Source organism: Theropithecus gelada, chromosome 1, assembly GCF_003255815.1.
Source record: "Theropithecus gelada isolate Dixy chromosome 1, Tgel_1.0, whole genome shotgun sequence".
In the NCBI taxonomy this organism is placed as follows: Eukaryota; Metazoa; Chordata; class Mammalia; order Primates; family Cercopithecidae; genus Theropithecus; species Theropithecus gelada.
In genome coordinates this window covers 3,716,620-3,956,618 of record NC_037668.1, presented here as the reverse complement: position 1 = coordinate 3,956,618, position 239,999 = coordinate 3,716,620, and the positions used below count along the sequence as shown (strand labels likewise).

At 40.2% G+C, this 239,999-nt stretch overlaps 2 protein-coding genes, 1 long non-coding RNA gene, 2 other non-coding genes and 2 pseudogenes across 12 annotated transcripts; 5 read left to right on the top strand and 2 right to left on the bottom strand.

Annotated features, from left to right (window-relative positions):
* Positions 1 to 2,510: 2,510 nt before the first annotated feature.
* Positions 2,511 to 173,612, bottom strand: RAP1A (RAP1A, member of RAS oncogene family). 3 transcript variants are annotated; one of them, XM_025387817.1, is made up of 8 exons: positions 173,412 to 173,612; positions 23,920 to 24,003; positions 19,395 to 19,463; positions 17,306 to 17,362; positions 12,205 to 12,345; positions 11,188 to 11,331; positions 6,409 to 6,524; positions 2,511 to 3,260 (listed from the first exon to the last, which is right to left on the bottom strand). In XM_025387817.1, the coding sequence occupies exons 2-7, from the start codon at positions 23,974 to 23,976 to the stop codon at positions 6,438 to 6,440; spliced, it is 555 nt and encodes a 184-aa protein (XP_025243602.1). In that variant the 5' UTR covers positions 23,977 to 24,003; positions 173,412 to 173,612; the 3' UTR covers positions 2,511 to 3,260; positions 6,409 to 6,437. The 3 variants fall into 3 exon arrangements, with proteins under 3 accessions (XP_025243602.1, XP_025243593.1, XP_025243611.1); XM_025387808.1 differs by lacking the exon at positions 173,412 to 173,612 and adding an exon at positions 95,937 to 96,137; XM_025387826.1 differs by lacking the exon at positions 173,412 to 173,612 and having other exon boundaries at positions 23,973 to 23,989.
* On the top strand, positions 55,376 to 67,618 carry LOC112606189 (annotated as a pseudogene).
* On the top strand, positions 65,604 to 65,711 carry LOC112615309. The gene has a single exon (XR_003117319.1). It is a non-coding gene; the product is annotated as a U6 spliceosomal RNA (small nuclear RNA).
* Positions 109,509 to 115,212, top strand: LOC112626081. The gene is made up of 4 exons (XR_003119827.1): positions 109,509 to 109,619; positions 109,748 to 109,881; positions 111,996 to 112,059; positions 114,137 to 115,212. It is a non-coding gene; the product is annotated as an uncharacterized LOC112626081 (long non-coding RNA).
* Positions 150,265 to 235,398, top strand: ADORA3 (adenosine A3 receptor). 6 transcript variants are annotated; one of them, XM_025387776.1, is made up of 6 exons: positions 150,265 to 150,419; positions 227,922 to 228,028; positions 229,678 to 230,025; positions 232,072 to 232,138; positions 232,869 to 232,969; positions 234,985 to 235,398. In XM_025387776.1, exons 1-6 carry the CDS (start codon positions 150,316 to 150,318, stop codon positions 235,053 to 235,055), a joined length of 798 nt encoding a protein of 265 aa, XP_025243561.1. In that variant the 5' UTR covers positions 150,265 to 150,315; the 3' UTR covers positions 235,056 to 235,398. The 6 variants fall into 6 exon arrangements, with proteins under 6 accessions (XP_025243561.1, XP_025243568.1, XP_025243541.1 ...); XM_025387756.1 differs by lacking the exon at positions 150,265 to 150,419 and adding an exon at positions 214,920 to 216,002; XM_025387783.1 differs by lacking the exon at positions 227,922 to 228,028 and having other exon boundaries at positions 229,835 to 230,025.
* On the bottom strand, positions 225,489 to 226,047 carry LOC112626076 (annotated as a pseudogene).
* On the top strand, positions 228,261 to 228,367 carry LOC112615396. Its single transcript, XR_003117347.1, has one exon. It is a non-coding gene; the product is annotated as a U6 spliceosomal RNA (small nuclear RNA).
* Positions 235,399 to 239,999: the final 4,601 nt, after the last annotated feature.

Sequence of the window (239,999 nt, the reverse complement as noted above, 5' to 3'; positions counted from 1 at the left end):
TACTTCAATGCTTATGAAAGTATTAACTGGGCCAGGCGCAGTGGCTCACGCCTGTCATCCCAACACTTTGGGAGGCTGAAGGGGGGGCGGATCACGAAGTCAGGAGTTCAAGGCTGGCCAATATGATGAAACCCTGTCTCTACCAAAAATACAAAAATTAGCTGGGCGTGGTGGCGGGCACCTGTAATCCCAGCTACTTGGAAGACTGAGGCTGGAGAATAGTTTGAACCCAGGAGGCAGAGGTTGCAGTGAGCCGAGACTGAGCCATTGCACTCTAGCCTGGGCAACAAGGCAAGACTCTGTCTCAAAAAAAAAAAAAAAAAAAAGTATTAACCAATATTGATGCTCCCCCTGGTGGAGGGTAAGATTACAGCTGGATTGTGTATTTACTGTTAATTTCTAAAAGACAGTTGAGGGATACCAAGCAAACTATGAACTATGGCATCAAGCCTCCTTAATTCTGTGTCACTCATATAACCAAAGTCATTATACTTTATTTTTTTTTTTTTTTTTTTTTTGAGACGGAGTCTCACGCTGTGTCACCCAGGCTGGAGTGCAGTGGCACGATCTCGGCTCACTGCAAGCTCCGCCTCCCAGGTTCAGGCCATTCTCCTGCCTCAGCCTCCGAGTAGCTGGGACTACAGGCGCCCGCCACCACGCCCGGCTAGTTTTTTGTATTTTTAGTAGAGACGGGGTTTCACCATGTTAGCCAGGATGGTCTCGATCTCCTGACCCCGTGATCCGCCCGCCTCGGCCTCCCAAAGTGCTGGGATTACAGGCTTGAGCCACCGCGCCCGGCCCATTATACTTTAAATAGTCACACATACTAATATGAAATCAGTTTCTAGATATTTATCATTTGACATTCATACAATATCCTAGAAACTCTTTTTTCAGCTATAAAAATACATTTATTTTCAGATACCCTTCCCTTTGGAACCAAGACTAAGGAGTTCACATTAGGACAATAAAAAAAATACCTATTTCACTTTCTAACAGGATACCTTTTCATCTTGCTCAGCAACCACAGACTTCCTTGCATATCTGACTTCAGCTGGTTCTGCTCTGAATACCACTGTGTGCTAGAAAGGCATTTTTCTTGAAAGTTCCACCTTTAACCCAAGTAGATTGTATAAGATGTGACAAAGGAATCTAATTATCATCTTTCTCCACCATATTCTAAAACAGAAGATACTGAGTTTATGCTACTAGTCAAGCAGACTGAGACTTGGAGTCTTATCAAATGACTTCTATTTAATCTGTTAAATACACAATAGATGTGACAAGGTAGTATTTAGAAAGTTTTACTGGCTGATGAGATGTCTGTCTATGATCTTAAGTTTAAAGAAATGTTTGAGGGGTGTTTTAAAGCAGAATGACTTTAGAGGACCTTAAAATAAAAGATGCCACCCTGGCCTGACAACTGGCCCTAATGCTTCATTAAAGTTCACTCTAGTTTTGGCCCCTCAATCCCAGACATATGCATAATTGGATGAGTAGAAGGGAAATGTTAGGTAACTAAGTGTATTCAAAACTAAAAACAAAAACAAAAACAAGTTTTCAGTTTTTTAAAAACAAAACATTTTCTCAGGTTGGTCAGAGCTTAACACTTGAAACCTGATTTTAAAATTTCAATTTAGTGACAGGCTGACCACATGCCTGGAAAATCTCAGCAAGACATGAACACTTCTTCATACCTAGTTGCAAAGAGACAGTATCTAGAGATCCCTGAGCAATTACTTAGACTTTCTAGGACTGGTCTCCTCCTTAATATTTGAGGACAAGGCACAGGGTTTCCTAAGCTTGTTTCTTTCCTTTTCCAGAACTTAATAGGCTAACAAGCTTTTTGTTCTATGTCTCTTTATAGAGATTACATAAGCAGTATCACCCTGGGTCCATGTCTTACTTAAGCCCTGTCTTTTGTAAAGACAAAAATAACTGGGAAGGAAAAGAAAAAGCACCGCTATACACGAAGCTAAAATTTTAACTTAGCAATTTCTTCCATATTACTACTACCATACTATTTCATAAGTAGTTTAAGCAAAAGTAACACATTCCTTTTATGTGTTTTAACTTTCCCTCATTTTTCTCAAATTATTCAATCTATTATAAAGCAAGTTTGAAATTTTTCACATAACACTTCATTGGTGGACTCACACCCAACAAATTAACAATGCAAAAGGATTCCCTTGATGAAATTACAAGCTGTGGAAGATCTGAAATAGTAAAAGTTAAACCCTGATACAGTATTAAACATCTTTTTATATATAAAAATAATATACAGTGGGATTTTTATTCAATAAGATACAATCTTTAAGATCAAGAGAGAATATACAAAACTATTCTATGTTATCTGATGTATTTTACTGTATAGTAGGAATAAATATATTTAGAACAGAAAGTGCGACGTCTGTTCCTAGAGAAATCACCAGTTACTTAGTATAGTTTAAAGCCAGTGTTCTGCAGATACTAGGCAGAAAGGAGCTACTGTCGCATTTAAAACAATGTGGTCATTATAAAATAAAGGCCTTAAATCTATAAACAATAACAAAAACACACAAACCAAATGAAAATGTACTAAAATTTAATCATCCATAAAAGCTGTAATTTAATCTGACAGTAAAACACAAGAAGCAATATTAGAGTTGGTTTAGTATATTATATATTTTAGCTTTGAAAGCCATAGAAATCAGTTATCCCAGTTTTTTTTCCTATAAAAGACCCATTTTTTCCAAAGCATTATGCACAATTTTAATTAGAATATAATGACAGATGATATTCCATAATTTTTTAAATATAAAATGAAGTCAATGACTCAAAAAAGTTATCTGCTGCAATGAGTTTGAGGGGACATTTCATAATCAATATCATTACAGATATAAAGTATAATGGTTCAACTTTTTAGTGCTTGATAGGGAGGAATCATGATAAAAAGGTCAATATGAAATCATTTGATTATAGTAGCAATATCTAACATTTGAAATGCATCCATGCTCTTTTGTATAATCATATTAGAGTCAAGTATATTTTCACATCTGTTATAACTGCTATTGCAAAGGAGAAATACTATTGTCTTATTTTCCAAGAGATATACACAGAGCAATTTTTTTCTCCAGGGAACTTGTGCAAACCAATATAAGATCTAAATTCTTCACATAATATATAAAACAGGAGAAGCCTCTTCAGATTTTTTTTTTTTTTTTTTGAAGTCTGGAATGCTGGCACTTTCCAATTAGGCAACAGTTCTTCATTCCTGTAATCTAAGACATGGGATATACAGATATACATATATGTATGGTTAATCTCTTGATGTCAGAAAATGGTACTAAACAAGCAGGTATCCAATAAACTAAAGCGATTTCAGCTGATTTTACCTGGAGAACTAAATTATGCTAAACAGCTACAGTAACAGTGCTATTGTAAATTCCCTTTAAAAATGTTTTAAAAAATCAAAAATAGAAGTTCACAAGAGAGGAGTCCATAACTGATCAACTTGAATTATCCTCAGTTATACTTAGTTATACTCAATTATATTTAGTGTTTCCCATTACATCTGATAATCCTGTCTGTACAGAGAAAAACAATGATATTTTTTCTATCTCATTACCGTCTTATTTTTAGTTTCCTTTTTTACTAAAGGACACCTGCCTCCATAAACTTTCCATAAGACATTCTTTATTCAAGCATTTTATGATTAAATATTAGAATTACCATTTTTAATACAGGTTAAGGCAAGGGATGATACAGAAAGAGCTAATCCCCATAGTTCAAATCAAAGTTAAACTATGGGCAGAAGGGCACAAGAATCAAAGTTAGTCTTATTGTCAACAGACAAGAATTAGGTAAAAGGACGAATCCGGATGATGACTATCTCTCAGATGTCTTTAAAACTGGGACATATAAAAAAGAGATTAACATGATTCAATACAATTTTGCCTAAAGGCTATGGACTAGATAAGCTGCCCTCAGGGTTCATGTACTCTTACTAAAAACGTTTATAATTTCTATTTAAATCTATCCTGTATCTCAGTACTTTTAAAAGTACAGGAACAACATGGCACTTCAAGTCTATAATCACAGTAAAATGGATGTAAAGTAGTCTGATTGCTAAGTCACGTATTATTTGGTATTATCAAACATCCACAGAGATCTTGGATGACTTATTAAGTCAACTTTATCACACATCACAGTCTAAGAATTTATGCAAGCAGGACTAAAGTCTTATTCTAGATCTAGGTCAAGATTTATCTTCTCTAAGGTAAAACTCACAAGGGACTGTCACATTGTTGGGTGTGTATAAATGAATTTTAAAAATCATAATAGGCCAGGAGATGGCACCTTTTCCTTTAACAAAAGCTAAAAGGATATTTTGTGAGAACTGAAAATTAAACTAGGGCCAGCCATAGTAATGAGCTGTCAATGAGTCAGTCAACTGTAAGAGAGTTAAGTAACATAGTATTTAAGAACTGGAACTGGAATCTTCATTTTCTCTATCTTTGTACCCTTACCTAAACAAACACATACACCAGTAATCTTAATAATCATTTTCAGAGAACTGATAATTTAAAGTTACTGAATCAAGGCCAGGCACTGTGGATCGGATCACCTGAGGTCAGGAGTTTGAGACCAGCCTGGCCAATGTGGTAAAACCCCGTCTCTACTAAAACTATAAAAATTAGCTGGGCATGGTGAAGTCCCAGCTACTCAGGAGGTTGAGGCAGGAGAATCGCTTGAACCCAGGAGGCGGAGGTTGCAGTGAGCAGAGATTGCGCCACTGCACTCCAGCCTGGGTGACAGGGCGAGACTCTGTCTCAAAAAAAGAAAAAAAGTTATTGAATTAAGATTTCACGAAAAGCCTAAAGCAAACATTAGCCAGATACTGTCTTTCCTAAATCTGACTACTGGAGATAATCCCCAGGTCCTTTTCTCCTTTCTGCCCATTTTTCCTGTGAATCTTCATTTAAAAAGGGAGCTATAATTACTCAGGTGTTTTTCCCTTAAGAGAGAGATTCATATCTCTAAGGAAGCACATATTAGTTAATAGGGAGCTCTTAACGGATAATCTACTAAATGGACCGAAGAGACTTACCAGAGTTACTGTAACCAACTCTCCAGTGGGACCAGTTTACTCCGACTGGAGACCAAGTTTAGTAATAATTATGTAATAAGCATCAAATTACGTAATACATCCATTCCATGAAAATAATCTTTTATGGTATTATTTATAGAACTGATGAGGTAGAAACGTTCAGGGGATTTAAATACAAATACAAATTAAAGAAAACAGTCCCCACAGATCCTGGTCTCTCACTTGATACTCAGCTTAAATGCTGTCATAAATTCCTTTCCAATGGGGTCATTTAGTGGAAACTAAAATGGTAAAGTCAACTAATACTTAGAAGCCTAAATAGAAAACCTTTATTTGAAAGAAGCTGACGCATACCAGAGAGGGAAATGGCTACCAAAATTACACTGATATACCCCCACATGTCCCCTGGAATGGGTCAAGTTTAAAAGACTGACAATATCAATTTTGGGGATGATGTAGAACTCAAAAACCGTTGGAGTGTGTGTAAACTGGTACAACCACTTTGAAAACCTTTTTAGCAGTATCTACTATAGCCGTCCATATGTATAGCTTATGATCTGGCCATTCCATTCCTAGATATATACCCAACAGAAATGCATGTACATGTGCACAAAGACATATAGGAATGTGCACAGAATTATTCATACTAATTCCCTCAAAGAAAGAACTTAAATGAACACCAACAGCAGAATACAGAAACACACTTCCAGTACTGTCATGCAATAAAAATAAACTATTGCTACATTTAACATAAATAATTCTCAAAAACATATTTTGGAGTGTAAGAAGCCAGACATAGAAAAATACACTATGTTTTTGTTTATGTAAAGTTCAAAAAGAGGCAAAACTAATCCATGGAGTTAGAAATCAGGGCAGAGTTATAATTTAATTTGGAGGAGGGAGACTCCTGTTGTTGTATATGGGTGTGTTCACTTTGGGATAATTCACCAAATGTGCACTTACATCTTTTTATTTCAGAGCAACTACTGTTTCACTTCAATTCAGAATGAATTTGGGAGTCATCTAGGAAGGCGTTGTATTCATTCAACCACTATTTTTTAATACCCAACTCTGTATCAGACACTGGGGACACAGTGGCAAGGAAAAACAGACATGGTCCTTGCTGCCAGAGAGCTTAGAATCTAAAAGCGACAGGGCAAGTTATCCAAAAGATGACTGTACCTACAAGTTATATATCACATTTACAAGTTACAGACACTTAGGAATACCATAACAGATGAAATGGAAAGTAGCTAAAGTCTGGAAAACACCAAAATAAGAAGACGAGAAAGGCACTTCTTCTGCTTTTAGCATCTTACCTGGCTCAGAGCTGCTGCTGACTATGGGCCTAGAGCAGCAGACATGATTTCTTTTTAGGCTTCTTCTTTTCCACTGGTGTTTTCCTATTTATCTGTCTGACCAGGTCATAAAATATCTAAGTAAAAACAAGAAAAAAAGTACTTACTCGACCAACTTTTGAGACTTTGTTCCACAAAACAACTCTGGTACGTACTATTCTGGTCTTAGATATGTATTCTGCTTCTTTCTTTGAAAGTCAGATTTGTTAGAAGGCTCTGACTTTCAATCAGGGTAAAAAGCAGGACTTACCTATTTATAATGAAGGAAATGCCCTTGCTCCTAGATATTCGACATCAAATCAAGAAAAAGAACTGGTAGTAAAAAATAGTGAAAACTCCAAACCTACAGAAAAGTTGCAAAAATAGTACCAACTTCGTATATTCTTCCCAGATTCACCAATTCGTAACATTTTGCCACTTTTACTTCACACACACACACACACACTTTCTGAATCATCTGAGAGTAGACCTTAACTATTAAGTCCTTAATAGTTAAATTGTTCCTAAGAACAAGGATATTCTCTTACATAAACACATTATAGTTATTACACTTAAGACATTTAAGGATTGACATATTATTTTGTATAACTACACAGCAAATTCCAATTTTGTGTCAATTGCCCCAATAATGTACTTTATAGTAACTTTCCCCTCCAAGGACAAGATCCATTCAGGATCACACACTGCATTTTATTTCCTCTCACTTTAGTTTTTAAAAATCTGGAACAGTTCCTTGGCCTTTGCCTTTCAGGACATTGTCATTTCTGAAAAATAAAGGCTAGTAACTTCCCTCAATTTGGGCTTATCTGAGATTTTCTCGTGATTAGATTCAGGTTATACATTTTTGTCTAAAATAGGACAGAAGAGATACTGTCCCCCTTTCAAGATATCACATGCAGAGGCACATGATTTTTGTCTTTTTTTATGTTAATTTTGGTTAAAGCAAAAAATATTCAGAAAAAGTCTGCTAATCCTTGATTTGAAGTAACAAATATTTGTGGGTTTTAGTTTGTTTGTTTTGTTTTGAGACAGAGTCTCACTCTGTCACCCAGGCTGGAGTGCTGTGGCACAATCTCGGCTCACTGCAACCTCCACTTCCCAGGCTCAAGCGATCCTTCCATCTCAGCCTCCTGAACAGCTGGGAACTACAGGCGTGCGCCACCACACCCAGCTAATTTTTCTTTTTCGTAGAGACAAGGGTTTTGCAATGTTGCCCAGACTGGTCTCAAACATCTGAGGTCAAGTGATCTGGCTGTCTCGGCCTCCCAAAGTGCCAGGATTTTAGATGTGAGCCACTGTGCCCAACCCAAATAATATTTGTTAATAAATCCTGTGGATTCATTTTTGGATGAAAAGTGCAGTGTCAAAGACAAAAATACAATGCTACTTATCTCATAAAAGCAGATTATTTTAACTCTGATGCCAAAGTATTAAAACATGAAATAGATAAGCTTTGCTATGAAATACAACACTTACTAATGATTTGGAATAAAAACAAATATCATAGAAGTCCCTTATTGATACTAACCTGGAATAAATAGTTCTTTGCAGAAATATATTAAAAAATGGACTGGCTTTAAGGAGCATCTCAGGGACAACTGGTAAAATCTGAATATATACCAAACACAGACTGTGTCATCAATTTTTAGGATTCTAATCATTGTGCTGTGGTTGTGTAAGACAATGTCTTTGATCTGAGGATACATACACTAAAATATTTAGGGGTAAAGAAGTGTAATTTCTGTAAACAAGTGGCAAAATTTTAATAATGGGTGAATCTGATGAAGGGTGAACAAATTCTTTTTTATTGTTCTTATATCTTTTGAGTACATTTTAAGAGTAAAATATTTTTAAATTATCAATCTACAAGTATTTTAAGATAGATGGTAAATAATTATATTTCTTTAAAATGATAATTGCCTATTTACTTTTTTAAATGGTCCAGACTACAAGACTAAATTAACTGTTAAAAAGAAAAAAAACCTGAATGATTTATCCAAAAGCTATAAAAGTGACTCATTTAAATTCTTTTCTTTCTGCTCCATTCTTCCCACTCCCATCCTCTTCAAATCATTTAACTGTTATCTTATTTCTAAAAGAAGTCTGAAAACAGAATTTATAAACAAAATTGTAGTTTCTGTTTTACAACTCCAAAGTTCAAGTTGTTTCAAAACTCTGAAAACTTCAAGAACTCAATGTGCTTAAGCCACAAATGAGCTTTTATTAGTTCCCTACACTCAATGCATAAGCTATAAGATAAAAAATTAATAAAAGTAAACTAAAACAGTAAGTTAATAAAAATTACAAGTAGTTTCTATTTCAGTTTCTTCATACTAGCCAGTTTCTGGTTTCTGGTACTATACAGAAAGGTAACTAATGTTTGTAGTATTATTCTAAATTATTTCTTTGGAAAACATTGCCTACCTCACAGCAGCAGATGGTTCAGTGATGAGGGCAAGTTCGAACTATAATATTTGGTTAGAAATGCTGAAAGGCCCCAGCCTAGGTTCTTCCTCATCTCTCTGAACTATAGAAAAATCTAAAGGGAACACAGAATAGAGTTTCTCAATCCCTCTCCCATTCCTAAATTGGGATGTCTTGATTCCAATTACTATTCCAGCCTCAGCAAAGAACAATTAATTCTTGATTAAGACTACTGTGATTCTGGTATAGCCATATACTACTTTAAAACATTGCAAAGTGGTGTGAATAAGAGTTATTTATATATATATATATATATATATGAATGAATTAGGGGGCTCTTCAGCCAAGTAGTATGTCCTTGTGTCTGTTTTCAAATTTAAGGCCAAGAGGTGAGTTTTTGAAAGTATCTCTCTATAATTCAGGCATTCAAAAATCACAAAAAAATTTACAAGGCAAAAGTTGTGTGAGGAACTATTAACTATCAAAGAAATCCTGTAGCTGGATTATCAGGTTATAATGAGAAAAATATTAAAAGAAACTAAAATTATCTGCTCCATTCTCCCCACTCAAGAATTGAACATAAAGTTTGTATGTTTTCCAAAAAGTAAAGATTCTTGAGACGGCTAATGCATTTCATTTTATGGTTTTTCTGTTTGTTTTTATAAACCCTTGTTTATAAACTCTCTGCTTTAACAAGAGTGCTATGAAAAAGTATCTCTGCTGCATTGGAAACTAATCCAGAGGAAGTTTAATAGCGTGCAGGAAGGTTTAACAGCATGTAGGTTCTCACAAACATGTAGTGCACTGTCCTCTGGCTCCCAAAGGGAGAAGTCCTATGCACTGGACCCAGGCCCAACCCAGCCCCACCGGAGCCTGGAGCCTGACGAACTTGGTTGGTGGGTCCCACGGAGGTAAGGACAAGGACAGCAAGGAACCACATCCCTTAAGGCCAATTATCTTGTAGATAGTGACCTCACATCACTGTTCTGCTAGCCAAACACATTCACCACTTCTAACACATTCTTTATCAAAATCACTTTTTTTCTTTAATTATTGCTGAAAGACTTGTTCCCCCAGTAGGATGCAAACTTCTTCAGGGCAGGAATAGTGTCTGTCTGACTATTACCTGGGGGCCTGACACAGGGCCAGACACATAATAGTCAATAAATATTTGCTGAGTAAATATAATTTATAAATTTCCTGTTTCTATGTACTTGTTAAAAATTGTTTCACATAAAAAAGCAAGCTTGGGCATTCTTGATTATCTGTAAAATACAGAAGCTGACGCAAGCTTAATTTTTTTTTTACCTGCCAGGTGTTTAAAGTAACCTGGTCATTTTTAAAAGTCAGATAATAGTCTCTAAGCATAATATTAGTCAAGAAAAAGTGGCCAGCAGAACCACAGGCCAGAGAGAACAGCAAGCAAAAACAGAGGATTCATAACTTAACCCACTCTCACTCTCACTCTCACCTATGTAGTTAAGTGATCTGAATTCTGACTGATTACCTGTAATGCTACAAATGGCAAATGCAAGGGCAGGAAAGACACCCACTCTGTTTTGTTTTTATTTTTTTTAAAAGGCTTATGGTAAAGTTAACAAAAGCAAGGGAACTTTTTAAGGTTGATTGGTGGGGACAGTTGGAAATTGCACTAAATTTTTAGGGGCCCAGTAAACTAGCAAACTGTTGGCCCTTTACACCCAGGCATGCAGCTTATTTGCTAAGTATTCTTGTCCACAGCTATGTTTTCAAGATAGTGGAGTGCTTAACTCAGTGACCCCACCCCCATGCCCCGCACAAAAGCCTTGTGCATCAGCTGTATCAGGCCTAAAGGACTGAGTGAATTCCAGGTACATGTCCATACTCACACAGATTACCCACTTATGAGTCATGCACCAAAGGTGAGGTAAGACTCAGAACATTATTCTGTGATATCCATGAAAACATATTATTTTCCAACTTGACTTTACAACCTATTTTATGCATTTGGATGAATAATTATTACAATATAAGGGTGATGTAATAATTTTTACACACCACTTTATCGCATATCACTTAGAGGCTTAGCAGGATTTTATACACATTCTTTCATTTTAGCTTCCTCTTTTACAATAAGGTAAATTTAAGTATCCTCATACAGCCATCAAAGTGACCTTATGTAAGCTAAAAAATATAGTTTCTAGGAATTAGTGTTTCCTATAAAATGACAGAATCAAGATTGCTTAAAAGATAAAAAATGCTTCTTAAAAGTTTGGCTGTTAACTTAAAGCAAACTAAAAAGGCACTTGTTTGTGCTGCCCAGCAATTGTAGGTTACCTCATTAACATTGATCTTTGACTTTGCAGAAGATTCTAAAAAGGCACAGTTACACCACTGTCTTGCTAAATTCTGGCCCTGTTCTTTGCCAACTACTCGCTCATCTTCCAGGTCACATTTATTGCCAACCAAAATCATTGGAACCTGTGGGAAGAAAAAAACATAAAATGAACAATAACATACTTATTACTTAGCCTTTTAAAAAAATAAATAAGCAATTATCTGCCACCAACTAAAATGCATTAGTTGGGACTGCAAGCTTCATCAAGTACTAACAAAAAGTGTATGTTGAGGGGAAGAGGTGAAGGAAGGAGGAACAGACCAAAAAAAAAAAAAAAAAAAAAATGGAAGAGATCCCACTACATAGATACACTAAATTATTTTAAGACTATAATGCTGTCCAGGTGCAATGGTTCATGCCTGTAATCCCAGGGAGGCTGAGGCAGGAGAATTTCTTAAGCTCAGGAGCCTGAGACAAGCCTGGGTAACATAGTGAGACCTGGTCTCTACTAAAAAATTCAAAAACAATCAGCCAGGCAGGATGGCACACACCTGTAGTCCCAACTACTCAGGGGGTTGAGGTGGGAAGATCACTTGAGCCCAGGAGGTAGACTGTAATGTGTGAATTATGCCAAAGAAATTTTAGAAATAAAAACATACCACTATGGATCTTAATAATGTTCTTTGAACACTGTTTCTGACACAACTACCATCTTTCAAAGCTCAACTTAGTTCCTACTTCTATGAAGTATTCTTTGGCTCCTCTTTTTCCCCTACTGCACTTTTTAACCTGTAGCACAATGAGTACTTTATTACACATGTTCTCATTTTCTAAACATCTCACCACATAATTTCGAGGTTAATTTTGAAAGTTAAATTTTTTTTTTTGGTCACAGGGGCTCTTTCAGGCATGTGGCAGGTAGCTTCCAAATCCTCTACTGATAGAGAAAACAGGCACTTTTTTATTTGGCCACAGCGAGATGGCATAACACCTAACAGAGAAAAAAAAATACTTACATCTTCCGTGTCCTTAACCCGTAAAATCTGTTCCCTCAGGTCCTGTAAGTCATTAAACGTGGACTGAGCTGTAATAGAATATACTAGTGCAAAACCTTGGCCATTCTTCATATACAAATCCCTCATCGCTGTAAATTGCTCCTATGATTAAAAAATATGCAATTATAAATATATGAATTTTTTGAATGTATACTGGAACAATTCAAAACAGCATACGTACAAGTGAGCAACTACATTTTTTATTACTTGCTATCCTAACAGAAAACAAAACTTAACATAGTTTCCAGCAACTCTGAGGTGACTAGAAACAATGACAGTAAACTGTAGAATTAAAAAGGAATTCTTAACCACTTTAATTTGCTTTTGTGTGATTTAGAACTGTATATAATTTTTTAGAAACAGATCTTAATTTTGATCCTAAATAATTTTATTTGCAAATTTATGACACAACTACTGCCCAGGTGCTAACAATCTGAGGTATAAGCCCAATACTGAACTATGACTTAATCATCCAGCATCAATATCTCTACTGGCAGATTTTATCATCTTTCTTTTACTATTCCCATGGCATAGCAAGATTTTTATCATCTTGACAGTCAATAAACTCTTTTTATAAGCACTTGTTAATGGTCAGGGGCAATGACTCACATCTGTAATCCCAACACTCTGGAAGGCCAAGGCAGGTGGATCAATCACCCCAGGTCAGGAGTTAGAGACTAGCCTGGCCAACATGGTGAAACCCCGCCTCTACTAAAAATACAAAACTAGCTGGGCGTAGTGGTGCACGCCTATAGTCCCAGCTACTCAGTAGGCTGAGGCAGAAGAATCACTTGAACCCAGGAGGCAGAGGTTGCAGTGAGCCAAGATCATAACACTGCACTCAAGCCTGGGCAACAAGAGTGAAACTCTGTCTCGGGGGAAAAAAAAAAAAAAAAAAAAAAAGAGCTTGTTCATGTATTTTCATTTTCCACTTTGTGAGAATAGTGCAATGACATATACCTTTCAGTTAAATTTACTAATTGTTAACATTTAGTCACTGAGCTTTAGTCATGCCAAATTAAAATTATTTAATTTTAAACTTCCTTTTATCTGGTGACAATCATTACTGCATTTGTAACTACAGAGGTTAATACAAGACAAAATCTTATTTTAGAAAAGTTTTAGTGTTTTATATATATTATTTTAAAAGCACTTATGGTAGAATATTAAAAATGTATACATCTTAGGTCTTTATATTAAGTAACTACACATTTTGGATCTTTTTACCTTTGGATGCATTAAACAGAAAAGACAAATCCACAAGGTTTCTTAAGCTTGTTGCTGCCTTGGCTTCCTTGCTCGCCATGACCATTACACCTCTATTTTGTCTACTACATCTAAAATAGTTCTGGTTGTTCTACCCTGGCTGACATACTCTTTCTTGTATTCCAGGGAGTTAGCTATGCTACCACTCAACCATTTCTCCAGCTTCAAATTCGTCTATGGTCTGCCACAGGAATATGGCTGAGCTTCCTATACTGCTGCCAGTGTATTTTCTGGGAAAGATGTAAAAACTGGGAGTTTCCTGGATTTTTCACTGATAAGGTTTGCAACAGGCAACCTAAGTTCTGAAAATCCAATTTAAGAAAAGTCCTTACAGAACTGCTGTGGTTGGTGTCCCCTCCTATTGAGAATGCCAACCCCCTTCTTAAGGACAGTCTACAAGTTTCATCCATTCACAACAAATATCTACTAACAATGTTGTAGCCCTACCTTTTAAGGTAAAGCCAATAGGGTTCTCCGAGAGTTTGGATGTACACAGAATATAACAAAAAATACAGTCAAAGATGACTCCATGGTTTCAGGCATAACCAACTAAAAGGGTACTATTTACTGAGATGGGAAAGAATGGAAAGACCCAGGTCAGGGAAAGGCTATCAGGAGTTCAGTTTGGACATGTTATGTTTGAGATGCTTATTAGACATACAAAAAGAGATACCAAGAGGCAGTTAGATATAAGAGCTTGAAGTTCAGAAAAGAAATGAGAGATAGGGATATTGTTTGGATGTTTGTCACCTCCAAACCTTATGCTGAAATGTAATCCGCAATGTTGGAGGTGAGGCCTGTGGGAGGTGTTTGGGTCATGGAGGCAAATCCCTCATGAATGGCTTAGTGCTATCCTCACGATTGTGAGTTCCCATGAGATCTGGTTGTCTGAAAGTGTGTGGCATCTCCCGCTCTCTCTTTGCTCTTGCCATATAAAACATCTACTCCCCTTTGCCTTTCACTATGACTGGTAAGATTCCTGAGGTGTTTACCAGAAGCAGATGCTGAAGCTATGCTTGTATAGCCTGCAGAACCATGAGCCAATTAAACCTCTTTTCTTCATAAATTATCCAGCCTCAGGTATTTCTTTACAACAATGCAAACGGCCTAATACAGACAGAGTTATAAAGTTAGTATTTATTAGGATACAGATTGTATTTAAAACCAAGCAACTGAAGATCTCCAAAGCAGTAGAAAAGAGAAGTGCAAGTATTGAACCCTGAGGTCCTCCAACATTAAGAGGTGGGGAAGATAAAGAGGAATTAGGAAAGGAGACGTAGGAGTAACCAATGAGACGGAGAAAATCCGAAAAGTATTGTTTCTTGAAAGCCAAATGAATAAAGGTTTTACATTAGAAAGCAGTGATAAACTGAGTCAAAGGCTGCTGAAAAGTCAAGGGAGTTGAGGATATATTCAAGAGAATTATAAATGATGGACGGACCGTGGACCTGAAGCTATATGCAGAGGGGGCTGAAGATATAAAGGATAATAAAAAGATGTTAGGATAAATGGATTACAGGTTGTAATGAAGTTGAAGGGCACTAAAGGAAATGAGATGTCTTGGGTGCAGTGGCTCACACCTGTTATCCCAGCACTTTGGGAGGCCAAAGACAGGAGGATCCCTTGAGTCCAGGAGTTCAAGACCAGCTTGGACAACATAGTGAGACCCTGTCTCTACAAAAAACAAACAAACAAACAAACAAAAACACCTAGGTGTGGTGGTGTGCGCCTGCAGTAGCACCAGCTCCTCAGGAGGTGATGGTGGGAAGATTTCTTGACCCTGGGAGATTGAAGCAGAAGTGATCTGTGTTCAGACCACTGCACTCCAGCCTGGGTGACAGAGAGAGACCCTGTTTCAAAACAAAAAACAAAACAAAACAAAACAAAAAGAGGAAGTGAGATGGATAAAGAAAAAAGTAGTGAGTAGTGGAGGATAAGAAGCTTGGAAATTAGATTAGGGAGGTATTATATATTGGTAATCACACAGTCTAGGGTAAAACCATGGTATGAATGCCTTAAAGGTAGGATGGGCATCAAGGAACTGATAGGCCAAGCCAGGGTAGTAAATTATCTATGTGTGAGAGAGCAAAAATCTTCAAAGGGTAAGGAGTGATTCTGAGACAAGATTAAGCAGCTGTTTGCAAGGTTTTATGCAAGGCACCAGGGACACAAACAAGCAAATAGGCCTTATAACACAGCATGTTGAGTGCTATGATGGGAGACAGACACGATATTGGATAGCACAAAGTAAAGATCTCTGTGATAGAGAACTTCCGTCTTACAATTTGGACAGAGAAAAAAGAATGCCCATACATTGTGGATGTGATTAAAAAAAAAAAAAAAAAAAGTAGAAAGTATTCTTTTTAGCTATTGGGGTTTCTGGAAACAAAGGGGAATTTTACTGATTCAGAAGCTAAAAACATTAGGGAGTAGGAGGGTGGGAGAGGGAGAGACAGCTTGATTCAGCTGATACAAGACGTAGTTTCAGAAGGTCTTTACCAGAAGCTTGCTGTGAGGGCAAAGGTCCCTGTTAAAAGTTAAGATCAATTTTAAGCATGGAAAAATATAGTATAATTAGTACTATATTGTTGTATAATATCACTCCAATTTGCTTACATGCTTTTTTGGACTATCTGAAATGTTTCCATCATTTATAAAAATTACGGTAGAAAATTTTGTGCTGAATTTTAAACAACTTATCACATTTAAGAATGCCAGTCAGGTGCCATGGCTCACACCTATAATCCCAGCACTTTCAGAAACAGAGCCAGGAAGAACACTTGAGGCCAGGAGTTTGAGATTAGCCTGGGCAACACAGAGAGACTACTTCTAAAAAAAAAATTTTTTTTTATTAGCCGGGGGTGGTGGTACGTGCCTGTAGTTCTAGCTACCCAGGAGGCTGCGGCAGGAAGATTGCTTGAACCCAGGAGACTGCAGTGAGCTATGACTGCACCACTACACCCTCGCCTAGGCGATAGAGCAAGACCCTGTCTCTTAAGAAAAACAAAAGACGAACCCATCCACTTTAAAGCTAGGAATTGTCTAATGTGTCAAGTCTATGTGTATGGAGAAAAATAAACAAATAAAAGCAAAGATTGCTTCATGTATGTATTTTGTGTGGCAGTATAACTGGAAACCATCAGTTATTAATAAAAAATTATAAAGGTGATGGTATTACTGAAGATAAGAAGAATAAAAGCAAATACACAATTCCATACTGTGTAACAGACATTATGCCGAATGATTTATAATTATTATCTCATTTGCTTATCACAAACACCTTATGATATACTAATATCATTATACTCATTTAAAGATTAGAAAAAGGAGGCTCAAAGTAATCCTAAATCTTCTGAGGAAGATTTTTGCCTTCCTCAGAAAACATGTATCTGTCACCAACCCCTAGAGATGTCAAAATGTTAGTGAAAAGAAAAAATTATAAAAATTAATGACTATGGTGCCAAAAGACAAGGTCTTATTTAAACCCACAGAAATACAAATATTAGCTAAAACTCTAAATTTAAAATACATTTAAAAAAATCATTGATAGCATAATCCTTACCTCAATGTAGGAAGAAACCCAACACACAGATTATTACAGCTGAACTTTGTGATACGTAAGCATTAACTACATTACAGTTGATTTCATATTACTTAAGAATCCCTATGTTCAGAGAATTTCTTCTTAATCAGAATGATTACTTTTACTCAGAATTATTTGGATGACAAAACCTACTCAGATGACAAAACCTGCTCACAAATTAAAATCTATCAAAAAAAGAGAAAACATCCTTACTGTCCCTGCAGTATCCAGGATTTCGAGCATACACTGTTGGCAATCGACTTCAACTTGCTGTGGGGGCAAAAAAAGAAAAAGTTAAAAAGTAACATCAAAATCTCATTCTGTTTTCTTCTCCTGTCTTCCATCAAAGTTATCTATTAACAAATACAAAACCTTTCTCCAGCAGCATGCTGTATGGCTGGGGGTAAACTTGGTACCACAATAAAGAACAGCGGTCTCAAGTACAGGCTATTCATATTACAGAAGCCAAGATGGTTAATGCTGAGTTTAGATATTTTCTGACCTCTGTAATGATTCTTATTTGTTCTTAATAAAGGCAAAAATCGTATTTTGGAATTTAAGGAAAACTTCAACAAACAAGTATAGTTCTAACAGAAAAAAAGTATATATGCCTATTTATATTATCTCCAAAGAAAACAAAGTACAAAAATATTAAATGGCTCAAAATGCACACAAGATTTTGGGGTAAAAAAAAAATCTTGCCAACTTACCATGTTCAAGTTGTTAAAATTTTACTAAAACATGCAGAAAATTAATACATAGTAAAATTTGAGTTTAAGACATAAAAGAAACACAGGAATACTCAAATAAACAGCAATGAGCTAAAACAGTCCTCAAGACTAAGGCACTTTTCTAGAAAAGCTCTATGTGAAAGGTGAAATTTTATACACTGAGTTCTATTTACCCACTGATCTTATAAAAGAAGAGAAGGTTGGTCTAAAGAAAGTATCAACTATCAACTGTGTGGAAAACTATTTTAATAAAGAAGGGATTAAGAAAAGTTAGTCCTTTAGAATTTTAGGTACAGATCTTGCTTTGCAGTTAAAGCTTTAACTAGCAACTTACTTTGGGGAAATTTCAGTAGAGCAACACTGTCTTCTAAAAATAAATGTGCTAACCTAAAGACTATTTTAAACTCTGCTTCTGTGTCAGATCAGACATTGATGAGGGGCACCACTGGTCAGACCACAAACTCATCCCCCCCACCACTTATGGGACAAGTGTGATAATCTGCAAAATGTGTAATTGGGAACGCTCAATGAATAATCAATTAGGACTACAGTTTCTCAATGTATCTAGAGCATAATTTTGTTTCCAATTTGAAGACAATGAAACTGCTCTGCTAGTAGTGCTTCATGAACTAACATTAATTCAACAAAAGTTACAGCACTCTTAAAGGTAAATTCTAAAAACATCTTCAAAAGCAATCCTTTCCTATTAAAGTTTAATCTTTTAAAAAAATATCCTTGGCTACTAGCCTTTTATAACCCCCATCCCACCCAATATATTTGACAAATAAAATACTGAAAATTTTCCACAACTCTAGCTGGTCTTCTACAGAATATTTTTTGTCAAGACCAAGTATCTAATTTTTTTTCCCTTTTAAATAGTCTTTATTTATTATAGCAGTTTTAGGTTCACAGCAAAACTGAGAGGAAGGTGCAGAGATTTCCCACATACTCCCTGCCACCACAAATGCATAGCCTCACCCCACTATCAACATCCTGCACCAGAGTGGTACATCTGTTACAACTGATAAACCCACATGAACACATCATTATCACCAAGAGTCCACAGTTTACATTAGGATTTTCTTTTGGCATTGTACATTCTGTGGGTTTTGACAAATGTATGGCATGTAATCCAATTATAGTATTACACAGACTCTAATTTGTTTGTAGTCTAAAGATGAAATACCTTTAAACTTATAAAACTAAACAAAAATAAAAATGTTTAGTCGCTGGATAACTTCAAGCATAAAGGTGGTCTTAACTTTTGGTAACAAAAGAGTAAGTTGAAAACACATCTACTATTTATATGTAATTTTTTCATATGTGGCAATATTCCCCACCTGGAAAATGTCCACATTAAGGAACAAGTCACTAATTAGTAACAGAACATAGAGCTTTGAATATCGAAGTAGTATTCTGTAAGAAATATTCTGTCTTGATGAAACTTTTAAAAACATATGCACAACATTTGCATCATTTCTCAAAACTATTTTCAAAAAGCAAATGTACAGATCAAATTTTAACATCATAAGGAACTACTTGTAAACGTGTGTACCAGTTTCACATTTTACCTTTCTGTAGGAATCTTCTATCGTTGGGTCATATTTTTCAACAAAAATTCCCTGAACAAACTGAACTGTCTGGGGAAAAAAAATAAGAGAAATATTAAAAAATTAAAGAAAAAACTCCTTTGAATGTTACTTAACCTCACAAGTTATAATGATTAATTGAAATTATGTGAAAATTCTGGGTAAACACATAAATGTAAAGTATATCATTATCTTTCAATATAAGGATACAACCATAATTAAGAGTACATTTATTATGAAAGGAGGTAGTCATGTTAAAAGCTGTCAGCAATACTGACGATAATACACTGTTAATTACATTAAGTTTTAAAACACAAGGATACAAATAACATATCTGAACTAATTAAAAGATGAAAAATTATCAGTATTTAACTCCTACTGCCCCTTTGTATATCTATAGTAACTTTTATCCCATGCCCTCTGCCCTTAATGAAGTGACAAAGATTCTAATTTTTTTTTTAAAACACAGGGTCTTTGCTATGTTGCCTGGGCTGGCCTTGAACTCCTGAACTCAAGAGATCCTCCCGCCTCAGTCTCCTAGGTAGCTGGGACCTCAAGCAGCATCTGGCTTAAATTTTTTAAAGCCTTTCTAAATTGTGGTGGAAAAGAGAAAGGGAAATTTAAACTAACTGAATGTTTATTATGTTCCAGACATTAAGCTAGCCACTTTTAATTTATAACCACATTCAAATTTCACTTTCATCCCAGAAATAGTTATTCTTCCCATTTGCCAGCTGAGATTCAAACACACATCTTCCTGATTCTAAAGCCTTACTTTTTCCATTGGAAAATACTGCCCATTCGTCTTTTTCAGATATTACCTACTTTTATCTTAAAGGCATCTAAAAACACATACTAGAAAATACGTATTTATCATTCAGTAAGTGAAAAAAGTACAGAAGATGGTTTTAAGATATTGCCTAGATAACTTTAAAACAGGGTCTGGTACATTGTTGCCTAAAAAGCAAGGGTAAGAATGTGGACTAAGGTCATCTACACTTAAATTACTCAGAGGAATATTTGATATACTATTTTAGCTTGAGCTAAAGAGATTAACTCAAATATAGTAAACAAACTTCTTTCTCCTACTAAGCTTCTATTATTCAAAGGCAACTCAAGATAAAATCACAACAAAAACTTTAATAATCACTTTTATCAAGGATTTAATCACCTCATCTTCTAAGTATGACACATAATTTAAACATAAAAAACAGTCTATGCTGGATGCAGTGGCTCATGCTGTACTCCTAGCACTTTAGGAGGCCAAGGCAGGAGGAATGCTTGAGCTCAGGAACTTGAAACCAACCTGGGCAACGTAGTGAGACTTTGTCTCTACAAAAAAAATTTAAAAATTAGCCAGGGGTGGTGGCATGCACCTGTAGTCCCAGCTACTTGGGTGGCTAAGGTGGGAGGATTCCTTAAGCCTAGGAGGTTGAAGTTGTAGTGAGCCATGATCATGCCACCGCACTCCAGGGAAAGATGCTGATTCAAAAAAAAAAAAAAAAAAATACTTTGGGAGGCCGAGGTAGGCAGATCACGAGGTCAGGAGATTAACACCATGCTGAAACCCCGTCTCTACTAAAAAATACAAAAGGCCGGGCGCGGTGGCTCAAGCCTGTAATCCCAGCACTTTGGGAGGCCGAGACGGGCGGATCACGAGGTCAGGAGATCGAGACCATCCTGGCTAACACGGTAAAACCCCGTCTCTACTAAAAAATACAAAAAAAACTAGCCGGGTGAGGTGGCGGGCGCCTGTAGTCCCAGCTACTCCAGAGGCTGAGGCAGGAGAATGGCGTAAATTCGGGAGGCGGAGCTTGCAGTGAGCTGAGATCCGGCCACTGCACTCCAGCCTGGGCGACAGAGCGAGACTCCGTCTCAAAAAAAAAAAAAAAAAAAAAATTAGCTGGGCGCAGTGGTGAGAGCCTGTAGTCCCAGCTACTCGGGAGGCAGGAGAATGGTGTCAACCCGGGAGGCGGAGCCTGCAGTGAGCCGCGATCTCGCCACTGCACTCCCGCCTGGGCTTAAAAAAGAAAAAAAGGCAGTCTAATATGGCTTCCTAATATGCTTTAGGCTAGAACAGAGGTTCTCAAAATACGGTCCAAGGCAGAGGCTCCCTAAGGCCAAACTATCTTCCTAACAATACTAAGATGTACTCTTCTTCTTCTCTCATAAGTTTACAGTGGAATCTTCCAAAGTAGAACATTTGCTATTCCAAGAGACTAGATACAGAAGCAGGCATAAGAGCCCATGTGCCTTCTATAAGCCAGACATTAATAAGACTTGCACAAATGCAAAACAATCCAACACTTCTCATTTCTTTCTTACTAAAAGTAATGTTTTACTACTCCTCTGAATCTTATCCTCTGTCTTAATTTTCAGGGACATCTCATTCATTGATTCACATAGATTATAATTTTATGCCTCAGGTTTTTGTACTGGATCATCTCCTCTTTTCCTCTCTTGTATCCTCATTTTCCTCTCCAGTGGAGAGGAACTGCCCCAGCATACAAATATGCTTTACTATCTCCAATTCTAAAACAAAAACAAAAACCTCCCTTAACCCCAATATCTCTCCAGCTTCTGCCCCCATTCTCTGTCTCCTCTTATAATCAAGCTTCTTCAAATGTCTATATTCCATTTCCTCAGCTCTCATTTACTCTTCAACCCACCCCACTATGGTTATGGCAACATGACCTGACTAAAGCTGCTTTCTTTACCATGTCCCACTACCTCTATGCTCTCTGATCATCTCTTTCCTCTCTTTTACTTGACTTTTGAGCAATCAAGTAGACACCTTCTATGCTAGATCCTCCAATCCTACCCACTTCCTAAAGGTTGAGAGGTACTCAGAGCTCAGTACTGGGCTCTGCTCTTCTCTCTAGTATCTCCCTAGACCTCTTTCACTCCTGTGGATTTTTTTCCAAAATTATTTCTGAAAAGGTGATTCATGGACATAGCACTAAATTCAAAAGGCATAAAATGCTATGCAGTGAACTAAGCTTATCTACCACCCTTGTTCCCAGCTATCCAGTCCCACTCCCAAGAAAGTAACTGATATTACCCATAGCTTATTTAACCTTGCAGAGATACTCTATGATTTTACAGCTATCTGCCCTCAGCCTACACTTTTTTAAATCTAAAACACAAATTATAGTCTACACTGTTTAGTACCTTTTTTCTCTGTAATAATACATCTTGGATATCATTACATATTGGTATATATAGAGCTATTGCATTCTTTCTAATGGCTGTATTCTACTCTGAAAATGTATTAAAATTTACTTAACTAGCCCCTTAATGGAACACATTTAGGTTGTTTCCAGACTCTGGTCACTTGGTCACTGTAAAGAATGTTGCAATGTTCCCTGACCACGCCATTTTGCACATGTGAACTTATATGTGGGCTACATTTTTAGAAAAGGAATCTTTGAATTGAAAGTTATATGCCATTAAAAATGACAGATATTCTCAAACATTCTCGACAGAGGCACTAATTTACACACCTAACAGTAATGTAACTCTCATGAAATTAAATATCATCACCATATTGATGGCACCCAAAGTCATATCACCGGTCTCTCTCTTTTATTACTTCAACATGTCACAAACATAAAATCTGGCTTGACTCTTTGATTTGGACTCTCACTGCTCATTCTCCACTGTTTCCCTTCTTTTTTTAATCCATCCATAATAGTAGCTCAAACTAGAAACCTGGGAGCCATCCTTGACAGCTCCTTCTCTCCTAGTCATCGTATCAATCTAGCACCAACTTACGTCAGTTCTACCACTTACTCAATCCTCAAACATCTACTTCTCTCTTCTTCACTGCCATGGTTTTAATCCAAGCTTCCATAAACAATGATCTGGTATACTGTATTAACTCCCAATTTGTCTCCCACATCCACTCTGCCTTTCTTCTAAATTAATCCGTATTTTTTTTTCAGAGTATCTCTCTCACAAGTATAACCAAGGAGTTCTTTGTTTAATTGTGTATTTATCACATCTCCTCCACTACAATGCAAGCTCCACGAGAAACTATGACTATTTTTGTTCACTCCTGTGACCCTAGAATCTGACATTGTAGAAGCTCAGTAACTATTTACTAAATAAAAACAGCATGAACACAAAAAATGACCTTCATTCCATGTGAGTCTAGAGTGGAAGCAGGTGAGGAATTATCCCAGTAGAATCTGTAATAATCAGTTTCCCCCACTACAATGTAAATTCCTTAAAAATGAGAACAATCTTACTCCTCTCTGAATCATAAACACTGGTGCTTGCCATGTAAGACAGTCAATAAATATTTGATAAATGTAAGAATAAATGAGCCAACGTTATAAAAGTATATATCTGTGGTTATTAAATGATTTCCCGTCCTTTGTGGGGCAGATACCAGATATATAATAATGCCACCTTTTCTCTTTGGTGTCTAGAAGTCTGAAAGCAAGGAAATCTCAAAATTCTTCTTGTATTATACTAATCAGTTACAGTTAGGTGGCTAACTTACCAGAGCAGACTTCCCAACGCCTCCTGAACCAAGGACCACTAGCTTGTACTCACGCATGATGTGATCTGTTTAAATACTGACGATCTGAAAAACAAACAAACAAACAAAAAAATCAAAGATTAAGAAACATACTAACAGCCTAATAATGTACAACTGCTACATCAAATATAGGAGTTCGTTTTGTTTTTTCCTTGTAAGACTATCAAAGGGACAACAGAAGCTACATGGCAAAAATCCATATAGATTAAAGTTTATAGGATTACTTTCAGACATTTTAATTCACTGAAGATCATCTTTGACTAGGCATCAATTATGTTCATATTACTTCTAAGAATCTTTGATTAAAAACAAGATGATTAAATCCAACAGTTGATAATCTTATGACTACAATGATAAACCCAATTCTTTGCAAAGCTATCATTTAAACAACTTATGTACTTTTTAAAAATATTCACTCATGAGCTTTAATATAATGTACAGGCTATTTTACTTAAAATATTCTACAGTAATTCTACACTATTTTGTTCATTATTGTATTATAGCTGAACCATTTAAAGTGTCATCTTGAAAATAATTAAAGATGTGAACAGGAGATCAGATGAAATTGCTAAACACCATAGGCAGTTATTAGCAATACACGACATAAGGCCCAAATGGCCAGAGAAAATAAAAGGAACATAAACTTTATTTTTTATCTCCATGGTTATCTTAAAAGGTATAAAGACAGGAAATAATTTTCAATGGCCATGGTGGAATAACTAGAAACAGACTTTTCAACTCACAATAACAGCCAGAACAGTGAACAAAAAAATATAAAACTCTTTTTAGATATTGGATAACAAGCAGTGTAGGACTGTGATTTCTGAGATGCAAAAGAAATGAAGTGAGACCTAACCTGCCCTGGCTTTCTGCCTAGAGGCACTTTTCAGACTGTGGTGAAGGGAGAAAGAACTCAAGCAGAGCTTAGAAGTGTGCCAGAGAAGTGGAAGCTAAGCATATAAAATTCCAGAAATCTGCATAAGGATTCACTTGAGTCTGGCTAAGCACTAAGCCCAGCACACAGACTAACTTCAAAAAGTAAGGCAAAGAATAAATAGAGATTTACAGGTGGAACAGTTCCCAGAGTCATATGGTTCTGACTAGAAGTCTTCCTTGTTGAAAAACTAGGAATTCACTAGAAACCTCAAAAGACTCTTATCTTAGTAGCAGAGCTAAATAAGCTCTAGAGTAAATGATATTCTAGATGCTTCCTAACAAAGCTTAAAACAAGGCTCAAAAGGATGGAGTTGGTCCATGTGTAACTCAACCACTTGTCTAAACAAAGTCCAAGATTCTTTAAAAGAAGCAGAAAAAAAAATTCCACCACTCAATCATATAAAATTAACAATGTCCAGTATCCAATAAAAAATTAATAGAAATGTGAAGAAAGAAAATGTGACCTGAAACCAGAGTGACATAAATCAACTGAAACCATCCCAGAAACAAGATGATGAAATTAGCCAATGAGGACTCTAAAACAATTATAAATATGCTCAAAAATTTAAAGAAAAAAAAATGAGGAAGAAAATGGTACACATAATTAGAACCAAAAAGAACTTAGAGTATTCAGGCTGGGCGCAGCGGCTCATGCCTGTAATCCCAGCACTTTGGGAGGCCGAGGCGGGTGGATCACGAGGTCAGGAGATCAAGACCATCCCGGCTAACACAGTGAAACCCCGTCTCTACTAAAAATACAAAATATTAGCCAGGCGTGGTGGTAGGCATCTGCAGTCCCAGCTACTCAGGAGGCTGAGGCAGGAGAATGGCATGAACCCGGGAGGTGGAGCTTGCAGTGAGCCAAGATCGTGCCACTGCACTCCAGCCTAGGCGACAGAGCGAGACTCCGTCTCAAAAAAAAAGAACTTACAGTATTCAAAAACAGTATGTGAAACAGGAATATCACTGGAGGGTATTAACAATATATTAAATACCACAGAAGGAAAGTACAGGGGATCTGAAGACACAGTAATAGAAAATACCCAAATTTAAACGCAGCTAAAATGTGATGAGAATAAGGGGAAAGAAGAGAAGGGGAAAGGGAGACAGGAGAGAGGGAACAAAGAAGCAAGGGTAGAAGGACTAGGGGTGTAATAAGAAAGAAAAGAAAAAGACAAGAACTACAGGGCAATATCAAGCCATCAAGCAGTATAATATATATGTAACTGGAATGGCGAGCAGGGGTAGCATTTGAAGAAATAATGACATTTTCAAAATTTGATAAAACTGATATATCTGGCCAGGTGCAGTGGCTTATGCCTGTAATCCCAGCACTTTCGGAGGCCAAGATAGGCAGATCACTTGAGGCCAGGAGTTAGAGACCAGCCTGGATAATATGGTGAAACTTCATCTCTACCAAAAATACAAAAAATTAGCTGAGTGTGGTAGCATGTGCCTGTGGTCCCAGCTACTTGGGAGGCTGAGGTAGGAGGACCCCTTGAACTCAGAAGGCAGAGGTTGCAGTGAGCTGCGATTGTCCCACTGCACTCCAGCCTGAGTGACAGAGACCCTGTCAAAAAAAAAAAAAAAAAAAAAGACACATCTACACATCCAAGTAACTCAATGAGTCCGCCTCCTGAAGGAGTATAAACACAAAGAAAACCAAAATGAGGCAGAATAATCAAATTCCCGAAAAGCTGTCAAAAACAGAAAATCTTACAAGAAGCCAGAAGAAAAAAATTTACATAGAAACAAAGTTAAAATATACAGACTTCAGCCAGGCACGATGGCTCACGCCTGTAATCCCAGCACTTTGGGAGCCGAGGTGGGCGGATAGTCTGAGCTCAGGAGTTTGCGACCAGCCTGGGCAACACGGTGAAACCCTGTCTCTACTAAAATACAAAAAATTAGCTGGGCGTGGTGGCATGAGCCTGTAGTCCCAGCTACTCGGGAGGCGGAGGCAGGAGAATCGCTTGAACCCAGGAGGCAGTGGTTACAGTGAGCCGAGAGATTGAGCCACAGCACTGCAGCCTGGGCAACAGAGTGAGACTCCATCTCAAAAAAAAAAAAAAAAAAAAATACACACACACACACAGACTTCTTGTGAAGCTATGCAAGACAAGAAAATGGAACTATAAAACAAAGAAAAATCCGGTCAACCTAGAAAAATAAATAAAATGAATATATGTTGAAGAAATGGAAGTAAAAGATTTTTCCCAGACTTCATCCTCCTGGTGGGGGCGGGAAAAAAAAAAGCTGGAGGCAAAAAGTTCACCAGCATACATTTAAATCATGAAGAATTTTTTTTTTTTTTTGGGGGGGGGGACAGGGTCTCACTCTGTTGCCCAGGCTGGAGTACAAGGAGTACAGTGGTACGACTGTAGCTCACTGCAGCCTCAAATTCCTAGGCTCAGGCAATCTTCCCACCTCAGCCTCCTGAGCAGCTGGCACTACAGGAGTGCACCACCACACCTGGCTAACGTTTCTAACTTTTTTTGTAGACAAAGGGTCTCACTATGTTACCTAGGCTGGTCTCAAACTCCTGGGCTCAAAGGCTCCTCCCACCTTGGCCTCTCAAAGTGCTGGGATTACAGGTATGAGCCAGCACACCCAGCCACAAGAGTAATTTCACCACTTAGAGCAAAAATGATAATAATCACTGGGTTTACATGTAGAAGTAAAATATATTACAATAGTAGAAGAGAGAGAAAGAGAATACTGAAGGTCCTTAGATTATATCTGAAGTAATACAGCACGTTTTGAAGTAAATTGTCATATGTTAAAGAAGTATATTGTAAGTCCCTGAGCAACCACTAAAAACAAACAAACAAAATTCAACTCAGGCCGGGCGTGGTGGCTCACGCCTATAATCCCAGCACTTTGGGAGGCTGAGGTGGGTGGATCACCTGAGGTCAGGAGTCCCAGACAAGCCTGGCCAACATGGCAAAACCCCATCTCTACTAAAAATATAAAAAGTAGCCGGGCATGGTGGCAGGCGCCTGTAATCCCAGCTATGTGGGAGGCTGAGGCAGGAGAACTGCTTGAACCCGGGAGACGGAGGTTGCAGTGACCTGAGATTATGCCACTGCACTCCAGTCTGGACAACAGAGCGAGATTCCATGTAAAAAAAAAAAAAAAAAATTTCAACTCAATCAAAAAGAATGTATGAAAAATGCAAACAAATAAGCAAAAAATAGCGAAGAAAAAATTGGGATAAATACAAAAGGCAAGATGGCAGAATTGAAAGGAAATCACATCATTACATTAAATGCAAATTGTCTAAACATTCCAATTCAAAGGCAATATAAAAAAGTAAGACCTAACTATATGTTGCTTCAAGAAACAATCTTTAAATATGGATACAGGAAAAAACATCTATTGGTAACAAAGTCACAATTACTGCTAATATTACTGCTGTGTTTTGTTGCCTGCATTCAAAATAGAAAGAAATACTAAATTTCATTCAGAGATTAGTGGAAAAAAAAAAAGATACAAATATTTTTTCTTTCTATGAGAGTACTGGGAACCCTGGATTAAGAATCCCTACCTACTCTAAACAGTTACCATTTTAGGTTACTTTAGTTCAGTTCTCAAACTTTTTGGTTTCAAGTCTTCTTTATAAACTCTAACTTTTATTTTTTTCTTGAGACAGGGTCTCACTCTTTGCTCAGGCTGGAATGCAGCGGCACAATCACAACTCACTGCAGTCTCCACCTCCCTTGCTCAAGTAAGTGATCCTTCCGCCTCAGCCTCCTGAGTAGCTGGGACTACAGACATGCACCACCACAACTGGGTAATTTTCTTTTTTCTTTTTCTCTCTTTTGCAGGGACGGGATCTCACTATGTTGCGCAGGCTAGTCTCAAACGATTCAGATTCCCAAAAGTGAGAATCACTTGTGCCCAGGAGTTTGAGACTAGCCTGGGCAACATAATCGAAGAGGCCATCAAGTAAGGCTCAAGACGCTTCGGCCTCCCAAAGGGCTGAAATTATAGGTGTGAACCACCATGCCCAGCCAACACTTTTACATTCTTTTTTTTTTTTTCCAACAATATCAATAATCACTTTATTTTGTTATACTTTAAATTCTGCAATACATGTGCAGAAAGTGCAGGTTTGTTACATAGGTATACGTGTGCCATGGTGGTTTGCTGCACTCATCAACCCGTCATCTACATTAGGTATTTCTCCTAATGCCATGCCTCTCCTTACCCCCACCCCCCGATAGGTCCTGGCATGTGACCTTCCCATCCCTGTGTCCATGTGTTCTCACTGTTCAACTCCCACTTATGAGTGAGAACATGCAGTGTTTGGTTTTCTGTTCCTGTGTTAGTTTGCTGAGAATGATGGTTTCCAGCTTCATCCATTGCCCTGCAAAGGACATGAACTCATTCTTTTTCATGGCTGCATAGTATTCCATGGTGTATATATGCCACATTTTCTTTATCCAGTCTATCATTGATGGGCATTTGGGGTTGGTTCCAAGTCTTTTCTATTGTGAATAGTGCTGCAATAAACATACAGGTGCGTGTGTCCTAATAGTAGAATGATTTATAATCCTTTGGGCACATACCCGGTAATGGGATTGCTGGGTTAAATGGTATTTCTGGTTCTAGATCCTTGAGGAATCACCACACTGTCTTCCACAATGGTTGAACTAATTTACACTCCTACCAAAAATGTAAAAGTGTTCCTATTTCTCCACATCCTCTCCAACATCTGTTGTTTCCTGCCTTTTTAATGATCACCATTTTAACTGGCGTGAGATGGTATTTCATTGTGGTTTTGATTTGCATTTCTCTAACGACCAGTGATGATGAGCTTTTTTTCATATGTTTGCTGGCTGCATAAATATCTCCTTTTGAGAAGCGTCTGTTCATATCCTTTGCCCACTTTTTGATGAGGTTGGTTTTTTTCTTGTAAATTTGTTTAAGTTCCTTGTAGATTCTGGATATTAGCCCTTTGTCGGATGGGTTGCAAAAATTTTCTCCCATTCTGTAGGTTACCTGTTCACTCTGCTGATAGTTTCTTTTGCTGTGCAGAAGCTCTTTGGTTTCATTAGATCCCATTTATGGGATTTTGGCTTTCGTTGCCATAGATTTTGGTGTTTTAGTCATGAAGACTGCCCATGCCTATGTCCTGAATAGTACTGCCTAGGTTTTCTTCTCGGGTTTTTATGGTTGTAGGTCTCACGTTTAAGTCTTTAATCCATCTTAAATTTTGCATAAGGTGTAATAAGGGAGTCCAGTTTCAGTTTTCTGCATATGACTAGCCAGTTTTCCCAACATCATTTATTAAATAAGGAATCCTTTCTCCATTGTTTGTTTTTGTCAGGTTTGTCAAAGATCAGATGGTTGTAGATGTGTGGTGTTATTTCTGAGGCCTCTGTTCTGTTCCATTGCTCTATATATCTGTTTTGGTACCAGTACCATGCTGGTTTGGTTGCTGTAGCCCCATAGTATAGTTTGAAGTCAGTGTGATACCTCTAGCTTTGTTCTTTTTGCTTAGCACTGTCTTGGCTATATGGGCTGTTTTTTGGTTCCATATGAAATTTGAAACAGTTTTTTTCTAATTCTGTGAAGAAACTCAATGGTAGCTTGATGGGGATAGTGTTGAATCTATAAATTACTTTGGGATACTGATTCTTCCTATTCATGAGCATGGAATGTCTTTCCATTTGTTTGTGTCCTCTCTTATTTCCTTGTGCAGTGGTTTGTAGTTCTCCTTGAAAAGGTCCTTCACATGCCTTCTAAGTTGCATTCCTAGGTATTTTATTCTCTTGGTAGCAACTGTGAATGGGAGTTCACTCATGATTTTGCTGTTTGTCTATTATTGGTGTATAGGAATGCTTGTGATTTTTGCACATTGATTTTGTATCCTGAGACTTTGCTGAAGTTGCTTATCAGCTTAAGGAGTTTTTGGCCTGAGACAATGGAGTTTTCTAAATATACAATCATCTCATCTGCAGAGACAATTTGACTTCCTCTCTTCCTATCTGAATACCCTTTATTTCTTTGTCTTGCCTGATTGCCCTGGCCAGAACTTCCAATACTATGTTGAACAGGAGTGGTGAGAGGGCATCCTTGTTTTGTGCAAATTTTCAAAGGGAATGCTTCCAGTTTTTGCCCATTCAGTATGATATTGGCTGTGGGTGTGTCATAAATAGCTCTTATTATTTTGGGATATGTTCCATCAACACTTAGTTTATTGAGTGTTTTTAGCATGAAGGGGTGGATTTTATCAAAGGCCTTTTCTGCATCTATTGAGATAATAATGTGTTTTTTGTCATTGGTTCTGTTTATGTAATGGATTACATTTACTGATTTGCATATGTTGAACCAGCCTTGCATCCCAGGGATAAAGCCGACTTCATTGTGGTGAATAAGGTTTTTGATATGCTGCTGGATTTGGTTTGCCAATATTTTACTGAGGATTTTCGCATCAATGTTCATCAGGGATATTGGCCTGAAATTTTCTTTTTTTGTTGTGTCTCTGCCAGGCTTTGGTATCAGGATGATGCTGGCCTCATAAAATGAGTTAGGAAGGAGCTGCTCTTTTTCTGTTGTTTGGAATAGTTTCAGAAGGAATGGTACCAGCTCCTCTTTGTACCTCTGGTAGAATTCGGCTGTGAATCCACCTGGTCCTGGACTTCTTTTGGCTGGTAAGCTATTAATTACTGCCTCAATTTCAGAACTTGTTATTGGTCTATTCAGGGATTTGACTTCTTCCTGGTTTAGTCTTGGGAGGGTGTATGTGTCCAGGAATTTATCCATTTCTTCTAGATTTTCTAGTTTATTTGCATAGAGGTGTTTATATTCTCTGGTGGTAGTTTGTACTATTGTGGGATCTGTGGTGATATCCCCTTTATCACTTTCTATTGTGTCTATTTGATTCTTCTCTTTTTCCTTCTTTATTAGTCTGGCTAGCAATGTATTTTGTTAATCTTCAAAAAACCAGCTCCTGGATTCACTGATTTTTTGAAGGGTTTTTTGTGTCTCTATCTCCTTCAGTTCTGCTCTGATCTTAGTTATTTCTTGTCTTCTGCTAGCTTTTGAATTTGTTTGCTCTTGCTTCTCTAGTTCTTTTAATTGTGATGTTAGGGTGTTGATATTAGACCTTTCCTGCTTTCTCCTGTGGGCATGTAGTCCTATAAATTTCCCTCTAAACACTGCTTTAGCTGTGTCTCTGTCCCAGAGATTCTGGTACATTGTGTCTTTGTTCTCATTGATTTTAAAGAACTTATTTATTTCTGCCTTAATTTTGTTATTTACCCAGTAGTCATTCAGGAGTAGGTTGTTCAGTTTCCATGTAGTTGTGCCGTTTTGAGTGAGTTTCTTAATCCTGAGTTCTAATTTGATTGCACTGTGGTCTGAGAGACTGTTATGATTTCCATTCCTTTACATTTGCTGAGGAGTGTTTTGCTTCCAAGTATGTGGTCAATTTTAGAATAAGTGCTATTGTGGTGCTGAGAAGAACATATATTCTGTTGATTTAGGGTGGAGGGTTCTGTAGATGTCTATTAGGTCTGCTTGGTCCAGAGCTGGGTTCAAGTTCAGAATATCCTTGTTAATTTTCTGTCTCATTGATCTGTCTAATATTGACAGTGGGGTGTTAAAGTCTCCCACTATTATTGTGTGGGAGTCTAAGTCTCTTTGTAGGTCTCTAAGAACTTGCTTTATGAATCTGGGTGCTCCTGTATTGGGTCCATATATATACTTAGGAGAGTTAGCTCTTCTTGTTGCATAGATCCCTTTACCACTATGTAATGCCATTGTCTTTTTTTTTTTTTTTTTTTTTTAAATCTTTGTTGGTTTAAAGTATGTTTTATCAGAGACTAGGATTGCAACGCCTGGTTTTTTTTTTTTTTCTTGCTTTCCATTTGCTTGGTAAATATTCCTCCATCCCTTTATCTTGGGCCTATGTGTGTCTCTGCACATGAGATGGGTCTCCTGAATACAGCACACTGATGGGTCTTGACTCTTTATCCAGTTTGCCAGTCTGTGGTTTTTTAACTGGGGCATTTAGCTCATTCACATTTAAGGTTAATATTGTTATGTGTGAATTTGATCTGGTTATTTTGCACATTAGTTGATGCAGTTTCTTCATGGTGTCATTGGTCTTTATATTTTGGTATGGTTTTTGCAGTGGCTGGTACCGGTTTTTGCTTTCCATATTTAGTGCTTCCTTCAGGGCCTCTTGTAAGGCAGGCCTGGTGGTGACAAAATCCCTCACCCTTTGCTTGTCTGTAAAGGATTTTATTTCTCCTTCACTTATGAAGCTTAGTTTGGCTGGATATGAAATTCTGGGTTGAAAATTCTTTTTTAAGAATGCTGAATATAGGCCCCCACTCTCTTCTGGCTTGTAGGGTTTCTGCTGAGAGATCTGCTGTTATTCTGATGGGCTTCCCTTTGTGGGTAACCTGATCTTTCTCTCTGGCTGCCCTTAACGTTTTTTCCTTGGTTTCAACCTTGTTGAATCTGACGATTATGTGTCTTAGGGTTGCTCTTCTCGAGGAGTATCTTTTGGCATTCTCTGTATTTCCTGAATTTGAATATTGGCCTGCCTTGCTAGGTTGGGGAAGTTCTCCTGGATAATATCCTGAAGAGCATTTTCCAACTTGGTTCCATTCTTCCCGTCACTTTCAGGTACACCAATCAATTGTTGGTTTGGCCTTTTCACATAGTCTCATATTTCTTGGAGGCTTTGTACGTTCCTTTTCATTCTGTTTTCTCTAATCTTGTCTTCATGCTTTATTTCATTAAGTTAATCTTCAATCTCTGATATCCTTTCTTCCACTTGATCGATTCAGCTATTGATATTTGTGTATGCTATATGAAGTTCTTGTGCTGTGTTTTTCAACTCCATCAGGTCATTTATGTTCTTCTCTAAACTGATTATTCTGTAAACTTTTATCAAGGTTCTTAGCTTCCCTGCATTGGGTTAGAATATGCACTTTAGCTCGGAAGAGTTTGTTATTACCCACCTTCTGAGGCCTACTTCCATGAATTCATCAAACTCATTCTCCATCCAATTTTGTTCCCTTGCTGGGGAGCAGTTGTGATCCTTTGGAGGAGAAGAGGCATGCTGGTTTTTGGAATTTTCAGCATTTTTTCCCCCTCGAGACAGAGTTTCACTCTGTCACCCAGGCTGGAGTGCAATGGTACAATCTCGGCTCACTGCAACCTCCGCCTCCCCCGATTTCACCAATTAGCGCTCTGTGTCTAGCTAAAGGATTATAAATGCACCAATCAGCACTCTAGTAAAAACGCACCAACCAGCGCTCTGTGTCTAAAGGATTGTAAATGCACCAATCAGCACTCTGTAAAATGGACCAATCAGAAGGACATGAGTGGGGACAAATAAAGGAATAAAAGCTGGCCATCCCAGCCAGCAGTCGCAACCTGCTTGGGTCCCCTTCCACGCTGTGGAAGCTTTGTTCTTTCGCTCTTCACAATAAATCTTGCTGCTGCTCACTCTTTGGGTCCATGTCACCTTTAAGAGCTGTTAACACTCGCTGCAAAGGTCCGTGGCTTCATTCTTAAAGTCAGCGAGACCAAGAACCCACCGGAAGGAACCAACCCTGGACACACTGGGAGGTTTCTCTGGTCAGGAGGCACGGTTATCAGGGATCCACTTAAGGAGGCAGTCTGTCCCTCAGCAGAGCTTGAGTGCTGTGCTGGGAGATCTGCTGCTCTCTTCAGAGCTGGCAGGCAGGAACGTTTAAGTCTGCTGAAGCTGCGCCGTTTAAGTCTGCTAAAGCTGTGCCCACAGCTGCCAATTCCCCCAGGTGCTCTGTACTAGGGAGATAGGAGTTTTATCTATAAAGCCACTGACTGGGGCTGCTACCTTTCTTTCAGACGCCCTGCCCAGACAGGAATAATCTAGAGAGGCAGTCTGGCTACAGTGGCTTTGTCATGCTGCAATCTGACCTTCTGGGAGGCTTTGTTTACACCGTGAGGGGAAAACTGCTTATTGAAGCCTCAGTAATGGCAGACGCCCCACCTCCCACCAAGCTGGAGTGTCCCAGGTCAACTTCAGACTGCTGTGCAGAGAATTTCCAGCCAGTGGATCTTAGCTTGTTGGACTCCATGGGGTTGGGACCTGCTAAACAAAACCACTTGGCTCCCTGGCTTCAAGTCCCTTTCCAGGGGAGTGAACAGTTCTGTCTTGCTGGGGTTCCAGGTGCCACTGGGGTACAAAAAAAAAAAAAAAAAGAAAGAAAGAAAGAAAGAAAAAGAAAAACCTCCTACAGCTAGCTCAGTGTCTGCTCAAATGGCCGCCCAGTTTTGTGCTTGAAACCCAGGACCCTGGTGGTGTAGGGACCCAAGGGAATCTCCCGGTCTGCGGGTCATAAAAACTGTGGGAAAAGCATAGTATCTGCGCTGAACAGCACCATCCCTCACAGCACAGTTGCTCACGGCTTCCCGTGGCTAGGGGAGGGAGTTCGCTGACCCCTTGCACTTCCCGGGTAAGGTAACACCCCACCCTGCTTCTGCTTGCCCCATGGGCTGCACCCCCTGTCTAACCAGTCCCAATGAGATGAACTGGTACCTCAGTTGGAAATGCAGAAATCACCTGCCTTCTGCATTGGTCTCCCTGGGAGCTACAGGCAGGAGCTGTTCCTATTTGGCCATCTTGCCCGGAACCCCCAACTTCTACATTCTTAAGAGCTTTCATTTATATGGGTTCTCAGGAAAAGATGTTGGATTTTTTTTTCCCAAAATATTCTTACTGCATCTACCGATGCTATACGGTTTTTTCTTTTTATTGTATCAATATGTCTACTCTTACCACTTCTGTTGACATTGTACTAAGCTAGGTATAGTAACTATGCAAAAGGAAGAAGTAAAATTGTTTTTATGCACAGCTGACAATCCTGTATGTAGGAGATCTTAAGGAATATACAAAAATGCTATCAGACTAACAAGTGAATTTAGCGAAGCTGCAGGATAAAATGTTGATACAAACAAAACAAAACGTGAACAGTCATGTGCTGCATAATGACATTTCAGTCAACAGACTCTATTACATACAGGTGGTGGTCTTATAGATTATAACAACATATTTTTACTGTACCTTTTCTATGTTTAGACACACAAATACTTATCATTGTGTTACAACTGCCTACAGTATTCTGTACAGTAATATGATGTACAGGTTTGTAGCCTATAAGCAGTAGGCTATACAACACAGCCTAGGTGTGCGGTATGCTATATTATACATCCAGATTTGTGTAAGTACACTCTACGGTGTTCACACAATTATTAAATTGACTAACAAGGCATTTCTCCCCATTATGAAGCAACATGTGACTATATTTCTACACACTGGCAAAGAACTGAAAATTGAAATTAAAAAAAAAAAAAAGCCATTTACAAAAACATCCAGTAAGAAACTACTTAGAGATACATTTAGCAAAATATCTGCAAGACTTATATACCAAAACTACAAAACATGGCTGAAATTAAAGACTTAATAGAGAACTATGCCATATACTAAGATTTGCCCATATTATTATTAAGATGTCATTCTCTTCATGTTGATCTGCAGATTCAATGCAAACTCAATCAGCAGTTTTTGTAGAAACTGACAAGATAACTTTAAAACTTATATGAAAATGCAAATAATTCAGAAAAGCTAATATGGTTTTTAAAAAGGACAAAGTCTTATATTATCTGATTTCTAGACTTACTATATAACTGTAGTAATACATATTGTGTGATATCAGCATAACGACAAACATACCAATCAGTGAAACCAAATTAAGTCCAGAAGTAGAAACACACCTACATGTTAATTCATTTTTAATAAAGGTATACTGTGACACCCCATCCTGCAAGACGGCTCTCAATCAATGATTCTGGCCTCCTGGTACTCATACCTTGTATCGCTCCCTCTCACTATACATACCCTTGAATAAGTTCCCTCCCATGATGAATCAAGATTGGCCATGTGACCAATACAATATGGCAGAAGTGAAAATATGTGACTTCCAAGTCTAGATCCTAAAAGGCACTGCAGGTTGTGATGTGGTCTCTTGGATCACTTGCTCTGAGAGAAGCCAGTCACCATGTCGGGTGAACACCAGTCCTTCAGAGAGGCACACCTGAAGAGGAGCTGAGGACTCCTACCAAGAGTCAGCACCAACTTGCCAATTACGTTAGTGAGCCACCTTTGAAGCTTATCTTGATTTTAGTCAAGATAATTGCAGCCTTGCGAAATATCATGAGCTAGAACCCTCCAACCAAACCACTCTCAAATCCCTCATCCACAGAAACTGTGACAGAAAAAAAAAAAAAAATGATTATTGTTGTTTTAAGCCAATAAAATTTGGGTCAACTGGCTATAGAAAAATAGATCATTAATACAGGGGCAAAAGTAATTCAATGCGTAAAAGATAGTATTATCAACAAGCCAAGCTGAGAAACAATGTTAACTTCAACTTTTGTCTTTGTAATAGCCAAAAATCTAGAGACAACCCAAGTATCCATCAAGCGGTGAATAAATTGTGATATATCCAACTGCCGGAATACTTCTCAGTAATTAATGTAAGGAATGAACTACTTGCAACATGGATGAATCTCAAAAACATGTTCAGCAAAATAAGACAGACACAAAGAATAATATTCTGTAATTCTACTTATATAAAAATCTAGAAAAGGCTGGGCACGGTGGCTCACGTCTGTAATCCCAGCACTTTGGGAGGCCACGGTGGGCAGATCACCTGAGGTCAGGAGTTCGAGACCAGTCTGGCCAATATGGTGAAACTTCGTCTCTACTAAAAATACAAAAATTAGCTGGGCGTGGTGGCATGCGCCTGTAATCCCAGCTACTCAGGAGGCTGAGGCAGGAGAATTGTTTGAACCTGGGAGGCAGAGGGTACAGTGAGTTGAGATCGTACCACCGTACTCCAGTCTGCGCAGCAGAGACTCAGTCTCTTCAAAAAAAAAAAATCTAGAAAAGATAAAGTTATAGTGATAGAAAGCTGTTCGGGGCCAGTGGTGTGGCACAGGGGCAATAGCTACAAAGGAGCATGAGGATACTTTTTGGGGTGATGAGAGTGATCTGTATCTTGATTGCGGTAAGTTGCATAGGCATATTTATTTACCAAAACTTACTGAATATCTAAAATAGATACATTTTATTACATGTAAATCACAGCTTAAAAAGTTAATTTATTTCAATGGCAGAAAGAGAGAAATTTCTCAGAATACCAGTTACATACTGATATGGTTTGGCTCTGTGTCCCCACCCAAATCTCACCTTGAATTATTTATTTAGGAAATTTCTCAGAATATCAGTTACATACCAATATGCTTGGGCTCTGTGTCCCCACCCAAATCTCACCCTGAATTATTTATGTATTTATTTTTTATTTTTGAGACAGAGTCTCTCTCTGTCACCCAGGCTGGAGTACAGTGGTGCAATCTCGGCTCACTGCAACCTCCGCCTCCCAGGTTCAAGTGATTCTCCTGCCTGTCTCTCGAGTAGCTGGGAATACAGGCGCCCACTACCATGCCTGGCTAATTTCTGTATTTTTAGTAGAGATGGGGTTTCACCATGTTGGCCAGGCTGGTCTCGATCTCCTGACCTCATGATCCGCCCATCCTCGGCTTCCCAGAGTGCTGAGACCACAGGCATGAGTCACCGCACCCAGCCTCACCTTAAATTTAATAATCCCCACGTGCCAAGGGCAGGGCTAGGTGGGGATAACTGAATCATGGGGGCAGTTTCTCCTATACTGTTCTCATGGTAGTGAATAAGTCTCACCAGATCTGATGGTTTGATAAGGGGAAACCTGTTTTACTTGATTCTCATTCTCTCTTTGCCTACTGCCATCCATGTAAGATGGGACTTGCTCTTCTTTGTCTTCTGCCATGATTGTGAGGCTTCCGCAGCCACATGGAACTCAAAGTCCAATTAAATCTCTTTCTTTGTATATTGCCCAGTCTCAGGTATGTCTTTATCAGCAGCGTGAAAATGAACTAATACACATACATAGTGAGGACATTATAAAGGAGACATAATGGCAAATATTGTTATTCTGAATCAAGCATTTGCAAAGTGTTTTCTAGGTAGCAGTTCTGTACTAGGTGTCAAGGAAATAAAAATGAAAAGTATGTGTTTTCCATCCTCAAGGAACTTATAAAGGAGAAAGAAACAAATAACTACAAAACAATGGGAATAAAGCTGGTGCAAGACAAAATTAATGGGCTGGGGAAGGATGGACGAACACAGGAGACTCCAGGACAGTTGTTTTAATTTTGACTAGCTCATTTGAAGAGCTCAGTAAAAAACTGAATAGGAATATTCCAGCTATAATGCTTAGAAGGACATTCCAAGCAAAGGAAACAGCTTAAGCAAATACACTAAAGAATTAAATACACATCCTCTCCAGCACCTGTTGTTTCCTGACTTTTTAATGACTGCCATTCTAACTGGTGTGAGATGCTATTTCATTGTGGTTTTGATTTGCATTTCTCTGATGGCCAGTGATGACGAGCATTTTTTTCATGTGTCTGTTGGCTGTATGCATGTCTTCTTTTGAGAAATGTCTGTTCATATCCTTTGCCCACTTTTTGATGGGGTTGTTTTTTTCTTGTAAATTTGTTTGAGTTCTTTGAACACTTTTACACTGTTGGTGGGATTGTAAACTAGTTCAACCATTATGGAAAACAGTATGGCGATTCCTCAAGGATCTAGAACTAGAAGTACCATATGACCCAGCCATCCCACTACTGGCTATATACCCAAAGGATTATAAATCATGCTGCTATAAAGACACATGCACACGTATGTTCACTGCGGCACTATTCACAATAGCAAAGACTTGGAATCAACCCAAATGTCCATCAGTGACAGACTGGATTAAGAAAATGTGGCACATATACACCATGGAATACTATGTAGCCATAAAAAGGATGAGTTTGTGTCCTTTGTAGGGACATGGATGCAGCTGGAAACCATCATTCTCAGCAAACTGTCGCAAGAACAGAAAACCAAACACCGCATGTTCTCACTCATAGGTGGGAACTGAACAATGAGATCACTTGGACTCGGGAAGGGGAACATCACACACCGGGGCCTATTATGGGGAGGGGGGAAGGGGGAGGGATTGCATTGGGCGTTATACCTGACGTAAATGACGAGTTGATGCGTGCTGACGAGTTGATGGGTACAGCACATCAACATGGCACAAGTATACATATGTAACAAACCTGCACGTTATGCACATGTACCCTAGAACTTAAATTAAAAAAAAAAAAAATTAAATACAAAAGATCTAGGGATACTACATAGCTCGGCATTTGTCATGTTAAAGAGCTTATATTTTATCTAGTAAGTAATGGGGAGAAGACAAAGTGATTTTAAAAAAATTAATATGATGAGATTTGTATTCTGGAAAAACAACTGGCAGTATGCAAAATGGACTGAAGAAAGGAGACTAGAGGCAGGAAGAATAGCTAGGAAGCTACTGCAATAGCTCCAGTGCGAGATGACACGGGCCTGTACAGGAGCACTAGGGCTGAAGACGGGCAATACTTTTCTGAGGATAAAACTGACAGGACTCCATAACTGGTAAGAAGCTACTAAGAGGAATGAAGAAGACTCAGTGATAACTCCTAGGTATCTAGCTTGAGCAAGTAAGTGGTTGATAGCCTACGTCCAATTAAGACAGGAAACACAAAAGGAGGTTTAAAAAGAAAGATATTACTTTCTTCCAAAAATTAACTGTGAGATTCCTGTGGGAAGAACAGGTAAGGATATCTGATAGATATTTTAAAAGCCAACTCTGGAGGTTCTGTAGAAACCAATGGACTAGAAGTACAGATTTGGGAGTCAATGCTGGTCAAGATAGTAACATTGAAGCCATAGCAGTGGATGAGGTCAATCAATGAGAAAGAGAAGCAAGGTAAGAACTGGGTGAGCCTTTAAAAATAACCACATTTTTGAAAATATAGAGTGAGGTGGGAGAGGTCTGTGTTGGGCACTAGGCATCTTATACCTCTATCTGGATTAGGTGATTCCATTCCATGGGAAAAAAAAAATGGTTTCATTTCCATGAAAAGAAAAATACTGACAGCTAAACACAAGAGCATATATTTCACATAAAAGGATGCCCACATCCCTAGCCCCTTTCCAGGCCTCTTAAGTCTGGGGATCGCTGTCATTTTAACAAGATGTGAATTCACCATCTCTCTAATCCAAAAATGCATCTTTCAAGACAGAATCCTAATATAGCAAGGATCATTTATATTCCCCAAATGCCTCCAGCTTTTCTAGGGCAACAGAAACTGGGGAAAGAACTCAGAGATGGTCATATTATTTTGGGTATTCTGCAACAACAAAATATTTGGCCCCTGTTCCTCAACTAAAATGGCAAGACATTCAAGTTCCAAAGCCATTTTTCACAGAGTATGTATTGAAAATTTTATCTACACCTAACAAATACCATGGGTCATGAATGTATACACATAGGCACACTCACAAATATAATAATCAAATAGCTCACACAAGAAAGCATACACACAAATGAATTCCCAATAAGAATGTAAGTTAATTTTTCTTTCTAAGGGGAATTAGTTCTAACTCATTACTGCCAAGTTAGAAAACCTCTATGTTCTTCCAAGCAAATCCCATGCCTTTTTATGGAAATCTCTTGTGCCCTGCACTCCCAACACAGCACCAGAAAATTTCTTACTCTGGTTAAGATTCCCTGACAAATATGGAAGATAGGAATAAACATTACACTATGTTTAAATTTTAAGTCAATTTTGAGTCCCTAACATTATGGTCCAAGTTATAACCTAACTCTTCATTTTTCCTTCAGGAAGCCTACTTCTAATATTTACAAAAATAAAATGACTTGATTGTCTTTGTGAAGCAAACTGATCCCAACTTTGTTGTTTCTGCAATTTTTAACATAAATGAATGCATTATAGACAAAAGTTTCTCCTGTAGAAATGAACTTATGAAACAAAATTCATTAAAGGAAATTTAGTGATTAGAAATTTTGGAGAAAAATTTTTTACATTAAGGAACAGTGAAGATAGTTTCTTAAGCAGTATACTGTTGTTTATCTTTAAGTATTTACAGGGATCACAAATATTTAAAACTGACAACTCACCACAACATGCTGGTGGGGAGGGGAGTGAATATGGAAATCATGGTAAGATTTAACTTTCCAAAACAAAGGACAATGCTCTTCAGAGTACATCATAAGAAAAACTGAACTTTTTGGTAATATGAAATCACATAAATATACCAATACACAAACCAGAGAGAGCTGAACAAAAGAACAGAGAGATGGGATGTATGAAAGAAAGAGGTAAAGAGGACAGACCCAGAGGTTTCACCAGCTATCTGATGCAAGTGTAGAAAGAACACCAGACCCAAAGTAACAGTAGAATAACATTTCCAGAGATAAACTTAGAAAAGTTAGGAATCATCAGATTCAAATACCCAATGAATGCCAAACACTGTGGGAAGAGGAAAGAAAAAAGATTCTTGTACCTGAACATATTGTAGTTAAAATTCCAAACTACTAAACATGAAGACAAAATCCTAAAAAGCTTGTAGAAAGAAAAAACATATTCCCCTCCTCTTGAATATAGGCAGGGTTAGCAACGAACAAAATCCAGCCCACATGGTGCTATCTGAATTCTTAAGCTAGGTTAGAAAAGGTATCAGAGCTTCCTCCTGAATTTTTTCTCTTTGGGGATACGTATCTATGGAGTCCTAAGTGTTAGGCTGCCGTGCAGTCACCACTTTGGACAGACCATAGAGAAAGACATGGTTGCCGGAGTCCCAGCTGTTTCTGTCTTCCTACATCTGTGACTAATAAAGGCTTCAAGATGATCCCAGACAGCAACCAACTTACTGCAACATTATGAGAGACTTAGATTCACCCAGCTGAGCTACTCCCCAATTTCATACCCAAGACATTTTGAATTTCTTGCAGTGTACTAAAAAACAATCTCAAAGAAACAAAGAACAGATCAACAAACTGAAAATAAATGGAAAGATGTCAGACAATCCATGTATATAAATACGTTAATATTAATTTACATTAACAGCACTCAATAGAAAAATAAAATTTAAATATAAATCAAAGCACACAAAGCAAAACTTGACAGAATGGGAATCGTGAATAGAATTTAACAGAGCTTACTCAGTAAATGATAGAAAGGAAAGACAAAACCAGGAAGGAGATATAGAAGATTTGAGCAGATAAAGAATCAACTTAACCTAACAGACATATAGAACACCACACCCAACAACTGCAAACTATACATCCTTTTCCAGTGTACATGGATAATTTACTAGAATAGACCATGCTGAGCCATAAATCAAGTCTCAAGAAATTTCAATGGACTGAAATCATACAGAGTGTAATTTCTAACCAACATGAAATTAAACTAGAAATCAGCATAAAAATACAACACATTATCCCCAAATATTTGTAAATTAAACAGAATTCTAAATAACCCATGGGGGAAGAAAGAAATCAAGATGGAAATTAAACAATTTCAATTAAATAATAATTAAAATGTAACATATCAAAAATTACTGGAGCTGGCAGGGCATGGTGGCTCACTCCTGTAATCCCAGCACTTTTGGAGGCCAAGACAGGTGGATCACTTCAGGTCAGGAGTTCAAGACTAGCCTGGCGAACATGGTGAACCCTGTCTCCACTGAAAATACAGAAATTAGCCAGGTGTGGTAGCATGCGCCTGTAATCCCAGCCATCTGGGAGGATGAGACACAAGACTCACTTGAACCAGGGAGGCGGAGGTTGCAGTGAGCCGAGCCGAGATCGTGCCACTGCACTACAACCTAGGTAACAGAGCAAGAGCGTCTCAAAAAAAAAAAAAAAAAAAAAAAAAGAAAGAAAGAAAGAAAAGAAAATAGTATACTTGACTTATATGAGGCAAATTTTTTATGAATAGCTGATTTTGTGTTTTCTTGTTTTAAATGCTGAAGTCAGTATTTTAAAAACAACAGAATTCCTGAAATACAGTAACTTTCATTTGTGGAAATCTACTCTAAAAACATATCTAGATATGGACATCTAGCCCTTTGAATTCTATCCTCACACAACAGTATGTTTCAGCTGGGCGTGGTGGCTCTCACCTTTGAGGCTGAAGGGTCGCTTGAGTCCAGGAGTTCTATGGTGCAGGGAACTGTGACTGCACCACTGTACTCCAGCCAGCCTGGGTGACAGAGTAAGACCCTGACTCTTAAAAAGAAAAAAAAAAAAACAGACAAATTCATTTCTGGGTAATCTAATTGTTCAGAAACTTCTTTACACGACTGTTTCTTGGTATTGGCTACTTACTGGGTGGTTTCAGCTCTGCTCGCCCATGTAAACAAAAGAAAGAGAATTCCTCTTCTATTATACACTCCTTTAAGTATCTGAAGACAGTTATTTTCCTCACTTCTTTTTCCATAAACAGTCTCCTTTTTCAAATAATAAAGTTTCAAATTCTATTATCATTCTAGTCTCCTCTGCAAAAGCTTCAGTTCTCTCTCTTAAAAGCAATGCATACTTGATTAGCACAATTAGAAGATATTACTAAAAGGCTTATAAGAAAAAAAGAGCAGTCACAATCTCAATCTACAAGAGCTACTTTAAACTTCTACCTGCCTGTTTCTTTGGGTGTTTCCCTTAATATTTCCAAATAAAATTCATACTGGAATCTCTTCATTTTTGCATTTGGATATTGCTATCATATAGATGAGAATTTTAGCTCTCTTAACACACAGCAAAGTAGTATATTAAGATTACATTTCTTTTATCATATAATTTGTGTTTATTCTGGAATTATCAACATAATTTCCCACCCTGTCAAATCGGCCAGATAATCTATCAATTTCATTCCCTTCTCTCCCCACCCTCCAAAAAATTCTTTTTGGATCTTCTATAATCTGTATCAGTTGCTCCCTAGGTCTGTAAATATTTGTCAACCTAGGACTTTCTTATGTACTAGTTTAGAACTATAATATTTACAAAAGTGCTACCACTATTTGCTACCAGTCCTCCAGAAAACAAGGGGCTTGCCCTGGTACATCCATGTCTTGCCTCAGTACACTATTTAGTTCACTGAACAGTATGAATATATAATATAAAGCTCATGAGAATTTTAAGAGAAAGAAACACTAAATTATGGATCATTCTCAGTACTGTGCCATCACTTTTTGGTACAAGCACCAAAAACTTACTAGTAATACTTTTTAAAAAAACACTTTTAAAAATACAAGGTTTCCACAATTTCTCAGGTTTACGCATTTCCCCTCTTCTTCCTTAGGCATTAAAAGGGAACACATATTCTACTGTTTTAAAGAAATGTATCCATATCTACACATCCCCAAATAAATCTTTACCACAATCTTTAGTAAAGTATGACTGATTCATTGCACCTTTGTAATTCTCCAAATATTCAAGTAAAGGATTAAAATATTTAATCCAACCATCTCACATATTCAAGAGTAAAATTTTTGGCAAGTTTGACAAGTGGTCTTGATAGGCTTGATATACTATTATGACAACAGATACAATAATCTACCATTTGAAATTATTCCCTGAACAAAAATGTGTTAGTGTATGCACTTTTCTCTCTTTGTAAAAATCTGCCACATTTTTAGTTATATCTCCTTTTTCATTCGTATTGTTTATCTCTGCCCTTCCTCTTTTACTTTTGGTCAATTTTACCAGGTTTGTTACTTTTACTAGTCTTTTTCCAAAAAAACCAACTTTGGCTGTGTTGATGTTTCACTGTAGACCTCTTTTCTATTTCTTTAATTTCTGCTTTTATGTTTATTATTTATTTCCTTTCTTTAGTTTATTCTAATGCTTTTCCAACTTAAGTTGGATACCTGCCTCAATAATTGCAGCCATTTTTGTTTTTGTTTTTGCTTTTTTTTTTTGAAACAGAGTCTCAACTCTGTCACCTAGGCTGGAGTGCAGTGGCATGATCTTGGCTCACTGTAAACTCTGCCTCCTGAGCTCAAGCAATCCTCCCACTTCAGCCTCTAGAGTAGCTGGGACTACAGGTGCATGCCACCACGTCCGGCTACATTTTTTGTATTTTTGATAGAGACAGGGTTTCTGCCATCTTGCCCAGGCGGGTCTCGAACTCCTGGTCTCAAGCTATCCACCCACCTCGGCCTCCCAAGGTGCTGGGATTACTGGAATGCTTAAATGAGCCTGGGCCCATTTTTCTTTCCTAATTAATATCTCAGATCCTCCATAAGGGGTCACTTTCCTTCTACCTAAAGTATATCTTTTGGAATGTTTCTTACTGCTGTACAAGTGGTGAGAACAAAAAAAAAACTCCCAGTTTTATTTATCTGAAAACTTTGCTTCACTCTTCAAAGATATTTTAGCTTTAATAGTTATTTACTCTGAGTACACTGTAGTTACTATTCTACTGTCTTCTGATTTCTACTTTCCTTTCAATAAGTCAGCTGCTAGCCTAACTGCAGAGCTTTTGAAAGTGATCTGTCTAAAATGAAAGTAATACTAGTCTTCATCCCTCATTCCCCAGTGCCTGGAGTGGAATAAACTTGCCTTTCCTCTGAGCATTAAGGGATCTGCAAAAGGTGCATGGGCTTTTTGAGTAAGAGCAAGCATGCTAATTAAGAGCAGAGGAAAAATCATCAAACACACCAGACCTTGGGCACTGTGATTGAATCTAGCATGGAACTTGGATTCTGTGATACTTGCATTCCTCTCTCATACCAAAAATGATAACTTTTTCATAATTCATTCATGGTTATGCTCTGCTCTGCTGTGTTATGGTATGCTTTGCTCTGTTACCTTGAGGCTCAAAGTATGGAATTCAGATCTATAGAGTATAGTATTGGATAGCTTTTTAATCAAATACTATGCTCTCGTCCACCAGTGACCTTGTCCACTTCGCTTTTTGTTGTCTCTGATAAAGGTGTCATAACATGGAAAAACTTTCCTCTATGTGCTTTTTTCTCTTATCCTTGAGCTTTAATAAAAACATCTTAAAGTCTAAAAAAAAAAAAAAAAAAAAAAAAAGAAAGTGATCTGTCTTGTCCTTCTGGTTATTTTTGAGATCTCTGATCATCCGCAAATTTAACTATGAAGACTTTAGGTTTAGATTTCTATTTACTCTGCTTAGGATTTATTTGACTTTTTGAATTTGTATCTTTTTGCAGTTTTGAAAATTCTAATTGAAATCTCCTTAAATACTGTATCTACTTGGCTTTTCCTCATATCTGAAATTCTAGTTATTAGACCTTTTCATGCTCTTCTTGGAATAGTTAAGACGTAGACAAGGCTGCTGTTAATAAGAGACTCAAAAGTGGCTTAACCAAATTCAGGGTTATCTTCCTTTCACAGGACAGTCTTGTTTGGCAGCTAGGCAGTCTGAGACAGCCAAGCTCTTATGTCTTATTGCTCTATCATCCTTAAGAGTATTGCCGTCTTCTACAGAGGGAAAAATATCTCATCACCATGTTTACATTCCAGTTCACAGAAAGGAAGAAAGAGAAAGAAAATGGCATATCCCCTTTCCTCTTACAGGCATGACCTAGAAGTTACACGTATTTCAATTTGCATCCCAAATTACCAAAGCCTTGTCACATAGTCAAACCTTACTATCAGGAAGGCAATGAAATGGAAGTTTTAGCTAGGCAACAGAGCATCCAACTAATATATCCACTACTTATTAGACACAGAATGGTATCAGGGAAAACTCGCAATTTAGGCTATGGTTGTCCAATTTTCTTTTCTTTTTACAAATTTTCCATTTCTGTCTCTTTTATTTGGTTAACTTTGGTCTCATTCTGTTGCCCAGGCTGGAGTGCAGTGGCACAGGTCACTGCAGCCTTGACCTCCTAGACTCAAGGGATCCTCATACCTCAACCTCCCAAGTAGCTGGGACTACAGGCACAAACCACCATGCCCAGCTAATTTTTGTATTTTTTTGTAGAGATGGGATTTCACCATGTTGCCCAGGCTGGTCTCGAATTCCTTGGGCTTAAGTGATCCACCTGCCTTGGCCTCCCAAAGTGCTGAGATTACAGATGTGCGTCACTGTGCCTAGTCTACATATTTCATTTCTGAAAGTTCTCCCCCCACCCACAAAAAAGCTATTTGTAACTTCTCGTAATCTCATTATCTTTCTCAGTATAGTAAAATGGTTAAAAGCCTGACTTTAGGACCCATACTGCCTGGCTAGAATCCTGGTTCTACCACTTTACTAACCTTGGTCAAGTTATATCCCCATTCTGTGCTTCATTCCTTCACCTGTAAAATGGGGATGATAATAATCCCTACTTTAGAGTTTTGTGAGGATTAATTAACACGTAAAGTACTGGAACAGTTCAAGGTTCCAACTGACAGCTACAAAATGTTAGCTATCATAATCCCACCATTCTTATATTTTTAATCTTTACCTTGCTAAACACACTGATTTTAAATTCCTGTCTAATAATTCCAAAATATGAAGTCAATGGGAGTCCAATTCAGTTGTCTGTTATCTTGGCTAGTCCATATTTTCAGTGTCTTTTTCTTTTAGAGTTCTGTGATATTTTACTGTGATGTGCATTTGCTTCTGCCAAGTGCCTGGGGTTACTAGTGACCAGAATTACTTTGAATCATAGTCAAATTTTAAGATATTTTTGGGCTAACCCAAAAACTGCGCTTTAGATATGGAAACATAAAGGCTAGGGTGCAACTATAAAATGTCAAAGAATAATAACCCCCAAACTTGCACCACCACTTCAACTTAGTGCCAACATTTGCGACAGTCTAGTTTCCTTGGAGTTGGCAGGAAGAGGCATGGGGAGGGGTGCACAGACACTCGGTGGGATGCCTCCTCATAGACTGAGCTTAGTCTCCTATCCTCTTATGTCTGCGAAGGCAATGAAACCATAAGCCCAGGTTTGCTAGTTCAGTAGGTGCCATCAAGCCAAAAATAGGCTCTCAGTGCTGGTTCTAGCTTTCACTTACTTTTTAGCCTTTGAGCATGTCTCATAAATGTCAGTTCCTTGATATTGTTCCTTTAGGTTTACAGTTGTAAAAGGGACCTTCATTTAAAAAATCTTACATGGCCAATATGCACATCTTCACAAGTGAGAAGTCATAAACCTACATTTTTTTTTTTTTTTGAGATGGAGTCTTGCTCTTTTTGCCCAGGCTGGAGTGCGATGGTGCGATCTTGGCTCACTGCAACCTCTGCCTCCCAGGTTCAAGAAATTCTCCCGCCTCAGCCTCCCAAGAACTGGAATTATAGGTGCGGGCCACCATGCCCAGCTAATTTGTATTTTTAGTAGAGACAGAGTTTCGCCATGTTAGCCAGGCTGGTCTCGAACTCCTGACGTCAAGTGATCCGGCCGCCTCGGCCTCCCAAAGTGCTAGGATTACAGGAGTGAGCCACTGCGCCCAGCCATGACCCTATACGTGATGAAAACATTTCTTTATAATATTCTCAACATAAAATTATGAGTATTAGTTTGTTATCAAGAATATAATCTATAATAGTGTGATAATTTAATCACAGAATACTACTTTGTATTTTCTATCACCATTTTTTTAAAGAATAGAGAAACAGGAGAGGAGGGTAGGAGTGTCAGAATCACCTGGGCAAAGAACCACTACCCTCCAGGCAAAGAATCTGTCAGTTCCTTTTCTTTTCCACTACATGACTCTAGTCTAAGCAACCTCCTGGGACTACTGAAATAGCCTCTTAACTGGTCCATTGTTGCTCACTTGGGTTCCTCTACATTGCAGCCAGAATGGTCTTTTCAAAACAGAAAATTGAATGATTTCATTCTGCTCATAGGGTAAAGATTAAACTCCAAGTCCTCAAAGCTCCTAATGATTTGGCCTGTATCCACTTCGTCTTGCTCCATATCCCTATTTACTCTCTATGACAGTCACACTGGCCATCTTTCAGTTTCTTAAACCTGATATGCTCCCTTCTGCCACAGGGCTTTTGCAGAAGCTATTCCCTTTGCCTGCAATGACTTCTTCCTTCTCCACTTAGTTAATAATGCCTGCTCTTTTCCTTGGACCTGAGCACAAGTATTAATTCCATAAGATATCCTTCCCTGACCCCTTTGAGTCAAAACTTTATATACTCTTACAGTATTGGACATTTTTCCTAAGCAATACTGATCACAGATGCAAATCAATGCTTTCTGTAAATCTCTGTGATTTACCTAAATTAGACTGTTGAATATCATACAAATTATTTGCCACATGTAATAATCTCAGAATTACTGTTAAAACCTAATTTACATTCTATTTTTAGAATATCTGCAATGTGATCTGAGTTCTTACATTCAATGACTACCATATTGTTATACATAAGGAGTTTTTAATCTAATTCTTTATTTAAAAAAACAGTCTAAGACAGATTGTTTCAATGATTCCAGATTTTACGTATGGAAACTAATAAATACATGCACATATGGAAACTAATAAACACATGCACATGTTGCATGGCTGAGTGTTGCCACATAGGACTGTACAAATAATCCCTAAATGACAGTTTTTGCAGTATTAGTATAAATACTTAATTTGAGAAGAGAGTCATGATTCTGAATTTTTTTCTGAAAGATAACTAAGTAAACATTTTTGTGAAATTCAAATATAATAGCTTTGTTTACCCTACTGTGAATTTTCATGTCATGAGGCAAACAACACTTGTGCTGTTTTGAAGACGTCAACAAAAGATTATACAAAATTACATCTTTCCTGTATGCTTTGTCTCAATGCATTAAAAAAAAATTCTCCCTTTGCTGATTCAGTTTAAACTGTCAGTCATCAAGGTTACATAGGTCATCAGATCGAGCCATCTTCTCTCTTCAGAGAAACAAGTATTTTAGAAACAAATGAAAATACTTTCAAGACAAACCCAAAGGTTACTAAAATTGTTACTTTAAACCATTTTAAATCTCCAAAGTAAAATATATTCTTCATATTAAAATGATTTAAAAGAAAGAGATGGTCTCTTTTGGCTATAACTTTTCCTCCTAAATGTTTAATACTGGGAATGCTTCTAATTACCAGAATAAGGGGGGAATATCACGGTATCCAAAAATATCCTATACTCTGTGCCTTTAGAAACTACATGTGCTCTTGGATCCATGAGCTGTCAAAAAAACAGTGAATGCGTATCCTGTTTTAGTAACATAGCAAATGATCAAAAGCACATCACCAGTAAATGTTTGACTAAGGGAAATGAAAATGAAAGACTGCTTTTTACATGTATTACCATTTACTTAAATGAATATTCTTCAGTAACTATTAATCATCGCAGACAAAACATTTGTAAACCATGCAGAAAAATTTTAAGGCCATGACTAATACTTTCTAGGTTGACCAAAATACATTATTTTCCTTAAAAGATACATTTGGCCAGGTGTACTAAATTATGCCAAGTATAGTTAAGTATACCAATTCTGGAATCTTGATAGATACATTTCCATAAATAGAGGTATTTACTCTTAACTTTATTCCCTTAACAGCACTGCCACATAAACTATATATGACCAAAACTAAAGCATGCCAAAGCTAATGAAAGAGTATGAATTTGGAGTAACTGTAAGCAAAAATGCAAAATTATAACTAAAGTTTCTGGTATCTTTGTTTTTTAGACTATTATCCAGCTAAAATGCTATAACCTTTTCTTGAAGGGAAAGTAAAAACATGTAACCAACAGCAACTAAATTTTATATATCATTCTGTCACTTACAAAGCTCTTTCGAAACTTTTTATATTTTAGGTAATCAAAACCAAAACTATATGTCATTACCCCCACTATAAAGAAACATACAAGGCTTAATTTGGATTCAATGACTTAAGCATAAAGTAATTAGGAAGCTGTATTCAAACCTATGTCTCTAGATTTTAAATGTTGCTCTCTTTTGAATATATTATGCTGTTATATAACAACAACACAACAACAATAATGACAAACATTTACTGAGTGCTTACCATGTGCCAGGAAGTGCTGTAAGAAATCCTCACAATAAGCTTATGAGGCAGATACTAGTAATATCCCCAAAGTCACATATCTAGGAAGAAAAGCCACGATTTAAACTCAGGCAACCTGCTTTCAGGGTTCACAATCTAACATGCTAAATTGCCTGTATTCATTCATGTACATAAACTTGTATATGCATAGAATACCTTTGGGAAGGAAGCTGAGGAATGATGGGACATGGAAAGAAAAGACATTTTTCTCTGTGTACTTTGTATGTATTTCTCGAAACCCAGGGAGAGGAAGGGGGTGTAGGTAGACAGAATGTTATAGACATGGAATTCCAGAAAAAAGGCAGAGATTCAAGAAACTCTGTGATCTGTGATGATCTAATGGAAAAACTGTATTTTTAAAAAAGTCTAGGTGGCCTGAGCATTTACTGTGAAAGGCTGAGACAGGAAAGGACTTAGTACGTGTGTGTGTGTGTGTGTGTGTGTGTGTGTGTTTGGAGACGGAGTCTCACTTTGTCGCCCAGGCTGGAGTGCAGTGGCGCAATCTCAGCTTACGGCAACCTCCGCCTCCTTGGTTCAAGCGATTCTTCGGCATTAGCCTCCCAAGTAGCTGGGACTACAGGTATGTGCCACCACGCCCAGCTAATTTTTCTGTATTTGTAGTAGACAGAGTTTTACCATGCTGGTCAGGCTGGTATTGAACTCCTGACCTCAGGTGATCCGCCCTCCCTGGCCTCCCAAAGTGCTGGGATTACAGGCGTGAGCCACTGTGCCTGGCCCATATATGGTTTTAAATAGCAGGCTATAAAAGTTCCTCTATGACATCCTATGAACTTGAAACTTTCCTATCAGATGAGAAAAGCCACCTAAGGCTTTTGAACAAGAGTTTGAAGAGAAAAATGAAAGCTCTATGAGTACTCTATAGATTGCAACAGAGGAATGAAAAACTAGAGAAGGAAGATCAGTTAGGAGGGCAAGGAAGCAAACTTTTTTTTAAAGTGCCTTTTTCTTAGCCTTTAGCAATCTTCAAGGCAGACATTTTCTTCCCTTCAAAATGCAGATAAATTACAGATGCCATTCCTACTGCCCAGAACAATAGTTGGGAAACAGTAGATGCTCAATAAACATTTATTGAATGAAAGAAAAAAAGGGCTGAGCCTGGATTCAAAGCTAGGTTTTATCTAACACTAATGCCTAAGACTTTTTCCACTATATTCGGTAATTCAATTAATCCAAGCAATCTTTAAAATCTCGTGAGATCCTTTAGGTAGGGAGCTAATCTTAAAGTAAGGGACATAGTTCTGCAATGTTGCTGTGAACACCAAATTAGATAATGCATATGTAGCACTTAGGAGAGTGCCTGGCAACTGTCCACTTAAAAAAGATACTACTATCACTACTTTATTAACATAACTAGAGTGTTATTGGTATTCTGAGAAGAATTTTGGAAAGGTAATGTAAGACAAGAATGGAAAGCACTGTCAGATTAGGAACCCCAAATCAGGAGGCAGTATAATCAAATTTATTGATTCTTAACTTTATTGGATTCCTTAATCTAGCAAGTCCAGTTCTTTGAAAAGAATATATACACTGGGGGAAGTGAGGGATGTTGGAGACCAGGGAACCCAAACAAACAACCTCTGATCAAAAACAAAGAGCCTTGGCCAGGCACAGAGGCTCACGCCTGTAATCCCAGCACTTTGGGAGGCCAAAGAGGGTGAATCATGAGGGTCAGGAGATCGCGACCATCCTGGCCGACATGGTGAAAATCCGTCTCTACTAAAAATACAAAAATTAGCTGGGCATGGTGGCTCCTGCCTGTAATCCCAGCTACTCAGGAGGCTGAGGCAGAAGAATCGCTAGAACCAGGGAGTCAGAGGTTGCAGTGAGCCGAGATCATGCCATTGGGTCCAGCCTGGCAACAGAACGAGATTCCGTCTCAAAACAACAACAACAACAAAAACCAAAGAGCCTTTTGAAGGAATATCTGGGTCCAAAATCAGGATCTATAAGTTATGTTAGCCTGGACAAGTCATTTATCCTCATTAATATTCAACTTCTTTATTTACACAACAAAGCTGGACTAAGATATCTTACTGGTTTCTGATAAGTAAACAATATATTTAATAATATATTTTAGGTACAGAAGCTTAATGCTTTTTTCCTTCCCAAATAAAAGTGAAAAGAGAGAATCAATGTTTTAGTTTATTATAAACACTGCCACATTAGAAAACTACTATTAGAATCCCTGTTTATTAAATCTGTTTGCTCATACAAGAGCTTCAAATCTCTTTAAGGATGGCCAGAGTGTTAATGAGTTTCCTATTCCTGTAAGTGCTATAGTTCTACACAAATTTTTGTTCCCAGAGCTATTAGTTTTGTGAGGAGAAATAACACTTATATAGACACCTTTGTCTTGAAAACAGCCGATTGAGGAACAATCTTAGTCCTGATCAAGTTAATTTTTTCAGATGAGAGAAGGTTGGGAAAAACAAGGAAATCAGTTAAAGTCTTGCCTTCATGAGAGATGAATTAATTTGAACAGGATCTAGAAATGACCATTAAATAATAATTAGCTTAATTAGGAACCTTTGATTTCGTGCCAAATGCTAAGACATACACAAAAAGAGATACATAACTATTTGACTAACAGAATTTCTAGGATTTATTCTGAAGAATTACGTTGGGAAAGCCATTCTACTTTCTTACCATGGAACCAAAAAGAGATCCTCTAAATTGGAAATTGTTTTTCGTTTTCCCCTGAGACGGAGTCTCATTCTGTCGCCCAGGCTGGAGTGCAGTAGTGCAATCTCGGCTCACTGAAAGCTCCGCCTTCCGGGTTCCAGTGATTCTCCTGTCTCAGCCTCCTGAGTAGCTGGGATTACAGGCATGTGCCAACACGCCCGGCTAATTTTTTGTATTTTTAGTAGAGACAAGGTTTCACTATGTTGGTCAGGCTGGTCTCAAACTCCTGACCTTGCGATCCCCCCCGCCTTGGCCTCCCAAAGTGCTGGGATTACAGGCGTCAGCCACTGTGCCCAGCCCCTAAACTGGAAATCTTAACCTGGCAATCAGGAGTTATGAATCGCTGACCACAGATGTATATAAATAGATTTCTTCAGATAATCAGGGAGTTTCAAACATTCTTTTTGTATGTCCATCAACCATAACAGACTAAATAAGCTACCATCAGCTTACACCTGGATCACTACAATAGCCTCTCATCTGATCTCCCTACATCCAATATTCTCCCCCTCCAATATATTCAAAAGGAAGCTAAAATGAACTTTGTAAAATGACAGATTTAATCACTCAGTGACCTCCTCCAAATCCCTTCAGTTCAGATACTTCAGTGATTTCCCATTTCCCTTAAAGATAAAGACTAAAGATGTTAACATGGCTTACAAGGGTCTGCACAGTTGGGTCCCTAACTGTTATTTCACAACAGTGCTCCCTCTCATTCTCAACACTCCAGCCAACTGGCTCTCTTACATCTTCTCCAATGCGCCATGCACTCTCCTGCCAGAAACAAGTCAGCTGGTAAAGCGTTCCAGAAAACATAAAGCAATGGGGAGATTGTAGTCCATATGGCATGTAGGTTTATAATCTAGAAAAGAATGATCTTTGAGCAAACAACTAAAGATGATGGGCAGTTAGAGAACACAGTTGGGCAGACATCTGAGGGAAGCAGAAAAGCCTTGAGATGCCAGGTGACTTCAATAAGGAACAAGAAGGGCACTATAATTGGAGGACAATGAGGAAGTCATCAGGAGAAGAGAAGGTAAGAGATTAAATAGAGAGCTAAATACAGGCTTTTAGGCCATGGTAAGGACTTTAGCTTTTACTTGGTATGCATGGGGGGCCACTGGACAGTTTTGAGCAGAGGATGTCAACTTTCCACTGAAATTTTTAAAAGATCTCTCTGGTTATAAAAGAGAAGGTCAAGGGCAGAATCAGGAAGAACTAGAAGGCAACTGAAATAACACAAGAGATAGGAATGCTGACCAAAGGAGTAGCAGTGGAGGTAGTAAGAATTGGTTAACTTCCACATACGTTTTGAAGACAGGGCCAAACAGAGACAAGTTGGGAGAAAAAAAAAAGACTGCTAAAAAATAAACAGAGGATAGACACCAAACCACAGACCCAGGAAGTTCAGAGAACACTAACCAAGATAAATGCCAAAACATCTACACTTAGGTATTATTTCAGACTGCATAAAATCAAGGCAAAGAGAAAATGCTGAAAGCCAGAGGGGGGAAGAAACACCTTAACTATAGCAGAACAGAGAAGTATTGCATCAGACTTTTCAGAAACCAGGAAAGCAAGAAGAGAGTGAAGTAAAATATTTAAAGTGTTCCCAGAAAAAACCACCAAGTTACAACTCTGTATCAAGTGACACTACCCTCCAAATGAAGGAGAAATGCAGACATTCTCAAAACAAAAATTAAGAGAATTTGTCACCAGCAGACATGACTTGCAAGAAATGTGAAAATTTCTTCAAAAAGAAGGAAAACTACTTAGATGGGAAACTTTACTTCCACTTTTCTTATCCTTTATCAATCTAAACAGATGCAGTTTGTTCAAAATAACTGCAACAAGGTATTAGGTGACCATAGCTTGGTATTATGCAGGTATCAAAATAACTGCAACAAGGTATTAGGTGACCATAGCTTGGTATTATGCAGGTATCAAAATAACTGCAACAAGGTATTAGGTGACCATTCAAGTAAAATGAATGACAGCAATGTTATAAGGGACCAGTGTAAGTAACTGAGAATACTCTGTTTCAAGGTACTTGCACTACACATGAAGTGCTATGTTATATGAAAGTGAGCTTGGATTAGTTGTGAATGTATACTGCAAATTCAAGGGCAACTAGTAAAAAAAAAAAGTAAAACCAAGTGTAATCAATACAGTAAGCGAGGAGAAAAAATGAAGTAACATAAAATGTTCAATTGAAACCAGAAAGCAAAAAAAGAAAGAACAAGGGAGGGCAATGAATAGAAAAGAGTAACAAATATGGTAGATACATATTAATCCAACAACAATTAAGGGACTGTCAGGATGGACTAAAAAAACAAGACCCAACTATATGTTGTCTATAAGAAACTCACTTTAAATATAAATACAGTAGACCCCCATTCATAGTTTTGCTTTTTGCAATTTCAGTGACCCACAGTCAACAGGTATCTGAAAAATATTACAGTATTGAGAGAGACTACATTCACATAACTTTTAATAAAGTATACTGTTAGAATTGTTCTATTATTAGGTATTACTGTCAGTCTCTTACTCTAATTTATAAATTAAACTTTATTATAGGTATGTACAGGAAAAAACATAGTACACATAAGGTTTGGTACTATATCTGCAGTTTCAGGCATCCACAGAGGATACTGAAATGTATCCTCCATGGGTAAGTGGGGACTACTGTACACAGATTAAAAGTAAAGAGATGAAGAAAAATATATCATACTAACACTAATAAAAAGAAAGTTAAGAGTAGCTATATTATTCTGAGACAAAGCAGGCTTAAGAGTAAGAGAAGTTATCAGGTATGAAGAAGAGTATTACATAACGATAAAGGCATCGATTCTCTAAGAAGACATAACAATTCTTAATGTGCATGCAACAACAGTGTCGAAATGCATGAGGCAAAAACGGATACCACAAGGAGAAACAGATGAATCCATTATTATGCCTGGAACCCTCAACACCCCTGTGAGTAACTGACAGATCCAGCAGGCAGAAAATCAGTAAGGTTGTAGGTGAACTAAACAACACCATCAATCAATTGGATCTAATCGACATTTACAGAATACAGCCAGGTACTGCATGACATTGTTTTAGTCCGCATTGTTTAGACCGCATATGTGATGGTGGTCCTGTAGGATTATAATGGAGTTGAAAAATTCCTATTGCCTAGTGACATCTTAATGATCCTGAACCAGTGTAGGCCTAGGTGAATATGTGTGTTTGTGTCTTAGTTTTTAACAAAAACGTTTTAAAAGTTAAAAAAAGTAAAACATTTTAAAAATAGAAAAAAAATAAGGATATAAAGGAAATATTTTTGAACACATGGACAATGTGTCTGTGTTTTAAGCTAAGTGTTATTACAGGAGTCAAAAAGTTTATAAAGTAAAAAAGTTACAGTAAGCTAAGGTTGAATTGAATGATTTACTTTATTTATTTATTTACTTACTTACTTTAGAGACAGGGTCTCGCTCTGTTGCCCAGGCTGGACTACAGTGGTATGATCATAGCTAGGAGATATGTTGTTAAATGATGTGTGACTGTATTTCTATATATTGGCAAACAAGTGGAAAATTAAAAAAAAAAATCACTTGCAAAAGTATCTAAAAAGAAATAAGCTACTTAGAGATTAATTTAACAAATTGCCTAATGATATATTTCTCTGAACATATCCCTGTTAAGTGATGTATGACTGTACTTTATCCAACAATGAAAGAATATACACTATTTTCAAGTGCACACAAAACATTTACCAAGACAGACCATATTCTAAATTATAAAGTAAGTCTCAATAAATTTGAAGAAATTTAAATCACACAAAGTATGTTTTCTGACTACTACGGCATTAAATTAGAAACCAGTAACAGAAAGATCAAGAAAATCCCCAAATATTTAGAAACTAAACAACGTATTTCTAAATAATCCATAGTTCAAAGAAGAAATCAAAAGGGAAATTGGTATTTTGAACAGGATGAAAAAGAAAACATATTAAAATTTATAAAATAACCCAGAAATAAATCCCTCACATGTATGGTCAAATGATTTTGAAAATGAGGCCAAGACTATTCAATTGGGAAAGGATGGTCTTTTCAATAAATAGTGCTAGAAAAACTGGATACCCACATGTAAAAGAATGAGTTGGGCCCTCTTCATTGGGCCCACCATAAACAAAAATTGACTCAAAATGGATCAAAGACTAAATGTGAGAGAGCAAAACCATAATATTCTTGGAAGAAAACACAGGAGGAAAGATACATGACAATGGATTTGGCAATGATTGCTTGGATAAATACCAAAAGCACAGGCAACTACAGAAAAAAACAGATAAATTGGACTACAGGTTGAGTATCCCTCTGGGAACAGAAGGACTTCAGATTTCAAATATTTTCAGATTTTGGAATATCTGTATATACACAATGAGCTCCATTGGGAATGGGACCCAAGTCTAAACACAAAATTCTTCTATGTTTCATAAACACTTCATACACATAGCCTGAAAGTAATTTAATACAGTATGTTTAACAATTTTGTGCATGAAACAAAGTTTTGACTACTATTTTGACTACAACACACATGGGGAAAGATATCGAATGTTCCACTTCTGGTATCATGTTAGCATTCAAAAGTTATGGATTTTGCATTTTGGGATTAGGGATGCTCAACCTTGGTGTGTTCTTTGATGCACAGAAGTTTGCAATTTTGACATATAGGTATCCCTAATCTATATGAAGTACCTATTGTAGTAAAAAATTCAGAGGCAGAAAGTAGAATGGTGGTTGTTGGGGGCTGAGAAGGGGGATGGGGAATTACTGTTTAATAGAATCAAGTTTCAGTTACATAAAACGAAGAGTTCTGGAAACGGATGTTGGTGAAGTCTGCACAACAATGTGAATGTACTTAATTTTACTGAATTGTATACTTAAAAATAATTACGATGGTATAAGTTATGTGTATTTTACCACAATATAAAAAAATACAACACAATTCTCCATATTGACTAAAAAAAAAAAAAAAAATCAGGGCAGAGAAGCCATCAAAGCAGGTCAAGAAAGAGCAACTAGTGAGGTGGTGGGGGCGGGGGGGAACCATGTATATAGTTTATTGGGATAAAGAGAAGAAAATATTTCAAAGAGGAGGAAGCGATCAACTGTCAAATGCTGACATGTAAAGGAAGATGAGAGTGAGAACCTGACCACTGGAGGTCACTGGAGACTTGATAAACCAATTTCAGTGTAATAACCCAGGACAAAAGCACGATTAGGTTCAGGAAAGACTGGGAGGTAAGAAATTGGGAGATGGCATTATAGACAATTTTTTTGAGGAGTTTGCTTGAAGGAGGAATAGAAAAATTGGGAGGTCACTACTACAAGGGGAAGGAGAATGTGGTTTCAACAGGGGTTTTGTCGTATTTATTTTTATAGTAGGTACTCAGTAAATCAAACATTTAAGAGCAACTCAGTAAGTATTTGTCCAGAATGAACTGTTCTCAAGACTAGGTTTACAACTTGACATCAGAGGTTAAAGTGTTGCAATTTTGAATCTTGTTTTTTATTACCCCCCTACCCCTACCCCCGCCGATATTACTGATATTACTTCATCTCTCTCCAAGGTCACTCAAGTTTTTCAAAACTATTTTAACAGATATTGCAATAAATGTACAGTCATTTAACTATCCTTCTTGCTGGGCATGTCCAAGTATTTTCTATTATTATAGACAATGCTGTAATGAATCTTTATATAATACACTTTTATCCAGTTGTCATTTTTTTCTTTGGTTTATATTCTCACATGGAACATTAATTAATCAAAGACTAGGAACATTTTTAAGGTTCTTCATGGAGATTAGTAGTTTTATCAACTGGCATTCCAATCAGGAATGTGTGGGTCCCATTTCCCCATATCCCTAACAGCACAGTTTCAACATAAATGTTCTTATTTTATAAATTGTATTATCAAAATTTTATTACTCTAAGCTTCTCTGATTAGTGAGGCTAATGTTTTCAAATATTTATCAGTCATGAGCCTCTTCTGTGAATGCCTATTCTTTTTCATTTATCTTTAAAAAAGTTTTAAAACAAGTTTTTAAAAAGTTCCTATCAAGCAGTCTGTTCTATAAGAATCGTCACTTTTTTGATTATCTTTTCCCTCAGGTGTTGTTTGCTTTTAGCTGTTTATTGTATCACACTCAAGTTAATTTCTGTTAATTTTTTTTATTATTTTGTTTTTTGCATTGTTTTTTCTTTTTTCCAGTTATTTTGCATTAAATCTATGTTTTCCATTGTCATTTTCCCCTCATAGCTCATAAGTCTGGTGTACAACTGCTAAGGATTGGGCACCAGTGGATTAAAGCAAAAAACTGAGTTTAAGAATGGAAGTTCTGTTGCATGGAATTTAGAAACTCTCTTTTGCTATAACTACTTGGTCTATGGTCTGGCCCACATGTATTTTTTCAGACAGGGTCTCACTCTGTCACCACTGGAGTGCAGTGGCACGATCACAGCTTAGTGCAGCCTCGAACTCTTGACCTCAAGCAATTCCCTCCCACCTCAGCCTCCAAAGTCCTGGGATTATAGGTGTGAGCCACCACATTCAGCTGATCCATATTTAAATGAAAATTTAGAAGGCTAATAATTTTACGTCCAATAAGTAAATAAACATATAACAAAATATGGTAAAGGCAACTAGATAAATTAGCAAGTAGGACTTAGATTCAGATCACCTATATTTAATCATTGGCTCTAACACTTATAAGCTGGAAGGCTCTGGACTTCTTAACCTTACTCAAGTCTCATGATCTATAAACAACAGTAACAGTTTAACACTTACTGAGGACTCACTATGTGCAAGCATGTTTCTAAGAATTTTACTTTTAGTCAACTTATTTAAAACAACTCTATAATATTATTACAATCACCACTTTGGACAAGAGAAAACATATGACCTACAGAAGTTCAATAACTCACAAAAAATTGTTTTGTGAGCAAAACTCACAAAACAATTAGTAAATGGCAGAATGAGGATTTGAATCTAGGCATTCTGCCTCCAGTGCTCCCATCCTGGCTCCTAAGCACTCTATTATATGGCCTCTTTCATCTTTAAAATGGGAATGATACCACCTACCTCAGGTGTGACGGAAGGATTAAATGAAACAGTATACATGAAAGAACAAGAAAGTGTGAAGTGGCAAGAATAAGGGACAGTATTAAGAGGGTGGTTTGTTTTAAGTAACAACAAAACCTGATAGATACTTTGTATGACTTAAAATAGGTTAACAAAAACAAACAAACAAAAAAAAAAGATGGCAGCAAATTCCACAAAGCATATGCAATGAACTAAAATCCTTACAGTAACCTGCTAAGAATACTATGGCGGAGAGTACTTAGGCTCTTGCTCTCTGGCTGGAATAAAAACATCTTGCCTGAGACTAGAAGGATATGCAATTTATCCCATGAAAACAATTGTGCAAAGCATTATCCTTAGCAGGCCTGATCAGTTAATATGCCAGTTAAGAAGCCCCACAAAAACAAGAGACTTGCTTTGTCTTTTCTTCCACTTATATCTTGCCACTTCTCTTATGCCAAAATAACATCTTGGTTTATACCCCTTCCTAAGTAATGCCTTAACCACTCCTTTATCTATCCAAATCCTCTATGTCTTTTGAGGTGCATTTCAAGCCCCAACCTCAGAGTTGTATCCATTTTTTTCATGCCCACAGTCTTCTTTTCTCTCTCTGACCTCTCATTACCTTTTTTATACTACTTAATCTCTGGTTACATTTTCTTTTGTTGAGATATAATTCACATACTGTAAAATCCACCTTTTTTTTTTTTTTTTTTTTTTGAGACAGTTTTGCTCTTGTAGCCCAGGCTGGAGTGTAATGGCACGATCTCAGCTCACTGCAACCTCCACCTTCCAGGTTCAATAGATTCTCCTGCCTCAGCCTCCTGAGTAGCTGGGATTACAGGCATGCGCCACCACGCTCAGCTAATTTTTTGTATTTTTAGTAGAGCTGGGGTTTCTCCATGTTGGTCAGGCTGATCGCGAACTCCTGACCTCAAGTGATCCGCCTGACTCAGCCTCCCAAAGTGCTGGGATTACAGGCGTGAGCCACCACACCCGACCCACCATTTTAAAGTACACAATTCAGTGGTTTTAAAAATTATATTCACAAGGCTGTTATAACCACCATCACTATCTAATTCCCATCACCCCCCAACCCAAGAAAAAAACATATCCATGAACAGTTATTCCCCATTTGCCCTCCCTACAGCCTCTGGCAACCACTAATCTACCTACTATCTCTAAAGATTGGCTTTTTCTATACATTTCACACAGATGGAATCATACAACATGTGGCCTTTTGTGTCTGGCTTTTGTGCTTAGCATGTTTCCAAGGTTCATTGATGTTGAAGCGTGTGTCAGTATTTCATTCCTTTTTATAGCTGAATGATATTCTATTGTATGACTATATGATATTTTGTTTATCAGTTGATGGACATTTGGGTTCTTTCCACTTTTTGTTTATTGTAATGAACAGTCTTGTACGAATTTTAGTGTACACATATGTTTCCAATTCTCTTGGGTATATATCTAGCAGCAAAACTGCTAGGTCGTAAGATAACTCTCTGTTTTTCTTTTATTTATATTTATTTATTTTTTTATTTTTCATTGCATCTCTTTAGCATATGTTTAACTTTCTCAGGAACTGCCAAACTGTTTTCCACAGTGGCTGTACCATTTTACATTCTCATCAGCAATGTATGAAAGTTCCAATCTCTCTACATCCTGGCCAACACTTGTTATTGTCCTTTTTTTCCCTAAATTACAGCCATCCTAGTGTGTATGAAATAATATCTCATTATGGTTTTGATTTGCATTTTCCTAAGGTCTCTGTTTACATTTTATTTTATATGATATATAGTCTTCTAATTCAAAGTCAGCAAACTTTATCTATGAAGAGCTAGACAGTAAATGTTTTATGCTTTGTGAGCCACATATGGCCTATGTCACATATTATTCTTTCTTATTTTTAAAAAAAAACTCTTTAAAAAGTAAAAGCCATTCTTAGCTTGAAGGCCATACAAAACAGGTCTTGGACCAAAGTTTGGTGACCTCTCCTCTAACTGTTTCATAATTAGCCTTGCCTTTGCTATCACCGTCAACTTTGCTGAAAGCAAGGTAAGGATTATTTTGTATTTCCAGATAGAGATTTGCACAGGGTCTACGAATACAAGAACAGAGGTTCTAAAAATACTTGAACTAGGTCATGCCTGTAATCCCAGCACTTTGGGAGGCTGAGGCGGGTGGATCACCCAAGATCAGGAGTTCGAGACCAGGCTGGCCAATATGGCGAAACCTGGTCTCTACTAAAAATACAAATATTAGCCGGGCGTGGTGGCACACACCTGTAGTTCCAGCTACTCAGGAGGCTGAGGCAGGAGAATCATTTGAACCTGGAAGGCAGAGGTTGCAGTGAGCCAAGATCACGGCACTACACTTCAGCCTGGGTGACAGAGCGAGACTCCATCTCAAAAAATAAAAATAAAAATACTTGAACTAAACTTTTTGCACAAAAAAAAAAGTCAATTAAAAAATACATATACTTGAGGCCAGGCATGGTTGCTCACGCCTATAATCCCAGCACTTTGGGAGGCCAAGGTAGGTGGATCACAATGTCAAGAGATTGAGACCATCCTGGCCAACATGGCGAAACCCTGTCTCTACTAAAAATACAAAAACATTAGCTGGGCCTGGTGGTGCACGCCTGTAATCCCAGCACTTTGGGAGGCTGAGGCAGGCAGATCACTTGAGGTCAGGAGTTCAAGACCAGCCTGGCCAACATGGCAAAACCCTATCTCTAGAAAAAATCAGCTGGGCATGGTAGCACATGCCTGTAAACCCAGCTACTCAGGAGGCTAAGGTACAAGAATTGCTTGAACCTGGGAGGCAGAGGTGGCAGCGAGCCAAGATCGCGCCACTGAACTACCGTCTGGGCAACAGAGCAAGACTCTGTCTTTAAAAAAAAAAAATATAATATATATATATAAAATATATATATGTATCTCCCCACAGGCATTATGCAATATAAAGGGTACTAGTTTTTAAGTGATTATTAAATCTACAAAGTCATTTTTCTTTTTTGAAACTGGGCAACTTGAAAGAATTTTGTTAAGAACCAGAGAAAAGGCTGGGCGCGGTGGCTCACGCCTGTAATCCCAGCACTTTGGGAGGCCAAGGCGGGCAGATCACCTAAGGTCAGAGTTCAAGATCAGCCTGGCCAACATGGTGCAACCCTGTCTCTACTAAAAATACAAAATTAGCCGGGCATGGTGGTGCATGGCCTGTAATCCCAGCTACTCGGGAGGCTGAGGCAGGAAAATCGCTTGAACCCGGGAGGCAGAGGTTGCACTGAGCCGAGATCATGCCATTGCATTCCAACCTTGGCAATAAGAGCAAAAACTCTGTCTCAAACAAACAAACAAAAAGAACCAGAGAAAGGCTCTTTCATAATGCTCTTAGAGTCAAAATTATAATCTATTAACTTACACATACTTCTGAATCAAGTATTTCTAAATCCCACAACTACAAATAAGATTAAAATTACAGTAATACAATGTGGAAGAACTTGCTATCTGTTCCTCTTTATATATAGCCAAAACAAGCAAACAAAAAAGACAGGAACACAGAAGACTTTTAGGGCAGCAAAACTTTTATCTGTATGAAACTATAAGGTGGACACACATCATTTTACATTTGTCTAAACCCAGAGAATATACAACACCAAAAGTGAACTCTAAGGTAAACTATGGACTCTGCATGATTAAGTACGTGTCAATGTACATTCATCAGCTGTAACATATGTACCGATTTGGTAGGGGATTTGTTGATAACGAAGGAAACTATGCACGTGTGCGGGCAGAAGATAGATGAGAAATCTGCTCAATTTTATTGTAAACCTAAAACTGCTCTAAAAAAAATTAAGTCGTGCTTGCTTTGGCAGCACATATACTGAAATTGGAACGATACAGGGAAGATTAACACGGCCCCTGCATAAGAATGACACACAAAATTCACAAAGCATTCCATATTTTTTTAATTGTCTATTTTTTAAAATGGTATACTTTTCTGGTAAATGTAGAAAAGTCAGAAATTTCAACAATTTGAATTTTACATTTTAGAAATTATAAGTAAATCATATAGAAGTCTTTGCATAGAAACTCTTTGATACAGGAGAATGAAAACTAATGTAAAAGATAGCAGATGTAACTAGCTATTTATCTCAGGGCAAGTCACTGAATTCTTTGAAGCCCAAACTTCTTATCTTTAAAAGTAGGAGTGGCACTATCTGTCCTACCTTTTTCACAGAATTGTGAAGATCAAATGAGACAAACTTGGTAAAAGTATATTTTAAAAAAAAAGCACTCTACCACTCTACAAATATTATTCATATATATTGTTAGAAGAACTCTAAACCAAAATCAAATTTTCACTATTAAAATAAGTATAAACAAGAGTTCTCTCGCTCTTCACAGTTATAACAAACATTTTTCCTAATAGTTGTAATGACATCAATGAACAGTGTGGTGATTCTTTTTTAAGCCTAACAGAGGAATGAAAATCAGCCCAAACTGGTCTCACATTCTGCATGGCATAAAGGTTAACCTAGTGCATAAAAGCATTCAGACCGGTTTTCCAGGTCTTAGAAACCTAAGACAACATTCATTCTTTTGCACCTTTAGCTTATTCTAGCTAAAAGAAATAATGTATTAAATATTCCTTTAAATACTAATCTGTCTGCAAAAAATTCTATGGGAAACAAACCTCAAAAATCAAGTCGGAATCAGTAATAAAGTTTTGATTATCAACAGCAAAAGAAGACAGGGATATTAAGCAATGATATCTAATATTCTGGTCATCAGCAAAGCCTGAGTCCTATCCTCTCACTCTCCTCCCCAGACAGCATGAGCTTCACCACTCGCTTCACCTTATCCACCAACTACTGGTCCCTGAGCACTGTCAAGGCACCCAGCCATGGCGCCCAGGCAGCATCTATCCAGGCACTGGGGGCTCTGGTTCCCAGATCTCCATGTCCTGCTCCACCAGCTTCTGGGGCAGCTTGGGGCCTGGCTGCAGGGATGGCCAGGGGTCTGGTAGGAATGGGAGGCATCCAGAATGACAAGAAAATGAAATGCCTGAATGATCGCCTGGCCTCCTGCCTGGACAGAATGAGGAGCCTGGAAACCGAGAACTGGAAGCTGGAGAGCAAAATCCAGGAGCACCTGGAGAAGGAGGGACCCCAGCTCAGACACTGGGGCCATTACTTCAAGACCATCAAGGACCTGAGGGCTCAGATCTTCTTAAATACTCTGAGAGGCCGAGGCAGGTGGATCACCAGGTCAGGAGATCGAGACCATCCTGGCTAACACGGTGAAACCCCATCTCTACTGAAAATAGAAAAAATTAGCCAAGTGTGGTGGCGGGCACCTGTAGTCCCAGCTACTTGGGAGGCTGAGGCAGGAGAATGGCGTGAACCCGGGAGGCAGAGTCTGCAGTGAGCCGAGATCGCGCCACTGCAGACCAGCCTGGGGACAGCAAGACTCCATCTCAAAAAAAAAAAAAAAGGAAGAAAAAACAAAAATACTGTGGACAATGCCCGCATCGTTCTGCAGACTGACAATACCCGTCTTGCTACTGATAACTTTAGAGTCAAGTATGAGACAGAGCTGGCCATGTGCCAGTCTGTGAAGAGTGACATCCATGGACTCCACAAGGTCACTGATGACACCAATGTCACTTGGCTGCAGCTGGAGCCAGAGATCGAGGCTCTCAACGAGGAACTGTTCTTCATGATGAAGAACCACAAAGGGGAAGTAAAAGGCCTACAAGCCCAAATTGCCAGCTCTGGGTTGACCATGGAGGCAGATGCCCCCAAATCTCAGGACATCCAGATCACAGCAGACATCTGGGCCCAATATGATAAGCTGGCTCGGAAGAACTGACAGGAGCTAGACAAGTACTGGTCTCAGCAGACTGAGGAGGGCGCCACAGTGGTCACCACGCAGTCTGCTGAGGTTGGAGTTGCTAAGATGGCATTCACAGAGCTGAGACATACAGCCCAGTCCTTAATCAATCTGGACTCAATGAGAAATCTGAAGGCCAGCTTGCAGAACAGCCTGAGGGAGGTGGAGGCCCTCTATTCCCTGTAGATGGAGCAGCTCAACGAGATCCTGCTGCAACTAGAGTCAGAGCTGGCAAAGACCCGGGCAGAGGGGCAACGCTAGGCCCAGGAGTACAAGGCCCTGCTGAAATATCAAGGTCAAACCAGAGGCTGAGACCGCCACCTACCGGAAGATGGCAAGGACTTCAATCTTGGTGATGCCCTGGACAGCAGCAACTCCATGCAAACCATCCAAAGACCACCACCCACCGGATAGTAGAAGGCAAAGTGGTATCTGAGACCAACGACACCAAAGTTCTGAGGCATTAAGCCAGCAGAAGCAGGGTAACCCTTTGGGGAGCAGGAGGCCAATAAAAAGTTCAAAGGTCACTGGATGTCAAAAAATATACACACGCACGTGCGTGCACACACACACGCATTGTTTGAACCTGGGAGACAGAGGATCCAGTGAACCAAGATTGTGCCACTGCACTCCAGCCTGGGTGACAGAACAAGACTCTGTCTGAAAAATAAATAAATAAAATTTTAAAAATAAAATTCTCTACAAGAGTACAGACAGGTTGTGACCTAGATTTGAACTAAAAAATGTTAAACAAGAAAAGGTATTTACAGTCAAACCAAAAACCACCTGAACACAGACCTTAAAAGTATTACTAAACGCCTTGAAGTTCGGGGTTCAAAGGAAGAAACTACAATTAAATACCTATGACTAAACGTTCTAAAAGCTATGATCTTAACATGTATTAGATCTAGATCCCTGGCCAGGCACATTGGCTCATGTCAGTACTCCTAGCACTTTGAGAGGCTAAGGTGGGAAGGGGTTAGGAGTTTGAGATCAGTCTGGGCAACAGAGCGAGACCTCATCTCTTAATTTAAAAGAAGGAAAAAAAAAAAAAGATCTAGAGCCCTAATTCTAACAAACTTTACAGCAGCAAGAAGCAAATAATTGAAACATTAGCCATATCAATCTGTAAGGCATGTTGAGCTTCATCTAAATATCTAGATTAATACAGAAAAAAATGTTATAATAGTCCCTGATATAACCACAAATATCTATTATGTTTATCTACATAATTTAAGGAAGCGATCCCCAACCTTTTTGGCACCAGGAACCAGTTTCATGGAAGACAATTTTTCCACAGACTGGACCAGGAGTGGGAGATGGAGTCACGATGATCCAAACGCATATTTATTGTGCACTTCATTTCTATTACTATTACATTGTAACACAAAATGAAATAATTATACAGCTCACCATAATGCAGAATCAGTGGGAACCCTGAGCTTGTTTTCCTGCAACTAGACAGTCCCATCTGGGGGTGATGGGAGACAGCAACAGATCATCAGGTATTAGATTCTCATAAGAAGCATGCAACCTAGATTATGTGCATGTGCAATTCACAATAGGGTTCGCACTCCCATGAGAATCTAATGCCACTAGTGATCTGACAAGAGGCGGGGCTCAGGCAGCAATACTCAATGCTGCTTACCTCCTGCTGTGCAGCCTGGTTCCTAACAGGCCATAGACCATTACTCACTAGTCTGTGGCCCAGGGGTTGGAGACCTCTGATCTAAGGGTATGAGACAGTGAGAGACAAAGGAAAATATGACCAGTTACCCAAATTTAACAAGAAAAAAATTTTTAACTCCTTTCCTCAAAGTGCTAGTTCGACTAATGTTATCTTGGGTAACAAAATATTGGAAAAAGCCAAGCATTAGGAAAAAATAAATCAACTAGTTCTATGTTGAGAAGGTGTTCCACTCGGTCGTGCGCGGTGGCTCACGCCTGTAATCCCAACACTTCGGGAGGCCGAGGCGGGTGGATCACAAGGTCAGGAGATGGAGACCATCCTGGCTAACACGGTAAAATCCCGCCTCTACTAAAAATACAAAAATTAGCCAGGTGTGGTGGCAGGCGTCTGTAGTCCCAGCTACTCAGGAGGCTAAGGCAGGAGAAATGCGTGAACCCAGGAGGTGGAGCTTACAGTGTATGGAAGCTTGCAGGGTACCAGAGCTTGCAGTGAGCCGAGATCACGTCACTGCACTCCAGTCTGGGGGACAGAGCGAGACTCCGTCTAAAAAAAAAAAAAAAGAAAAAGAAAAAGAGAAGATGTTCTACTCCAATGGATGCATTGATTTTTTATTCCCTTAGTCTGCATTTGCTCAAATTTATTTATAATTTGGGCAACAAGTTTTTTTTACAAAAAGGAAAACTGACAGAGAATTTAAAGACAGACACACGTTATCTCTCCAAATTAGAACAAAACATCACTAGCTCTAACTGGCAGGGATATCCTATTAAATAGGCAGAGGTATACTAGTGGATACAAACACACTAACATATTTTAAAGCTTGCCAAACCCATGTTATGTTGTGGGAGAGAAAAAAACATGTAGAAAACAACCTGGTCATTTACTAAGGGTTCTATCAAATTCGCAGTGGTGAGGGGTACAAAAGGAAAAGATGTTTACTTGTACAAGAATTCCTTACTGCCTTCTACTACATAAAAATGAAGCAAAAAGAATTGTGCGGTGCAAATATGACTCATGAAAAATGCTCCTGAAAGAATTCCTAGTAAATATCTAAATTACCTTTTTTTTCCAGCACCTAACCTGATATAAACAAGTGTGCATGTGTGTATAATCTGAGGAAAACCCCACAGCACAGGTTTTCCACCTCACTGAAGCATCAACTTTGAGTCCTGAGCCCTTCATCTTCTCCCAGCTTATTGTTTCCCTTCCTTTTCTCCTAACCCATGACTCCAAGAGTGATCAACAGTGTAGCTTAGTAGTTAAGAACATAGACTTTGGGACCTAGCTTCCTGGGTTTAAAGCCCAGTTCTGCCACTTACTAGCTCTGTAATCCTAGGCAAGTGTCTTAACCTCTCTGTGCCTCAGTTTCATCATGGGAATACCAGTGCCTGGCTCGTAGGATTATTTGAGTAAATGAAATGGTATCTACAAAGCTTATTTATGTGCCCAACACAGAATAGGAGCTCTGTAAGTTATACACCACCATCTTTGAGTTAGTCTTTGCTCAGATTCCTCTATTCCACGTATTCCTGTTGTTTCACCCCCAAATCAACCAGTACACATCAACTGTTAATGAATCTTAAACTTTCTCTTCATTGCTGGAGAAAATATTATTATATAACTGATGTCACTACTTCAAATTCCTGGTGTGAAATCTCACCTGGACCCTCAGTACTGCACATCAATCCTTTTACCATCTCTACTCCACTTCCTCTCTCATTCCCTTCCTTCTTGATAAACTTAAGTCCAGTTACTATCATCTTTTTTCCTAAAGTCCCAAAGGATGAGGCTGTCCCTTCTCACAATTAAGGTCAACCTTTCTACCTGCCCTATATATTTCCCCTGTAATTCCTACAAGCTAAAACCCTATAAGCCATACTTGACTCTACTCCCCATATATAATCAACAGTCAAGCTAGTTCTGCATATTTTGTTTCCTAAATAATTTTTTCAATTGTAAATTCTTTTTATCCCTATTTCCACACTGTGTTAATAAGACCCTCATCATCTCTTAACCAAATTCCTCCAAGAGAAATGAAAGAGATTAAGGAGAATTAGCAGTGCAAATATCAGAAGCTGAGAGAGATATAATATTTTTATTGTTTTTCAGATTAAGATACTAGCTCCTCTTTTCACCAACTATGGATGTACTTCAAGAGGTAAAATAAACTCTTGAAATGTTATACAAAACAAAAACAAATATTTTTTAAAGCATAGGTATAATCTTCTAGGAGAGAAGAGGGCACAATATGTGGCCCCAAAATTTCAAAATTTCAAAGAGATCTATGACCCCCCTCTCAAAAAAAAAAAGTTCCATTATTCTAGAGGATAAGGCCCAAGCTCATTATCAGGCCTTGTAATGCTCTACATAATCTGGCTCTGACCCATGTTAGTTTTATCAGCTGACCATCTACGTGAGATATCAAGAGTTGGTGAAGTGGACATCTGCTATTTGTGTATGTCTAGTATTCCTCCTTCTTTTGCTAATAGCATTGTGATACTTTATTGGGAAACAATCCTTATCTTCCTGAATGCAGTTGTGGTGAGAATGTCAATCAAGGTATCCCCACTTTTCACTGGGCAAGGGAGACATGTGACCTAAACTCAGTCTACACTAATCAGGCTGAGTTTCCCAGGAAGCTGAATCTTAGAGTGATGTGAGGAAGAAAAATGGCTAGAGCTGATTCTTTATGACTGTGGCACACTGAAGACATTGTTCCTTACTACTACCTAGGTCCCTACCCCTGCAAACTGCTCTGGTTCTTTTCAGGACTTCTTGAGGCCTAAGTGCTCACTTTTTACTTAAATTCTGTTATTCAACATCCTCCAAATAAACATTTTTCTGTTTAACCATTTTAGCCATTTGTTCATCCTTTTATTGGACAAATATATATTGAACTGTGTAACGGCTAGTTGGACATGTCAACTTGGCTAGACTCTAGTACCCAGTTATTCAAATGGATGGAAGTGTTGCCATGAAGGTATTATCTAAATGTGGTTAACATTTACAATCAGCTGACTTTAAGGAGATTATCCTCAATAATGTGAGTAGGCCTCATCCAATCGGTTGAAAAGCCTTACTTTGCAAAACTCAGGTTTCACTAAAGAAGAAATTCTACTGCCAGACTGCATTATCAGCTTCACCTACAGAACCTGCAATGTGTTGGTCTGCCGTACAGATTTTGGACTTTCTAGTCCCCACAATCACATAAGCCAACTCCTTGAAACAAATCTCTTGATTTACATAATGTATGCATGTGTGTGTGTATGGTGTGTAAATGGGTGCATCGTCTTACAGGTGCTGTAGGTATCTGCCCAGTTCTCTGACTGAGAGAACACCTACTACATACTAGTGCTGACAATAAGCACAGGTTGTCATTTGCTTGCTGCTGTGACTCTGAAATAAAGGACTCAGTTTCATGTACACCCACAAGGCATTTAAGTTAAATTTTGCACCAAAGAATAAAATCTCCAGTGAACCATGATGGTTCTTTTGCTTACAACCAAAGAACCCTAAATATAGTTATATATGTCATTGTTTGAGGAGGAGAGAGTTCACAAAGTTTCACAGTTTCAAAGAGTGCTAATAAACAGCTTAAGCTCAAAGCTGTGAGTAGAATTTTAAAGTTTTAAACTTGATGCCAAAAAATTACCTTCTAGATTCTCCCAAAGTACAGAGAAATTAAAAAATGAAGGCATGTCCAAGAAACAGAAGATGCCTAAAATAGTTATCAGAATGTGCAGGTTCGTTTACCCTACTTCAGGGACCAGCACACTATGAGCCACAGGCCAAATCTGGGCCACTGTCTTTTTTTGTGTGGCTTGTGAATCAAGGACTGTTTTTATATTCTTGAATGTTGTTATTAAAAAAAATCAGAAGAAAAATATTTTATAACGTGAAAATTACATGAAATTCACTTTTAGTGTCCATAAATAAAGGAGACACAATCACTCTCATTTGCTTATATAAATGGCTGCTTTTACCCTATAACAGCAGAGCTGAATATGTGCAACAGGGACCATATGGCCCCAAAATCCTGAAGTACTTACTATCTGGCCCCTTACAAAAAAAGTTAGCTGGCCGGGCACAGTGGCTCACGCCTATAATCCCAGCACTTTGGGAGGCTGAGGAGGGTGGATCACAAGGCCAGGAGTTTGAGACCAGCCTGACCAACGTGGTGAAACCCCGTCTCTACTAATAATAACAAAAATTAGCCAGGTGTGGTGGTGCACGCCTGCAGTCCCAGCTACTTGGGAGGCTGAGGCAGGAGAATCGCTTGAACCCGGGAGTGAGACAAGATCACACCACCACACTCCAGCCTGGGTGACAGAGTGAGACTTTGTCTCAAAAAAAAAAACAAAAAAAAAAACACCTACTCTAGTTTATCAGAGGAAGCATTAACTTCAGGAGGAATGAGCAAGAAAAGGGTAAGAAATGTTAGAAAATAGAATACAAGAAAAGGAATAAATGAATTAACTGTTATTTACTGTACATTTACCATGCATAAAATACTGCTTTGAGCACTTTACATCTAGTATTTTTAATCCTCACATTTCCATAGGGTGGGGATTATTGTCCCTTTTTGTTTTGTTTGTTTGTTTGAGACAGAGTTTCGCTCTTACTGCCCAGGCTGGAGTGCAATGGCTTAATCTCGGCTCACCACAACCTCCACCTCCCAGGTTCAAGTGATTCTCCTGCCTCAACCTCCCAAGTAGCTGGAATTACAGGCATGTGCCACCACACCCGGCTAATTTTTGTATTTTTAGTAGAGACGGGGTTTCTTCATGTTCATTAGGCTGGTCTCAAACTCCTAACCTCAGGTGATCCGCCCGCCTTGGCCTCCCAAAGTGCTGGGATTACAGGCATGAGTCACCACTCCCAGTCTACTGTCCCCATCTTATAGATGAGGCAAAAAGGCTAAAACTAACTTGTCCAAGCTCAACATACATAAATTATGGAGCCAGGATTATAACTCAGGCACTGTGGCTCTAGCATCAGTGTGGTTAACTACAATACTATATTGCCTTACCAGTCATCTTCTTGTCTATCTAACCTGTACTGTGAAAATACTGTTTTTCTTTAGAATTAAAGTATACAAACACTATGGATAAACCAATACTAGAATAAATTAGAAATCTGTGGTGGTACATTTCTTAGAGAATTTAAAGGATTACAAAGACCTATGTGCATGCACGCACGCGCGCGCGCACACACACACACACACACACACACACCCCTTCCTTCTAGAAGGCAGAGAAACTGAGGAAGACGGCCCCTTGGATTCAATCATTGCTTTCCCGCAGACCATATTTGAACTCCGAAGCTGAGGCAAGCTTCTATACGCAGGCTAAGAATGTTCTCCTCCCACATCCCCTGCATCATTATGACCAATTAATTAAGAATCAGGAAGGTGGATCCAGAATGTGGATATTTCTCAAAGCTCCCAGTTAAATCTAATGTACAGCCAAGCCAGCATTGCAACCCACCACACTATACACTTCTCTCCTCTCAAGGAGAGGAGTGGTAAGAATAGAATAAGAGTGAAGGGAGGGAGGAAGCAGGAAGATGAGAGAAACTTGACAAAACTTAACCTCTGAAGAGTGGAATTTTTATTTACTAGCATGCTAATATAGAACTAGTCTTTATGTCTCATTGCTACACCTGAAGACTTAAAAACAAAATGAATTATAAAAAGAAAACTAATTATTTCTATATATGCGTATATGTACATATGCATGTTTTTACAGGAAACTTCTGTAAGGATACACAGCGAACCGAAAACCATTATTTTTGTCTCATTTGCCTTCTTGATCTGTACTTTTCAGGGCATTACCTGTATTCTTTTAAAATACATTGCTTAACAAAAATAGTGGCTTTTTTGTTTTTTCTGAGACAGGGTCTCACTGTCACCGAGGTTGGAGTGTAGTGGCGCAATCATGGCTCACTGCAGCCTCAACCTCCCATGCTCAAGCAATCCTCCCAACTCAGCCTTCTGAGAATCTGGGATTACAGGTATGTGCCACCACACCCTGCTAATTTTTTGTTTTAATTTTTGTAAAGACAGGGTCTCACTATGCTGCTTAGGGTGGTCTCAAACTCATGGGCTCAACCTATCCTCCCACTTTGGCCTCCCAAAGTGCTGGGATTACAGGCGTGAGCCACCATGCCTGGTCAAAAATAGTGAATTATTAAAAAACCATGTGACTAAAAGGATGCTCAAGGATTACTTTATTATTACTTTGAATAGGAAAATAATTACAAAAAAGGGCTAGTAAAAATTACTTGATACTTTCCTGAAAAACAGCTTGCTTTTAGTCACTACACGAAACATAAAAATCTCTCAACTTCTATGTACTGTGAAGATGTATATTCTAACAAGTCTATTAAAAAATCCTTGCTATCAGATGGCTATTATTAAAGTCTTACTGATACTAATTCATCACAATATTGAGGAAAAAATGTTTTAAATAATGAGAAATAATAAAAACATTTTAAGTTTTATAAAACACAAAATATCACACATTCTAGTTTTTGTAATCGCTTATAATAATCTCACATAATATTTAGTTAAAATCAAATATCGTCCTAAAAATAAATTAAACATCCCTTACATGGACTATTCAGTTAAATGAATTTGAAGTTTTTCTATGGTTTCAGTCTTCAAAAAACAAAGAAGTAGGCAATGGTGGTAGGTAAGGCTTTATCTAAGCAATCAGGCTTGGCCAAAGGTCTAAGTGATAATGAGTTAATGCTCAAGCATGGGTTGTCATTTGTTTGCAGCTGTGATTCTGAGATAAAGGATTCAGTTTTATGTACATACACAAAGCATTTAGGTTAAATTTTGCACCAAAGAATACAATCTCTAACCTAAATGGTAAACCTCAACACACAAAATCACTGTTGTGATTTAATTTTCATAAACACACCATGCAAAAAGCATACCACTACCATGAAGGGAAGAAGTTGGCTTTTCACTTTGACAGATGCAGACCCACAATTCAAAGCAAGGTAAACCTCTGCAATAAGCTTAACCTAGCTGTGGTGACAACTCAACTCCAAGGGAGGCTAGTGTCAGAAAACAGTGCTGTCTGAAATGCCTGGGTACTGACTACCATTTATTATATTTATTTGATTAGTTTTCATCCTAGTGGTGAGTGTAGTACTCTCAGGAGAGATTTTTCATTACAAAGGTAAACTAACTCTTCCAGAACACTAAAACCATTTGAGAATCTCACCTGACAGTACGTCCTAACGAAAAAAAAAAAAGCTCGTATTAGTTACTAATAGTATCAGAATCAACATTTAAAAATTTTAACAATGCTGTGAGTGGCTACATTTAAAGAAAAAATAGTCTCAGAAAAAAATTAGTTTTAGAAAGGAAACATATTTCTACTTTAAAAAGCAAAGTGTAATTCTTATGCAATGTTTACTGTTTTCTCATAAAGAAACCTACATAAATCCAGCAAAAACACTAGATTTTTAAAAATTCAGATTCTAATTCATAAGTGTTACCTACTATAACATCTATTCTGATATTTTGAGCTATATTAGACTAAACCTCAGGAAAATGTATGTATAACTCTGAAGGTAACACATAAGTAGAGAACTACAGAAATAAGCAGAAACAACACAGTATGATGTACCTAAATACATTACCAGAAATGTAAAAAAGATAGAGAGTATATCTCCTTTAAAAAGAATAAAAGCTTGACAGCAGAAAGAGTGTAAGTCCAAAATACTTCAATCAATAAACCAAAGATTAAAAGGCATATTTGACAGAAATGTTATGGTTCCAAGTATTCCCAGAAAGCTCACAGTTCAATAGGTTGTTTGTTCACTATGCAACTTTGATGTGCTTTTAGAGTTCTGAATTACTGCCAGGCCCTAAAAGTCCTCAAAAATCTGTATTATTCTAGACTATTTAAAATACAAATACTTGTCTTTAAAAAAAAAAAAAAAGATAAAAACCAAACACTTAGCCAAAATTCAACTGTGACTTATCTGCCTACTTATTAGAACATGTTATATTTCCTGATATAAAAGTAATTAAAATCTGGTCCAATACCACAGTAGGCAAATAAAGGAATGAAAAAAATAGAAAACACAGGGTACGGTGGCTCATGCCTATAATCCCAGAACTTTGTGGGGCAAAGATGGGTGAATGGCTTGAGCCCAAGAGTTCAAGACCATTCTGGGCAACGTAGCAAAACACTGTTTCTACAAAAAATACAAAAAGTTAGCCAGGCATATTGGCATGCGTCTGTAGTCCCAGCTACTCAGGAGGCTGAGGTGGGGGAATCACCTGAGTACAATGAGCCACGATCCTGCCACAGCATCACAGCCTAGGGGTAGGAGTAAGATCATGTCTCAAAAACAAAAACAGAAAAAAAAGAAAGAAAGAAAAGAAAGAAAGAAAGACAAACACACAAAAAAAGACCTGCACATATACTTTCAATTCTTAAATAACCCAGAATTCCATTACAAATGGGAATTTATGCTAAAAACAAAGACATACACAAAAACAAAACAAAATGGGAAAGAAAAGATCCTTCCATAGAAGAATGGACAAATTACTATGTATCATACAGCTTACAAGAATGAGGTAGAATTATACATAGTGATATGAGATGACCAAAATCTCTCAGGCAAAATGCATTAGGCAAAAAAGCAACTTGCTGTAGTTAAGGAACAATCTATTTTTCTTTTTTAAAAGACAGATACAGCTATATAAATTATTTATATGTAGTTTTTATATAAATAATATATATAGCTATTTATGTTAGGATATATACAGGAAAAGGCTAGACAAAGATTCATTTTAATGGTGGCTGCCCTTGGGGAAAGGGACTTTCACTTTCTAAGTCACACACACCAAAAAATATTAAAATGTACAGAATGAAGTAATTCTACTTTTTGGAATTTATCCTGCAGAAATAATTAAGGATGCATAGAAAAATTCAACTATAATGATATTCATAGAAGAACTTTTATAACAAAAACTTGAAAACTATAGAAAAATCATTTTAAAAAATGATGGCAAATTCACATACTACTACTATACATCTATAGTATTTATCCATTAGAGATGATACTGTTAAAAGATATTCATTTATCATGAAAATTCACAAAATATTAAGAAAAAAGGGTGCATGAAATATTATGTATCTGATTTCACTTTCATCAAAGGCATATATACATTGAACATCACTGAGAAAGATGTATGCCAAAATATTAACAAGTTGTAAGGTAAAATTAAACGTGATTTTTGTTTTGGCTTATTGCATGCATTCTCAACAGGGGCAGTATCACCACCAATGGGGTAAAAATTGGCTCTTGAGGGGCAAAAAAAAAAAATTCTTATTCTTTTAGTGCATAAAACACAGATACACATACAATACATAAATATACAGTTATATCTGTGGCATTAAAATTTCATGAGGGGGACAATTAGAAAAATATCTAAAAAGGCTGAGAAATAATCTCTAATTGGTACTTTATTTTTTTTCTACAATGAACTTGGTATTACTTGAGTTTGACTTAAGTAATCTACGCACATTTAACTAATTGAAAAGGTAAAACAAAACATAACCATGGAAAGCTAAGACATATCATTAATTTTCATTATTAAATATAAAATGTGCTTCTTTATTCCTATGGCTTTAAAAATACAACACAAAGCATTTTTTAAAAATAATAGTAAAATGAAAATATAGAGATAAATAAACCGAAAAAGTATCTCATCAGAATCATCTGGGGATCACCCACAGGAGTAAAACACAGCACCCTAGGCCTATCCCAGACCCATAAAATCAGTATTTCTGCAAGCGGGGTTACGAGGTATACCAGAGTAGCTTTTACTAAATGAAGCACACTTACATCATCACACCACTCCATGGAAATATGAAATCTAGACAGGAAATATATTTTAATTTGGCCTGAGAGATTTAAAAAATTATGTACTGAAGTAATAGAAATAATGTAAGAGGCTGGAAATCTAGAAATTCCCAGTAAACTCACTCCTTCCCTTTAATGTATTCAAAGATTTACATTTTATCGGGCTTTCTCTGGGCACTATGTTCACAAAGAAACAGTTTTTAATTCTATGATGAAAATTAAGTAGAGAACAAAAGTCATGTCACTGTTGGGTAATAAAAACTGGGATACTGTCAGCTATACTCAATTCTCTAGTTAACAGACTTGTTCAGCACATCAGCCTTGAATTCAAAATTCTGCCTATACCAGACTATAAAGTTTTCATGCTAAATATTTTAGGTCTAAACTATTAAGTCATGAATGCCAAAGATTCATTGTATACATAAACAATGAAACTACCTAAGTGAGGGGTTAATGGTCCCACTTAATTAATGGGGAATACACAGGGTTGACCAAAACAGGGGATACACGGCATAATATATTGTTCCAGTCCCTAGGGATCTTTTAGCTCAGTTTCATAGAAACATCAATGCCGGCCAGGCACAGTGGCTCACACCTGTAATTCCAACACTTTGGGAGGCTGAGGTAGGGGGATCACCTGAGGTCAGAGGTCAGGAGTTCAAGACCAGCCTGGTCAACATAGTGAAACTCCATCTCTGCTAAAAATAAAAAGATTAGCTGGGTGTGGTGGCACACACCTATAATCCCAGGTACTTGGGAGGCTGAGGCACGAGAATTGCTTGAACCCTGCAGGCAGAGATTGCAGTGAGCAGAGATTGCAGCCACTGAACTCCACCCTAGGTGACAGAGTGACACACTGTTTCAGAAACAAAACAAAACACAAAGAAAACAAAGAAACATCAATCCCAACTTTGGGATAATAACAGCAGCAATAATTTTAAGTGCTTCTTGTACCTCAGGCATGCTTATTTAATCCTCAAACAAGTCTAAGACATAGATACTGTTCTTTTTCCACTGATAGATGAGAAAACTGAGAAAAACTGGTAGGCACTATATGCAAACTTTTGCCAAGTGTTTTGCCTGCTGACCACAAATACAAATGACCAAATATTAAAAGCAAGATTTTGCATACCATTTATATAAATAAGTTTAAATCCTATAATTAAACACTTATCCATAAAACAGCATGTGATGTAACTGAAGCAAATCTGAGTCAGAAGAATCAAAAGGTTTCCAAGGCAAGGTACAACAGTACAAAACCTTTCCTATTTCTCTCATCCCCATGCCCAGAAAATGGCAACTTAATTGTGTGTTTGTTTTAGTTTTAAAGGAAAAATGTTTACCATAACATAAAATTCCACTTCAGAAATCCTATTTATTTGTAAAACCTTTAACTCATTTTATCACCTAAGAATCTTTATCTTTAAAAGCTTTATTAAATTTAATTTCATACTCTATAATGAATTCATTTTAGAACTCTTAGTTTGATTATAAAATATATGAACAGGCCAGGCGTGGTGGCTCACGCCTGTAATCACGGCACTTTTGGGAGGCGGGTGGATCACGAAGTCAGCAGATCGAGACCATCCGGGCCAACATGGTGAAACCCCATCTCTACTAAAAATACAAAAATTAGCTGGATGTGGTGGTGCGTGCCTGTAATCCCAGCTACTCAGGAGGCTGAAGCAGGAGAATCGCTTGAACCCAGGAGGTGGGGGTTGCAGTGAGCCGAGATCGCACCATTGTACTCCAGCCTGGCAACAGAGGGAGACTCCATCTCGAAAAAATAAAATAAATAAATAAAAAGAAGGTAGAGTTCATAAAAGGCTTAACAAGGGAAATAAAATATAATATAACCTATAATAATATATATTATATACTATATAACATATAAAGTATCTATAACCCACACATCAGAGATAACAATCTAGGTCTTTTGGTGTTTCCTTTTAGCCTATGTTCTACACGTGAATAGATACATGTTTTAAAAATAAGTACAAAACTCATACTATGTAAACACTGGTATTCTGCATTTACCAACGTAGCAATAGAGAACTTTTTAAAAATAGTACAGACAAATGCAATTTTATGACTGATTTTCTATAAAACATTTTGGCCTATATAACTAAAAAATAGTTTATTATATTGTGAAAATTAACCAGGGTGGGAAGAGATAGTTGGTCCTTCATATAAAGGGCACTCTCTCAAATATTTGAATGTTTTTAAAAATCATCTTTAAATTTTACTGATTAAATAGCCATTTTCTTTGCACTATTAAAAACTTCACATGTCCATTTTTGGTATGCCAACACACAGAGGACACTGAATGCGTGGTTATGGGAGTGTTGTTATAAATGCAAAAGATCAAAATTGACCACAGGCTCAGCCCAGAACACTAGAACTTAAGCAGAGTCAGCTAAGAAAACCATAAAACAATGATTCTTTATATCCAGTATCTAAGGCCTACTATAGCTTATGTACACATGTAGGCAGATGGCACTGAGTGGTGACACAATCTCAAGCATGTTCTGTTGTGACAGCAGTCCAAGTCTGAAGCATAATGGGAATAACAGGATGAGTATATCAACTAAAACCCTCCAACCCATGGTTTCTACGGCAGATTTTGGTTGGTTCTTGAATTATAATGCTATTCCAAAGTAAAAGTTGTAACACTTAGTGAAATACTAGTCAGAAGTTATTAAACAGTAATTTAAAATTCAAAGGGATGTTTTACAACTGAGGTTTGTCCTAGGTGTGAAACTAAGTATTCAAAAAGACACAGAAACTTTTTTTTTTTTTTTTTTTTTTTTTGAGATGGAGTCTTGCTTTGTCGCCCAGGCTGGAGTGCAGTGGTCAGATCTCAGCTCACTGCAAGCTCCGCCTCCCGGGTTTATGCCTTTCTCCTGCCTCAGCCTCCCAAGTAGCTAGGACTACAGGCGCCCGCCACCTTGCCTGGCTAGTTTTTTGTATTTTTTAGTAGAGACAGGGTTTCACTGTGTTAGCCAGGATGGTCTCGATCTCCTGACCTTGTGATCCGCCCGCCTCGGCCTCCCAAAGTGCTGGGATTACAGGCTTGAGCCACCGCGTCCGGCCGACACAGAAACTTTTTTAAAAGATTATATACTATTAGACCAATTTCGAGATACTAAACTCCCAGGCTTCTTACCATTTGAATGTAAAAGAAACACTACCAAAATAACCTAATATATGAAAATCTAAACATGCAAATAAAGGTGTGCCTGATTATAATATTCTCCCTCCCAAATCACTTGCCTATGGTTTTTCTTAAGTTAATCTGATATCCTTAAATAATCACACCAGTTTTTACAGATACACATTTACAGAGCAAATTGATACTTGCACTTTGTATGCCAAACAATTTTCTGAAGCATAAAAACTTCATGCTGGGGGTGATGTATGTCATTACTAAATCAATTGTATGATTAGAATGGAGAACAGCAAGATGCAATAGTACGGCAGTCTAAAATCTGTCATACAGAAATCCACCAGGGAAAATTAAAAACCAACACTTTGCGGATACCAAGAACCAAAATATCATATAAAGTTATCTTTCATAGACCTGTCATAACAAGTGTCAGACAACTAGAAACAAATTTTAAAATACGTTCCTTCTTCACAACAACCCTCTTCATTTGATGTAGGTTTATTGTCCTTCCAACTCAAACCAACAAGACACCATACCTCATGAAGTAGTAATTATACTGCCACAAATGGTGACAGAGTAATCATATACTCTCTGAAGGTCCATGTAGGCTGCAGTATCTTTTTTTTTTTTTTTTTTTTGAGATGAAGTTTCACTCTTGTTGCCCAGGCTGGAGTGCAATGGTGCCATCTTGACTCACCACAACCTCTGCCTCCCAGGTTCAAGGGATTATCCTGCCTCACCCTCCCGAGTAGCTGGGATTATAGGCATGCACCACCACGCCCAGCTAGTTTTTTTGTGTGTTTTTTTTTTGAGTGGAGACGGGGTTTCTCCATGTTGGTCAGGGTGATCTCAAACTACCAACCTCAGGTGATCCACCCGCCTCGGCCTCCCAAAGTGCTGGGATTACAGGCATGAGCCACCGCGCCCGACCGTGGGCTCCAATATCTAATCCAAAGTATTCTATTCCTTCAACCATAATTTACCTCCTCCTAGCCCTCATTCCATCAATTTCATTTCTCTTCTTTGAGAAAATAAATTCCTTTTCCACAGTCTAGCACGTCAACTTCTGTGTGTTATTCCCCTACGGTAAATTCTGTATCATAATTATGTTCCTTTCTCAAACTTACTTGGATTTCTTTCAATTTCTCAATTAACTATATTTACTTTCATCCTTTAGGTATCCATTCCTAATTTTAAATATTCATTTAAAAGAATACTAAACTTAAAACTTATTAAGATATTAATTAATCTGAAGGATTAGAAACTTGATAAACACAGGGTTGAGAGATTTCATACTCCTATTCTGCCTGGGTAGAGATGTTAAAAAAAAAAAAAAAAAAAGCCCTCATTTATCCTAACCATTAAATGACCAAGAATTATCAGTTCGTATTTCTAAGCAACAAATCACACACTTTGATATTCTAATAGAAGACAGAAACAAACACATGCCAGCAACCCTGCCCCACTCCCCACAGACTGATAGATATTAGGTAGACAACTAACGCTGGCTACATAAACATCTGGACTACTGTAATTCCATCACTTCATTTCAGAATACTAAATTCTTAAATGGTTACCAAAAAAAAAAATTAAGATACAAACAGAACCAAAAGAGGTTATTGATAATGAATACTATGGTGCAAATCAGACTTTTTTTTAAAGCTGAAAATTCTACAAATTACTCAGTTAACAAAGCCTAAGAGAAAATTATACTTTATAAGTGTTTGGTCTTTATTTCTCTCCTCAGGATTTTTACCATATGATTTATGAAAAAAAAGACAGGTGAAGTCACTTTATTTCTGAAGAAATTTTCTAGACTCATTTAAGAGAAAAATGGTGTGACTCACTGAAAACAGTATAGGGATAGAGGCAGTCTCCTGTCATTTACTCATTCATTCATGTTTACATTTAAGCAAGATACAAATATGTATTGATCACCTATTTTCTGCTTTGTATTGCAGAAGTTCCTTCTTCTGGAAGTTTACCATCCACATGATCCTCTATTATTGGAGCTGTGTAAATTTTCACAAATTATATAATTACTTTGAGTTTCATCGGCTGTAAAAAACTGAACAATAACAATATCTACGTTATAGATTGACTGTGCAAATTAAATAGGATATAAGGGCTCTACACTCAAAAACATGATTCCCTTCTCCCTGTAGGTTCATTACAGATAGGACATTAATCAATGGCTCCCAACCTTTCTACAAAAAAACTCTATTCCCTTCCATGGATTTCGCGTCTTTAAAGATTTTTGTCTACCAACTGCATTGACATCTTATTAATCACGTAAGTAAAAGTTAATCAAAATCACACAAGTAAAAATTCTCAAATTGCCAAAGACTTAAAAACTAACAAAACCCAATGCTAGGATCTTGAAGGGATAAGTACAATATTTTATTTCCTTAACAATCTGGAAATCGCTACAATGCATGATAATGATTTGAGTCAATATAATCATTGGTCAAAGAAAAGATACATAATATTTTACCTGTATAAATCTGTTTAGAGTAAATGCACAATTTTCATTTGGCCTTTTGTAATACTAATCATAATTCCTTCCTATCTCTGCAGATCCCTGGGAAAAACACAATTTATGGACCATAAATCAGTGATTCTGTATGTCTAGAAAAACTACTGGTTATCCTACAGATTTAAATGAGTATTATTAGTAACACCATCTTCAAATTCATAAGTTGCATATATTTACCCATAAAAAGAAATAATATCCGGTGAGTTGTTCCCTATAAACCTCATCTACCAGGCTTTTCCTAGTCTTGTGATGACAGGGGTCTTCTTGTTCTTCCTCAAACATGATGACCTGCTTCCCACTTTAGGGCCTTTGCACCAACTGGGCCCTCTGCCTGGTTCATTCTTCTTATATACCGCTATGTGTCTGGCATTTTGTAATTCGGGTGCCACATTAAATTTCACCATCTCAGTGAGCTTTTCCACAACACTCAATTTAAAACCCTTTCATCATTCTCTATCATTTCATCTTGCTACAGTTTCTTCATGGCATTTGGGACCTCCGAAATGATCTTATTTACTTGTTTTTCTACTGTGTTTCTCTACGATCATCAACCCTTCAGTGGTATAAAAATTGCCATGAAAGCACACCTTATTCACTGCTAAATCTCTGGTTCCTAGAATAGTTACCAAGCACTCAATAATCACTCAATAAATACATGTTGGACGAGTAACCAAATTGTTTATTATTACAGTAGGGAATAACTGATTTCTTAGTCAAGAATTTATAGTTAGCATTCAAAATTGCTGATTCAAAAAGAGTATGAAAAAAATCTTCTGATAAAGAAAAATATACATAATATTTTATTCAACCAGTAGGCTTCACTGTCTTTTATTTTAATCCTCTGGGATAGGCTATAATACTCTATTCACATTTCAGACACTTCGTATGTCACCTTATATAAAAATTAAATGAACTATCTTATAACAGCATACCATAAACTGCTAGCTACTTAATTTAATAATTTTTCTGTCAAGATGCAAGCACATTTCTAAAAATGTAAGACAACAGTCCATCATAGTGACAATACCAGAATGGCCCAAACTAAGGACTACGCTATTCTCTCAGCTACAGTTTAAGGAGTAGGAGTGATGGGGAGAGAATGACTATAGTTCAGATTTCTGCTGGACAAACAGGCAGAAGTATCCTCAAACCTATTCAAGAGAGACTCATAGTCTGTAGACATTAAATCATCGTTTTGAATATCTGAAGCCCCTTTAGTAAATGAAATTTCATTCAGTTGACCAGACCTGGGCTTTTGCAGATTCGCATAGCAAAAAAAAAAAAAGTCACACGCACACAATCCCCAACACTACAATGAGCACTATGAGTTACATTTGCTTATTCATTTAAAAATATTTTCAAGGATACTTTTAAAGGGAAGAGATTTGAGTAAAAATAATAAGGACTTTATTTTTGAATTTAGGCAATATTTGGAAACTAATAAGAAAGGTATGACAACTCACTGTTTTAAAAAATGCAAACACCTTAGAAGTATCACAAGCCTGTATTTTTTTAAATTGGTGGTTGCTTCTTTTCTCCATTGGAAGATAGCGAGCAAACAATTTACAGTTCATGTGAGTTTACTTATTAGTCAAAAAGAAATACTATTAATATCAATCTCCGGCTAACTTGCTTTATATTATTCAGTCAAGTGGAAAATATGAGTAGAGCTCTAGTCAGGTACTAGAATGACTAAAAATGGCATCTGCAAAGTCTCTTTTTTTAATTAGGAAAATTCAGGGGTGAGGGAGAAAACAGGAATACTAAAAGTAATGTTTTTCTAAAGATCATACACCCAATTTCCCATTTTTTTGCTTCTATATTTTACTTAGAAGCTGCTTAACAAACAAGAACTCTATATTTCACTTCTCATCACCTCTGCTCACACGACTGGTGTTTTTAAAGTCCTGCAGCAATCACAAATGCTACAAAAACCACATGCAGAAGAACTTCACCTTACAGTGAAGAGTTTTAAGGTAATACCTCCAGAAACACAAAGTCTAAAAGCGAGGATATCCTGTTAATCAGGAACTCAAAATGCTATCTAAATAAAATTACTGCAGGAGATTGTGCATATATATTTTTAAAAGCATAAATATATGCTTTTTACTGATGAAATGATAGGAATCTCGGAATGTTTTATCCTTCAATTTTTTAAAAACCAATAGTAACAAGCAAAGTATACTGAGTCCCATCTTCTCTCAAAGGCTGCCTAACTGCATATAAGCCTAGACTGTTTCTTTTGAATTTAATCTCCAAATTGGTTGCACAGATCTTCACAACCATGAAGCCTAAGCACTTCCCCCAAAACCCTCCCTGTTTTCCTTTAAACCCTCAGATCTTACCTTACCTGTGTTTATATTAATCCAGATTCCCTGTCTTCAACCTCTTCCTTCCTCAATTCATTCTGTACTCTACAAGCAAATTCATCTGCTTTTTGATGAATGCTTTTATCAAGTAATTTTCCGCATACCAAAGCTTGCACTCCTGAAAAAGTCTACTTACCAACCTAGCATTCAATGGCTTAAAAGTCTAACTCCAATCTCCATATTTCTCCCTTATCTCCATATTTTCTAACTATACAAAAGTCTAGGCTTCTGTCAAATTAATCACCTGTCCTCCAACTTCTCCTGAACTTTCCTTCTATCTTGGCACATGCCATTCCTACCACAAAGAATGTCCACCATTCCCCTCCTGCTGCCACTGCTCACCACAGCCCATTTGCATTTCTGTATTTATTCATGTAAACAAGAACACAAAAATGAGATATTTCTTGCCCTTGAGGAGACTGTCAGAAAAAACAAATTTAATGAAAATAGCTAGTTTTTATTAAATACCTATGTGCCAAGTGGTCTTACGCATTATTTCTAATCCTCTCAACAATCCTACGGGGTAGATATTATTATTCTCCTTTTATAAAAATAAGGAAGCCAAGGTTTAGAAAAATAAAATCATACACATATTTAGCAGGTTGCCTCAAATCATATACTTAGTGAGTGGCAAAACAAGGACACGAACCCAGGCTACCTAACTCCAGAGCTACTGCTCTAAACACTAACAGATTTTTTGTTTTTAAAGTCAGAACCATGTGACTACCCCCTTCATCTATCTGAAATAATTTAGTTTTACATAATATTTCTACTTATTACATACTATAAAACAAGCTTTCTCATGTTTGTCATTTTAATAAAAGAATATTAAAATTCTAGCTCTCCAAAAAAAATGCTCAAATTGCAACTTTAGGGTAATTTTTTTTGTCACAGATTACTTTTACCTAAAATATTTTTAAAGAAACTCATTTCAGTAAGTTTTTTGGAAGATAACTGCAAATTTCTTTCATACACTATGATGGTTTTACACATTACTAATATGAGGATTTTTGCTATTACCCCCAAGAATGTAACAGATATCTATCACATTGGCAAAGAGTGTAAAAACTGACCTACTCAATGCCACTGAAGGTGCAGTGAGACACATACTCTTATACACAGGGTAATCACCCTCTGATCCAGTTACCCTACTTCTGGGAATCTATCCTACAAGAAGAAAAAAAACCAGAGATGCAATCAAAGATACATGTATAAAAAATGTCTGTTCCAGTATTATTTAAAATAGTAGTATTATAAAGAATCAACCATAAAGTCTCAATCTAGGAGACCAACATCCCATTCAGGAAAAAAAAAAAGTAGGATCAAAACAGTATATATAAAGTTATAATTCTAAGTTTTGTAAAAATAAATAAATAAATAAATAATCTGTACATGCAAGGAACGAACTGGAAAAATGTATATTAAAAATATTAGCAGTAATTTTTTCTGGATGATAGGATCATGGATGTTTTCAATTTATTCTTTACACTTAACATTCTTTTCAAAATATGCCACAGTATAACATGAATTACTATAAACAGAAAAAAATAATGTTTAAGCAGTTATAACCACTGAAAAACATCCTGAACCTAACAAGGGCATATTTCTTGGAATATGAAATACATTTCTTAGTGCAAAGAAAATGTCAGACTTGTTTCCAGCTTCTATTATGCCCAGAAGCTTGTTTCCAGCTTCTATTATGCTCACCTTTACTTTCAGGTTGTGTAAAGAATGTCATCCAAAACTCAGTAGTACCTGTATTTATGAAACTGCACAAGGTCCACTATCTAAAAGTCAGCCAATGTTCCAAAAGAAAGAATCACAGTTAAATGGACTATTTTATTATATATGTCTACTGAGAATAATACATGTCCAATTAATCCAAACTCAAAACATGCAAAAATGGAAAAACCAGAACAATTATTCTCATTTTGCAAACTAACTAAATATATTATTGTTGCCTTATAAGTACATCATAATTAGGTTGGGAGAGAAGAGGATCTTGAAAATAAAACTGTCAAGCTAATAACAGTCACTAAAAATGCACATTTATGCATGTTGTCTATTTGCACATTTCTGTCCTAGCAGATAGTTGACTTTAGTGGCAAAGGATGATTTTAATCAGCGTAGAAAAAAATATTAACATGCCATTCTACAAAACAACTTCTGACATTAAACAGAGAATTGAAATTGCTAGCTGAACCAGGAAACAACTTCCCTACAATGTCTGTATATACAGGCATATGTGTGTGTGTGTGTATGTATGTATACATATGCAGAAAAGCTATTTACTAAAAATAAGTGTTGGACTGAAGTAAAATAGGCAGTAAAGCAAAAAATTCTTATTTAACTCTATTTTAAACAACTGGGAAACTGATTTGGTCCAATACTAATAAGCTGTTAGAAAACAAGACCACCGAAATAGCTGTTCACCAACTAAGAGAATTTGAAATGTCCACAATTTATTTTACTTATAAAAATGAGTATCATTCTATTTTCACTCTATAATGAAAATACAACAGTGATTTACAAAACACATGACAGGCTGTGGCAAACAAAATAAACTGCTAGACTATAAATTCCTTAAAGCAGAAACTACACCTTCACATCTCAGTATTCCTCAAAGAGCCTAATTTGGGGTTACTCAAACATCTGTTCAATGACTGAATCTGAAATCTATTAATGAAATTATGAATTAACTGTGGTGGCACACGCCTGTAGTCCCAGCTACTCAGGAGGCTGAAGTGGGAGGACAGCTTGAGCCCAGGAGGTGGAGACCAGCGTGGGTGATATAGCAAGACTGTGAAAGAAAAAGGAAGAAAAGGGAAATAGAAAAAGAAAAAGAAAAAGGAGGCCGGGCGCGGTGGCTCAAGCCTGTAATCCCAGCACTTTGGGAGGCCGAGACGGGCGGATCACAAGGTCAGGAGATCGAGACCATCCTGGCTAACATGGTGAAACCCTGTCTCTACTAAAAATACAAAAAACTAGCCGGGCGAGGTGGCGGGCGCCTGTAGTCCCAGCTCCTCGGGAGGCTGAGGCAGGAGAATGGCGTAAACCCGGGAGGCGGAGCTTGCAGTGAGCTGAGATCCGGCCACTGCACTCCAGCCTGGGCAACAGAGCGAGACTCCGTCTCAAAAAAAAAAAAAAGAAAAAAGAAAAAGGAAGAGGAAGAGAAGAGAGAAAAAAGAAAAGAAATTATGCAACCTATTCACAAGCACAGGATGGAATTGAAAGGGTAGTTACAAAGGTATCAATAGATTTGGGCTAGATTGTTAACTGTGTAAAACTGAAAGATTAGTGTTAAAATTTCAACTGCTACAATATTTAACTTAGTGCCTGTTTGCTTAATGTTTTATAATACAGCCAACGTGTCTAGAACAGAATGATCATACTGATAAAGGAATTTTAAAATGTCACTGAAAATACAGTGAGTGAATTTACTCTCTGGATTACACATCTGACATATCTGAAATGTATATAGTCAGCAATAAGAGATTTCCACTAACTTACAGTCATATAAACTGTATTTGTGATATATCCAAATAGTTGTATTCAGTTCTTTGTGCCTCTTTTTATAGTTTTGTCTTTTCTAAAGACAAAAAACCAAACAAACAAAAAAGAAAACAGTTAAAAAACAAAAGACAGCTAAACCACAGTCCTATCATGAACAAAATTATCTTTTACATCCAGAATAAGTGGGTACAGCACTGCACTGCAAAAAACCATGAATGAGTAGTAACATGTTATAGGTGTATACACCTAGGAGTTCAAGGTAAGGCACTTCAAGTTTTAATTAACCCAATAGTATCTTTTATTCATTTTTTTTTGAGTTTAATATACTGCTATTCTTACGAAATATGGCCTAATTTAAATACATTCAGACACTAAAACATATGAATACATATTTAATTTTAAATTTGGTTAACTTTAACACTTTGAACCACTCTACCAGTATAAACTAAACAGGTTAGAGGTAAGAAACACTGGGAAAATTTGAGTGACTTATAAAGAAATTTTTTTCAGATTTATCTAACCTAAATTTATATAGCCTAAGTAAATAAGTCATTAGTACTTTTTAAAAAGCCATTACCTTGTCTACTGATTGGAGTTTATTTCATAAAACATTTAATTTTCCATGTGGATATCATGTACTTCTGAAAATTTTATTAAAAGAATTATTTTAAACCACTTATAAAAGCACGTTATTTCCTGTTTCAACTCTACCTTAATAACCATACACAATTTCCTTTTTTTATTGGTGCACGTGTATATGCGTGTTTGTACCTTCTACCTCTAAAAGGTTTATTTTCAAGCGGAAATGAGAGCACAGCATGGTTCTCTGTTGAACTGCTTTGTTGATCAGAACCTCATGATAATGAACAAAGCTAAGCTTATAGGTTTAATACTCATCTGGATCATTTAACTTTGAAACAAAGTGCCCTCTTAACCAGTCATCTCACAACTGTGTGTAGGGGACTGAGAGAACGTGAATTATGCAGTGCAAATCTATACCACTATTACAAAAGTTTCAAAATGTAAATGAGCTAATATTAACATCATCTTTGTATATGAAAAACTGAAAAGCACATAAAAACGAATGCTTGTAATTCCCATACTTCATGCACACAATAAAAGAAAAAATGGACACTTCATCTGTCTCAGTAACATACTAAAGCTTAAATATTTTTGTTTAATGCTAATCTGTTTCACAAGATATGAATCTGGCATTAAGTAATGCAGCACTTACATGACATCAGAATAAGCAAAACATTCTTGGAACTAGGCCGTAACTCTTCTTACAAATGATTAGGTGTAATCAATTAATTGTTACAACCAATTAATTTGGAAAGTGACATTATAAACAAGTAAACTTACATTCAATGTATCTCAATATTAAAATATAAATGCTTTACATTAGTTATTTTCATTGATCAACTAAAGAGAATTTTAGAACCACGAGATTAGAAGTTATCTGAGGTTCAATGAACATTTACGGTGTCCCTATCACATGTCAGAAACAGAGCAAGGTGCTTTCAAGTAACTCAAATGATTCAACGCACTCCCTTGTATAGATGTCAAAGCTCCCCACCTATGTCAAATTAAGCCATCTAGGTTCCAGAACCAGAAATACTGGGCAAAGCCCTCAAAATGGTATAGTTTTCTATCCAAACTGGTATCATCATCCCCTATAAACCAAATAAAATTTCAATGTTGACCTATTTAACAAAAACAACAGTCTCAGTCACACGAGGCCAGCACTTTGGGAGGTCGAGGCAGGCGGATCATGAGGTCAGGAGTTCGAGACCAGCCTGACCAGCATGGTGAAACCCTGTCTCTACTAAAAAAAATACAAAAATTAGCCGGGTGTGGTGGCACACACCTGTAATCCCAGCTACTCAGGAGGCTAAGGCAGGAGAATTCCTTGAACCTGGGAGACGGAGGTTGCAGTGAGCTGAGATCACATCACTGCACTCCAGCCTGGGTGACAGATCAAGACTCTGTCTCAAAAAAAAAAAAAAAAAAAAGTCTCTTGAACAACTATAAAGAATTACAACAAAAAAATTCAACTGGGAGTCTACAACTAAGTACCTACACAATTTACTGCAAAGAACAAAACATGGGGCTGTCACAGCTATAAAATTCTAAAAACAGCACACAAAACAGAAATTAAACAGATTACAGATACCATTAAAAATCGCTTTGTTGCTGGCCACAGTGGCTCACACCTGTAATCCCAACACTTTTGGAGGCCAAGGTGGCCGGATCACTGGAGGTCAGGAGTTTGAGATCAGCCTGGCCAACATGGTGAAATCTCATCTCTACTAACGATAAAAAAAAAAAAAGAAAAAATTAGCTGGGCGTGGTGGTGGGTACCTGTTATCCCACTTACTCGGGAGGCTGAGACAGGAGAATCGCTTGAACCCAGGAGGCAGAGGTTGCAGTGAGCCAAGATTGCACCACTGCACATCAGGCTGGGTGACAGAGCAAGACTCTTCTTTTAATTTTTAAAAATATCCCTTTGTAAGGAAAAAAACAACTACCGACATGAAAATTTGGATGTCTAATCCCTATTTTATATAAAATATCATCAACCATACACTAAAGTTCATAGGTAACACTAAACACTGGCAAGATCTGGAGTAACTTAACTATTACAATACAAATCATGACAGACTGTGAAACCCCCTGAGGGCAGAGACCCTGTCTAATTCATCTCTGTATCCAACAATTAGCACCCTGTAGTTAAATGTTGAAGAGAGGTAAGCTAACATCCGAACTTTAAATGTGAGCTGTTGAAATATTCAACTTAACAATCTGAAAGATCTCCTTTTATGACTGACATTGTTTTTCAAATGTTAAACAATAATGTCCAATGCAAGTATAGCGGTGGCATTACCATGAAACGTTTGTCAACAACTGTGGCTGTCAAAATTAGTATAACCTAGTCTTCAGAGTATAAGGCAGGGTAAGGAGATAGAAACAGTGGCAAGGAAGGGTAGTGAGGGAAGACAGACTGGTGCAGAGACCTGAAGGAAGTGAGGGATATATTACAGGCAGAGAGGACATCAAGTGCAGACACCTGAGTGTATTTTACCTTTTTGGGAACTAGGAGGCCAGTGTGGCTGGAGTACAGTAAGCAAGAGGAAAAGTAAAGGGGCTTGAGATTCAAGAAATAGCAGGGCCGCTGTAAGGCTTGTAGGCCATGGTAAGAACTTTGGATTTTACCGCCGAGATGGGAAAACACTGGAGGGTTTTGAATAGAAAAAAGACTTGTTCTGAAGTTTGTGAGCATCATTGTAGCTGCTGTGTGGAAATGAACTTGGGGTGGAGGGGCAAGAGTGGAAGCTGGAAGATCAATCAGGAGATTAATAATCTTCATTTCTAACCTTTTTCAGTGACTGCAAAAGTGTGTATCTTTCTGCTGTTGGGTCAGTAGTTTCCTTTTCTTCCCATCTATTAAAATAACTAAACGAACATGTGCATACACAACATTTTCTTTCTTTTGGAATATTTCCTTGGGATTCATTTCCAGAAGGACTACAGGATCAACGTATATGAATATACTTGTCGTCGTCTGGGGTATATTAAGTGTAGATACTGTCCTTCCTGAGGCCATACAAAGAGTGAACAAAGGCTTTTGAGTTAATATCTAACTGTGTAACACTGAGGGATTCAATCTAGTTCACTTCTAAGACAGATGTTCATGGTTGGCTTCAGAGGGTCCCTAAAATTAATGCAAAATTTTGTGAATAAATGCCTATTAACTTCATTCTGGGAAGAGAGTTTATATATTTCATCATATTCTCAAAGGTGTCAGTGGCCTAGAAAAGGTTAAGAATTACTATTTTACAAACTGGAAATGGACTGCAATATCCTAATATAGGGTACCTCTCAAAAGGACAGAAGATTTAACACCTGGACTCATCTTTGTAATCATTCAATTCATTCAACAAATACTGAACATATGATCCTCAATACCTAACAGCTAATCGTATCTGAAGTAGACCGTAATTTAAAACACCAAGGAAACTAGACAGGATTCACTGAAATATCACGCTACAAAAGAATATCGAACCATATAATTTCAAAACAAAAATGTTACAGGAAAGCATAATAAAGACAGAAAGTCTGGGGCCTAATTTAACGCTTATTATGTCAAAGTATCACAAAAATAAATTACATCACAAGGAAAGAAAAACTACACATAGGCATGTCCACCCCCACACATTCTGACAGGAAACCCAAAGAAAGTTTCCAAATCCTGTTTCCAGCAGCATCTCTTCTGAGACGGCCCTTCACGCTTTTGACGGTAGGAGCCCCAAGTTAAATCTAAGAGCTGATGCTTTACTCTTACTGTAATAAAAACAGAACTATCATCCGCCACCTAAGGAGAAGAGTGGCCACCTGTAGGGCTGTGGCTCATTCACCTTCTGCCCTATTATTTTATTTCATTTTTTATACCTCCTCCCTTCAAAGAAGTAACAAAACTATTTTCCCTCCCAAAACAGAATGCATTACTCCTCAACGGCAGTTCTTTTTCCAAGAGGTCAAAGGTTCCCTAAACTCTGGTTCTCAGCTCTATGAGGAGATCCCATTTTGTAGGCACAAATGTCTTCCTCTCATCTTCTCCCCGTAGCAGTAAATTACACAATTCGGCTGAAGACACTGTCCTTAACTTCCTGAGTAAGGGGGCAAGAGATACTCTCACCAACGCTAGTTTGAAGGATAACAAGAATCACACCGTGACCTCTTCCCTAACAAAATTCAGGGAAGAAGCAGAGACGCATGAAAAGTAACACTGAAAAGGCGAACACATGGTAAGCTACGGAAGACATGGGGGTAAAGAAGGCGGGAAAGGGGCTGGAAGGTGGAGTGGGATGTAGATGTCAGCCCTATTCACTGGGGGAATAAAGGAAGGAAAGGGAGACCCTGAACCCTGACAGAAGTGAGCCCGGAGACAGCAACGCTCCAGTCTACCCGCACTTCTACAGCAGAGGACAGAGAATTCACCCAACCCTCCAACCCCCTTCCCCGTGTGTCCCCCCGCCCCTCCCTCCGGCCCAAAAGGGAGAGCTGGGTTTGAAGGAAGCTCTGACCCTAGACAGGGGACATGCAAGAGGAGGAAGGCAGCGATGTCCAACCTTCTACGTCTCTCAGGCAGTGAGGGACGAGGGCACCGTGTCTGGGGAGACGGCGAGGTAAATGGGCTTGTGCTATGACACCTCAGGGAGTTGAAGGGTGGGGGACACAATGTCCTCTTTCTCTCCCACAGCCGGCCGGGGCCCCTCCCGACGGTCTCCCGCAGGCCTACAGTCGACCGGGTTGGTCCGCGGGCGTGGCTGGCCCTGGTCCTGGCTGCGGCCGGGCCTCCCAGATCCCCGGCCCCTCCCGCCGGCCAGGCCCCCGGGCCGCCGCCCCGGACACCGACGGAACGCGGAGGAGGAAGGGGGAGCCAGGCGACTGACCGGCGACATGAGCCGCCTCCCCCTCTGTTCGGCCGACCCGCGCCCCCCGCTCCCTCTGGGACCGTCTGGGGCTCCCCGCCCCTCACTCACCCCCCCGGTCCAGCGCCTCCTCCACCTCCTCCACCTCCTCCACCTCCTCCTCCTCCTCCTCCTCCTCCCTCCTCTCGGCCGTGGCTCCGGCTCCGGCTCCGGCTCTGCGCGGCGACGGCGGCGGCGGCGGCGGCGGCGGCGGCCTCGGGAGCGGCGGCGGCGCCTCCTCCAGAACGCGCACGCACGCAGCACGCAGGCCCCGCCCCCCTGTTCTGCCCCGCCCCTCCAAGTTGGCGACAGCTGGGCTTCGGCCCCGCCTTCCCCGCGGCGTTCCGGAGTCAGCTTAAAGGAGCCGCGCACATAGGAGCCGGGAAAGCCTGGAACTACCGGGAAGGGGCGGGGAGTTTTAGCTTTGCATAGGGCGGGATGGGAGGTGGGTAAGACCGGAAAAAAAATGAGGAAGGGTCCAAAGATTCAGGAAGAGCATTTGGAGGGAACGCAATCATTCGACAAGCCCTAATTGAGCACCTGTTAGGTTCCAGGCGCTGTTGTCACTAAACGCAGAGGGATAAAGCCAAAGAGTAGGCAAATACCCTCTTGCAGCTCGCATGCTAGTGGAGTGGGAGAGGGAAGACAGACAACAAACAAGTGACAAAAATTGCAGGTAATGATAAGTGGTGTGGAGAAAAATAAAGCAGGGGATAGAGTGACTTTACACCTGGTGAGATACTGCCTCTCGAAGAAGACCTTTGAGCGCATACACACGGGATGAAGGAATAAGTCTTGCAAACACGCGGGCCGGGAGGAGGAATAGCCTTTCCAGGCTGAGAGAAAATCAGCCGTAAACCCAGAGGTGGAGATACGCTTGCCATGTTGCAGAAACAGTGAAAGGCCAGCATGGCTGAGCAGCGTCAGCCAGCCCGAGAGCAGTACCAGCTAGGCTCGGAGAGGCGGGCCAGTAGCCAGATCCAGTGAAGCCTGTGGGCCATTATAACAGCAACTGGAAACCATGAGAGAAGGGTGAGCCGAGGAATGACCGCATCTGATTCACATTGTTAAAAGTTAGTCTTGCTGATGTGTGTAAAATACACAATGGGGAAGCACGGATGTCCTTGGGATACCAGTAAAGTAGCTTGGACTAACTAGCCTGGCAGCCACGGACAGGATGAGAAGAAGGCTATTTTATTTTATTTAGATACATTTTGATTGGAATGGATTTGGATTTGGGACATAGCGTGTGAAAGGACAAAAAGAAATCAGAGTTGATTCTTAGGTTCGGGCCTGATGACTGAGTTAATGGCGGTGCCACTTAATGAAATGGAGGAGCAGATTTGGGGATGAGGAACTTAAGAGTCTTTTCTTACACGTTACGTTTAAGGTGCCTATTATACATCCAAATGGAGATGTTGAATAAGCAATTGATATATAAGTTTAGAGAGACACACTTGGGATTCATTAGCACATAGATACTTTTTAAGTCTTAAGTCTAGTTAGGATCACATAGGGAGAGGAGATAGCTGAAGGAAAGGACGAAGAGGCACTCCAACACTAGAAAGGTAAGTAGAAAAGGAGGAGCTACCAGTCAGGGCAGGAGCACCAGGAGAAGGTGAAGCGTTGGAAAACAAGAGAATTGTTTCAGGAAGGAGGGAGTGAAGAGTCTTATCAGATACTGCTGAAATTAGTAAGATAAGGAAAGAGAATTTGAACACTGGATGTGGCCTGATGAAGTTGCTGATGACCTTGATGAAAACAGTTTCAGTGGAGTCATAGGGGAGAAAGTCTGATTAGGGTATGTTAATAGGATAGGAGGTGAGGAAGAGAAAGTGTTCTAAACAGCTCTTGAGAGACTTTGCTGTGAAGGTGAAAAGGGCAGTAGCCAGCGAGGTACTTGAGATCAAGGGAGGGTATTTTAAGATGATAAATGCTTTTTCTCATTTTGGTATGCTGGAATGATTTTTTTTTTTGAGACAGAGTCTTGCTCTGTTGCCAGGCTGGAGTGCAGTGGTGCAATCTCAGCTCACTGCAACCTCCAACTCCCTGGTTCAAGCGATTCTCCTGTCTCAGCCTCCCAAGCAGCTGGGATTATAGTCATGCGCCACCACACTCGGCTAATTTTATATTTTTAATAGAGACAGGGTTTCTCCATGTTGGCCAGGCTGGTCTAGAACTCCCGACTTCAGGTTATCCACCCGCCTTGGCCTCCCAAAGTGCTGGGATTACAGGCGTGAGTCGCCGCGCCCAGCTGGAATGATTCTTTAGAGAGGTAAAATTGATGACACAGAAGGCAAGAGGAGACAACTGGATAGAGTGTCTTCAAGTAGGTGAGAAGCAATTGGATCTAGCACACAAGTGAAAGGGTTGGCCTAGGATAGGAGTAAGGGAATGCATTCACACGCTATTTCTGGAGAGAAGGTAGAGTGTCTGGGTGCAGATACAGATAGATTAGGCAGTACATTTGGTGGTGGCACACTCAGGCCCCTGCAGAACAGAGGCGGCAAGTAGGAGCTGAAATGTAGCCCTTGCTTTGCCGGCAAAGCCATGTGCCCTGGTGGGGTCACATCAGCCTTGAGGAAGGGGTACCTTTCTGATTGCTCCACCAGGAGAGGTGGTGCATTTTAGCAGTCGTGCATATAACACACACACATGCGCATACACACACATGCATACCCACACACACACACGTATGCACCTTTTCCCAGTTTCCACTGAGTGCCATGTGTACTGGCTGCCTCACTGGGATTGATGAGGTAAGATCTGTTCTTTAAACAATGAAAAGCTGTTTGCTATTAAAGGAGATAGAAGAAAGTGAAAAATAATCGCCTTGAAGGGTGGAAAAGTAACTAGAGAAGCATAGTATGGACAATGCTGAGTGCCCTCTTGAGTCGATGGTCATACATTAAAGTGAGACCACTCAGCAAGGCCGTGTGATTCTCCTCCAGCCACATTCCATTGCTTGGGGGTTGGAGGAGAATTGTATTTGACCAGGTCTGAGTTTTGCTGGGGAAAGCCAATGAGAGGGTAGGAGTATTATGTAAGGGAGTCATTATGGTGATAGACCTTGGAATTTAAGCTGCGAGGGAAGAGAGGGCAAGTGGTGGAGTCACTGGTTTGGTGTGGTCCCTGTGAGAAGTAGTTTGAGAGGAAGTAATCAAACAAGTGAGGGCAAGGGGACTTTCCAAAGGTTGAGCATGGGGAAGGGTGAGTAAGGCGGTTAGGGGAGAGGAAGCACAAAGTATCTGTGAGAAAAAGGTTCAGGCTGGCTCCAAGGAGTTAAGAAAACAGCAAAGCCCTTGGGCTTCTGTCATATGTGAACCATTGGTTTGGAGAGGTTGAGGAACTGGATTGCCCACTCATGATCTTCAGGGAGCTTCACAAACGGGAGAAACTGAGTGCAGCAGGGGATAAACCAATTAAATCCTCCCAGGGCTCCTTTACAAGCTTTGGGAGAACACAACGGGCACTTTGCTTTCCCTGCCCTTTCCTTTCACCAGGGATATCTGACCATTTGGTAGACACTTTATCTGACCTGGTATTTGACAGAAGCTAAACGACACCTTTCTTCCTAAATCCAGCTCTTCCTCTTCCTGACTTCCTCTTTTCTGTTCATGGCACTACCTTTCTCAGTCGCTCACCTGCCAAACCGAAGCCTCCTTTAATCCATCTTCCTCATTCTACGCCCAATTAGTCCCTAAAGCATAGTGAGCTGCACTGTTCAATAAACATTGCACTGTGATGGAAATGTTCTTTATCTGCATAGTCCAATACAGGAGTCACATATGGCTATTGAGCATTTTAAATGCAGCTAATGCAACAGAGGAACTAATTTTTTTTTGTGTGTGTGTGACAGAGTCTTGCTCTGTCACCAGGCTGGAGTGCAGTGGCACAGTCTTGGCTCACTACAACCTCCACCTCCCAGGTTCAAGGGATTCTCCTGTCTCAGCCTCCCGAGTAGCTGGAACTTCAAGCAAAGACCACCAAGGCCAGCTAATTTTTGTATTTTTAGTAGAGGCAGGGTTTCACTGTGTTGGCCAGGATGGTCTCAATCTCCTGACCTCGTGATCTGCCCACCTCGACCTCCCAAAGTGCTGGGATTACAGGCATGAGCCACATGCCCGGCCTAAATTTTAAATCCTATTTGATTTTAAAGTTACATTTAAAGAGCCTTGACTATGAGATACTATATTGGACTGCACAGGTACAAATACTGTACTTTCTACACAGTGACCCTTCCATCTGCCCCCACCTCTCTAGCTCTATTGCCACGACCCTAGGTCAGGTATTGGTTAAGCTAGGTTGAGACTTTTGCTGTGCTCTCCTGTCTGGTCTCCTGCTTAGTTGCCTTCCCTTCAGTCCGTCTTGTGTTCTTGCCAAAACCATCTTCCTAAAGCATTGGCCAGATCATGACTCCACCCTATTTTTAAAACTATCAATAGTTCCCCGTCAAATTTAGTACAAACTGCTCAATCTGGCACTTGCCCAATTATGTATCTCCATCCCACTTTTCTAGCCTTACCTTTCACTATACCCTTACACGTATACCAAACTACTTGCTGTAACTCCTACTAGCTTTTTACAAAGGAGTCAACTTATTAAGTTGCCTCTCTGCCTGCAACAAATGCCTTCCATTCCCTCTATCAAACCTAAAATCTGTTGAAATCCTTGAAGGCCTGTCTCATATTGCAGCTTCTAAGTGGAACACTCCTCTGAAGTAGTTCCTATTCATTCCTCACCTATGGCACTTATAGGCTGCCTTATAGTGCATTTTATGTATTCATTTTATTCTGATTACTAAATATTATTCCTTGCAAATCACTGTGTTTTAATTATGTTAATGTCCCTTGCAATATAAGGGGCGCCTTATAAAATAAGGTACTCTTCAAATAGCCCCTGAAAGTAGTTATGCACTTTCATGAAATCTGTAGAGCATCCATACCCCTGTCTAACTCTAACAGCAACATCACTAGCCCTCAAAAAGAAAGTCTTTATACCCTGGAAGCAACTTTTCTAACATGAAGTTCAGATGTTTGAAGAGAAACAGACTAGGTACGTTTCTTTTCATGTTATTATTGGCTGAGAATTTCTTCCAAAGGCTCCCCAAACTTAGGGCACTTTTACAATTCAGTTCTAGTTTGTAATTCTAAAGAGCACAGTTATTCTTAGAACTGACAGGACCAGCATAGACACTTCTGGGACCAATTGAAGCCTTTAAGAAGATTGTGATACATATCAATAAAAAGAGGCTTCCATCTAATAAATGTTTAGAAAATATCTTTTTAGAGCTTGAACTCTTAGGAATCTATAATGCAAGAGTAGAATTACTTATGTTATGCCCTACAATGCCTTATGTACTTTTCTTATTGGTGCAGTAGCTTTTAAGGATTTGAAGAGCAGGTATAATATTTTAAACAAAAAATGTATTTCACACATACGGGACATTAGGCACATTTATTCAATGAGCCTTAACTGAAGCTTGCTACTTAGCAAGCCCTTATGCTTGCCGCTGAGGATACAAAGACAGGAAAAATACTATCCCTTCACTCAAGAAGGGCACATGATAAAAATGTGACCTGGCATTGGTATGTGATTTTACAGTTTTCACAATATCTAATCCTACCAATGATGCCATTAAACTACGTATTATTAGTCTCATATTGTAAAGGGAAAGACTTGCTTAGAAAGATTAAATGAATTTACACAAAAGCAGAGAGCTATTAATTGGCAAAGCCTCAAACTGGTACCCAGATGTTTGGGTATCAAGACATTGATTGAATTAGAATTTTAAGTTCCCTGAAAGCAGGTACTTGATTTTCTTTATTCATTACTGTATTCTCAGAGCCTAGAAAAGTAACAAGAATATAGTAGGTTCTCAGTAAATGTTTCAGGAATAAGTATTCAGGAGCATGTGTCTGTGGGTGTGTAGAGAGAGAGAGAGAGAGAGAATATAAGCGAACCATATACTTTACTGGTTATTTGTATACTTGAATTAACTAAACTGATGTTATCTGTATTAGTGCCACTCAAAATGTGGTCCATAGATTGTTGGTGCTGGTCCACAAAATGACCAGTTGACCTTGAGATAAATACAGAAAATGAGAGTAAGCATTTAGAATCCTTTCTAGCAACTTGCCATTGCTATGATATCCAAGCAAGGGATTAGTGGACTTGTCTAGGTGAACCAGGGCGTGGACCAGTCCAGGTGTGGTCTAAGTCTTATGGTTGGTTACATGAGGTATATATAACCTATGTATTAGCCACATAGCATTTCATTTAATCCTATCATGTTGGCCACTTACTGCCCAACTTCTCCTCTTCCTAGATGTTCTTTACTATTTAACAAAGAGAACACTTCATGCCTTTGAAATGAAAGAGCTGGCAACAGATTTAAAACTTAAAAAAAACAAAACAAAAAAAACCCCTACATTTTCACCAAAAAAAGCGCTATCTACCACTGATCTTACGGTGTTAAGGTATCGTTATGCAGTAATTAAGTATGTGATCCCTGGAGTGAGGCTACGTAGCTTTAAATGCAGCTTTTGCCACTAGCTGTGCAGCCTTGGACAAGTTACTTAAAGTCTTGTAGCCTCAGTGTTCTTGTCTGTTATCTGATACTAAAAAGAGTACAAAATTTCATAGTGCTTTAGTAAAAACTAAGAGAGAGAATGCATGGACAGTACTCCTCATAGAGACTGGCACATAATGACAAAATGTTATTTTTATGTTATAATAAGTATACCTATTACTATTATTCTATTCTTGGGTTATAGAAATTCAGGCTGTTTGAAATATTTAAAAGATCTTGACTATAGAGGTAACTCTATAAATATCCAGGCTTGTAAATAGACAGTTACTTTTTGGTTATTCACATTGTTAAAAGATGATAAAGATCAGCCAATTCCAAAGGCTTTTATATTTGTTTTTTAATGCATTGTGTGATTTGAGGGGCAATACAGTTGGTTTCTACATGGCCACTGAAAATAGTGTCTATATTTTCAGCTTAGGTGATCCAAGTGGTGAAAGAAGGTATACAGGCAGGTGCATATTGTGCATTGTAAGAGAGCTCAATCAGAGTGGAAGATACCCATGGAGAAATAAGAGTTGTTCATTTGGTGGTGTATATATTGCCTATTTATATGTTTTATTCAATGAACTTTATATATAAAGTTCTTCTAAGTTCCAGCCCACTGATTCTTTTCTGTTTCCTTCTGTGAACACTGTCGTCTGGAAGTAAGCTGCTACTCAGTCATGCACCTCTGCAAATCTTGGAAACAGTCAAGGATTCCTGAGGCAAGAAAGTTGGATAATGATGAGCACCAGGCAAGACACAGCTGGCCACTGGAGAGAGAGCCCAGTGTAGGCAGAAGGCCAGAATGTGCCAACAGTAAGTGAAGTCTTTTCTTATCAGAAGAGAAAAGCTTGCACTTAGCTGCACTATCAGGGAGAAGACTGGCCTCAGACCAACCCAGCCTTCAATAAATGGAGGGAAGAGAAATCCAGGAGCCTAGCTTCGTAGATGTGAATTAACATCGTTTATTCTGTAAAAAACAAAACAAAACAAAAAACTCAAGCATGTGTAAGCTGCAAATTAAACAACCCAAATATATGGATATCTGAATTTACAGAAGGCAGAATAGTGTGGTTAGGGTTGCTAGATTTAGCAAATAAAAATAGAGGATCCCCAGTTGAATTTGAATTTCAGATAAACAAAAAATATGCTTTTAGTAAAAATATGTTCCATGCAATATTTAGGATCTGTTTATCCAACAATCAAGTGTAACTATATTTTATCTGGCATCCCTAAGTGTGGTTAAACATGTAGGCTCTGGAATCATACGGCATGAGTTCAAATTCTGATCTTGCTTCTTACCAGCTGTGTGACCTTGGGCAAATTATTTAACCATTCTGAGCTTCAGTTCCTTTGTGTGTAAAATTAGGATAATATTTACTTCATAGGGTTGTTGTGAAGATTAAATAATACATTTAAAAATTTACAGTGTTAACTGATATATCATAGGTGCTCAAAAACTATTAGCTATTTTTATAGGAAAGACAAACTGTTATTCATTAACCAAATTACTTTTCTTTAATTGACATTATGATTCAAGTACCTTTAAAAAAATCTAAGTGGAGCTTTTTATTCCCTTCTATTTCCATGGTACTGTCTCTTTATTTTACAACAAACTGAGCTAACACAACTTTTAGACTCACTATTTATGGTATAAAGGAATACACACCAAACATTGTACAATATCATCAGGTTTCCTATTCCTTCCCTTAGTACCTGATACTTGAACCCAATTTTGAAGACATTCTAAGCACAAAATTTCCAGTGAGAAATTTGGATAAACATTTACAAAATATTCCCTGAATGTGTACTAGATAAAAGTTAGGAGCCCATGACAGCTCTAGAATGGGGTTTTCTTAGAGAGAGGTTTTGTTACAATGGATTTTTTGTGATAGGACTTCTGTACTCTGCGTAGATCATTTAAGAATAACCAACTTATACAGAGAGTTCCAGTTCTTGTAATTGAGCTCTATTATCATGAAGTTAAAAATCAAACAGGAAGAAAGGGCAATGGGCTTGGAATAAAAAAAAAAATACGTTTCTCCCGTTCAGTGCAAATCACTTTCTGAATATTTGTTTTCTCATTTATAAAGTGAGAATACTACCTTAAAGAGCAATAATTAAGTTAAATGAGATAATATAAGGGACAATACAGTACTGGTTTTCAAAGTAAGCATTCAATAAATGCTTGTTAATATGGATCTGTTATATTCAACAGAAGAAAAACTATATACCAGTGCAGCCTTATGGAAAGATTAAAGCCTGAGGCTTATGCTACTTTATATGGCTGAGCTAAAACTCCTTACTCTGTCCACGTCTGCTTTTGGATAAGAACCAATAACTTCCAAACAATGATACAACCTAAGGGGAATTCAAGGAAGAACTCCATCTTCCCCATCTTCAGTGAGTGGTGTTGGCAGTGTGTGTGTGTGTGTGTGTGTGTGTGTGTGTGTGTTGGGTGGAGGGAAGTAGTGGGATAGGAGAAAGGCCAGAAAAGGAGCTGGAGATGTCCTTTTTCTTTCAGTAACTAGTTAAGTCAGATACCCAACTTTGTGTATAAAACTACTAGCTTGAGGCCGAAAAGTAGAAAACACATTTCCAGTAAATTTACAATATTAATTTTGAGCTGAGGGAGTAAATTCCAAATTCAAACCAGATTCAGAAATTATGACCTCAGTTTTTCCAGAGTTTCTACTGATTCGGATTGTTATAGATTGGCCAGGGGTAGACTGTATTGGGGAAAAATAAGAGAGAAAAATAGAATTCACAAGAATACGTAAACTCAGTGAATGAAGTTTCTTGTGGTAGCATTTGCTGCTAATAAATGAGACTCAAGCAAAAGAGTATAGTGTTTTGCTAAGGAAGAGTGAGGGGGTGAGTCTTAGGGTTTTGCAAGGAGGATTACCAAGGGAGTCAATCATTTTTGGCTGTAAGGTCATAAGGGGCGTATAGTTTTTCAGGGCAGTACATGAATGATGTTAAACTAAAGTAGTAGAGCTGGTGTTTACAGAATAAACTAGAAGGCGATTTTGAAAGTCAGTCAGGCCAGGTGTGGTGGCTCATGCCTGTGATCCCAGCACTTTGGGAGGCCAAGGCAGGCAGATCACCTGAGGTCAGGATTTTGAGACCAGCCTGGCCAACATGGTGAAACCCAGCCTGGCCAACATGGTGAAACCCATCTCTACTGAAAATACAAAAATTAGCTGGGTGTGGTGGTGCGTGCCTGTAATCCCAGCTACTTGGGAGGCTGAGGCAGGAGAATCACTTGAACTCAGGAGGCAGAGGTTGCAGTGAGCCGAGAGCACACCACTGCACTCCAGCCTGGGTTGACAGAGCAAGAATCCATCTCAAAAAAAAGGGCCGGGCGCGGTGGCTCAAGCCTGTAATCCCAGCACTTTGGGAGGCCAAGACGGGCAGATCACGAGGTCAGGAGTTCGAGACCATCCTGGCTAACACGGTGAAACGCCGTCTCTACTAAAAAATACAAAAAGCTAGCCGGGCGAGGTGGCTGGTGCCTGTAGTCCCAGCTACTCGGGAGGCTGAGGCAGGAGAATGGCGTAAACCCGGGAGGCGGAGCTTGCAGTGAGCTGAGATCCGGCCACCACACTCCAGCCCGGGTGACAGGTGAGACTCCGTCTCAAAAAAAAAAAAAAAAAGCCAATCAATATTTATATATTGAATATCAACTCTGTACTCAGTAGCCTCCCAGTGTTCAGGGGATACAATGACACAGAGTAGAGCAGCAGCACCTAGTGTGTCTAGTTTAGGGAGAAATAACCTGTGAGCCTAGACGAAGACAGAAGAAAAAGATGGAAGACTCAGTAACCAAAAGGTTAAGAAATCTTGAATGACTAACATTTGAGTAAAAAAAAAAAGTAAGGGTCGAGTTATAAAATAGAGAATAGAAATAGAATTTGCCCCCAAAGAAGGGGGCTCTTGCTAAAAAAGTAATAATAATAACGAAGTGTCAGGTGTGCCAGGGACCTGATTGAAGGGCTCACTTGGGCTTTGAACTTGGCGAAGGGTAGAGGTGAAGCATTCTCAAATCCTTCCCTTGCCTCCTGCACCCCGGGTTCAAGGTGTGAAGGAAGAAAAGCCAGGGCATGTGCATCCTTGACAGACATCTGAAGTAGATTATCATCTTGCTGGGAGTTGGAGGGTTTTTTCTCACCGCCCCTCTGTTCATCCTCTGAGCTGTAATTGCCAAAATAGACAGATTATCACAAACTCAGCCTATGCAAGTATCTTTTAATGCTCACTTGCTGACTTTAATGAGTTCTAGAACCAATTTGTGATCTTACAATCGCTCAGGTTTATCACCAAAAGAAAGCACTGTAAGTCTAGTGCAAGAGGTCAGCTCAGCAGAACTCAGCAGTGAGATATGGATATGAAAATGGATTCAAATGAATTCTTGTGGCCGTTGTAAGGCCTCGCTGTTCTCTAATATCATTAAACAGAAAAACATTAGGTGCTGGATGTCCTGATGAACCAGTTCTTGTACAATACCTGTCTTACAAACTACACTCAAGGATCCTTTTGTTCTCTCTTCGAATTTCACAGCTTCCTCTACTCTGCCTAAAAAGGAAAACTCACATCTTTAAGCTGTTACAATAAAACTATTGGCAGCCTGTAAAGTGAGAACACAGCCTTGCCTTAATTTATTGCACTACACAGATTTATTACACATCAGGGTAATAATAACAACACCGTGACTTTGCTGCCTGATAGTCTCCCCTTTTGCTCCGGTAGGAGTGTGGTGGTGGGAGCTTGGAGGGCCCTGTAGACTCGCTGTATGGTGCTAAGCACTGCTGGGCACACTCTTGGCTCAGTGCCATGAAATGATGTGGTACTACTGGGCCATGCAGTGCCAAGATACATGCAAAGCTGGTGAGGAGATGTAATATTTGGACAGAAAATACTGGAAGCCATTTGCCAGGTCTATATGAAAATAGTGTTTCCACAGTTGCTATTTGCCAGGAGAACAAGCATTCTCCAGCTACCTTCTTCTCATAATAGGTTCTTCGTGCTCTGAGAATGAAGGCATTTTTTTTAAAAAAAGGTTCCTCATCCTGAAATATGAGGAGAACCCAGTTTTAGAACCATAGAGGTAAGGAATTCCCTTAGGGGGCATTTTACCTGTCTTTAGGCAACACCACACCTAGAAGAATTCAGGACTATAGAAGTTAAATCGATTCAGAGAGACTTTCTGAGAAACAGTTAACAAAATTCAGGGTTAAAAATGATCACCTTTCAGGTCAAGTGTCTCCTTCCATGACAGCCTTGCTTCTGGGCTGCTTCTCTGTCTATTCTTATGGCTCCTGTGTCCTGGGGTGCCTGATCAATCTTGGTTGCTTCCAGGGAAACTGCGCAGAGGCACTTGGGCCCTCAGCTTGCCCCTGGTGACGACAGTGACATCCTCACAGAAGACAGCATCCATCAGAGGTGCCCTCCTGCTGCTCAGCTTGCTCTGGAAGCCTCTCATTAGAGTTTCTAATTTTTAAGATAATGGGAACTAAATGGGGATTATTTTGATTTCCTCTTACCAGCCAACACTTTTGTAGCTGAAGCCTGCTGCCCCCAGCTGCACTGCCTGAACAAATTGCATCTGAGCAAGCCAAAGCTGCGGCCCAGGAGACTGCTGACATGACTTCAGAAAGGCACAGCCCAGTCCTATTGCCTAATTTTCTTTGTTCCGAGGCCAAGACTTTGGCCTGTAACAGTGTTTGGATTTCTGGCCTTTTGGGTGACCACTTTAGTTCCTCCTTTCTTCACCTACCAAGAGAGAAACATCTTTAACAAATCATCAGTAAATTAATCCATGAATTCCAAGCAGTTGAGAAGCTCAGGCTACTGCTGCTGCTTCCATACCATGCTTGATAAAAATGAAAAATTCAATCCGCCCATAGTCCATCACCTGGTTGTACTTAACACAGAGATTGACTCTCTGAATATAGTACAAAGACCAAAATGATTGGAAAATTATGTATGCTTTACCTCTCAGAAGAATCAGATGACCTCAGTAAATATTTTTTGAGACCATTAGGCCCTGGGGATCCAAAGACATTGTCCCTGTACTCTCCAAAAGCTTTAGTTTTCTTCTCAATAAACACATGTACGTTTATTTGGTTTCGCATTGGCAAGTGGCAATCGCTCAGGTAAATTGGCTGTTGGAAAATTTTATCCTGCCAAAGTGATTCACAAGCCACAAAAATGTGACAACTACCATCCTTAGAATACCAGTCATGCCCTACACTCCACAGGATAGGCTGGGTTTGGGTCTCCTCTTCCTCTATTGGCTGTTGCCTCTTACAACTACTAGGCAAATTCTGAATCTTGGAAACCACTTCAGTCCTGTAGTCACTAACTGCTGCCTGGCAAGAAACCATGTCGGTGTCCTGTCTGAGTCCAATGGGGAATTATCACTACTAACTAGAAGCTCTGGCAGTAGATCTTCCTCTCCCAAATGACCTCAAAACAATCTAACAGCAGGGAACCCAGTGAGGCAGAGTGGTGGCTGAAACGTATACATGGAGATAAACATGGTCCCAGGTGCCATCAGAGAGTCAACAGACCCCAGGCTTCAAAGCACATTGCTGATTACTCTTGATGGAGGGCCCACAACTGTTTTAATCATGCAATTATTTTGAGGATGAATTTATGAGAAAGGAGATTCGCCTCCCAGCCATTTTGCAGGGTGGCTATCAATAGATTGGTCTAAAAGGAAGAACAAAGAAAAGGGCACCAAAGAAGATAAATGAAAATACAAGGTAAGAAGGGGGTAGAAGCTGTAGCATTGTAAACAAATCCAAGCCAAAATTGTCAGAGGTGGGGAACTGGTTTTAAAAATTATTTTGAGGATGATGATGACTTTTTTGTTTTGTTTTTATAGTTTAAGGGCATAAGCTGAACGGTGGACATCCTGCCACTGGGAATTAAGTTAAAGTAGAAAAAAACACAGAATGTAATGGGGACTCCACTCACAAGAAGAATTTGGATCAAAGCGTGGCAGTGAGGGGAAGCATTGAGCAGGTGAAAGTGAAGCAGAGGCTTTAGTCCTGCAAGAAACAGTCGCCTGACTTTAAAGCATGCCTGTGTCACTGACAGCATTTAGCAGTGCACAGTGTGCAGAAACTTGGCTCGTCAGCCCTCCTGATGCTGACAGATAGGGCAGCTTCACTGTGGAGCACTACACAAGCTCATTTGCTGCCTTCATCAGTCTGTAGGTGCTGACTTTGCTGGTAGAGTCACCACCGCAGCCACAGGGCCTCTTCTCACTTACCCACTTCCTCCCCATTCACGTTGCTCCTCTCATCAGAGACACTAAGGCCCACTGGAGCCTGCTTTGCATCTCTTACATCAGAGGTTTGGGATGGCACATTGCAAATGATCTTTGCAAACTCTTCCGTCTGTACTCTTGAAGTCTAAGCAGAGAGGCAACGAAAAAGTGGCCCAGGAGCAAAATGTCTACATTTCTAAAATGAGTCTGAAATGAAGCTCATCTGAAAATGTAGCTGGAGCCAAAGACAGCTTTCAGGGTCAAAGTTGGGCAGGATCTCATAGAGTTGCAATCCTGCAAATTTTATTTGTTTTGTTAAAAAGAGAAGGAAGTTTTTTAAAAAGCTAGATAGTACCCCCTTAGTTGGCATGGTATGAAAAATAATCTAAAAGATGTTCATCATTTTTTAAACTGCCGTTGTGAACATTTTACTGGGAGGAGTGGGTTTTATATTCCAACACAACTGTTCATGCCCCAAACTTGGGAAGGGAGAGAAGAAAACATTTTACAAAGGAAAAAATGAAATATTTGTTACCTAAAATTTTCTACTTTGACAAAAATGAAAGTTCAATTTACAAGCTAAAGAACATTCTGCTGAATCTTCAGTGCACCCCAGAACATCCTACCAGTGGCCTCAGCTCTGCCAAACTTGGTACCTTTCATCTCAGAGTCCCCAGTAAACACTAATTTCCACAACATTCTAAAGTTGGCCAAGTCATTCAAATTATAGTGATGACAGGTTGGGCGATAGGTGGCAATTTTCCTTTGTTGTCATTACCCTTCCCACATACTGGGCAACTGAGGCATGGAAGAACAGAGGTAAGATGTTGGCTTCAAGGTTCAGGACCAAATCGGTGGTGTTCCAGGAACCAAACCTTGAACATTCATGTCATCTCTGGGAAGTGGCTTTTTGATTCAGCACTGGTACTTTCCAGTGTCAGCACTTGTATGTGTCAGTAGCTAAGTCTCTCGTCCAAGGGCCCCAGGTCTTCAGCCTCTGCTTCATCTCAGGAAAGCCCTCTGGCAGTTGAAGAGAATGGGATGGGTGGGGAAGTAGGGTGAGGCCTCAGTGAGTTTGATGGTTGGGTGCTTGAATGGAAATCTAAGAGGGGAAGAAAGGCTCTGTGATTGTGATTACTGTAAGGAGAGCCGATTGGATTGGAAAGAGCTAGCAGGACGTATACTATGTCCTCCCTTGATAATGATGCATCACAGTGCCATGGCCACACCTGACTACACACTTCACTTGCCCTGCCCCCTTGGGTGTTAGGTATATCCCTTCAACTTTGGAAAGGGGCATAACATGTAGATACTGGGGTAGATTTTCCTGAGGTTTTATTTGTATCCACCTTTAATGAAAATAAACAGGACACTTATTTCTAGGTTGATAAAAATGGCCTTAGAGTATCTAAATAATTCTGTGTCAGCTGGACTTATTGTTTTTTTAAGTGGCAGAAGAGAAGGATGAACAATGTTCACTAAGTAGAAAAGGTTAGAGCAGTAGATGTTTGCTTCCTCCTATATTCTGCATGATCTCTTGCCTCAGAAAAGTGGGAGAAAAATAAACCAACACACCACCTGATGAATGTCCCACCCCACAGAGTAGTCTAACTCTGTGTCTCAGCAGGAAAAGGGGAAAGAGGAAGAGAAACTGACATTTAATGAGTGCCAACTCTATATTGGGCACTATACATAAATAGTTGAATTTAATCCTCCATTAAAAACCCCTACTATGTAGATATTATTATCCCCATTTTTAAAGATAACTCTATTCAGCTCTTGCAATTAGGAAAACATGAGACCAAAATTTAAGAGCCAGAGCTTCCTGACTCCAAAATCCTCTTTCTTTCCTGTTATCCTGCTGAAGTGCCCATTTCAAATGAAGCCCGACTTGATCCTGAACATAACCTACAAGAAGAAAAGGACTGCAGGTGGGTACTGTCTCATTACCCAACATAGTTGTTAGAACACCCTCAGTGACAGAAAGGGTCAGGATGCCAAGTGGTTGTTTACAAACGCTGTTTGGCTAAAGGATCTCATTCACTGAATGAACACATTTCTTTCCATGGTTGGGGATGCAGGTCATGGACTGTGGAGGAAGAAACCCTATGGCTTGTTTGTTGAAAATTCGGTTAAAGTTTACCCTGAATCACTTCTCAATAAATTTACACATGCCTTAAACTAGATGGACCTTTGAAATCATGTTACTCTTACCCTTGTAATAAAAATAATAATAGCCACATTTATTGAGGGCTTATTATGTGCCAGGAGCTGTTCTTTAGGCTTTATATGTGTCATTTAACCCTCCAACAATCCTATGAGGAAGGTATTATTATTTTCTCTTTTTTACAAATGAAAGGCACAAAAAGGTTAAGAAACTTGTCCAAGGTTACACAGGAGAGAAATGGCAGAACTGGGATTTGAACTTTCAAACCTGGGCACCTCTCAACTATACTTTCTGCTACCTGTCATCAGGGAAGATTGTACATAGATAGGAAGGGTGAGTTTTTTCCTGGGTGTTTGTTTCTTTACTTGGAGAAGGAGATATTTTTCTCATTTTCCATTTCTAGAATAATAGCAATCTTCTGTCACAGAAAGCACCAAATCCCTTTACCCACATTCATGTTAACCTGCTAGATAAGTCTATTCAGTACAATCTCTTAGTCCTCCTTAGTCATTACATAGCTTTATTCCTCCCTTTCCTTCTCCTCAGCTGGTCTTCGGCATCTTCCTTTTGTGTTAGGAGTGAGGGGTGATCATAGACAAGGATCTCCTTTCTCAGCAGTGGGTTACCACTCTCTGATATGGCCATTGTCCTGGACACCCAGGACAACAGGTGTGATTGAAATCAGAGAGTGGTTGAAATTCAACTTTTTAGATACAAAAGATCCCACTGTGATCACAGGCCTCACAAAGAGAAGCAGGTGGTTTACCCACACTGAACATTGTCATCGAGGTTAATGAACACGTTCTTACATAGTCTAAATATAAGTATGTGGACCTCACTGAGGAGAGACCAGGCCCTCAAGAAAGGTCTTGGAAATCCCACCCTCTGCTGTTATGGAGAGGGGAGTAAGCCAGATGCAGCAACCTCAGCTTCTGATTTTGACTGCTGAAACTCACATCTGCCTACGCTTCATGTGTAAACAGGGTTGCAAAATTACTCACTCCACTCACATGCGTAAAGAACGCAGAGTTTCTTTTTTCTCTTAATCACCCTCATCTCCCTTATGAGTCCTCACCTGCTGGGTAGCAAGAGAGAAAAACATAATTTTAGCTCAATAGATTTTAAAACTAGTCTGATGCAATTATGTAAGCAGTTTCTTTAGGCTTAACTTTTTGACTTTGGGATAAAAGAGTGTTTCAGATTCCTTGCTTCTTCTGGTTTCTTCTCTGTAAATGGCACCAGTGGTTCTCAGACCAGGTCCCCTGGTGCCCTCCCCGTACTGCTCTGCCCTCTTAAACATGGTGGTGCAGGGCCATCTACAAAGCAGTGTCCTAACAAGGAATTTCAAAGGGAATGGGGAAAGAGCTCTCTTGTTCTTGATGTTCTTTAATCGATTTCATTCTTCAGGCAGAACACTGGAGAGGAGGCTAGGAGAAGACAGCTTGCTGCCTGGCATGTGGCCACTCCCTACCTCTCATAGCACTGGCTGGAAGAGGAGGCTTGCTAGCCTCTATCACAGGCAGAGGAATATCCATTTACGCTTAAGGGAAACTCTAAAATCAGAGACTTGGTTCGTGAACTTCTAGAGACTGTAGAATATCTAGTTTGTTTTTCAAGCTGTTGTGATTAACAGTCCTGACCTGCCAAGGCATTAGGCCAGGCAGGGCCTCTGCAATGTGAGCTGAAAAAAGCGGGGTTTCGAGAGGAATGGCAATACTGTGTGTGACACTGTGAAATACATATTTGGTCTTTGTTTTAGTTTGTTCTTGTGTTGCTGTAAACACCTGAGGCTGAGTAACTTATTTTAAAAAGATGTTTTATTTTGGCTCATGGTTCTGCAGGCTATACACAAAGCATGGTGTCAGCATCTACTTCTGATGAGGGCCTCAGGAAACTTACAATCGTGATGGAAGGAGAAGAGGAAGCCAGTGCATCACATAGCAAGAAAGGGAGCAAGAGAGAAGGGGACAGTGCAACACACTTAAAAAAAATAAGCCTTATCTCACGAGACAGAACTAACTGAGTGAGAGTTCACTAATCACCAAGGGAATGATGCTAAGTCATTCATGAGGGATCCGCCCCCATGATCCAGTCACCTCCCACCAGACCCCACCTCCAACACTGGGGATTATATTTCAGCATGAGACTTGGAGGGCACAAACATCCAAACCATATCAGTCTTCAACCCCTCTTCCTGACATATAACTCCTAAAACTCTTAGAATTTCCAGAGTGCTGTCTTTTTATGTGTTAATAAAGTGGCTAGTGGCTCACAGCCCCTAGGAAGCTTCAGGATGGGGGCTGGTCACTGGAAAGACCAAGTCATAATTAGAGGGTTGGGACTTTCAGCCCACCCCCAACCTCTGGGGAGGAGAGAGGGGCCAAAGCTCAAGTTGATCACCAGTGGCCAGTGTTTTAATTAATCATGTGGCCGGGTGCGGTGGCTCACGCCTGTAATTCCAGCACTTTGGGAGGCCAAGGCAGGCGGATCACGAGGTCAGGAGATGAAGACCATCCTGGCTAAAATGGTGAAACCCTGTCTCTACTAAAAATACAAAAAATTAGCCGGGTGTGGTGGCACACGCCTGTAATCCCAGCTACTCAGGAGGCTGAGGCAGGAGAATCACTTGAACCTGGGAGGCAGAGGTTACAGTGAGCGGAGATCGCACCACTGCACTCCAACCTGGGCAACAGAATGATACTCCGTCTCAAAAAAAGTAAAAATAATAAAATAAGTAAAAAAGACTTAATCATGCCTATGTAATTAAGCCTCCATAAAAACACAAAAGAATAGGGTTCAGAGAGCCTCTGGATAGCTGAACATCTGGAGGCTCCTAGACAGTGGCATGTCCAGAGGGCATGAAAGCTCTGTGCCCCTTTTTTGCCCTATGCATCTCATCATCTGTATGCTTGGTAATATCCTTTATGATATACCAGTTAAATGTAAGTGTTTCTCTGAGTTCCTTGAGCCACTCTAGCAAATCAATGGACCCCAAAGACAGGATCGTAGGAATCCCAACTTGCAGTCAGTTGGTCGGAAGTTCTGAGGCCCAGACTTGCGACTGGTAGGAAGTACGGGCAGCTTTGTGAGACTGAGCCCTCCCTCAACCTGTGGTTTCTGCTGCTATCGCCAGGTAGATAGTGTTGGAACAGAATTAGAGGGAGCCCAGCTGGTATCCACTGCAGAACTGCTTGCTTGCTTGATGTGTGAGGAGAAAACCCCACGCATTTGGTCACAGACGACTTCTGTGGTCACACAGACTTCTGTTCATCACAGAAGTCTTCTGTGATGATTGTTGTGGTGTGAAAGCAGAGGAGAAACACAGTTTGAATTTTTCCACTTTCATACTGTGGTTTGCTGAACATTGCTCAATGTAGGCTTGGGATGGTTGATCTGGGGTATGTAATAGAAGGTGCTTAAAAGTGCTCCTCAACAGTTTTGAAGTCTGTGGGACAAAAAAAAAGTGCTCCTCAAAGGGGAGGCAGGGTAGTGTAATGCTTAAATATACGGAATCTGGATCCAGACTGGACTCTGGTATTTCCTTGTGATGTGGACAACTTTACTTATTTGTAAACTCAGTTTCTTCATCCTAAAATGGCATAATAACAGTATCTACCTCCTAGGGTTTTTACAAAGTTTAAATCTGTTGACATATATAAAAAAGACTTTTGCCTGTCTCATAGTAAGCACTCAACAAATGTTAGCTATTTAGATTCCAAACATATATAGCATTCGATTACAAAGCTGGGAAACATCTTATGTATGGTATAGCAGAAAGAACAGGGATTTTCAAAATAGCCTAAGTTACATAATCTTGAGCAAGTTCTATGGCCACTGTGAGCCTTGTCTGAAAAAGGAGGATAATTACATCATAGGATAGTTGTGAGAATTAAACGAAATAATATATGTGAAACACTTAGCAAAAAGTGGCACCTAACTGAGGTTCACAGTGTTTCTTCCCCTTTTTCCTGTGTCAGTAATATGCTGTCTTATGATTATTTACTATTGTGTTCTCAACCAGGAGTCTTAAGCTTTTATAATCTCCAAACCGGCTAGCACATAGTAGAAACTCAATAGCATCATTCACGGCTCAAACGAGCCTCCAAGTCTGAGGCATGAGACCTAGAATGTCTCCCCTGTTGAGTGTTGCTGGTCAGAGGACAGTTCCCACCCCTCCACCACCAACTTCAATTGTTCTAGGTGTATATTTCCCCCCTTTCTTTATGAAAATTGCTCTGTGGTCTGTCGGAGGCATTTATGTCTGCTTTACTCACATTGCTCAACCCACACTTGGAGAGAAATGTGTTTGCATAAATACTAGCAGATGATTTTTTAAAATATCGCTTTTTCTTTCCTGGCACTCTGTAAGAGAAATGAGCAAATATAAACAGAGGAGTATCACACTAGAAATATAGCAGATGGGCTTCTGCTGGGGATCTGGACTTTCCTGGAGTATACACATTTGGGATATGTAGGATTATGACAAAATCCACTTGTAATGTTCATGCTTTTTATTTCTTGGGCACAATATTAATTGTTTAAAGACTGGGCTTAATGCACACTTTCAGCCCCAATTCTCCCATTGGGAAAAAAGCAGGATCCTATAAACACTCTGTATAGTAGGGATTGTCTTCCTAAGCCTATCATAAATCCAGTTTGATTGAGGAATCAAGGAGAAGTAAGAAAAATAAAGTTTTTCTTCTCTCCATGCTGTAATGACAGGGGAAACAAGGAAACTCTTCACTCCTCATTTCAGATAGCTTCATGCTTATGACCAAGGGTTTATTATGGATATTAAAAAATGGAAACTGACAACACATACTCCTGACATATCTTGATTCAGGCCACCTCAGTTCAGACTACACATCTTGAAGAATACATTTATATTGCAGGGCATTGACCGTGAGCCGTCCATAACTCCAGCCTACACCTTTGGCCCAGATAATATCTTCATTTATTTATTCATTCAACAAACTTTGTTAAGCATCTATGCTATAGACTGAATGTTTATGACCTCCTAACCCCAAATGAATACGTTGAAAGCTAATCCTGAATGTGATGATATTTAAAGGTGAGGCCTTTGGAAGGTGATTAGGTTATAAGGGTAGAGCTCTTAAGAGCAGAATTAGTGCTATTTTAAAAAGGACTCCAGTGAGCTTCCTCACCCCTTCTACCATGTGAGTACACAGTGAGAAGACTGCCATCTATGAACCAGGAAGCGGGCCCTCACCAGCCACCACCTCTCTCAGCACTGCAGATTTGGGACTTCCCAGTCTGCAGAACTGTGAGTAATAAATTTCTGATGTTCATAAGCTACTCACTCTATGGCATTCTGTTATAGCAACTCAAATGGACTAAGATCATCTGCTACGGACCAAACACCGTACAAGGAATGGGACTATGGCAATGAAGAAGACAGACGTGGTCCCTGATATTATAAAACTCAAGTCTAGTGGGAAAACAGACTCTTATGTTATAATTTAACCATTCCTTTAAAAAATGCACCAAGAAGCAATCGTTTCCATTTCCATCAACCACACCATGTCCCAAGGATTGGCCTAGGACAAACTAGGAGGTGGAAGCTGTCCTGTGGCCTCCTTGTTGTCAGAGCCTCTGTATGGCCTTTCAGAACTCCAGGGAAGAGTTCCTCATCCATAGTTGACCTGGCAGTCATTTTTCCTTTTTTTCTAAAGGGCGCCTCAAAATAATGTTTTGTAACATGTAAATGATCCTGCCTACCCATAATGGTGACTCCTGGATCTCAGAGAAAGCCCTGCCTTTAATCAATAAACGTTAACTCTTTTTTTAAATTGCAAGTATGTTTATCTATTAGGTTTAACAAGGGAGGCAGCATAATGTAGAGCAAAGATCACAAACTTTGAAGTCAGCCCTATGTTCTAATGTTGGCTCAAACATTTATTAGCAAGTCCCCTTGGCAAGTTATTTTACTTTTCTGCTGTTTAATTGTCCTATGTGCAAACTGGAGAAGAGAGCACTTAACTCTGAATTGTTGAGATTCTTAAATGAAATAATCACTTAGAAGTGCTTAGTATGGAGCACATGCTCCTTTACTATGCTCAGGAACTTATTTTCTATGAAACAGGACTTGCCCTTGGGAAAAAAAAACAGCATTTACATGAAATACTTAATGATATTCATACAACTTTGGGCTATTTGGCAAATGATAGACTATATCCATAGCCAACTCTGCCCATCCTGACAGGTGCCAACTCTCTCTGCTTTTGCTGCCCTAACTGCAGCTCTAAACACACCTCTCCAGCAGGTAACCTAACTAGGGAAGCCCAAAATAAAGATGTCAGAATGCTCCAATAAGAAATGAGAATAAGAGACAATATGTCACTTTATGTTAAAACAAAAAGATCCTCAGCTTTGCCATGTGTTATCCCTGTCCTTTGTTTTATTGTTTTTTTCACTCATTGAAAATGTCCTCTCTTTTCTCTAGGATACTTGAAGATGTTGAGCTGGAGATGAAGCTTGTGGGTGACATTAGACAGGGAATACACAACTAGAGGGCTGGTGACCTTACCTCAGGCAATTTCTTTGTCCTTCAAGACCCCTGTACCAGAAACTCCTATAGCCCAAGGAATCTGTACAATTTCCTGCCTCTGACTGTCCTACAGGTTCCTCCTGCAGCCTCCAGGTTGCTGGTCCAGATATTGGTAAGATTTGACACATGGCTAAGTAGTGGGGCTGATTCAAAAAGCTCTAAATTTTGTACATTAATTAAATCAAGACTTATAGTTTAAAAAGCTGAATACAAATTTAATGTTCAAAACATAGTGGGGGAAGATGGGCTGATTAACTGTATTGGTTATTAGGCAACTATTAATAATGATGGTGGCATAATTGTCTATATGATAATAGTAATATATATTTAGCAAAAAGCAGCATACACAATTCCTTATATACAGAATGAGTGCAACTGTGTTACAAGAATAAGTCTATATGCCTATAAGAGAACTTGAAGGAAACACACTGAAGTGTTAACATTTGAGGGTTGGAACTATGGCTAATATTTTTTGTTTCTACTTTTATTTTTATGACAACCATGTATTGTTTATAGTCTTAAACTATAAACTTCATTTTGAAATGAAGACTTCAGAGGCCAAGAATATGTTTCCCTGTGATGATTTTCATGAATCATTTCCAAAGAAGAGTTTCATTTATTCACCAGTGGGCTCAGTTGAGCAGAAGTCAAAATGAGCAGAGGCAGCACTTAAGGAAGTTCATGGGTTCAGAAAGTTCACGTTTATCAAGTCTTGGGTCTCGGTCTTTTTTTTTTTCTTTTTCTTTTCTCTCCTTCCTTCCTTCCTTCCTTCCTTCCTTCCTTCCTTCCTTCCTTCCTTCCTTCCTTCCTTCCTTCCTTCCTTCCTTCCCACCTCCCTCCCTCCCTCCCTTCCTTTCTTTCTTCAGTCCTTCCTTCTGTTTTTGGTCTATCTCTCTTGCCCAGGCTGGAGCACAGTGGCATGATCACGGCTCACTGCAGCTTTGGCCTCCTGAGCTCAAGCGATTCTCCTGCCTCAGCCTCCCAAGTAGCTGGGACTACAGGCTCACACCACCACACCCGGCTAATTCTTTTATTTTTTGTAGAGATGGGGTCTCACTGTGTTGCCTAGGGTGTGAATCTTTCTTTGCAGGGGCTATAGTTGTTTCTTTCTAGCTGCCAAAGCTGTGTTAGTTTTACATTTTCCCACTTCTTCTCAAGATCAAATTTTTGCTCTTTCCAAGTCGTGGCATCTGTTTTTATACTTATGCGGGATAGGGGTGGGAGAACTGCAGAAGATAAAAACCAAAGGCTGACACCAGCCCCCACTGCAGGGTCAAGTGAAGCGAAACGTTGCTGGAGGCTTAAAAATCAAAATCAACTTATTTTGTTTTCCTCTGTTTGTAAGCTAGTCCCTGAACTTCCTGGTTTTGACCTAAGAGAAAACCAGACAGCTTGTGATCAAATCCTGTCACCCTTGTGATCTGAGACCACCTGCCTCAGGAGACATTTTATAATTCTTTTTTCAAAAGATTCTCCTGGAGGTCATTTCACATAAACAGTCCTGAACGCATCTTAGGCCTTGTTCTTTGCACACATGGATTTTCCTTCTGGTCTTTTCGTGACAGATTAAAAGTCCACTGTGGGCTGGCCAGGCAGAGCCTCATGAAATCAGACCATTTGTCTTGTTCCAAGGGCTCAGCCTATTCCACTCCTTTTTTACTTAGAAAGGTAAAAAAAAAAAAAAAAAAAAAAAGTAGGAGTCATATCTTAAGCTACCAGGACAAATTCCCAGTGGCTTCTAAGCAAAGCTGGCCCTATGGGGCAGCATCCCAGGATCTCTCAGCAGAGCCTCATCCTCTTAGGGTGCTCGGCATGGTCGGGATCAATGCTGCCTGGAGCCTTAGCTTTGAGGTGGCGATCCAGCTCCACCACTACATTTCAAGATCAGATTTTGAAAAAAGGATGCATTCTAAACATTCCCAACAAACAAAAAAGTACAAATAAGAAATTTAAAATCTGCCCTGACTCTTGTCACCCAGATACCATATAACCAGAAAGGGAATGGCCTTAGAGCAGTATCATTGCAGGTTCCTGATTAGCAGCTTTGCAGCAACTTGAACAAAGAATTCCAAGCCCTACAACTCAGAACTTGTAAACACAAGAGTACAGCAGTTAGGCGACTTGTCTAGCTGATTTTTACTAGACAGCCCAGTGTTAGCAGTTCCCGAGGGGCCTGGGTTTAACTTGAGTCAGCCAGGGTGTGACAAGCCACAGCACTGATCTCACCTTTGCAAGCCAACACAACCCAGCTCCCCGCCCCCTCCGCCCACTCAGCTGCTCTCAGCCACCTCTGCCAACTTGCTCGTTTTGTTTCTATTTTTTCTCTCTCTCCCTCTCTCTGGGCAGCCACCTCCTCTGCTATTTACCCTCCAACACACCCGCTGATCCTCAGAGCTCTGCTGTGGAAGTGTGGTGACTCATTTGTTACTTAGGTATTTTGGGTTCATTACTCTTCAGCCACTTTACTCAGAAGAGCTACGCAGAGCCAAAACAGAGAAGAGAGGAAATGGGGGCGTGCAGATGGGAGGGGGTGGGGCAGAAATCCAAGAGCTGCTGTGGAAAAGTTCAGCACAGTTGCTGTTGTCAAAGCTAGGACTCAGAGAATAAGGCCATTCCAAAAGCAACAACAGGAAGGAAACAGTGCTTTGATTAAAACTTCATTGAGAGAGCTGGAAACACACCCCAGAGTTCTCCCACAACAGAGATGGTGTGTTCAGGAATCCAAAAGAATCGTCATTGCTCTTTGGGAATATTTATGAGCAACCACACCCAAGCTATGTTGACTTGGCCAAAGCAAGGTGGAAGGGTGCAGTTACAGGACGGTCAAGCATGGCCTACAGAACATGATAGAAATCATTTACCGTAAACTTCGGGTTTCCTGCTTCCCAATATACACATGCCTTTGGCTCATATACCTAGATTTGCTCTGTGCACAATATCTAGGATTGAATGGCTGCTGTCCTGAGTAGACAGACGCTGCTTGTGCTGTGAACAACAGTGACCCTTTGTGACAGGTCAACCAGGAGATTTGTGAATATATATGTTTGAGAGGCTTTCAGAATGTTATTGTTTAGACATTAATTTTCCTTAAATTGTTCTCCCCAAGATTGTGCAGTACATGATGCTTCTGCTTGCATTATAAGTCTGCCTTGTTGTAGACTGTGTTCCAATCTCTTTAGAAAGAGTATTGAATTACTATTTGTGACATTTGCCATCCGTTTCTAGTTTGGGACTAGCAGGATTCGCATGCAGGGAGTATTCATTCTTTTCTACTTATGTATTATTTAATCTAACAAATATTCCCCAAATGCCTAATGTTGGAGCCAGCCCTCCAGGTCCAGAGCTGGGGTGTGGGATAGAGTGCAGACCTCTGATGAGCAAATCCCAAATGGGACTCTGAACTTCAAATTCTGAATTCTGAAAGAGAAAGGCTGATGAGACTGATTCATGATAAATCTCGTGATTATTGAGCTTGGGCTGTTAAATCCTTCTTATGTAGCATGATGTAGGATGTGTGTGACAAGCCACAGCACTGATCTCACCTTTGCAAGCCAACGCAACCCAGCTGCCAGCCCCCTACAGCTGCTATGTGCAAACCATTTTACCGAAAACAGTGGGAAATACAAAAAAGATCTGTGATGGAAGCCATGAATTAGGATGACAGAACAGAAAGATAGAAGGATCCAGGTCTCTGATGACATCATGCCACCGTCTCAGCCCAGACAAGTCAGTATCATATAGATCATGTTATCTGATCAGTTTAAAAAAAAAACTTTAATAACACCATGTGCTCAGACATTTTAAAACACTTCTAAATAACTTTAGGAATAAATCAATTGTGATTAAGTCCTAAATAAAAGAACAAATTGTAACAAAAGTTAGATAATATAGAGAGCTAAATAATGAAATATATTCCAAAACTTATGCAGAGAAATTTACAAAAGCTTTAAAATGTTTGTTTAGTAAAGAAGAAACGCTGGAAATTAAGGAACCACATGTCCATCTCAAGACATTGGATAATGGAACAATAGCACACACACAAGGAAGTAAATGGAAGGAAGTACTAACAGAGCAGAAATTAATAAAATTCAAACAAAGTTACGATAGAAAGGATCAAGAAAACAAAAAGCTGGTTCCTTGAAAAGACTAATAAAACTGACAGGAATAAAAAAAGAAAATCGCTACATATGTAACATTTTTTAAACAATAGGAGATGATTATAAATTTCATGCAACCAAATTTGAAAACTTATGTGAAATGGGCAGTTCCCTAGAAAAATAAAACTTACAAAACTGACTCAAGAAGAAATAGAAAATCTAATTAGAAAACTATAGCTATTTTTAAAAAGTTGAATTGGTAGTATAAAATCTACCTACAAAAACAAAACAAAACATACCAGGGCTAAGGGGGTTTATAAGCAATTCTGCCAAACACCTAAGAACAAGAGAATCATAATCTTGTACGATCTATACCAGATAAGGAGGAAATGACTACAACTTATTTTATGGTGCTGGCAGAATTTTGATGCCAAACCAGACAAAGAAGACTATAGACCAATCTCTCATAAATGCAGAAGTAAAAATTCTAAACAAAATAATAGAAAATTAAATCTAGTAATGCATTAAAGTTAATATTTGTGATCCCTTTGGGCTTATCCCAGAATACAATATTAGAACATTGGAGAGGCTGAGCCCAGTGGCTCCTACCTGTAATCCCAGCATTTTGGGAGGCCAAGGCAGGTGGATCACTTTCAGGAGTTCAAGACCAGCCTGGGCAATATAATAAGACCCCATACCTTTAAAAAAAAAATTAGAAAATGTATTATTATAATTTACTACATTTATACATTAAAGGAGAAAAATTCAAATTATTTTAATGGATGCAGAGAAAACATTTTATAAAATTTAATTCACTGTAAACATTCTTAGCTAATCATTACAGAGGGAACTTCCCTAACTTGATAAAGGATCTTCATCCAAAATTTACAGCAAATAATATGCTTAGTATGCATGCTTAATGGTTAAATGTTTGTTAGAAGCATTCCCTTCAAGTCAAGAATAAGACAAGAATGTCTACCATCACTACCTCTATTAAATTTAGTACTGGGGGTCCTAGCAAGCAGTAATAAGATAAAAAAATTAAATGTATAAGGATTTGAAAGGAAGAAACAAACTACTGTATTCACAATCAATGTGATTATCTACACAGAAAATTCAACACAATCTACAAACTATTAAGAGAGTTCAGCAAAATCCATAGAAACAAGATTAAAATGCAAAAATCAACTGTGTCCCAAATTAAGAAAAAACAAATAATTAAAAACTATAGTAGGCCAGGTACAGTGACTCATGCCTGTAATACCAAATCTTTGGGAGGCTGAGGTAGAAGGATCCCTTGAGCCCAAGAGTTCATGACCAGCCTGCGCAACATGGCAAAACCTCATCTCTACAAAAAAACAAAAACAAAAGGAAAAATTAACTGGGCATGGTGACATGTGCCTGTTGTCCCAGCTACTCAGGAGGCTGAGGTGGAAGAATCACTCGAGCCCAGAAGTTCAGGGCTGCAGTGAGCCATGACAGCACCACTGTACTCCAGCCTGGGTGACAAAGCGAGACCCTGTTTCAAAAATAAATTAATAAAAATAAATAAATAAAACTGGATGCAATAAAAGGCACAAAATCTCTCTGAAAGGAATCAGAAAACTGTATCTGCATGGAGTTGGACTTAGTATTTAAACAGGTAGAAATAGAGCAAAGAGATTCTCAGTGGAAGGAATTAACGCCCATGTAGAGGAAATAACATACTAGGAAAATGTGGAGCATTTTCAGGGAGTGTTTAGAAGTTTAATTTAACCTGAATGTAGATTTAGTGCTGAATAATGGTGAAAGGTATATTGGGATAAAATCTTGGAAACATTTTATTTTATTGTCTTATAGAGTCAGAATCTTGCTATGTTGCCTAGGCTTGACTTGAATTCCTGAGCTCAAATAATCCTCCTGCCTCAGCCTCCTGAGTAGCTGGGACTACAAGCATGTGCCACTATGCCTGGTTTTGGAGAAATTGAAATACCCAGTTAAGGTATTTGGTAAGAAAACCTGAATTGCCTAAGGTGTACTATGGTGTCTAGATTGTGTTTCAAGTACGTTGGCTCTACTTGAATTATTTTGTTAGGAGTTTGAATCCAGATGTTAAAACTAATAAATTAGTTTCTTCACTTAAAATTAAAATATCATTAAGACACCAAAACAATAATAGCTGTGTTAACACATTTAAGGGGATGATACAATTTAGAGAAAGATATAAATATAGATATCTAATTATAATAAGGCACTTTTTTTTGCAGTTCTTTCACTGTTATCACTACTTAATTTTTCTACAAGTTTTACTCTATCTTGATTATAAAAAACACCTTATTCACTTGACCTTGTTTTTAGACCCAAAAGCTCAGTGGTTTGCTCATTTAGTCATTTATTTTATGCTAATATTTATAACATCTTCAGCCAAAATCATACAGTCTTTGCTTTCATGGAGGGTAAATTCTAGTGCAGATGTATAAACAAATCATTAATGATAATAGAGGTGATAGAGGTATGCAACAGTTGTTCTTCTAGAATGGAAGAGAGGCTCCCAATTGTGTTGAAGTAGTTAAGGCTTCCTAGGGAAGAGATACTTGAGAGGGATGTTCAGCAGTTAGTAAGCTGTGCCAGAGATAAGAGGGTAGAGAGTATCCCCAGAGAAAGCTCAGGGGCATGAAACATCATGTGTATACAGTCAAGTGTGATCAGAAAACAGGAAACCATTAGAGGTACTTGGTGGAATAAGGGGCTAAAGATGTGGGCAGGGGCATTTCATGGAGGACCTTGTTTGTTAGGTGTTTTAATTCCATCCTGAAATCTACTGGGAGAACAAAGTCTTTTTAAACAGGAAAAAAACATGATCTGATCGATTTTCATCTTAGAAAGATTATTCTAGTAGTAATGTGATATGTGGCAGCAGTGTGGCAGACAGATTAGAGAAGAAACACCTAGAAGCCCACTATGATGATCCCCGTGACATATGTCAAGGGCCTCAGCTAAAGTAGAAGCAGTGGAAGTGGATTACAGAGATGGCAGCTTACAGGCTCTAGAAGCCTAAGTAACCAATCAGATGTGTGAGTGAGGAGGGGCACGTCCAAAGGGAAGGACGGATTTCCAGCTTGACACCTGTGTACATGGCTTGACACCTGAGGCAGGAAGAGAAGCAGGCTTATGGGGGAAGATGATGAGTTTGAGACCTGTTATCATCAATGCAGAGAGAAGTTTCAGTTGGGCATAGAGACTTGAGGCTGTGGTTATTTGCAGAAGCTAACATAGTGTATTTGTGATCACCAAAGAGAGCTCATAAGTAGACTGGGGAAAGCAAAAACCGTTTTTTTCTGTCTGACCAAAGAATAAAACACAGAAGGACATGAAAAAGGAAGAGAGAGCAGTATCACAATAACCAAAAGGAAGAGATGTCGAGGAGGGAATATTTCACAGCATTAAATACTGTATAGAGGTCAAGTGAGCTAAGGATAGGCCTGTGCAGGTAATTAGTGATTTTAGGGAACAATTTTGTTGGCATGGTGAACATGTTTGCCAGATTGCACTAGACTTGTAAGTGAATGGGAGGTGAAAATGGAGGCAACAATAATAGGTAGACTTAAAAAACTTGGCTTTGAAAAAGAGAGAAATGGCTAAGAGCTAGAAGAGAAGAGTGGGCGAGTGGAAGTTGTTTTTAGAGTAGAGATGATAATATTTATATTTTGCCAGGAAAGATCAAGTAGAGGGGAAGCTTGGAGTAAAGGAGATAGAGAGGATAACTAATAGAGTAAGAGTTTCCTGAGGCGTAGGCAGAGGCCAGATGGAGGGATTAGTTTTGAACTAGAGAAAATGTCCTGAGAGGAGAGAAAGAAGAAGGGTTAGAATTAGACTAAGAGTTTTTAGGTGTTGTTGATGGAGCTCAGGGAGTTCCAACTTGGTAGCTTTAATTTTCTCATAAAGTAGAAAGATGATTTACTGAAGTTGCAGGTGACGAAGGTGTTGAGGGTTTAAGGAAAAAAGAGAATGCATGAGAGAGCTGTTGAGAAGAATGGCAGAAGGAACAGGTTAGCAGCAGCTTGAGAGTCACCTAAAGTTGAAGCAAATGAATCTATATAATTGCTTGTAACCACTTGGGTGCAGAAAGCAGGAAGTCGATATGCAGGGATGGGATGTCATAGAATAGTGGAAAAACAAGGACAAGGAGGAGGAGGGTTGAGAGCAGCTGCAGGGGAGGATAAGAAGGCAAGGCCACTGGTATTGAGGAGTCAAGGAAATGTAAGATCTTGTGTTACATTGAGCCTTCTACGTGGACCTTGGCATTTAGTTTCACAGTCTGATAGAGGCATAAGAGCTTAGCAGGGGTTGGGATGGGAATGTGAATCAGATTCCAAAGTCTTAGGTGAAGGCTGGGGCGCCATGATTTTAGCCAGCCATGATGACTCAAGACTGCAGTGCAGTTTGCCATAAGAAGCAATCTCAAGGAAGGCAGTAAGGCTCCTTCTCAACATTCCCAATTAGCTACTTGTTTGTTTGTTCATCCTCTCATCCATACTTTCATTCAATCCTTCAACAACCTGCAAATATTTAGGGAACACTTACTGTATGCCACTCCTCTCTCATTGGAGGCAAAGAAGACATCTCACTCAACTCATCAGTTCTAAATCACATATTTTTCTCCTCCCCACCACCCCCCACTTTTTTTTTGTTGTTGAGACATGTTCTCACTCTGTTGCCCAGGGTGGAGTGCAGTGGCATAATCTCAGCTCACTGCAGCCTTGACCTCCTGGGCTCAAGCAATCCTCCCACCTCAGCCTCCTGAGTAGCTGGGATTATAGGTGCCTGCCACCATGCGTGGCCAGTTTTTGTGTTTTTTGTGGAGATGGGGCTTCACCCTGTTGCCCAGGTTCCCAGTTGTTTTTTAATGTCTCTGAAGTCATTTGGGATGTCAGTTAGACTGTAGTCATGATGGAGCTGTCCTGGTCTGCCCAGGTTCAAAATTAGTCATCACTGTTCATATTGTCACGACTTCCATTTAGTTAAGGACACTGTTGGTAATAATATGTCGAGCTTACTTGTTGTTTAAATTATAAAAAAAACTATACTATGATTCCTGTATTTGCAGAAGGCATGAACATAGTGGGGCATGAATTTGATACTAGTGAAGCAAATATTCATCATCAGAGAAATGATTGCAGTTCCATATATTATTCTGAAAAAAACAAGAATCAAGAGTTCTATGGGACCTGAGAAAGAAAGATACCTACAAGCAAAATTGTGTTGTTTTATTAGTGAGATACATACAAAAGAACTGTCTAAAATCAACCAAGCCATGTGATGGAGGGTGGTAGGAATTGTCCTTTATTTCAAAGCATGAGAGGCTGGTGTGATTAATCCCGGGGTCACAGGGCTATAGTTAGGGTATTGTGTCACAGTTTAGTTGGCAGGATCTTTTTTTTGTTAGTAGTACATAAAATAATGGCATATCTTATAATCAAATGTGTCTTAGAGTAGATAATATATGATAACTCACGTCCTGGAACTCTCTAAACATCTTTCGGAGAAACACAGAATGTCAGAACTATAAGAACCAATTCCCTCCTTTAGCAAATGAGGAAAGTGAATCCTAAGAGGTGGGTGGCTAGCCCAGGATTACACTCAGAGCATGTTTGAGCAGAGGAAATTTATTTGCTACAGGGGAAATAAATTGTCTTGCCTCATGGCAAAAGGAGTAAGAAAAGATAAAAATTACATAATGACTTGATGGCTCAGACTGACACTAAAAACCATATGATTGCTTTTTTTTTCCTATTGGAAGGACAATAAACAGCTTTAATAACTACTAATCTTTGACAACATGCTTCTGATTTATATCCATCATCCAGATATACTTAATCTCCTTAATCACTGGCCTTGCTGGCTTTATGGTTTAAATATTTCATTGAGCACACTCTCTCAGTGTACCTTTTTATTTTTCCCATGACATTTTGAAGACACATGAGACAGTTTTAAATAGATATAGAGAATAATTTATTATTTGATGTGATTATCTTTCAGTACCTAAAAAAAACCAAATTACCTCCCTGTTAGTCCTCCCCTGGAGCTAAGATAGTTGAGGAATGCAGGTGTCCAGACTTGAAAGAGGAGGATTAAATTGGGAACAGAGGTGACATTCATTCTGTCCAATTGATAAAGCCACAATGGAATAGCTAGAGATAGACTTATCTCTTTCTACCCCATTCTGTTTGGTCCATGCTGTCATAGAAACAATCTATTGATTTACCATCCACGGCTCCTAATATTATAAGAATATACAGTAAAGGGTGTGAAAATAAAGATGAAAGATACTTAATTTTCTAGTTTTGCAGTGGAAAGTTGTAGACTCTTGTAGTGAGATTTTTATGGCCAGCAGTTGAAGCTCATCCTCCTAGGTTTGGTATTTTGACTGAATAAGCCTTATATTTGTGGGTTTATTGTTTTCCTTAGTTATCAGAGCTGTTACTTTTTCTACTCTTCCTAAATAACAGCATTGTGGTCACCAGCCACATCAGGCATATAAAGTATTCCCTATTTATGTATGAATTGCTCTAGAGACATTAGAAGGATGTAAACAGCACTATACGAGAGTCTGTTTGTTTCTTTGGCTCCTTCTATCTACAGTATGAATGCAGTGTCCCCCCACATGCATATGTTAGAGCCTAATACTCAGGGTAATAGTATTAAGAGGCGGTACCTTTGGGAAGTGATTAAGTCATGAGGGCTCCACCTGAATGAATGGGATTAGTGCCCTTATACAACAGGCCTGAGGGTGCTTTCTTGCTCCTTCTGTCTCATAAGGACACACAGAAGCCATCATCTATGAAGAACCGGCTCTTACTAGATGCTGAGTCTGCTGGCGCCTTGATCTTGGACTACCCAGTCTCCAGAACTATTAGCAGTAAGTTTCTGTTGTTTATGAATTACCCAGTGTAAGGTATTTTGTTATAGCAGCCCAAGCAAACAGATAGGGAGATTTTGCCTTTTCTAGTGGTAAAATTAATCTGTGGTACATCTTGTCGTACATCTCCAATCATTTCTCTATGCATGATATTCACAGTTGAAATATCAATTGTGTCCAGGTGCAGTGGGTCACACCTGTAATCCCAGCACTTTGAGAGGCCGAGGCGGGTGGATCATCTGAGGTCAGGAGTTCGAGACCAGCCTGGCCAACATGGTAAAACTCCATCTCTACTAAAAATACAAAAACTAGCTGGGCATGGTGGTGGGTGCCTGTAATCCCAGCTTGCTAGGGAGGCTGAGGTAGGAGAATCACTTGAACCCAGGAGGTGGAGGTTGCAGTGAACTGAGATTGTGCCACTGCACTCCAGCCTGGCCAACAGAGTGAGACTCTGTCTCCAAAAAAAAAAAAAAGAAAGAAATAACAATTGTACAGACAGTTGTGTATCTTGTTTTGCTTATTCAACATTATTATATAATCGTTCTTTGTGTTACTATTACTCTTGTTAAGTATAACTATTAATAGCTGCAAAATATCTACTGTTAATGTACCATAACTTTCTTTACCCATTCTCTTGTGATTGTAAATTGCATTTGATTTTTTGGCTATTTTTTAGTTCAGGTTTTTTTTTTTTTTTTTTTTTCAATTCAGGTTTTCACTGTAAGCAATGCTATTTTAAACAATTTTATGCGTTAATCTTTTGTGTGAAATGAGACTCACATAGAAGTTGCAAAACTATGACTGGGATTTTAAAAATATACTGGAGTAGAAATTAGTGAACTCGTGACCTGAAAGTGATACATCCTGCTCAAACTGACTGTAATTTTTGGGTTTTTTTTTGTTTTTTTTTTTTGAATGGGGTCTTGCTCTGTCGCCTAGGCTGGAGTGGAATGGCACAATCATAGCTCACTGCAGCCTTGAACTCCTGTGCTAAAAGTGATCCTCCTACCTCAGCTTTCCCAGCCACTGGGATTACAGGTGTGAACTATTGTGCCTGGTTAAACTGACTGTATTTTTTTTTTTTAAGCATGAGCATTTATATATATCACTATCAGGGGTAGACTTCTTGCCCCAGAGAATAATGGGGCATATGTCCAGCAGCCTGGGATGTATACTCCTTTTTTGCACTTTTCCAGGACAGGGAAAGACATTGGGGGTGGAGGAGAATAGGAATGTTTAGAGGTTCAGTGGCGATCTGTGCCTGTCAGCCTCTGCTCTGCCACCCGGAAATATAGAACTCTCTGCAAGATACTTTGTAAACATTATTTTTCCCACTTTCCAAATAAATGATACTTTCCATGAAGGTGGATTGGCTTCTAGACCTCCATGCACCCTACATCCTCTGCAGTTATCACAGGACTATATGGTTGTAGGAGCTGGGAACCCAGGATAGCCAGGTTCAGGCCAGGAGGCCAGGCTCTGGCCTAGGTGGGAGTAATCCCCTAGCTTGGCACTCAGGAGCTTCAAAGGACAAGCAGTCTGAAAGCTCTTAGGTCACACTTTCTAACACAGCTGTTAGAATACACACCCTCTAAACAGGAAATGCCTTAGGAAGTACAACTGAATACTTTTTATTTTTTTAAGAAATGATTAAAAAGCCTGAGCAGAGGGTGACATTTATCTGGCATTACAGTTAACAAGCTAGAGATGCTCCCTGACTGTCCTGATTTTATGTTCTAGGCAATTGCGTGCCCACTGCTGCTTAACCGGAGCTTAAACATTCCCGAATTAATCTATAACTCATTTTGCTTGTAAAATGAATGTCTCACCCAAGGGAGTTGCAAGTTACATAGCTCGTTTTTGCTGTCATAGGAAAGAAAAAGATTTACTAAACCCTAAACCAATATTTAGACACCTCTGTACTTGGAATATGAAACATTTAACACTGGGCAAAAGAAAAACCATGTAAAACAGAGGATAGGGAGGCTCAGTTATTTGAATAGCATTAGGAAAGGCTAAAATTAAGAGCTGCTGACTTCTAGAAAAGACTTAGCTGCATGGCTGCCATGGTACTTCTCCACCACTTGTGGTCCACCTCTGCCCCTGCCCTGCCCTGTGACATTTATTTCAGTCACACAGCCTCACCAAACGGCTGTTTCATACCTCAGGGCCTTTGCATGTGCTCCATAATATCTGGAATGCCCAGTCTTCTCTTTGCCTCTCTTTGTTTTACAAATTCCTGCTCATCGTTCAAGGCTGAGATGTCACTTGACTTGGTTATTGCATGAAGACAGCATAGTACAGTGGAAACAACTTAGACTTTAGGGTGAGATTTAACTGGGTTCAACTCTTGGCTCCATTTCTCACTAGATGAGTGACCTTGGACAAGTTAACTTGACCTCTGTGACTCTGTTTCCTCCCTAGTTAATGGAGCTAATATCTCACTCACCGGAGTGTGGTGCATATGAAGTCACACAGCTAAATAAAGTGCTTGTATAAAAGCGTATTTAAAGTGCTTATATAAAGTAGACACTCAATGAAAGTCAATTTTATTTCCCTATTCCCATCTTGCAAGGCTTCCCTGAATTCTCTAGGCAGCATCATTTTATTCAAAACTTAGAGTATGAGCTTGTATCTTATCTTTGAGTCTGTAGTACCATAGTATTCAAATTTTTCATGCCATGCTTAAGTTGTAGGGCTTCCAAAGATGAAAGGAAATAGGATGGAATCTATTTATGGAATTTTAAATTCATTAATTTATTTAACAAATATGTATTGAGTTATATCGGGTGGAAGCTAATCCTATCACTTGCATTCTTGGTCTGTTTTTTCTTCCTTTAGATTAGGGTTTCTTGACTTCTAGCTTGTTGGCATTGGCCAGATAATTCTTTGTCATGAGGAGCTGTGCTGTACATTAAAGGATATTTAGCAACATCCCTGGACTCTATCTAGTAGATGCTGGTAACAGCTCCTCTACCTCAGTTGTGACAACCAAAAATGTTTCCAAATATTGAATGTCCCTGGTTGAGAAAAACTGATGTAGAATTTTGCACCCTTGGTTATTCCCTCTCTCTAGTCTTCATGCTCAGCCACTATTGGCTCCTTTCCATCATAAAAATATGCTGTTTTCTCCAGTCTTTAGAAGCAAAACAAATCAATCAACCACAAAACCTTCTCCCATCATAGTCAAGCTCTCTAAAAGTACAGACTGCATTTACTGTCACTTTCCATCCATTCTTCCACCTGCTGCAGTGAGGCTCCCTGCATCCCACTTCATAAAGGGCCCTGGCACAGCTCCTACTGAGAAATGGCAAAACCCTGTGTCCTCTTTGTACTGTTCACTTTGATTGTCCTGTGTGACATCTGAAAGTTGGTGAATTCCAGGATCTTTCTTTCATGGTTCTTCTTTGACCCTCCTTCACAGGCCCTAGTGGTATCTCCTTTGCTCTGCCTCTTAAGTTCTGGCATTCCCTAGGGGTCTATTCTGTTGTTTTTTTGTTTGTTTATTTGTTTTTTGTTTGTTTGTTTTCTTTGAGATGGAGTCTTGCTCTGTCACCCAGGCTAGAGTGCAATGGCGTGATCTCTGCTCACTGCAACCTCTGCCCGGGTTCAAGTGTTTCTCCTGCCTCAGCCTCCCGAGTAGCTGAGATTACAGGCACCGAGTAGCTGAGATTACAGGCACCTGCCGCTGCACCTGGCTAATTTTTGTATTTTTGGTAGAGACAGGGTTTCACCTTCTTGGCCAGGCTGGTCTTGAACTCTTGACCTCGTGATCCACCCGCCTTGGCCTCCCAAAGTGCTGGGATTACAGGCATGAGCCACCGTGCCTGGCAACTAGGGCTCTAGTCTTGATCTTCTCTCTTCTGTCTTTCTAGGGCACATTCACTAATTCTCATGGCTTTAAATCTAATGTAAATGCCAATTCCAAAGGTTTTACTTCCAGCCCCGATTTCTCTTTTAAGTATTAAACCTATACATCCACCTGTGTGCCTTACAACCATCTCAAAGAGAACTTATTATCCTCATCTCATCTTCCCAAAGTTGCTTCTCCTCCCACCTTCCCTTCCTCCTCTTGTCTACCCGTGGAGCACAGTGAGAGCATTAGGCCCTGGCGATACAAATATTTGGCACTTTTGTAAAGATGTTCTCCTTAGTTTAGCTAATACAAACAGTCCCTAACTTACCATTTTTCGACTTTGTGAATGGTGTAAAAGCAATACACATTCAGTAGAAACCATACTTTGAGTACCCATACAACTCTTCTGTTTTTCACTTTTAGTTCAGTATTCAATAAATTACAGGCAGCAGGGTGCAGTGCCTCACACCTGCAATCCCAGCAGTTTGGGAGGCCGAGGCGTGTGGATCACCTGAGGTCAGGAGTTCGAGACCAGCCTGGTCAACGTGGCGAAATCCCGACTCTAGTAAAAATAAAAAAATATTAGCTGGGCATGGTGGTGTGCACCTGTAATCCCAGTAACTCGGGAGGCTGAGGCAAGAGAATCTCTTGCAGTGAGCCGAGATCACACCATTGCACTTCAGCATGGGCGACAGAGCAGGACTCTGTCTTAATAAATAAAGAAATAAATAAATGGAGATAGTCAACACTTTATTATAAAATAGGCTTTGTGTTAGATGATTTTACTCAATGGTAAACTAACATACATGTTATGAGTATGTCTAAGGTAGGCTAGGCTAAGCTATGATGTTCGGTAGGTTAGGTGTATTAAATACATTTTTGACTTCGATGATATTTTCATCTTACAACAATGTGACCCCATCATAAGTTGAGGAGCCTCTGTAATGCAAGACTGAGTTTATTCTTCCCCTTCTGTAGACCCTCTTCAAAACCCTCTGGCTGTGGACCCACATGGAGCAGCAAACCTTAGAGTTATGTTAAATGAGATAAACTTCATAAAATACCTGCCACATAATAGGTGCGCAGTACATGTTGGCTCCCCTTCCCCTTATGATATAATATAAAATATCTTGGTGTTTTTTTTTTTTTTTCCCTGGTTCCTGTCATAGCTTCTAAAACCCCTAGAATTTCCTTGGTGATGGGAACATCTTTGTTATTCATAATGAGCTCCTTTAATAACTCCAGCATTTATGCCAATAAGGTGACTTAGTGTAGGGGCATTAGTCTCAGGATAGGACCAGTCACCAGAAAGACCAAGTGATTAGAGAATTGGAACTTTCAACCCTACCCTCCAACCTCCAAGAAGGGGAGGGAGGGTGTTGCTGAACATCAAGCTCTACAAACACTCAAATAAGAGTTGATGAGCTTCGGGACTGCTAAACGCTAGGAGACACCAGGAGGGTGGCTCACCTAGACACAGCATGGAAGCTCTGCAACCGCTCTGCCATACCTTGCCCATGTGTCTCTTCATCTGGCGGTTTATCTGTATCCTTTGTAATATCGTTTGTAATAAACTGGTAAAATAGTTAATAAGCTGGTTAATGTTTCCCTGAATTCCGTGAGCCATCCCAGCAAATTAATCAAACCCAAGCAGAAAGTTGAGGGACTCCCAGTTTATAGCCAGTTGGTGAAAAATAAAGGTGGCCCAGACTTGCAACTGGCCTCTGAAGTGACAGCAGTTTTGTGGGACTGAGCCCACAACCACTGGGATCTGATGCTATATCCAGGTAGATAGAATCAGAATTGGATTTTAGGATACCCAGTGAGGGTCTGCTGGAGAATTGCTTGATGTGTGGGGAAAAACACACATCTGGTCTAAGAAGTGATCTGTATTGAGTAAATAGGGAGCAGGGAGAGTAGGAAAAAAAGCTTTTTTCCTTTTACACTCTGTTATTCTCTCTGGAAAACTCGCTCCAGTACATTACGAGTTGGGTATTGGTAGTCAGTTCATATGTAGTTTTTTTCTTGTGTTTCCACCCCCCCCCACCATTGAAAATAAACTATTTTTGCAACTAGAGAAAAATTTTTCCTTATAACACTTACCCATATGTCTGACCAAACCACTCCCCTCTTATTGGTTTTCATTACCCTCATGGTCAAGCCCAAACTCCTAAGTATGGCTTAGGAGATCCTCTGTGAGTTGACCTTGATCTAGCTGTGTAACCTTATCTCTTGCTCTACCACCTTCCCCACACATCCCACACTCTGACAACTTCAAACCTCTTCCAGATCCCTGATAAGTCAGGCTGTTGCTTGTTTCTTGGTGACCCATGCCCACCAATCCTCCCCTTCCACTAAGTGCCCACACACAAAACACACACTCTGGAATATCTGGCCAATTCTCATTTCTCAAAACTCAGTTCAAACACATCCACTTTTAATCCTTTTCTTATTTAAGTCTCCAAACTAGAAGTAAACATGCTCTGCTTCATCACTCCTTGTCCATTTAGACATTTGCCAGAGCACCTAAGATACTTGATTATATTTATTTGCTGACTCATCTTGTCTCCTTCTAAGTGACTGTGGACTCCTTTAAGTGCAAAGACTGTGTCTTTTAGTTGGCATACAGGAGATGCTCAATTAAATATTCTCTAATAGAGAAGCAATGTAGCAGACTTCAGGATGAGTGGAGAAGAGGGAAATAGGCCCACAGCCCCATCTGCCTTTATAGAGCCTGACATTACTTCATGGGAAGAACATAATTAAGTGGGATAAGAAGAGAAAAAATTGTAATAAAAGCCAATCACTTTGTATGCTTTATGTCTCATTTAATCCATGATATAAATATTATTTTTTAAATTTGGGAAATTGAGACTTCAGAGAGGTTAAGGATCTTGCCCAGATGAAACAGCTGGCAAATCTCCAAAATCCAAGCTCCTAATCTAAACCCAATAATATATGATCCTACAGTTTGAATGAAGCCCTAAAAAAATCTGTTTATGGAGATATTACCATCAGGGATCATCTTGACCACTTAACATAGAAGAAACTCACTTTTCTACAAAAGAATACCCATATGTCAGCTGGTTAATCCAAGTTTTCAGGGTCTGGAATTTCTGCTACTTTTTTTCTTTCTTTTTTTTTTTTTTTTGAGACAGAGTCTTGCTCTGTTGCCCAGGCTGGAGTGCAGTGGCGCACTCTCAGCTCACTGCAAACTCTGCCTCCTGGGTTCAAGGGATTCTCCTGCCTCAGCCTCCCGAGTAGCTGGGATTACAGGCGCATGCCACCACACCCGGCTAATTTTGTATTTTTAGTAGAGACAGGGTTTCGCCATGTTGACCAGGCTGGTCTCAAACTCTTAACCTCTGGTGATCCGCCTGCCTCAACCTCCCAAAGTCCTGGGATTACAGGTGTGAGCCACCGCACCCCGCCGAATTTCTGCTATTCTTTCATGATTCAGCCTCCAACTCTAGAAAAACCACTAAAAACATAAACATCCCCAAGTGTTTGGATCCACATCTGATGGCCCCATGGAACTTCCTGGGTCTCAGGGGACAAGGAAAGTCTGATCTGTGTGTGGCCAGGTACCTGGAAGGGACCACATCTTGGAGCATGGTAAGAGCCTTGGTGATGCAGACTCTGGAGCTCTAGTAAAGATGTTCATCTTAGGTAACCCAAGATTGAGTTTGTTTTCCCTCTCCATGTTCCCTCTTCCTAAAGCTCTGGCTGCAGGCCACATGGAGGCTTACCTCCTAGTAGCTTCGTTAGTGACTTTAGAGTCTGATTGAGATCAGGTGGCCTCCAAGCTGGCACCAACACCCATTACACTCTCCAAAGATAAGGAAGCCAAACATTAGCTAGCTGGAGCAAACAGTGCCATAAGCACACCCACACGTTCCTCCCTCCCCTCACCCTTCCAGAGGAGCAGCAAAATGCCGCCCCTGTACTTATTAGGGTAGGGAAGTAAGGAACTAAATACAACTCGACTTGAACTATTTAAGGTCGCTGTAACCCACAGGGGTTCTCCTGCAGAGAATGTTTTCTTTATTTTCCCCTGCTGAATGAAGTGTCTTCCTTTCTTCCTTCAGGCATTCTCCAGATGACTTTACCTGCCTGAGCACTTTAACTCCATGGTCCTGAATTATATATATGCTTAAGTGGCACTGCCATCTCTAGTCATGATATATACAAATACAGTATTCAATTTACTGAGTATTTTCTAGCCACTTGATGCATTTGGTTTTGTGTCTTGTGTATCCAGTGGTTTATAACTCTCCTTAGGACTCAGAAACCTATTTCTTCAGTGTTGCCTGGTGTGGTCCTGTAACCAGCAGCATCAGAATCACCTGGGAGCTTGTTTGAAATGCAGACCCTGGACCCACTGCATCAGAATTTGCATTTTAACAAGTTCCCCAGGTGATCCACGTGCACTTTAAGGTTTGAGATGTCCTGGACTAGAATGTCGTTTGTGGATACACTCTTTCATGATCCCAGTGCAGAGAATAGTATGCAGGGCAGGTTCAGTTTTCTCTGTCCCCCAAGGTCCTCAGGTGTAGACAAATAATTCTGCTGATTCCCTTTTGTATGTTTTTGTGTATATTACATATTTTCAATGCCCTGCTCAGATATTTTTATTATTAGAAACATTTACTGAGCATTCATGTGCTAGGTGATTTACGGGCATTATTTCTTCTATTGTATGAGTTCGATAAGGCTGCTATAACAAAATACTCTAGGCTGAATGGCTTAAACAACAGCAATTTATTTTCCCACAGTTCTGGAGGCTAGAAGTCCAAGATGAAGGTGTCAGCAGGTTTGGTGTCTCCTAAGGCCTCTCTCTGTGGCTTGCAGGTGGCCACTTTCTCACTGTGTCCTCACATGGTCTTTTCTCTGTGTGCATTTGTGCCTGGTGTCTCTGTGTCAATATTTCCAATTCCTATAAGGACACTTGGAGGTATTGGGGGTTGACTTCAACATATAAACTTGAGCAGGGGGACACAATTCATTTAGCCCATAACAACTATGAAGCGGCTAGTTATTATCATTCTCACTTTACAGATGAAGAAACAGAAGCTTAAAGACGTTTAGTACCTTCAGGCTGGGTGTGGTGGCTCACGCCTGTAATCTCAGCAATTTGGGAGGCTGAGGCGGGCATATCACTTGAGGCCAGGAGTTTGAGACCAGCCTGGCCAATGTGGCGAAACCTGTCTCTACTAAACATACAAAAATTAGCTGAGTGTGGTGATGCATGCCTGTAATCCCAGCTACTCGGTTTTAGACACAAGAATAACTGGAACCCTTGCACTCTGGAGGCAGAAGTTGCAGTGAGCCGTGATCGTGCCACTGCACTCTAGCCTGGGCAACAGACTAAGACTCTATCTCAAAAAAAAAAAAAAAAAAAAAAAAAGAAAGACATTCGGTAACTTAGGTAATGTCATACAGGTAGTAATGATAGAGCCAGACAGAGCTGGAATTCATGTATTCATTTACTTCACAAATATTTATTAGAATATTTACTATGTGGCTTGCATTATAGTAAGTGATAGAAATATAGAAAAAATTATTCCTTCTCTCATAAAACATATATTTTTGTGGATTTTTATTTTGGAGTCTATATGCTTACACTATCTACTGCTATAGCGATTCATTTTTTGTGCAGCCACAGATCACATAATTATTTCTTGCCAAATTCAAAAGAATGGTATAGCAGAGCCGCTACCTTCCAAACAAAACCAGGCTCTGAATTTGGCTTCCCAAAAACCTGTCTGGGACTATACTTGTTTCAGGTCAGTTCCAACTATTTCCTACAGTTACTGACTCATCTTAGTTTGTCTGGGACTTTACTAGTTTTAGCATGAAATTTCTGTGTCTCAGGAGAAGTGAAAGATCTCTATAGTGAGAATTACAAAACACTGCTCAAAGAAATCAGAGATAATACAAACAAATGGAAAAACATTCCATGTTCATGGATCAGAAGAATCAATATCATTAAAATGGCCACACTGCTCAAAGCAATTTACAGATTCAATGCTCTTTGTATCAAACTACCAATGACATTCTTCACAGAACTAGAGAAAACTATTTTAAAATTCATATAGAACTAAAACAGAGCCTGAATAGCCAAGGCAATCCTAAGCAAAAAGGACAAAGCTGGAGAAATCATGCTTCCCAACTTCAAGCTATACTGCAGGGCTAGAGTAACCAAAACAGCACAGCACTGGTACAAAAACAGACACATAGACCAATGGAACAGAATAGAGAACCCAGAAAAAAGGCTGCACACATACAGCTGTCTGATCTTCGACAAAGCTGACAAAAACAAGCAATGAGGAAAGGACTCCTTATTCAATTCATGGTGCTAGGAGAACTGGCTAGCCATATGCAGAAGATTGAAACTGGACCCCTTCTTTACACTATATACAAAAATCAACTGAAGATAGATTAAAGACTTAAATGTAAAACTCAAAACTATAAAAACCCTGGAAGACAACCTAGGCAATACCATTTTGGACATAGGAACAGTCACATATTTCATGACGAAGATGCTGAAAGCAATTGCAACAAAAGCAAAAATTGACAAATGGTGTTTAATTAAACTAAAGAGCTTCTGCACAGCAAAAGATACTATCAACAGAGTAAACAGACAAAGTATAGAATGGGAGAAAATATTTGCAATCTATGCATCTGGCAAAGGTCTAATTTCCAGCATCTATAAGGGACTTAAACAAATTTACAAGAAAAAAACAACCCCATTGAAAAATGGGCAAAGGATATGAAAAGACACTCTTCAAAAAAAGACATACATGTGGCCAACAAGCATGTGAAGAAAAGCTTAATATCACTGAGCATTAGAGAAATGCAAATCAAAACCACATGAGATACCATTTCACACCAGTCAGAGTGGTTATTACTAAAAAGTCAAGGCTGGGTGCAGTGACTCATGCCTGTAATCCCAGCATTTTTGGAGGCCAAGGTGGGCAGATTGCCTGAGGTCAGGAGTTCGAGACCAGCCTGGCTAACATGGTGAAACTCTGTCTCTACTAAAAATACAAAAATTAGCTGGGCATTGTGGCTCATGCCTGTAGTCCCAGCTACTCTGGAGGCTGAGGCAGGAGAATTGCTTCAACCCACGAGGCAAAAAAAAAAAAAAAAAAAAAAGTCAAAAAAAAACAGATGCTGGTGAGGTTACACAGAAAGGGAATCCTTACACACTGTTGGTGGGAGTGCAAATTAGTTTAACCATTGTGGAAAGCAGTGTGGCAGTTCCTCAAAGAGCTAAAAACAGAACTACCATTTGTCCCATTACTCAGTATATACCCAAAGGAATATGAATTGTTCCACCATAAGAACACATGCATACATACGTTCATTGGAGTACTATTCACAATAGCAAACACATGGAATCAACTAAATGCCCATCAGTGATAGACTAGATAAAGAAAATGTGGTACATATTCACCATGGAATACTATGCAGCCACAAAAAAGAATGAGATCATGTCCTTTGCAGGAACGTGGGTGGAGCTGGAGGCCATTATCCTTAGCAAACTAACACAGGAACAGAAAACCAAATGCTGCACATTTTTTCTTATAAGTGGGAACTAAATGATGAGAACACATGGACACAAATAGACACTGGGTCCTCCCTAAGAGTGGAGGGTGGGAGGAGGGAGAGGAGCAGAAAAAAATAATTGTTGGGTACTAGGCTTAGTACGAGGGTGATAAAATAATTTATACAACAAACCTCTGTGACACGAGTTTACCTATATAGCAAACCTGCACATGTACCCCGAACCTAAAATAAAAGTTGAAAAAAGAGAAAGTTCTATTTCCCAGTAACCTCTATAGTCCTGAGAAAACCATGACAGTTGGTCACCCTCCTATTTCCCAGTCTGGGCCTTGAAAACATAGAGGATGAGGAAAGATCAAGCATCACATAAATAGGTCCAACTTCAGAATCAGAGCAGATTGATGGGGTGGTGAAACTTCAGCTTCACCCAGGCCTGTCTCTACTGCTGAAGTAGAAATAATCTAGTCCAGTCTACTGCCTCCAAAGATGGGAAGTGAATCAGGGGATAAATGGAACATCTCAAGCATTGTCCATTCTCAATGTAGGCATGAACACTGTAAATGAACAAGATGATCTCTTGAGGTATTTCAGGCTGAGGATTCCTGAGTTGCAAATCTCCAAGCATCTTTCTTTAATCTCAGCTTCAATTCACAACATGTAAGAAACTCTAATGGCAGGAAGCTGTGGGATGGCCCAGGCAATCCTCTCTGAGTTTGCCATCTTGAGGAGAACAGAGCGCTGCATGCTTTTTAATGCAAGAGCCTTTGGAATGTGGTGAAAGGAGCTTCTGAAAGGCAGCCAAATCCTACTACGTAATTGATTGCCACGGCATACCCCGGCTGACCGGCTCTGATACCTCCCTGGTGCTGGTGCATCTTTCTGCTGCCAGTTATCTCTTCGCAACTTGCTCAGAGGCAGCTCTGGCAAGCTTGTGCATATGGAAATGGCAGGTTTCTCAGCTGCAGAGGTGCCAAGGGCACTGTGCTGCAGCGCCTGCTTTCTGTCATTCTGTTAGCTCACAGGATTCAATAAAGAGGGTCAGAGAATAAGGAGTAATCAGAGAGCCTCATAATTAACTAAATCTGGGAAAACTCCCAAATAAGAAATTTAGCCTTTTTAAATTACAAAAATAGCCAAAAATCTATGCCATTTTATCTATCCTCTCACCAAATTCAAGGTTATGTATGGAGTTGGGGCTATATGTTCTTCTAGCAGAATGACCTGTCCCAAAATAAAGGGTTTCCCATAATCTTTCTGATTTCAGAGATAAGGGATTTCTTAGCCATTTTTAGCCGCTCATCATGCTTCCTGTGTTCCAAGCTAGTCAGTGAATTAACTGATACGTGTTTAATTAAGAACCTGTGTGCAATTGTGGTACAATAAAAAATACATTTGATTTTAGTCTCTTGTTCAAGTCAAGAAGTTCCTAAAACCCTTGGAACTTCCCGACTGACAGGAGTGCCTTTTGTCATTCATAAGGAACCCCTTTAACCACATCTGGATTTATGCTAATGAGGTGACTCAGGTTGGAGTGCCTAGGTATCTCCAGGATGGAGGCTGGTCACCAGAAAGACTGAACTTTCAGTCCCATCCCCTGAACTCCAGAAAGGGTGGGAAGCAGGGCTCTTGAAATTGATTGTAAAAAGTCTTGAACAATGGGACCCAGGAAGCTTCTGGGTTGGTGAACACAGGGATGGGCTGGGACAGGGTGCACCTGGACAGAGCGTGGAAACTCTGCGTGCCCTGCCCCATACCATGCCCCAGACATCTCTTCCATTTGGCTATTCCTAAGTTGTATCTTTTAAAATAAGCCAGTAAATGTAAGCAAAGTTCTTCCCTGAATTCTGTGAGTCATTCTAGCCAATGATTAAACCTGAGGGGGAGTCATGGCAACCCTTGAATTTGTAGTCAGGCAGAAGTGCAGGTAGCCTGGGCACCTGAAGTGGGGGTAGTCTTGTGAGACTGAGCCCTTACCCTGTGAGGTCTGTGCTGGCTCCAGTAGTTAGTGTCAGAATTGAATTGAATTGCTGGACATTGCTATGGTTTGTTTGTCTTCACCAAAACTCATGTTGAAATTTGGTCCCCATGTGGCTGAATTGGGAAGTGGGGCTTGGTGGGAGTTGTTTGAGTCATGGGGGTGGCTCCCTCATGAATGGCTTAGTGCTGCTCTTGTGGTAGTGAGTGACTTCTTGCTCTGGCCAGACTGGGTTAGTTCCTGCGGGAGTGATTTGTTATAAAGCCAGATGCCCCTCAGGCTTTTCTCTCTTCATACACGTTTGCTTCACCTTTGACCTTCTCTGTCATGTTATGACACAGCGCAAAAACCCTCACCAGAAGCCAGGACCACATCCTTGAATTCTTAGCCTGCAGAACCATGAGCTAAATAAACCTCTTTGTAAATTACCCAGTCTCAGGTATTCTTTTATAGCAGCACAAAATGGACTAAGACGGACACCAAGTTGGTGTTGGAGAATTGAAGAATCAGTGTGGAATCTCCCCACTGTGTGCTCCCCGACATTCGGCATCAGAAAATACAATGAACATACTAAGTACAAAGGAGGAGACACGAAAATAATAGATGGTTACTTACAGAGTTTACAATCAGCTGCGGGTTCAAATGCACATGAAAAAATGTACAATTCAAAGCCATTTTGATAGGTGCCCAACCTTCAACCTTGGTTTGACCTTGAAGTCCCTTTCAACTTTAGCGTATTTTCACTCTGTGATTCTCAGGCACACAGACAATAGGACTGTGAAATGGCTCCTTGCCTCTTACGTGGCCTCTGAGGCTTGGTTTTGAAGCCTGTTTCCAGGAGGATCTGCCACACTCACCAATCACAACACTGGCGTGGCAGTGAGAGCAGGATGCTGGCTGTTTGCTCACGGGGCATTTGAGATCCCATGCCAAAATGCAAGTTAGGTTGGCACAACTTTGCCTGTCCCCTGGGACATTAAGAAGGTTCCCCTCTCTACACAGTCAGGAGATAGCACTCAAGCAGTTTCCTCCCTGACATTTTATACTTTGCTTTTAGTTTTTCCCTGTCCACATGGAAGGAATACTACAGAGACCCCTCTTCTCAATGGGAAAAGACTTTGTAATATTTCTTGTTAATCAGAACCTTCCATTGAGACCTTTGAGACCCCAAACATTTTGTGAATCCCAAAGTGCTAAAAAGTGGGAGATTCTGATACTTCTGAGCAGGTAGTGCAGCTACCTGTACACCAAACACGATTTGAAGACTTCTGGGAAGAACTCCTGGCCAAAGGTACCTCCCCATCTTAGATAATGATTCCTTGATGTGGGCCTTGGAGACATTCATGAAGTGTTTGGAGGCTCTTAAAAGTGAACCCCAGAAAGATAACAGTTTAGAACCCTAGACTCATTCAGGTAGAAGACAGCCTAGGAATAACCTAGCTCATTCCTTGATTTTCCAGTACAGAGACAGAACTTGACTTGCCTGGGACCTTGCACCCAGTACAGCAGCTGAGCTGGGCTATTTCCAAGTACAGTTGACCCCTGAATAATGAAGGGGTTAGCTTAGAGGTGCTGACCCCTGGCAAAGTCGGAAATCCAAGGGTAACTTTTTTTTTTTTTGGAGATGGAGTCTCACTCTGGAGTGCAATGGTGCGATCTCGGCTCACTGCAACCTCCACCTCCTGGGCTCAAAATTCCCCTGCCTCAGCCTCCTGAGTAGCTGGGACTACAGGTGCGCGCCACCATTCCTGGCTAATTTTTGTATTTTTAGTAGAGACAGGGTTTCACTATGTTGCTCAGCCTGGTCTCAAACTCTTGACCTCGTGATCCGCCCACCTCGGCCTCCCAAAGTGCTGGGATTACAGGCGTGAGCCACCGTGCCCGGCCTCTGAGTTTAACTTTTGACTTTCCCAAAACTTAACTACTAACAGCCTACAGTTAAGAAGCCTCACACAGTCAACATAAACAGTCGATAATATGCAGAATAAAATTTTGTATATTATATGTATTATATATTGTATTTTTATAATATAGTAAGCTAGAGAAAAGAAAAGTTATTAAAAATCATAAGGAAGAGAAATTGTATTTACTGTTAATTAAGTGGAAGTGAATCATCACAAAGATCTTTATCCTCATCATCTTCATGTTGAGTAGGCTGAGGAGAAGAAGGTGGAAGAGGAGAGGTTGGTCCTACTGTCTCAGGAGTGGCAGGAGCGGAAGAGATGGAGGAAGTGGAAGGGAGGCAGGAGAGGTGGGCATACTCAGTGTAACTTTTATTGAAAAAATCCATATGTGAGTGGACCTGTAAAGTTTGAACCTGTGTTGTTTAGGGGTCAAATGTATTACCAGAACTCTTTCAGCATTATTAGGCTACCTCCGTAATGAATGAGCAAAGAATCATTAGCTAGCTGTGACTGATATGGTTTGGATGTTCATTTCCTCCAAATCTCATGTTGAAAAATGTGAACCCCAGTGTTGGAGGTGGGGCCTGGTGGGAAGTGATTGAGTCATGGGGGTGGATCCCTCATGAATGGTTTAGCACCATCCCCTTGGTGATGAGTGAATTCTCGCTCAGTTAGTTCACTTGAGATCTGGGTGTTTAAAAGAGCCTGCCCTCCTCCCCACCACTTGGGGTTCCTCACTGGCCATGTGACTGCTCCTGCTTTGCCTTGCACCATGAACAAAAGCTCCCTGAGGCCTCACTAGAAGCTGAGTAGATGCCAGAGTCATGCTTCCTGTACAGCCTGCAGAACCATGAGCCAATTAAGCCTCTTTTCTTTATAAATTACCCAGCCTCAGGTATTCCTTTATAGCAATGCAAGAACAGACTAACACAGTGACTATGACCCTTGCGGCATGACTCTAAGAGTGGCCTAGAGGTACGAAGGTGTGAGAAGGAAGGAATAAAGCCCAAGGTGGTAAGAGGACACTAAACATCATTCTTGGATTTCCCCTGGAAATGTGGACAAGGAGGCACAGTAATAGCCCACTGTTCCTGGATATTCTGCTCAGGGGCCAGGCATAGGGATAAATGGACCATATTTTTCTAAAGATCTTTATTAGTCTGCTCAGGCTGCCATAACAAGGTACCACAGACAGGGGGGCTTAAACAACAGAAATTAATTTTTTCATAGTTCTGGAGGCTAGATGTCCAAGATCAAGGTGACAGAAAATTTGGTTTCTGGTGAGGACTCTCTTCCTGGCTTACAGAGAGTCACTTTCTCAATGTGTTCTGGCAAGGCCTTTCCTCTGTGCCCTGCAGAAGGTTGGGGGGTGGTGGTGGGGAAGATAGAGAAAGAGTAAGAGTGACAGAGAGACACATATATGTCTCTGGTGTCTCTTCCTCTTCTTATAAGGACACCTATCCTATCAGCTCAGGGTCCTACCTTGATGACTTCATTTAACCTCAGTTACCTGCTGAAAGACCTTAGCTCCAAATACAGTTACATTTGGGGCTAGGGCTTCAATAGATGAATTTTGGGGGGACATAATTCAGTCCACAATAGGATTGTCATTTTATCCCGGGGAGAATCTCCAGCTAGTAGTACGGAGTTAATCTTGGCAGTGATGAGACTTTTAGCAAGAACTGGGTTTGCCATTTAAGGCCTTTCTACTTTTAGCTGACAAAGTTTCCAGCTTCATAGGGCACAAAATATTATCCAAAACCTGTTTTCTACCTAGTGTTTAAGTAATTCATGTATCTTACACATCCCGCTGGTGGCACATCCCTCAGGAAGATACCCAAGCACCTTTCACCTCAGGTGAGTTGAGTGCCCCTCCTCTCTGCACCCACTACACTCTGTGGATAGAGCTCTTATACCTGCATTTATAATGTAGTTCTACAATGACCTATTTATGTATCTCCTTCTTTAAATGGTAGATTTCTTGAGGGCAGGGCCTATGTCTGTTCTCATTCACGTTTATATCTCTATGTACTGCTCAGTGCCCATAACCCATCAGCTGATACATGTTTAATGGATTTTTAAAAATGGCCTTCTCAAACAATCGATATGCTAGTGAAGCTTAAGGGTCAGGGCCCCTCATTTGCATGAGAACCTACCTAGTGATTTTAAATTCATAATTGGGTATTATTTTCCTTAAAGAGACCCTTCCTCCTCCCCGGTCCATTAAAAAAAAAAAAAAACTCAACCAACAGCTATATAAATTTTAGGCTCCACAAAACCTGGGCATGCCCCTGGGTTGCTGAGATAGGTGTGACTCTATTGAATATATGTTCCCTGTTTGCCATTTGAGGAGAAGGAAGCACCTGAAATACATTTCTCCTTTCCTGAGATTATTTTTGAGAGATGTAATCTTGCCACTTAACCATCCTCTGATCAAAGGAAATGCAAATGCTGGAGCAGTGTACCTGGCAGCATGGAATACATTGACTTCTAAAAATTATACTAATCAAAGACAAACAAGATGCCCAGGTGGAATTCCAGGAGATGTTTCTTGATTCATATTGTTTACGGTCTGAGGGAAGTATGGCCACTGAAGTCAGCCCTCACACCCTGCATCCCTTTAGGAGCTCAGTCATTTGCTTGGACACCTGGCTTTGGAGGGCAGTAGTCATTTGCTTTTCAGAGCCTACAGTGTTAGGGACTGATCTCTAAGCCATCCTGTTACCCTCATTTTTCATACCTATCCAATGACAAGTCTAGCCAACCTGACCTCTCATAATGTCTCACATTAGCCCACTTCTCTCTTCTCCTCCACTATCACTGCCCTCGACTCTTGCCTCATTTTTGCAAGCAGCACTAACTGGTCTTCCTCCTTCCATGCTTGCCCCACTTCATTGTATGCTCCACATGATAGTCAGAATGACCTTTGCAACAATCCCAGCTGGCCGGGTGTCTTCCCTCGGTAGCTCCCTGTTATACTCACGATAAAGCTCAAATTCCCTTGAATTACACACGAGACCTTCAGACCCAGCTTCTGTTTACTTTTTCTGCCTCATCTCCACCTACCTGCTTGCTGACACTTCAGGACTCATCATTCTGAGTTATTTGTGCCTCCTCGAAGGTGCCATGCTCTGTCTGCGATCTGGACATTGGCACATGTAGCCCCTCTGCCTTGAGGTTTCTTCTACATCCCTGGCTTGTCTCTTCCACTTTGAGTTTAGGTTAGTGCTGTCCAGTAGAAATATTATGTGAGCCACATATTTATTTAATTGTAGATTTTGTAGTAGGAACATTTTTTAAAAGTAAAAGTAGAAAGTACATGAGCACTACAAAACAATCATGAAATCTTATGGGACGCAATGACAAAAGTAGAAGTAGTCCTACCAAAACTGTAAGGTTGAATTTAAGGGAAAAATATTTCACACTGTTTCAGTTTTATATTTAAATTAATTAATATTAAACATTTGGTTCCCCAGTCATACTAGTCACATTTAACATCTTTAATAACCCCATTGGGCCAGTGGTCTCCTTCCGAATGGCACAGGTTTAGACTTCAGTTTCTCTGACCTCCCATCTGCAGTAGGTGCCTTCCATATGTTACTATAGTAATCAGGGCTTAACCCTCTCGTAGTACCAGTTACACTGTGATATAGCTGTCTGCTTACTTGTCTCTGTTCTTCATCAGACTCAGCTTCTTGACAGTAATGCCTTTGTCTTATTCATCTCTGTATCATCAGCACCCAACAATTCTGGCCTAAAATAATTGCTTGGTTTGTTTGAATGAGGTTGAATGCCTGAAAAACAACAATCTTCTATGGGCCTATGAGGCATTACAAAATCAGGTCCCTCACTTGCTCACTCTGACCTCATCTTCTACCACACTCCCCTTTGTTCATTCTGCTCCAGCCGCTCTGGCCTCCTTCCCATTCTGTGAATAACCTAAGTATGAGGGAAGCTTAGGGCCTTTGCACTATGTTCTTTGTGCCTGGAAAACCCTTCCCTTGAGGGCCAATTGGCTTTGCTTCTTCCTGTATTGCACTTAGGTGTCTTATTAAATCTGCCTTCCCTGAACAACTTCTTTCCAACATAGACCCCATTCCACCAGTTAATTTCCTAAGTTTATTTTTTATTATAATGTCCATCACCACTTCGCATGCTATTTATTTAGTTAGTCTGTCCCAACTGTAATGCAAGTTTCATGATAGCAAGCATGGGGTGCTTTTTCTGGGGTGATCAGTGATGCATTCACCCAAGTAAGTTTTTTTTTTTTTTTAAACAGTTGGGGTCTCGCAGTCTGAGCGCGGTGGCTCATGCCTATAATCCCAGCACTTTGGGAGGCCGAGGCGGGTGGATCACGAGGTCAGGAGACTGAGACTATCCTGGCTGACACGGTGAAACCCCGTCTCTACTAAAAATACAAAAAATTAGCCAGGCGTGGTGGCAGGCGCCTGTGGTCCCAGCTACTCAGGAGGCTGAGGCAGGAGAATGGCGTGAACCTGGGAGGTGGAAGTTGCAGTGAGCTGAGATCACGGCACTGCACTCCAGCCTGGGCGACCGAGTGAGACTCCATCTCAAAAAAAAAAAAAAAAAGAGTTGGGGTCTCACTCTGTTGCCCAGGCTGGAGTGCAGTGGTGGTGCAATCATGGCTGACTGCATCTTCAATCTCTGGGGCTTAGGTGATCCTCCTACCTCAGCCTCCCAAGTAGTTAGGGATATAGGCATGAGCCACCATGCTAGGCCTACAATCCCAACTTAGAATAGTTACGGCACCTAACAGGTGCTTGATAAATATTTATTGACTGCAGGAATGTTAAGACTATCACAGGGAAGGTTAGGGAATGGGAAAAGGCAATAAGATACTCAGAAGTAGAGTTCCAGGAATTTCAATGTTTCTCCCATTTCAAGTTTCACAGCATCCAAATGGCTTGGAAAGCCACACAATGACCAGCTTTTCATTGATTTATGTGTAAAACTTGAGGCAGGAGTAAAAGGATAGTCATGAGTTTTAGGAGCTTGAGGCTTTATGAGTATGTCCCATTCTTTGCCCCCAAAACCAGGGAATTCCTGGTTCTCTAATGGCAGAAGGGTTGGATGGGTGGAATGTGGCTGTTGGAAGCTTCTGTGGCAGTTGGTAGAGACCACCAGTTGGACCAATGGAAGGGACTCCAGCAGCACCCACCGAGCAGGAGGCCAGGTGGGAAAGCTCCTGGGAAGAGCAGCCAGACTGGACACTGGGCTGCTCGGCTCCTGAGTCACAGTGAGTCACGGCAGAAAATAGAGTTGCTGGGAGGCAGAGATTGGGGTCTGAGTCTGCATGCTGACCACTTTGGAACATATATTCATGATATGGGGCAAGCTACTTAATCAATGCTTTGTCCTAGCTTGTAAAATAAAGATGATTTGTATTTCACAGGGTTGTGAAGATGATGTGACGTAGTATATGTGAAAATGCTCTGTGAACTGGAAAGTGTTTGACAAATACCAGTTATTAGGTCTGGAGGCATTTTCCCATGAATTCTCTTGTCTACCCACCCTACATCTTCGATCATTGAACTTATTGTATATAACTCAGGGCTCTTGTAAACTTTTATTTTGTTATAAAACTCAGGCTCGTTTCTCCTGAATGTCCCTCAAGGTTCAGAAAAACAAATCTCAATCTGGCCTTGGAGAACTTAAGGAGCCACATCCTGACATTTCAAGGAATACTGTTTTCCAATTATTTCATATGTGAATGTGTTATCTCCCCAGACAGACAGTAAGCTGCCTGTTGTTAAGAGCACAGACTTCAGTACTATGTTTGTTTGTTTATTTATTTATTTATTTTTGAGACAGGATCTCACTCTTTTGCCCTGGCTATAGTATAGTGGTGCTAATCACGGCTCACTGTGGCCTCCCTCCTGCGCTAAGTCAATCCTCCTGCCTCAGCCACCTGGCACTAGAGGCACATGCCACTGCGCCCAGCCTCAGTATTGGGTTTAAGGTTTAACTTTGCTTGCTTACTAGCTGTGTAGGACTTTGAGTACGTTGCTTACTCTCTTTAAGCCTTAGTTTTCTCATCCACAATATTGACATTATAATAATAATTTATAAGGGGCTATTGTGAGAATTACAAAAGATAATCTATCTAAAGTTCTTAATCCAGTACCTGGTACATAGTAAAAGACTAATCAATGTATCTTCTTGGCAATAGCTACCAGCACAAGGCTAAGCATCTACTAGTATTGGGCTTTTCTAAAATACTTGATTGACTGAGAACTAAAAGTAAACCAAAGAAAGCAGAGCAATTCAAAGCTAATCTTGGTTTTAGTCTTCCAGCCTATCAAGAGGAACTGAAAGGTGTATGGCCTCCTGATCCAGGCAGAGAAGTAAACAGCAATATAGAGGCAATTTATTTTCTTGGATTGACAATGGATAAATTTCATTTGAAGCATGGCAGTGGGTTTAGGTAGAGGGAGGGAATATTGGCAATTTTAGTCCTGAAATGTTGATGGGATGTTTATGGGACACAAGTATGGGGCAGCATGACACAAATTTTCTAGGACATTTTCCACTTTCAAATCATCTGTCACATTTTCAGACCACACATTTTGATTTTTGTTCAGAAAATTTGATGGACACAAATGCAGGTGTACATGACCAATAATGATTAACATTTTATTTCTATGGCTATTTGTTTAATTTAACCACACAGACAACAGTTTAGAAACTCTTACTGAACTCTACCAACAGGTTCTAGGAGTCAAAAACAAGGTATAATTCTTGACCTCCTATTATAGTTGAGGAAACAGACACATAACTGTATTGAAATGCTGAAGTGCTGTTTTAAGGGTTATGTACAAAATGATATGGATACGGAAGATAGGGGAAGATGTGGTGGGGTCAGAACAAATTTCACAGAGGAAATGGCAGGTCTGAAGAATAGCTAAGATTTGTCCATGTTGCCCACAAGAAAAGACCATCTCATAGAAAAGATATGGCACAAGCGAAGACCTGGAGACACATATGATGTTATTGAATCACAGGGTGGGGTGACTGTGGCAGTTGAGAAAAAAGATTGAAAAGTTAATTTGGGTTCAGAGTGTGGAGGGTTTGAATTCTATCCTAAGCAGAAATTTAAACTAGGGATGATGTGGTGTCAGTAGGGAGGGTAAATGCAGTAGGGAGAGGCCAGGGGCAAGAAGGGGACGGGAGGAGTGTTGAAAAAGTCCAGGCCAAAAATGATTGGCCCTGAATTAGGACTATAGCCATGGGAATGGAGGAAGGGGATTAAATTCAGACAGACTTCTGACAGAATGGACCCAACGCAGGACCCTCTTTGAATTATACGTATACACACATACACGCAAATACACACACATATGAGAGAAAGACTCCATTAAGAGACACTTCCACAAATGAGAAGGAAAAATTACAAAAAATTCTATAGTAGTGAGCAGTAGGAGAGAAGAGTAATGGCCTATGATTGAATAAAACTCTGTGACCTTCTGCTCTGTGTTTGACCTGACCATGTGGCCTTGATGTGGAGTCTATGACCTCTGTATCTCAGTTTGTATTTCCTCCTCCCTTCCACCCTCCTTCCCCCAGCACACACACAATCTGCTTCTCTGTCACATATTAATAATAGCTGCCAGCTGGTCACCAGATCCTCCATCTAAAATTAACAATTGGTGCTGGGCAAGGTGGCTTACGCCTGTAATCCCAGTACTGAGAGGCTGAGGCGAGTGGATCAATTGAGCCCAGGAGTTTGAGACCAGCCTGGGAAACATGGCAAAACCCTGTCTCTACAAAAAATAGCCAGGCGTGGTGGTGTGCACTTGTACTCCCAGCCACTTGGAAGGCTGAGGTGGGAGGATCACTTAAGCCTGGGAGGTTGAGGAAGCAGTAAGCCATGATCATGCCACTGCACTCCAGCCTGGGTGACAGAGGGAGACCCTGTCTCAAAAACAAACAAACAAACAAAATTGTGTAGGTAGGAGCTTTGAAGATGGAAAGTCCTATTATTTTCTTCTTCAGGGTATAGTCCTCTTTCAAGTCAGCCTTGTTCACTGGACACCAGGCAAAATTCAGCCTAGTACAGAATGGGCTTTCAGAGGATGACAGCACTCTTTCACCTGACTTCTGGACCAGCCAGAGATCTGGTGCGGTTGTTACAGGAGGAAGAGCTAATTGGGCTACAGGTCCTGAGGCAGGAGGGAAAGTCCTGGCAAGGGCTTGGGAGGACGGAGGGAAGTTGATGGAATACATTTTTCTTGGTCTCTAAGACAATCAAGAGGTATTTACCAGGCAGGAGAATGGCGTGAACCCCAAAAGCGGAGCTTACAGTGAGCCGAGATCGCGCCACTGCACTCCAGCCTAGGTGACAGGGCGAGACTCTGTCTAAAAAAAAAAAAAAGAAGTATTTACCCAGCCAGGTGCTGTGGTGCGTGCCTGTAATCCCAGCACTTTTGGAGGCTGCCGCTGGAGTATTACGTGAAACCAGGCGTTCAAAACCAGCTCTGGCAACAAAGTGGGTCCCTGTCTCTCCAAAAAATAGAAAAGAAATTAGCCGGAAGTGGTGAGGCATGCTTATAGTCCCAGTTACACAGGAGGCTGAGGCGGGAAGAGTGCTTGAGCTCAGGAGTTTGAAGCTGCAGTGAGTTATGATCGTGCCATGGCACTCCAGCCTTGGTGACAGAAGACCCTGTCTCTAATTAATAAATAAAATATTTAAAAAGTATTTATTGGATATTGTGTGCCTGCTACCAAGGTCTTCTTTCAATCTGTTCCACACAGTCTCTTCATTTACCCAACAAATATTTGTTAAAAACTTAGTGAACATCAGCCCCTGCCTTAGGCCTTAGGAATACAGAAACAAGAAATGAGACCAGGACCATCTACCTCTGCCCTCACTCTCCGTTCTTGATTTTAGTCAAAAGGCTGAGAACAATTGACCTCACTCTGTTAGTTCAGCTCTGAAGATGGTAAGACGAGGTTGGGCTTGTGTGTAGGTGGGGGAGTCTTCCCTTGTGATCTCATGTGTTTGGATAAGTATGCTAAGAGAATGCTAGACAATTTTGTCAGCGTCACCAACTGAATTGTAATCTCTGAGTTTCCAATGCTCAATCTATTAACTAACACATAAGCAATGCTCTGTGAAAGAATGTTGAATGAAAAAAATTGCCTACTCTGAGCAGCAATTTTTAACTCAGTGTTTGATGTGTCAAGAACCTTTGATCTTGAAGTGTGGGACAGGAAAACTGATAAGTGCTAAATTCTACTGTGAAAATTCCACTGTTCAGAGTTGCAGAAATACAAGGCATACATGAGAGTAGACTTAGTAATTCATGCTGCATCGTTGATTTCACAGTAACAGGTGACCCAACACTCAGTCTCTCCCAGCATTAAGATTTGAAGCCACCTCATAGCTAGACTCATGTTATGGCTTTTAGCCAATTAAAGGAAGGAAAGTTTTAAATTAAGCTGTCATTTTATTTCCCCAAGACTAGGAAGGCAGTAATAGCAAAAGGAACGTGGATGTTTTAAATATTAGTAATAATAATTTTATATTTGTATAATGCTTATACTTTTCCAAAATATAGTTTGTGTCACTGGATACCATTTGATTATATCATGATAGATAGGATAGAAATTATGGTCTCCTTTCCAGATAAGAAAAAGGAGGCAAAGTGAGAAAAAATGATTTACTGAAAGACACACAGCTGGGTACTGGAAAAATTGGACTGCAACTCCAATCTCTTGATGACCAGGACTTCCATATTTGGTTTTGGAGGCACTAAGTTTCATAAGGAAAATGATTTTGTTTAAGTCACTGCTGAATCGTAAATGCCTAATAGTAGGTGTTCAGTAAACATTAGTTTAATGTGTGAATAAATTGCTTCCTTCCTTCTAATTCTTTGAGTCTGTTTTAATTGCTTTATTCCTAATTTCTTATGTTAGTTGATTATCTCATTAATTTTTGTGTTTTTTTCTTGCTAATATAGGCAATTAAGACTGTGCATTTCCTTCTAAATACTAGTTTAGTTGTATCCCACGAGTTTTGATATGTATTTTCATTATTATTATTTATCACTTAGTTCTAAATATTTTCAAATTCTAAAGTTTAAATATATGTTTTTTAAAAATTATCTTTTAAAACTGGATGTATATTGTAATTTAATTGCATTATGTTCAGAGAACTTGGTCTCTGTGAAACTGATTATTTTTAATATGCTAGAATATAATTTATGACCTCATATATGCTTGATTTTTGTAAAAGTATACTTTTCACTTGTTACTATGTTTTATATATAATCGGTTGCATCAAACTTATGGTGTTCTTTAAATAATCCCCTGTAGATGTTTTAAGCAGCGATTCTATCAGTTACTGAAAGAGGTATGCTAGAATCTGTCACAATGGTGGTATATGTGTCAATTTTTTAATAATTCTGTCATTTTTTACTTTATATAGTTTAAATTTCATTAGGTACATAAAAGTTTAGAAGTTTATATCTTCTTGAGAAATAAAAACATTGATGGTTATGTAGTAAGCTATTTATTTTAGCAATATTTCTGTCTGATAGTCATGTAATATAACTACAAAGCTTTCTTTCAGTTACTACATTGCCATTCTTTAAGTTTCTACCTTTCTTTGTCTCTATGTTCTGAGTGTTCGCCTTGTAAACAGCAAATGTGGATTTTAAAAAGTCCTTTTTAAAAATTATTTCCCACCAGGTGCTTTGGCTCATGCCTGTAGTCCCAGCACTTTGGGAGGCTGAGGCAGGCAGATTGCTTGAGCCCAGGAGTTCAAGATCAGCCTGGGCAATGCGGCCAAACCCTGTCTTTAAAAAAAAAAAAAAAGAAAGAAAAATTAGCTGGGAGTGGTGGCATGTGCCTATAGTCCTAGCTACTCAGGGAACTGAGGTGAGAGGATCACTTGAGCCTGGGACGTGGAGGCTGCTATGAGCCAAGATTGTGCCACTGCACTCCAGCCTGGGCAATGGAGTGAGACCCTGTCTCAAAATAAAAAGAAAAAAAAATTCCATATTGACTTTTTTAACCCAAAGAGTTTGGTCTGTTTATTGTAATTGCTGTTATATTTAGATTAACTTCTATTATCTAAATGTGCACTTTCTATTTCTTCTGCTTTTGCTGTTTGTTTATTCCCACTCCTTTCTCTCTTTCTTTTGCATTCAGATTTTATGCCTTTATTCAACTTTCCCCCTGTAATAGATGTTCTATTCTTATAATAGTTACCCTAGAAATCTTAACATGCATAATTTTCTTAATACAGGCTAAAGCTATTTGATACATTTCTCCCATCTTCTAACAATTCAAGGAAGCTTAGAGTGCTGTTACTCAGATTAATCTCCCCCAATTTTTATGCTGTCACTGTTCACATTTCTTTTTGTTTTACTTCTTCTCCCATAAATTAGCTATTTTACTTTTTGTTTTATATAATCAATTGTTTTTAGATTTCTGTCTATGTCTATATATTTGTCAGGCTATTTGTTTAGTATCCTTTCTAGCATCTCAAACCTTTTTTCTGATATCATTCTACTTCTCAGAATGTATTCATTAGAAGTTCATTTGGGTCTATTAGTAAAATTCCAATTTTTAATTATCCAAAATTTTCTTTATTTTCCTCCTTATTTTTGTAAGTTTTTTTTTTTTTTTTTAAAGACGAAGTCTCACTCTATCGCCCAGGCTGGAGTGCGGTGGTGCGATCTCGGCTCACCACAACCTCCTCTTCCCAGGTTCCAGCGATCCTTCTGCTTCAGCCTCCCGAGTAACTGGGACTACAGGCATGTGCCACCATGCCCGGCTAATTGTTTTTGTATTTTTGGTAGAGACGGGGTTTCACCATGTCAGCCAGGATGGTCTTGATCTCCTGACTTTGTGATCCGCCCATCTCGGCCTCCCAAAGTTCTGGGATTACAGGAGTGAGCCACTGCCCCTGGCCTTCTGTAAGATTTTTAAAATATATACATTTTTAGGTAAACTTATTTTTAATTTCAGTCTTTTGAAGAAATGATGTTTTTCCATCTGCCTTCCACTGCAGTGTTGAAAAATCAGTTGTCAGTGTAAATATCATCCCTCTGCAGGTAGTACCTTTCTAACTAGTCTTAACATTTCTCTTTATAGATCTGTGGTTTTACAAAGACATTTTACAAAGTGTCTAGATACGTATTTCTTTTATGAGGGATTCATTGTGATTCCTTAAGTTGAATATTTACATCTTTTATCAGTTCTGGAAAATTCTCAACTATTATTTTTCCCCAAGTTTTGAAAAAACTGTGGTTTTATATATATATGTGTGTGTGTATATATACACACACACACACACACACACACAATGTACACACAATGTAAAATGTACCATTTTAACTATTTCTAAGTGTACAGTTCAGTGACATTAAGCACATTCACATTGTTGTGCAATCATTACTACCATTCATCCTCAGAACTTTTCAAAAAGCTTCCCAAACTGAAGCTTTATACCCATTAAACACTAACTCCCTCCCTCAAGCCCCTGGCAACTCATTATACTTTCGGTCCCAATTCAACTGGTACCTCATATAAATGGAATCATACAATATTCATCTTGTTGTGACTGACTTATTTCACTTAGCATAATGTCCTCAAGTTTCATCCATGTTGCAGCTTGTGTTGGAATTTCCTTTCTTTTTAAGGCTGGATAATATTTTATTGTATGTAAACGCTACATTTTGTGTATCCATTCATCCATCTATACGCACTTGGGTTGCCTCCACCCTATGGCAACTGTGAGTAATGCTGCTATAAACATGGGTGTACAATTATCTGCTCAAGTCCCCACTTCCAGTTCTTCTGGGGAGTCATATCATAATTTTATTTTTAATTTTTTGAGAAACTGCCATACTATTTTACAGAGCACTTGTACCATTTTACATTGACATCAGCAGTGCACAATAATTTCAATTTCTCTATATCCTCACCAATACTTTTTATCTGTGTGTGTGTTTTTTTGGTAATAGCCATACTTATGTGTGTAAAGTGGTATCTCATTGTGGGTTTTATTTGCATTTCCCTAATAATTACTGATGTTGAATATCTTTTCATGTACTTACTGACCATTCGTATATCTCTTTGGAGAAATGTTTACTGAAGTAATTTGCCCCTTTTAAAAATCAAGGGTATTTTGTTGTTGTCATTGTTGAGTTGCAGGAGTTTCTTGTGCATTTTATGTATTAATTCCTTATCACATACATGATTTACAAATATTTTCTCCCATTCTGTGGGTTTCCTTTTCAATCTATCAATAGTGTCCTTTGATGCACAAATGTTTTAAATTTTGATGTAGTTCAATTTATTGATTTTTTTTCTTTTGTTGCCTTTGCTTCTGATGTCATATCCAAGAAATCCTTGCCAAATCCAATGCCATGAAGCTTTTCCTCTTATGTTTTCTTTGAAGAGGTTTATAGTTTTAATTCTTATGTTTAGGTCTTTGACCCCTTTTGAGTTACTTTTTGTATATAGTATAAGGTAAGCATCCGACTTTATTTTTTTGTTATTATCCAGTTTTCCCAACACCATTTGTTGAAAAGACAATAATCTCTTTGAATATTACCTTTTTAATCACTCTTTTGGGAAGCTGAATAGATACATACATAACTCTTACTTCATTCTCCGTGTTTCTTAATCTTTTGTAGTTTCCATTTCATTATTTCTCTAAGCTGAATTCTATAAAATTTCTTCAGCTATTCTTCAATTTACTAATTCTTCTGGGTGAGTCTACTATTTAGCCCATCTACAGAGTTTTTAATTTAATTATTACATTAATTTTTATTCTGGATCTATTTAGTTATTTTTCAAATATGTCTGGTAATTTTTTTTTTTTTTTTTAACAAAGTCTCACGCTGTCACCCAGGCTGGAGTGCAGTGGCACAATCTTGGCTCACTGCAACCTCAGCCTCCTGGGTTCAAGCAATTCTTGTGCCTCTGTCTCCTGAATAGCTGAGACTACAGGAATGCACCACCCTGCTCAGCTAGTTTTTGTATTTTTAGTAGAGACAGGGTCTGGTCATGTTGGCCAGGCTGGTCTCAAACTCCTGGCCTCAACTGATCCTCCTGCCTCGGCCTCCCAAAGTGTTGGAATTACAGGTGTGAGTCGCTGTGCCCTGCCTGTCTGATCATTTTTGATAGCCTCTTTTTCTTTTCTCCTATTTTCAATTAATTATCTTACTTTTAAATGTGTTATACATACTTAAAAAGTACTCTGTAGCATTAATAACTACATTTAAACTCTCGGGGCCGGGTGCGGTGGCTCATGCCGGTAATCCCAGCACTTTGGGAAGCCGAGGCGGGCGGATCACGAGGTCAAGAGATTGAGACCATCCTGACTAACACAGTGAAACGCCGTCTCTACTAAAAAATACACAAAAAATTAGGCGGGCGTGGTGGCGGGCGCCTGTAGTCCCAGCGACTCAGCAGGCCGAGGCAGGAAAATGGCAGGAACCCGGGAGGTGGAGCTTGCAGTGAGTGGAGATCGCGCCACTGCACTCCGGTGTGGGTGACAGAGGGAGACTCCGTCTCAAAAAAAAAAAAAAGTCTCAGTAGTTCATTTTTTCCTTACATGGTGTTTCTGCTGTTTCTTACTCAGGGAATTTTGTTTCCTTGTGTATTTTGTGATTTTTGTAAACTGTGAGCTAACATTCTTTGGAACTTTTTTAGATTCTTAGATTCCTGAGTGGAGAGAATTTGTATTTGCTTTTGCCAGGGGCTTGGTGGGGTCTACTAACCCGGATCACTTTGAAGAAACATGAAAGAAATGTGAATTCAGGCTGTAATCTTATTTGAAGTCTCACATGTTGTTAAAAATTCTCAAGAGAAGACTTTTCGACCTTGTACCACGTGCCATTATTTTTTCACCATATTCCTTTGAGGGGTATATGTGAGTCTCTTTTAATTATTCACTGAGCATATGATCCTTTGCAATCCTGGATAAATGTTTGGGTTTCTAATCTTACTTCTGAATTTGTGTAGACCTGAGACTTATTGTTCTGTAGCCAAGTGGCCACCGAAACAAATGCTCTGGATTACTGTGGACCAGGAAATGTTCTAGAACAGCTACCAGCTTTAGCATTCACCCTCCTCTTTAGATTTGTGCCGTGCCACCTTTGACCTTTGAATATTTCCTATATTTTCTTGTCAAAAGAAAGATGTTTTTAATTCTTTTATCTGGTAGTTTTGAGAGGTTTTTAAGAAAGGTTTTTCAGATTCCTCTGTAATACTATATACCTCCACAGGTTCTTACAGTTCTAAACTCTGGGATGTTTCTAACTTGATCTATGTTTTTATGTGTGTTAATTCAATTTTCACAAGAAGTCTATGAGATAGGTATTATCATTATAATTATTTCCATTTTAAAGATGGAGAAACTGAGGCATAGGGAAGTTAAATAATAAGCCCGAGGCCACATAGCTAATAAGTGGTGGGGATCTAAATCTGGGAATTCTGGTTTTAGTGCATATGCATGTAACCATTCCAATCAGTCACATTCCATTTCTGCTTTGTGCCTGCACTCCTTCTTGCTTACAATCAGAATGGGGAAGCAATGCATACCCACATGGAACCACTAGAAAATAACACAATATATATTCAAACTCTTTGTATAGGTTCTTAAGTTCTACAGATGTTTGCAGAAAGAGTGATCAATGAGGAAGTTTCTTGACAGTTTTGGACTTGATATAAGTGTTAAGAGATGGATTTGAGTTGACTAAATAGGATAAAAGGGGAAAGGAAAGGAATTGCAACAAAAGGGGGTGGAGTGGAATTTGAGCCTAATGTCAGAGGTAGAAAGGAATATCACAGTATACGTGTGAAAATACTGGTCTATGAAGCAGAAAGTCTTTTTCAAGAAGAAATAGATATTCAGCTGAGTAGGTAGGAAGGAGCCTGAAAGCCAGATAAAGAAATTTAGATGTAATCAGTAGAATTTAGGTTTAAGGAAGATGCCTTTGTAACAGCACACTGGATAGAAGTTGTCAAAAACTGAAACGCCTGAGATTTTACTCTGCATGTGCGCTAAAAAGGTATCCTGTTGCATGGATGATGGTGGAAGACCTGAGACTCCTGAGTCAGAGACAAAGGACTCTATTACTCATAGCATAGCGGCAGCATGAATGTCAGTTTCATATCCATTCCCTGTGCTCCTCGAATTCCACAGAGGTGATGCAGAATGAATGCTGTATATGTCATGAGTTTTTGCCAGAGCGGAGGGATCCTAAGCCTGGAAACGCAAATCTTCTATAATGGAATGTATGCATACCTGTCTGGCCTTTACCTTGGAGAAAGACATTTTTATTATACTACACAATAAACAAACCTGTTCACTGCTCTAGAGGAAGACAGTCCAAAAATAAGGCCCTCTGTGTCTCTGCTTACAAGATGGGAAGAAACATGAGAAATTCATGAGAAATTGTTTCCCAACAGAAGTCATCTGAGAAATAGCAATCTGAACATGAAGTGTTCGGGATATTTCATGTAAGCTCCACAAAAGTAGAGATCTTACCTGTTGTTAGTCTCGCTCATTGTAATAGTCCTAGAGATGAGTATATGATCTAAATAAATTTAGCTTTAATAAATGTTTGCTGGATGCATTTAGTGCCTAACAATTTTTGAGTGATCACTAGTACTAATCACTTGACAAGTGTTAATTTATTTAATCTTCATAGCAATACTTTTATTATCTCATTTTACAGACGGTAAAACTGAGGCATAAAAAGTTTTAATTGACTTGCTCCAGGTCATACATATAGGAAGTGGTAGAGGTGGTATTCAAACACCAATGTATGATTCCAGAACTGGTGGTTTTAAATAGTATAATAAATTGCCTCTCAAGGCCTGCCTGGTGGTGGTAGTGATTAAGAAAAACAGATAAAGGTGACTTTTAAAGGAATAACTGGCTGGCTTTGGTGATTTTCTGGATAGAGTGGATAAAAAAATGGTGAGTTGTGGTCTCTGTGAAGATGGTAGAGTAAGGTACTCCAAAAATGAACTCCACCATAAAAGCAACTAAAAATTTCCCAAAAATGATCAGAATATACTTTTTCAGAACCCTGGAAATTAACCAAATACTTGGAGCAACTCAGGGAACATGTATTCAGGAAAAATAGCTGAGTCCTTCATAGGACAGACAGATTTGTGACATTATAACTTGCCCTCGTTCTATCTCTAGCTCCCCAGCTCAGTGGCAGATAGCCACTTGAAGATAACAGCTTGCATTCTAGCACCAGTACCAGAAGAAGGAGAATGAATGTCATCATTTGGAAATATTTGTCCTTGGTTGATTGTCTGGTGACTCCCTAAGAGATGGGCTCAAAAGTCACGTTTTGAGCCCATCTCTTAGGGAATATCAATAATGAGGTAGAAATTAAGAAAAGAAGTCACATAAAAATTCTAAAGTTGAAAAGTATAATATTTAAATTAAAAATTCACTAGAGGGGGCTCAATAACAGAACTAAGGATGCAGAAGAAAGAATCAGCTACTTGAAGATAAATCACTGAGATTATCCTATTTGAGGAACGGAAAGAAAAGAGGAAAATGAACAAGGCCTAAGAAATCCGTGGGACATCATTAAGCAAAGTGAGATATGCATAATGAGAGTTCCAGAAGAAAGGAGAGAGAGAGAAAGGGGCAGAAAGAATATTTTAAAAAATAATGTCCAAAAATTCCCCAAATTTGATAAAAAATATTAATCTACCACTCCGAGGAGCACAACACACTCCAAGTAGGACAAATTCAAGCAAATCCACAACCAGGCACATCATAATCAAACTCTCAAAAGCTCAACATGGAAAGCAACAAGAAACAATACATCATGTACAGGGATTTTTAATAAAATTAATAGCTGACTTCTCATCAGAAACCATAGAGGCCAGAAGGCAGTGGCAAAACATACTAAAATTCTATATTTGGCAAAAATATCCTTCAGAAATGAAGAAATTGAGACATTCTCAGATAAATAAAAACTGAGTTTATTGCTAGCAAACTTGCTCTACAAGAAATGCTAAAGAGAGTTCTTTAGAGTAACTAGAAATGCTAAAGTAAGAGTAACTAGAGTAACTCAAATCCACAAGTAGAAATAAAGAATAGGCCGGGCACAGTGGCTCACACTTGTAATCCCAGCACTTTGGGAGGCCGAGGTGGGTGGATCACTTGAGGTCAGGAGTTCAAGACTAGCCTGGCCAACATGGTGAAATGCTGTCTCTACTAAAAATACAAAAATTAACCAGGCGTGGTGGCATGCACCTGTAATCCAAGCTACTTGGTAGGCCGAGGCAGGAGAATCACTTGAACCCAGGAGGTGGAGACGGCAGTGAGCCGAGATCGCATGACTGCACTTCAGCCTGGGCAACAGAGTAAGACTCCATCTCAACAAAACAAAACAAAAACCACAAAACAAAACAAAACCGAAAAACCACTGCCACTGGTAATGATGACTACATAGATAAATATAAAAGATGTTATTAAAGTATTTTTGTTTGTAACTCCCTTTTTAAAAATCTGATTTAAAAGACAGCTACATAAAGCAATAATTATAAATTTATGTTGATGGAAAAACAATGTATTAAGAAGTAATTTGTCACGCCTGTAATCCCAGCACTTTGGGAGGCCGAGGCGGGTGGATCACGAGGTCAGGAGATCGAGACCATCGTGGCTAACACGGTGAAACCCCGTCTCTACTGAAAATGCAAAAAATTAGCCGGGCGTGGCGGCGGGCGCCTGTAGTCTCAGCTAATTGGGAGGCTGAGGCAGGAGAATGGCGTGAACCCAGGAGGCGGAGCTTGCAGTGAGCCGAGATGACGCCACTGCACTCCAGCCTGGGCGACTGAGCGAGACTCGTCTCCAAAAAAAAAACAAAACAAAACAAAAAAAGAAGTAATTTGTGACAGTAATAGCATAAAGCAAGAAACTGAACTATATAGGAGCAAAATTGTGTATAATATTAAAAGTAAGTTGGTATTAATCCGAATTACATTGTTATAAATTAAGATGTTAATTATAATTCCCAGGGAAATCGCCAAGAAAATAACTCAAAAGTGTGTAGTAAAAGAAATGATAAAGGAATTAAAGTGACACCCTAGAAAAGTGTCTATTTAACACAGAAGAAAGGAGTAATGGAGGAACTGAGGTGCAAAAAAGATGTAAGACATATACATAATACATAGCAAAATGGCACAAGTAATCCCTTTCTTTTCAGTAATTACATTAAATGTTAATGAATTAACTCTCAAAGGCAGAGGTTAGAAGAATGAATTTAAAAAAAACATGATCCAACTATATGCTGTTTGTAAAAGTCTCCCTTTAGATTTAAAGGTACAAACAGGTTGAAAGTAAAAGAATGGGAAAAGATAAGTATTTCCTGCAAACAGTAGCAAAAAGAGAGTTGAAGTGGCTATCCTAAAACCAGACAAATGTATCAACTTTAAGACAAAAATTGTCATGAGAGACAAAGAAGGACATTTTATAATGATAAAAGAGTCAATCCACTATGAAGATATAATAATGATACACATGTATACATCTAACAATAGATACCCAAATACATGAAGCAAAAAACTGGCAGAATTGAAGGGAGAAATAGACATTTCTACAGTAATATTTGAAGACCACACTTTCAATAATGTATAGAACAAATGGAAGATCATCAAGGAAGTCTTCTCAGATAAATAAAAACTGAGTTTATTGCTAGCAACTTGCTCTACAAGAAATGCTAAAGAGAGTTCTTTATGCTAAAGTAAGAGTAACTAGAGTAACTCAAATCCACAAGTAGAAATAAAGAATAGGCCAGGCACAGTGGCCTATTGACAACACTATAAACCCACTAGACCTAACAGACATCTAAAAAGCACTCCACGAAACAAGAGCAAAATAGCGTTCTCCTCAAATGCATATGGGACATTCTCCAGGTTAAACTATAAGATAGGCCACAAAGCAAGTCTGAACAAATTTTAAAATGTTGAAATTATATAAAATATGTTCTCTGACCACGTTAAGATGAAATTTGGCTGGGTGCAGTGGCATGTGCCTGTAATCCCAGCTACTCAGGAAGCTGAGGTGTGAAGATTGCTTTAGCCTAGGAGTTCAAGGCCTGCTGGGCAACATAATGAGACCCCCATCTTTAAAAATGTTGGAAGTCAATAACAGATGTAAATCAGGAAAGTTCCTAAATATATGGAAATAAAACATTACACTCTTAAACAACCAATGGGTCAAAGAAGAAAATTATAAGAGACATTAGAAAATACTTGAGTGAATACAAATGAAAACATAACATAGAAAAATGTACGGGATACAGGGAATGTTGGAAGAATGCTTGAAGGGAAATTTACAGTTAGTTGTAAACACCTTCATTAAAAAAGAAGAAAGATCTCAAATTAACAGCATAATCTTCCACTTTTAGAAACTAGAAAAAGAAGGGCAAACTGAACCCAAAGCAAGAAAAGGGAAGAAAATGATAAAGATTAGACTAAAAGTAAATGAAAAAGAGATTAGAAAAATATTAAAGTAAATCAATGAAACCAGAAGTTGGTTCTTTTAAAAGGTCAACAAAGTAGGCAATCCTTTATCTATGCTGACCAGAAAAATAGGGAGAAAACTGAAATTACAAAAATCAGGAATGAGAGAAGGCACCTTACTACCAACCTTAAAGAAATAAAAAGAATTATAAGACAATACTATGAACAATTGCATAACAACAAATGTTATAATCTAGAGAAAATGGACAAGTTTCTAAAAACACACAAACTACTAAAACTTACTCAAGAAAGAGTAGAAAATCTGGATAGATGTATAAAAAGTAAACAAATTGAATCAGAAATCAAAAAACTTCCAACAAAGAAAAACCCAAAACAAGGCTGGCTGTGGTGGCTCATGCCTGTAATTCCAGCACTTTGGTAGGCTGGGACAGGAGGATTACTTGAGGCTAGGAGTTTAAGACCAGTGTGTGCAACATAGCAAGACCCTGTCTCTACAAAAAAATAAAAACATTAAAAAAATTAGCTAAGCATGGTGGTGTGCACCTGTAGCTCTAGATTCGTGGGGGGCTGCGGTGGAAGGATCTCCTGAGTCCAGGAGTTTGAGACTTCAGTGAACTATGATTTGTCCATTGCATTCCAGCCTGGGTGACAGAGAGAGAGACACCCTGTCTCTCTCTCTCTCTTTTTTTTTTTTTTTTTTTTGAGACAGAGTCTCACTCTGTTGCCCAGGCTGGAGTGCAGTGGCATGATATCAGGTCACTGCAACCTCTGCCTCCTGGGTTCAAGCGATTCTCCTGTCTCAGCCTCCCTAGTAGCTGGGACTACAGGTGCATGCCACCACACCGGGTTAATTTTTGTATTTTTTAGTAGAGACAGGGTTTCACCGTATTGGTCAGGCTGGTCTTGAACCCCTGACCTCAGGTGATCCACCCACCTCAGCCTCCCAAAGTGCTGGGATTACAGGCATGAGCCACTGTGCCCAGCCCAACCATGTCTTAAAAGGGGGAAAAAAAAGGAAAAAGACAAGAAAAAACAGAAACAAAATAAAACAAAAAACCCATGACTAGATGACTTCACTTATAAATTCTGCCAAATTTTCAAATAATTATCCTTAAGCTTTCACAAACTTTTTTTTTTAAAAAAAATAAAGGGCAGGGGATACTTCCTAACACCTTCTATGAGACAAATATTACCCTAATACTAAAACCAGACAAAGACAACAGGGAAAAGAAAATGACAGACTAATATCCATTATAAATATGGATGTACAAATCTTCAATGAAATACAAACAAATTGACTTCAGTAGCATATGCAAATGATTATTTGAGGGGTCTTCAAAAGGTCATGGAAAACACATATCAGAAAAGAATGCATGATTTCAATGTTTTGCACTAAAATAAACTTGTACTAACTTATGTCTGAACAGGATCTAGATTGAAGCACTAAGAAGGATAAGGCATCAGTTTGAAAAGAGCCCCTGTCAGAGCAACATGAATTTTGTTAAAACTAAAGCAAGAACAAACAACACATTTGTAGTGCAGCTTGAGTTGGAGAATGGTGAAATCATTGGTGCTTTACAAAAAGTTTATGGGGGAAAACTCCCCAAAGAAATCAGCAATGGATAACTCGTTTTAAGAAAGGATGAGATGATATTGAATATGAAGCCTACAGTGGCAGATCATCCACATCCATTTATGAGGAAAAAATTAATCTTGTTTGTGCCCTAATTGAAGAGGATCAGTGATTAGCAGCAGAAACAACAGTCAATGCCATAGACATCTCAATTGGTTCAGCCTACCCAGTTCTGACTGAAAAATTAAAGTTGTGCAAACTTTCCACTTGATGGGTGCCAAAGCCATTGTGCCCAGATAAGCTGCACAAAAGAGCAGAGCTTTCAAATGAAATTTTAAACAAGCAGAATCACGATCCTGAAGCATTTCTTCAAAGGATTATAACAGGAGATGACATATAGTTTCACCAGTATGATCCTAAAGACAAGGCACAATCAAAGCAATGGCTACCAAGTGGTAAAAAGTGGTCCATGCCAGGTGCAGTGGCTCACCCCTGTAATCCCAGCACTTTGGGAGGCCAAGGTGGGTGGATCACTCGAGGCCAGGAGTTCGAGACCAGTCTGAGCAACATGGTAAAACCCCATCTCTACTAAAAACACAAAAATTAGCCAGGTGTGGTGGCACATGCCTATAGTCCCAATTGCTCAGGAGGCTGAGGCAGGAGAATCTCATGAACCCAGGAGGCGGAGGTTGCAGTGAGCCGAAATTGCGCCATTGCACTCCAGCCTGGGCAACAGAGTGAGGCTCTGTCTCAAAAGACAAACAAACTAACAAACAAAAAAAGTGGTCCAGTCAAAGCAAAAGTGAACTGGTCAATAGCAAAGGTCACAGCAACAGTTTTTTGGGATGCTCACAGCATTTACTTGTTTACTTTCTGGAGGGCCAAAGAATGACAACATCTGCTTATTATGAGAGTGTTTTAAGAGAGTTAACCAAAGCTTTAGTGGAAAAACACCCAGGAAAGCTTCACCAGAGAGTCTTTCTCCACCATGACAATGCTTCTGCTCATTCCTCTCATCAAATAAGGGCACCTTTGTGAAAGTTTTGATGGGAAATCATTAGGCATCCATCTTACAGTCCTGATTTGGCTCCTTCTGACTTCTTTCTATATCTTAATCTTTAAAAAAATCTGTTAAAGGCACCAATTTTTCTTCAGTTAATAATGTAAAAAAAAAAAAAAAAAAAAATGGCATTGACATCAGATTTCCAGGACCCTCAGTTCTCTAGGGATGAACTAAGCGGCTAGTATCATCATTTACAAAAGTGTCTTGAATTGGTGGAGCTTAATGTTGAGGAACTAGTTTATATTTTATATTTTTAATTCCATTTTTCAGGAACATTTGAATTCTCCTTGTACATCACTACCAAGTGGAATTTATTCCAGAAATAAAAGATTGATTTGATACATAAAAATTAATATAATATTAATAGGATAAAGGGAAAAAAGCCATCATCTCAATAGACACAGAAAAAGCATTTGACAAAATCCAGTACCCTTCCATGATTTAAAAACACACCAGACCAGAAAAAGAAAGGAAATTCTTCAATCTCATAAAGGTCGTCTTTGAAAAACCCACTGCTAACATTATACTTAATGGTAAAAGGTTGAAAAAAGAAAGAAAATGACTATTCTCACTACTTCTATTCAAAGTTGAAGGATACAAGACCAATATATAAAAATTAGTTGTATTTCTATATATTAGCAATGAACAATCCAACAATGAAAGAAAAATAACTTTATGTACAATAGCATCAAAAAGAACACAATACTTGGGCATTATTCCACTTTACACTTTTTAGGATGGCTATTACTAAAAACAAAACAAAACAGAAAACACCAATGTTGGTGACGATATGCAGAAATTAAATTCCTTGGGAACTGCTAGTAGGAATGTAAAATGGTGCAGCCACTGTGAAAACCAATATGACAATTCCTCAAAAAAAATACAAATAGAATTACCACATGATCCGGCAATTCTATTTCTGGGTTTATATCTAAGATCATTAAAAGTAGGCACTTAAACAGATATTTGTGCACCCATGTTCATACCAGCCTTATTCACAATAGCCCAAAGGTGGAAGCAACCAAATGTCTATCAATGGATGAACTGATAAACAAAATGTGGTATATACATGCAATGGAATAATATTTAGCCTTGAAAAGGATGAAAATTCTGACACATGCTACAGTATGAATGAACCTTAAGGACATTATGCTAAGTGAAATAAGCCAGTCACAAAAGGACAAGTATTATGTGATTTCACTTACATGAAGTACCTGGAGTAGTTCAATTCATAGAGACAGAAAGTAGAAGAATGGTGCTTCCCAAAGGCTGGGAGAGGAAGGAATGGGGAGTTACTGTTTAATGGATGCAGAGTTTCAGTTTGGGAAGAGGAAAACAGTTTTAGAGATGGATGGTGGTAATGATTGCACAACAATGTAAATGTACTTAATGCCACTGAGTTAAAATACTTAAAATGCTTAAAATGGTAAAACAAAACACCAAACAAATTGAAACAAGAACAGAGAAAAAAATGATGGCAGTACTTTCCAAATTGCTCTGCAGTTTTAATGTAAAACCTACAAAAATGAAAACTGCCACCATTTTTTTTTTTTTTTTTTTTTTTTTTTTGCAGAAATGGACAAGCTGATCCTAAAATCCGTATACAAATGCAAGAGACCTTGAATAACCAAAATAGTATTGAAAAAGAAAAAGGCCGGGCGCGGTGGCTCACGCCTGTAATCCCAGCACTTTGGGAGGCCGAGGCGGGCGGATCACGAGGTCAGGAGGTCGAGACCATCCTGGCTAACATGGTGAAACCCCGTCTCTACTAAAAATGCAAAAAATTAGCCGGGCGAGGCGGCGGGCGCCTGTAGTCCCAGCTACTCGGGAGGCTGAGGCAGGAGAATGGCGTGAACCCGGGAGGCGGAGCTTGCAGTGAGCCGAGATCGCGCCACTGCACTCCAGCCTGGGCGACTAAGCGAGACTCTGTCTCAAAAAAAAAAAAAAAAAAAAAATTAAAAGAAAAAATTGAAGGACTCACAATTCTGGATTTTAAAACTTAACTGCAAAGCTACAGTATTCTAGAGGGTAGGGTACTCCCATAAGGCTAGACATATAGGCTAGTTGAATTAAACTGAAAGTTCAGAAATAAATCCATCCACCTGTGGACAATTGATTTTTCAACAAGGTTTCCAAGACTGTTCCAGGGGAGAAAGGACAGTCTTTTCAACAAGTGGTGCTGGGACAACTGAATATCCACATATCAAAGAATGAAGGTAGACTCCTAGCTTATACTGCATACAAAAATTAAGTCAAAGTGGATCAAATAACTAAATGTAAGAGCTAAAATAATAAAGCTTTTCAAAGGAAACGTACGTGTAAATCACTGTGACCTTAGATTAGGTAATGGTTTCTTAAATATGACACAAAAAGCACAAGCAACAAAAGAAAAATAGAGAAGTTGGACTTCATCAAAATTGAAAACTTTAGTGCACCAAAGGGCACTACCAAGAAAGTAAAAGTACAAACCATAGAATGGGGGAAAATATTTGTAAATCATATATCTGATAATAGTCTAGTAGCCAGAATACATAAAGAACCCTTAAAATTCAATAATAAAAAGACAAATAATCCAACTTAAAAATGAGCAAAGGACTTGAATAGATATTTCTGCAAAGAAAATATACAAATGATCAATAAGCGTGTGAAAAGATGCTTAACATCATTAGTCATTACACAAATGTAAATTAAGACTACAATGAGATACCACTTCACATCCACCAGGATGGCTATAATTAAAAAAAGGAAAATTAAGTGTTGGCAAGGATAGGGAGAAATGGGAATCCTCATATATTGCTGGTGGGAATGAAATGCTGCAGCTGCTATGGAAAACAATTTGGTAGCTCCTCAAAAAGTTGAACATAAAGTTACTGTATGATCCAGCAATTCTGCTTCTTGGTATATACCCAAGAAATTGGGTAATTTCAAAAATGGATGTTCATGTACCTTTTGAATGTGTAATTCAAAAGCATATGTTCACACAAAAACTTGTACACCAATGTTCATAGCAGTGTTATTCATAATAGCCTGAAAATGGAACAAATCAAATGTTCATCAGCTGATGAGGGGATAAACAAAATGTGGTATAAAATGGAATGTTATTCAACTACAAAAATGACTGATATACTGATACAATGCACATTACAACATGGATGAACCTTCAAAACATTATGCTGAAAGAAATGAGTTAGACACGAAAGACTACATATTCTATTATTTCATCTATAGAAATGTCCAAAATAGTTCAAATCCATAGAGACAGATTATAAATTGGTAGTGCCAGGATGAGGGGAGGAGGAAATTGGGAAGTATGGGAAATACTCTGGAACTGGATAGTGGTGATGGTTGTGCAACATTGTGAACATACTAAAAATTACTGAGTTGTACACCTTAAAACTGGTAAAATGCTGAATTTTATGTTACGTGGATTTGATCTCAACTTTTTGAAAAAGGGATAAATCAAAGATGAATGACTCCACTTTAGATTTTATGCCTGCGTAAATTTAGAGAATAATATCACACTGACAGAGATGAGTTAGTTTGAAAAGGGAGCCTGCTATGTTAGGACAAATGGCAAATTTGACTTTAAACCTGTTCAAATGCTTCATTCTGAAGGCTCTACATTTGATTGGAAACTATGACTTCCCATAGATGCCTAGTGAGACTTCAGGGTTAGAAATAAAATTTAGAAACCTTCAACATAGACTCTAGTAGGGACTGGGAGTATGAAATGCCTCCTAAGAAGAAAGCCCCATCTTTGCCCATCACCATCTACTCTCTCTCTCTGAGAAGTCCCAATGCTTTAAAATAAACTTTTACCAGCTTCAAGAATGGCCCACCCTGGGATGACAAAATGAATGAAATGTAGGAGGAGGGGTAATACTATTTTTGTTTGAAGCTATCCAACCTGCAATAGGGCTTCTTCCCTCCTCTTCCTCCTTCTTTTTCTCCTCCCTCTCCCTCCCCTCCCCCTCCTCCTCTCCCTCTCCTTTTTCCTCCTCTTCCTCCTCCTCCTCTTCCTCCCCCTCCTTAAGACAGAGAGCCTAATATTTTAATGAGGAAAATCAACCGTTTATTTTCCCAAAGCATTAAGACCCCTAGAAAGGATTGTGTTAACATTTTGGTGAACACTGTCCATTGGGAGTTTTAAGCAGAAGAGTGATATGACCCAATTACGTTTCTAAGAAATCACTCTGGTTGCTGAGTGGCGAATAGACTAGAAGGGAGATGGTATTTGGTGAGACCACACAGTATGGTTTTTCCCTTCTGGCAGTGAATCTCCTTGGAAATCAAATTTGTCAGTTGCTCTTTCAAAATCAGATCTTCTCTGCTTTTAAGGTTAAATATATAGATATTTATACAACACACACACGCACGCACATCAGAGTTCACATAGAATCACTGTAGTTTGATCTTTCATCAGTGAAAATACTCTAAAAACTATACTTCATAGTTGAGTTACCAAAGAGCTGCCACCTGCGCTGTGTGTGTGTCTCTCTGTCTCTCTGTGTATGTGTCTGTGTGTGTGTGTGTGTGGCAGAAATAATTTCTTCAGAAATATTCCAGATTTTATAAACCACTAGGAGAATCTACAAATAGACTTTTGATTTCAGTTTCTCATGGTTATAAAACAAATATATGGCGGGGCACCATGGCTCACTCACGCCTGTAATCCCATCACTTTGGGAGGCCAAGGTGGGAGGATCACCTGAGTTCAGGAGTTTGAGACCAGCCCGGCCAACATGGTGAAACCCCATCTCTATTAAAAATGCAAAAACTAGCCAGCCATGGTGGTTCGCACCTGCAGTCCCAGCTACTCCGGAGGTTGAAGCAGGAGAATCACTTGAACCCTGGAGAAGGAGGTTGCAGTGAGCCAAGACAGCATCACTGCACTCCAGCCTGGGTGACAGGGTGAGACTCCATCTCAAAAAAAGAAAAAAAGAGACAAGTTTTGAATCTAGGAACTGGTCTGGACGTAGACAAACATGTCCACTATGGTTAGTTGGCACATAAGAGAAATGCTCCCTTTACAGTGTAAGTCACAGAAGAAAGGGCATTCATACTTTCTGCTGCACGAAGTCTGCACTGCTGTAAATGAAATAAAAATTTCCCACCTTCCGTTGACTCTTCCAAAATTTCACTTCTCTCCTCCAACTCCTACACAGCCCTCAACTTGCTCTCTCAAGGATGGAGCCCAGTCTTTTATCAAATAAATGGAGGTCGTCAGGCAGCTTCTTGTTCTACCACCTCTCAGCTGGCACAGTCCTTCACCCACATGGAAGGAGCCACAGACACTTCTCTTTTAACTTCCTTGCATCACCCCAAGTTAAGCTGTTAAGAGAGGTATTCCTCTTTAAAGAAGGGAATGCTTATGGAATGAATGATGCTCCTGGTGACATACCTCATAAAAATTAATCGCCTTGCCTCTCCTCTCCAGTTGTTTTTTTTGAAGGCAGTGGATCTTTTGTTTCAATTTTGACTTAGGACTTTCTCAGCTTCTGCCATGTGCAGTTTTATTGCAGTCACTGACAGTTTCTTGATACTCTCCAGTTCCTTGGTCTCGGTGATGCTACTCTCTTCTGGGGTCTTCAACTTCTCAGGCTCTTTTATAGGCCCCTCGTCCCCTGTCCCTCCACTGAATGTTGGATTTCTTAGGGTCTGCTTTAGCTTCCTGCACCTCTCTCTCTCTCTCTCTCTCTCTCTCTCTCTCTCTCCTTTTCCTGGTTATCTCTTTCATTCTTGTGATTATAACAATTGAGTATGTGTGAGTGATTTCTAAATGGACGTTTCTCCCAGAGTTTCAGACTACGCATCCTACCGTCTGCCAAGCATCACCACTTGGACACTTCATTGACATCTCCAACTTGGCATGTCCCAAATTACCTCCCCTACAAATTTATTGCTTCTTTTTAAAGTTAGCCTGCAAATCATCTACTGATTTTAGTTCAGTCATCACTGTATCAGTCAGAATTCTTTTAGGGTAATAATAGAAGAGTTTAGCTTCCTTATATAGACCTTGAGCTAAGAATGTAAAGCCCGGAGCTCATCATTTTCTTTTCTGAAGTTCTCCAGCACACTTAGAAGCAATTAATCAATCCCATTATGGTTTGTATTTTCACTGAAATATTCTATGGCAGCAAATACTTGTTCATCCAAAGCTTTCCTTCTATGGCAGAAGTCAGCAAGCTATGCCTCCTGGGCCAAATCTGGCTTGCCCCTACTTTTGTAAATAAAGTTTTATTGGAACACAGCCACATTCATTCATATACATATGTCTGTGGCTGTTTTTGTGCTACAACCACAGAGTTAAGTAGAGACAGAGACCATGCAGAATCTAGGTAGAGTGTACGCAGCACAGACTATGTGGCTTCCAATGCTTAAAATATTTATCATCTATCCCTTTTCAGAAAAAGCTTGCCAACCCTCGCTGTATAGGCATTTGATTAAAGGTGTCAATGTGATAATTTGTGTAACTGTTTGCCATTGCATAATACTAGTGTCTTCTTTACCACTGGAAACAGGGCATTAGGAAAATCAGAGGATGAATTCCAAGTAACCCAAAACTTGTCTAGACAACTCATTCTTAAGGTTCTATACCGCTGGAATCTTGTCTGCTACCAAATTCTCTATCAGGGTTTGTCAGGGAAGCAAAACCACCAGAAATTGAACCTTACACAATTGTGAGATGTGATTAGCCAGTCTCTGTGAGGCTGTTGTCTTTGTGTCTCATGCTGGAGCATGAAGTTTGCATGACTGGCAGTCAGGAAGTGGAAAGATGCATGTAGATGGGGAAAAGGAGGAGGAACAAGCTGAATCCTAGAACCACCAACTGGAACCCAGAAGGATGGATGGATCCTGTGTCAGTCTCTCCCACCTCTAACTTTGATGATGTGGGTGTCTACAGGAGAAGCTGGCACACTTTGTCTTGGAGCTAAATACTCCCCTGGCTCAAGAGTCAGAAAAGCTGAAGGAAGATCCAGGAGGAGGTAGAGAAGCTAACTCAGGACTGGCTGCGCCCCATGCCAAGGAGATGGAGCAGCAGATAAATGGTATCACGTACATGTGAGCTGCATCAGTGCCTAGTACTCCTGCACCAACCCTTTGCATGTCAAAACATTCTGGGTGCTGCTTCACTTCCACCTTGCAGAACTCACGCAAAATGTCTCTTACGGTTTACCCCAACCAGAAACATATAAGAGCAGTCTGGGAAATAGCCATTTTAACCAAGTTAACAAATTACAAACCACCATAATCACATTCCCAATTATCAATTGTAATCAAATTATTTAAAATTTTAAAGAAAATATTTAAAATTTCTTATTTAATTATTAAATTTCAGTTTCCCTGTGTATCTGGTCTCAAGTAATGGTGCATCGCTAAGTTTCTAAAGCTAGGTACCTGGATTTCTTCCTCTTCATCATTATCATTAGTCACTCACCAAACACATTTAGGTTCTCAATGTGTTTCTAATGTCTGTCTTTTAGCAGGGAGTGAGCTAGTTAAGGCTTTCATTATCTTTTGCCTTATTGCTGTCGCTACATCATCGGCCTCCCTGCCTCTCCTTTTGTCCTACTTAAATCCATCCCTTTTCTATGGCTGGTATAAGCTGCCTCAGGCACAAATTGACCTGCAATATGCTTTCTCCATTTACTTCTCCAGAAAGTTATGATTGACGGTGGAGACTGGGAGTAGGGGGATATTGTGCAAAGTTATGAGTAGCTTCCTTGCTTTTTCAGTAGCTCCTTGTGTTTTTTTATTGTGGTAAAATATAATAGCATAGGCCAGGCACAGTGGTTCATGCCTGTAATCCCAGCACTTTGGGAGGCCGAGGCGGGTGGATTATGAGGTCAAGAATTGGAGACCATCCTGGCCAACATGGTGAAACCCTGTCTCTACTAAAAATACAAAAATTAGCTGGACGTGGTGGTGCATGCCTGTAGTCCCAGCTATTCAGGAGGCGGAGGCAAGAGAATCGCTAGAACTCGGGAGATGGAGGTTGCAGTAAGCCATGATTGCACCACTGCACTCCAACCTGGCAACAGAGCGAGACTCGGTCTCAAAAGAAAGAAAAATAGGGGCGGAGCAAGATGGCTGAATAGGAACAGCTCCAGTCTCCAACTCCCAGCGCGAGCGACACAGAAGACTGGTGATTTCTGCATTTTCAACTGAGGTACTGGGTTCATCTCACTAGGGTGTGCCGGACAATCGGTGCTGGTCAGCTGCTGCAGCCCGACCAGCGAGAGCTGAAGCAGGGGGAGGCATCGCCTCACCTGGGAAGCGCAAGGGGAAAGGGAATTCCTTTTCCTAGCCAGGGGAACTGAGACACACAACACCTGGAAAATCGGGTAACTCCCACCCCAATACTGCGCTTTAAGCAAACAGGCACACCTGGAGATAATATCCCACACCTGGCCGGGAGGGTCCCACGCCCACGGAGCCTCCCTCATTGCTAGCACAGCAGTCTGCGATCTCGCAGCAAGGCAGCAGCCAGGCTGGGGGAGGGGCGCCCGCCATTGCTGAGGCTTAAGTAGGTAAACAAAGCCGCTGGGAAGCTCGAACTGGGTGGAGCTCACAGCAGCTCAAGGAAACCTGCCTGTCTCTGTAGACTCCACCTCTGGGGACAGGGCACAGTAAACAACAAAAGCAGAGAAACCTCTGCAGAGGCAAACGACTCTGTCTGACAGCTTTGAAGAGAGCAGTGGATCTCCCAACACGGAGGTTGAGATCTGAGAAGGGACAGACTGCCTGCTCAAGTGGGTCCCTGACCCCTGAGTAGCCTAACTGGGAGACATCCCCCACTAGGGGCAGTCTGACACCCCACACCTCACAGGGTGGAATACACTCCTGAGAGGAAGCCTCCAAAGCAAGAATCAGACAGGTACACTCGCTGTTCAGCAATATTCTATCTTCTGCAGCCTCTGCTGCTGACACCCAGGCAAACAGGGTCTGGAGTGGACCTCAAGCAATCTCCAACAGACCTACAGCTGAGGGTCCTGACTGTTAGAAGGAAAACTATCAAACAGGAAGGACACCTACACCAAAACCCCACCAGTACGTCACCATCATCAAAGACCAGAGGCAGATAAAACCACAAAGATGGGGAAAAAGCAGGGCAGGAAAGCTGGAAATTCAAAAAATAAGAGTGCATCTCCCCCGGCAAAGGAGCGCAGCTCATCGCCAGCAACAGATCAAAGCTTGACGGAGAATGACTTCGACGAGATGAGAGAAGAAGGCTTCAGTCCATCAAACTTCTCAGAGCTAAAGGAGGAATTACGTACCCAGCGCAAAGAAACTAAAAATCTTGAAAAAAAAGTGGAAGAATTGATGGCTAGAGTAATTAATGCAGAGAAGGTCATAAACGAAATGAAAGAGATGAAAACCATGACACGAGAAATACGTGACAAATGCACAAGCTTCAGTAACCGACTTGATCAACTGGAAGAAAGAGTATCAGCGATTGAGGATCAAATGAATGAAATGAAGCGAGAAGAGAAACCAAAAGAAAAAAGAAGAAAAAGAAATGAACAAAGCCTGCAAGAAGTATGGGATTATGTGAAAAGACCAAATCTATGTCTGATTGGGGTGCCTGAAAGTGAGGGAGAAAATGGAACCAAGTTGGAAAACACTCTTCAGGATATCATCCAGGAGAACTTCCCCAACCTAGTAGGGCAGGCCAACATTCAAATCCAGGAAATACAGAGAACGCCACAAAGATACTCCTCGAGAAGAGCAACTCCAAGACACATAATTGCCAGATTCACCAAAGTTGAAATGAAGGAAAAAATCTTAAGGGCAGCCAGAGAGAAAGGTCGGGTTACCCACAAAGGGAAGCCCATCAGACTCACAGCAGATCTCTCGGCAGAAACTCTACAAGCCAGAAGAGAGTGGGGGCCAATATTCAACATTCTTAAAGAAAAGAATTTTAAACCCAGAATTTCATATCCAGCCAAACTAAGTTTCATAAGTGAAGGAGAAATAAAATCCTTTACAGATAAGCAAATGCTTAGAGATTTTGTCACCACTAGGCCTGCCTTACAAGAGACCCTGAAGGAAGCACTCAACATGGAAAGGAACAACCGGTACCAGCCATTGCAAAAACATGCCAAAATGTAAAGACCATCGAGGCTAGGAAGAAACTGCATCAACTAACGAGCAAAATAACCAGTTAATATCATAATGGCAGGATCAAGTTCACACATAACAATATTAACCTTAAATGTAAATGGACTAAATGCTCCAATTAAAAGACACAGACTGGCAAACTGGATAAAGAGTCAAGACCCATCAGTCTGCTGTATTCAGGAGACCCATCTCACACGCAGAGACATACATAGGCTCAAAATAAAGGGATGGAGGAAGATTTACCAAGCAAATGGAGAACAAAAGAAAGCAGGGGTTGCAATACTAGTCTCTGATAAAATAGACTTTAAACCATCAAAGATCAAAAGAGACAAAGAAGGCCATTACATAATGGTAAAGGGATCAATTCAACAGGAAGAACTAACTATCCTAAATATATATGCACCCAATACAGGAGCACCCAGATTCATAAAGCAAGTCCTTAGAGACTTACAAAGAGACTTAGACTCCCATACAATAATAATGGGAGACTTCAACACTCCACTGTCAACATTAGACAGATCAATGAGACAGAAAGTTAACAAGGATATCCAGGAATTGAACTCATCTCTGCAGCAAGCAGACCTAATAGACATCTACAGAACTCTCCACCCCAAATCAACAGAATATACATTCTTCTCAGCACCACATCGCACTTATTCCAAAATTGACCACATAATTGGAAGTAAAGCACTCCTCAGCAAATGTACAAGAACAGAAATTATAACAAACTGTCTCACAGACCACAGTGCAATCAAACTAGAACTCAGGACTAAGAAACTCAATCAAAACTGCTCAACTACATGGAAACTGAACAACCTGCTCCTGAATGACTACTGGGTACATCATGAAATGAAGGCAGAAATAAAGATGTTCTTTGAAACCAATGAGAACAAAGATACAACATACCAGAATCTCTGGGACACATTTAAAGCAGTGTGTAGGGGGAAATTTATAGCACTAAATGCCCACAAGAGAAAGCAGGAAAGATCTAAAATTGACACTCTAACATCACAATTAAAAGAACTAGAGAAGCAAGAGCAAACACATTCTAAAGCTAGCAGAAGGCAAGAAATAACTAAGATCAGAGCAGAACTGAAGGAGATAGAGACACAAAAAACCCTCCAAAAAATCAATGAATCCAGGAGTTGGTTTTTTGAAAAGATCAACAAAATTGACAGACCGCTAGCAAGACTAATAAAGAAGAAAAGAGAGAAGAATCAAATTGACGCAATAAAAAATGATAAAGGGGATATCACCACCGACCCCACAGAAATACAAACTATCATCAGAGAATACTATAAACACCTCTACGCAAATAAACTAGAAAATCTAGAAGAAATGGATAATTTCCTGGACACTTACACTCTTCCAAGACTAAACCAGGAAGAAGTTGAATCCCTGAATAGACCAATAGCAGGCTCTGAAATTGAGGCAATAATTAATAGCCTACCAACGAAAAAAAGTCCAGGACCAGATGGATTCACAGCTGAATTCTACCAGAGGTATAAGGAGGAGCTGGTACCATTCCTTCTGAAACTATTCCAATCAATAGAAAAAGAGGGAATCCTCCCTAACTCATTTTATGAGGCCAACATCATCCTGATACCAAAGCCTGGCAGAGACACAACAAAAAAAGAGAATTTTAGACCAATATCCCTGATGAACATCGATGCAAAAATCCTCAATAAAATACTGGCAAACCGGATTCAGCAACACATCAAAAAGCTTATCCACCATGATCAAGTGGGCTTCATCCCTGGGATGCAAGGCTGGTTCAACATTCGCAAATCAATAAACATAATCCAGCATATAAACAGAACCAAAGACAAGAACCACATGATTATCTCAATAGATGCAGAAAAGGCTTTTGACAAAATTCAACAGCCCTTCATGCTAAAAACGCTCAATAAATTCGGTATTGATGGAACGTACCTCAAAATAATAAGAGCTATTTATGACAAACCCACAGCCAATGTCATACTGAATGGGCAAAAACTGGAAAAATTCCCTTTGAAAACTGGCACAAGACAGGGATGCCCTCTCTCACCACTCCTATTCAACATAGTGTTGGAAGTTCTGACTAGGGCAATCAGGCAAGAGAAAGGAATCAAGGGTATTCAGTTAGGAAAAGAAGAAGTCAAATTGTCCCTCTTTGCAGATGACATGATTGTATATTTAGAAAACCCCATCGTCTCAGCCCAAAATCTCCTTAAGCTGATAAGCAACTTCAGCAAAGTCTCAGGATACAAAATTAATGTGCAAAAATCACAAGCATTCTTATACACCAGTAATAGACAAACAGAGAGCCAAATCATGAATGAACTTCCATTCACAATTGCTTCAAAGAGAATAAAATACCTAGGAATCCAACTTACAAGGGATGTAAAGGACCTCTTCAAGGAGAACTACAAACCACTGCTCAGTGAAATTAAAGAGGACACAAACAAGTGGAAGAACATACCATGCTCATGGATAGGAAGAATCAATATCGTGAAAATGGCCATACTGCCCAAGGTTATTTATAGATTCAATGCCATCCCCATCAAGCTACCAATGAGTTTCTTCACAGAATTGGAAAGAACTGCTTTAAAGTTCATATGGAACCAAAAAAGACCCCGCATTGCCAAGACAATCCTAAGTCAAAAGAACAAAGCTGGAGGCATCACACTACCTGACTTCAAACTATACTACAAGGCTACAGTAACCAAAACAGCATGGTACTGGTACCAAAACAGAAATATAGACCAATGGAACAGAACAGAGTCCTCAGAAATAATACCACACATCTACAGCCATCTGATCTTTGACAAACCTGAGAGAAACAAGAAATGGGGAAAGGATTCCCTATTTAATAAATGGTGCTGGGAAAATTGGCTAGCCATAAGTAGAAAGCTGAAACTGGATCCTTTCCTTACTCCTTATACGAAAATTAATTCAGGCCGGGCGCGGTGGCTCAAGCCTGTAATCCCAGCACTTTGGGAGGCCGAGACGGGCGGATCACGAGGTCAGGAGATCGAGACCATCCTGGCTAACACGGTGAAACCCCGTCTCTATTAAGAAATACAAAAAAACTAGCCGGGCGAGGTGGCGGGCGCCTGTAGTCCCAGCTACTCGGGAGGCTGAGGCCGGAGAATGGCGTGAACCTGGGAGGCGGAGCTTGCAGTGAGCTGAGATCCGGCCACTGCACTCCAGCCTGGGTAACAGAGCAAGACTCCGTCTCAAAAAAAAGATATTAAAAATAAAAAAGAAAATTAATTCAAGATGGATTAGAGACTTAAATGTTAGACCTAATACCATAAAAACCCTAGAGGAAAACCTAGGTAGTACCATTCAGGACATAGGCATGGGCAAAGACTTCATGTCTAAAACACCAAAAGCAACGGCAGCAAAAGCCAAAATTGACAAATGGGATCTCATTAAACTAAAAAGCTTCTGCACAGCAAAAGAAACTACCATCAGGGTGAACAGGCAACCTACAGAATGGGAGAAAATTTTTGCAATCTACTCATCTGACAAAGGGCTAATATCCAGAACCTACAAAGAACTCAAACAAATTTACAAGAAAAAAACAAACAACCCCATCAAAAAGTGGGCAAAGGATATGAACAGACATTTCTCAAAAGAAGACATTCATACAGCCAACAGACACATGAAAAAATGCTCATCATCACTGGCCATCAGAGAAATGCAAATCAAAACCACAATGAGATACCATCTCACACCAGTTAGAATGGCAATCATTAAAAAGTCAGGAAACAACAGGTGCTGGAGAGGATGTGGAGAAATAGGAACACTTTTACACTGTTGGTGGGATTGTAAACTAGTTCAACCATTATGGAAAACAGTATGGCGATTCCTCAAGGATCTAGAACTAGATGTACCATATGACCCAGCCATCCCATTACTGGGTATATACCCAAAGGATTATAAATCATGCTGCTATAAAGACACATGCACACGTACATTCACTGCGGCACTATTCACAATAGCAAAGACTTGGAATCAACCCAAATGTCCATCAGTGACAGACTGGATTAAGAAAATGTGGCACATATACACCATGGAATACTATGCAGCCATAAAAAAGGATGAGTTTGTGTCCTTTGTAGGGACATGGATGCAGCTGGAAAACATCATTCTTAGCAAACTATCACAAGAACAGAAAACCAAACACCGCATGTTCTCACTCATAGGTGGGAACTGAACAAAGAGATCACTTGGACTCAGGAAGGGGGACATCACACACCGGGGCCTATTATGGGGAGGGGGGAGGGGGGAGAGATTGCATTGGGAGTTATAGCTGATGTAAATGATGAGTAGTTGGGTGCTGACGAGTTGATGGGTGCAGCACAGCAACATGGCACAAGTATACATATGTAACAAACCTGCACGTTATGCACATGTACTCTAGAACTTAAAGTATAATAATAATTAAAAAAAAAAAAAAGAAAATTCCAAATGACACCCAAACAAAATAAAAAAAGAAAAAAAAAAAAAAGAAAAAAAGAAAAAAAAAAGAGATGGGAACAATAGACACTGGGACTACTAGACGGGGAGAGAAGGAGGCAGGCATGGGCTGAAGAACATAGTGTCAAGTACTATGCTCACTACCTGGGTGATGGGATCCTCTGTATCCCAAACCTCAGCATCACACAACATATCCAAGTAACAAACCTGCATTTGTACTCCATGAATCTAAAATAAAAGTTGAAATTATTTTTTAAAACATTGAAAAAATAAACCTAACACAACTAATAGGAATTCAGTGTCTCCAAGCCAAGGACCTATTGCTAAGGGTAGGATATCACTACCATTGGCAAGTGGGAGAGATCCTTAATGTAGCTCCTGGGGATTAGGCTCACTGGGAGTGTAGAATATATGAACGCTTGCAGAAGAATGTATGTATCACATGTACTCCATAGAGTAGACTTGGGAAATTTCCCTACTGCCAGGTGATGACTACACAGGGCATCTATTTTAAAAAGTATATAAAGTTCAGGTCATTCCAAAGGCCACTGGGCAAAAACCCAATTCCTCTGTGGTGTAATAGTCCTTTCCTGGAGCAATGCCAGAGGCCCTGTGAACCCTTTTTTATTCCCCAGTGCATTTAGATGGAAACATGCTTTGTGTAACTTCAATTCTCAAATTCTTGAGAATGTTTCTCCAAATGCCTTTCAATGACTATAGATATTGCGATTGTTTTGTAGACAATATAATTCTAAACCCAAAGGAGACTCAGTGGGCTTGGTTCCTGACACATCAAAGGTAAACAAATGCATTTAGGACAAAATGAATAGTGGTAAATGCCCCCGACTAAGGGCCAGATGTGGGGAGTAGGCTGACTCAGCAGCCACAACAAAAGAGAGACATCCTCACCAGAACCTCCTCCTCATGCGCTTTCAGAGCCTTTAGTCACACACAGATGTGTAGTGTTTCTAAACAGTGAGCCTGGTACTAGACAGACCTTGCCATTTCTGTAGACACATGGAGGGGAGCGAGTGATAAACTTCCCAGCTCAAATCCCGCTTCCCTGTATGGTCAACTTGAGAGCAAGGAGTCACCCAGGTACAACCTGGTTTTCTGCACAGGATCTTGTTCATCATAGGTACTTGATAAATGTTTGGTATGAGATCCAATTCCAGAGGCACAAATTGTGTTTTTTGGTGAAATTGATGTGGTTTTCTGCACATCATAGGAAGCGTATTTTTCATGGCTGGTATCATCCATAACATCATCCTGATATGCTCAGTTTTCTGAGCCAACTCTTTTTAAAAACTGTGAAAATGCCATATGAGCTAACAAATAGCAAATAAGTGGCCTGATATCCTAAATGCTTAGGTATTTAAGGAAAGCATTTTAAAAAATAGTAAGAGGGCCATTTTAGTAGTAAGGGTACAGGGAGGAAAATGCCCTTAAATAAATGAATAGTAAAGTGGTCCAACAAAAAAGATCACATCTGTTTTCATCCCGGTCATCATAGCCCCCATATGTTTCATATTGCTAGTTAGATTGTTTTAATTTTACTTAACATGTATTATTCTAGATTAGCTATGTCTTTAGGCTTGGTAAAATAAGACTGCTCTTTCAGAGATGTAATATTTTTAGTCCTTAGCAATTATGGAGTGAGTTCAGACTACTTTCTTTCTAATTCTTTGAAATAATGGGGGCACTCCTTTAACATAATAAAAGGGAAAGCTCCCCTTTAGAGACGAAATCTCTGGTGTCCTTTCTGATGTTCTAAGATAAATTTTAAAGTACTGCTTGGACTTTTGATCTCTTTGGTCTCATTTTCTCAAAAAGGGAAATTTCTTCTTTAAAAAACAGTGCTTTATGAACATATCTTTTGTGTCATAATTGCTGTTTATATACCTGCCAGCATCACTGAATGATGCCCTGATGTCAGATGCTCACCAAGTCTTCACTGAGCACCGTGGAACGCTCTGTGACATGCTAGGAGCTATAAATGAATCTAACACAAGACATTTATTGAACTCTTCCACTCTGTTGGACATTGGAATACAACATTTAAAAGGATAGTCCCTATGTTCAAAAAGGTCAGAATCCGGGTGAACAAACAGGCATACAGCAATCTGGACAGCCTTGTGCTAGAAGTGAGTGCCCTGGGAGGAGTAAGAGGAAGCTATCGCTTTAATGGTGAGGAAGAGGGACTTTTCAGAGAGCAGCTGATACATGACTCCAGGCCTTGAAGGATGAGTGCAATTTCACCAGTTAAAGAGTTAGGTGAAAATAGTGGGAGCTTAAGTTTGGGTAGCTAAAGTGGTTGCAGGAAAACTTGAAAACCAGGAGGAAGAATTTGAACCTGAATTGGCAACTACTAGGAAGCAGTCAACTGCAGACTTCCTGATGGCATGACTGGTGCAATGTTGAAGGAAAATTGGCCAGATAGAACGTATTGGAGGCAGGTGGCCTGGAGGCAACCATGTAGTTCTTGCAGTACCAGTCACTGGAAGGTGAAAAAGCTTGGGCCTGGAGGATGAGTGAAGGATTGGAGAGGAAAGGAAGGGACAACCACAAGGAGGAACAGGGCTTGGCACAGGGAAGGAGATGAATAAATGCCTGTTGAGAGAATGAATATTTAAGTGGATAATTAACAGGACTTGCAGTATCAAAAAAAAAGGAGTAAACATGAAGCATGACTATGACTCTAGGGATTTGAACCTAAGTGACAAAAAAAAATGGTTTATCATTGCATTGACAGGGATTGGGGGTATGAGCAATGAAATGGATTCAAAGAAAAAGAAATTAACTCAGTCCCAGTAAACTCCTGCTGGGTACAGGTTTGCTTCCTTCTCTTGAGTATAGGACTTAGTATACAGCAATTCATCGTAATCATTAATAAGAAGTTAATAGTGCAAGTAAGTAAGCGAAATGAGGGCATGGCTTTCAATCTTGTGTCTTAAAATGGCTCATCCTAGGAATTTTCCCAAAGTGCTGCTTGGGCTTTTAGTTTTTTTGGCCTCAGTTTCCTCATCTGAAAAATGTAGAAGTTGATCTGTGGCTAGCTGATGTCCTTCTAATATTAATAATGAGTGATCCTTCTTTTTGTTGATATCAGTGTTTTTTTCTCCTTAAAAAAAACAGCTTAAAAAATAAACCCCAGCTCTTTAGGCCTGTTTCTTCCCTCCGATGTGAGCAGAGCAAACGAAATGTATGAGGCACAGGAGAAGTTAAAGGACTTATGAGCTGAAGGGCGATTTCTCACTGGTTTAGAGGATCTCGTTGCCATAAATGGAAGTGGCGTCTGGAGTGTTGTTTTTGCCATATCTCCTGGACTTAAATGGAGCTAAATTCTCTTGCAGAGATGGAGAAGAGAAAGGAGGAGAGGAGGGGGTGCCTGGGCTGGAAGCTGGCTGCTGGTCTGTGCACTGACAGTCCAAGTTCAAATATGCTTGCAGGAAAGCTTCAGTTCAATGCTCTCTCCTCATACAATGAAGCTGTTGTGTGTCCAGAGGCCGGGAGAAGGCAGCTGGATTTCTAGAGCTCAATGGCTAGAATCTTTTTGATTCCTTTTGATTCTTTTCTGTTGGAGACATCCCACAGGACACACTCATTTCTACGTGAGTCTGGAGGTAAAATTCTAGCCGGTCATTGTTGTAAAGTCTCACAAACAAGTAGCACATCCTGAACAGAAGTTATCAGCCCTCCTCGGCACATGTTCTCAGTGATTGTTGAGCAATATGTGAATAATGCCTTTCAGTAAGACAAGGGGCAATTGAACGCTGCATCCTCACTTTAAACATTTGCTCTGCCTACGATGACCATTTTAGGTGGGCAAGTTCTTGGATTGCTGGGTCCTTTTGCCGTGTTAGTTTAATTTTGTAAACTACCCCTACAGGAATGTATTGAACAAATGCCCATCTGATTTCAAAAGTCCAGAGGGATTCCATGCCCACTGCTTACAGCATCTAATCAGATGGTGCCTGAAATGGCTCTGACCCTCTCCTTGGAACAATTTCTAGAGTGATATGTATTTGTATATTGCACTAAGCTTCTGTGTGATATTTTTTCTGTGATTTCTCTTTCAACAGAATGAAGTGTAAGGAAGTTGGCACAAAAAGAAGCTAGGGTTTAGAAGTGGGGTGGGTTGATCCATTTCAATACAATAGTTGACATTTATTCAGTGCTTACTCAGTGTCAGCCACTGTTGAGGTACTTCATAAATTTAATTCATTGAATCCTCAATATTACTCTATAAGGTAGGTGTTATTCTCTTGATCACCTTAAAAATGGGAAAACTGAGGCACAAATAGGTTGTCATGAAGCTGATAGGTAGTTGAGCCAGGTTTCTAAATCTGGTACTTATAGGTAGATACTATACTAATTTCCTGTGAACTGGGTGTTCCCCTAACTTTTGTGTCTCTTGGTTTCCTGACATCAATGTTGTGTTTTACTTCGGAATACACCTCTTAACTGTTCATTGACTTTATGCGCTGATTCCTATAAATAAGATGAATAGAAAGTGATGGGAGAGTAAATAGGGGGTGGAGAGTAAGAGAGGAAGTCAGCATTGAGCCCACACTCACACATACGCACATGCACATTCTCATACATGCATGCACACAAAACACATGCGCTGGCACGCACACACACACACATACACACACACACAAATCTGGCCCCTTGATTTTACATTTACATCATTCATGTGCTCCCAGAGGCTCGTTTCCTGCCAGGTTATACATAGACCTTCCCTGAGGGATCAGTTCTTCCCACTTCAGGTCATGAGAAGGGGCAGGAAAAAGATGACTTCCTTTCAAAGGGCCTGCTAGAAAACAATGTTTGGAGAGAACACTTAAAAACATTGATCCATTAAACAGCAACTGTAAACGCCTAACATCTAAGAGTGAGACAATGCAATCGTCAACTCTCAGATCATGGCAGCAAACCAGTCCTGTCCTTTAGGAGCTCAGCACAGGCAAAAGCAAACACCAATTCTGACCTCTCCTCTCCCTGACATTCCTACAATCCGGAATGCCAAGACTGTCATTTTGGGACATGTTTTGTGATATGCTGTCAAGTACACTACAGTTTCTTATACCCTGGATTGAAAAACAACTCCAACCCCTGCAATCATACAATTGAATGCTGTGTTGTCATTACAATGAATGAGGTTGTATTAATATTGAAAGATACCCATGATATGTTCATTAGGTGATATAAGTTTGTAGAACAACATGCGTGGCACAATTCCATTTGTATAGTGAAGATAAAAATGCAAGCATAATAGCAATAATAAAAATACAGAATAATATCTATATCGTCCTTATATAGAGGCATTATTGTAAATGTTTTACATTTATTAACTTATCCTCAGAACAAATCTATGAAGTGGATACTAATATTATCTCAATTTTATATGAAGAAACCAAAGTATACAGAGGTTAAGTAACTGGCCCAAAGTGACCCGACTAGTAAATGGGCAACTTAGAATTCAAACTCAAGCATACTGGCTCCAAAGTATTTATTATTAACCAATATGCTGTACTGGCCGGGCGTGGTAGCTCATGCTTATAATCCCAGCACTTTGGGGACCGAGGTGGGTGGATCACTTGAGCTCAGGAGTGCGAGACCCGCCTGGGCAACATGGAGAAACTCCACCTCTATGATAAAAACAAAAAATTAGGCAAGCGTGGTGGCACGCGCCTGTAATCCCAGCTACTCAGGGGGCTGAGGCAAGAGTATCACTTGAGCCTAGGCAGTGGAGGCTACAGTGAGCCTAGATCACGCCATTGCACTCCAGCTTGGGTGACAAAGTGAGACCGTGTCTCAAAAATAAAGAGAGAAATAAAGCTGTACCATAAGTAATGTGTAAGTACGGAAATATTCTAGACAAATACACAAGAAACTGCTAATAATGGTTAGCTAAGAGATGTGGAAATGACAGGTGGGATGAAAGACAGGAAGGGATATTTTAATTTTATATACTTTTATACTTTTTGGTATCATTCTTAAACTATTTTATTACTTGTTTACAATTTTTAAATTCCATTAAGGAATGCAGGTAATCATTGAATCTGTGGTAACTAGTTAAAAAGATTGAACAGATTATTTCCAGGAATCAATGTATGGTGAGGAATTTGGATATTTAACACTGTCAGCTTTAAAACCCACACTTAAATATGAAGTCTCGGTGGAGGGGAAAAAACTTGTGTCCTCCGTGTACAGAAATGAAGTATTTTGCATATTTAAAAAGTTAACCAATAATTATCCTTTTGGCGGATAGTCAGAGGGCCCTGGGGATCCGATCGTAACATGCTTGGCTCCATCCTGAAACCAAATATTCTGGTTAGGAGGGGCAGTTACTGTTTTAAAGCAGGAGTGGTCTCCTTGTCTTCGAAAAAGACAAAGACAGGTTGTTCTTCCCCTCTACAGAGCAGTGTGGATAAACAGGGCCACCCACAACCACACTAGCGGGACACCTCAGGCTTTTGTGAGGTAGTCTCACTCCAATAGATTGCAGAAGCTCTTTTACCCGGTCCGCTATCAGCTCATCCACCTTCACCCTTGGACTAGAGCTGATGTTTCTGGAAGAAGGAGTGTGCCATTGCCTTTCATGCCGGGGCCTTCCTGGTATAAGCCACGGTTAGGTAGCACTCAGCTCTGAGTGGTGTGCCACAGAGACCATCACCCCTTTCAGGGGCTCATGGGGGCACTTTTATAAGAGGGACCGAGTTTCTTTTTTCCTTTTGTTCTTTCTTTTTAAAAATCTTAAAAGTAGAGACAGGATCTCGCTGTGTTGCCCAGGCTGGTCTTGAACTCCTGGCCTCAAGAGATTCTCCTGTCTCAGCCTCCCGCAGTGCTTGGATTACAGGTGTGAGCCACTGCACCCAGCCCGGGGACTGAGTCTCTGGAAAAGGCAGCCTCTAAAGGACTATCAGCCAAGTCCAAGAACAGCCATTCACTTGGAATACTTCTGGCAAGTACAAGTGAGATTTTCTTAGTTTTTCCTTGGCCTGGATGGACTTCATTTTAGGGCATGGCATGTTTTCATTGTGATAAATATAAAGAGGTGCCATCTTCATATCTCCTTCCTATGGTTGAGGAGATGGACATGGGAGTCCAGAGAAACCAAGGTGGCTAGTTTGCAGAACAGAGTACTGGTCAGGAGAGAGTTGTACCCAGAGAGAGAAAGCTTTGGAGATTTGAAGAGGGGCTCCCTGAAGCCTTCAGCTGAGGGAGTGCTGGTCAGTACATGCACGTGAGAAAACTACCTTAAGCTAGGAAAGGAACCATGCCAAAGAAGCAGAGTACAGGGCTAAAATCTTTCCCCTCAGCCAGAGTGAAAACTTCATAATTAATAGTTTGGGGTAGAATGCTTAGATACTGTCTCAGTGGTAGGACAAATGAGCCCTAGACCAATGGCAACTCTGGTCGCATCTAACAAAGTTTTTTCCTTCATTTTTCTTTATTTTTTGTTAAAACTTTTTTTTCCACCTAATGAAGTTTAAAAGTAACATAATTATATTCCAAAACAAAGCTTATAAATATTTGTAGGAAGCCAGGCATGATGGCACATTCCTGTAGTCCCAGCTACATGGGAGGCAGAGGCAGGAGGATCAGTTAAGTTCAGGAGTTTGAGTCCAGCCTGAACAACATAGAATCTGTCTCTTAAAAAAAAAATAAATAAATAATTTAAAAAAGAATATTTCCAGGGATACAAAAATATCTAGTACTAACAAGGTAAAATTCACAAGGCCTGCCATCCAATCAAAAAATCATCTGGTATGTAAAGGAAAAGAAATGTGATTCACAGTGAGGAGCAAAATAGAAAGAAGCAGACCCAGAAATGACACACTCGATAGAATTAGTAGACAATGTTTAGTAGTAGTTATGTATTTTATGTGTTCAAGAAGGCAAAGATAAGAGTATGTTAGATAGAGACATGGAAGACATGAAAAAAGACCTGAATGAATTTCTGGAGATGAAAATGATGATATCTGAGATTTAACATCCAGCAGATTAAATAGTGTGAATAAAAGATCAGTAAATGTGAAGACATAGCAATACAAATGACACCAAATGAAACATAAAGAGGAAAAATAATGTTTTGGGTTTTTCTAATTTTTATTTTAATTTTATTTATTTTATTTATTTTTTATTTTTTTGGAGGCAGGTGTTGCTTTATCACCCAGGCTGGAATGCAGTGGCATGATCTTGGCTCACTGCAACCTCTGCCTCCCAGGCTTAAGCGATCCTCCCACCTCAGCCTCCAGAGTAGCTGGGACTACAGGTGCAGGCCACCGCACCTAGCTAATATTTGAATTTTTTGTAGAGACAAGGTTTTGCCATGTTGCCTAGGCTGGTCTCGAGCTCCTGAGCTCAAGCAACCTATCTGCCTTCACTGTGCCTGGCTAAAAGAATGTATAAAAGTGAAAAAGCATGAGTAAGCTATGGCAAAACTTCATACAGTCAAACATATTTGTAAATAGAGTTCCCTAAAGGAGAGGAGAAATAGGGATGAACAGCAAAAATGTTTGAAGAAGTAATGGTTGAGGAATTTCCAAATTTGATTATTACTGTAAAGTCAAATATCCAAGAAACTTAATGAACACCAGGCAAAATAAACAAAAAGTGTCATGAATAATTACATCAAGAAACATTATTATTAAATTGCTCAAAAGCAGAGATAAAGATAAAATCTTAAAAACATTCAGAAAAAAAAACCCTACATTACATACAGAGGAACAAAGAGAAAAATGGCAGAAGATGTCATGTCAGAAATAATGTAAACCAGAAGACTATGGAACAACATCTTCAAGGTACTGAAAGAAAAAATTTGTTAAAACCTGGCAAAAATATCTATCAACAAGGACAATTTCAGGCATTTCAAATGGCTTTTCCAGATATATAAAAAGTAAGGGAATTCATAACCATCAGAGCTGCACAACAATACATGTTAAAGGAAGTTCTATTGGCAGAAGGAAAACAATATCAGAAGGAAATCTGGATCTATAGAAAGGAATAAAGAGCAATGGAAATGGTAAATATATAGGTGAATATAAAAGATCTTTTATTATTTAAAAAATCTCTTTAAAAATAATTGTGTAAAACGAAAACAATAACATTATATTGAAAGATTTATAACATAAAGAAGTAAAATGTATAACATTAACACCAGGAAGGGGAAAATGGATATATATTGTTTTAACATACTTTGTATGAAATAGTGTAATATTATTTGAGGGTAACCTGTATACTACAAATCTTTTGTTACAAAAATAATAAAAAAGAGTTATAGCCAATGAGCCAACACAAAAGATAAAACAGAATTATTTAAAATACTCAATTGTAAAGACAAGGCAAGAATGTCTCCTATCACCACTGTTTTCCATTATTGTACTGGAAGTCCTAGCTAATGCAATAAGACAAGAAAAAAGAAAAAAAAAGGTATGCCGATGGGAAGAAAGAAACAAAACTGCCTGTTTTTGCAAATGACATAATTATAGAAAATTCCAAAGAACAAACAACAAAAAAACCTCCTAGAATTAACAACCAATTATGAAGAAGTTTCAGGATGCAAGGTGAATATTACAAAAGTCAATTGCTTCTCTATACAAGGAATAAACAATTGAATTTTGAAATTAAAAACACAATACTATTTACATTATCATCCCCAAAATAAAATACTTAGGTATAAATCTAATAATATAAGTACAACATCTATATGAGAAAAACTATAAAACTCAGATCAAAAAATAAAAAAGAATCAAATAAAGAGATATTCCATTATCAAGGATAGTAAGACTCAATATTATCAAGATGTCAGTTCTTCCCAACTATATCTATAGTTCTGAAAATTCCCCCAAGTTATTTTGTGGATATTAACAAACTAATTCCAAAATGTATATGGAGAGACAAAAAACTCAGAATAGCCAACATGATATTAAAGGAGAACAAAGTCAAAGGACTGACACTACCTGACTTCAAGACTCACTATAAAGCTGTAATAATCAAGACGGTGTGGTACTGGCAAATGAACAGACAAGTAGATCAGTGGAACAGAATAGAAAGGCCAGAAATAGACATATATAAATATGGTCAATTGATTTTTGACAAAGGAGCAAAGATAATACAATGTCTCCATTGTAAGAAAGATAGTCTTTTCAACCAATGGTGATGAGCAAATGACATCCATATGCAATAAAATAAAATCTGGACACAGACCTTACATCTCTCACAAAAATTAACTCGAAATGGATTATAAAATTAAATGTAAAATGCAAAACTATAAGACTCCTAGAAGGTAACATAGGAGAAGATCTAGATGACTTTTGGATATGATGATGCCTTTTCATATACAACTCCAAAAGCATGATCCATGAAAAAAAAATTGACAAGCTAGACTTCATTACAAAAAAATCTACTTTTCAAAAAAACAATGTTAAGAGAGAATGAGACGATAAGCCACAGACTGAAAGATAATTTTTGCAAAAGACATACTTGATAAAGGACTATTATCCAAAATATACAAAGAACTCTTAAACCTCAACAATAAAAAAATGAACAACCCAATTCAAAGATGGGCAAAAGACCTGAACAGACAGCTCACCAAAGATGATAATAAGGATGGCAAATAAGCATATGAAAAGATGATCCATCTCATATGTCACTAGGAATTGCAAATTAAAACAACAATAAGATAACACTACACAACTATTAGAATGGTCAAAATTCAAAATATTAATATAGCACTAACTGCTGGTAAGGATATAGAACAACAGGATGCATTCATTGCTGGGGGAAATGCAAAATGGTGAAGCCACTTTGGAAGACAGTTTGTCAGTTTCTGACAAAACTAAGTATATTCTTATCATACTATCAAGCAATCATGTCCCTTGGAGTATTTACCTAAATGAGATGAAAACTTATGTCCACAGAAACACCTACACATGAGTGTTTGTAACAGATTTATTTATAATTGCCAAAACTTGGAAGTAAACAAGATATTTTACAGCAGGTGAATAGATAAATAAACTGTGATACATGCAGACAGTAGAATTTTATTCAGTGCTAAAAAGAAATGAGCTATCAAGCTATGAAAAGACATGGAGGGCCGGGCACGGTGGCTCACGCCTGTTACTCCAGCACTTTGGGAGGCCAAAGCAGGCAGATCACTTGAGGTCAGGAGTTTGAGACCAGCCTGCCCAACATGATGAAACCCTGTCTCCACTAAAAATACAAAATATTAGCTGGGTGTGGCAGTGTGCACCTGTAGTCCCAGCTACTCGGAAGACTGAGGCAGGAGAATCACTTGAACCTGGGAGGCAGAGGTTGCAATGGCCGAGATCACACCACTGCACTCCAGCCTGGGTGACAGAGCAAGACTCGGTCTCAAAAAAAAAAAAAAAAAAAAAAAAAAAAAAAAAAAAAAAACATTGAGGAAACTTAAATGTATATTACAAACCGAAAAAAGCCTATCTAAAAAAGTTACATACTATATGATTCCAAATATATGACATTCTGAAAAAGGCAAAGCTATGGGCAAACAGCAGTAAAACTAAATAAAAACATCAGTGGCTTCCAGGGGTTGGTGGGTGGGGAGGGATGAAAAGATGGAACACAGATGACTTTTAGGGCAGTGAAACTATTCAGTATGATTCTATAATGGTAGATACATGTATAGTGCATTTGTCAAAACCCAGTGAATGAGCAACATCAACAGTGAACCCTAATATAAAGTATGAACTTTGGGTGATAATGATATGTCAATGCAGGTTCTTTCATTATAATACATGTACCACTCTGGTGGGGTATGTTCTTTCACTGTAATAAATGTGCCACTCTCATGGGAGAGTGTATTAGTCCGTTTTCATGCTGCTAATAAAGACATAACCGAGACTGGGTAATTTGTAAGGGAAAGAGGTTTAATTGACTCACAGTTCTGCAGGGCTGGGGAGGCCTCAGGAAACTTACAATTATGGCAGAGAAAAGTAGAGAAAATAGTTGAAACAAAAGCAGGTTCTTTGAAAATATTAATAAAATTGATAAACTTTAGTCTGATTGATCAAGAAAAAAGACTAAATTAATAATATCAAGAATTAAAAAGGGCATATCACTACAGCTCCCACCCACACTGAAAGGATAATGAGTAAATATTATTTACAATTTTATGCCAAGAAATTCAACAATTTAGATAAAATGGAAAAAAAATTTTAAAGACAAACTGTCAAAGCTAAATAAATTTATAATTATAAGTTTTCACATAAAGAAAACTCCAAGCCCAGATAGTTTTACTGGTAAATTTCATCAAACATTTAAGAATGAAAGATTATCATTTCCACATAAACTCTTTCAGAAATTAAAGAAAATACCTCCCAGCTCATTCAATGAAATCCACTCTTTGTGACAACCTATTTAGTTTCCAACATTGCCTTGTTACTGAAATCAGACAGACATCACAAGAAAAAAAAAAAAAAATCATAGACCAATAGCCTGCATCAGATAAATGGGGAAAAAAATCCCATAAAATCTTTAGCGAAGTTGAGTCTAACAATATATAAAAAGGATAATACAGTATATAGGGTCCAAGTGGGGTTTACCCCAGAAATGAGAGGTGGATTCACTTTGCAAAATCCAATTTAAAATCCATATATTAACATCTAAAATAATAAAAACCGTATCATTATGTCAATAGATGCAGGAAAAAAATTTTGACAAAATCCAGTATCACTGATAAAAGTCTTAGTAAAGTAGAGACAGAAAAAACATTCTCAATGGGATATAAGGCATCTGTGAAAAACCTACAACAAACATCATAGTTAATGATAAAAGACTGAATGCTTTCCCCCTAAGATCAGGAACAAGTAAGCATGGCCACTCTCACCGTTTCTATTTAACATTGTACTAAAGTTAGCCAGTGGAATAAGGCAAGAAAAAGAAGTAATAGACATTCTGATTGGAAAGGGATGAGTAAAACTTCTTTTTTTGCAGATGAAATGATTGCCTATGTAGAAAATCCTACATAAGTTCAATTCTAGTAGTGAACATGAGAAATTGAAATTTAAGAACAATACCGGCCAGGCATGGTGGCTCACGCCTGTAATCCCAGCACTTTGGGAGGCCAAGGCGGGCAGATCATGAGGTCAGGAGTTCGAGATCAGCCTGACCAACATGGTGAAACTCCGTCTCTACTAAAAATACAAAAATTAGCTGGGCGTGGTGGCACGCACTTGTAATCCCAGCTACTCTCAGGAGGCTGAGGCAGGAGAATTGCTTGAACCCTGGAGGCGGAGGTTGCAGTGAGCTGAGATCATGCCACTGCACTCCAGCCTGGGTGACAGAGTGAGACTCTGTCTCAAAAAAAAAAAAAAAAAAAAAAGGAACAATATCATTTGCAATAGCAACAAAAATAGACAAATAATAGCAACAAACAACACTTAATAATACATTTAATAAAAGGTTTGTAAAATCTGAACACCGAAAACTACAAAGCATTGCTGAGAGAAATTAAAGAAGGACAAATAAAGTGGAGAGATATGATGTGTGTGTTCATAGATTGAATGGGCAATTCTCTCCTAAACTGATTTGTCAATTTAACACAATCCAATCAAATTCCTGGAAGACTTTTTTGAAGAAATTGAAAAGCTGACTTCAAAATCTATGTGAACATTCAAAAGACCTAGAATATCCAAAACAACTCTGGAAAAGAACCGAGCTGGAGTACCAATAATACCTGATTTCAAGACTTTCCGTAAAATGACAACCATCAAGATGATGTGGCATTGGTATAAAGATAGACAAATAGATTGACGTAACACAATGCAGAGCAAAAATGGAAATAAATCCATACCTATATGGTCGATTGATCTTCAAGAAAGGTGCCAAAACAACTGAATGGGTAAAGGACAATCTTTTCAACAAATGGTGCTGAAGCAATTAAATAGCAATAGGCAATCAAATGAACCTCAACCCTTACCTCACACCATATACAAAAATTAACTTGAAATGTAACATTGACTTGAATATAAGACTAAAACTATAAAATTTCTAGGACAAAACACAGGAGAAGGTCCAAGTGGCCTTGGGTTTGGCAAAGATTTCTTAAATATAACACAAAAGCACAAAATATACAAGTGAAAACAAATAATAAAGATGAATTCTGCTGTCCTTCATAAGGCACTCTTAAGAATATAAAAAGGTTGGCCACAAACCAGGAGAAAAGATTTGCAAATCTTATATCTGACAAAAGACTTATAACTAAAATATGCAAAGAATTCTGACAACTTCATTAAGAATATGAATAACCCACTAGAAAAATGGGCACAAAATTTAATAGTTACTTCACTATTGATATGCAAATGTCAAAAAAGCACATAAGAAGATGCCCAGTCTCAATGGTTAGTAGGCATATGCAAATTAAAATGAGATACCATTATGTAACCACTAGAATGCCTAAAACGAAAGCAACTGACCATTCCAAGCACTGGTGAGGATTTATGTGGAGATACTGGAACTCTCATTCATTACTGGTGGGAATGTAAAATGAAATAATCATTTTACAAGACACTTTGGCAATTTCTTTAGTGAAATACATCCACTGTATGATCCAGTCATCCCACAACGAGGTATTTACCCAAAAAACGTGTCCTCACAAGACTTCTTCACAAATATTTATTACAACTTTATTTGTAATAGTCCCAAACTGGAAACAATCCAGATGTCCATCAACAGGTGAATGCACAAGCACATTATGATAGATCCACACAATGGAATCCTACTCAACATTAACAATGAATGAACCATTGATGCACACAACAAATGGATGAATGCCAAAATTATACAGAAAATGCAAACTAATCTGTGATAACAGAGAGCAGATCAATAGTTAGGGGACAGGGTGGGGAGGGGTGGGAGGGAGGAATTACAAAGAGGCATGAGGAGGCTTGGGAGCGATGGCCATGCTTATTATCTTGACTGTGGTGATGGTTTCACAGGTGTATACATGTGCCAAAACTTGTATAAGTCAAAGTGTGCACTTTAAATATATGCAATTTATTGCATGCTAATTAGACTTCAATAAAGGTATAAAACAGAAAGAATTCATTTCAGATTACTACCTACCAGCACACAAACATATAACTGAAACAAAAATACCATTACTATGTACAGTGTAATCTGACATATCCATTCCACTCCATTTAACTGAAAATTCAACGTGGTCATGATCCATTAAGTTGATTTCAGGATTCCTGAATGAGGTGATACCTGTAGTTTGAAAAACGCTGGCTTCAGATATATTTGAAAAATGAATGGCTTCCACCCAAAACAGTCTCTTAGTTACATTGACAAGCCCCTCTGAGACAGTTTCTGTCTTTACTACTAAATTTCATCTCCCCTTCTATTCACCTGGTTAAGAAATTATACAGCCTTAAAGTAAAAGTACTAATCTTCCAGTTTCCTGCATCGGAGACCGAGATTTACTCTCACCCTTTTGCCATCATCATCTTATTATCTTGTTGGGGAGATTGTTGATTCTGTGATCTTGTAATAAAAACTTTTCTGTGATGACTGTAGTCAGGAGGAACACATGTGGAGCTTTTGGGGAACACTGAGATGGCAGCTACCTGACTGCACATGTACTAAGGTTGCCAAGGCCTTTGGACTTCACTAACATGGGTAGCAGCTGCTATTAACTATCGTTTCCTCCATAAAATAAAGCAAGCTGGCTCTGGCAGTGAACCCACTCTTTATGACAACCTATTTAGTTTCCTGAAGAATTTACCATTAGTTGTTGTTTTTGCCTGTGCATTGAAGACGATATGGAAAGAGGTTCCTGTTTGTCCTGTTTGCTAACGTACAGTACATTAACAGTGGTTAACTGGGTCTGTGTACAACATGGCTCAGCAAAGAAGAGAAAAAGGCGGCCAGGTGTGGTGGCTCATGCCTGTAATCCCAGCACTTTGCAAGGGCGAGGCGGGTGGGTCACCTGAGGTCAGGAGTTCGAGACCAGCCTGGACGACATGGTGAAACCCAAACTCTATTAAAAATACAAAAGTTAGCTGGGTGTGGAGGCAGGTGCCTATAATCCCAGCTACTCAGGAAGCTGAGGGAGGACAATCACTCCAACCTGGGAGGTGGAGCTTGCAGTGAGCCGAGATCGTGCCACTGCATTCCAGCCTGGGTGACAGAGCAAGACTCCATCTCAAAAAAAAAAAAAAAAAAAAAAGAGAGAGAGAGAGAAAAAGACATTAAGCTAGAAGAGGGAAAGAGAGAACAAAAAAAATGAAACCTGGGCTTGGGTTAGTTTCAACTCTGCTATGAATGAGTCTTCCTGTATGCAGCTTGATAATTATGTGCCTGGTGGTCTCTCTTTAATTACACATCTCTCCTTGTCACGGGCTGTGGGGTCATTTGCAAATTCAGTCCATTTTGTGTTCATAAAGATTTTAATAAATTAATCTGGAACCAAAAGGAAATGAAACTCAGGCAGAAATTTGAGTTGTGATTCTGCCCTCAGCTCTTTTTAAACAATGACTGAAGATAAGAAACACAAAGTGCTGCCATTATTTCCCAAGACCATGATCTTCTCAGTGGTTCCAGTAGAACTAGTGGACTAGATGCTCAAACCAAGCCTCGTAGCACACGCAGGGGACACAGGACTGTAAGCAAGAGCTTAAATTCCTAGTTGAGGCTGGGGACGGTGGCTCACACCTGTAATCTCACCGCTCTGGGAGGCCGAGGATTACCTGAGGTCGCGAGTTCGAGACCATCCTGGCCAACATGGTGAAACCTCATCTCTACTAAAAATACAAAAATTAGCTGGGCGTGGTGACAGGCACCTGTAATCCCAGCTACTTGGGAGCCTGAGGCAGGAGAATCGCTTGAACTTGGGAGACAGAGGTTGCGGTGAGTCGAGATCGTGACACTGCACTCCAGCCTGGGCGACAGAGTGAGACTCCATCTCACAAAACAAAAAACAAACAAACAAACAAACAAAAGACAAAAATATTCCAGTTGGGGAAGGATGGCCTAGGTCAGTTGATTTAACTCGAAAAATCTTACATCTAGATTATTCTCTGATAAGTAGCCAGAGATTGTAAGTTCAGAATTTGAACCATTTTAGGAGAGGAGAATCAGAATGCATTAATGTTATTGCTTCTGGGCAAATAGATTTCAGTATCTAGTTCACACCTTCCTTATTTAGGAACTAGGAGAGAGCATGATGTAATGATCATACTTGGACCTTGGTGTTAGGCAAAGCTTGTTTCAGATTCTATCTCGGCTGCCTGCCAGCCTTATGACCTTGGGAAAATTGCTTAGCCTCTCTGAACTTTAGGCTTCTCATTTAGGTCACTGTTTCTCAACTGGGAGTGATTCTCATCCTCCAAATTCTCCCAGGGAATGTTTGGTAATGTCTGGAGACACTTTCGATTGTCATGACTTGGATGTGGGGGATGTTACTGGCATTTAGTGGGCAGAAGCCATGGTTACTGCTAAACATCCTATAGTGCACATTCAGCTCCTCACAACAAAGAATTATCCAGTCCAAAATGTCAATAGGACTGAGGTTGAGAAATCCTGGTTTAGAGATAATGTATGCAAAGTGTCTGGCTTAAAATAGGTAGATGCTGAATGAATGGTAGCTACCATTGTCAAATGATCAATTCAGTGTGGCTGATTAAAACCCAGATTCTGGGGAAGTGAAGACCATCCACGTCTGTCTTATATTCAGAAAAACTCCCTAACAGTGGTAGCTGCAATCTGTCAAACAGCACAGGTATAGCAAAAAGGTTAAAAGTGGTTCCTCTGGAGCCAGCCTGCTTGGGTCCAGATCCTGGCTCTACCATGAACTACATATGTGTTCTTGAGTAAGTCACTGAACCTCAGCCTGCTTATCTATAAAATGGGTGCACCATGATATCCGCCTCACAGGGATGTGTTAACATACAAAAGAACCTAGTCTGCATAGAAAGTACTCAACTAGTATTTGCTGTTATTACTGGGGGAGTCGTTATGAGGCTAATGCTGAGAGGGGCACTGGTTTGAATAAGAAGCTCTGAAGTTTTTGATGTGGAGTGTGAAGGGGAACGCACCAAACAGAAATAAATCATCCATGCAGCAGTAGGAAGGTGCATCAACCCACTGAGGACCCACTGTTAGTTGTTGGGCAAGGGGCCAGGTATCTATAACTAACATCTCATTGAATCCCCTTCACAGCTCTTTGAAGTGGCTTTTATTAACCTATTTCAGTCTCACTTCACAGATGTGAAAATAAGCTCAGAACAATTAAAGTAATTTGCCAAAACTCACACAGCCACTAAGTGGCAGGGCTGGGGTTTTCAATCCTAATGTGATTCTGGTGTGTGTTTTTTGTGGGCTGAAATTCAGAAATGCTCTACTCACAGCAAATTCTCAGAATATGAAACATTTAACCAGGTTTCTATATGTAAGGAAAGGAAGAGAAATTTAAAACCAAGCCTCTGGCTCTAGTAGCTTGGCTGCAACAAAGGGCCTGGGGTATGTAGAGAAGAGAGTGACAGGCAATCTGGACGGCAGGATGCAATTAACAGGCGCGGTCCTTGCTTGCTTTTTTTTTTTCTGTTGACAACTGGTAAATCCAAGGAAGTCATCCTGTACTGCTATAGCAGCATAAAGCTACTTAGAAAGAACATTTCTTGGAAATGTCTGAGGCGTGATAGCCTAAGAGAAAGGCTATGGACTCAGTCTCTCCAGGAGAGATTGAGGGTTCCTCAGACATCCCTCATTGCACTAAATGTTTTCATGAGGCTAGTGTGTGCATGCGTGTGTGTGTGTTTGTACACGTGCGCAAGCATAAGCTTGCACTCCTGCACTTGGGACGGAGGGAGGAAGGGAGAGGGAGAGTGAGAGAGTGTGGGATGGGGCCATGTTAGCCTGGGACTGAGAAGCCAGCAGAACCAGGGAAAGGTTCTAGGTAGTTGCTGTCACCTTCCCCTAAGCAAACAGCTCTATTTAGATAAGAGTGAGAATGGTGCTTGGAAAAAGCCGAAAGGTCTGATTTATCCCAAGACTAGCTGTGTTAAGAGGTTTATACATCAACACTCAGGGCTGGGGCTGTGGAACAAGTGTTGTTTTGTGGATTTCTGGCTTTCCCGAGGGTCCCCTTCACCTTATCCCGTGTAGGAGGGCATTGCACACTGCTCATACTGGCACAACCCAGCCATCTGGCCTGCCCACTCTCCTCCAAGCTGAGGTCTTCTTCAGACTTCAGCTTTGCGGCTTTCTGCCTGGAACAATGGGAGCTGAGGCCTTCTCAGAAACCCTGGGTCCCACTCACCCAGCAGAAGCTGAGGAGGAGCCAAGAACAGGTCACAGGCCTCGGTTGGTGTCATTGTGTGTCCTGTGTGTTCTGTTGAGGGCGTAGGAGGGTCTGTTCTTCCCTGGGCAGAAATGCTCTCTCGAGTTCACTAACCTGGTTGTTTAAATTTAGGCGAGGAAACAGATGCTGGCTGGGGCGGAAGTCTAAGGAGAAGAAGAGGTCTTGGCAGTGGTTTGCTGAGGCTGATAAGAGCATGAGATGTGTTCCAAGCCCGGCCTCTGCTGATTTGCTTTTGGGCCTTCCTGACGTCGCCCTGAGCCATCACCATCAGAACTTGGCTTTTCTGCAAGTTCCTCCTCCTGACTGACCTGGAGGGGGTTATTTTTAAGTTGATCTTTGTGACTTCCTTTTGGCTCACATTTCCACTCCCCTCTCTCAAATGCCCTGAGAACAGTTTCCTGCTTAGGCCAACTTTAGCACAAGGTGCTGCCTGCAAGGCCCTGGGAGGTGAGGGCTGTCGGCCCTGGACAGCGGCCTTGCAGACAGGGGTGCTGAGGGCGCTGTCCTGGCAGGCAGGGGGCAAACCCAATTGCTCTCATGATAGGGCTGTGCAGAGGACTCCTAGCCTCCCAGGGACTGGCCTCCGATCAGTCCTCCAGCAGGAATCATGCAGTCCCACCTGCAGGTCCCGGCCACTCCCTGACATAAACGGTAGGAACGCCGCGGTTAGTTCCTCCAGGCTGGGCCAGGGCTGTGCTGACCTCTGAGAGCTGCGGGGGAACACCCCTCCCTCCGGCCTCCCCGGCTCCCGGAGTTCCGGAGGAGTGCGTCCGGCCCGCGCAGCACCAGCATCCTCAAATTGTGTCTCGGATGAATCAGGTCGAGAGTCCCGCCCCCTCTGCCAGCAGCAGTAGAGCAAGGTAGAAGAGCCCACGCCACTGCGACTTCTAGGGGGTTGTAGGGGCCACAGTCCCTGGCGCCAGGGCCCCCTCAGCGCTGCTCCTGGGCTGCCTCTGTGTCCTCCTTCCCAGGCTCAGGGGAGCCGCCGTGCAGCCGCGGAACCCAGACCTGCCAGGAGGCTCGGCGCGCATCGCCTCTGGCGCAGCTGGCTGCTGCAGGAACCTTCTTCCTTGTTATCTGCTGAAAGGGGACTGGCAGCGTCCCTAGCTCCCATTGGGGAACACGACGCCCCTGTCCTCTACCAATCTCTACAACCAGGGCATGAACAGCCTCTCAGCGGCGACTCCCTCCTCGCACAAGCAGGGCTAAGGATCGCAGGCCACAGGGTAGAGAACTGGCATTTCCCCAAGGCACAGGAGAAGCCAGGCTCAGTTTTTAGTAGGTGGGAGTTCTGGTTCAGCGACCCCAGTGAAATCAGGCAGGAAGAGCCGGTCGATCCTCCCCACTCTGCCGGCCACTGTGATGCTCAGAAAATCACTTCCAGGTTAGTCTGGGTCAAGAACTAGGTCTCACTCTAGAGATTCCCTCCGCAGTGGAAGAGCTGACCAAGGGCTGTCTTTCTGTTGAATTCAGGATTCTGAACTCTCAGCCTCTGTTTTCTATCTGCAGAAATGAGCCAATCCCACTTCTCAAGGTTGCAATTGGATTCAATGAGGGACTCCAGGCAGTGTAACACAGGCGACTGGGCATGGGACTGCCTGAGGTCAAGGTGGGCTCTGCCCTTTGCTAGCAGTGGAAACTTGGGCAAGTTGCTTGACCTTGCTCAATGTCAATATCTTTACCTGTGAAAAGAAAAGGTGATGAAAATGACAGGCTCCATTACAGGGCTATGCCAAGGATCAAGGGAGAGCCTCTGACAAGAGTATTCCAAGGTTAATGAAAGATTAGAGGATGTGCTAGTGTGGTCCAGGCCCAGAGACAGCCCTGGAGTGTTACCATTATTGTGTTACTGCATGGGGAAGTCTGAGCATGGCTCTTGGCTTTAAGGGAGGCATGACTCTTTTCACTGTGACTTTAAGGGAGGCAGCATGGTATGATGTGTCTGTGCGTGTGTGTGTGTGTTCCCACACTGCACGCACACTGATACACTAGCAGTGGGGTGATGGTGGCTCTGGGTATGCTTCAGACTTTGCTGCTGCTTTTTTTTTTTAAAGACAAAGTCTCACCCTGTCACCCAGGCTGGAGCGCAGTGATGGTGTGATCCTGGCTCACTGCAGCCTCAACCTCCCAGGCTTGACCTCCGTGACCTCCCAAGTCCCAAGTTGCTGGGACTAGAGGTGCAGGTCTATAATTTTTTTACACCATGCCCAACTAATTTTTTTCTGAATTTTTTTGTAGAGACGGGGCCTTGCTATGTTGCTCATGCTGGTCTTGAACTCCTAGCCTCAAGCAATCCACCTGTCTCGGCCTTCCAGAGCACTGGGATCACAGGTGTGAGCTGCCGCACATCCTAGACTTTACTTGTAGCTACTACATCTACTCCCTTTTTGGGCCTTTGTCGTCATCTCTGAAATGGCGAGTTGTACTTATTGTTTTCTAAGAGCCATTTTGGCTTTACCACACAAGAGTTTAACATTTTAAATGATATTTATAAAAGGATATGTGCATCCTCCTTTCACTTGGTCAAGACACTGCAAAGAGTGAATGTTTGGAGAGTAAAAGAAGGGACGGGTTGTGAGGCCTGTGTGCCTATGTGCGGTTTTCTTTTTTTCTTTTTTTTTTTTTTGAGACGGAGTCTTGCTCTGTCGCCCAGTCTGGACTGCAGTGACACGATCTTGGCTCACTGCAACCTCTGTCCCCCAGGTTCACGCCATTCTCCTGCCTTAGCCTCCCGAGTAGCTGGGACTACAGGTGCCCACCACCACGCTTGGCTAATTTTTTGTATTTTTAGTAGAGAGGGGTTTCACCATGTTAGCCAGGATGGTCTAGATCTCCTGACCTCGTGATCCACCCGCCTCGGCCTCCCAAAGTGCTGGGATTACAGGCGTGAGCTGCCGTGCCCGGCCTATGTGTGGTTTTCTGTTGAGGCTTCACCCTTTGCCCTCCTCCCTGAGATTCTTGGACCTTCTTCCCACAGCCCCTCCCACCAGCTCCCGTGCAACCCCACCCCAACTAGGGGCTGCCCTGCCTCCCTGCAGATGTTTCCAGTTTGCAGACAGCATGGAGTTCACGTTGGTCATTTGTTCCATTTGCTCAGAAACAACAGCTAGCATTATTGGGAGGAAATGGAGAGGGTGCCAGCTCCGAGATAACACAAAAAGCCCTAGTCATGGGCACTAGGCGTGGGTGGAGTAGAGGGAGGGAGGGGGCATAGGCAGGACCATCTGCAGTGACCTAGAGTTCTGTTGGCCCTGCTGAAGTCATGGTCACTGAAGCAGTGTCGAACTTTCCTCTGGGAATGAGCAGGCCTGTTGACTTATCTTAGAGGGACAAGAACAGAATGAGATTTTATCTTGGAGGCCTAGGAGAGACTGGAGAGCCTGGCTCCCCTGCCCAGCCCTGAGGCTAAACTCTCAACTAGAATAAATTCTATTTCTTTACTTCTTTGAAAGCAGAAATGATTCCAGGGTTAATGAAAGATTAGAGGATGTTTTGTATTTCAGGTCAAGAGAAAATACAAATAAATGTAATGCAAATTAAATTACTGGCCTCATGTGCCTCCGTGTTTGCCCATGTATAGTTGTTGTGGCTGGAGTTGGCTGTAATATCCCCCCTTGTTGCTGTTATTCAGCAACCCTCACACCCTGCGCAGGAGGTGGCCCCTTTATTGTAGTGAGTAGTGCTGAGTGATCCGCCAGGCCTTCTAAAATGAGTGACACTCAAGAAACAGAAACTGTGACTATTGCTCTGAATACTCCAGTTCTTGATATCTGGCTCTTAGAGGGCTTCACCTGCAGCATCTGACGGAGCCTGGGTGGCTCTTGGGGACTGGTGACCTGGAAAACTATGTGTCTGGAAGCTGTGAACTGTCAGACCTGGGGCAGCCTTTCCCCGGGGTTCACAAAGTCCACCCAGCAGGCCTGCTTATGCTGACAAATCACTGCTTCCTGGCAAGGATGGAGAAAGGAGAGGAAAATGGTACCGCCTCCCACAATCTCTTCTGGATACTTCCTATTTCTAAAGCTGGAGGTAGCATTGGGGCAGTTGGGACAGGGATAGAGCACCTCCAGAGAAAGACTGAGACAATCAGCCCTGCAGAAAGACAGGGTCTATGGAACACATCCTTGTAGCTTCCCAACAAGTCTGTATCTCACAGTTCAGTAGCCCACAGGGTGGTGGATGTGGAATGACTTTCCTTTAATTCAACCTCCACCAAGCACCTTGTAACTGGAAGTGGAGCACGGGTTGGGCACTGGAGTGGCTCTGATAGTGAAACATCAGCCCCCGACCCTACCCAGCTGTAGTACTCGCATTTCTGGTAGCTGCCCGAGATGGTGGTGCTGGGGACCGAGTGCTGTGCCAACTGCCGTGCCTGAGTTACTTCATCCAGTCCACAGAGAAGTATCTTATTTATCAAAGGGGGAAATGAAGACACAGAGATTCAGCAGTTTGGCCAAGTCATCCATTTAGAAACAGAGTTCAAAATAAGAGAGACGCAACATATTCAGAAACACATGCCTGAAGCCTGACAGTGATTTCTCCTCTGGAGCACGTTGGGTTGAGTGGAGTGGGGCAGGCCTGATGCCCAGTGAGGAGGCACTAGAGTACCTGCTATGCTGGGCACACAGGTGGCCGTGTCTCACTGCAGCTGAACATCCATTAGGCGCAGCTTGAGAGGGCCTGAACGGCACTGCTGATGTGGGTAATGTAACTGATTAGCACCCACTGTTCTACCCATTAGCATGGGTTGACAGGCCAACTGGCAAAAGGCAAGTGCAGTGATGAAGAAGGAAGGGTCAGCTGTGTGCTTGATTGGAGGGCCCTAAGCTCTTTGGCCCAGGTTTCAGAAAATGGGGACAGAGTGACAAAGGAGACAGTGAAGGGGGCTTGCTAGCAAAGAAAGCGGGCTGCTTTTCCAGTTTTGACCTTGAACTGGCCACTCTGGGCCTCCATCCCCTCTGGTGTTCCATCTCACTCCAAATGTGTTGCGCCCTAAAAACACCATCATGAACACAGTGATTTGGGGCAAAATCAGTGGTCAGTGATCAGGAGTAATGTGTCAGACTAAGCTGATAACTAGGGCCAGTGGTGGTTCCAGGTCTGGCAGATAGAAGTGTGAACAAGACAAGCAAGGGGACAAATCAAAGACAAGTAAACGAACAAACGAGCTCTGACTGTGGAAGGTGCGGCATAGGAAATACACAGAGAGGATGGAGAGAGCATGTGTGTGTGTGTGTGTGTGTGTGTGTGTTTAAAGGGCACCATTTGAGATAGATCACAGAGATGAAGGAATGAAATGGACTGTTATAGGTAAAAATGCTGAAATAGCAACTGTAATGTAAATGTTAGACATTCTCTCTGAGGGTTCCTTTAACTAGACCCAAATAGGTCACGTGGTGTTTTCTAGCTGTACTGGTTTGTGATTGAAGTTAGAAGACGCAAAAATCTACTTTTTGTTTAGGGAGAGGTCTTCTAAATATCCCTTCTGATTCCTCATTGGACATAGAGAGGTAGCCAGCATTCTTACAGGTAAGGAGAAGACAGACCTGAGAATAATACATAATACATTCAACTGGAATTTATTGCAGGTTTCTTATGTGTCAGGTGTATTTTAGGATCTTCATGCTTTGGGGAGAAGGGGAGTGGGAGGAAGATACAAAAATGAATAAGGCATCATTTCTTCATTTAAGGCGTTTGCCAGCTAGTGGGAGAAGCAGTCATGTAAATAAATAACTACAGAATTGTGTAGTAAGTGCTCCAAGAGAGGAATGTGTAAGCTGATGTGGGAGTGCAGAGGAAGAAGCCATCGACTCAGCTTGACAGTAACTTTAGTCCTTTGTGGAAATAGGTGGGGCTCACATCAATAAAAATACATTCTTCCTGGGGGAATCATAGCATTATGGTTTACCCAGCGCCATTCCTAAGGAAGCATTTCCTAAATATTGCCGGATGTGGGTGCCTATGAGTGCTGTATTAAAAGACTCACTTCAAATGAGGGGACATTTTTAGTCTCATCAGTTTTTTTCTCTTTTGCCAAAATTGATAATCTAAAATGTTATTTGGGCCACTTGTGGGAGAAAAAAATCCTCACCCCCAAATCATGGGGGTACTGGCAATTATCCCTGCATGACAGACTGGACCGATCAACCTGCAATATGCCTGGAAACAAATGCGTACTCCTTCTAACGTGAGATCTATGGAGTTATTTCTTATACCTTGCATACTGCCAGAAACGACGTGCAGCTCCTCATGAAAACAGGGCCTGACAGAATTACTAAAATACCGGTAGCCGAGGAATGATTTGGGGCACGCAGACATCCTAGTAAACCCAAGCCAAGTGTGATTACTGAGACTGAACATCGGCTCTGACACTCCCGGCTGCTCACACACAAATGAATGAGACAAAGCTCTGCCACTAACCAGATGAACAAGGCAGTCTAATTTATTAAGAAAAACGACCTCTTTTTTAGGACTAAAACTCCTCAGAGAAATTTATCCTATGAAACTTTATGTAAGAGACATAGCAACAGATAGTATCTTCGATCATGATGAAATGCCGAGACTTACTTCATAGGACAGTTTTTTTATATTAACCTTTCATAAAAAGCAGAGGAACTAAGGTCATCTGGGAAGGCATTTCAGCAGGGAACTAAAGTAAAATGGTTTTGCAATGTTGTTGTCTGATCAGGGAGTAGACGCAGGAGTTGCGGGTAGGGAGTGTAGAGGAAGGGCCTGCTGGCTGCTCTCCATGGGCCTGGAATAAAACTCTTGGCTGAGCTTTGACAAGAGCTGGAGAGTAGACAATTGACATAGAATGCACAGCCTTCAATAGCTGGCCCAGCCTAGGAAGCAAGTCTTACCCATTAGGATACTGAAGAATGTCTGCCCAAAATGGCAATTTGGATTTTGGCATAATTGATATTGGACTGTTTTTGTGTGGCTCATTGAAAGAGTCAGAGCTTTGCAGCCAAGATAGACTTGGGTTCAGGCCCTAGCTCTGCCATTTGCTGCTGTGCTGCCCAGAGTGAGTCAATTGTCTCCTATCCTTAGTTTTCTATCTGTGAAACGGATCTAATAATACTTGCCGGCAGGATTGATATAGAATTGTGAGTGATGTGTGCAAAACACCTGGTGAAGTGCCTGGCACATGTGAATTGGCATTTTATCAATGGTAGCTCTTACAGTAATAATTATGAAAGGACATTGTGCAGTAGGAGGGGAAGACACATGTCATCAAAATCAGGAGATTGCTTATCTCTCACTGTGGCGGTAGGGTTTGCATGCAATTCTCTGAGAAGTTTTGTCCCATTTGATAGGTAGCACGTTAAAAGAAGGAGACCAGGACATGGCCCTGCTGTAAACATTCGGGATCAATAGTTGATATATCCAGAACTCATTCCTACACCTCCCGGTGTTTAGATAAAGGGCATGAGAATCAACATCAGGATCCAAAGTCTTCCTGGGTGAAATAAAGGGATGAGGCCCTACCACAGTGAATAACCCCTGACAGGGGTGGGGACACCGGGCCTGAGCACCCAGAAGCCGAGGGCTGTGACAAAGAGAAGGCTGGGTGGCCAAGAGACATGAGGGCATTTGTAAAATTCTTGGACGCTCTCCAGCAAAAGCTGGGAAAATTGACCAGTGCGACCTGCACTCACAGGAGGGGAAGGATAGGTCAGAGGTTGACAGGTGCCAAGGGAAGGATCAATGACGTATGTGGCTAAAAATCCCACTGCAACCCCTTACTGGCAAATCCCTCCTGGTCTTCTCCATTCTCATCTTAAGCAAGGAGACCAGGAGCTGGGCTCCCATCCTGGTGCTGCTTTTGTTTTCTTGTTTGTTTGTTTGAGAGGGAGTCTTGCTCTCTTGCCCAGGCTGAAGCGCAGTGGTGTGATCTCAGCTCACTGCAACCTCTGCCTCCCGGGTTCAAGCGATTCTCCTGCCTCAGCCTCCTGAGTAGCTGGGATTACAGGCGCACACCACCTGATTTTTGTATTTTTAATAGAGACAGGGTTTCACCATGTTGGCCACGCTGGTCTAGAACGCCTGATCTCGTGATGTGCCCGCCTCGGCCTCCCAAAGTGCTGATATTACAGGCATGAGCCACCATGCCCGGCGGTGTATGATCCTGAGCAGATCACTCATTCCCATGCCTCAGTTTCCTCCTCTGTGAGATGAGATTGGTGATACCTGTCTTGTGGGGTTGTTGAGTTAATTCAGTAAAGTTTACTGCGTGAGGAGCTTTGCACATGACAAAGCAAAACACAAATACTGTGTTTATTGGAACAGTCACAGGTTTGAAAGGCAAAGCTGCTTCTCAACCTTCCGGAGTCAGCAGGACTGAATTTGGTACTGCCCAGGAATATTCTATGGGATTGGATTGACTTTAGGCAGTTGGCTACCTATTCTTATCCCCTTTGCCTTCCCTTAATTCTCACTTCTTTCATTTTCTGCACCATCTGAGGTTGCTGGTTAAGCAGTTTCAAAGGAGCATTTCAAGTTCTTCCCGTTCTCTTTCTCAGCAGCAGCCTGGGTCCCGAATGACAGCAGGAACGTGCTGCCCTCTGGTGGCCACCATTGAGCATAGCGCCTCAGCTGGGACGCAGGAGTCATTCTTTCAGACGCTTGAAGCTGATGCTACCGTGCTAAGACTCCGGCAGTTGAAACGCTTCCTCACTTTCTGAGTGCCCTGAATTCAGTTAGCTGAATCCTTCTCTTCCTCCTAGGGCCTGGAGACCTCCTGACACACTCGGTGTGGGTGGGGGGTCTGGTGGGTGAGGCTGAGCGCCCAGAGCATTTCCCCGTCGTTGGGCAGGATTTCCTGTTGCTCAGAGTGAAGGAACCTTGACCTCCCTTTCCAGGCCTCACCCTCCCTCCCACCAACACTGGCACGGAGTGAAATTCCAGGTACTCAGACTACAGCCTGTGAGTCTTGGGCTCCTTGGATTGGCCTCAGTGGCTGGGCCCTGGTTTGAAGGCCCCTGTGGAGAGCGGCTCCAGACCAGCCCCTGGGCGAGGGAAAGCCCGGCCTGACCCCTGGGGCTTGATGGAGTGGCAGACCCGGAAGAGTGGTGGGGGAGGGGCCTAGGGAGCCGCACCTTCGGGGCTGACCCTGAACACTTGTCTTTTCTAAGCCTCTGCTGTCGGCTAGCAAACATGAAGCTCTATAAAAATATAAGGCTTTGGGGAAGTGGTGATGGGGCCAAGAGGAAGTGAGCAAGCTAATTTTGCGCAACTCTGCAGGCCGCCGTGGGGTGGGAGAGAGCCTTGGGCAGAAGCCCCACCTTTCGCCTGCCTGACATCCGGTCTCAGCTGCCCGGGGACCAGCTCTAGGGCTCCAGAGGCCTTTTCCCTGGGCTCCTGCTAGCACTGCATCTTGCTGTTTTCGTAGGCTGGCAGCTGGGGTTTTCTAGGCTTTTCTGAGAAGCTGCAAAGGATCAGATGAATCATCTCTCCTGCCAGCCTCTCAGATTGTTAAGCGGAACCCCAAGGGCAAGGTTGCAGCCTTGTGGTTGAGCTGTGCCCAGTTGCATCAGACCCAAGTGGGCCCCAGGCCAGGGCTTAGGACAGGTGAGGCCTTTCCCCTCCAGTCACTCTTCCTGTGATTTAAGCCAATGGTTTCTCCTAGATCTTTGCTTCCCTGATGGAGTTCAGGTTCTTTTAGTAGAATTTTAAAATTTATTTTTAATTAAAAAAAAATAGAGATGGGGTCTCACTATGTTGGCCAGGTTGGTCTTGAGCTCCTGGCCTCAAGCAATCCTCTCATCTCAGCCTCCCACAGTGCTAAGATTACAGGCTGAGCCACCACACCCAGCCTCTTCTAGCAGAATTGAAAACAGCCATGGCCTTTCTTTTAGGTGGGAAATTCTCCTGAACCACAGTTAACTGTAGTTAACATATATATATATATTTTTTAATAGAAAAAATTGCACCTTGAGCCAATAAAAATGTTTTCCTTTCTGGCCCAGAGCTCACCTTGGGGCCCCAGCCTTACCAGCGGTCTGCTCATGCAGTCATCTGGTCCTGCCATCTCTTCCTAGCTCAGAGCAGTTGCCAGATCTACGTGATACTTGCGCTTTGTGCCCATAGTCTTGGTGGCTGCTTTCTTTTTTAGATCTGAGAATACTGATCTCTACTAATTTTGATAGCATGGCAACATCAAACCCAGGGACTCCTTGTACTTTTGAAAGGTTTGTGTAGTTTATTTCCTCATTTACTTACTGAGGGCTGCCATTCAGAGCCTGGGCTCTGAAGCAGAAGCCTAGGTCTGAATGCTGGCTTTGCCACTGCCTAGCTTACAACTTTGGGCAAGTTATTTAACCCCGCTGAGCCTCAAGTTGCTCAGCATAATGGTAGTATCTATTTCATTGGAGAGCATTGAATGAGTCTATGAATGTAAGCTGCTTAACACTGAGTAGTTGGTATGATGGAGAGCACTTAAGAGTCCTCGCTGATTTATTGTTTCCTTATATACCCAATGCCTAGTTTATGCCACCTGATTCACTGAAGTGCTTTCCTATTCATTCATGAAAAATGTACTGAGCACCTGTGATCTGCCAGGCATCATAGTAGGGGCGAGAAATGCAGCAATGGAAAGTGGTGGTCCCTGCCCTCCAGGAACTCACAGGCTAAGTGGGGAAGTCATATACACCCAGCACAGTGCCGTCCCGGAGGAGAAGTGAAGACTGGGAAGTTTTCTTCAAGGTCCTGTTGGGGAACAGTCTTGGAGGAAAAGTATTTGTTTTCTAGGCGGACTTGGGGCAGAAGGGCCCTGCAAACCGGGCAAAGAGTGTGTGCACAGCGGAGAGGAAGTGAAAGAGAATGACTCTGAGCCACGAATTGCTCAGCATAGCGGACCCAGGTGTCAGGAGACTGCAGAGACTGGGAGACCCATCAGAAGGGTGTAAGCCACTCTAAAGAGTCTGGACTTGATCCTGAGGCAATGCACAGACTAAATGGTTTGGAAGCGGCAGGGGTCATCCTGGGTGTTGAGCTCTGGCATGGTTCCTCTGGTTGCCTGAGGCGCGGAGTAGGAGGTTGCAGCATCTCCTACTTGAGATGTGATGAGGTGCATGACCAAGAATGGCTGCGCGCCATGGGCTGTGGGTGCAGCGGTAGGAATGGGCAAATGAGGTGGTCTTCTGCCCCAGCCTCTCTGTCCCCTTTCCCAGATTGCCTTTTGGTTTTCAATCTATGGCCGGGTTCCAGGTCAAAATGTTAAGTGGCTGTGAAAGTCCTTCCTCTCTGTTCTCAAATCACCCCCAACCCCAACCCCAGCAGTGATGGACCTTGTCTATTCAGAGAACATGAAGGAAGGCCTTCCCTTGTTCACAGAAAAGAAACCCCCCATGGTATGTGCAGAGAATCCTGAGGGTAGAATCCCCAGGTGGGCAGAGGTGGCTAGGTTGGTGACCCTAAGTGTGTCTCCTGCCTTTCTTCTCTCTAGTAGGTTATTCTTTCATGTGTTATCTTGCGTACAGCATGCTGGGTTTGGACACAAACCCCTTTTCTTGGTTTCTCTGACCCAGCTGAGATGGACTGATTACAAAAGAACTCACCTATATACTGGAGTAGGGGAGGGAGGGTTTTTTGCAGTGTTTAACCAAGGTTCAAAGAGTGCTATATAGTGAGAAAGGTTTTTGGGGTTTTTTTTGTTTTGTTTTGTTTTGTTTTTTGGTAGCATGCAGCCTCTTAGAAATTTCTCTCAGTAACTTCCTTCTCTGAAGCACAGATAAAGAAAGCAATTACAGTAGAAACATTTGTGAGAGGACGCATTGGAGGCTGATGAAGCTTTTCAAGTTCCAGCAGTGCAGGGAGGTGGGCAGAACTGATGTTGGAATATACTAGAATGATGGAAATTCAGTTGGAGAGGACTGCCCCTTTTGAATGTCTGGGGAGTTTGCTCTGGGAGAAATGACAAGTCTGGCAGGGATGAATATGGGATTTGGTAAGACTTGGATCAAATTGGGATACAGCGGTGGTGGTAGGGATTGGAATCAATGAATGATGCCAAAGCAGAGGAACTAACAAGAGGACCCTGATGGGCCCCAGGCAGAGGCCTCTCCCTTATGTCCCACTCCGAAGTGTTTGTTAGTAAACACCAAAACACTATTGTTGTTACTGCTGAATTTTGTTTTGGGCTGTACATATTTAGATGCTTAAGGTAAAAATAATAAAGCTCTCAAGCTACTGTGTGGGCTTCGGTCCAAGTGTTCCTTCTTGTTGCCTCTCTAACATGCCTGGTTAAAATAATCCTTTTGGGTGGTGCTGAGAAGCATCTGAACCAGATGGACTCCCCAAATAACAATGGTGTGCAAGTGTCTCGTTCCCAGAAGTTGGTGACTAGGTAAGCAGCTTCAGGGAGAGGGGGCTGATTCCCAGGCAGTTGCCTGTTTCTGCGGGGATGGGGCTGAGGCTTGGGGAGTGTGGGCAGGAGCACATGCCATTTGATTCTGTTGCATACGTTCTTTTCCCTTCCTTCTGTATGTCTGGTCATTCTGCTCTTCTGTCGTTCCTCACATAGGTTGGACGTTGGCCGGCTGCCAGTGTCAGGGCCAGTGTGATTTTGCTGGGGTGTGAGCTGAGAAACAGAGGTGGAGGCTAAGCAGGTGTGATGCTTTGCAGAGGTGCTGAGATTTTGCCCTTCTGACCAGGGAATCTTTGCTTATCCCTTTGATCAAAGATCCTTGCTGCAAAGGCTGGGTATCGGCTGTGCTCAATGAAGCAAGAACTTAGCAGGAATAGTTCTGGCTAAGGTTAGGAGGCTGCCACCAAAGTCCCTTTTGTTCCTCTTCTCCCCTTTGCCTGCTTGTCATGAGATCTTTTTGCTAAGCTGGCAGAAAGATTGCATAGTCAGTGCTTCCAGCTCCTCTCCCACCTGATTCTGCACTGTCATCTGGTCCCTGAATGAATGAATTCTGGCACCCAATCTTGCTTTGAGCCTTCTCTGTGCCACTCGTGACTCCTTCTCTGCTCTTTCCATCTTTCTACTGAGAGTTCCTGGCTCTGTACTTCCTCTTGGCCCATCTCACTTCCTGAAACAAGCCTGAAGAGGGTTGCTTATCTCGATGGAACTCAGAAAGCCAAAAAGCTGCAGGCAGAGGCCTTGAGGGCATCGGTTTGGGGAACTAAGAGCAGCAGCACTTTCAGATTCAGTCCATATAGAACTGTCCTCCAGGGTTCTGGGAACCTGAGGATGTGCGGCGCCTAAAGGGGCTGGAAGTGATCCACCTGTGATGAGCCCTTCTAAGAGATCACCCCACCAGAAAAGAGTAGGAATGAGCGAGTTGGGAATTTTAGACTGTCACTGCACATGGACCTCTGGGAAGACGTCTGGCGAGAGCTAGGCCCACTGGCCCTGCAGACGGATCTTGCTGGCTCACCTGTCCCTGTGGAGGTTCCCCTGGGAAGGCAAGATGCCCAACAACAGCACTGCTCCGTCATTGACCGATGTTACCTACATCACCATGGAGATTTTCATTGGACTCTGTGCCATAGTGGGCAACGTGCTGGTCGTCTGGGTGGTCAAGCTGAACCCCAGCCTGCAGACCACCACCTTCTATTTCATTGTCTCTCTAGCCCTGGCTGACATTGCTGTTGGGGTGCTGGTCATGCCTTTGGCCGTTGTCGTCAGTCTGGGCATCACAATCCACTTCTACAGCTGCCTTTTTATGGCCTGCCTACTGCTGATCTTTACCCACGCCTCCATCATGTCCTTGCTGGCCATCGCTGTGGACCGATACTTGCGGGTCAAGCTTACCGTCAGGTAGCCTGCAGGGTGGGGTGGGCAGCAATTGAGGCACCTGGGAAATGAGACTACAAAGCCCAGAGCCCAGACTTTTTGAGTAAAAAATGAATCCAAATTGGCCCTTGATGTTGAAAGAGGGCAGTAAGTGTCTTTTTGTGATATGGTCTGTGAGGGAGTTAGCAACAATGAGCTGGGATTCAGGAGCTAGAATCAGAGGAATGCTCCAGTCCTCTCCCCACTGATAGGGGTGGGTGCTCAATCCCTCCAGCTGTAATTACTAATCCTTGACTAGAAATAATGAAATCTTGATGCATCTTTAATTAGTAAAAAATTCTCTTCAGTTTTAGAAATGATAAAAGCCTACTAAGATAAGACGTATTATTTTAGGAGAAGCAGGCAGATAAGAATAAGAGGAGATAAACCGATGGTTCTATTGTTTTGCAAATGGAGGTTATTATTTTATCTTAGCTTCCTATTCTGTGCCCACTTCAATGTTGAGAAAGGGATTCTTGGAATATATATATATATATTCCTATATATATATTTATTATATTAAATATATGTATCCTGTGTGTGTGTGTGTATATATATATATTTTCCTCCTTCTCCTCCTGAGATGTGAGAGCTTTTTTCCTAAAAATATTTTTCATTACATGTGACTATATGAAGAGAACGGACTGCCAAATGGAGAAATCTACTTCCCCGGGCGACCCAAGTTGCATTGGTCTCATGTTTCTCTTCACTTCTCTGGAGGAAAGAGCAGAGTGAGGGAGCTACAAACAAGCTTTAGATGTAGACAGTCTGGGTTCAAATCCCAGATGTGAGATCTGATCTTGAACAAGTTGTTTAACTTTGTCTCCTTTGGTTTCCACTCTGTATCACGGTGGTGACGATGCTCGGAACTCAGACTTACCTTTTTTTAGTTTTAGCCCCACCACTTCCAACTTGTAAAAGTTACTTGTTTGTGTTTCACTTTTAATCTATAACATGGGGATAATTGCAGTATCCTCATAAGATGGAATGCGTTAACATATGTAAAGCTCTTAGAAACATACCAGTCACACAGTCTGTGCTCAATAAATGGTGGCTGTCATTACTATTATTTTCACAATTGCCATCAATAAAATGGAGGTTATAATAAAATATCTCCTGTTTGTTGTGAGATGTAATTGAGATAAAAATCTACTGATACTTAACTATATTTGTTTCCTTTTTGTGGTCTGTACAGGCTGTTGTCCGGAAGGACAATTTAAGGAGAAATGAGGACTCTTACTGGATGAGTCTTTTCAGGTCTCTGAAACACTTCAACACAATTTTGTAACTTCATTGATTCATTTAACTCAAATACCAAGTATGGATGCCCATGCAGATAGAGAAGCAGGAGCAGGCACAGGTAGAGGGGAAGTGTTGGGGAGGCATAGTATAATTTTTGAGAATCTGCACAACAGCCAAACAGAACAGTGCCAAGAGCAGCAGGCAAGCTTGCTTTGAGAATATCATTTCTCACCAGGCAGACAATCCTCGGAGACTTAGATGAATCTTAGCTCCCAGGAATCGAATAATTCTTGGGCTTACGCCTTATTGGGAACAAAAGGAGTAAACTGAGTTTAAGGGGGACTTAAACTGCTGAATTCACCTGTGGATGTTTTTGAGTTAAAAAAAAGAAAAAAAGAAAGAAAAAGATAGGTAACTGTTGTATAGCTCTCAGGAAGTGGAGCCCTGAGTGGGGCACGTAAGCACTTGACTCTAGGCAACATCTTCCTTATCCATTCAAGAGTGTTCTTCTATAGAAAAGTCCCCATAGACGTTTCCTGGATTTTTCTCCAATCGTTGTCTGCTCATCTTGTCTTCATATCCAGTGGAGTTTAGCTGAAATCACCATAGAATACCAACGCCGCCCTCCCTTAGCAGAAGATTGGGGAATTAAGAGAGTATATGCCTTATCTCACCTCTCTCTCTCTCCTTTACCAGCTCCATCTTCCTTACCCCTTAGCAATTCCTGTTATGAACTCACTGGCTCTCTTCATTCACACAGATACAAGAGGGTCACAACTCACAGAAGAATATGGCTGGCCCTGGGCCTTTGCTGGCTGGTGTCATTCCTGGTGGGACTGACCCCCATGTTTGGCTGGAACATGAAACTGACCTCAGAGTACCACAGAAATGTCACCTTCCTTTCATGCCAATTCCTTTCTGTCATGAGAATGGACTACATGGTATACTTCAGCTTCTTCACCTGGATTTTCATCCCCCTGGTAGTCATGTGTGCCATCTATCTTGACATCTTTTACATCATCCGGAACAAACTCAGTCAGAACTTCTCTAACTCCAAAGAGACAGGTGCATTTTATGGACGGGAGTTCAAGACAGCTAAGTCCTTGTTTCTGGTTCTTTTCTTGTTTGCTCTGTCATGGCTGCCTTTATCCATCATCAACTGCATCATCTACTTTAATGGTGAGGTACCACAGCTTGTGCTGTACATGGGCATCCTGCTGTCCCATGCCAATTCCATGATGAACCCTATCGTCTACGCCTATAAAATAAAGAAGTTCAAGGAAACCTACCTTTTCATCCTCAAAGGCTGTGTGGTCTGCCATCCCTCTGATTCTTTGGACACAAGCATTGAGAAGAATTCTGAGTAGTTATCCATCAGAGATGACTCTCTGTCTCATTGACCTTCAGATTCACCATCAACAAACACTTGAGGGCCTGTATGCCTGGGCCAAGGGATTTTTACATCCTTGATTACTTCCACCGAGGTGGGAGCATCTCTGGTGTTCCCCAATTTTATCTCCCCCACTCCACTACTCTTCCTCCACTTCATTTTTCTCTTGGCCTTCTTCTGTATTCAATGTTTTGGAGGCCTGACTTGAGGACAACATATTATTGATACTATTGTCTGTTTTCCTCCTTCCCAAATAGAAGAATAAGTCATGGAGCCTGAAGGGTGCCTAGTTGATTTACTGACCAAAGGCTCTAGTTGGGCTGAACATGTGTGTGGTGGTGACTCAGTTCCATGTCATTGTGGAATTGAGCAGAGAACCTGCTCTCGGAGGATGCCTAGGAGATATTGGGAACAGAAGGAATGAACTGAGTTTAAGGGGGACTTAAACTGCTGAATTCACCTGTGGATGTTTTTGAGTAAATAAAAGATAATAGCTAACTCTCATGTAGCTCTTTGCTGGGGTAACTTGGAGCTTAAATACCCAGCTGGCTGTCTTTGGCACTCAGCCTGCTTGCTACCTGGAGCCATGTGGTGGCATACACACCTTCTTACTCTTAGCCCCAGAACACCCTGATCCTTATTCCTGGGTTCATCAGAGTATTTGTCAACTTTATGAACCATTCATCTATTGTGAGAGAAAGAATCCTATTCATTTCCCCTGGTGTTTCATTCTCATAGGAGTAATGGGGGTAGGGCAAAAAGAGACAACGGATAACTATGATTTGTTGAGCTCTTTTCTTTCCTTTCTTTCTTTCTTTCTTTCTTTTTTTTTTTTTTTTTTTTTGAGACAAGGTCTTGCTCTGTCACTCAGGTTGGAGCATAGTGACTCGATTACAGATCATTGCAGCCTCAACATCCCTGGCTCAAGGGATCCTCCCACCTTAGCCTCCCAAATGTCTGGGACCAAGTGCATGCCATCAAGCCCAGCTAATTTTTTAATTATTTTTTTTTTTTTGTAAAGACAGGGTCTCTTTATGTTGCTCAGGCTGGTCTCGAACTCCTGGGCTCAAGTGATCCACCTGCCTTGGCCTCCCAAAGTGTTGGGATTACAGGTGTGAACCGCTGCACCTGGCCTGTTGAGTACTCTCTATGCACTAAGTACTTTACATGCATTATCTCCTTTGATCCTGACAATCTGTGAGGTAGGTACCACTATAGTGATCATCTCCATTTTGCAGAAGAAAAAACTGAGGCACAGAGAAGTTAAGTAACTTGTCCATAGTTTCATGATTAACAAATAATAGAGCCAGAATTTAAGCTTACCCCTGCCTTGTAGAACTCAAGCTTCTTGCCACCCATTCTCAGACATAAAGAGGAACTTGTAACATTAAAGCCCAAACTTTCAAGCTCATCTTACGTACGATTAACAGATAGGTACAAACTACAGCTTTGTACACTTGAGGACTTCCAGAGTTTTGCCTTGGCTACTATTGCTGATCTCTAATTAATCAGGATACTAGACAGGATAGAGTGCCAGTTACATCTTCTGAGCATTGAATGTGGCTCTAGAGATTCAAGGTGTCATCTCTGGCTTGATCTATCCAAATTTGCTGCTGTGAACTCTCACTTTCAAGACAATATTTTAGCTAGACAAGAGCAATAAGATGGAGATTTCAATTAAACAGCATCAGAGTGGGTAAGCATATCTGAAAATGAAATTAATTCTTAGCCAGTTCTGAAGGTTTATCCTGAACCTAATTTTAGGCCAGAGCCTGATAACCAAATTTATCTTAACGTTTCATTTCAGCAAAGGAGCCTTGCTTCTCCTCCTGCCAGCCCAGGAATCAATAATTCTAGGTGTTTCCCTTCTAACTTGTGGTATTTAAAAGGCACTTCCAGGATGAGGCCCTAGGTTTATTCTAGGGCTTCGGGAGTCTCAGGCACGCTGTTCACCTTGGAACAACTTTTGCCCCATTGGAGAAATGAGAGGAAGGGTCCTGCAGCCCTCAGTCTCCTGATAATCCCCACACCATGCTTCTTAATTTACAAACAGCTTCTAACGTAGATACACTACGTTGTACACTACGTTGCCATAGAAACACTTAACACTGCCCTGTTTTTTAAAACTTGATTTAAATGGACCACTTCCCTCAAGACAAAACAGCACTCTGTCCTGAGTCATTTGGTATCCTTAGCTTCTGAGTTTCAGAACTGCTTTTACTTTTTTCTTTTCTTCCCTCTTCCTCTTCCTCCTCTCTGTCTCTCCCTCTCTCTCTCTTTTTTTCTTTTTCTGATTGCCACTGCTTAGCAAGTCCACTGATAGCTTGCTGGGAGTTGTTTTTTTATTTTTGTCTAACGGGAATCTTCTGACTTAAGGTGTTCCATAAGCCCAGGAGTCCTTACAGTGAAAATAAATGTCTTTCAAAGTAAACTCAAAAAAGATGAATGAAGAATCATGGTGAGGAGCTTGGTTAGAAGTGACAAGATCCACTCTGGTTTCAGGTTTAGAGATTAGTGTCACAGGAATCTCCCAGGAGCCCCTCTTCTGGCTTGCTTCTTTCAGCTAAATGGTAAAGGATAACTGCGGACTTTTATTCTAAAGGAATAAGATTAAAAAGGCCACCCAGACAAAACTGAGGTTTGCTTCCTCCCTTTCCTCCATATGAGTAAGCTGGAACTAGGGTGGATGTTGAATAAGTGGGTTTATTTGCCTTATTTTAAAAATCAAGTCAACTGGGGAAAAAAGTAGAGACCCACCTAATGAGAAGAAGCAAAGGCTATTTATTCTGAGCTTGCTATAGCAAGGGGGTCAGCTGTAGTCACCTGCATTTTGGCAGAGACTCAAAGGTAGGCAGAAGAGTGGGAAACATTTATAGTAGCATAAAAACACAAACTTAGGCACATTCAAATTTTAATGAGTTTATCTGAGCATTCAGTGATTCATGAATTGGGCAGCACCAGACTGCAAGTGCACCACCAAAGGGGGCAAGAGAGGAAACTTTTATGAGATATTTGTGAAAGTAAGACAAAGAAAATATATTTTATTGGTTAAAGTGGAAAGTCCCTAGTTCAAGGTTAGTTTGGTGTTTTCTGATTCGTTAAGCTTAAGTTTTGTTTTACTGTTTGCACTGAGTTGGGTTTCAGTTTGTTATGTAGGAATCCGAGGTGCCAGAGCCATCTTCGACTAATGGCTGTTCAATTAATTTTTTTCATTAGTGAAAAAAGGGAAAGGCTTTAGGTGTACCTTGATTGGAGGCTGTTGGCATGGGGAAGCTGTAGGCAGGATAACTAGAAATGGGGCAGCCTATTTGATTAACTGGGGGCACATATTTGGCTTTCTTGGTTGATCCTAAGTTGAAACTGGGGACAAAAATTAGGGGAGTTTTTCAGTTACTAATCAAGTCCTGGGTATTTTTTAACATCTCTTTTTAAAAATTTTTATTTTTTTTTATGTTTTAAACTTTTATTTTAGGTTCAGGGATACCTGTGCAGGTTTGTTATATAGGTAACTTCATAGGTTTGTTGTATAGATTATTTCATCACCCTGGTTCTAAGCCTAGTACCCAACAATTATTTTTTCTGCTCTTCTACCTTCTCCCACCCTCTACCCTCAAGTAAGCCCCTGTGTCTATTGTTTCCCTCTTTGTCTCCATGTTTTATCATTATCTAGCTCCCACTTATAAGGGACGACATGCAATATTTGTTTTTTTGTTACTGCATTAGTTTACTAAGGATAATGGCCTCCAGCTCCATCTATGTTCCTGCAAAGGACATGATCTTGTTCTTTTTCATGGTTGCATAGTAGTCCATGGTGTATATGTACCACTTTTTTTTAAATCCAGTCTGCCATTGATGGGTACTTATGTTGATTCTATGTCTTTGCTATTGTGAACATACACATGTATGTGTCATTATGATAGAACAATTTATATTTCTTTGGGTATATACCCAGTATTGGGATTGTTGGGTTGAATGATAGTTCTGTTTTTAGCTCTTTGAGGAATTGCCATACAGCTTTTCACAAATTAGTTATACATGAATTGAACTAATTTTATTTAGTAATTGGTTCAATTAGTATACTAGTTGAACTAATTTACCCTCCCACCAACAGCATATCTAAGTGTTCTCTTTTCTCTGCAACCTCACCAGCATCTGTTATTTTTTGACGTTTTCATAATAGCCATTCTGACTGAGTGTGAGATGTGTATCTCATTTTGGTTTTGATTTGCATTTCTCTAATGATCAGTGATATTGAACTTTTTTTCACATGCTTCTTGGCCACATGTATGTCTTCTTTTGAAAAGTGTTCATGTCCTTTGTCTACTTTTTAATGGGCTGTTTTTTTCTTGTAAATTTGTTTAAGTTCCTTATAGATGCTGGATATTAGACCTTTGTCAGATGAATAGTTTGTAAATACTTTTCCCATAATTTATTTTGCTGTGCAGAGAAGCTCTTCAGTTTAATTGGATCCCATTTGTCAATTTTTGCTTTTGTTGTGGTTGCTTTTGGCCATTTCGTCATGGAATCTTTGCCCATTCCTATGTCCAGAATGGTATTGGCTAGTTTGCCTTCCAGGGTTTTTATAGTTTTAGGTTTTACATTTAAATCTTTAATCTGCCTGAGTTGATTTTTGAATATGGTGTAAGGAAGGGATCCAGTTTCAATCTTCTGCATATGGCTAGCCAGTTATCCCAGCACCACTTATTGAATAGGAAGTCTTTTCCCCACTGCTTGTTTTGTCAGTTTTGTCAGGGATCGGATGGTTGTAGATGTGTAGCTTTATTTCTGGGTTCTCTGTTCTATTCCATTCATCTATGTGTCTGTTTTTGTACCAGTACCATGCTGTTTTGGTTACTGTAGTCCTGTAGTATAGTTTGAAGTTGAGTAATGTCATATCCTCCAGCTTGGTTCTTTTTGCTTAGGATTGCCTTAGCTATTTGGGCTCTTTTTTGATTCCATATCAATTTTTAAGTAATCTTTTCTAGTTCTGTGAAGAACATCATTTGTAGTTTGATAGGAATCACATTGAATCTGTAAATTGCTTTGGACAATATGGCCATTTTAATGATATTGATTCTTCCTATCTATGAGCATGGTATGTTTTTCTGTGTCTTGTAATTTTCATTGTAGAGATCTTTCACCTCCCTGGTAAGCTGTATTCCTAGGTATTTTATCCTTTTGTGGCAATTGTGAATGGGATTGCATTCTTGATTTGGCTCTTGGCCTGGCTCTTCTTGGTTTATAGGAATGCTAGTGATTTGTATACACTGATTTTGTATTCTGAAACTTGCTGAAGTTGTTTATCAGCTGAAGGAGCTTTTGGGCTGAGACTATGGGATTTTCTTGATATAGAATCATGTCATCCACAAACATGGGTAGTTTGACTTCTCTTCCTATTTAGATGCCCTTTATTTATGTCTCTTGCCTGACTGCTTTGAGTCCTGGCCATTTTGGGTTGATTGTTAAAGGGGCTATTGTTTGGCTTTCTGGCTTAAGATAGCAATCTGACTTCCTGTTAGTCTGACTTACAGCAGGCTGGCTTACTATTTATTGATTACCAGTTGGTTTCCTGAGCAGGTTGCTGCAGGTTGCAGGTCAGGATTCTATTTTCATATATGCTCTGGCCATAGTCCACTTGTATATTCAGTTTCTTTTAACAAAATGCACATTTTCTAGAGAAACTGCTCTTAGCTACTATAGCCGAGTATGATGGGCATAAGAAAACTTGGGCTGCATCTTGCTCCAGCTACTCAGATGACAGATGTCTGTAAAGATCCTTTGTAAATGCTAATATGCTCTACAATTTTACAGTATTATCACTATTGGGAAAGCAGCACAACGTTTGTTTTCCTCCCAGATTTACCACCAAATCACAGTGGCTCTACTAGCTGTGTGAATGTGGGCAAGCTACTGAAACTTCTGAGCCTCGATTTTCTTCATTCGTAAGATCAGATTAATAATACCTGTGTCGAAGTTGTTTTTGTTTTTTGATTTTTACTTTTTCTTATGGAAAACTTCAAACATACAAAAGTGGAGTGACTATGTCTTAGTCTGTTTGTGTTGCTATAAGAGAATACCTGAGGGCAGGTTATTTATGAAGGAAAGAGGTTTATTTGGCTCACAGTTCTACAGGCTGTATAAAAAGCATGGTGCTGGGATCTGTTTGGCTTCTGGTGTGGGCCTCATGCTGCTTCCACCCATGGTGGAAGGCAAAGAGAAGCCAGCGTGCAGAGATCACATGGTGAAAGCAAGGGAAGCAGGGTGCGGGGAGGTGCCAGACACTTTGAAACAATCAGCTCTCATGGGAACTAATAGATTGAGAATTCACTCATTACCATGATGACAATGACAGCACCAAGACATTCATGAGGGATCCTCCCCCATGACCTAAATACTTCCCACTAGACCCCACCTCCAACATAGGGGATCAAATTTCAGTGTGAGGTTTGGAGGGTCAAATATACAAACTATAGCAGACTAGAAGAAGGACCCCTTATTTATCTATTATCCTGTTTAGTAATTATCAAATTATGGCCAATCTTGTTTCATTTGTGCCTGTATCCGCTTACCCTGCCTGACTATCTTGAAATTTTAGATATTAAGTTATTTCATCTATAAACTTTTCAGTTTGGATTTCTAAAAGATGTCTTAAAAAGTATTTGGTTTATTCTTATTGCCTATTTACCTTCCTATTTACACATCTAAATAGAATGAAAGTTAATTCTATGGAATTAATGCACCAAGTAATATTCAGAATACTAGTAGATACATCATTCATTCTCTGTAACGCTAGCACTTTCATTTACTTTAAAGATACTTTTTTTTTTTTTTGTAACCAGAAACATGTATACTTTATTGAATGCCATTGTAGAAAAGTCTGTGAGGATAAAGGGCTGATACAGGACTCGGCTCCGGGGGCAGGACCAGGAATGGAAGGTGGAGCACGTGGGATACAGGTTATAGGCAGAGCTCCTGGCCTGAATGATGTCTCCTGATCTATCGATGGGCTTGGTAGATCAATACTGGGATGACAGTGAGCAGAATGGTCATGAGGATGCCCAAAATCAGGGCCCAGATGTTCAGGCACTTGGCGGTGGAGGCATAGGCCTGGGCCCCAATCAGGTCACCAACCATCTTCCTGTCCCTAGACTTCACGGAGTAGGTGAATGCTATGAAGCCCAGGCAGCAGGGGTTCATGAAGAGGGTGTTGAACAGGGACCAGACAACATGGTCGGGCACGGAGGTCTCGCTGTGGATGTGGATCACGGTGGACGTCGGGGGAGCAGGGTTGTGGGGCGCCCCCAGCACAACCACCTTGTGCTCTTCCTTGAGCATCTCATAGCTGGGGGGCTGGCCGCTGTTGACAGGAAAGAAGACGGTTTGGACCATGCGGTTCATGGTGTCCTGCGAAGGCCAGCAGTGGTCGGGTTAGTGGGATGGTTCTCAGTGGGCCCTCCCTTTCCCTGGTAGTTTCGATTTCTCCTTTAAAGATACTTTTTCATGTCTTGGGTATTTTGCCGATATCTGTGCACAATCCATTTCTCTTTTTGCTGCTTTCTTTGGTTTCATGTTGCCATCTCTGAGCAATGCTGAGTGTGTTTGTTTTGCATGAAGTATTGTCAGAGATAAGGACTGCCTCTTAAAAATATAACCACAATATTTGTATTAATTTTTCATTGCTGTGCAACAAATTATACCCAAAACTTAGAGGCTTCAAACAGCAATCCTTTATCATCTCTTATGGTTTCTATGGGTCAGGAATTCAGGGGGCATGATTGGGTGGTTAATCCATGGTGTCTCATGAGTGTGCTAGGTCTGCAGTTATCTGAAGGTTTGACAGTGGCTGGAGGATCCACTTCTGAGATAACTCTCACATGTCTGGTGAATTGGTTTTTCCATACGGGCCCCTCTATGGCCTGCTTAAGAGTTCTCACAGCATGGTGGCTGACTTTCCCAAGAGGGAGCAGCATGAGAGACTAGGGTGGAAGTTGCATGCCTTTTATGACCTAGCCTCTGAAATCACATGCCATCACTTCTGCTGTATTTTATTGATCACACAGGCCAGTCCTGATTCAGTGTGGGAAGGGACTACATAAGGGCATGAATTCCAGGAGCCATCATGAAGGTTGGCTATGGCAATGCCATTATCACATCTCAAAAAATAAATTGAAGAATTATATCCTAATAGTATCGCTGTCCATATATTCTAAATTGTTTGCTTCAATCAGGATCCAAGTAAGTTCCACATATTATAATTTGTCATTATGTCTCTTAAATCCCTTTTGATCCATAGATTCTCCTTTCCTTCCTTCCTTTTATATTTATGTAATTTATTTGTGAAACTCATGGAGGTTTTTGATGAGGAGCAACTGAGGTGATGTAGATAAAAACCTACCATGATGCAGGCTTGCTGCTGCCCCACATGCTGACTTCACATTAATTAGAGACAGGCTCCCCTTCCTTCAGAGAGGACATTATTGCATAACCTGAACAATCTGTGTATGATCCTTGATGGGACGTGCTGGCTCTGGGATGTGATAAGTAGCACCCAGCTTAACTTCACCGGAGAGGTGGTTCAATAATTCAAACTTTTAAAGCCAGTAGTCAGAGCACAAGAGTCCCATTAGAATCAGGAGAAGCTGCTGCTGCTGCAAAGATGAATCTTCTTGCTTTGTCCCAGCTCTTCTCAGGAAAGCTTTCAGGAAGTCTGAAGACGGCAGCCCAAACTGCGGCCATCCAAACACCCACACTTCCACCTGCTCACATGTTCCACGTCCCAGGCATGCAGGCTACTGACAGCTGGCATGCTCCACCTCTGGCTGTACTCCCCAGATGAGCCTGCAGTGTCCACTTGGGAGCTGGGTTAGTTAGGAATCTGATTACTAGGATTTCTTTCAGCTATGTAAGAAATTGGGCTTCCAAGAGTGGTAGACAGACAAAAGTGGCCTCTGATGATGCCAGGACATTGGCAGCAGGACAGGGCACAGTAGAGCACATACAAATGGGTACCAGTGATGGTTGTCTGTGTGTGCTTTTCTGAGTGTGGGCCAGAGCCTATTTATGCAGGAGGGAGATCTCTATTGCCCAGAATTTTCTTGGTTGCCCCATCAGTAAGTTTATGTCTATGAAGAGCATGGGGTGTGGTGCGTTGTGCGGTGTACTTATACATGGCAGCACTGCTTGGACTAACTGGTTGTTTTCCTTTTTCATTGGTCTCTTCAAACCAGGATAAAGCCATATTAAACTCAAGCATATGTGTTTCCCTTAAACAGATTCAGAATTCCTGGGCTCCCTGGGTGCATTCTGTCATTCCAGTTGAAAGTTTGCTTCCTTCCAGTCATGTGGCTCTTCATTCTACTCTTCTTGGCTCTCTTTTCAGGTAGGATGGGGGAAGGATCAGCTCCAGCCCTTTAAGCTGTGCCCTTTCCAGAGACTTTGCACTGAAGTCCTCTCCTACTTGGAGTCCCTGCTTATTAACTCGAACCGTCTAAGGAGTGGGATGGGAAAATAAAAGGCGATGAAAATAGGTCTTGTCCATATTAGTTCTTGTTCTTAGCTCAGATAAGAGAGTTTGTGAGGAAATTGAAAAGCTTGACTAAAATGATGACTCTGCACTCACTTTGGCAGCACATATACTAAAATTAGAATGATACAGAGTAGATTAGCATGGCCCTTGTGCAAGGCTGACATGCAAATTCATTATGCATTCCATATTTTTCCCCAGCATCTCCACTAAAATAAAATAAAATAAAATAAAATAAAATAAAGAGCTCTGCATTTTCTCTTTTAGTTCACCCAGGTTCCCCTTCCCCCTTGTCCCCTCAAAAATATATGTGCACATATATGAGGACATGACTTTCCCCTTTCCACTCGTGCTTGTTCCCAAAGATGAGACGTGGAACACTGGCCTTTTCCTAGCTCTGTCTGACCTTCAGTTGCGTGGCATTTAGAGTTGCTGAACCTTTCTCTGGGTCAGCATTCATACTTATAAACTGAAGATCATGCTATCTTCCTTGTGGGGTTGTTATGAAAACAAAATGTTATAAAGAAGCTGAGCCTGCATTTTAATAGTCTTTGCTATACATCTGGAAGGCTGAGAGAAGGATGGGCTCTGCTGTCCCATCTTCTTTTCTTGGTCAGACACTTTCCCTCCCATGATCAAGCTGGACATGGTGTGCATGACTTCCTCATTGTGCAATATCCTGAGATGATAGGGGTGCCTATGTTGGTCTTGTATGGAGGGAACATGAAGTTCTTATCCCCTAAAGACAGAACATGACTTCCTCTGTTTTTAGCCCTGTGCAGCCAGCAGAAGCCTCCAAACCTCACTTTCTTTCTGAGGGTGCTAAGGTGGGTTGGGAGCTAGGGACAGAGGGCCTCCTAACGGTAAGCCTCAGGCTCTTCAAGGACCTCTGTCACGCAGTGTTAGGAGGCCTCCATATTTTACCCACTCTTAAGCCAGGGAAAAAGACTTCTCCAGGGTTGCTTTATCAGTTTACTAGGGCTGTGATAACAACAACAGCAACAAAACCACAGCCTGGGCAGCTGAAACAATGGACATTTATTTCCTTCTGTTATGAAGGTGGTAAGTTCAAGATCAAGGCGTCTGGCAAGTTTGGTTTCATTCTGAGGCCATCTCTGGGTTTGCAGATGATTGCCTTCTGGCTGTGTCCTCATGGGCCATTCCTCTGTTTATATTGTCAGTGTCTTCATCTCTCCTTTTTATAAGGACATCAGCTGAATTGAATTAAGGACTACCCCAATGACCCTATGTTCACTTAATTATCTCTTTGAAGGCCTTATATCCAAATACAGTCACATTCTGGAGTCACTGGAGGTTAGGATGGAAACATATGAGTTTTGAAGGGGACATAGTTCAGCCCATAACAGTTGCCAATCAAAAAGAGGCAAAAAATCAGCCTCCGATTCTTTAATTAATTATCCTTCAGGAGGGCAGGAGCTGCAATGTTTTGAGAGAACAATGGTGCCTGTGTGTGTGCATGTGTGCGTGTGTGTGTGTTTTCACAGATGCCATGGTCATGGATGAAAAGGTCAAGGAAAGCTTTGTGCTGGACACGGCTTCTGCCATCTGCAACTACAATGCCCGCTACAAGGATCACCCCAAATACTGGTGCCGAGGCTATTTCCGTGACTACTGCAACATCATCGCCTTCTCCCCCAACAGCACCAATCATGTGGCCCTGAGGGACACAGGGAACCAGCTCATTGTTACTATGTCCTGCCTGACCAAAGAGGACACAGGCTGGTACTGGTGTGGCATCCAGCGGGACTTTGCCAGGGATGACATGGATTTTACAGAGCTGATTGTAACTGACAACAAAGGAACCCTGGCCAATGACTTTTGGTCTGGAAAAGGTAAGGAGCCTGCCTGGGGTCTGGCTGGATGTGACCCACGGCCATGGGTGTTTGCTGCTAAGAGAGCACTCTCTGAAGCCAGTGAGCCCCAACTCAGACTCCCACTGGGTACTTTGGGCCTGCCTGGCCTCTTTCTTCCACCAGCAAACATAGGGTGGTCATTAACAGTGCTGGCGAATAGTGGAAGTTGGGGACGAGGAGGGTGTCTGTGCCCTGGGGCACTTTTAGAACTTCTCTTCCCTTGCAGCAATCTGGTTTAAGGACCTTAGAAGAGGGCTGACAGGGTCTAATAGATGTGAGATCTTTGTGTTGAAAGGCTTTGAAGTTGTTATTAAATGTCTGTGTGAGAATCGCTTGAACCAGGTGGCAGAGGTTGCAGTGAGATGAGATTGTGCCACTGCACTCCAGCCTGGGCGATAGAGTGAGAGTCAGTCTCCAAAAAAAAAAAAAAGAAGATGTCTGTGTGCCTTGTGGGTCTAGAATCTTGAAGATTAGTTTCTTGAGAGGTGTCTGAGGCTGCAAAAAATGACCCAGGTGCCTGCTAACTGTCAGCTTAAATAATTTAATAATATACGGAGGTAGCCAGGTGCTGTGGCTCACTCCTGTAATCCCAGCGCTTTGGGAGGCTGAGGCTGGTGGATTGCTAGAGCCCAGGAGTTTAAGACCACCCTGGGCAACATGGAGAAAGCCGGTCTCTACAAAAAGTACAAAAATTAGCTGGATGTGGTGGTGCCTGCCTGTAGTCCCAGCTACTTGGGAGGCTGAGATGGGAGGGTCATCTGAGTCCAGGGAGGTTGAGGCTGCAGTGAGCCATGATTGCACCACTGCACTTCAGCCAGGACGACAGAATGAGACCCTATCTCAAAAAATAATAATAATAATTTACAGATATAAATATCCAACTAGCGGTCCAGCTAGTAAGCACCCTCTTTTGCTTTTAAGGAATGTGCAGTTTATATCTGGAGACCGCTGAGAAGGTATGGGTGGAACTGGAACCCACAGCAGAAAAGTCTGAGTTAACCAACTGTGACTCTTGGCTGGAGCTAAGACTTAGGATTTCCAGACATTCACTCAGGTTCCTTCTGCTGAATGATGAAAACCTCCTTTTGCACTAGAAAACCTCTGTCTCCCAGACAGAGGACTTACAGAAGGCACTAGCTTTTCTTTCTTCTTCTTCTTTTTTTTTTTTCCTTTCCCCTGTGCCTTCTCCTTGTTTCCATTTCTAGAAAGGATGTCCTTTTCTATTACAGTCCAGAGCACAATGCTGGTAGGAAAACAAACCAGAAGGGCTTAAGGGGTACCCTGGGAAACCTAGCCCCATGCTAGAAAGAGAGTTTTGCTAACACTTGACCAACTAGTGATTGATTCAGCAAGCATCTTATGGAATGTAATATCGTTCACACCCACAGTGTTTCTACTTTGTGTGGTTCTCCTTTTACTTAACTGTGCATCTTGACCTGAATCTTAGGCTCAGACAAGAGAATGTTCCCACCTGGACGTACTCCTTAGTTTAAATGAAACACAGATTTCTCCCACATCTTATCAGAGGGGGCATCGTAGGTGGTCGTGGTGCCACTGCTTCCATTGGGTTTTGGTGGCTGTCATAAGAAAAACATGGCAATTACATCACCAAATGAGCAATTCTTTAAGGATAGGATTGGCCCTCTGGTGCCTCTGGCATCCCCTTCTATGGGGAAGAGACCTCTGTGGGACTCTAACCATGGGCCACTTCTAGTCCATTTGGGGCCTTTGTTCAAATCTGGAAAAGGGGTCCCTTCCTTCAGGTGCATGGAGCCCAGTGGCAGGGTGCATGGCCTAGCAAGCAGAGTGTGGGCTAAATGTTGGTCCCTGATTGTCCCCTCAGCTTTGTTCCCTGTGCCGGGCACATTTATACAACTGTACTTGGTGCCTCTGCTTTACTCTGAAGTCAACCAGGGAACTCACTCTTTGGAGACTGAGAGAATGACAGGCAGAGCTACATCTGGGAGGCAGAGGCAGGACCTGGCTATGGGCCTCACCTGACTTAGCAAATCCTTTCTGATTCAGACCTATCAGGCAACAAAACCAGAAGCTGCAAGGCTCCCAAAGTTGTTGGTGAGACTGACCACTCCAGGTGAGTCATAGTCTTGGCAGATGAATGGGCTTGGGGCGGTGGGGTGGAGGTAGCGGCTGGCGTGACAACAGTATGATATGACAGTTGATTTGTACCAGTAACTTTTCTGCTGCACGTTATTTCTCCACCTTAACTGTGTATCCTTAATGTGAGTATTTGGTTTCTTTCCAAAAAAAAATATAGTTTAGGACTCTTGGTTGCAAGCAGCAAAAATGTCCTCTAGCTGGTTTAATTAAAAGGGGACATTTATCATAAGGAGAGACAGGTGCAGGAGCAGGGTTGTGGTCACGCTTGGAAATTGTCAGATGCATCATCACGAATTTACCTCAGTCTCTAATCTGCCTCGAATCTGTGTGTTTCCTTCCTTCTGTCTCTGTATTGCCCTTGTATATTTCTCTTTTTTCCCCTAACAGTCATCCATTTGTGGTTCCTGAGTTTATTTCTCCCCCATTCAAGAAACTGGCAAGTCTGAGACTGGATTCTCCTATTCCCAATCCACAGTTAATTTCTGAGGAAAGGGTTCATTGGCCCAGCTTAGTCAGATGCTCAGCAGGTCCCATTGAGTGTGGTCCAAAGGACAGGGTCACTCTAAAGGAATACAGTTGCCAAAAGCTACTGTAACTGGGTTGGGTGGGGGCAGGGGTGCAAATCCCAGAAAAAGGGATCTAGAGCTAAGAACCAATAGGCAGTTTCTTCCAAGGAACATGAAATCTGCTGTGGTTCCTTCTAGGACGTCCATTCTCATCATTTGCATACTGATCACGGGTTTGGGAATCATCTCTATAATCAGTCATTTGACCAAAAGGAGGAGAAGTCAAAGGAATAGAAGGGGTAAGTAGTTATTGTTGGGGGAGGGGGTGGGCAAGAATTAGAGAAAATGAAAGAGGTCAAGGAGCAGCTTTCAAATGAGTGAATGAGAGCTCTTCATATTGTCTGGTCACCTAGAGACCAATGTAGCCAGCCATGGGCTGGGGTAGATATCTGCTGGATGGTGATGAGGCATCATGAGAAGTGACAGAGGGAGCATTGCAGCTTTCTTAAGTGGATACACATGTAGATCAGGAAGGAAGGAGATCCTGAGACAACTACCTCACAGGTTCCCATCTGCAGAGCCACCTACCTCCCCAGCACACACACTTTGGGCTCCTGGCACAGGAATGAGCTTCTGGGACCCATGGGTAAGCAGGTATAGAAGAGTCTCCTTTTTCATATACACAGGGTGTTGCCCTGTTGCCCAGGCTGGATTGCAGAAGTGTGATCATAGCTCACTGCAGCCTCATGCTCCTAGCCTCAAGTCATCCTTTCACCTCAACCTCTCAAATAGCTGGGCCCACAGGTGCCTGCCACCATGTCTGGCCAATTTTAACTTTTTTTTTTTTTTTTTTTTTGAGACATTGTCAAGCTCTGTTGCCCAGGCTGGAGTACAGCCTGATCTCAGCTTGATCTCAGCTCACTACGACCTTCACCTCCCAGGTTCAAGTGATTCTCCTGCCTCAAGCCTGATCTTTAGCTTGCCCCATTCCTAAATAGAGAAGGGACTGTGTGCCCACCTTTCCCTGTGGGGCAGCACCAGAGACATGACTGGTCAGTAAGACAAGGCTGGTCTTACCGTTTGGAGAATCCTCCAGACCAACATGTGGCAAATATGCCAACCTCTGAAGTGTACACAGAGCAGAAAGAACATTGCACAGTTGCCACTGTTTGGCTAATAGTAGTTTTACATTTTTCTTTTTATTCTCAGAAACCACAGGAACACCTTAGGCAATGAAGAGTCTGTAGGCATAATTATAAAACAGACTGCAACCACCCGTGGGTATGGAAATGTAGAAGAAAAACATTTCAGAAAAAAAGCGAAAAACACTCCTAGTAACCCTTGCTAGTGACACACCAGGATCCATAGCCAGAAGAATCTGAAATGCAAAGCAAAGGCTGCAAGGCCTCATACTTTCCCTGTGATATTTTGTTCCTGTGGTCAGAATAGGAGCCCTAAAGAAAGGAAAGTAGCGGCTCCCATAGCATTCTTGACCTTTTGTCCTCTAGCAGCCTTGGGAACTGCGAAGGTGGGGCATGTGGACAAGACAATGCCTTTCTCAGGTCTGCCCAAGACCATTCCCTTTGGGACACAGTTGTAGTCTAGGTTTTTGCTAAAACCATTATCACTTTTTTAAGGTGTGACCTTGGGCAACTTTATACTTTTCTGGGTCTGTTTTCTTTTCTAGAAATTGAGGGTCTCATTCTCATACCCCCCAATATTTTTATTTATTAGTTCAACAAAAAATGACCATGCTAGCTAGATGCTGGGGATACAAAGATGGGCAGAACAAATGCTATTTGTGTCCATGGAACTTGTAGAGGGGGAGGAAGACAAACTATCACACATCAACACCCAAATGTAACATTGCCACCTGGAGTCAGTGCTCTGAAGGAAAGGCGCATGATACTATGAAAGATGAGGCTGTAGAACTCAATGCTATTCCTTTTTAGCAAGAAGTTGTACAGCCTGTTGTTGCCATGGCCTGCTTCCTCAAACTCAGGCAGTTGAAATGTGGCAGCCTGAACCAAGGCTCCTAGCTTTGACATTCTTGGGTTCTGAAGAAGTTCAGTTGTGTGCACATCACCAAAACTTGGTGAGAGGTGATTGCAATCTCTGTGTACCAAGCCTTCCTATTGACTTTCCTACTGATGAGCTTTGCAGTAATGATATCTGATCTCGGCCCTGAAAATAAACTTGTGTCTAGTCCCCATAAAAGCCCCATGATAGAGTTTGGAACTTTTGCTGCAGAAACACTCTTCAGGGGTAGGCAATAGATCTCAACTCCATTTTCCCTTTCTATTCCCCAACCAAGTAGGCAACTCTTTGAAGCCCTTCTCACGTGTCCTGACTCCAAAGGAAATGGCTCCTACTGAACAGATGTGACTGAAGATTTCTTTTATTTAGTTCATAAATAAAGTGATGCTACAACAGAATAATCAGCATGACAAATGGCCCACACCTCAGAGACTGATTCCGATCTCCCAGGAATTCTGAAGGACCCTCTATCCTTGCCAACAATCATTTGCAGCCAGGTAACAACGGCGGTAGTCAGAGGAGCTATGATGGACCAAACCCGAGCAAGGCTGCACTCAAATAACATCTCAAGATCTTAGTTCTCATGCATTCCATCAGTCAGAGATGAAGAAGAGGTGGAGAATCTGGATTGGGGGCCAGGAAATCACTTGTATTTTTTTAGCCAATAAATTCCTAGCCAGTGTTGAATGAACTGCAAAGTATGAGTTACTTCTTCTAGGGTATCACTGTAAAAGTATTTCTGGAAACGTTTCTTTCAAAGAATAATATTCTAACTCATTTCTGAATTGGTATCAAATGCTGCCCAACCCAAAGAAAGGGAGATAGACTAAATCAGTGGTTCTCAGATTCTCTTGGTGAAAAGGCCATTCTTCTCATCCTTTATGGGAAACTGCCACCTGACTAAAGGGATGCTGCTTTTGATCAATGAGAAACCAAGGTGTGATAGCTTAAGTGAAATAGTCATTCAAATTGGGAAAAACAAATCAAGAACAAGACATCAGCAGCCATGGGTGCGAATGAGGTTATATTGCCATTCATGCCAGAATCACCAACACTCTTAGCTCCCACCCGCATATCCACACCCTCTCTCCCCATATAGGGCCTCTCCTGCTATTTCTGGGAGTTTCCAGGGCCTCCCCATCACTGTCTGTGCTGCCGTCATCACAAGCCTGCTTTTCACCGTGCCGTGATCTCTTCTAATGGGCATGCTGGCCAGCCTCAGTCCTCAGGGTACTCAAGTGGCCTTCTGGTCTGAGCAGAGTTGGAACAGAGAGGTTGTTTGTTGATATGATTCTGCACATCCCCTGCGTGTTTAGATCCAGACTCCCACAAAATCTTTCATGAACACACTTCCTTCAGCTTCCACCCTAACTCCTCTCCCCAAAGGTAGGGAATTCACAGCTACTCAACGTCCTGATGGGAAGAGATGAGGGTGTGGATACCCCACCTCTGTGTTTCTGAACAACCCACGTTCCTGCCAGAGGCTCAGATCAAACAACATCAAAAGTGCTCTCTTTTCCCTTAGCCACAAAACAGCCCCAATTCTTCCCCTATGGCCCTGTATTGATTTTAAACAAACGGGGTCATTAACCCATCAGTTCTGCAAATAGCAATCCAGTTTGGGTTTGGTTAGGATATTCCATTCTACAAGGCAAGATAGCAGACATAGATCTTCCACAGCAGATGAAGACATCTATAGATGTCTTGGAAGATTTACACTCACGATGTCTGGAAAACTATTTTCCTATAGATTTGTTCTGATTCCATGATCCAGGATTCAAGAGCCTGCTCTTACCTAGCAAAGATCTTTGAATCTGGGGTCAATCATTTAATTACTCATTTTATCCTCCATCAAGGCTGGCTGCATAGTGTGAAGACAAAAACAAGACTCTGTTTAGGGCTATACCGTTTAAAAAAAAATGGGCAGCTTCAAGAAAACAGGAAAGGGCAATTAATTTGATATTTCTTATACAAGTAGATGCCATGTGATAGTGCTTACTCTACTCTTGCCGTTATGTTTAAAAGGTGCTGGCCCTGAACTGGAAAGCTGATATGGCCTCTAGCTTCAGGGATGGCAGGATTGTTTGATGTCAGCCCCGAGTTTGGGAACAGTTGAAAGCTCAAGAGGCCTCCCTGTGTGCACTTCCTAAGATCAGCGAACGGGAGAAGACCGTTCCTGGGTCTCTGCTGCCCTCGTGGGGCTGGCTGCCCTGGTGGAGCTGTGGCCGCCTCACTGAACTATCTCCCTTAAACCCGTCTTTCTTCTAGACCTGTTCACTCCCACAGACAGACTACTTCTTTTTTAAATTAAACTCTCTTCCACTGGCTTCTCCCTCAAAATCCAGCTTCCAGCAGCAGCTGCTCTCTCTCAGAAAGAACATGCTCTCTGGATCACATCACTTGACTCTTTGCCTTTCTCGTCTCCTTGCCACCGCAAGTGCTGTGGGGCAGCTTGGTGTGGAGGCCAGATGCAAAGAATTTGAAGCCAGAGGACTTGATTTAAATTTTTGTTCTGCCATTTATTTTTAGCCAGGTGTCATTGAATAAATTATTTCATCTCCTTGGACTTCAATTTTCTTAACTTGATTTTGCAATTATTATTATTATTATTAAGACAGAGTCTCATTCTGCCACCCAGGCTGGAGTACAGTGGTGTAATCTTGGCTCACTGTAGCCTCAACCTCCTGGGCTCAAGTAATCCTCCCACCTCACCACCCCAAGCAGCTGGGCCCACAGGCGTGCACCACCATGCCTGGCTGATTATTTTATTTTTTTGTAAAGATGGGGTCTCCCTATATTGCCCAGACTAGTCTCAAATTTTGGGGCTCAAGCAATCTTTCTGCCTTGGCCTCCTAAAGGGCTAGAATTACAGGCAAGAGCCACCACACCCAGACCCCAAAATATTATTTAATGTATTTTTGAAAGTTCTGTGGTGGGCGTTTCTCTCCCACTCCTGCTTCCTTTGGTGTAGACTGAGGTCACACTCCTCGGTGACCACCTATGGGAGGTAGAGGGGGCTGTCTGACATGGGAGACTGGGAATAGGAACTGGGCATACATACTTTCTCTCTTCCTCTTCCTCTTTTACTCTTTTGGGTACAGCTTTGAAAGAGCGTGTGATCTCTTCTGCAGCTCCTTAGGGGCAGGCTGAACAACTGCCTTGCTTGTTGGGAGCGGTGGGCTTGCTCTGGTGCAGTTTATAACTCAGTTGTGGGGTTCAGTGTTCTGAACTCCTTTGCAGCTGTAGTATAAGCTCTATTCTCCAATGTTGACCATGTTCATAATAAAGACGATACTTTGGTTTCTGTCTGCTGAGTCCTCTTATTTATATCTATATATTTAGAGATCCTCAGTCCCACAGGTAGCAATTTCCTCTCCCCAGAGGCCGTCACCAAGACCGTCCATTGTGTTTTCCTCCAGAGATATACTAAATATATAGATACACATATACTGTACTACACGTGAGTAGAGCATATTCATAATTCTGTTCAACAGTTTGCAGTATAGGTATCTGTTTTTATTAGAACATACAGAGCTGCCTCATTCTTTTTAATGGCTACATTGCACCGAATGAACCAGTCCCCTCTCCGTGTACAGTGAAGATTTTCTCAATCTTTTGCTGTTTCAGAGAATCGAGCATGATGGATAAACGTGCAAACTCTGGAGCCAGCCTACCCAGGGTTGAGTTCCAGAGCCACTACTTAGCAGCAATGTGAACTTGGGCAAGTTACTTAACCTCTCTGTGCCTCCATTTCTGTATCTACAATTTGTAATAATTGTAACCTCACAGTGTTCTGTGAGGATTCCATGAATACATGCCACTCACTTAGATTTGTACTAAAAGTGTAATAAGCCTCAGTGAGTTCTAGCCAATTTGATTACTGTTGCAATTCAAGTTATGTAGGCAATTTTCCATGTATTTGAGTAGGATAAATCCTTAGAAATAGGATTATTTATAAATTCTTAGAAAAGAATTTAGAATGTTGTTGGCTTTTGCCAAATGATCTTCTGTGGTAGCTGTACCAATGTGCTCTCCCACCAGTAGTGTATGTGTGTCTTGGTTCCCCCCAGTCTTGCCCGGTCTATTAGCAAACTTTTTGAATTTTGCCAGTCTTACTGATGGAAAAAAAATTATCCAATTGTAGTTGTAATCATTATTTACCTTATTATGAGGGAAGTCAAGTATCTTTTCATATATTTGAGCCATTTATATATTCTCTCCTACAAATTGCCCACCCCATCCCTTGTCCTTTCTATTGAGTTGTTCATTTTTTTTCCCTGTTGATTTACAAATGATCTTTCTATGTCTATAAGATGCTTTGAAAGTGTTTTCTAAGCTTGTCATTTGCCTTTTCACATTTTAATGGTACTTTGGACTTTTTAATTGTACTTTAGAAGTCAAGTTAATCTTTTCTGGTTTCTGGGCTTTGTGACATACATTCAAAGGGCATGCTCTACAAAAATATTTTTTAAAATTCTCCCATATTTTCTTCTAGTGCTTTTATGATTTTTTTACAGTTAAATTTTTTGACATGTCTGGGATTTATTTTCATATGAGAAGTGAAATATGGATCCTACTTTATTTTCATTTATATGGTTGTCTAGTTATCTTAATACCACTTATAGAATAAACCAATTTCTCCCAAATGATTTCATATGCCATCTTCATCATACTCTAAATTTCCTTATGTATTTTGATGTATTTCTGGTTTTTAAATTCTATTCAATTGATTTATTTATTCATGTACCATTAACATATTGCTTTAATTAGTGATGCTTAATAAAACAGGTACTTTTAGTTAGCTGCAAGGGCTAGCCTTCCCATATAACTTTTATTATTTATTTTTATACATTTTTCTGGATTTGCTGTCTTGTTTATGGTTTACGTAGGAAATTCAGAGTAAGCCTGCCCATTGAAAAATAATCTTATTGATATTTTGTTGTTGTTCACCTTTGGGATTCACCTGATGATATTTTTAATGGGATTTTTATATGTGATTATTCATTGGGTTTTTTGGGGGAATTAATGTTCAGATTAATCTTTATCTTTGGTTCTCATATAATATTGTTATGCATATCTCTTATGCTATAGGATGGAGGTAGAAATCTCCATTTGCATAGTGCTTTATACAGTAGGGACCTTGTGTTTGTGTAGAGCTCTGGGATGTGTAGAATGCTTATGTATAAGATATTTCGGCCGGGCGCGGTGGCTCACGCCTGTAATCCCAGCACTTTGGGAGGCCGAGGCGGGCGGATCACGAGGTCAGGAGATCGAGACCATCCTGGCTAACAT

Bases quoted from the DNA above. Each gene is read 5' to 3' on its own strand.
- RAP1A (XM_025387817.1), bottom strand. From the start codon at position 23,976: ATGCGTGAGTACAAGCTAGTGGTCCTTGGTTCAGGAGGCGTTGGGAAG. The intron at 12,346-17,305 runs GTAAGGATGTTT...TTTTAATCATAG, and splicing joins TCCTGGATACTGCAGGGACA to GAGCAATTTACAGCGATGAG. The intron at 6,525-11,187 runs GTAACCTACAAT...GTTTTTACTTAG, and splicing joins CAAAGATCAATGTTAATGAG to ATATTTTATGACCTGGTCAG.
- ADORA3 (XM_025387756.1), top strand. From the start codon at position 215,653: ATGCCCAACAACAGCACTGCTCCGTCATTGACCGATGTTACCTACATC. The intron at 216,003-227,921 runs GTAGCCTGCAGG...TCCCTTAAACAG, and splicing joins CGGGTCAAGCTTACCGTCAG to ATTCAGAATTCCTGGGCTCC. The intron at 228,029-229,677 runs GTAGGATGGGGG...GTGTTTTCACAG, and splicing joins CTTCTTGGCTCTCTTTTCAG to ATGCCATGGTCATGGATGAA.